Source organism: Dermacentor silvarum, chromosome 7 (assembly GCF_013339745.2).
Source record: "Dermacentor silvarum isolate Dsil-2018 chromosome 7, BIME_Dsil_1.4, whole genome shotgun sequence".
Taxonomy (NCBI): Eukaryota; Metazoa; Arthropoda; class Arachnida; order Ixodida; family Ixodidae; genus Dermacentor; species Dermacentor silvarum.
Genome location: NC_051160.1, coordinates 89,796,261 through 90,084,618, shown reverse-complemented (window position 1 = coordinate 90,084,618; position 288,358 = coordinate 89,796,261). Strand labels below are relative to the sequence as shown.

At 48.0% G+C, this 288,358-nt stretch overlaps 6 protein-coding genes across 10 annotated transcripts in view; 3 read left to right on the top strand and 3 right to left on the bottom strand.

The window, feature by feature from the left end:
- Positions 1-306: 306 nt before the first annotated feature.
- LOC119459629 (5-hydroxytryptamine receptor 1) lies at positions 307-2,065 on the top strand. Its single transcript, XM_037721310.2, has one exon. The coding sequence runs from the start codon at positions 1,127-1,129 to the stop codon at positions 1,937-1,939; it is 813 nt and encodes a 270-aa protein (XP_037577238.1). The 5' UTR covers positions 307-1,126; the 3' UTR covers positions 1,940-2,065.
- Positions 2,066-20,282: 18,217 nt separating this feature from the next.
- On the bottom strand, positions 20,283-21,464 carry LOC119459010 (RNA-binding protein 25-like). The gene has a single exon (XM_037720859.1). The coding sequence runs from the start codon at positions 21,462-21,464 to the stop codon at positions 20,283-20,285; it is 1,182 nt and encodes a 393-aa protein (XP_037576787.1).
- A 51,428-nt stretch (positions 21,465-72,892) lies between these two features.
- LOC125946860 (piggyBac transposable element-derived protein 2-like) lies at positions 72,893-74,456 on the top strand. The gene is given in 2 exon segments (XM_049670955.1): positions 72,893-73,806; positions 73,809-74,456. Coding segments are annotated over 2 exon segments (1,314 nt in total). The 5' UTR covers positions 72,893-73,064; the 3' UTR covers positions 74,381-74,456.
- Positions 74,457-101,741: 27,285 nt separating this feature from the next.
- On the top strand, positions 101,742-102,477 carry LOC125946861 (uncharacterized). Its single transcript, XM_049670960.1, has one exon. The coding sequence runs from the start codon at positions 101,742-101,744 to the stop codon at positions 102,309-102,311; it is 570 nt and encodes a 189-aa protein (XP_049526917.1). The 3' UTR covers positions 102,312-102,477.
- A 34,251-nt stretch (positions 102,478-136,728) lies between these two features.
- On the bottom strand, positions 136,729-249,061 carry LOC119458265 (uncharacterized). 5 transcript variants are annotated; one of them, XM_049670956.1, is made up of 9 exons: positions 248,865-249,061; positions 203,695-203,857; positions 190,979-191,149; positions 181,435-181,460; positions 172,703-172,849; positions 160,354-160,370; positions 142,794-142,852; positions 139,512-139,604; positions 136,729-137,010 (listed from the first exon to the last, which is right to left on the bottom strand). In XM_049670956.1, the coding sequence occupies exons 2-9, from the start codon at positions 203,759-203,761 to the stop codon at positions 136,946-136,948; spliced, it is 645 nt and encodes a 214-aa protein (XP_049526913.1). In that variant the 5' UTR covers positions 203,762-203,857; positions 248,865-249,061; the 3' UTR covers positions 136,729-136,945. The 5 variants fall into 5 exon arrangements, with proteins under 5 accessions (XP_049526913.1, XP_049526916.1, XP_049526915.1 ...); XM_049670959.1 differs by lacking the exon at positions 248,865-249,061 and adding an exon at positions 229,191-229,244; XM_049670958.1 differs by lacking the exon at positions 248,865-249,061 and adding an exon at positions 226,022-226,123.
- Positions 249,062-281,484: 32,423 nt separating this feature from the next.
- Positions 281,485-288,358, bottom strand: part of LOC119458263 (uncharacterized) — a 77,551-nt gene continuing 70,677 nt past the window's right edge. Inside the window, exon 9 of the mRNA XM_037720093.2 lies at positions 281,485-281,827. Within this exon, the coding sequence (XP_037576021.2) occupies positions 281,691-281,827 (137 nt within the window). The 3' untranslated portion in view covers positions 281,485-281,690. The remainder of the gene's footprint in view (positions 281,828-288,358) is intronic.

The following is a 288,358-nucleotide window of genomic DNA, read 5'->3' as shown; positions in this document are numbered from 1 at the left end:
CCTATGACATAGCTATCTTTATGTGCATGCACAGCCTATGTAAAGCTAGAATGGCTGTTCAAAATGAAGATGCTGATGCCCGACCTGCCAGAGAGTATTTCATAGAAGATGCCACGTATGTAAGAGAAGTCTGCAGGAACCAAGTCGAACCACCAGCATGGATAATTATACTGGATGACTTGGTCTCGTTGAGGCAATTTAAACTCCTACAGGCCAGCTAAGCATTGCTGGCGTGCTTTTTTAGCATTATCAATGTTATGATTTCTTAGTATGTGCACGTATTGTGGGTATACGGTCCACGAAAAATTGGCAATAAAGAAAAAAGAAGAGTACGTGGCTTAATGGTTCGAGCACCGGAATTCTGTGCTCTAATTCACCATCAGTAACATTTTTTAAAAATTATTTTCATTAAGTCAAGGTGTGACAAGAACCTACCTGCCTACCCACCGCAAAGTGCCAAGAATGGCGAAACAGTAGTAGTGATCAGCTTTATTTGAAACGACTGGAGTGCATCTTGTCCCAGCGAGAAAGGCCTTCGTCCACTGTTCCTGTGGCCTTGGCAGCTGACATTTGTGATTTTATTGTCTGCGGTAGTACTGGTGTTGGAAGCTTGGGTGTCTTTACGTGTTTGTCCGTAGTCGCCGCTGGATAATGGCCACCTCTCTCGTTAGCTGATTATGGTTAGCTTGAGAGTGCCACTTGATTCGGAGGTCCACATCGAAAATGCAAGCTCTCACTGTGATTGGACGATTTCAGAAACTATGCAGTAACGCGCGTGTTCTAAACACCTAAATCGCTCGTGCATAAATATCAGCGCTAGTGTAGAGGCACACAAAACAACGGACGTAATTTGTTGTTCTCTCCTATTCGCATCCACGCAGGATACCCTGACCTCGGAAAGTAGCGGCCCCAGCGGAAGCAGTGGCATCACCGGCGGTGTCCCGTTCCCCCTGCCACGCTGAGTGCACTGGCGTTGGCTCTGTGCCTGGGCGCGCTCATCGGCGCCACGGCGGTGGGCAACGCGCTTGTCTGCCTCTCTGTCTGCCTCGTGCGACGCCTGCGGCACCCGTCGAACCACCTGCTGGTCTCGCTTGCCGCCTCCGACCTCTGCGTGGCCCTGCTGGTCATGCCTCCCGCCATGTACCTTGAGCTCTCCGGCCACCGCTGGGACCTGGGACGAGCAGCCTGCGACGCCTGGGTGTCCGCGGACGTTGCCTCCTGCACCGCCTCCATCCTCAACCTGTGCATGATCTCCGTGGACCGCTACCTGGCCATCACGCGACCATTGACCTACGGTGTCCGGCGCACGGCCCGAAGGGCCTGGGCCTGCATCGGTGCCGTCTGGCTCCTGGCGGCGCTCATCAGCATTCCCCCACTGCTAGTCCTGGGGAACGAGCACGGCACTGTCGACACACCCACCTGCCTCGTCTGCCAGCACCTTGCCTATCAGCTGTACGCCACGCTCGGGGCATTCTACATACCTTTGGCTGTGATGCTGTTTGTGTACTGGAGGATCCACAGAGCTGCGAAGAAGGTCATCGAAGCCGAGCACCGAGCGAGGCCCGGACCCCGCAGCAGGAGCCTGAGGGTCGTTCTGAGGGAGCGCAAGGCCTCCATAACGCTCGGAATCATCCTCACGGCTTTCACGGCCTGCTGGCTCCCTTTCTTTGCCCTCGCCCTGGTGCGGCCTCTGGGAGGCAAACCACTTCCGGAGGTGGCGCACAGCTTCGCGCTTTGGTTGGGTTACGCCAACTCGGCGCTGAACCCGGTCATCTACGTCACCTTTCACCACGACTTCCGGCGCGCCTTCCGGGACCTGCTGTGCCTCCGCTGTCAGACGCAGGCAACCGGAAACAGCACGACTGGGGGCGGAAGCAGCAGCGGCACGGTCAGACAGTTGCTGGGCAGCAGGGACAACCACCTCAACTCGTGGGCCTGACCATGGTGGACGTCACCTGAAGACCTACGGGTCTCCAGGGTCGACGTGAATCAGCTGCAAAATAAGCACAATGATCAGGGTAATCACCACGAGACCAATCATCATCAGAACAATCGAGGCAGCACGTGCGAGTCGACCAACTCACCTGTCTCACCGTTGTTCGACTGACCCACGGAGACCAGTAACTGTCAATTGCGATATCAGATGCGTCTTGGGCAAAAACAGTAGGAATACTGAAGAGTCCATTTTCGCACCAGAAATTTGCGATTTCAATGTCCCACAGAAATCCCATACAAAGACATGCAGGTGAACAGTGATCGGTTCATTGTGGCACTTAAGATGAAAGCTGCACTCTTTCTCTATTTGTTCTTTCAGACGTGTCAATGGCCCTCAAGTGATGCGCGCAATGCAAGGTTGCGTTAACACGGGCCGAGACCGCATGGAGACGGAGCATTTAGGTGCACTGCAAAGGTCTTTGTACAGCTGAATAACAGCCCGTAACGGCTGAGGAAGTCCGTTTATCCGCATTAAAAACGCGGAAACACAAGGAGTACGCATACGCTGTGTATCTGTGTATAGCCGTGAATCGCTTATGTATACCTGCTTCTGGCACTTATTGTAATGCACATGTGTATAACTGCGAAGAATATTAAATTGTCCACAGATGCCGCAAAAGGAAATGAATAAATAAATAAGCGAGGAAAGATGGGAACGAATGAAAAAAAAAAGTGCGTGTGTTGGTGCGTAGGACGGCAACTCGGTTTCTCCCAACTTCCGCATATAGCTATAAACATTACGAGTGTCAGGCATCGCGGAAGTATTGGTAGGGACAATGCCCTGTATATATTCGATCGTTTTCACCCGTGTGCTGACTGGCATTCATCTCAGAGATATGTCGTTAATGGCATTAGCAACATCCTAGAAAATAACACAACACAAAATTTCGCGACAATAACAATTACCCAACTTCACCTATAATCTAACCGACTATGGAATTCAAAAGGATGCTACAGCGAAGCCACCATTCCGATCACGCAATTTCAATTTCACCGCAGCAAATATCCCAATGCAAGCTCGCATACACTTTCGAAACATTGAAGCAAAGGATCGTATATCGCATCGCGTATATGATCGCTTCGAGATGTCCTAGCATAGCGTGCTCTTGCGAGTTGGTGCCACGCGCCTTTCATTATATTTTCTGACGCTCAATTAGAGCAGCCCTTGTGAGTGGACCGAGATTGGATGCCGCGTCACATCATTACCGCGCGTGCCACGCGTTTTCAGCGCAGACGACAAACTTGTTCTAACGCATTGTTGCAGGGACGCGCGGGCAATTTCGGTATGTTCGCGCTTGACAAAAGACCTTCTGTACTGCGGCAGCGCTGATCCTGCTAGCACCTGAATGTACCGCGGTTATCTCCTGCGAGTGTCGAGTAGCGAGAGTGAACAATCTAGTGCACCGTGTACAGAAACGAGTTTACTAGGAGTCGGAAACGCCTGCGCGTCGTAATGTGTTCCAGTGAACCGACGTGCACATGAACGTGGAAACGCTTGCGGATCTTCTTATTAGATGTTCATTGTGAAAAGCAGCACGAATTTGCTCACCGATGGACAGAAGAAACACACGCCCGTGTTTAAATGTGCGGTGCTTTTCACGATAAACGTAAACCAACTTTCCCAACTTTCAGCCTTGTTATATACATGTATCTTTTCTTTTTAGCTCCAACAATTTTTTTTAATTGCCAGTGGCAGGCAGCACCTAATGCAGAAAGTCTGGGCCACTTGTGATAGTCGAACCCGGACATACGAATCTGAAGGGAATCGCAAAAAATGTTCGATATATAAAATAAAAATTGTATGCGAACATTTTCAAAGGGATTTTATTGCTGTTCGTTATACCTGATAACTTGTTATATGTGGGTTCGATATATCCGGGTTTGACTTTATAAACATCTGCAGCATTCTTTTGTTATTTGTGCAACGTTCACAAATAAATTAAAACAATCATGGACATCAAAAAACGAACTGCACGGGACAAGAGCTGACTCGCAACTATACGTTTTAATGCCAAGCATTCTTCTAAAGTTAAGTCGGTTTTTCTGTATCTCGCTGTTTTAGCGGACCTTGCAAAAATCACTGTTTTCGTGAGTCAACTAGCAGGCAACTATCGCTATGGGCAGGTCAAGGGCGGGAAGTAGCTGCAGCGGCGAAGTGTTCTGCAAGCATCTCGTATTTCAGCGCGCGGCCTTGGATGCGCGCCGCGAAGCGAACGTCGAGATACGCTCTGGCGGCCTCGCATTTGCACTTCGAAAGGGGGTGCAGGTTAGCGCGCGTCTCCCCTTACGGCACTGCCGCGGCTGCGCTTGGTGCGGCCGTTTGCCGGTTATTGCGTGCGTGCTGTAAACGTTGGTTGCCCTGCCCTGTCCTGTCCTGCCCTGCAGCGTCGCTTTCTCTCTCGTCGCAAGCGCATCATGTGGTTCCAGCTGACAGCGTTCACATCATCTTCGAGAAATTTTGCGTGTATCTACACCCGACGCGTCCAACCAGACGAACGAAAGCGTTTCTGGTGCTGTGCCAGAAACACTTTCGTTCGACTACTTCGACGCCTCCGATGCAGAGATACGCGAAATTTCTTGAAAACTATGTATCAACGCTAGTGATGGCTCGAGAATACTGCCCCTCAATACACCTTACCGTTGCTGTTTGCATGCCATCTTGGCAGATAGGAAGACTACAAAGCTCAGCGCGCGTCGGTGACTCGGGCTGCAACAATGTTATCAATACTTCGCATTACGTAGATGTCAACTGCCGTTGAGAGGGCCACATTTACATTAGAAGAACGTTATCATATATTAACATATACCACATCACATGAACACAATATATATAACAGTGGAAATTCGCTAAACGGAACATCAAGGGTCCAGGGAAACAAGTTCCGTTTATCAGGAGCTTCATTCACCGCGAGATGGAGCTCAAGGTTGCTCATAATGGTATTTATAAAGGGGCGGATTCTTTCTTGCCAACATCAAATAAGCGTAGCAGATCGGAATACAAAGTTTTTTTTAGAAAGTTTGTACTTGCATGCAGCCGCTGACTACAGCTAGAAGCACAAAACATAAATAGAATAATTAAAAGGCGAGCCATTTAGTAAACCATTTTTGAGGAAACCACTCTCGAGATCACCAGTTTCTCCAGCGTGAGCGCATTGTGCTGACGTTTGAGTTCCGCCATGGGAAACGTAAGCAAACTTACAGCTCACCGACATTGCTAACACAAAGTAACCATTGCAAGGGACGACTATAGTTACGGTATAGCAGCACTAACCACGACACCATTAATTACAGCAAAAGCCACCTTAGCGAGAAAGTAAAGAACTGGCGCGATAATTCAAAAAGGAGAGGCACGAAAGGTGCAAACAGTCTGTCACAGAGACTGACCACTCATTTTTGTTTTCGGTAAAATTTTTATTTACATTGGCCCTGAGTCGGACAAAAATGTCATTCGTCTTAAGAAATTTTTTTTTATTGAGTTTAATGAAAAACCAACCAACCATAACGCTGTTTTTCCGTGTAAGCGGCAATTCAGTTTAAGATGTTTTCGTTTTCCGAGATTCCACTGTATGTAATATATAACATAAAGTTAACATATGCTAATGTTCTAATAGAACGGGGTCACGAGTTAGCGCATAATCTGTGCTCTTCATTTTCTGTCGTCTGCGGAAACCACAAGATAAATGAATGCATGCCAACTTGCTCAGTTACGGATCTTAATCTGAGACATTGTCAGCCCCTGGTGAGGACAGTGAAGCTTCTCAGAAGGGCAGAGAACAGACGACAGGACAGTAAGCGATGGCTTTACGTATAGCAGAATGTATTAGCACGACAGTTCTCAGTGCTGGGAGACACTTGAATGTGCCTTGTAAGGAGCTTATTTTCATTTGTTCTGACCAGTGTTTACCTACGGGTGCTGTCGAAAGCAATGAGGAATCCGTCTTCAGGGAAGTATCACAGAATACACAAAATGGCACCCCAAATGATCGAAACGCGTTTCGCGTATCCACCCACATTTACTGATCATCGAAACTGTTTTACAATTCACCACAATCCAAAAATGAGGTGCTGTGGTTGCTGTGTGGCAGGCCTTGTACACTTTAGACAAAGTGTTTTCGGGCAATAAGACGAAGAAAACAACAGAACAAAGGGCGACTATTCTGCTCCTTTTATTGCATTTTGTGTACATTCAAGTTAGAGCAGATAGTCATGATGCATTCTACTTGTTGAGACGGTGTTGGTGGGATTGTTGGCCACTATCATTTCAGCTCTAGTGCTTGTGCAAGTTCGTTTTCGGCGATGTTTCAACAAGCGCATTCTACGCTTCTTAATTGCATTCAACTATATTTTACAGAATGAACTAGCATCCTTACAAATTTGCATTAAGTAGTTAAAAAATTAATGCCGTCAGCCTCCGATGGTCCATGATTGTGCATTGATGGGAAATCGAGAATATAGGCCACCGTAGGGACAGCTGCCCAAATGCAACAAAAATACACTCAAGCTACGAAAGACCGTAGAGAGGAAATTACATAAAAAAACTCTACCCTTTATTCCTCAGATGCAATTTTCACCGCATGCGTGAAATTATTTTGAGCCTAAAGACCTGTTTTGCGTTGTTTTCAGCTCTTGCTTGCTAACCAGTTTAGTTCATCTGCGCTGAATTTCGGCGGTGCTTAAACTATTTTCAATATTTCAATCAATCGATCAAAGAGACTTTATTCGTCTATGAGAAATATGGGGGTGAGGGAAAAAATGCTGCAAATTGCAGGTTGACCAGGCTCCGGCATCCTACCAAGTTCGACGGCAAATCAGCCATTGTACACTTCTTAATAGGACATGTGCAGGAAGCAAAAATACGTGCTGGGTAAATTCACGTACCACGAAAAAAAAAGACCCTACAAACACAAACACGCATGAAGACAGATCTTCCGTTAGCTGAGATGCGTCACCGTGAAATGTGTACAAAGCACAAAAATTACAAACGTGTCACAAAGGAAATAATCAAACACGCGTGATAAAGGCGATACAGTAAAAGAAAAAAACCTTGCGAGACAAGATATACCCACCAATCGAATGCTCAACAAGAGGACATAAAATCGCTTGTCAGAACATATATGAATAAATGCAATTACGGTCGCTTCTAACAAAGAATTCTTTTTAGTTTTCATGTTAGCTTTCATCGAAATGCGGTGGGAGAACACCAGGATCACTTTGACCTAAGGTCCGTTCGTCGAGCCTAAAACAGAATTGGACTATGTAATCGTAACCTGTCCTTGAGCATAAGATAATCAGCATTCTATCGTGCATTAAGACCATGGTTGAGATATCGTCATTAAAAATTGTCATAGAGCAGTGAGTGGGGAGCTAACATGATTGACTGGTACACACTCAACACATGCAGACATGAAACGGACGAGCACATCTAATCGTGGGAGCGGAAATTCATAACCAGCCCACGAACGTGTATAAGTGAGTGGGAGGCCCATTGCATGAAAGCTACAATGGATTCTTATAAATAAACTAAAAGAGCTCCGAATGGCCAATCATCTTTTGTCACGTGTACGTCGTTGTACTGACTGATATCCGACAACATGCTTCATTGCGAGAATTATTTAATAGTGGAGCCAAATAAGCACGGCCTTCGCAGCTACACACTAGTGGCGTCTTTCAGAACGTCAGTTAGGTGCTCGCCTTATAAAAAAGTATTTTTGTTTGTTTATTTTTAATACTTGCAACGAACGTTGTTATATGCTCAGTCAGAATTTTGAAGAATAATTTTTTATAAGCTCTACTAGATAATATAAAATAGCGTAATATTTGTATTTGCATTTCACGAAAACACTCATGGTGGAGGCAGTTATAACCTCCGTATACCGGGTGTTCAAAATTAAGCTTTACAGAATTTCTAAAAATCGCCTGTGGCAGGTGGCATAATGCTTATCGTTGAGCTGGGTTATTCAAAGAGGCGGACATTAGTAGCACGAGAAATCGAAACACATATTCAACTAATTAACAAAGATTCACTACTCAACTTCTTAGTTAATTACTTTGCGAAACATATTGCAATTCAGCAATTGTAGCCGGTGAGCTTTTCAGGCGTATCCACTTGGAATGAATTTCCAGAATGACACCAGTTTGGAGATATGCGCCATCAAACTCGCCGTAAAAATGCACTGTTGCTTCACTTACGTTTTTACCAACATGCTGCTTTATACATTGAAGCACAAAAGTAACTGGACCACCCATGTATTTCGTCCCACACTTTGGGAAATAATATCTCGAAACTGGTGTCATCCTGGAAATTCATTTCAAGTGGATGCGTCTTGCAACCTCACCGGCTACAATTCGTAAATTGCAATATGTGTCGTAAAGTAATTAACTAAGTTCATTAGTCAAATGTTGCTACTTGGTTGAATATGTGTTTCGATTTCGCGTGCTATATACTAACTGTCCGCCTCTTCGAATAACCCAGCTGAACGAGAAGAATTACGCTACCTGCCACAGGCGATTTTAAAAATTCGTAACGCTTAATTTTGAACACCTGGCATAGTACTCTTCTTTCAACCTTCGTCTTTTTTTTTTTTGCTCTATCTGCCTACAACTGCGAATAGCATTTCTGTGATCTTGAAGGAAAACGGTATAGCTATATGGCCGGTTGGTAATTGGTGTGTTATACCTATGCCAGGAGAACGCAGGTTAACATCTTCGATGACATGTCACAACCAATTTAAGGCATTTCAGACGGCACTGTTCTAGCGTGTCGACCCACGTAGGGTCGTGAACGAATTCAGCAACGGCATGGATGCACTGGTGTTCCTGAGAAAGCACCAGGCAGCACCGCACCACAACACTTTCTGCTACACTGAGCCCTCGAGTTGACGCGAAAAATGGTCTCACCAGTTATGGCTACCTAGATTTATGTATGTCTTCTTTACCTTTCTGCGGATAAGTAGTAGTTATCTTATACCGGTGCCGGCTAAGTTCAGCCCTTGCTTCTCACCATTTCACCACGCTGTAACGTTCAAAAATATTTCAAGGGTATTTATAGCGCAGTTACGTAAACGACACAAATTAGTAAAGGCATCGTGGAATCGATGCTTGATAAAGGAGCTACAATCACTGAGGACAATTTCATGAGATCACCTGTCAGAAATAACTGTCACGCACATATATGCCAATGCGTTGTTTTCGCGTTGTATTCCAATAATCTAATGAAACGATATCGCTACGCTGACCAGTGCATCGATATGAAGGTGGCTGAAAGCCATTCAGTGAAATGGAGCACACTTGTTCAAAGCACGATATAGTCATCTTCAAAAACGTACGGAAATAAGACAAGCGGAGTCCCTGAATACTCTAGCGCCAGGCGCAGGAGCATCAGTTTATAGGCTCACATCTCTTGTCCACCGGTCGGCGGTAAGGTTGCAGTAACAGCTCTAAGAGGCAACAATGTACACAGAGTCATGTTGAAGGAGCTGCGGAAGTCTACGAAAGATGAAAAAAAGAACTGCCATTCTGAGACGAAATGTGAGAGCAAGAAAGGAGTGAAAGTTCAAGCAGATTAATCCTGTCTTTCCGAGCGCATGATCTAAGCTATCTTGATACCTAGAATTTTAATTTAAGCACAGGAAACTCAGTGCGCATGGCATAATAGCGTTCGCACTATGCTGGAGAAAAATCAGTTGTGGATATCAGCAAACCAAATATACAATAATTATCATATTAATTAAGGTACGTACCACTAAAACATTTCATTGTTTTTTCTACGGATGTACTTTCCATGCTAAGAAATAAAGGGAAACAAGTTGTTGCAATTTCACTTCATGTGGAACTGTGTTTTGGCATTGCAGGGTGAAATGCGAAGTATATAAGAATGACTGCGGTGGCCTCTTGTCTAAGTGATTTTTTGTTATCAAGAACTACTTACACAATCTCAAAACATTGTTGGACTCAATACCCACCGCGGCAAGTGTCGGCTCCAACTATGTCGTTGTTCATGAACATAACTTCTGTAGAGTTGGCATTCCATGTGTGAAAAAGCTTGCGACGCATGAAGGCGACGCGGGTAAACCTCGCCACAGAAATAAAGAAGACGCTTTATAAAGTACTGTAACTCTGCCCCAATTCTACGCAGTTCAGAGACCCCACTCGCCCACACCAAGCAATATGGACAGTCTTCTATAACCAACAAGAGAGCTTACATCCGCTAACTCCCTTTTAGCCTGGACAGTTCAAGGTTTACTCACCCAGCTAGTGCACGAATCTTCGACAACTGCACAGTCTATGATTTTATTATCCCAACCTACATTCACACACTTTGACATAGTGTACGTTCGGTACCGTGCCGGGACGTGAAGAAGTTCGACAAGAAAACTGGGGATATAGCTAGAGTGATTGAGGCTCGTAAAATGATTCCAGTCTGCACCAAACATCAGTGTCGCGATACCACATGCTATTCTTGTCAGTGAGACGAAAAATGTGCTCTGCCGATAAACCCGGAGTGCATTTTGCACAAGGAGTGGAGAGTGAGGACTTATTTGTTGAAATGTTTGCCCTTGCATTTGTTCCATCATAAGCATTTTCTTTGTCATCAGATGCTACAGTTGTTGTCTGCTGCCTGTGAGATTGCACAGTTCAACATGCTGTTAAGAGAAACGAGCACTGCGGTTGAATGTTGCCGCTGATAACCGCACAGCGGGTTGACCTTTCCTCTTTTCACGTGACCATTACTTCTGAAAGATTACGCTGATATTAAAATATACCTGCGCTGCCTCTTCATGGGCTCTCATGCCATCCCCGTTGGTGTCTATCTGTTCATCCGCTGTACCTATCCCGCACAGCGTTGAAAAGAAATCTAGCCCAACAGAGCATGTTGTTGTCACCTTCCCATTTCTTGTCTGTTTGGATGTAAATGTCGCGAAAAAGAGAAACATATGTTGGTGTGCTGTGTGGCGAGAATGAAAGGAAACATAGGAATATTTTTATCGTCTGTTCTTCTCCCGTTCATACTCTGCCGATGTGAACTGAAATAAACAATTTCGTCGCTGTCCATCTTTGTCTAGACATTCCAGTCATTTTTCAAACGCTTTATTTGTGTGCTTCTCTTTTTTTATCTACAGTCTCCGAGTTGTTATTACCATCGTCGCACGTCTCCTTAATACCTCAAGCACAGCTACCGGCCCCAGAACTACCGCGCTTCGAGCGCAACGTCAACAAACGCGAACTCAGCAAGACGTGACCAACACACTACCGCGTACTATAAGACCGTGTAAGCACAATGAAGCTGGTTTTTATAAACGAACTGAATGCTTAGGCAGCACGAACTGACGTGAGTTTTACTCTATCAACTTTAGACGGTTGATTTAGCGCTACGGCTGTTTTGTTTTTAACCGAGTTTCTCAACAAAAGCGATCACTCTTTTTTTTTAGGGGGGGGGGGGGGAGTAGAGGAGGGGGGAGGCACTATCGTATGCCTGCTTTGTGCGGACGTTAAGTCGCCGACAGGCAGCAGAGCCACTCTAAATCTCACCATGCAGTCCACTTTCATATACAATGGCGAGGTGCACAAAATCGAGTAGTATTTGACTTTGCGATGCGCACCGAAACATGCCTTTGCAATCCGAGTAACTCATACAGCAAAGACAACAAAGTTGTATAAGGGAGTTCTAACACTCTGCGGAAGTCCTCTAGACATTCCAACAGGACATGGACTTTTCCTGTACGCCCGATGGACGTTCGTGTTGGATAAAAAAGTTAAATTATGGCGTTTTAAGCACCAAAACCACCTTCTGATTATGAGGCACGCCGTAGTGGGGGACTCCGGATTAATTTAGACCACCTGGGGTTCTTTAACGTGCACCTAAATCCAAGTACACAGGTGTTTTCTGCATTTTGCCCCCATCTAAATGCGGCCGTCCGGATGGATGGACATTGGGACTTATGCCGGACTTCCCACAGATATCCGTGGTCACTTGGGAGAGGAATATTCCATCTGATTTTTACATTTGCCATTTATCTTCCACATCGTCAGATTTGCTAGATTTACAGTGTGAGGACAAAAAAGACTGCTGCCGTTCGGGTCAACGCACTCCAAACAGGAGATAAACAATTTAGTGTAGTGTCGTACCTACACGGCATATCACACGAACTAAAAAAAAGGTTGCTTAAGAACGCCGTTAAACGTTTATTTTTTTTTTCATGGCCTTGCAAGCTCGCTGTAGGCTATGTACGGGGGTCTCGCAACCCAGTACCAAAGGGTTGAGCGCGATACCTCACACGACAAATATGGTAGGTGTGACGTATTTTCAATTCAATTCTCTTTTTTAACTAGATAAACAATTTTTGGCTGGCTACATTAGCTAAAAGCTCCCTTGACCCTTTTCATGGAGCACTTTGTTCTAGACAAACGAGATGGCGCTTTCTGCGGCGCGCCGCACGTGGCCTCAGCGACAGTGCACGAATACGCGAAACCATTACCGTTTCTACCTTGCTGAATTCTGTGCGATCAGCTGTCGGAAATGCAACTGAGTTTTCACTAACGCACTGTGCTCCAATCATGATGAATTGGATCACGTGGATTGAAGATGTGTGCAGTATTTAGCTGCAGAAATAGTGAGAGGCATATTAAGGAATGGAATGAATCTGTGTGGCCAAGTTCGCGGACCGCTGCAGCAACTGCCCATACGTGTTAACGGTATTTAGAGATGTATGGCCTTCCTCGAAGAGACAGAAATTTGGTCATCCGTCAGCGCTGTATCGTTAACCTTCAAAGAAAGGGTTTCAGCCACAGAACGTCGGCGAGAGTGAGTATACGCCACTCGTTAAACAATGTCAAAGGGAGTAGCGCCGCTTCCTGTCATGGTAAGTTTCGCGCACGTTATCTACACACATCTACCCCAACTGGCACGGAAACGTACGCCCACTCTATGGCCAACGTGTCAAGAATAAGTGAATATGCGCACACTTGAATATATGCGCACTGTATGCGTCCAATAAATGACGGACTACACCGATAGCGCACGATTTGGTCGAAACTGAATGTTTCGTGACGGCCCACAAGGGTCAGCGAGTTACTAGCGATAATACATATTTGCTACAAGGTATTTACAATGTACAGAACAGCTACGATTCCAGGCTTGTGGGCAGCAAGAACAAATATATCAGAACTGAGCACACCCGCGACCGATTCGGCAGAAAATAATCATATAGTGACCGCACCGAGGAACGTTACTGAGTCGGAAACGTGACAATACGCTGCTTCAAAATATTTGCCAAATATAGAACGACGAGCAAAAAACAATAATCATGATTCAATTTATGAGCGGGAAGTTTGGATAGCTTAGAATACATATTAAGCTCCGCTTTCACAACAAGCATCATATACGCTGCTCACGCGCCGTTTGGACATAGCTTAATCAGCTCCGAAAGCGTTTTTGCATGTTCTCTGAAGCTGTGGCCAAAGCGTCTTGTAATCCATTAGGTCAATGTCTACGATTTTCACCGAAACAGAGGTTTGCTAAGCCGCACCGGCGTCATACACACTCATTGTTAACACGGAGGCAATTGAGGCAAGCAATGGACGCGTCACCAAGTGATCAAACATGGCAGCACCCATGGGACTGCTGCGAAAAGGGTCAATGATGAGCTTGACAGGGCCCCAGGAAGGCGCTACAAGGCCGACACAGCAAAAGAGCACGTGGGATTCACAAATCACTGGTACAAAACACAACTGAAGGTATAATACAAAGAAGCAGTGTTAACATCTTTAAAAATAACTATAGCCACTTTAACGACTTAAAGAACAAGAGCAGTGACATGAAGTAATTCCCATTACCTGCGTCAAAGAATGCATGGGGCAGTCGGGTATAGTTGTATAAATGATACGATGCGCGAGCATGGCAATTTAGTTCCCATGGCCACGAGCAGCGATCTTCCGACACATTGTAAAATGTGCGGTTGCACTCCCATCTTCGGTAGCGTTTTCATTGTTGGAAAAGCTTAAAGGCAACAAGAAAGGGAGATAAAGGCTTTCATATCAGCAAACTTGGTCTGGACAAGTGTGTGAGCGCGCCATCTGCGTTCCTGACAAGAGCTTCGCTTTCTAGATAAACACTGTCCTGTCCAGTAGGCGTGACTAGTTTAAGTGACTAGAAGTGCTGTCACGCATGCTCCGTTTGACCTTCGGGGACGTCGTTTTCACGAATTAGAGTCAGTTCTTAGTCGGGCACCATTCCTGTTCTTGTGTCTGTTTGTTACTCGGGGTTCTTTCTTGTTTTCTACCCGCCGCGGTGGCTTAGCGGCTATGGTGCTGAGCTGCTAAGGACAAGGTCGCGCGATCGAATCCCGGCCGCGGCGGCCGCATTTCGATGGGGGCGAAATGCAAAAACGGCAGTGTGTCATGCATTGGGGGCACGTTCAAGATCCACTTGTGGTCAAAATTAATCCGGGGTCCCTCACTACGGCGTGCCTCATAATTAAATCGTGGCTTTGGCACGTAAATTGGTACATTGATAATGACAAGCGAGCTTCAAAATATGAGCGTCTGCACCGTTAGATGAATAAAACACGCATTTACGCACACTGATATGCAGCAAGCGACATAAACCAACCGCCTGAAGCAGGGAATTGAATCAGGTGAGAGGCAAACGCGGACGGGAGTTGAATGCGGCGACTATGGTTGGCGACACAGCAGCGAAAGAAACACGCCAAATTTAGCGGCTGGCATGCAGTAACGCGCAGTGTCGCCATCCGTGAAAAGAAATGGCAAAGCTGTTCCTCGCCGCATCAAGAAACGAACACATCAGATATGAGTCGGCTCTCCTGTATAGTCTGCTTCGTCGCCACCACAGAAAAGGAGAAGACCCTTGCCACCGATCTGGAGGACGCAGCGCCGCATCAATTGACCGACGCTAGAAAGGCAAAGGCCTAAAAATAAACAGCCCGCGAGCAGATGCGTCTTCTTCGAAGACACGTGGTAGAATCTGACGCAGCAGCTCGAAAAGAAGCGGTCTCGCAAAGGAAAAGAGTCGCTAAAAACGCCCCGTGAGTGCTGTTCGCCGTAACTGAGTTTAGCAAATCAAAGGGCTGACTGCCCCGTTCACCGGCATTCTGTACAAAGGTGCTTCATCTGCTAAGGCGACCTCTGCTTATGAATTTTGCGTAAGTCCTCCGGGACGAACGAAAAAGCGGGAACTCGGCAATAGACATGCCACAGCACACGGTGAACACTGTATACGGAGGGCTATCGTGCAGGTAACGTGATCCATACTAAAAAAAAAGAAAAACCAGGATCGCTGCGCTATCGTTATTTATGAGTACTCACCACTGTGGTTCCTATAATTAAAATGAGTAGTATTTACATTGGACTTAGTAAAAATTACGTTATACGTGCAACTGAGAACTATTTCGTGATGCGTAGGAAGAGGATGCGTTTCAGTTTCGCAACTCTGACTCCGTTGCCAAGACAAGTCCTACCCGAGTATAGCGGGAATAACGCGCGCGGAGCACCCGCGTCGCAATGTTCACCCCGCGTATCGCCGGTCGTGGCCGTCACGTTACATCTAAAATCCTTCGTTCCCGTTGATACTTTTCGACAAAGCTTGCTGATTCACCCACGTCGCAGTTGTTTATGAAATGATGATATCCTTCAAAAATAAATAGGTAACCTCAGTAGTTTCACCGCTCGCACCTGCCAGTAGGCAACACTGGACCACCAAAGCTGTCCGGGCCTTCAAACAGCCCCTGCCCACCACCTACGAAGCTTGGGCAACACCACGGATGTCCGTGTCACCTTCGCCAATGGTGACATAGCTCTTCCTACCAGCCAGTCCTAGATTTCATCCAGGAAACAGGCATTTACATATACATTTGAATTATTCCGCAGGGCGTACTTGGGGGGGGGGGGGGGGGGGGTCGTCAAGAGGGGGAGAAATAAAAAGTAGTTAGAGTCGAATCCGGATATACCCAACTCATATATAACGATTTATTGTTTATAAGGACAAGCAGCAGCATCCGCATGAAAATTTTTGTACGGACTTTTTATTTTCTACATAACGAAATACCTATATATATCGAACTTTTTGGTGATCCACTCCAGGTTCGACATATCCGGGTTCGACCGTATACCGTTTCATTTAGCCGCAGTCATTTAATATGGAACATGTAGGCGGCCCGGATGAAGAGCTCCTGGTGACTGTGAACATAATGGTAGTGTGATCGTTGCTTCTGCGTCGCCGACGAGCCAGAAACGCAAAGAGGAGGTTATGGAAGCGCCCGTCCTGGCGGCACAGGGACATAGAGAAAAGATACTATGTGAGTAAGCGGTAGAAAGAATTGCTTGAATTCACTGCTTTTAAAATTAGGTTGTTTGCGCGATGGGTGTGGCGTTTGCGGCGTTTTAAGAACAGAGAATAGCTCGTAAGCTTCAGATAATCTATGAACCTTTCTCTTACTACGAGCGTCTGAAAACGATATTTCACGCTTTATGACACGTTGAAGTTGGCACATGAGACAAGTCCGCACCCACGTCGCAAAATAACGACCGAGCTGTATGTCACGTAGCGGTTTTACTTAGCCGAGGCTTAGACAGACTGAATGGTCCATAAGCCACGCACTTATGTCCGTCTGTACACAACGTCATTTGCAGCTGACTGTGGCCTCAACGTCGTTTTATCCCTCGCGTGATAAAAGCCGAAATAACTTTCTCGAACGATCGGAAAGTTCCTGCTTATTGGTTCGTCATGCGCGTTTCCATGCACGATCACAGCCTGCTTCTCTCTAAACAAGGCAATACGTATGCGTGTGTCTTCGCGGTAGAAGCCGTCTCGATGCGATGGCGAACAGAATGTCGATCATTAAGGCCACAGTGGTTGCGAATGGTACGTGCACCTTGCCATCAAACTTTCTTTATTTGTGCACTGGTAGCTCTGTATATATAGGCCAGACTGAGTAATATAAAGCTTCAAATTCGGTATTCTGTCCGTTTCCCTCCAAAAGCACGTCGTGCCTGCTCTGTTCCTTTGCTTCTGATGCAATGCACGCCGCCGCACACTTGGTGCACTTTTTGCTGATTCGTTTCGTGAACTGCAGATGCGGCTGCCAGTCTTGTTTTTTTTTTTTCTGTGTATGCGTAACCCTATCCATTCATACAATAGTACTCCTTTTGCCATGTACGTATTTTTAGCGGCCACGTCCTGCTCAAGTCACAAGGAGAATCAAATTTCTTCTCTCTGTTCTTCCTCTAATTAAACCTCGTCTCCATCTCCCACTCAGAACGTTGTTTTCACAAACCCCGCCCGGGCCTCCACATTGAGCGCTACTGAAAACACACACCATTCATTCCAAACACTCTACAACAGATATAAATGGCAAGGGCTTGAAGTCATGACAAATTTAAGGGCCTGAAACTTAAGACGCGCGCTTAATTATATAAGACAAAATGGAATAAAGAACTCTGTTCTCGAGAAACTGCCGCCCAAAAGCTTCCCTTAACTGACGCTGTAAATATTTTCATGCAGATCAAAGATTTGGCAAAAATAAAAGAGGATTACCACTTGATATTTACAGCTTGTGCCACTGAGTGAACAGGCGAACAGAGTGAACAGGCGGAAATGCAGAGAACTATATTTACCTCGAGTCCCGTTCTTTCTTGCTTTTTAAGCAATTAACGAACGCCTTCCTACCACAGGGCCCCACTTTCTTTGAGGGCGGCGGCAGTTTTCATCTAAGTGGAACGCTTAATTGCAACGTATAATTCGTCCTCGACTTACCAGACCTAATACCCTTAGCCACCAGTTGACCTTCATCATCGTACTGATCCTTCCTTTTGCATGTTTACCCCTTCTTGGCTGCTCCTATTTACCGATGCTTCCTGGGTCTTTACGCCTGTCTCGTCTGTTCAGTGATCAGGGGCATTATAGTGTCTGTACAACATTGAGTAGTGTTGCAAGTTAGACTTAGTGATTTGTCACGCTTGAAATAGTTAGGAAAATTGTTACAATTCAGCGAACAATAACGTCAATGGTTTCCTTCGTTTGGCTGCTGCAGCCACAGATATCAGGGGCAAACTTCTGCATCTCTTCTGAACACTTAAGCCTCGAGCTCCGACAGGAGCCTCAAAATGTAAAGCACTGCGCTTGATGCATCAAAATAGATGTCCTTTTTAATGCGTTCTACAACCACCCTGTACGAACGTAACAGGTTATGCCTCCATTTTGGTTCTTCGGGACGTAATATTTCAATATGTAGCCCACATGGAATACATAGTGGGCCGCGATACAGGTATCTCAGAGCAATCGACGCCGAGCACCTTCAGATACCTACCATTTCCTTGACTCTATTATCATCATCCTATGACTGTAACAACAGTTACCAGCTTTAAAAAGCCGTTCTCCATGACGTTGTTGTCATCGTAAACGTGTCGCCAATGCCAACCACGTCCCTCGCTCAGCATCTCCCTCACCATGTAGCAAAAGAAGTAATAGTAAACCTTGCCTACCACCGACACCAAGGATCGAAGTCGTGTTCCTGCGAAATGTGGAGTTGAGAGCCAGACCCGCCAATCATTGCGCCGTCGGGCAACCTTGGCGGATGGCATTTTGTGAAGCGCTATATACCGATGCAGGTACCATAGGTATAAATTGAAACGCGAACAGAAAGAAAGTTGATGGGAGCACTTGTTCTTTATAACCACAAGAAAATGCTATCTCAGCGATGCATTTTGGTTGTGTTCTACTTTTCGCATTCGAATTCATGCTAATACATGACCAGGAATTAGGTATGATGATGGTGATGATTTAGTGGCATCCCCTTTGAAACGGGCCGGTGATAGTCACATAGCCTACTTGATTTATTCAGGTATGCTATACATGTTTTTGAATTATATGAACATTAGATGTGGCATGGCTGTATAGGGGCCTAAAACAGTCGCTGTAAAGTGCGTAAAATCTATACGTAATAAGATTATGGCGATGACTAATTATGTGTACTATGGAAATGAACAATGCATTGCGAAAGAATGATACCACTTACAAAATATTACAGATGCAAGAATTGGCCAGAAGCAGAAGTGCCTAAACAGAGCCCTTCAAACACAAGGGCGTGGGGAACATTTGCGTTCTTTCTTATGAGTGCTTTTTTTTTTTCGAAAATAAAAGTTATTTACGAATCAAGTCCTCGGAGTCCTGTGTGCACTCCTATTTTTATGTAGATAATACAGTGAACGAAACTAACCCTTCGGCTTTATTAAAACAGCCAAATGACTAAGATAATTTTTTACCGGCGGCGTACAACACCCCCCCCCCCCCCCCCCTCTGAAAAATATTTCTGGCTACGCCACTGGCTCGCATCCTCTATGAAGCGCAGCACTTCATCGTTGCTGGTGCTCCCTTATGATCAATTAAACTTTGGAACAGCATTCACCCGTATATATTTTCATGGCATCAACGCCCGAAGTGGCTATTGCTTTGTGCCACAGCAACGCCGGCTCAAATCATCGGCCAACATCTAGTGGAGCTTTAAGATGAGAAAAGAAATACTCACGGCTGGGTTCACCTGTTTGAACGTGCGCACTCGCGAGGCTGCCACTTCACTCGAATGCGGGCATTCCACTACAGTCCCCGTCAAAATAAGTGCTCAAAGATGCGTCACCACTTACAGCTTGTCCGTCAACGAAGTAACTGGCTACATCTCATTGCATTTGGTTGCTGAAAAAAAGCAATTGAATTATAGGAAGCGCTGCCGAGTAAAGTATGCCACCGATTAATTACCAAACCACAACAAAATGTATTTCATTACAAGTAACTATAATTACATATAATTCATTGCGCACGAGTCCTGTCATTGGGTTGCAGGCTCGCCGAGGCTTTCGCGTGTCGGGGGCGGACAGCCGATTTTGTATGCGAACACCCCCGGCAGACTGAAGCGGCGCCCGCCAAGACCTTCCTCCCCCTCCCCACTTCCCCAACGCACGAACCACACTGTTTCTATCTAGCTTTGATCTCCTCGCGGCTCCTTGTGAGCACTGTATCTGTGGAGACGTCACAATCATCACAATATATAAGTATGCTATCGCATACTTGGGGATTACCGGCGCTAAGTTCTGGCCTAGCTTTTTCCTTTAATTTGTGGCTTCCCCGCGGTGCGTAGCCCTGCCATGTTCGTAAAAGATGATCGTCACGGCATATTGCACGCGACGCGCGCATTTATTTAAGACGCGTCCAAATGTCAGAGGTCGTTTAGGGACCCTTTACGGTAAGGTTGCGGAAGTGTAGGCGGCCGTGTAAATCAACCTCACAGTGGCAGCACACCTTGGTACCCAAAGCAGGAACTGCTGATCAAGCAATCCGCGTAATGCACGTCGGACGACACTCCTGCCATCGGAGCGTACTCCGTGCCCGTTTGTAGAACAAGGCTGTCAGTGTCCCACCATCCTGCGGCGTTATTCTCGTTTGCAGGTACTTGCGGGCACACTGTCTGTACGAAGTTGTCAGTCGACACTGACGGGTATGAAGCGTACGAGGGCGCTATATTCACGGTTACCTCGTTGTCATACCCATCTCGACCTGATGGCGAAATCACTGGAGTCGGCGGCTTCTCTACGTAGTCAGATGCCTCCATTTCTGGCGCAGCATCCTCGCCCGCATGACTCGACACGCTAGGAGGAACTTGAGTTTCTAGCTCGTCTGGTGGCTTTTTTACGTCCGCGCGTTTCTCTTCAGCGTTGCTACATAAGGGATCCTTCACCGTCTCCTTTAGACGCAATTCTTCGAGCTCTCGGCGTTCTCGCACACGGTCTCGCATGTCCGATAAGATCTCCTTCTCGCGGAACCGCCTTCGAATCCATAGGGCAGTACCCGAATAATATTTGACGTCATCCCTTTCATCGTTGTAATGTTCCATAAACGCCTTCAATAGTCGTTCTATCTTCGCGGCTTCGATCTTCTTCATTTGCTCCTCAAGTCGCTCTCGCTTGCGCTCCTTGGCCACGAATCGCTCCCTCCTCATCCATCCCTGCAGTCTTTCCTCGTAGGCAGTCATCTTCTCCCGCATCCTCCACTCTCGCACCTTCCGGCCGTATTGTTCCGTTTCTTCTTCCGTTTCCGGTTCCTTCTCGCCAGAGAACTGTCGACACTTAGGCTGTTCGCCGTCGCTGATGCGTACCATTTCGGAAGAGTCTGAACGGGTTTCCGAGCGTGCCTCTTTTTCCGCGGGTGCCTCTTCCCGGTGCCTCGAACGTACTGGCGCCGGTGACTCCGATGACGTCTTAGGGCTACTATCGCGATCACGCCGCTTGCGCCCAGTTGGGTCGCGGCCGCGGTCAGATTCGACTGAACTCGTCTCCCTCTTTGATGGGCATGGGACGTGGTCTCTTCCTCGGCCACGCGAGGGCCGTGGGCTTCGTGCCCGGCCGCGACGCGCCTCCGGATAGCGAAAGCGCTCTCGCTCCGAGTCGTGGCCATTTTCCCTTCCCATCAGTTCGTGCAGTCCGAGTCAACTTCTAGCATCCAAATCGTTGAAGGCGAATACGGATCTTCTCTCGCAGTTTTGATTACGCTATTACTGCAACTTGGAAGACTTGATGGTCGGGTTCTTTAGCGAATTCGCGATGCTTTCCGAAGAGCACTCGAGTCCTTGTAGCCGTCCGGCCGTAAAAAACTTTCAATTATTCCTTGTTTCAGGGCGTCGGAACCACTTGTGGTTACATCTCACCAGAAACGTTGCCAGCTCTTCTTAACTGCTGGGTTTCGAGTTTCCTTATTTTCATTTAGAGTATATAACTGTTGTGAGAACACTGTGCCTTCCTGTGATTCGAAATCGCTTCATTACCATTGCAATTCATTACCATTACCAGACAGACAGGCTTCCGTACCTGTCTTGGCTCATCTGTTTCAAAATAGATATGTTTTTGTACGCAGAGCGCAGCTGTGGCAATACTGCTATTCATATGCACTACGATATCGGGAGATTTACGACACACTGAGACGGTATTTCTGCACTGACAACTGAATGGCTCCTCCCTTTCGAAGAATGTCAGTGCTTTCGTCGTAAAGAATATTAAAGCACGTCAGCATGCTTTCAGTGAGAGGAAATATCAATGGCGCACACGCTGTGATGATGATCAATGAGGTTTTACAGCGCAAAAGGCCAGATATGGGCGAAGAGCGCCGTGCACGTGGTGATGAAATTTTAATTAATAACAATGGCGGATGTAGCATGGCTGTAGAGATGCCCTAAAAGTAGTCGCTGTAACTTGCGTCAGATATATCAGTAATAATGTAATGACAATGACTACAGGTGTGTGCTATGACCATGAATGTTTGTTACGAAGGGACGATAGTAAAACGAATAGGCGAAAATAGCATTGGTGGCTCAACAGGGCCCTTGAACGCAAGGGATAAAAGGCATGTGCTCGGCAAAAATACTATCGCAGCAGCAGCCTCTGCGGAGAGGATGCGCTACGAATCTAGAGTGTTTCATGGTCCATAAGTGGCAATGCACCGACTTCTTGAAGAAACCTTCAAACTAACTAGCGGTCAAAAAAAATGGTTCCATGACAAGAAACACTGGCCAGTGGAGGGGAACGTGTTCTTTATACGCTAAAGAAAAGCATCTTTTTCTTTGAGGTTCTAATTCCTGGCACTCTATAAAGACGTGAAGTACAGACAGCGTCTCGCCACATACACTGCCATTGCCATTGAGCAGGTGAGAGCGTGTGCCATACGTGTCGCCAATTCTAAGACGGCAACAAATGACCTCAATTTGTCATATTTTCGTAATGGGTGGCCAATTCTCTAATTGGGGCTTGGTGACGTGGAGTTTATTTGGTGTTTCAATGTCCCATAAGCACTGGTAATAGCTCCTAAGGCTTTTCCGTAAGAAAGGCTTCGAATGTACCGCAGGGACAGCTATAGAGGAGGTGTTCCCTTTTCTTGTTAGACAAGCGGCAGTTTCATCTGCAAGCATGTTGCCCTCAATACCTCTGTGTCTAAGTACCCAGCATATTGTGACACGCTGGTTAGACGTATACGCTGTGCAGAGCACTGAATAGCATTGAGCACAGGATTTTTGTGTTTACGAGGCGACATTAATGAATTTACTAAGCTTGAAGAGTCAGAAAATATAACCGTTTTTTAAGACTTATTTTCATGATATGTTTCACTGCAGACAATAGGGCATAAGCCTCAGCCGTAAATATACTTGTTTCCGGGTGATGTTCATCGGATTCAGAAAAGGATAGGCCGACTGCCGCGTAGGACACGCCGGAATGTGACTTTGATGCATCTGTGAAAAATTCCGGGACAAACTATTTTGACTAAAGTTCAAGAAAATGCATTCGGACGAGTACTTCTGGAGCATGCTTCGAGACCTCAACAAATGATGTGTCACATTCTACAATTTGCCATTGCATGGCGGTAACAGCTTTGCAGGAGGCATTACACGATACTCAAGGAGTGGAACGCCTATTTCTTCACCGAGTTTCCTCACCCGCAGTGAGAAGGGCTCCCTTGCTCTATGTCGGTTATGAAAAGTATGGAACACGTAGTGTCGTTTCTAATGGCGTAACAACATTGGATGTTGGCAGTTTGAACTTACGTTAAGAAAATGCGTAAAATGAATGAATTCTGAGGTTTTACGTGCCAAAACCAAGATTCCATTATGAGGCACGCCGTAGTGAGGAACGCCGGATTAATTTTAATCAACTAAGGATCTTTAACGTGCCCCCCATGCACGGCACACGGGCGCATTTGCATTTCGCTTCCATTGAAATGCAGCGGCCACGGCCGGGATTTGATCCCGCGACCTCATGCTTAGCAGCGCAACCCCATAGCTGCTAAACCACTACGCGGATAGAAAATACGAAAAACTAGAGTAAGGTTTTTTTAACGCTGAGGCACCACTCCTTTGAATCTACATCGACTTCGCATAGTGCTTGTCCTGAAGGCTCCGGTCAGGGCTACTTGAGCCTGCCGCTCGCACAATGTAAGGTTACAGGATTTGTAACCTATCTCTAGGCCGTCGACGTACACAGAATAAAATATGGCTGAAGGCAATGATGTTCGGAGTGAATTCACTTTTACTATAAAGAGCGTACAGGAGAGTGAGCACACCTGCCTGAGGTACCCCAGTTTCCTGTGTGAATGGGCGGGACGTTGCATTACCTATTTTGACCCAGAAAGTACGATTGTGCAAGTAGCTTTTTATAATGGTGAGCCTGTTCCCGCGGATACCTATTACCGACAGGCCTCGCAGGAATTCCGTAACGCGACGTTGTGTCGTACGCCTTTTACCTATATAGCAATACAGATAAGAATAATTATGTATGAACGCATCACGAACGTTTGTTTCGATGCGAGCGAGATGGTTGGTTATAGGCCGACCTTCTCTGAAATAGCATTGGTAAGGATCAAGCAGTCTGTTTACAGGGAATGTAGAAGACGACGATTAATCATCTTTTTCGAATAATAAAGGCAACTCGTGAGCTAAATCTGGCGACATGTCACAGAGGAGGGGTCTTTCCCCTGTTTTAAAACCAGAACGACAATGGCTTCTTTCCATATCCAGCAGCCCATATAGCATTGTAAAGTGCAAGTAGTGTAATTTGAGTACCGTTGCGAAGGTGTTTAATCATGTCGTACATGATTCTGTCAGTTACGGGTGCAGAACTAAGACAAACAGTCAGGGAGGCTCTCAGCTCGGTGATACTAAAATGATGGTTATAAGGTTCATTATGTCTACATCTGCGGTCCTTTGCCTTGTTTTCTGCTATTTCTTTGTGTTTTAGGAATTAATCAGAATAGTGAATTGAACTGGATACGCTCTCGAAGTATTCGCAAAGAGTGTCGGCCTGATCTTCCAGTGTACCCTTGGTCATCGACCAGGGGTAATGGCTACATCTGCTCGCCATTAAGTTTTTTCAGACCATTTCAAACTTTCGTCTCCTGCGTGCAAGAGTTTATTTATGCTTGAGAGAAAACTCTCCCAGCTTGCCCTTTTCAAGTGAAGCATGTATACGCTAGCCTGCGCCAGCGATGTAACGCTAAAGAAAACTGCCGCTCTCAGAGCTGCACAGGCACGCGGCAGGTGCTCCTGGCACGCGCTCATGCCACTGCTCCCGCGTTCGTCGTCGTCGTCTGCTTCCACAGCTGGCTGCGTCGCCGCTAATCATTCTAGCGTAGAATTCCACTTCTCTTCTGTCGTCGCAATGGGGCGACAGTGTTTACGGGAGTATGAGCCATTGCTTAAGGGGGTATGAGCCATTCATTGTCTTGCGTAACGGACAGATTTCATTTCGAATCAATTTTATGGAAATCCATCCAGAATGAACGCGCTCGGGAAAGGGCTCGTCGTTGACGTGCCGATTCTAGCGTGAGGGCTTCCGAAGCTCAGGCGAAACGTCAGCGAAGAGCCGCCGACCCCGAGTTGCGGAGGCGCGATGCTGAGGCCAAACGTCAGCGTCGTCTAGCCCTCCAGAAACCGGACAACGGTGGTGCACGCCTCGGCAACGCTAGCGCCAACTTCCCCGGTGCGACGGCCAGGTTTCGACGCAAGTTTCTCAACCGGAACGACGGGACCAGCTGCAGTGCGTGTGACTGGTTGGGGTTCGAGCTCAACGCGGTATTCGTCAGTGAAATTAGTTCGGAGGAACACCGAAGAAACACACGACAATCTTTGCTTACCCCCATTTCCTCGACGGGAGGGGCTACTGATTTTTGCCTGTCTCAGCGTCCGCCTTCCCTGTGACTTGACGTGCTTAAACTCAACGAGATATTCCCCAATTGAAATCGGCGCAATGTGGGGACGTATTCTGAAACTATTCACTTCGGTTATATATTATCGCCTCGGCGACAATATCGCCATCAAGAGCGCGCTGATTGACTGGTGGTTGAGCAAAATTGGATGACGTCGTTGAAACAGCCAATCAGCGCGCGCCGTTGGCGGATGCGTGGCCAAGGCGATAGTATCACCGAAGTAGATCGTTTCAGAATACGTTCCATGGTAGATGCTTTATTTTGTTTCTTTCGCGCCTGCTTGCAGTCATTATTCCACCAGGGAACCTGTCCTTTAGATAAGCCGCCCTTTGTTTGAGGAATGCACTTTTCTGCTGCGTCTACAATAGAAGCAGTAAAATGCGCAACTGCGCGGAGGTCATCGAGAGGCCAGACCTTACTTCTGTTACTTAAGGTGTCGCTGGGCCAAATATTTAACCGAGACGACTTCAGCGGAAGCTTGCAAAAGCCCCAGGCATTCAGCAAAATCCCACTCTTGAAGTGGTCTCCCATTATCTCCAGGACAACCACAGGAGCATTGTCAATCAGGAAGCGGTCTCCAGGCTTCACATGTTGCAGTTTCCGCTCGACTTGGTTCCTGGATGGGTGTCGGAGTTCGGGGATTCTCCTACTTAGCTGCGAAAGTGGCTTGCTGAAAGATCGCAGCAACTTTCTCATTCGTCCAAGGTAGCTTTCAAAACGTAGTGCACTAAACTGATCTAATGGGCCGTGTTCCCGGCACTGGTGATTCACAAACCGACCTTATACTATCTTTTGCGCCTTCCTTTCCTTTTCGGCGCCTTAACGCGTTTCATAAACAAACCTTACACTTAAGTCGAACATTTCCTTAACCTCATCGCCTCGGCAAAGGAGCGTTGCTTAAGGTATCCCTGCAGCTACCTTAAGGCACCACTTATGGGGCGCAAGATGGCCCACCACGCAAGCAGCTTTTCTGATCTCGTCGATTTTGTCTCCCTTGTAAGGGAATGACGCTGCTCGCGAAGCGCATCCACGAGTAAAACTTACGCGCCGTATACTCAGGGACCGTCAGAATGCAATGGAGATGTACGACGGCGAGTTCCTTGGCAGGTTACGTTTTTCAAAGCGAGCCATGGTCCATGGCAAAGATGTTTAGCTTATCAGAACGATTACTGACCCAGGCCAGTGATGGTGGTGGTGAAAAATTTTATTCAATGATGGCAGGAGATAGTCGGGGACGGCTTTAAGCGCCGGCCACTCACAAAATCTAGAGGGGAGGGGGGGGGGGGTTAGTCCGGTACACCTGTGGCTCCTGCTGCAGCACGCGCTCGGGTAACTAGGGCACGCTGATCCTCCAGGGTCGAGCAGCCGAGCAGGGCAGCCTCCCAGCTATCTCGGGTAGGGGGAATGGGAAGGGGAGGGGCAGACCCACACCATGTGGAAGGGGTCCGCGAACGGATGGTCACACTGTGGGCAGGCCCCGGAGAATGCCGGGTTGAAGTGTTTGAGTATTGAGTAAAGACGGAGGAGCCAGCGCTAGTCCGTCTTGTTTAGGCCCGATGCCGGGGATGGGAATCTGAGCCTGTGCGATTTGTACAGGGCCGTGATTTCCTTGAAGGATGTAGCAGGATTGGGTGCTGGAACATCAGGCGACGAAGGGCGAGGCGGATCCCGGTAATATTTAGTGCGCGGGCTGAGGCATCGGCAGCCTCGTTTCCACCTAGCCCTGTATGCGCGGGGGGCGCATTTGCATTAGCACGCCCGTCCAGCCGGTTGACTGCAGCGCATTCGCGCGGCGCCAACGGGAACAACACATCTAGGTGCTTTTCGCGCCTAGGGCTTGCGCGTACCTATAGGGGGCGAGCTCCACCTCTGGTACAGCTGGCGCCACCATCGGCGTAATGCCACAAATGAGCTACTATATGGGTTAAATAGTGCTTTGTGTTCAGCAATGTTGGTGTCGTCAACATGGTCGAGCGGTCTAAGGCGCTGCGTTCAGGTCGCAGTGCTGTCTTCTGGGCGTGGGTTCGAATTTTTTAATTTTGAAGCTTGTTTTTGCAGTTTGTGTCAAGATTAGTCGTCCGGCCGCCGACGATGCGAGCGTCCGTTCTTGCGCAAACGGATACTGCTTTCGTTTATGCCCCGGTGCCGCGGCAGAAGCCGTTGTGCCGGGCGCCGACGCGAAGCGGCAGTCGTTGGGGTGTTGCGGAGCGCAGCGTAGCAATCTGAAGTATTCTCAGAGCAATTCTCAGAGCTGAAGTATTCTCAGCGTAGCAATCTGAAGATCTCTGAAGTATTTGCGGAGCGCAGCGTAGCAACACCCCAAATAAAAAAATACTGCTCCAGTCAGGTAGACTGCTCCCTGCCTGATAGGGGGATTATATCTGGATCATCAAAACATTGATGCGCTTATTTAGGTGCGAAAGGCGCAGGGACTCGCGGAGCTAGGGGCGTTCGCGGAAACGCGCCCCCAGCAAGTACCTAGATCTGTAGTTCCCTTTAGCGCCATGCGGGCGCGCTGCAATCAACCGGCTGCATCTCTGCATCGCTGTATGCATCTCTGTAGCATCATCTGCAGCAGGTTGCAGATGCATCTCTGCATCTGCAACTGACTCCGGCTTTCGAGGGCAGGGAAGCTAGCAAGATAGAATTTGAGGAGCGATTGAGAGAAATGGCAGAAAAGCGGTGGGCAAGGAGAGTTTTCAGTTATTTGTACATGAGGAATGTTGACACAAAATGGAGGAAGCGGACCGCAAAATTGTCAATCAAGTATTTGGACTGCAGGAGGGGTGCAAACCAGGAAGCAACGGTTAAAAAAAAGGTTAAAGAAACAGAAAGGGGTCTATGGAAAACAGGGATGCAGACGAAATAAGCATGGGAACATACAGAATTTTCAAGCACGAAATTGTCAAAGAAAATATCTATGATAATTCTAGGGGAAGTTCTTTGTTGTTTGAAGCCAGGACGGGAGTATTGCGGACATAGATGTACTGAGTCAAGTACCAAGATATAGACACGTTGTGCGGTGCATGTGGAGAGGAAGAGGAAACGGCTGAACACCTCATACTTTTCTGTAAAGGGCTTAACCCTACAGTGCAATCAGCCTAACCCTAGGTTGATTTTTTCGAAGCATTGGGGTTTAGGGACAGTGGAGGCAAAATAGACTTTAAGCGGGTAGAAATAACCAAACGGAGGTTATCTGTCTGGTGGCTAAAATCAAGGCAGGGGTGAAATTTGACCCACCACAAAGTACAAAATATGTTAATAGTCACGGCTAGGTGGCGTATGCCACTACCCGATTTGAAGGGTTCAGCCTCATCTATCATCCATCCATCCATGCACGGGCGTGCGAATGTAAATGCGCGGCCGGGGGTCCAGACGACTGTGCGCGGGTTCGGGCGATCTAGATAGTAGCATCGTTTAAGAATTTGGGCTGCGCGTTCAGTGATGCAAGCCTGGATGAGATTTTGGCACGCACCCCGCAAGTCGGTAATGATGATCCGAGATGCGGGGTCCGCTGCGGTGAGTGCTATGACGACTTCCTCCGCGTGTGTGATGTCCGGTGCTCTAAAAGTGGGCCCTTGAATAGGTACGTTTTGGTGAACAGCAGCCGCGTACCACCCGTCGTGATGCGGGCCGAATTCGTCCGTGTACAAGACCCCCGTGCGTGAGCCATAGCGTTGCTGTAGGGTGTTAGCCCGCACTATACGCCTACCATCGTGGGTCCCCTTATGTTTTGGGGCAGAGGCGGAATGATGAGGGCACCACGTCAGTCGTCAGGGATCGTGGCCCGCTCTTCTACAGTATAGGTGTAGGAGGTGTGTAAACGGTGTAGGAGGTCTCTCCCAGCCTGCGACGTACCAAGTAGCAGGTACTGGTTGTTGAGATGAGCCTATTATGGTTCCCCGTATGTATGCCGAGGTCTGCGAGATGTTGGTTAGATGTCGAGATGGGGAGGTCAAGGGCACGTTTGTATATTTTGCGGAGTATACAGTCGAGTGTATCCTCGTCGCATTTACGCAGACGCAGATAGGGGGTCGAATACAGGATCTGGCTGGTCACGAAAGCGTTGGCGAGGCGAAGAGCATCCCTGCTCGGGAGGCCTCCCGGTTTGTTCTAAACCCGGCGGACCATACAGCCCACCTGATCCCCTGCCGTGCGCAGTTTAAGCAGGGTGGCATTGATTTTGCGGTGTGTGTAGATGAAGAGCCCAAGGACTCTGATTTCATCACGTTCCGGGATAGGCCCGGTACGCAGGGAAAGTTCTGTTTGTGTGGTGTCCTTTGGTTTGGCGCGAAGATGCACGTATTTCGATTTGGCAGGTGAGCATTCGATGATGATGATGTGTGGTGTTTTATGGCGCAAGGGCCAGGTATGGCCAAAGAGCGCCATGACAAATGGTAATGTTATCGATGAATTGTGGATGGCGTGGACAATAAATTCCTCAAAGTAGATCTGACATGGCTGTAGAAGGGCCTAAATAACTGTCGCTGTAAATGGCGTAAAACATGTAAGTGGTAAAATAATGACACTACCTAGTTAGTGATGTGGGCTATGGCAAATGGGTTTCGTTAAAAACGTATGATGTAAGACATATAACAGTGATACTAGGGCTTGAAATCAGCCCTTGAATACAAGGGCCGTTAATCACTTGCTAAAATTACCTGGCCAAATGATTTCCAGGGTGTTTACTTCATATAAAAATTCTAAAACTGTTTTCAGGTTAAAAAGCGGTTCATGGCTAAGAAAATATGATGGGTGAAGAGGTATGTTTTCACGATATGCAGAAGTGAAATACCTTTTCCTCTCTGCTTCTATAGCAGGGCACTGAATAAGAACATGGACAACTGTCAGAATATTGCCGCACCTACTACAAATCGGAGGATCATTCCCAGTCAAGAGGTAAGAGTGAGTACTGTGTGTCCTATTCTTAATCGACAAACAAGCACTTCTTTATATCGTGCCGTTTTCCCAGTTATCCAGTTCCCTAGTTTTGGTTTTATCATGTGTAACTTATTTAGTACCTGGGTATCCCACTCTCCTTGCCAATGCTTCCTCAGCTTACGGCGTAGAAAATACTTTAGGTCTGTGACAGGGATGGGGATATTTGGGTCTGTATCGCTAAAGGTTACTGACGTAGCATTTTTGTCAGCAGCTTCATTGCCTTTTATACCTTTGTGGCCAGGTACCCAGCATACGACAATCATTTGATTGGACATATATGCGGAACACAATAAAGTGTAGAGTTCATTAAAAACGGGGTTTTGTGTTTCCGTAGATTGCTTAGCGCTTTGACCACACTTAATGAGTCTGTGAAGACAATAGCCCTAGCGACGTTTGTGGGCCTTATGTGTTGAATAGCCGAGAGTATAGCATATGCTTCCGCTGTAAAGATAGATGTGTGTGGATTTAGTGTCCCAGATGTAGAAAATGAGTCTCCGAGAGCTGCGTAAGAAACGCCAGCAGTGGACTTCGAAGCATCTGTGTAGTATTCTGTGCAGGAGTACTTGTCCTGGAGTTGAAGAAAATGATGATATATGTTGTTTTCTGGCGCAAGGGCCAGCTATGGCCAAAGAGCGCCAAGACGTATTGTACTGAGTGAGCAATGGTATGATCAATGACAGTGGGTAGGTGTAGGGTGGCTGTATAGGGGCCTAAAATCCTGTGCACTAAAGGTGCGTAAAAGACAAAAATACTAAGATCATGACAATGACGTGATAGGGGCGCAATGAATATAGTATAAAAAGGTGTAAGCGATACAAGGCACTACTGCCTCACAGAGACCCTTAGGAGCAAGGGCCTGGAGGAGAGTGCATTTCAAAATGCTGTCGCAGCAGCGTCCTCTGAAAGAGGACCCTGCTACGAATCTCTCGGGCGAAGAACTTGCAAAATGTCGATGTCGTTTAAAAAGGCTAAAACTGAGTCGTGCTGAAATACCGGGTCATTAGCTAAAAACATCGCTGGGTGAAGGGGTTTGTTCTCTCTATAGGCTTGAACAAAGTGTTTCTTTCTTTCAGGTTCTATTAATGGACACTGTACTAGGATGTGAAGTACAGTAGGTGCTTCCCCGCATCTAGTACAGGTTGGGGGTTCGCCTCCAGACAGCAGGTAATTATGCGTGCTGTAAGTGTGTCCTATTCTGAGCCTACAGAATAGGACATCATTTCTTCTAGATTTCGTGGTCGATGGCCAGTTTCCTAAATGGGGCTTAATTAAATGGAGCTTGTTATGAGTCTGGCCGTCCCACAAACGCTGCCAATGGACTCGAAGTCTCTTGCGTAGATATGGCTTCATATCATGAACAGGGACGGGCATAGATGTGTTGCCAGCTTTTGCCTCGACGGATGTGGCAAGCTGGTCTACCAGTACATTTCCCTCGATGTCTCGGTGTCCTGGCACCCAGCACACCACAACATGCTGCCCAGATGCATAAATACTACATATGAATGAATAAAGCGATACTATTATGGGATTTTTGTGCCTTTTAAGAGATTTTAAAGCTTTTACTACGCTCAGCGAGTCTGTGTAGATGATTGCTTTGGGTATTTTCGAGTCCTTGATATGTTTAAGAGCCGACAGTATTGCATAAGCCTCTGCTGTAAAAATACTCGTTTGTGGGTGCAGGGCGTCGGCATCTGAAAATGATGGGCCAACCGCTGCATAAGAGACGCCAGCATGAGACTTTGATGCATCGGTGTAAAATTCCGGACAGGAGTATTTATGCTGCAGTTCAAGGAAGTGCATTCGAATGTGTGCAACGGGGGCGTGCTTCGTAACATGTAAAAAGGACAAATCACACTCTACAATTTGCCACTGCCACGGTGCGACCTGTATAGTGGGTGTCATTAGACGATGTTCAAAAAGTGGGACATCCATTTCCTCAGCCAGACTTCTCACACGCAACGAGAAGGGCTCTCTTACTGCAGGGCGGTTATGAAAGAGGTGGGAGCTGGACAAATCATTTACGGTGGAATATGAAGGATGTTCACTGTTTGCGTTCACTCTAAGGAAATATATGAAAGCTGTGTAGGTCCTCTGCAAGTGGAGGGACCACTCATTGGATTCCACGTAAAGGCTTTCTACAGGGCTTGTCATAAAGGCACCTGTAGACAAGCGAATACCTAGATGGTGGATGGGGTCCAGCATCTTCAACGCGGTTGGGGTGGCTGACTGATAAATTATGGCCCCGTAGTCTAGGCGTGTTCGTATGAGGCTTTTATACACGTTTAAGAGACATTTTTTGTCGCTACCCCATGTAGTGTGTGACAACACTTTTAAAATATTCATTGTTTTCATGCACTTGTTTTTTAGATATTTTAGGTGTGGTATGAATGTCAGCTTTGTGTCAAGAATTATGCCTAAGAATTTTTGTTCCGTTTTTACAGGTAGACTCTGTCCTTGCAGGTGAATGTCGGGGTACAGTCCTCTCTTTCGAGAAAAAAGGACGCAGGTGCTCTTTTGTGGATTTAGGCAGAACCCATTCTCGTCTGCCCATTTAGCCACCTTGTTCAGACCAAGCTGAACCTGCCGCTCACAGATGGCAAGGTTGCACGATTTAAATCCAATCTGTACATCATCGACGTACGTTGAATAGAACATGTTGCGTGGGATGCATAGACGCAAGGAATTCATTTTTATAATAAAGAGAGTGCAACTGAGCACCCCACCCTGCGGCACTCCGGTTTCCTGCACAAAAGGTCGTGATAAAGCATTGCCAACTCGAACTCGGAATGTGCGATTCAGCAGATAACTTTCAATCACATTTAGCATATTACCACGTATACCAAAGTGGGAGAGGTCTCTCAGTATCCCAAACCGCCATGTGGTGTCGTAGGCCTTTTCCATGTCTAGGAATACAGACAGAAAGAACTGTTTGTGAACAAAAGCTTCGCGTATCTGCGCCTCAATACGTATCAAATGGTCAGTGGTGGATCGACCCTCGCGAAAACCGCACTGGTATGGGTCAAGTAGTTTGTTTGATTCTAGGAAATGTAGTAGGCGACGGTTTATCATTTTTTCGAAGACTTTGCAGAGACAGCTAGTTAGTGCTATAGGCCGGTAACTCGAAACAGACGATGGATCCTTTCCCTGTTTCAGGATAGGGATCACTATGGCCTCTTTCCAGGCAGACGGGATCTCACCGGAAGACCATACAGTGTTGTAGAGGGAAAGGAGGGTTTTCTGTGTTTCATGGGGAAGGTGCTTCAGCATTTCATATATTACACGGTCAGCTCCTGGAGCAGAATTATTGCAGCAGTTTAGTGATGCCTGTAGCTCAGCTAATCTTAATGGCTCGTTATATGGCTCATGTTTTTTGCATTTTCGTTCCAGCTTCTGTCCTTCTATTCTGGCTTTGTACCGTTTAAATGTTTCGGAATAGTGCGATGAGCTGGACACTAGTTGAAAATGTGCGCCCAGGAGGTTCGCTTGGTCTTCCAAGCTGTCGCCCTGTGTGCTTACCAAAGGGAGTGAATATGTTTGTCGTCCTCCTACCTTATTTACCCTGTTCCAGACTTTGGATTCATCTGTATACGAGTTTATACCTGATAAAAACTTCTGCCAGCTCTCTCTTCTGGCCTGTCGGCGCGTTCTCCTGCCTTCGGACTTTACCTTCTTAAAATTCATAAGATTCTCCGCAGTAGGAGAATCACGTAACAACCCCCACGCTTTGTTCTGTTTCTTACGAGCGTTCCTACATTCGTCGTTCCACCATGGGACACGGCGTTTGCATGCCACACCACTTATTTCGGATATGGATTTAGAGGCGGCATCAATTATGAAGGTAGTGAAATACTCAACAGCAGCATCAATTCCTAACGAAGAGATGTCAGCCCAGGAGATGCTACTAGTAAGAGTTCGAAATTTCTCCCAATCGGCTGTACCAACCTTCCATCGAGGGGCTTGTGGTGAAGACTCATTTTCTTTGGTTGTTCTAAGTAGTATTGGGAAATGATCGCTCCCGTAAGGATTTTTGATAACTTCCCATTTAAGTTCAGAAAATAGAGAAGGGAAAGCTATGCTAAGGTCAATAGAAGAAAAGGTTCTGTTTGCGATACAGTAAAACGTAGGTTCCTTCTTATTCAGGAGACACGCGCCAGAGGAGAAAAGAAATTGTTCAACAAGACGACCTCGCGCATCGATACGAGAGTCGCCCCACAGACAGCTGTGTGCATTGAAATCGCCAAGAACAGGATAGGGTTCTGGCAATTCGTCTATAAAGGACTGAAATTCATGTTTGTGAAAATGGTAATGTGGGGGTATGTAAAGTAAGCAGATGGTTATGAGTTTGTTTAGAAGAACAAGTCGAACTGCCACTGCTTCAAGGGGCGTTTGTAGCTGCAAACGTTGACATGCTATGTTTTTGTGAATCACAATGGCAACGCCTCCTGATGATGCGAGAGCATCATCGCGATCTTTACGAAACGTAACATACTGTCGGAGAAAGTTCGTATGTTTTGATTTTAAGTGCGTTTCCTGTACACACAGCACTTTCGGATTGTGTTGGTAAAGAAGTTCTTGGATATCGTCGAGGTTCCTAAGAAGGCCTCTTACGTTCCACTGCATAATTTTCGTGTCCATAATGAAGTTAAATTGGTGCTGTGTGTACGAAACGAAACGTGTTTTAGCCTACAGAGCCGTTTGCGGCCCTGTAATTTTGGTTTTGTCTTTTCTAGAGCGGTCCAAAGAATTTGGCCGCTCTTTAGGTGCTGGCTGCACCACTTTGCTTGGAGTAGTGTCCATAGCCTCTTGCGAAGCGCTGGACACTCGCTCTAACGAGCGATGTGTACGTCGTGTAGCCTTCGCCTCGAGGGACGAAGGCTGTGGCCTCACCAGCTCGGAGGCCGATGGGTCCTCCTTAGCCTCTGAGCTGCGATGGCTGCTGCCAGCGCTAGTGGAGGCCTCGGGTGTGACCGATTTCGAGAGGGGCAGGGCAGCCTTAGCTGCTCCCACCATGGGGGCGGGCGGCAGTCCCCTCAGTACGCTGCGCGTGCCTTGGGCGACCGCCGGGGTCCGTCGTGATGCTGCCCCCTGTTGCACCACTTCGGCAAAAGAAGTTTTCATTGAAAATGAAGGTGAAAGACGCTGTCGTGCTTCCCTGAAACTGATGTTCTCTTTGACTTTGATAGTGATTATCTCTTTTTCTTTCTTCCAGGCTGCGCAGGATCTGGAATATGCGGGGTGGTTGCCATCGCAGTTCGCGCAATGGGCCTCAGCAGTACATTCATCAGCAGAGTGATCTTTTGTAGCGCATTTCGCACAAGTTAGTTGTCCTCGGCAGCTTTGAGAGGCATGGCCAAACCTCTGACATTTGTAGCAGCGTCGTGGATTTGGAATGTAAGGTCTTACACGCAGTTTGAGGTAGCCTGTTTCTATTGCATCCGGGAGTGTGCTAGAGCCAAATGTAAGTACTATGTGTTTGGTTGGTAATTCTTTGTTGTCGCGCCTGATTTTTATGCGTTGTACATTTATAACGTTTTCTTCTTTCCATCCATTCAGGAGTTCTTCGTCAGTCAAATCTATGAGGTCGTTGTCTGAAACCACACCCTTGACGGTGTTCATTGTTCGGTGTGCGCTGACAGATATGGTTTTATCACCAAATGCCACCAGGTTTGTGAGTTTCTCGTACTGCATTTTGCTTTTTACTTCAATCAGAAGGTCACCACTAGCCATCTTGGTGGCTTTGTAGCCACTTCCAATGACCTCAGTGAGACATTTTGACACTAAGAAGGGTGAGATGTTTATCGCTTTTTTGTCAGTGTTTTCACAATGAATCACGTGGAAACGTGGGAAAGTTTCAGTGGTCTTTGCGAAGAAGTTCAGGGATTCATCGGTGCGCCCTCTTTTAAAAAGAGGGCGATCAGGGAGTTTGGGGTATGAGGATGCCATACAGATTAAAATGATTTCGGCAGCGGTGCCAGCCGCCCACCGTGGAGCCCAACAAGGGGACGCGACAGGGTTGTTATGAACAAGACCTGCCAACGCCAGCTGTACACAACCACTATAACCAAATATGATATAACCAAGGTTGGCTATCTCACACAAGGTTAACCCTAGCTGCCTGGAAAATCAGAAGTTCAGAAGGGAGAAGGAGACAGGAAAGATTCAAAGTGAGAGAAAAAGACGAAGGATTGAAGAGGAGGACAGGAAAAGGCAACTACCGATTTCCCCCGGGTGGGTCAGTCCGGGGGTGCCGTCTACGTGAAGCCGAGGCCAAAGGGGTGTGTTGCCTCTGCCGAGGGGCCTTAAAGGTCCAAACACCCAGCTTCGGCTCAACCCCCAGGATCCCCTTTTCCCCGGACACGGCTAAGCCACGCACGGTTAAACGCGGGAGGGTCCGACCCTCATGTGCTCGGGTCCGTGGTGTCGCAACACACCAAACGCCTGCTGACGCAGACGCCCCTGCGGGGTTCAAGAAAATGGGAATGTATATGTGCCTCCGGTGCGTGTTTGGATATTTCAATGAAAGAGATGTCACACTGAATAGTGTGCCATTCCCAAGGCGGTGGAAGGAAAGTAGGGGCCATTAGTACATCCCCTAGACGAGGGACCTCTGTTTTTTCTGACAGTGCTTCTAACCGGAGAGACAGAGGAGGCCGGTTGGCTGGGCGGTTACGGAACAGCCTGACAGTAGACATGTCGCGAATGGTAGAATGACATGGATGTTGGATATCTGATCTAACTTTCAGGGCGTAGGAGAGACTTAAATATGTCCTTTGGAGATCCAGAGACCACTCATTGGACTCAACGTACAGGCTTTCAACAGGACTAGTCCTGAAGGCACCTGTAGCAATACGGATACTCAAGTGGTGAACGAAATCTAGCATCTTCAAAGCACTAGGTGTAGCAGAGTTATACACTGTAGCTGCGTAGTCAAGGCGCGACCGTACGAGACTTTTGTACAAGTTTAAGAGGCACCTCCTGTCACTTCCCCAAGATCTCCGGGACAAGATCTTCAGTAGATTCATTGTCTGCAGACAGGGGCGTAGCCAGGGGGGGGGGGGTTGGGGGGGTTCAACCCCCCCCCGAAATTTTTTCCGCAACCCCCCCCCCCCCCACTTACCCACCCTTTGTTCTCGTCGCTTCGCGCTGACATAATTCATGAAACCGGTGCTACTATCACAATTTCATTACTGGGCGCTTCCGTTTGGGTTGGTAATTTACAGCGAATCATGTCTGCATATATGGAAAAAACTGTCACGGTGTTTGTCAAGGCTTTGACACTATGTGAAGTTTTGGGCGAGAATGTGGCGGCCGCATCCTGAAGCAACAAATGCACAACAAATGAAGCAATAAATGCGGCAGCCGCATTTTATATGATGGCGAAAACGCTCGAGGCTCGTTTACTTAGATTTAGGTGCACGTTGAAGACCCCAGGTGGTCGAAATCTCCGGTATACATTTCCGCCGCTTCCCTTCAGATGCCGGTTAGGCCGCGCTCGCGCAGGCTACGTTCACACTTGGTCTCGAAGCTGTCGGAAGCGGCAAAATCTTGCAAAAAATCCGCCCGCCTAGGCGTCAAAACCTATGGTGTTAGGCTGCTGAGCACGAGGTCGCGGGATCGAATCCCGGCCACGGCGGCCGCATTTCGAAGGGGGCGAAATGCGAAAACACCCGTGTACTTAGATTTAGGCGCACGTTAAAGAACCCCAGGTGGTCCAAATTTCCGGAGTCCCCCACTACGGCGTGCCTCATAATCATATCGTGGTTTTGGCACGTAAAGCCCCATAATTTAAGTTTAATTAATTTTAGGCGTCAAAACAGGCAGAAAAACAGGCTGCGAGCCAAATCGGTCTCGGGCCGATTTTTTCGCCATGGCGAAGTGGAAACGCGGCGGAAAGTCGTTCTGCTTCACTGGAAGCTACACTAGCAATGTAAACAACCGGTCGTAAAATTGAACATGGCACCAAAAGTGTAGGCTGTAATGCTGATTGACGCGATCAGGAATCAGCCCTTGCTCTACGACAAGAGTGGTACTAAAACGTACTGTCAGCAATACTCGCGATAGTATTCGACGTCGCGCAACCGGAGGTGCGGCAACGAAGCCTTGGCGTGACCCAACTTCTCGCGCTTTTGCAAAGCCAGGCGAACCCACCACCGCCGTTTCCGAGGTGTCCGCGTCTTCCGTTTATTCATTGTCCATTTCTAGATAACAAGTAGGTAGAAGTATAAAAGCCATTTCTTCTTCCACTTCCACGGCCGACAATAGTTAGGCAGATTCCTCGTTGGCGCTCCATAATTCTCCTCGCACGTGTACGGTGTGTTGCAAAAGTCGCGGGGTGCTTTTCTCGTCGCGACGATAGATTGGGAGCGTAGGTCTCACGTAGGACGCGCAGGCTTTGGCGAGCCCCAACACAAGGGCCAGCCCGGGTTTTAGCTGTGGTGTTCCCGTTGCCCCTTTGGCGTCCTGGAGGCGCCGACAATACGAAATGATGAAATGTTATTACAACTTGTAAATAAAAGCTATTAAAGAAATATTGTCCCGCCTAGGCACCAACCTGTGAGTCAGCGCTACCACGCCCGTGTGAGGAGAATTACGGAACGCCAACAAGGAATTTACCGAAGGTCGCAGATGACACGCGAAGTTGCGCAATATGATCACTTTTGATGACAGTACGTGGGTAAAAGAATGAACATACCGCTCGAAATAATGCGATAATGAGCGCCACCACGCCGACAAACGTACGCAGACGAGATGGATCTGGACGAAAACGGCAGCGGCGGCCGCGGCGGTAGCAAAACAAATGTGAACAACTTGGACAGGCGTGGAAAAAATTTTCCTGCCGCTTTGGCCTTTCTGCCCGCTCGCCGCTTCCCAAGTGTGAACGTAGGCTTAGTCTGCGCGAGAAACGTCTCTGGTTTGCGAGTGCGCCCCTACGGAAGGCTGGTAATTACTGTTGTGTTGTTGAATCTCAAACCAGCAATTACGGAAGGCTGGTAGTTGCTGTTTTGTTGTGGAATCCCAAACCAGCAATGTACACACGAAGGGGTTGATGACAGCAGTGAAATTCCACCGACTCGCAACAGAATGCACGAAACAGACAGCCGACAAGCATGAATTAGTGCTGTGCGCAGTACAGCGTAAGTACACTCTTGTTGCAGGCGCTGACAGTTCTCGTCGGAGTTCACGCGTCCTGAGAAATTGATTATGTGCACTATGCACTGAACAAGACCGGAGTTCATTCCTGCATCACTAGTACACCAATCAGTCGAGATTCTGTGAGGTACGAGGCCGCTTCCTGTTTGCACCAGCGTAAGTGAAGCAGAAATGAGTTGCACGTACGCACTACTTAAAATGCGTACACATGCTATATCTATGCTGTGCGGTGAAATATTCTGTACAATTATGAATCTGTTGACGTAAAGGCAAATGACGGCTGCACGCTCGCACACAGTGGAAGACACAGCGGCCCATGCACTTGCCGCAGGAAATGCAACCCTCTCGTATGAGGGAGCAGGGCGACGAAAGCTTCGAAAAAAAAAAAAAAAGCCTTACGCGTTTTTGCGCGTATTTAAGATTTCTAGCGCAAAGACGCAGCGAACAAGCTATTGCTATGGGAGTAGGTATAGCCTGGTCACACGTGCATTTTCACGCGTATAGCCGTCCTTCACTTGTGAAACGCACTGCGCCCCGACGAGGACGACGCCATCTACGCTTAACGGAAATTAACAATTAATGATGTCTTCTCCGATCGCACGGGTCGTCTCAAAGATGCGTTTTCGAAGACTGGTTCATGCAGTGGCGCGATGAGAGACCGTTGCTCCAAAGGCCCACTGTACCTGTCGTACTTACTGTATTTACTGAGCTTAGTTTACTTTTTACTTCATTTGTTCACAAGCACACGCACACGCGAGGGGGGGGGGGCGGTCCCATGTCTGTGATATACATGTAGAGAGTCTGCTTAAACTACCGATATTTATTATCGATCACGTGACGTAGAGGAACGCAGAAGCTTGCCCTCCCCCCCCCCCCCGGTCGGGCCGGTGAACCCCCCCCCCCCCCCGAAAAAAATTTCTGGCTACGCCCCTGTCTTCAGACAATTCGCTTTCAGATACTTCAAGTGGGGGATAAATGTTAATTTAGAGTCTAAAATGAGGCCTAAAAATTTATGTTCATGGCTCACAGGTAGCTGTTGCCGATTAAGATAAATAGTGGGGTCAGGTAATATACCTCGCTTGTTCGAGAAGAGAACACACGTGATTTTTAGTGGGTTTAGTTTAAATCCATTCTCGTCAGCCCACTTAGATAATTTGTTTAGCCCAAGCTGTACATGTCGCTCGCAGATAGAAATACTACATGATTTGAAACCTATTTGTACGTCATCCACATATACAGAATAAAACATTGTACGTGGTATGACAGTTTGGAGCGAGTTCATTTTGACAATAAATAATGTACAGCTCAGCACACCACCTTGTGGTACACCAGCTTCCTGTGTGAATTGTCGAGACAGTACGTTACCAACTCTGACACGGAATGTGCGATCAGAGAGGTAGCTCTGAATCACATTTAATAAGTTGCCTCGGATTCCCATTCCAGCCAGGTCACGGAGAATTCCAAAACGCCAAGTTGTGTCGTATGCCTTTTCCAAGTCTAAAAATACTGATAAGAAAAACTGTTTGTGTACAAAGGCATCACGGATATTTGTCTCGATGCGGACAAGGTGATCTGTTGTGGATCTACCTTCCCTGAAACCGCACTGTAGGGTATCGAGTATTTTGTTGCTTTCAAGAAAATGGATGAGGCGCCGGTTAATCATTTTCTCAAAGATTTTGCATATACAACTTGTCAGGGCTATAGGCCTATAGCTACTGGCTGAGGAAGGGTCATTGCCTTTTTTGAGAATAGGAATGATGATTGCTTCTTTCCATGCGGGCGGAATGTAACCGGCAGAGAACGCGGAATTAAAGAGTGATAGTAGTGTTTTGTGGGTTTCGGGGTTTAGGTGTTTGATCATCTCGTACAAGACTCTATCACTTCCTGGAGCGGACTTGTTGCAACCATTTAGTGCAGCCTGAAATTCCGCCATATTAAATGGACGGTTGTAGGGTTCATTTCTATTACCTTTACGATCCAGAGGCAGTCGCTCCGCTTGTTTCTGATATCTCAGAAATGTATCTGAGTAGTGGGATGAACTTGAAATCTTTTCAAAATGTGCGCCTAGAGAATCAGCTTGGTCAATGAGTGTGTCTCCTTGTGTATTTACTAATGGTAGAGGATGGGTTTCGCGGCCTTTTATTTTATTTACCCTGTTCCAGGCTTTTCTTTCATCTGTATATGAATTAATGCTGGAGATGAATCTCTGCTAGCTTTCCCTTTTAGCACGGCGGCGCGTTCTTCTACCTTCCGACTTAATCAGCTTCAAGAAAATAAAGTTCTCGGAAGTTGGAGAGTCGCGAAGGTGACTCCAAGCCTTATTTTGATTTTTGCGAGCTTCCTTACACTCCTCATTCCACCAGGGAATACGTCGTTTAAAAGGCGATCCGTTCGTTTGAGGGATACAGAGTGACGCAGCGTCAGTTATAATTGCCGTCAAATATGACACTGCATCATCGATAGGAAATGTACAGATGTCATCCCAGGCCACATATGTCAGCTCTCTATATCGTTTCCAGTCGGCACCGTCGACTTTCCATCGGGTCAGATGTGGAGCACAGTCATCGCCTTTTGTTAATTTTAGGATGACTGGGAAATGGTCACTCCCGTATGGATTTTTGATGACGTCCCACTCTAGGTATGGCACAAGTGTACTTGATGCGATACTTAAATCTATAGATGAGTATGTTTTGTGTGCCACACTGTAGAATGTTGGCTCTTTTTTATTTAACAGGCACGCATCTGTAGAGAAAAGAAAATTTTCAATTAAGCGCCCTCTTGCATCACAACGAGAATCTCCCCAGAGGGTGTTATGTGCATTTAAATCGCCTACTATGATGTAAGGTTTGGGAAGTTCTGTGATAAAGCTTTGGAATTCTGTTTTGGAAAGTTGATAGCTGGGAGGGATATATAGAGAACTAATTGTGACTAACTTATTAAACAGCACGGCTCTGATTGCAACTGCCTCAAGGGGCGTTTGCAGCTGTATATGCTGGCAGGCGACACCCTTATCCACTATTATAGCCACACCACCAGATGAGGTGAGGGCATCATTGCGGTCTCTGCGGTAAATGGCATATTGTCGGAGAAGGTTAGTGTGTGAAGGATTGAGGTGCGTCTCCTGAACACACAGCACCTTTGGATTTAGGTTATGTAAGAGTTCCTTAATGTCACCAAGATTATGTAATAAACCTCTCACATTGCAATGTATTATCTGCGTAGCCATATTGGAAGTGTTTTGTGCTGTGTGTCAGGGGAGATAGATTATCTCACGAGACCTTTTCAGGCCCCGTGATACGGGATTTTTCTTTTCTCCCGGCGCGCTCCATGGAGCTACGCCGTTCCTTCGGCGTCTGGGACGCCGGAGTAGAGCTGCTTGCATCCATCGCCTCGTCAGAGGCGCTGGATGATGCCCGTGGAGCGGGCATACTCTGGGGTTTTTGGGGCCGGTCTGCACGAGCAGTGGCCCTGGGACCGGCAGGCCTTGAGGTCTGCTGGCCCTGCGTGGTAGGTGGCGGAACAGCACTGGCTGCTCCTGCAAGGGAACTGATGGCGTAACCGCCGTCACACTCTGTGTGACTCGGGCGGCCGCCGCAGGATGTGACGCTGCCCCCCGGCGCGCCACATCGGTGTAGGAAGGACTAGACTGGTTGTGGGCAGAAAAACGCTTGCGTGCCTCTGGAAAGGAAATGTTTAGTTTGACTTTGAGTTCTATTATTTGTTTTTCTTTCTTCCATGACGGGCACGATCGCGAATAAGCGGGGTGGTCTCCGTCACAGTTGGCACAATGGGTTGTGGAGGTGCAGTTGTCTGAGGCATGTTCTTTAGATGCACATTTTGCGCAGGTAGTGTGCCCTCGGCAGCTTTGAGACCCATGCCCAAAACGCTGACACTTAAAGCATCGACGCGGATTGGGAATGTACGGCCGTACGCGTAGTTTACAATATCCGGTCTTGCAGACGCCAGCCATGCATCGCCGCTATAACCTAATATAAAATACCCAAGATTGGATAAGTACACCAGGTTAACCCTTGCCGCCCAGAAATTCGGAAGTGAGAAGAAGTGACTAGAAGACAGGAAAGATGTAAAAGTGAGAGAGAAAGATGAAAGATTGAAGAGGGGGACAGGAAAAGGCGACTGCCGATTTCCTCCAGGTGGGTCAGTCTGGAGGTGCCGTCTATGTGAAGCAGAGGCCGAAGAGGTGTGTTGCCTCCGCCGGGGGGCCTTAAAGGTCCAAACACCCAGCATTAGCTCAGCCTCCAGGATCCCCCTTTCCCCAGACACGGCTAAGCCACGCACGGCTACGCGTGGGAGGGTCCAACCCCCGTGTGCTCGGGTCCGTGGTGTCGCAACCCACCAAACGCCTGCTTGCGCAGACGCCCCTGCGGGGAGGTGAGCATTCGAGACCGCTGCGACGGGCGCAGTCGTCCCCTACCGACGCTGCTTGTTGCAGGCACGTCTCGATGCTGCCAAGAGATCCCTGGGTTGCCCATAGCGTGATGTTGTCAGCGTACAGAGCGTGCTGTACGCCTGCGACATCATTCAGCAATGGGGGGAGGTGAGCCATGGCAAGGTTGAACAGGAAAGGAGACAGGACCGCTCCTTGTGGTGTTCCACGCGTACCGAGAGGGTACGGGCCATGCTCCTTGTCTTGAATACGGAGGTATGTCTGCCGTTCCATGAGGAATTGGCAAACATACCTGAAAGCATTATGCCGACAGTTTGTCTGTGAGAGGTGGGTAAGAATGATGTCATAAGCGACGTTATCGAAAGCTCCCTTGAGGTCTAAGGCGAGGACTACCTTGTCATCACTGGGGTGTTCAACTGGTTCGATAACGTCTCGGTGTAGTAGCAGGAGAATGTCCTGTGCAGAGCGATGTGGGCGAAAACCGTGCATGGTGCCCGCCAAGTTGTGTTGGGCTTTCAGATATTCAGAGAGCCTATCTCGGACCATGCTTTCCATAAGCTTCCCCACACAGGAGGTTAAGGAAATGGGTTAGAGATTGTCGATGTTAATGAATTTTCCTGGTTTGGGACCAAGGCCGTTTTCCATTCGATCGATAGGGGCTCATGCCCCTCCCAGATCTGATTGAAATAGTCGAGGAGGTGAAGGTACGCTGAGTCAGGGAGGTTGGCTAACCGTCACTCGATCCCTGCCTGGCGCCGTTCCTCGTTTCATTTTGGACAGGGCCGCCTTCAGTTCGTGGAGTTGGAAGCAACAATCCAGGTCAGCATTCTCCGTGCCTGCATAGGAGTACGCCTATCCGAGGGGGTCCTGTTGGCGACCGAGATATTTATCTCTGATGATGTATGGTGTGTTTAATGGCGCAAGGGCCAGGTATGGCCAAAGAGCGCCAGGCCAGTGTTCATGAGTTGACAATGGAGCAATGAATTGCGAAAGGTAGATGTGTTGTGGCTGTAAAACGGCCAAAAAAAACAATCGCTATAAAATGCGTAAATTATATTTCTAATAAAATTATGGCAATGGCTAATGTGGTGCACTATGGACACGAAAGAACAAATTGCAAGATAATGAAGATAAACGAAAATATATCACAGATAAAACTTTTCAAAAAGCACTACTGCCTTGACAGACCCTTTGAAACGCAAGGGCCTGGAGGCGCGTGCTATGCAAAACTACTATTGCGGCGACATCCTCTGTACAGAGGATGTGCATGAAACTATTGGGCAAATAACATGCAATACTACATCGCTCAGAAAATCCAGGAAAGCTTTAGCGTTAAAGAGACGATCGTCGCCAAGAAACATAGCGGGATAGAGAGGGAGATGGTACCGGTACGCTAGAGGAAAGTGCCTTTTTCTCTCTTTCGGCTTCCCTGCACTCCACGAGGACGTGGACAACGGTAAGCCTCTCTCCACATCATCTACCACAGGTTGGCGGGTCATTTCCTGGTAAGAAAAAATTGATGATGATGATGTGTGGTGTTTTATGGCGCAAGGGCCAGGTATGGCCAAAAGAGCGCCATGACAAATGGTAATGCTATCGATGAATTGTGGATGGCGTGGACAATAAATGCCTCATGGTAGATGTGACATGACTGTAGAAAGGCCTGAAAAAATGTCGCTGTATATGGCGTAAAACATGTAAGTGGTAAAATAATGACACAAACTAGTTAGTGATGTGGGCTATGGCAAATGGGTTTCGTTAATAATGTTTTATGTAAGACATACAACAGTGATACTAGGGCATGAAGAGAGCCCTTGAATACAAGGGCTGTTCATGACATGCTAAAAGTTACCTGGCGAAATGATTTTAAGGTGTTCACTTCATTTAAGAATTCTAAAACTGTTTTCAGGTTAAAAAGCGGTTCATAGCTAATATGATGGGTGAAGAGGTATGCTTTCGCGATATGCAGAAGGGAAATACCTTTTCCTTTCTGCTTCTATTGCAGGGCACTGAATAAGAACATGGAAAATAGTGAGAATATTGCCGCACTTACTACAAGTCGGAAGATCACTCCTAGTCAACAGGTAAGAGTGAGTGCTGTAAGTGTGTCCTATTCTTAATCGACAAACAAGTACTTCCTTATATCGTGCCGTTTTCCCAGTTATCCAGTTCCCTAGTTTTGGTTTGTTTTATCATGTGTAGTTTATTTAGCACCTGGATATCCCACTCTCCTTGCCAATGCTTCCTCAGCTTACGGCGTAGAAAAGACTTTAGGTCTGTGACAAGGATAGGGATATCTGAGTCTGTATCGCTAAAGGTTACGGACGTAGCATTTTCGTCAGCAGCTTCATTGCCTTTTATACCTTTCTGGCCAGGTACCCAGCATACGACAATCATTTGGTTGCACATGTATGCGGAGCACAACAAGCTGTACAGTTCATTAAAAAATGGAGTTCTTGTGCTTCTGTAGACTACTTAGGACTCTGATTACACTTAGTGAGTCTGTGAAGACAATAGCCCTAGCGACATTGGTGAGCCTTATGTGTTGAATATACAGCCGAGAGTATAGCGTATGCTTCCGCTGTAAAGATAGTTGTGTGCGGATTTAGTGCCCCAGATGTAGAAAATGAGTCTCCGAGAGCTGCGTAAGAAACGCCAGCAGAGGATTTCGAGGCATCTGTATAGTATTCTGCGCAGGAGTACTTCTCCTGGAGTTCAAGAAAATGGGAATGTATATGTGCCTCCGGTGCTTGTTTGGATATTTCTATGAAAGACATGTCACATTGAATAGTCTGATGATGATGATGTGTGGTGTTTTATGGCGCAAGGGCCAGTTATGGCCAAAGAGCGCCATGCCAGTGTTTGTGAGTGTGCAGTGGAGCGATGAATTCCGAGAAGTAGATGAAGCGTGGCTGTAAAAGGGCCTAAAAATAATCGCTGTAAAGTGCGTAAAATATACATGTACTAAAATCATGGCAATGACATGAGGTGTACTATGAAATGAAGAATGCATTGAGAGGTAATGACACGATATTTAAAGTATTTAGGATGCAGTAATTGGCAAGAAGCACTACTGCCTAAACAGGGCCCTTGAACCACAAGGGCCTCGAGGCATGTGCTATAAAAAACTATCACAGCGGCATCCTCTGGAGAGAGGATGCGCTACGAACTAGTTGGGCTAATAACATGCAGGACCACATCGTTCAAAAAATCGACGACTGCTTTGGCATTAAAAATCGTTTCTTCGCCAAGAAACATAATGGGGTGAAGCGGGACATGATATCGGTACGCTTGTGGAAAATATTTCTGTTTCGGCTTCCCGGCACTCCACGAGGACATGGAGGACGGTCAGCCTCTCACTACATCTACCACAGGTTGGAGGATCATTTCCATTCAATAGAAAATTGTGAGTACCATATGTGTGTCCTATTCTGAGACGACAGAATAGTACATCAGTTCGTCGTGTTTTAGTTGTACAGGGCCAGAACCCTAACTGCGGCTTAATCAAGTGGAGCTTATTATTTGTTTCAGCGTCCCACAGGCGCTGCCAGTGGCCTCGCAATTTCTTTCGCAAAAAAGGCTTCAGATCTGTGGAGGGAATAGCAGCAGCAGGATTATTAGCTTGCGATGTAGTTGATGTGGCCAACTGGTCTGCTAGCACATTGCCCTCAATGCCTCTGTGGCCAGGCACCCAGCATATTATTACACGTCTATGAGATTGGTAAATGTTACACAAGAGTGAGTAGAGCTCAATAAAAACAGGATTTTTATGCTTTTGTAAAGATGTTAGCGCTTTTACAAGACTCAACGAGTCTGTGAATATTATTGCCTTTTGTAATTTGATGATGTGTAGTGTTTAATGGCGCAAGGGCCAGCTATGGCCAAAGAGCGCCATGACACATGGTGATGATTTCTGAATGCATTATGGATGGAGTGGACAGTAGGATGCAAATGGTACATAAAAGGTGGCTGTAAAGAGGCCTAAAACAAATCGCTATAAATTGCGTAAAATATATGAGCGTTAAAATAATGACAAAAACTAATGATGTGAGGTATGAGCGTAAAGGTTTCGTTACAAAGCGGTGACATAATAAAGTATATGCAATAGCACTATTGCCTCACGAGGTCCTTGAAATCAAGGACTGAGAGGCACGTGCTGTAAAATGTTTTTGCACTGCAGCTGCAGCCTGCAAGTCGAGACTGCGCTACAGATACCCTGGCCAGATGACTTGTAACGTGTTTACATCTGCTAAAAACTTTAAGACGGCATTAAAATCAAAAAGCGGTTCATGGCTAAGAAAGAATGCTGGGTGAAGGGGGATGTACTCACGATACGCGGGATAAAAGTACTTTTTACGTTGAGCTTCTATTTCTGGGCACTGGATAAGGACATGGAGAACTGTAAGTATGTCGCCACACCTATCACATGTCGGAGGATCACTTCCTGTAAGGAGATACGAGTGTGTTCCATAGGTATGTCCTATCCTTAACCTGCAAAAAAGCACTTCCTTGTGTCTTGTTGTTTTCTGAGATATCCATCTCCCAATTCTTGGCTTGATTTCATGTAGCTTATTTTGCACTTGATTATCCCACTGCCTTTGCCAATATTTTCGTAATTCATGGCGCAAGAAAGGCTTTAGGTCAGTGGAAGGGATGGCTATGTTTCTATTCGTATGTTCAAAAACTACTGAAGTGGCACTTTCGTCTGCAGCTACGTTGCCTTTAATGCCTCTATGGCCAGGTACCCAGCATATTATGATTACTTGGTTGTCCTTGTAAGCTGAGCATATCAAGCTGTACAGTTCGTTATAAACTGAATTCTTGTGTTTTCGTAGACTCATTAGAGCTCTAACGACGCTCAATGAGTCTGTGAACACAATTGCTTTTGTAATATTCATTTGTTTTATGTGTTTGACTGCTGAAAGGATTGCGTATGCTTCTGCTGTAAAAATACTTGTATGTGGATTTAGTGCCCCGGACACTGAAAGAGACGGTCCCAAAGCTGCGTAAGCAACACCAGTAAACGATTTGGAGGCGTCCGTATAAAATTCACTGCAAGAATACTTCTCCCGAAGTCCAAGAAAATGCGAATGTATGTGTGCTTCAGGTGCCCATTTTGATATTTCTACGAAAGAGATATCGTACTGGATGGTCTGCCACTCCCAAGGTGGTGGAAGCCTAGTAGGAGCCATTAGGACATTCTTTAGAAGAGGGACGCCTGTTTCTTCTGAAAGTGCTTCCAACCGGTGTGACAGAGGAGGCCTAGTGGCCGGGCGGTTACGGAACAGCCTGGCCGTGGACAAGTCGCGAATGGTAGAATGACATGGATGCTGGCTATCTGATTCAACCTTCAGGGCGTAGGCAAAACTTAAGTAAGTCCTTTGGAGATGTAGTGACCACTCGTTTGATTCAACGTACAGGCTTTCTACAGGACTAGTCCTGAAGGCACCTGTAGCAAGACGGATGCCTAAGTGGTGAACGGAATCTAGCATCTTCAAAGCACTGGGTGCAGCGGAATTATATACTATAGCTCCGTAGTCGAGGCGCGACCTTATGAGACTTTTGTAGAGGCTCAAAAGGCATCTCCTATCGCTTCCCCATGATGTCCGGGACAATAGCTTCAGTAGATTCATTGTCTTCAAACACTTCGCTTTCAGATATTTCAAATGGGGGATAAATGTTAATTTAGAATCTAAAATGAGGCCTAAAAATTTATGTTCATGGCTCACAGATAGCCGCTGTCCATTAAGATGAATACAGGGGTCAGGTAGTATACCTCTCTTGTTCGAGAAAAGAACGCAAGTGCTTTTTTGAGGGTTCAGTTTAAATCCATTCTCGTCAGCCCATTTACATACTTTGTTTAACCCAAGCTGTACATGTCGCTCACAGATAGAAATGTTACATGATCTAAAACCTATTTGCACGTCATCCACATACACGGAATAAAACATTGTACGAGGTACGACAGTGTGGAGCGAGTTCATTTTCACAACGAAGAGAGTACAGCTCAGCACACCACCTTGAGGTACACCTGTTTCTTGAGTAAATGGACGAGATAGGATATTGCCAACCCTAACACGGAACGTGCGGTTAGATAGATAGCTTTGAATCACGTTCAACAGGTTGCCTCGGACTCCCATTCCAGCCAGATCAAGGAGAATTCCAAAACGCCAAGTTGTGTCATATGCCTTCTCCATATCTAAAAATACCGATAATAAAAACTGTTTGTGCACGAAGGCATCTCGGATATTCGCCTCGATGCGGACAAGGTGATCAGTTGTGGATCTACCCTCCCTAAAACCGCACTGCAAGGGGTCTATTATTTTGTTGATTTCAAGATAATGGATCAGGCGTCGATTTACCATTTTCTCAAAGAGTTTGCATAAGCAGCTTGTCAGGGCTATAGGCCTATAGCTGCTGGCCGAACACGGGTCCTTGCCTTCTTTAAGAATAGGTATTATGATTGCTTCCTTCCAGGCGGACGGAATATAGCTGGCAGAGAAAATGGCGTTGAAAAGCGATAGGAGTGTTTTGTGTGCTTCGGGGTGTAAGTGTTTTATCATCTCGTAAACTATTCGATCGTTTCCGGGGGCCGATTTATTACAACAATTTAGTGCAGCCTGAAATTCTGCCATGTTAAACGGACGGTTGTAAGGTTCATTTCTTTCTCCTTTCCGATCCAGAGGCAGTCGCTCTGCTTGTCGCTTGTGTCTCAGGAATGTATCTGAATAATGGGATGAACTGGAAATGTACTCAAAATGTTCCCCTAGAGAATCAGCTTGGGCCTCAAGAGTGTCTCCTTGTGTATTCACTAATGGTAGAGGATGAGTTTCACGGCCTTTTATCTTGTTTACCCTTGTCCAAGCTTTTCTTTCATCTGTATAAGAATTTATGCTAGAGATGTATCTCTGCCAGCTTTCCCTTTTGGCACGGCGGCGTGTTCTTCTTCCTTCAGACTTTATTTTCCTGAAGCTGATAAGATTCTCTGTAGTCGGAGAGTCGCGGAGGCGATTCCAAGCCTTATTTTGCTTCTTTCGCGCTTCCCTACATTCATCGTTCCACCAGGGAACACGTCGTTTGGAAGGCGCGCCATTTGTTTCGGGGATACATATTGACGCCGTATCAACAACAAACGCCGTCAGATATGCCACTGCATCATCTATAGGAAGCGTAGAGATGTCTCCCCAGTTTATGCACGTGAGTTCTTCGTACCGCTTCCAGTCGGCTGACTCGACTTTCCAATGGGGGACGCATGGAGAGCACTCATCAGCTGTTGTTAATTTTAGGACAATAGGAAAATGGTCACTCCCATATGGATTTTTAATAACGTTCCACTCTAGGTATGGCACGAGTGTGCTAGACACAATGCTTAAGTCAATAGATGAATATGTTTTGTTTGCTACGCTGTAAAATGTAGGCTCTTTCTTATTTAGTAAGCATGCATCTGTAGAGAGGAGGAAGTTTTCTACTAAGCGCCCTCTAGCATCACAGCGACCATCTCCCCAAAGGGTGTTGTGTGCATTGAAATCTCCAACGACAATATAAGGTTCGGGCAGTTCATAGATGAAGCTGTGAAATTCTGTTTTTGATAGGTTGTAGTTCGGGGGGATGTATAGTGAAGCAATTGTTACCATCTTATTAAAGAGTACTGCACGGACAGCAACTGCCTCTAGAGGCGTTTTAAGTTGTATTTGCCGGCAAGCAACACCTTTATTTACTGCTATGGCCACACCGCCCGACGAGGCATGGGCGTCGTTGCGGTCTTTCCGGTAAATGGCATACTGCCGGAGAAAGTTCGTATGAGAAGAATTAAGATGTGTTTCTTGGACACACAGCACCCTTGGATTGTACTTATTTAGGAGTTCCTTAATGTCATCTAGATTGTGGAGTAAGCCCCTAACATTCCACTGTATTATCTGTGTATCCATTTTATGGGTGTTTTGTGCTGTGTGTCTAAGAGAGATAGATTAAGCTAGCTCACGAGGCCTTTCCAGGCCCCGTGATGGGGGTTTTCCCTTTCTTCCCGGCGCGCTCGAGAGAGCTGCGCCGTTCTTTAGGCGTCTGAGACGCCGGTGTTTTGATTGTTGTATCCATCACCTCGTCTGAGGCGGCGGATAGTGCCCGCTCAGCGGGCACGTTTGCGCGGGTTTCGGGCCTATCTGCACGGGCAGTGGCCCTGGGTCCGGCAGTCCCGCGGGTCTGCTGGCCCTCCTTTGTAGGGGGCGGAACAGCGCTTGCTGCTCCAGCCGGGGGGCTGATGGCGTGACCGCCGTCACACTCCGTGTGACTTGGGCAGCCGCCGAATGATGTGGCACTGCCCCCCGACGCGCCACTTCGGTGTATGTAGGACTGGACTGACTGTGGAGTGAGAAACGCTTGCGTGCCTCTTGGAATGATAGGTTAAATTTGATTTTGAGTTCGATGATTTGCTTTTCTTTTTTCCACGATGGACACGAACGGGAGTACGCTGGGTGATCTCCATCACAGTTAGCACAGTGGGTGGTGAAAGTGCAAGTGTCAGATGAGTGCTCATTGGATGCGCATTTTGCACAAGTGGTGCGCCCTCGGCAACTTTGCGAACCGTGCCCGAACCGCTGGCACTTGAAGCATCGGCGCGGGTTCGGGATGTATGGCCGGACACGGAGTTTGCAGTATCCAGTTTCTATTGAGTCTGGTAGGTTACTTGTTCCAAAGGTAATGATTATGTGTTTCGTCGGGATTTGCTTGTCATCGCGCCTGATAGTTATTCTTTGTACTTTGACTACATTCTGATCTTGCCACCCCTCGAGTAGCTCGCTCTCACTGAGATCGATTAGGTCATCTTCAGAGATGACACCGCGGACGGTGTTCAATGATCTGTGTGGGCCCACTGATACAGGAATGTCTCCAAAAGCAATGAGTTTTGTTAATTTGGTATACTGGGTCTTGTCACGAACTTCAAGAAGAAGGTCGCCGCTTCCCATTTTAGTTACTTTATAGCCTGGGCCGAGTGATTCTGTCAGAGATTTTGACACAACAAAAGGAGATATTGTGCGAACTGTCTTGGTTTCGTGCTGACTGTGTATTACATGGTACTTCGGGAAGGTTTCTTTCGGCTGCATTAAGAAATTAAAGGTTTCATCGGTGCGCCCCCTCTTGAGGGAGCGATCAGGGAGTGAAGGGAAATTGGATGCCATAAATAATATTGCAATATTCGGCAGGGATGGCCGCCGCCCACCATGGAGCCCAACCAGGGGACGACACAGGACGGAAACTATTCAGTTCTATGCACGCCAACGGTACATCCCCACTATAACCAAATACATATACCCAAGGCAGGATATAATGCACAAGGTTAACCCTCGCTGCCAAGAAGGTCGGAAGTAATATAGAAGAGAGTAGACGACAGGAAAGATGAAAAGGCGAGAGAGAAAGACGAAGATTGGAGAGAGAGACAGGAAAAGGCAACTACCGATTTCCCCCGGGTGGGTCAGTCCGGGGGTGCCGTCTACGTGAAGCCGAGGCCAAAGAGGTGTGTTGCCTCAGCCGGGGGGCCATAAAGGTCCAACACCCGGCATTGGCTCAACCCCCAGGATCCTCTTTTCCCCGGACACGGCTAAGCCGCGCACGGCTACACGCGGGAGGGTCCAACCCTCGTGTGCTCGGGTACGTGGTGGCGCAACTCACCAAACGCCTGCTTGCGCAGACGCCCCTGCGGGCAAGTTGGTGGAAATGAAAAGACATGATTTACATTGAGAGAATTGAGCATGCTGTTCGCTATTTAAATGGAATTAATTTTAAATTGGCGCTGATAATCTCAAAAAGCGGTAAGTGGTACGACCTGGTCGGAAACCTTAGTACGTGAGATGTATCCAATCATAGATTGCTGTGCTTAAGTCGGCTGCCTTTAGGTGCACCATACTTACCGTTTAAAATCCTAATCTTTATATTACATTCTATTTCTATATAAAATGTTCACGCTAATAAGAGGTGCTGCCTTCGTGGCAACAACTGAAATGGCAGAGCTGTGGCATCTTTCTCTTATCACATTTTCCAGTATATTTCAATTGTACAAGTACATCCTCACTGCAGATTGAAAAACTTATAAAAATGTTTACCATTGCAGGTTAGGACACTCTGAGATATAAACTTTTTGTCTCACTAAAAAAACAGGCACCACAAAATTGGTCGCTAGTCCCTTTAATGTTTACACCTTCATGCGAGGTGGTGGGGTGCCCTGACCTTGCATCATCGTTGGTGTCCTCAGAGACTTCCAAAAATGCGGGACATATTTGAATAAATTTTTCCTTTAAGGTATCCTTTCTATAGGCTTTTCACGTTTGATGTATTGCTGCCTCTTTGCCTGATTTCACAGAAAATTTGATACTGATCTTTTGTTCCATCTCATCATCAGCCTATTTATGTCCACTGCAGGACGAAGGCCTCTCCCCGTGATCTCCAATTATCCCTGTCATGCGCTAGCTGATTCCAACTTGCGCCTGCAAATTTCCTATCTTCATCACCCCACCTAGTTTTCTGCCGTCCTCGACTCTCTTGGTATCCATCCTGTAACTCTAATGGTCCACCGGTTATCCATCCTACACATTACATGGCCTACCCAGCTCCATTTCTTCTGCTTAATGCCAACTAGAATATCGGCCATCCCCGTTTGTTTTCTGATCCACACCGCTCTCTTCCTGTCTCTTAACGTTAGGTCTAACATTTTTCGTTCCATTGCTCTTTGTGCGGTCTTTAACTTGTTCTCGAGCTTCTTCGTTAACCTCCAGGTTTCTGCCCCATATGTTAGCACCGGTAGAGTGCAATGATTGTACTATCGTGCTCAGTATGAGCCACACCGCAGGAGCGCGTGGCCAAGCGCACTGTAAGGTTGTACAGTGGCGCCGATCGGGACATGTTTTCGAGTTAACAGGGGAGGGTTTGGCTGTTCCTGCGAGTGAACATTGCCTCCACTTGCTTGCTTTCACCCTCGCCTTCCTTTATTTTGAGAGCAAGGCTAGATATCACCTGTCTTGTGATGATGATGATTATTGTTGTTTATTGGCGCAAGGGCCAGGTGTGGCCAAAGAGCGCCAGGACGATGGTAATGGCTTGTTAGTGGTATATTAATAGTCAATTATATGAAGGTTAGATGTGGCATGGCTGTAAAGGGGCCTAAAAGCAGTCGCTGTAAAGTGCGTAAAATCTATACGTAATAAAATTATGGCAATGACTAATGATGTGTACTATAGACATGAACAATACATTGCGAAAGAATGATATGACTTCCAAAATATTGCAGATGCAAGAATTAGCCAGAAGCGCAAGTGCCTAAACAGAGCCCTTGAGACACAAGGGCCTGGAGGCATGTGCTATAAAAAACAATCACAGCAACATCCTCTGGAGAGAGGATGCGCTACGAACTTGTTGGGCTAATAACATGTAGCACAACATCATTCAGGAATGCGAGGACTGCTTTGGTGTTAAAGAGCGGTTCTTTACCGAGAAACATAGTGGGGTGTAGAGGGACATAATAGCGATATGCTAGAGGAAAGTGTTTCTTCCTTTCTCTTTCGGCTTCCCGACACTCCAGGAGAACGTGGAGGACGGTGAGCCTCTCGCCACATCTACCACAGGTTGGAGGGTCATTACCACTCAATAGAAAATTGTGGGTGCCGTACGTGTGTCCTATTCTTAGACGACAGAACAGGATATCAGTTCGCCGGGTTTTGTTATGGAAGGCCAGTAACCTAATTGCGGCTTAATCAAATGAAGTTTATTACTTGTTTCTGCGTCCCACAAGCGTTGCCAGTGGCTTCGCAGTTTCTTTCGCAAGAAAGGTTTTAAATCTGTTGCAGGAACAGCAGCTGTAGGGTTGATAGCGGGTGATGTGACTGATGTGGCCATTTGGTCGGCAAGAACATTGCCCTCGATGCCTCTATGCCCTGGCACCCAGCATATAATGACATGCTGGTTAGTTGCGTATGCTCTACAAAGAACAGAATAGAGCTCAATGAGAACAGGGTTTTTCTGTTTACAGGGTGACTTCAAGGCTTTTACGACGTTTTGGGAGTCTGTAAATATAATCGTTTTTTGAAGTTTAGATTCCTTTATATGCTTTACAGCTGAGAATATTGCGTAGGCCTCAGCCGTAAAGATGCTTGTTTCGGGGTGGAGTACGCCGGATTCCGAGAAGGACGGAACGACGGCTGCATAAGATACTCCGACATGTGACTTAGAAGCGTCTGTGTAGAATTCTGTGCACGAGTACTTGGATTGTAATTTTAGGAAATGCATTCGGATTTCGACTTCTGAAGCGTGCTTTGTAACCTCTACAAATGATATATCACATGCTACTACCTGCCACTCCCAAGGTGGTAACAGCTTGGCTGAAGGCATTAGGCGATGTTCGAAGAGTGGGATATCCATTTCTTCACTAAGCTCCCTGACACGCAGTGAGAAAGGTTGTCTTACAGAGGGACGATTACGAAAAAGTGTAGCGCACGTCATATCGTTAACGGTATTAAAACACGGATGCTGATGATTAGAGTGGACTTTAAGGAAATATGTAATGCTGGTGTATGTTCTCTGCAGATGGAGTGACCACTCATTTGATTCGACGTATAAACTTTCAATGGGGCTTGTTCTGAAAGCGCCAGTGGCCAGGCGGATACCTAGATGGTGGACGGGGTCCAACATCTTCAACGCGGTTGGGGTGGCTGACTGATAAATTATGGCCCCGTAGTCTAGGCGTGTTCGTATGAGGCTTTTATACAAGTTTAACAGACACTTTTTGTCACTACCCCATGTAGTGCGTGACAGCACTTTTAAAATATTCATTGTTTTCATGCATTTGTTTTTTAGATGTTTTAGGTGTGGTATGAATGTTAGCTTTGTGTCAAGAATTATGCCTAAGAATTTGTGTTCCGTTTTTACAGGTAGACTCTGTCCTTGCAGGTCAATGTCGGGGTCAGGGTACAGTCCTCTCTTTCGAGAAAAAAGGACGCAGGTGCTCTTTTGTGGATTTAGGCAGAACCCATTCTCGTCTGCCCATTTAGCCACCCTGTTCAGACCAAGCTGAACCTGCCGCTCACAGATTGCAAGGTTGCATGATTTAAATCCAATCTGTACATCATCAACATACGTTGAATAAAACATGTTGCGTGGGATGTATAGACGCAAGGAATTCATTTTTATAATGAAGAGAGTGCAACTGAGCACCCCACCCTGTGGGACTCCAGTTTCCTGCACAAAAGGTCGTGATAAAGCGCTGCCAACCCGAACACGGAATGTGCGATTCAGCAGGTAACTTTCAATGACATTTAACATATTACCACGTATACCAAAGTGGGAAAGGTCTCTTAATATACCAAACCGCCATGTGGTGTCGTAGGCCTTTTCCATGTCTAGGAACACAGATAAAAAGAATTGTTTGTGAACAAAAGCTTCACGTATCTGTGCCTCAATGCGTATCAGATGGTCAGTGGTGGATCGACCCTCGCGAAAACCGCACTGGTATGGGTCAAGGAGCTTGTTTGATTCTAGGAAATGTATCAGACGGCGGTTTATCATCTTCTCGAAGACCTTGCAGAGGCAGCTTGTTAGAGCTATGGGCCTGTAACTCGATACGGACGATGGATCCTTGCCCTGCTTCAGGATGGGGATCACTATGGCCTCTTTCCAGGCAGAGGGGATCTCGCCGGAGGTCCATATAGAATTTTAGAGACAGAGAAGGGTTTTCTTCGTTTCAGAGGGTAGGTTTTTCAACAAGTCATATAGTATACGGTCAGGGCCTGGGGCAGATTGCTTGCAACAGGTGAGTGATGCATGCAGCTCTGCTAGGGAGAAAGGTAGGTTATATGGCTCGTTCCCAGTGCTCTTTCGGTCTATTTTTTGTTTTTCTATAGCTGATTTATATCTTATAAATGCTGGTGAATAGTGTGAGGAACTGGACACATGTTCAAAATGTGCACCCAGATGGTTCACTTGGTCCTCAAGGCTGTCTCCCTGCGTGTGTACCAGGGGAGGTGGATGTGTTTGTCGTCCTCTTACTCTATTGACCCTGCTCCAAACCTTGGCCTCATCCGTGTACGAGTTGATACTTGATAAAAATGTTTTCCAGCTGTCTCTCCTGGCTTGTCTGCGTGTTCTCCTACCTTGGGACTTGATTTTCTTGAAATTTACAAGGTTTTCAGCAGTAGGATAATCGCGAAGCTGCCTCCATGCTTTGTTCTGCTGCCTACGTGCATTCCGGCATTGTTCATTCCACCACGGAACACGATGTTTGCTAGAAAGTCCACTTGTTTGGGGAATACACTTAGAGGCTGCATCAATTATGAATTTAGTAAAATACTCGACGGCACCATCAATTCCGAGCGATGAAATGTCAGCCCACGAGAGTTTACTGGTAAGAGTTTGGAATTTATCCCAGACCGCTGCATCGACCTTCCACCGGGGGGCATGTGGTGGAGACTCGTATTGTCTTGTTGCTCTCAGCAGTACTGGGAAATGGTCGCTCCCGTAAGGGTTTTTTATAACTTCCCATTCAAGTTCAGGTAATATGGATGGAGAAGCTATGCTGAGGTCTATAGAGGAAAAGGTTTTGTTTGCAAGACAATAATATGTCGGTTCTTTTTTGTTAAGCAGACAAGCACCGGATGAGAAAAGAAAATCTTGAATTAGACGGCCTCGCGCATCGATGCGAGCGTCGCCCCACAGACTGTTGTGTGCATTGAGATCGCCAAGAACAAGATAGGGCTCGGGCAATTCGTCTATCAAGGACTGAAATTCGTGTTTGTGTAAGCGGTAATGTGGGGGTATGTATAGCGAGCAAATGGTGATGAGTTTGTTAAGGAGAACCAGTCGAACTGCCACTGCTTCAAGGGGTGTTTGCAGCTGCAAACGTTGACATGCTATGCTTTTGTGAGTCATAATGGCAACACCGCCTGATGATGCGAGACCATCATCGCGATCTTTACGAAACGTAACATACTGTCGAAGAAAGTTTGTATGTGTCGATTTTAAATGAGTTTCCTGTACACACAGCACTTTTGGATTGTGTTTATGGAGAAGTTCTTGCACATCATCGAGGTTCCTAAGAAGGCCTCTGATGTTCCATTGTATAATTTGTGTGGCCATACTGAAAGTAAATGGGTGCTGTGTGTACTAAAAACAAAAAGGAAGTGTTGCATTAGATTACAGAGCCCTTTCCAGGCCCTGTAACGCGAGATTTGTCTTTTCTGAAGCGGTCGAGGGAACCTCGCCGCTCCTTAGGCGCTTGGTGCGCCGTCGGGGTGGGTGTGGTGTCCATTGCCTCTTGTGAGGCGCCGGACACGCGCTCTTGCGAGCGAGAAGTTTCACGAGAAAGTCTCGCCGCGAAGGACGAGACATTTGCGCCCACCAGCCCGGATGTCGATGGGGCTGCCTTTGGGCCTGAGCTGCGCCGGCTGTTGCCAGCACCAGCAGGGGCCGGTGAGGGTGAGGCAGCCTTGACTGCACCCACCGTGGGAGCTGCTGGCTGGGAGCTGAAGCGCAGGCTGCCACCGAGGACTGTTGTGGTGCCGGCAACCCTAGGGTGGTAGCCGGGCCTGTTCGCTGGTTGGGTGGAGTAGACTTAGCTCCTTCCACCCTGGGGGCAGGAGCCACAAGCGACAGCTCGCTGCGCGCGAGCTGGGCAGGTGGCAGTAGCCGCTGCGACGCTGCCCCTTGACGCACCGCATCAGCATATGTGGTAGTGTGGAATGGTGAGCACCTTTTACGTGCTTCCCTGAACGATATGTTCTCGCGCACTTTGAGAGTGATAATTTCTTTTTCTTTTTTCCAGTTAGGACAGGATCTGGAGTAAGCTGGATGTTCACCATCACAGTTTACACAGTGTGGTGTCGCTTCGCAGTTATCTGAGGCGTGACCTTGGACTCCACATTTCGCACATGTAAGTCTACCACGACAGCTCTGCGAGCCGTGGCCAAATCTTTGACATTGGAAACATCGTCTTGGATTAGGTATGTATGGTCTGACAGCTATCTTAGTGTATCCGGTTTCTATTGTTTGTGGCAGATCGCAAGTGGCAAAGGTCAGGATCAGGTGTATTGTAGGAATTTCTTTATTGTCTCGTCGGATAATGATACGCTGTACGTTGGTTACATTTTGCTCTTTCCAGCCCTCCAATAGTTCGGTTTCGGACAAGTCAATGAGATCTGCATCAGAAACTACTCCGCATGCTGTATTCATAGAACGGTGAGGTGAAACGGTAACAGGAATGTCTCCAAATGCCACAAGCTTGTTGAGTTTATTGTGCTGCTCTTTATCACGGATCTCAAGCAGGAGGTCCCCGCTCGCCATTTTGGTGACTTTGTAACCTGGGCCAAGGGCGTCAGTCAAGCCTTTTGCGACTAGAAAAGGGGATACGGTTCTTGCTGGTTTTTCGGTCTTCTCACTGTGAACTACTTGGTAACGGGGGAAAATTTCTCTTGGTCTGAATAAGCTTAATAGTTCTTCGGTGCGTCCCCTCTTGTGAGGGTGACGATCAAGTAAACGGGGAAATGCAGGCGTTCCCATACTGGTTTGGTTTATTTCGGCAGCAATGGCGGCCACCCACCACGGAGCCCAACTAGGGGACGCTGCAGCACTTAACGCGTAAGGCTGCAGGCGCCAACCGTACATTGCCACTATAACCTAATATATTATACCCTAAGGGAGGGCACATACACAAGGTTAACCCAAGCCGCCTGTGAAAATTAGGAAGTGACGGAAAAGAAGAGATGATAGGAGAGTAAAAGAAAGGAGATAGGAAAGCAAAAGGTTGGAGAGGGGGACAGGAAAAGGCGACCACCGGTTTCCCCCGGGTGGGTCAGTCCGGGGGTGCCGTCTACGTGAAGCAGAGGCCAAAGAGGTGTGTTGCCTCCGCCGAGGGGCCGTAGAGGTCCAAACACCCGGCATCGGCTCAACCCCCAGGATCCCCTTTTCCCCAGACACGGCTAAGCCGCGCACGGCTACACGCGGGAGGGTCCAACCCTCATGTGCTCGGGTACGTGGTGTCGCAACGCACCAAACGCCTGCTTACGCAGACGCCCCTGCGGGGAAGACGGCGATTTATCATTTTCTCAAACACCTTGCACATGCATCTAGCTACAGGCCCATTGCCTTGACTAGTTGCAAGTGTGGCTTCCTTTCCTTGTTTAAGAATGGGTATGATAACAGCCTCTTTCCAGGCTTTGGGTAGGCGCCCAAAGGACCATATCTTGTTAAACAGAAAGAGGATGGTTATAAGGGTGTGTTCATGTATGTGCTTAAGCATGCCATATGTAATCCTGTCTGGGCCTGCTGCTGAGTTGCCACATGTTCCCAAAGCCGCCTTCAGTTCCTCCATAGTGAAAGGGCTATTGTACCCTCCTGTGGATGGCCTTTTATCACGGATAGGTTTCCGTTCCTCCGCTAGCTTGTGTCGCATGAAGGAGTCTGTATAATGTGCTGAGCTGAAGATAAATTCAAAATGTGCTCCTATTGCATCTGCTTGGTGTTCCAGTGTATCACCAGCAGTGCTGACCAGAGGCACTGAGTGAGCACTGCGCCCTTGAAGTGCTCTAAGTCTGTTGTACACTTTATGTGTATCTGTGTAGGAGTTTACAGAGGAAAGGAATGAGCGCCAGCTTTCCCGTTTGGATGCACGTCGGATACGCCTGCCATTTGCTTTAGCACGCTTGAAGTCTATTAAATTGTTAACTGTTGGATACCTGCGGAATTTTGACCATGCTTTGTTTTGGTTCTCACGGGCATTCTTGCACTCCGCATTCCACCATGGCCTACGTTTGTTTTGTGTCTTATTTGATGTCTGTGGGATTGATTTCTGTGCGGCTTCTATAATATGCAGGGTGATCATGGATTGTAATTCGTCTATACCTAGGTCTACGATTGAAGAAATAGGCAGTTTAGAGAGTTCTCGGAACTTCTTCCAATCAGCAGCCTGTTCTTTAAATTTCCTGTGATAATTTAAACCCATATTTATGTTTCCTGTGTGTTTTAAGCAAACAGGAAAGTGGTCGCTTCCATACAGATTATCGATAACAGCCCACTCAGTAGTTGCCAAGAGCACTGGAGAGCCAATAGCAAGGTCTATTGCTGTGTATGAGCTGTGTGCTGTATTAAAGTATGTTGGGTCTTTCTTATTAAATATACGGGAACCGGAAGACAATAGAAATTTTTCGATTAGCGCACCTCGGGAATCAGCTCTTGAACATCCCCATAGTGGGTGGTGTGCATTAAAATCTCCAACCAACATGAATGGACCCGGGAGCTGGTCAATAAGTTTTTCAAATTCTTCGACGGAGAGGTGATGGTCCGGAGGAATGTATAGGGAACATACAGTTATTAATCTTCCAAAAGTTAGAGCCCGTATTGCCACTGCCTCTAAATCGGTAACTAGGGTGATACTCTGACAGGGGATAGTGTTCTGCACGACAATAGCGACGCCACCCGATGAGTGGGCAGTGCCTTGCCTGTCTTTCGGGTATACTGCATATTGTTTTAGAAAGTTTCTGTGTGTTGGGTTTAAGTGTGTTTCCTGTAGGCAAAGTATGTTAGGTTGGTATTGTGCAAGTATTTCATATATGTCATCCAGATTTCTGAGTAGCCCTCGGCAGTTCCAGTGTATAATGCTCTCAGCAGCCATTTTTGCATGTGATAAGGGGACGGGTTATTCAAATGTCACCGCCTTTATTAGGCGGCTTGACTGGCGGATGTTTTTTCTGTTTGAGGCGGTCTAGAAAACTCCGCCTCTCTTTGGGGGATTCTCTCAGCGTCTGAGACACTGAGGATCCCGGGGTCACTTCCATTGCTTCCGGCGGAGACTCGGAAGCGGATGAAGGTTTGTCAGGAGGGGTTGACTCCCTCTCTGTTGTCTGGGTTGTTCCAGAGGTCTGTGCGAAGTTGACCTCTGGGACTTGAAAGGTTGGTGCAGCTGCTTGCTGGGGGGCCGAGAAAGGCGCGCATCAGCAAAGCTGTATTGCGTGCCCACCGTAACTAGACGACGCCCGGCCTCCCGGCGCGCTGCGTCAACGTAGGATCTTCAGGAGAGAAGCGAGAGCTTCTTCCGGGCTTCAGGGAATGTGATGTTTTCCGTTACTTTGAATGATCTTTTTCTCGTTCTGGAACATTTCACAAGTTCGCGAGTACGCAGCGTGCGGCCCATGACAGTTGGGGCATTCTGTTTGGGTGGCACTGCAGCTTTCAGTAGGATGCTCGTGAGCACCACACTTTGCACAGGTGAGTTTTCCGCGACATGTGTTTGATCCGTGTCCGTACTTTTGGCACTTAAAACATCTTCTCGGGTTTGGAACATAGGGGCATACTTTGCAGTGAATGAACTCTGCTTTCACAGCATCTGGTAGACGGGAACGACTAAAGGTCAAGACGATATGGGGTGTCACTACATCTTCGCCGTTTCGCCTTATGGTGATGCGGCGTAGGGCAATGACACCTTGATCTCTGAAGCCATCAAGGAGGTCTGAGTCTGTTTCACGGATCAGATCACGTTCTGATATTACGCCTTGAACTGTGTTCAGACTGCGGTGGGGAGTAATGGACACCTGTAAATGAGCAAACTGATTTGCTTGAGTAGGATGTCAGAATGATCTTTTTCTGAGGGGTCCTAGCGATAACAAAAACAGACATTGCAGCGACTGAGTCGTTGTCTACAAGAGAGTGAATAATCAGGAAACGGGGAAAGTGATCGCAATCAGTTCGAGTTCTGTCAAAGCTTCCTTCGGTGCGGCCCCTTTTCAGGGACCGATCGGGTTCTTTGGAAGAAGAAATACTCATGCGATATGGGCATGCTGACGGTTCCTAGAATGTCACCTGTGTTTCACCGTCTTATTCACAGGAAGGTCCCGGGGCTCGCCACCTGGTAAACAGACGAAGAGCCAGTCGGCCGGAGCTTGACCATGGCCCCGACCGCCACCGTTCATGGTTTCTACCCTTCACCTCAAAACCTTTCGCCATGGTGCGGATGACAGCTTCGGTATGGGGGCTAAGGGTCCGTGGTGGCGCCAAGCACCATCACCTTGATACTCAAGGTGCCCTTGCGGGGTGAACTAGAAATTAGCACATCTGAACCACACAGATGCCTGACATGACTGCATGAATGTTGCTTACCGTGCTATCATCGGATGCCTCACTTGAGTCGCAAAGCACATCCTCATCTAATTCTTCTGCATTCTGCAAGATATTGTGAAAGGTCAGCTTCAAACTAGGGCGCTGCTTTAGGGTAGGCTACAATAATTAAGCACCGCCTCCTACCACTATGGCGAAATTATCGTGCGCTCTATCCATTCTCTAAAATTTCTAATCACTGCCACAAACTTTAGTGTGCGTCAATGCTGCTTACCATGCTGTCATAGGATGCCTCACTCGAGTCGCAAGGCACATGCTCATCTGGTTGTGTGATCTGCAAGAGATTTGGAGCCGTGAGCTTGAAGCTCATGTGCTGCACAAGCTGCCAGGGGACGATATTTTAAACATCTTGAGCAGCTGGTACGCGTATCACAAGCAGGGCGCGCACACGATTTGGCAAAATTATTCACTATATAACCTTGAATGACCAAATTAAGACTACTTAAAGCGAAGTAAGATACGTTGAACACATCTAAATCTAACAAAAAATCCGCGCTGAGCGCATACATACGTACATTTTCATTCAGAAGCAAAGCATCAATTCGCGCATATTTTTTCGTTGGAGCGATAGCATCCGCCGTTCTTGTGGTTTCCCCGTCGGGCCGAGACGTGCCTGCCTGATTTTCGGCAGCTGGACATACCTATTTATGTGAAAAAAGAAAAAGTGTAAGGGAGCTATATGTACTACATGCCAGCGAGTGCGCGTGTGCATGGTTGAACGAGTCTTTACTTACCGCCACGCTCGCGAGCCGGTGCCTGCTGACTGTTGACTTCGGCACTTCGAATTTTGCACCAGGGTGCAAAAATTTCTTATAGCGGCCTTGTTTTTTGCACGGTTTAGAACAATTCATGGTTACTCATTCGAGATTGCGTTCAGTTTTCTTTGTTGCGCGTCAGACAAACGTCCCGACAAAAACAAAACGAATGAGTAACCATAGTTGCCAGCAATGCTGTATCGTTCAGTCAAACTTAGCATTTTCAATATGATCACAAAAAAAATTATGGTCACCATTCAATTATTAACTTTTGTACTGCATGTAAGACGGTAGTGAATAAATGTACAGTAACGTATTGTATTTTAACTTCTCATTGTAATTAATTGTTGCATTGCCTCGCTGTCAGCATTTTGTTTTCGTTTTTCTTTTTCCATGTCGTTGGTGTCATGCGCATCGTTATGGACACCCTGGCGTTGTTTTGTTGGCGGCTTGGAGGTGCTGCTATAAATGCAGATGCGCTTGCAAATTGCAATGCACTTTTATTCGCAATTTGGAAATGTTCGCGTACGCATACGTGAGGTATCTGGAGGATAAGAGATGCACCCTTGTCGAAGTCGGCGATTTTCGCGACTTCGAAAAATGGGGGGAGGACATGGACGAAAAACACCTGAAGGCGACTGTGCACTGGGTGAAGTGGGTGTTTAAAGACGGCACTTCAGAATATTTTCCAGCCGAGATTCTTCACCTAGGAGGTAAGCTTTTTGTCTGCAGTGTGCACTTAGTCTCTTTAAATTACTTCAATTACTTACATAAAAGCATGTGTGCATGCTATGGTACCGCCATGTAAATTAACTTTTATGATCGCCACTGCGCAATTGCCAGCTGGGATGCTTATATATATTATGCATCGTGCTATGTATAAGGCGCTTAGAGTACGTGGTGCGACTAGCTGTTACGCAAGTGCTTTGAAGATAGCGTGCTTGACGGCTTGTCGGTCGGCAGCTGGAGCACGTGTTTGTCTTAATTACAATGTGCATATGCAGGCGGTGTAGCACGTCTCGATCCATATCGCAAACGGGAGAGGTCGATACGACTTAACTGCAAACGCCGCGTCAATTATTGATAATGGCAATGTCGCCACTTGCTTTTTTTTCTGCTTCGTCAGACGTAGCTACATACAGCTCCTAGCATGCTTTAGTGGCAGCTGGTTAGGTCGAGGACATTTTCGCTATACACATAGTTGCGCGTTGGCGCTGCGAAAGCCTAGGCTTCTTGGCCTCGTGGACATGTGAGTTTGTCCTCTTTTCGTCTTTTCACGTTACGTGGCTACAGTACAATATTGTCAGCTGGGCGAACTAAAACTAAGGGAAATAAAGTTCACTAGGAATGCTGGGGGTGTAGTACTGTTACTTGAATTAATTAAAGTGGGCTTGAAGTGGCTCTAGGCATAGCAGAGTGTACCCCCTTGGCCAAAAACAGCCAAAGGAAAGGACTGCTGTATCTTTCAGAAAGCATGCAAGAAAGGCTGATGTGCAAGGCACACCAAACCAAGGGATAAAAGGTGCCAATATACTTTTTAAACACAACCACTTTGTTTTTCCGACTGACTTTGTAGTAGATTACATGCATGCTGACTGCCTGGGGTTTGTGTACTTTGTCACTTGCATGTGGCTAAGCTCCAAAACAAAGGAGAAGTTTAATTTCAGCGTCCACAATAAGGACCTGAACCAACAGCTGACCTCCCTGCAGCCTCTACAGGAAATTGGAAGGCTACCAGGCTCACTTGAAGAGTGCGCCTATTGGAAAGTTTCAGAATGGCTCTATTGGCTTCTCTACTACTCATCCAGTGTTCTAGCTGGTCTCTTGCCAAATCCATACTTCTCTAATTGGATAGTTTGTTGACATTATGCATTTCCTGCTTGCTAAATCTATTCCTCTTGATAGGCTTAACGAAGTGCACCAAAAGCTGATTAAATTTTTTAAGGAGTTTCAGAGCCTTTATGGCATAACAGAAATGGAACACAACACACACCTTCTTATCCATCTGGCAGACACTAAAAAACTGGGGACCATTGTGGTGCAACTAGGCTTTCCCATTCGAAGCAATGAATGGTATGTTGATCAAACTTGTGAAAGGTACACCGTATGCACACAATCAGGTTTCAACAAAATTTTGCTTGACAAAAGCCTGACAAAATCCATGGCAAATCTGTGCACATCTCTTTCTGCTGGCTCATCTAAAGAGGGTGTCACTAACTTTATCACAGGCTTGCTGAAAGGCTACAAGCTATGGAAAAGTACACCGACTCTGAAGTTGCGAGAGGTTGTTCATGGAATACAGTGTCCAGCACGAGTATCAGGAATTTCAAAAAGCCGTCACATTCGGGTCTAAGATTCACAACTGCATCTGCAGACAAATCTCGCCGTGTCAAGTCCATTTTTTGTGATGAAATGTTTTCCCACATTGTAGGCATCTTACCCGTGATTGTCACCAACATACTCAGGCACGTACGAAGAACATTGTAGTCACATGTGAGAAAATGCAAATAACCGGCAGTGTGCTGAAGTTATTGCCCCACAATTTTGTTTCAGTGGACAGAACACATGAAACTGTCAGTCCAGAGAAAATGTTGAAGTGCATCGCTTTGTTTATAAATGGGAGAACATTTTTGTCAGCGTTGAATTCCGGTCTTTTTAACTGCTGAAGTACGTCTACTTTCAATTTTGCAGTACTGACCGTTTCATTTAGTTAATTGATTATGGAGGTTTATTGGAACAAGGGCCAAATGTGGCCAAAGAGCGCCAAGGTGATAATGGCTAGTGAGTGGTACATGAAAAGTGAATACAAAGAGTGGATAAAACATTAGATGTGGCATGGCTGTAAAGGGGCCTAAAAATAGTCGCTGTAAAGTGCACAATATCTATAGGTAATATGATTATGGTATTGACTAATGAGGTGTACTATGGACATGAAAATGCATTGCAAAAGAATGACACAATATACAAAATGTCAGATGCAAGGTTTGGCAAGCACTAGTGCCTCAACAGTGCCCTTGAAACAGAGGATTGGTTTAGTTAATTTATGAGTAAACATATCTAATGTCATTCATTGCTTTCTTGTATTGAATTTAATATGTTGTCATTTTAAGGAATGTGTTCCTGCCGTTGTCACCATTTCGCATGGTTTTCTTTTATTTATGTGTACAGTAATTACATGTTTTAGAGGCGGATTTTTGTCTATTTATGCACATCCTTGTAAGCGAAATTCTTGCAACTCTATCAATTATATTTATCCCCTTCAGGTGGTGTGTGCTCAATTATGCTTGCCCAGCATATTTCAAAATATTGCATCAAAAGCAACAGCTGGAATGTTTGCTACTACTCGGTGCGGCTGTCGGGACGTTTATTATCTGTGTCACATGTTGTGCATGTCTGGGTTCATTTATTTTATTGTTTTTCACAATGCTATAGAGCAGGTACATATCTCAAGTGGCTGGATAGGTCCTTTCAAAGTTTTCTGGACATGACATATAGAGTCCACATTTTGTAAACGTCAACTCACAGAAGAACCAAACACTATTAATTTGTTCAGCAGCTGCATGCTTTTCATGATCCCACAAGTGTGAGAAAAGTGGCAAAGCTTAGCACCAGAAGGAGTTATGCATGACTTGCAAGCTTTGTTTTTTGTGATGTGTTTTGTTACCACTGATCTCGGGGGCGTGCAGGTGTTATGAGAGATGGAGAGGGAAGAGGCATGGCGACACAGCAAGCAGATATTTAATCACACCACAAACCCAAAAACTTCAAACCAAAAACTCAAATACGCACTGAACAATGAATAAATAAATGCTGACAAAAATACAACCTACTGAACTAATAAACACTAAACATGTCCTTAACTGCGCCTACAACAATTCTGGACGTTTTCTACTCGAAAGTCTGGCAACTCTGGCCTACTGTTGTGGCGCTACTGGAATGGAACGCTCTTACTGAGTTCGTCACTGTTGTTCTCGTTGCTCGTTTCTTTTCGCCGACCGTCGCATAAACCTTGCTGCATTGAAGTCGGTCCTACCCTTCAACTCGCTCGTCTCGGGAGCCTGGGTAACCCGGTCGCTGTTGCTGACGTGGCAGGGAAGGCTTGACGGGTTAGGCCTAGCGACGTGCTCGGCAGCTCCTTTCCCGAGTGCCGACGTGGCTGTTTCGGGGATCATCGAACGTGCCGGTCTGCCGTGGAAGAGGGGTCCTTTCTGGGGTGCCCGGTCCTGCCGTGAGAGGCTGCAGCCAGTCCAGGAGCCTCACTCGAACTTGCCGAGGTCGACGGCTACACCATGGACGGCCAACGTCACGGACTCGGCCAGACCCCCAAGTCTCCCGTCGCCAGAGCGGAGCTGGCGATGCGACCTTCCTGGCCCGGAGCCACGTCGATAATGCTCGCTCAGCCTTGCTTCTCCCTCGATGACAGCTTGCCTCGCGCGCTCGCGCCGTTCGCAACTGCTCTGATCACATCGTCCTTGTCTTCTTTTATATCGCCTCCAGCCTCTTACTCATGACATTTTTCCACAGGTTGTTGCTGCGCTGATTATTCATTTAGACACTATTTATGGCTGCATGAGAAAGAAAAGTACTGCACTGAGAGTAAATGCATAAGTGTACTTCATGAATATCATTTGATCTAAATTCTCATGGATTGTGCTCATTCCAACAGCTGATATGTGCCTTTTGCTAATAGCGCTACTCTTTGAATACATCATAATGCAGTTCTTACAAAGCAAAGGACATAACATTGCAGGACTATATCGCACACCAGGCATTTTCTATTGTAAGAGATTTAAAAATTGACCTTGTAGATGCCGCCTTTGCACTACATGAGCTGAATGACTTGATTGAAGAGGTGAACATTACTTCTGTGAGAAATCGAAGCCATAATTGACTGATTAGCAATATTCAATAATTCCCTATAATGATAATCTAAAAGTGAACATATATGTTGCAATTATTGCGAGCCATTTGCAAGAAATATCTATTCGAAAGAAATATAGAGCACACCCTTCGTTTTCAAAATGTGCATTTTAAAACGACAATGAACTGCATGCATTCATATGATAAATTGTTTTTCACTGCTAAAGTAGGCATTTGGGGAATTATAAGCGACACAATCCAGAATTAATCTTTCAGCATGACACTGCTTATCTCGGGACTGGTGCTAGTTTAAACTTCATAAATTGCAAGTCATACTATATATAGAGATTATTGAAATGTTAATGCTTACTTGCAATCGTGTCGATACAAGATTAATTAGCCTGTCTTTATTAGAATAGAAAAGTACCTTCCTCAGTAATTCTGTCAACCTGTTTCACCTCACCCGCCCAATTATGGCAGGTGAAGTAAAAGTGTATGTATACACCAGTGATAATGCTTAGGTGTGCATTCATGGGTGTTGTAGATATGTGGACGTCACACTTGGTTGAGACAATTTCTGTACAAAATAATCTCTGCAACCAGACAGGCGACATTAAAATGCGGATGCCTATGCTGATGCCTGATGTCAGGATTGGTGCACCATTTCACCTTGCTTAAGCTGTCTTCGGATCGAATAGGCCCTGCTTAACTATTTATATTTACTCTAGAGACAGCAAGTACATACATCTAGCTGAACCAATAGGACTACTATAGCATTGTGTTCAACTGGCAGCAGTGTTGTTTTTTCCAAGGGAGAAACCTTCGACAACCCACCCACCCCTAGGGTTGTGTGAGCAGACCTTTCAACACATAATTATCTGGTAAAATAATAATTAAGGACCGCGTAAAAAATTATTGAGTTTTACGTGCCAAAACCACGATCTCATTACGAGGCATGCCGTAGTGGGGGACTGAAAATTTCGACGACCTGGGGTTCTTTAACGTGCACCTAAATCCAAGTACACTGGTGTTTTCGCCCATGTACTTGGACACGGGTGCCACGGAACGGGTGGCTAAAGAAATAGGCCACCGAAAGACTTGTATATAGATGGCGTATAGAACAAAAAAAAACGTATTTCTAAAGACTGACTATAGAATGGGAGTAGACAAAAAGAAATAAAAATCTTATCAACTTTTGTCTATAGACAGTCTATAGATTTTGTATCCACACATAAACAAATCTATAGAAAGGCAAAGTCGTCTACAAGAAGTCTATAGACACTGTATAGAAAGTCTAAACTCATTTTTATAAAGGACATATTAAGGGGAACTTAATACGTGGAAGTCAATGTGGGATTTAGTTCGGGACCGCGAAAACGGGACATAGTATCAACGGGGTCCCACTATTACGAATGTTTTCTAAAAATAAATTCATTTTTTCTTCATTTTGTGTATGTTTTGATACAAGTTTTGGGTGATACGAATATTTCACGCGAATCCGTGAGATTCGTATCACTGAGATTCTACTGTAATATGTTTCCTCACAGAATATTATGAAGCCAATAGACAAATGACGCTGGTTCTTAATTTAGAATAAATAAGTATAACGAGAAATTATTGTGGATGAAAAGGCAACGTGCTGCAGATGGAAGCCGAACCCACATCTGCATTACCAGCTGCCTGCTCCCAAGTTTCTCTTACTAAATGATGCCTGTGGTTAAAAAAGCATGTGCTTCCTCCTCTGCCACCATGACCTTGAGTGGTGCTGGCTAAAACTCTTCATTTCCTGATTTTGTACGCACACAAACACCCAAAATAAGTGTATGGGAGGATAAACCCCAGAGCACAATTGTTAAAGCAGCGTAGATAGGTGTTGGATTTGCTAGCAAAGGCGACAGGCGAGACAAGCCACAGCCTCCAATACAGAAACTGTGCCTGCCGCATCGACCCGAAATCGCCGTCGTCTCTGGGGGCGCCACTTACGTACAGGTGGGTCTCTATGTTGAGTGTAACGACAACCAGTGACGTCCGGCCGTCGTCAGGTCGTATAATGACCCGATGACGAAGGCAACGTCAGAGTTAAAAATGTCTTTACTCTGCAGACAATAATGGTTACGGCGCACACCCCCATCTCTATCCTCTTCAGTCCCCAAGTCCCCGATCGGGGACAGTAGCCCGATTGTGTGGAAACATCTAGCAAGCGCGCATTCTAAATCAAAATTCAAATTTCCCGCCAGAGAAGGTCTTGCTTTCTCTAACCTCCGAGAGATGGCGTCCCTAGTCCAGCGAGAACAGAGTAAAGCACGCTTCAAAATGGAATCTCCCAGCCAACGCGCGCGCGGCCGACCTCGTCGTAAGTACTTTGAATTTTACTAGACATTTTTCAACTAAATTGCGATTGGAGAATATCAGAGCTATTTGATATGTTTGCGCGCAGTTTGAGTTAGCTTTGCTCGGCGTACTTCGCTGTAGTCTGTTGTCAGGTGTACGTTAGCACTGATGTCCCCGAACGGGGACTGTGGGTCTCAATTATTGCTTTGTGGCTTTCAGCAAAGTACTTGACTGACGACGAGATCCACGCTCTTCTGGACGAAAGTGATGCCAATTTATCAGATTCTGAAGACATCAACAGTTTTGCTAAAGATCTGGAAGAAGATTCCGACTCGGAGTCAGAACTGGAAGAAAACTCCGCGGACACAAATCAACAACGGCGAGGGGCACACACTGCACTCAAGTGGAGCAGCGGAACGTACGTATTGTTGTCTTTCTAAACTAACCGTAGGTGAAATAAGAGCAATTGCAGTGCAACAGGATAAAACTTTGCATATAAATGCGTCATCTTTCCTTTTTACTCAGGTTTCCTGCCTTCACAAAATAGGAAGACGAAGTGCTCAGTCAAGAATGCGAGAACACAGAGACTCCACTGAAGTATTTCTTAAAATACTTTCCTGAAGAGTTCTGGGAAGAATGTGCTTTTCAGACGAACCTGTACTCTGTGCAGGTCAGAGGGAAGTCTGTCCAAACGGACGCCAAAGAACTGAAGATTTTTGTTGGTATCCACATTGCTATGGGGATCCTCAAGCTCCCAAGGGTCAGACTTTACTGGTCGCGAATGTTTAGAGTAGACTTGGTAGCTCAAGCAATGCCCCGAAACAGGTTCTTTGAGCTGAGGAGCTACGTTCACTTTGTTGATAAGCTATCGATAACTCCGAACGAACGGGAGGAGAACCGGCTGGTTCTGGTAAAGCCTATTCTGACCTCATTCAGAAATGCCTGCTTGGAGCTACCTCGGTCTAGGGATGTGTCAATTGATGAACAAATGATTCCTTTTTCCGGAAGGTGCCCCGTGCGGCAGTGCGTTCCTTCCAAGCCAAATCCCGTGGGTTTAAAAAACTTTGTAATGGCATCTCCAGATGGCTTGGTTTTGGACTTTGCGATCTATGTTGGCAAGGGCACAGTCTCTGTGGAAGACATGCGGGAGTTCGGACTTGGAGGAAGCATCATCAAGAAGCTTGTTGCAACGCTAAAAAGGGATCAAGATACTTTTCTGTTCACCGATCGCTATTTTACAGGCATGAAAATTGCCGAGCACCTGGTAGACGAAAATATCTTTCTGACCGGAACAGTGATGGCCAACCGTACTGGAGGTGTGGCAGCAGCAATGCCACAAGACCGGGACATGAAGCGAGGAGACTCACACTGCAAGGTACGCAGTGACCGTAAAATGTGCCTTGTCAAGTGGAAAGACAATAAATCAGTTCTAGTTTTGTCCACTGCATTTGGCGTTGCACCAGAAGGAAGCTGCCAGAGTGGTCGAAGGACAAGAAAAAGAAGGTCAAAGTGCCGCAACCGCATGCTGTAGCAGAGTACAATCAGTTCATGGGCGGTGTTGATCTGATTGACCGTTTTGTTTCGTACTATCGCATCTCCATGCGGACAAAGAAGTGGACGGTGCGCGTGTTTGCACAATTTCTCGATATTGCCTGCTGCAACGGGTGGATTGAGTACAAGAGGCTTTGTGAGCAAAGTGCAACCCCGAAGCAGCAAAGGCTCGACCTCTTGACGTTCAAGATGGACATTGCCATTGCTTTGATCAAAGCAGAAACGTCACCACGATCCAAAAGGTTGAGAGAGACCGAAGCCGACAGCGATGATGAAGAGGTGAACGCACGTGGAAAAAAGAGGGGCAAGGTCACTGCTCTCCCCCCTGATGACGTCCGGTATGACTTGACGGGGCATTTTCCCGAGCACCAAATGCTTGGATCCCACAACAGGTGCCGGAATCCAGGCTGTAGTGGAAAATCCAGAGTGAAATGCTTGAAGTGCGGTATATTTCTGTGCCTGCAAAACCGGAACTGCTTTTTGAAATTCCACACCCGTTGAGTCCCACAGTCCCCGATCGGGGACAACCAAGTTTTCCCTCTTCCCTTCATTGTTTGAGAATTATCTTTTTTTCTAAGTTTGTATGTAGAAGAGCCCAATAAACGAGTTTGAGAGAAACTGCACCAACATTGTGTTCTTGGGACAGAAGAGGCTATGCACCCTTATGTAAGTGGCGCCCCCGCCCACCAGCAACGATGTGACTTTCTTAGGAATTAAAAAAAATAATTTCGCAAATATAACCACTCTTCCGTAAAAATTGAGCGGAGATTCGTAAATCGTAAAACGGGTCCAAATTTGTACATTGTGCGGAAAATTCGGAAGAGATGGCAGGTATGCTTATGGTTGTAACAAAAAATTGGGTCCCTTTGTTCCCGAGAATGTTGAATTTTTGTGGGAAAAGGTTAGCTTGACTGTTTTTGCAGCAGCATTCTCATCCTGGATTGTGACTCGAACAGTGCATGGCGATTAAATGAAATCTGCACAACCTTTTGGCACGACAGCTATGCTGTCCTGCCATCATGCTGGCTCAGCGAGCACAAGGAATTTTGCTTGTGGCCCATTGAAACGAGGGGGTCAGAAGTGATGGCCATGGCAGAAAGGCAAGATCCCCCAAAGGAAAACTAGGGAGTGTATTGCATGGTGGTCATGGCGAGGTACAGTAAGTTAGTTATGCAAGAAGGTTTAATGGCGCAAAAGCAACTAAGGCTATCATGTGCCATGCACAGGATGAAAAAATATAATTTGATGAAAGTGCTGCATTTTGCCCTTCAAAATGCAGGGCAAGTCAACAAGTTCGACAATCGCCCTTGTCATCTTAGGATGAAGAGGTGTTATCAAGGGTGCAGAGGGCCTGCAAGTCTCATGCTTACCAATGTGGGACTTTGGTCTCGGTGCTGTGTGGTGCCAGACAAGTAACGTGGTCTGGCCTTCATGGTGGTCACTGGGCCCTTCTGCGGCGGGTGCCATGGGGTGCTGTACCTACTGTCCTGTACTTCTACAGGGCCTGGTCTTCACCCGTATACCTGGAAGTGCATGTCTGGCACCACGTTCGACAACAAGGCCTCGTCTTCTTAGGAAGACGAGGCCTTCTTTTGCGGTCTTCAGGTTTTGGCAGAGGGCCAGCAGGTCACATACTTGCAGCCATAACAAGCTGAAGACGTCGACGAAAGCCTCACTGCAGTCTTCCCTGGTGGAAGTCGCCAAGAAAGCACATCACGGGGCCCACAAGAATGACGGGTCCTTCTGCCGCTCAGATAACTGACTGCGTTTCTCATGTGTAAGTTCTTGTTTTATAAAATAATATTAAGACTGCCATGAGTAATAACAATCATTGCTTTAAAGTTTGTTTAAGAAACATGTTAATCTATAAAATTAAAAACATTGTCTAGAGATACAAGTGAGTTTTCAGCTAGTATCAACGTGGTGCAATAAGTGACTACATTGTCAACATACTGTGCTTTTTTTTTGCTTTAGTATGTTTCGGCATTATATATTTTATCTTTCGAGATATGAGACTAACTATGACTGAAATCATGCAATAGCTAACACACTTATAAATTTTTTACATAGTGGAATTAAACATTACTAAGTGTAAATTTGTGTGTCCACATCGACCAACACAATGCCTGTTTACCTTCTAAATAACATACCATAGGAACATTCATCTTCATATAAGCATCTTGGTGTACATATTATGGCTAACTTAACTTGGAATATGCACAAATCCTACATTGTAAATGATGCAAACAATATGCTTGGCTATGTTCGTCACAATTTTTCCAAGACGCCTTCTTCCTTAAAGCTTCTCATATAACTAATTAATTTGATCAAAGCTTGAATATGCTGCGTCAATGTGTGATTGAAATGGTGTTTGCAGTCTACCGTTTCTTGTTGCTCATTGCAAAATACATCGCTTAGTTTTTCACGCAGGCGTGGGTGGTAATATAACCTATAAAAAAAAAGACTAATTCTTTGTCTCCAGTAAGTTTCCAACTGACTGAAATACATCCATGAAGTTGGTATGCTGTTGTGGAGGACTTGTATCTTCTTGAACTCACACATACCACATAGTGGAATTTTTTCCCCTTACCAAACAGCTCCAACTCAAGATTATGAGTTCTTTATGTGTGCAATAACTGCAGCGTATTAAATCCTCATGTGCTAAATGTAACAAATACTGTACCACATTTTCCTTTTGTTTTGACCTAATGTTTTGTATTGCATTAATACTTTTTCTTTACAATATTATTGCAACAGCTAACATTGGATAATAGCCCTGTCACACTGGACGTTCCAATGACATTCGGTGCAATGAATGTCATTCGATCCGTGATGGCGCTACACAAGAAAAAATTATGTCATTCGTTCGTGATATCAATGACGATAATTAAAAAATTCGCCAGAAAAGTTGAAGGAGAGAAGTACAGGGCCAGGAAACTTAATGTCATTATTTTAAACTAAATGTGCAGCGTTGCTTCAGTGAGAAAACGCGCATAGAAAACTCTTATTTCAGAATGTCTGGCCACCACAAGCAAAGACAACGCTTAGCCAGAAGTACAGTGTACTAGAATAGGGGCAGTGCGCTCACTGCCATATCCCTGCGCCGTGTCGCCGCGGCGCACTCAGCGTCGACTGCTCCGGCGCCCGCCAGAGGCGCTGCCACCCATTGGTCCTAAAAACTGGCCTCGCTTGGTGTGGAGTGCGTCCTGTTGGATCGACTTTGTCGGCTCTCGACTGCAAGTCCCGCCGGCGTTTTCAGCAGTATCCTCTGTGCTTGAAGCTTTACTCAATGTGCACTGCGAGCGAGTGAGAATGGCTAACCGCCGTCAAAATTAGTGCTTTGCACCTGGGTGCAGAACCGGCTAGTCACATGAAAGATGCACCAAAGGAGTCTTTGTTCAGCGTTCCACATGATGAATGGCAAAAGGAATGGGAGACGAACCTCAACCGTGCAGATAAGACACTGGATGAATCTTTTGCAGTCTGCGAGTTGCACTTCGAAGCACGATTCATAAATTAGGGACTTGGTGCACCTTATAGAATGCAAAGAGCTGCGCATTCCTCTTGACAAGCCACTGCTATCAGAAAACGCTGTTCCCACGATTCTTCCCAATTTACCCCAGTACCTGACGAAGACGACACCGAAGCCCAGGAACAAAAAGAAAAGGTGCGAGAGTGACAAAGCACGCGCGAAGAAAAGTTGCACTTTATACATTCTAGAGATACAACTGTGAACAATACCATAAAAACATTATGGACGCCTTTGTTACTGTTTTAGGTTATTAGTTATAGTTAGCACGATTTAAGTCGTAGGCTCGGTTTGGGCGGTGAATTAAATTTTATGCCCAAGTGTCAAATGACTTATTCAGCGAAATGCAGCACCACTAATGTGAAACCTGGGGAGGTGCAAAGCATGCAGTAATGCACCGCTAATGGGCGCATACTGCCTTAAGCAATGGCTCATAACCCTGTAAACACAGCCTCCCCATTATGACGACAGAAGTGTAATTCTACGCCGGAATGATGAGCGGCAATGCAGACAGCTGTCGAAGACGACAAACGCGGGCGCGCTCAGCACGAGCGCATGCCGCTTGCTTATCGCGACTACGACGATTACGACAGGAGACGCAGACAGCCCGGTGCATAAGGTTCTTTGCACCTAGAACAAGCCAAAACGCACTAGACAGTAACTATTCGAGTTTTCACCGGCTGCTTCCAGGATCATTCTTTATTTCTTTGTAAATATATATTGTTATTGCATAAATGTATCTGGTATTTTCATCCTTTCGATTCCATGTCGTGTTAATGTTACGAACGATGTAATACATAAATAACCAGCTAACCAGCTTAACTTGTGCGGCAGTGATACCTAAATATTAAACTTCGTGAATAGACGGGGCATCGTGAGAGAGAGAGAATAAACTATTTGAAAAACAAGTCGGAAATTCTTCCTCAGTGAGTGAAAATGTTTGCTTTAGTACAACACAATTTCGTGCACGCCTTCCCTGCGAAAAAAGAAAAACGAATGGTGGTTAAGTTTGGCGCGGTGATGCTGGAAACGCAGTCGTGGCGAAACCACACCGTTCATTTTATCGATCAGCTGGAGAAAACACTCGAGTGCCCCTTGTTACGGTGACTCAGCGGCCTTATCAAGCCTTTACCAGAACAGTGTTAATGCAAGGCTAGTTCATCCGTGCCTCTGGCACAAAAAACATCGCCAACCCTCCGTAGATCAGCCGCATCAATAATTTATTTCACTGCACATCGTGCATTTTACTTTTATTACGATGAAAACAGCAACGCGCGATAGCCGCTTTACTGCGACGCATACGAAAGTTTCAGGCGACGTTGCGAGCCGTGCCACCTGTCGGCGGCGACACGAAGTGCGTCAAGCTCTGCCGCATTGTGAGAGGACTGCAACTCTTCTAGGACACTGTAGCCAGAAGCCATTGCCTACCGGTGAACACAAGCAATATGGCTGACATGGCAGCGCTGAACGACGATAAGTTGCAGCAGATAAAGCGTCTAGTTGCTGTATGCCTTGCATTGCGAGCAAAGCGAATTAAGAGAAAAAGGCTTCATCATGAAATAGACGCAGAAGTAAGACGCAGTCAGGAAATTGAGCAACGCATACAAGCAAACGCATTCGCTATTGCGGCAGTGATTGCGAGCGCTGCCACTGTTCACCGAGAACGGTGGACCTTCCAAAGAAATGAGCACTGGTTTGCACAGACACTACCAAACCTTGGAGCAAATCACTTCAAGCAAGCCTTCCATGTGTCGCCGTCAACCTTCAGGTACTTGGTGGAATCGTGCCAACCCGTATTGGAGCACCAAACCACGCGCCTGAGGAAGCCCCTCTCTGTGGAGAAGCGAGTGGCGGTAGGACTCTACAGATTGTGTTCGAGTGCAGAGGATAGAACTATTGCACATCTCTTCGGCCGGTCAACAGTGAACGTACTGTACAGAGAGGTCTGCAGGGCCGTGATTGACCGCCTCGAGTGGCTGCAGATGATACGGCAGGACCAAATGAAAGACCACATGAGGGAGTTTTTCACCTTCAGCGGCTTTCCTCAAAGCATTGGCGCGCTTGACGGGTGCCACTTTTGAGTGTCGCCACCAAAAGAGCATGCAGTGGACTATCACAATTACAAAGTATGGTAAGCATCACAAAATCCTTCCTTTTGTTGTAACAAAATTTGACCAACACAGCTTTGGTCGTGTTCTCTATATTATAAAATGTACTAAAGTTCACATGGTCATTTTACTGGTTGAGGTTTAGCGAGACAGTTGCGGATGCTTCTGAAAAAACCTACTGCGAGAAATAAAGACGTTTTAGGTAACTATGCAAGTGAAACATTTGCTAGCATTTTATTTTTGTTTACTATTCACGTTTAGCATTCGGACTTTTCAGACTACTTCACATACGTAAAGTGCATTTTGTTACGATAGCATGTAATTACTGCTGTGCAGGTACAGTATCATACTGCTGGCGATGGTCGACCATATGTACCGTTTCCGGTACATTAACATTGGAGCTCCGCCAGGCAGGTGCCACGACGCCGTGTATGCGAGATATAGGCTGCTGTCCACATTGGTTGAAGATGGGACACTTTGGATTGCCTCTTGCTGTAATTGAGGGTGTAGAAGTACAGCCAATCATCCTTTGCGACCAAGCTTTTCCGCTTTCAACAAACCTGTTGAAGCCATTCCCGAATGCCTTGCCAAGCACTCGGGAAACTTCCTTCAATTATAACTTGTCAAGGACAAGACGCATCATCGAAGATGCATTTGGGAGGCTAAAAGAACGCTTTAGGTTTGTCATGAAAAGGATGGAATGCACCCTGACAAATGCAAAGCTCGCTATAATGGCGTCATGCATTTTACACAACGTATGTGAAGGCCTTAGGGACACTGCGGAACAACAGTGGGAACAAGAAGCGTCCGCCTTTGATGCAACCATCCCACACTACCACTGCATCCAGTGGCGCAGGTGATGGAGTTAAGCTGCTCTTGCGCAGTACTTCTGGAAAATGGATCAGAATGCAGGATTCTCAAGGCATTAAAGTATACGAACGACATTTTGCAGTTCTTTAGCATGCCTTCAGGAGTACATGCTTATGTGGAAAAAACGTTATGGTTTATGAAAAGAAAATCACTTCGAAGTAAATACAGAAAGATAATAAACATTTGTTATTTACCACTGTAAATAAACATGTATGGGTGATTATTTTCTGCGAGTTTTTGAAGAACTGAGATTAGTCTTTCTTCCCGTTCACCTGCAACCTCATCCCTGATCCTCATCCCTGCAACCTCATCCCTTCCCGTTCACCTGAATATTTTCAATTGGACTGTTCGCTGACCTACGTAGATATACTCGATCCGTGATAACTTTTATTGTAGCTTTTTTTTTTAATGCATTCAACGCAGCGACAATAATGCCAGAGTCAGAGAGGCACATTGCATCTCGATAGGACCCCGTGTGACTCAGGCGGTGTTCCCTCCCAGCAGCTTCTTGAATCAGCACAATAAAACAACACGCAGAATGCATTCGCTGATGGTACGGACGGCGTGGCAGGAAAAAACGAAAACAAAAAAAAGCGTGTCACATCTATCTATAACTCCTACAACGCGAAGTGACATAGGTGCCCGTGGCACAATTTGCGACATGAGAGCACACAATAAACCCAGAGGGCATCCCGCATTTGTTCGCTTTCAAAACCCCATCTCACACGCGTCCATGCTAGAAAACAGCTTGCAACAGGTACAGCGCACAATACAGTTCCCTTATTTCTTTCCTTCACGAATATGCACAGCACCAAAAAAGAAAAACGGAAGCCATACTTGCCTGTATATGTTCCCCAGGTTTTCAATTTTAGTCTTCGTCTCCTTCAGTGTCTTCTCTATGCCGAGCTCACGCAGCTCATCCACAATAGCGGCATACACTCTGGCATTGCGTTTTGCTTTTCGCAAGTCTTGTAGGTTATCCTCCCATAACCTAATGAGAGTAAATGTCTCTACCCGAGTCCAGCATGCGCGTGCTGCTGCTGCTGCCATTAGACACGTGCACACAGGCGTCCGTTTGTTTACAAATGGCCAACTAGTAAAGCCGATGACGGTGAGACGTCACTGAGATAGAGAGTAAAAACATCTGACAGCCTGCCGTACAGGTGTTCTCTCGTTAAAATACATATCCTTAAAACACACAAACTTATTTACATTTTCACATGAACGCTTCTCAAGTTGCAAATACTCAGTGTCACATTTTACAGTGTCTCTGGGGTGGAGAGTATACATTCGGTTCGCGTGCAATGGTGAATGAGTTTCTTCAACTTATTTGATTGCGGAAGTCATTCGATTCTAATGGCATTAAATATCACTGTGTAGCAGCCAAATAATGTCATTAGATGCTAATGTCATTCGATTCGAATGACATTAAATCGCCCAGTGTGATAGGGGTATAAGTAGGAATGGCACTATTTTGTGCTTAATCCTTGTATCTTTCACCACTACCCTCCGTGACGTTTTTTTGACCCTGAGGGTAAATAAATGTGTCCCAGGTGTTATGTAAAAGCTTTAAAAAACAAGGCTAAGTTTACAGAAATAAAACCAAGTGCATGTTATTCAGAGTCCAGTTGAGAAATGGCCACTAATTTATTGGCCCTTGGCATCTAATCTAATCAGTTATCTAAAGGTAGCTAACTCTTACAATTTATTAAAGAAATTATGGGGTTTTACGTACGAAAAGCACGCTGTAGTGGGGGACTCTGGATCATTTCAGCCACCTGGGGTTCTTTAACGTGCACCTAATTCTAAGTACACGGGTGTTTTCTGCATTTCACCCCCATCGAAATGCAGCTGCTGTGGCCGGGATATGATCCCCGTGTCCTCGTGCTTAGCAGCCCAACACTATAACCATTAAGCAACCACGGCGGGTTCAAGGGGCGTAGCCAGAAGTTTTTTTTTTTTTTTGGAGGGGGGGGGGGGGGCATGTGTCAGCTTTCCTTTACGGGTAGTTTGCGCAGACTATACATCTATATCAGACATGGACCCCCCCCCCCCGCATACGCTTGTGAAGCAATTATGTAAAAAGTAAAGTAAGCGCAGTAAAATACAGTAAGTACGACACTTAGAGTGGGCGTTTGGAGCAACGGCTTCTCATCACGCCACTGAATTGGCCAGTCTTTGAAAACGCATCGTTGAGACGACCCGCCCGATCGAAGACACCGTTAATCGTTAATCTCCGTTAAGCGTAGATGGTTTCACCCTCGTTGGGGCGAAGTGCGTTTCAGAAGTCCATTACAGCTATACACGTGAAAATGCAAGTGTGACCAACTCACATAGCAATAGCTTGTTTGCTGCGTCTTTGCACTAGAAAACTTAAATATGCGCAAAAACGCACAATGCTTTTTTTTTCAAAGCTTTCGTCGCCCTGATCCCTCAAATGAGTGCTGCATTTCCTGCGGCAAGTGCATAGGCCGCTGTGTGCGAGCGTGCAGCCGTCATTTGCCTTTACGTCAATAGATTCAGAATTGGACTGAATATTTCACTGCACAGCATAGATATGGCATGTGCACGCAGTTTTGAGTAGTACGTGCAATTCATTTCTGCTTCACTTACGCTGGCGCAAACAGGAAGCGGCCTCGTACCTCACAGAATCTCGACGGATTGGTGCACTAGTGATGCAGGAATGAAGTCCGGTCTTGTTCAGCGCGTAGTGCACATAATCATTTTCTCAGCACGCGTGATCTCCGACAAGAACTGTCAGGGCATGCAACAAGAGTTTACTTATGCTGTACTGCGCACAGCAGTAATCCATGCTTGTCGGCTGTCTGTTTAGTGCATTCTGTTGCAAGTCAGTAGAATTTCACAATTCGTGCGTACATTCTGGTTTAAGATTCAACAACACAACAGCAACTACCAGCTTTCCGTAGGGGCGCAATCCCAAACAAGAGATGTTTTACACGCAGACTAAGATAATGTACGAGTGGGACCTTACCGGCACTTGAAGGCAAGCAGCGGAAATGTATAAATGTATACACTTGGATACCCATTTGGGTACCGCGGGTCTCCAATTGTGTTTTTAACTGTCTTTCAGCTAGGTACCTTACCGACGACGAAATACAAGCTCTTTTGGAGCTTCCTTCAAACAGAGACAAACTGGCGAAAACTGTCATGGCACATTCAGAATACGGTGGGTAATATAAACCGCGTGAAGGGAATCCTCTTTGTATGTCCATGGCCTTGGAGATGCGACGAAGGGAAGGAAGGACCCCCCCGCTCTAGGTCACCAACACCGAAACATCTCGTCCCCCTTCCCCCCCCCCGCCCCTCATCAGCGGCATTCCCGGGAGTAATGCGCCTGCAGCATCGGTCAATTTAGCCGACCAGCAACGCCGGAGCCCCCCCCCCCCCCCTGTTTTGTCTGTCAAGAACAGGTGCCCTGTCAAGTGTCTCCCCACCTTACGCTCTCTCCCCCTTCCTCTCCTTTCTTACGATGGACCTTTTAAAAGCGGCACACCGCCACCTCCAAAGAATGCCCCCTGAAGAAGGAGCCGAATTAGCTCCGAAACATCAGGCTAATAAATTCCCTTATTTGGTTGGAGTCAATCTCTAAGTCTTAATAAAATGCTTTTTTTTTTCATTTTCTGCGGGAACAGATTTGTCGGCCTTGAAGTTGACGATGAGCAGCTGCCTACAGTTGTCAATGAAAAAAAGACTCCATTTGAATACTTTTCACAGTACTATGGAGACGAATTTTGGGAAGAATGCGCATATCAAATTAGTACTCTGTGCAAGAAAGGTCTGGGTGTTCTGTGAAAACTGACTCACGAAATGACAGTGTTTGCTGGCATGCACATCATGATGGGAGTTCTGAAACTACCTCAGGTGTGGATTTACTGGTCGCGCATGGTTACGATTGATGTTATTTCAAGGGCAATGCCACCACAGATTTTTTTTACTTGCAGACCAACCTGCATTTTGCCGACAAAAGCACCTTCACCAAAGAAAAAAAAAGCAAGAAAACAGGCTGTTTCTGGTCGAACCAATTCTTGATTATTTCAGAAAAGCCTGCTTGCAGTTGCTGCGCTCACAAAGTATTTCGTAGACGAGCAGATGATACCGTTCTCGGGAAGGTGCCCCTTTCGACAGTATGTGCCAAGTAAGCCGAACCCCCTTGGCCTGAAAAATTTTGTGATGGCATCGGCTGATGGTCTTGTCCTCGACTTTGTCATTTACGTTGGGAAGGGAGGGCACAGTGTGTGAGGATGAGATGAAGCAGCTCGGTCTGGGAGCCAGTGTTGTCAAGAAGCTAGTAGATACAGTCGGAAGGTGTGACTCAATGTTTGTCTTTACTGATAGGTATTTCACTGGGTTCAAGCTAGCCGACTTCCGCGTTGAGAAGTACCTCACAGGTACTGTAATGGCCGACCGAACAGGCGGCGTAGCTAGAACAATGCCTCAAGACAAGACAATGCAACGAGGGCAGTCTCACTGTAAAGTTTGGGCAGATGAAAAGATGTGTGTAGTAAAATGGAAGGACACAAAATCGGTCCTCCTTTCCGCCGCATTCAAAACTGAGCCAGAAGGCAAATGTAAGATGGGCAAAAGAGGAAAAGAAGATTGATATCATCCAGCCACTCATCGTGAGCAAATACAATGCACAAATGGGTGGAGCCGATCTCATTGATTGCTACATCTCGTACTACAGAATTTCCCTCCGGAAGCGCTAGTGGACAGTACGAGTTTTTGCACATTTTTTGGATCTCGCATAATGCAATAGTTGGATCCAATACCAGAGAGACTGCGAAAGAGCTCTGACTCCCAAGAAAGACAGAATTTACCTTATGGATTTCAAGGCTAACATAGCAAATGTGCTTCTCAAAGTTGATACTGGAAGACAGCTAAGATCAAGCCGTAGCTCAGAGTACAGCGAAGCGGAGCAAGATTACTTCACTTCCACCTGATGAGGTGCAGTACAACCAAGTTGGACACTTCCCTCAACATGAAAAGCTCACAGCTCAAATGAAGTGCTACTTCCAAGGATGTGGTGGGAAGTCAAGAGTCAGATGCCTGAAGTGTGATGTTTTTCTATGCCTCCAGAACCGCTCCTTGTGTTTCACACAAATTGAGACCCAGACTATTCAATTAGGTATCATCAAATTTTGACACTATTGTTGAATTTTTTTTGTGTTCGTTTGTATAGGCAAGAAGGCAAATAAAAGTCACAAAATTTTCTCCATTTGCGCATTCTTGGGACTGAAGAGGTTATAGTAAAATATAATACATGGGATGCTGCTCTGCACCTTGAAAAAAGTTTCACGGGGCCTTGAAAGTCTCTGAATATGGGTGAATTTTTGTCACCAAGAACTGTACAAATCCCGATTCTTTTACATCTACCAGAGTGCTCTGAAACAACCAATCAAATGTGCCATAAATGTACCCCTTCTGCTATGAATATTTTTGTTTCAGTGGTGCTGCTGCAGCAGCTAAGCATGAGGTACGGGTCATGTCCGAGGCTAGATGAAACTGAGCCTCTCTCAATAGGACCCATAGTGTCTCAGCCTGCCCAGTTGACGGTGCCTCCAGTTCTACCTCGGTTACCTGCCGATAATATTGAAGAATTGGAGGCAGCAGAGGCAGCCGTGTAGAATGAGGCTGTGGCTGCCACCTTGGTTTGTATTGCTCTTATTTTTAATTATAAGGCTATGTAACATGTGGAAGTTCTGTGCAGTTTCACGAAACATGCTGTGGGTTCTATGTGAGGGAACTTTGCATCGCACACACTAAATAGTTCACAGAAATAATTTTTTCCCCTGCTGTATAGTTTTCAATGACATATTTGGACTGGACCTCAGTTTCTTTAAAATGCATCTAAATCTAAGTGTACACTAGTGTTGCATTTTGGCCTCATCGAAAAGCCACTAAGCTACCACAGTGGTTTTCTGAATTAGAGGCCTTCCAGGAACGTCTGGAATCGAAGAGCCTGCAAAAGACCAAAAAAGCTGCATCCTTCGATATGAGTGACATCACACAGATCAATAACCACAAGTTGCCATTGGGGCCAAATGATGGCACCAACTTTTAACACTGATGGTGTGCCCCTTTTTGAACTCTCATTCAGTATGTGGCCTCTGCTTGCAATGGTAAATGAGCTTAGCCTGGGAAAGTCAGCAATGCACCGTTTTTTAATTTCTTTTATAAAGGCCATGAATGAGCTGTCATTAACTGGAATTCTGTGGAATGACAGAGATGGAGTGCAGCAGACATCAAAGGTGTTCCTAGGTCTACGTTATGTGCATAGCGTTGCTAGATGTGAGCTGATGAAAGTGACACAGTTTAATGGTTCCCATGGGTTGTTCCTAGATCTACTGTTGTGTGGATAGCATCGCTAGATGTGAGCTGACTGAAAGTGACACAGTTTAATGGTTCACATGGGTGTGCGTGGTGCGAAAGCCCAGGGATGCTGTTTTTAAAGGAAAGGAATTTTTTCGCGTTTACCCACCAAGTGCTTCAACACCCAAGCTGTGAACACATGAATCCTTTCTCCAGCATGCCGGAAAAGCTAAGGAGACCAAGTTGTGGCATCAAAGGAGCAAGTGTGCTCACACAGCTTGGATTTTTTAGATTTGGTACAGGTTTTGTTGGAGACTATATGCATGCTGTTTGTATAGGACTTGTTAGGGCTACATTATTCATGTGGCTGAAGTATAAAGCGCTGCTGCAAATTTCATCTTAGATGGAACCTTGAGGATGCTAACAAATGTCTGTTGATCCTCACCCCAAAGTGGGAGCTCTCAAGGCTACCGATATCATTGCGTGGCCGGAATGAATGCAGCCTTTTGGTTCGATATCATTGACCGGAAAGTTGCCCGAGTGGAGAAATTGGCTATATTATTCACCAATAATATTGAAAGGGCACCTACGAGACAAGCAGTACAATTATGCATAATCTCCTTGGCCCATGCGTCTGTGTTGACAGGCTGGCCACAATCAAAAAAGAAATGACATTTTTTATTGGAGTATGAGGAGTTCTGTGGCACCCAATGCATGAGCTATAATTCTCACTTGCTTTTGCACCTTGTGGACAGTGTCATCAACTGGGGACCCTTGTGGGCCTATTCGCACTACCCATTTGAGTCAATGAATGGAACGCTAGGTCGACTTGTCTGTGGAACCAGGTATCCACAATTCCAGATCGCTGAAAAATTTTGCATCTTGCAGGCCCAATCCAAATTGTAGTCAACAAGACACAGATAGTGCACAGGACTCCGGAGACTTCTTTCAAATCACTTGGGAAGGGCTACTCCCAGTGAAAAAATGAATGTCTTTCCCATTACCAGAAATATGATGGCTAAGTACCATGCAGGCTGCAGGCAGGCCAGGACGAGGGCCTTGCAGAAGCAATTTGGTGGGGACCCAGCCACCTAGTCGACGGATGCAAGGGCAACTGCTCGTAAAGACTGCTACATGATCACCGCCACTACTGGAATGGCCACGATAACTGCCACGATACGGGCGCTGTCACAAGGGAGAGTGGGAGCAGGTGTTGATGCTCTGGGAAACACTGGTGGCACGGCCCAATGACGTTTGATGACAATCGAAACAGATACATGTGTAGGAGAGCGAGAAGTTGGCAGCGAATGAGATGGGGAAAGAGCAGGGTTGATGGCGTCAACATAACGGTGGGTGTCGGTAGGAACATCGAGATCGTCAACGTAGTCGACTGCCTGAAAGTATCCTAGGGTCTCTCCTTGCAGTAGGCTGATCAGGTACTGGTAGTAGTTGGTGACCAGCATCACAGTTGACCCAGATGTTATAGTGAGCACGGCAAACAGAAGAACAATGCCCTTGCACTGAGCAAACACATCGGATGGCGTGAACACTACAGTGCGTCAGATTCGGCAGCAGACGACAGGACAACAGCCATCGACGACTCGGGAGGGTATGGTTGCGTAGGCATCAACAGTGACTTTGTCGGCAAAGTGAGGAGAGCCGGTCAGCAGTGATTCACATAGTGGTAAAAGCGACACTTCTGCATGCGAACTGTCAATGACAGCATGATGACGTGACAGGAAATCCCAATCAGGGATGAGGTCATGAGAGCACGATGGTAGCACAAAACACTCGATTATGTACAGAACTTCGTTGATGACACGGGCCGTGCATACAGCTGAAGGGTGAATTCGCTGCGCGCTGGCAGTGGCGAGCGAGCACCAGGCCAGAGGGTGCTGTACTCAGATTTCGTAGTTTGCGACAAAGGTTCTCGTGAATAACGGAAACGACTTGCAGTATCGACTAGCGCCACTTCGGGTACTCCTTCTACAAAAACTGTAATAACATTTTGCGGCGAATATTGAGGTCTTGAGAACGTCGATGTATTTGCAGTTCTTGCCTCAGGAACTGCACCAGTCAGTTTCCCTCTTTAGTGTAGGGCGAGCTTGTTGGCAGGGTTCGAGTGCAGAGCTCCAGGATGAGGCAAAGGATCTCAGCAACCTCCACCAAATGCGACGAGGTTTATTGTCGTTGACAACGTTGCTGGAACGCTGGGTATAGGAAGGCACTGCAAGGGCTGTTCGTAGCACATGGTTCACTCGCAATCACGGCATGGCCCTTCGTCTTCCTCTTCAGTCGGCACATACACAGGGGCACCTCTGCTTCATTACAGAGCACATTTTCTTTTGGCACAGCCTAAATATGATTAAATTACTACATCGGCCGTCTGAAATGCAGCGCGCAAGGACTGACAGCTGAAGATGGGAAAATGACGTCACCTTGTCATGACAGAGGCACTGGAAGCGATTGCAAGAGCCGAATAAACGTCACGGCTTCCATGTTGTTTACATTGTCTCTGGCTTCGGTAATCACGATTGCTTGGATGGTGGCGGTGTATTATTTCCATGTTATGCGAGTTACGCAGAGTGTTTCAGCAACGTTGCTTTCAACAGCGAGGTCAGCAACCTACGGGGAGCCATCTCAACCTGTTAGGGCTGCGAAATCAGTTTGAAATTTGCAGCATACCGTCATTTAGTTTGTGAATGTTATAAGGTGTTCGTGTTTTTCTGCAGCATATTCGACGATGCATTTCGTGTCATTGACACACTGTTTCGGCTTGGCTTGCTGAGTGCCGATCTGCAAATGTGTCCAGTTCATGAGTAGTGACGTCTCATCAGATGCTGCTGCCACACCGGCTCAATTTGCGTTCCGTACTGTCTGTCACGAGCGTTTTCGAACACTGCTTGCATTGTGTGTGTGCGCGGGCATCTGAGATGTGCCATTATGTCAGTGCTTTGCAAAATGTTTTTATTTGTTGATGGCGTGCATAAATGCCAGGATATGCTATATGTTCGTCATTTAAAGACCCTGCTTTAATGTAGAGACATGGACATATTGGTTGTTTCGAGGTCAGCTTTCAATGCATCGCAAAGCGTTGCCTTGCGCTGATCCATCACTGGCACCATTAACTACTGTTATTTCTACTTTATTTCAGGTTCAGTTTTGTGTAGTATGTACACAGAAAATGGTTACCAAGTTAACAGACTGATATCATTTTTGCCACAGTTAAGGACACGTTAGGCTTACTTTGTCAAGCTCTCTCAGCACCCAGTGCACAAGTTGGGAAGGCCTTATACCCCTGTCAAGCGGGCAAGTTAAGTGCACTTACGGAGAGTGTCACTTGGTTTAAGTGCACTTTGCCAAATCTAAACGGCACAAGTGGAGTGTCACTCGCAGAAGAGTACTCCGGTCGAAGTGCGTTCACGGAACGCACTTCGACCAGAAGTTCATTTAGTCGTTGAACAGCTCTTGTGCACAGGTAATAGTCTAAAACGCGCTCATATTCTGTTCTAGCAGGATCAAATGCCGCCTCGTCGCATGCCGCTATGTCGTTCTGGATTGGCTAGGTATTTTTCTTGGCTGGCATTGACTTGCCACACTCTTATAATAAAAAATCTTTGGGTTGTTTGTTGAAAAAACAGATTATTTTTTTAAATACAACGTGAAACAATCATTTTTTAGAAATACTTTCCTTTTTAATCTACATTATCACAAAACACACTCGTAGTCTGTTGTCATTTTTTTTTCTTCTTTACTGCGAGTGCGCTGTTTTCCCGTTTAGAACCACGTCGCCTAAAGTGTCACTCAAGGTCCCGAAGTGCACTCCCCGTAAGTGCACTTAACTTGCCCGCTTGACAGGGGTATTAGTGCAAATAATTTCTCATAGCAGCAATTGAGAATTGACCATATGACAGTTATACAGTTACGTAATTTTATTATTTTAAATTTATTTATGGCGAAGTACCATAGATTCTGGCTGCTATTTTTGCTATTCACCGATTTATTTACAATGTTTTGTGGTTCCGCATTTCATTCTTTACATGTGGGCATGCAAAGCCAATTTCATGCCTGCTAGTTTGACATAAACAGGCACTAAAGTACTTTTTATTAGCCATATTTAGGAGGATGTTAGTGCCCGTTCATAATATAGGTCACTGCATGGCTTACTAAAAGCTAGTGTTCCAAGTATGCATGCCATGCTCATTTTGGTTAGCTGCAGTTTTGAATCGTGAGAGCGAAGTAATTAGCGTAATCACCATTAATATAAATGCCTCCTCGTCTGCCGTTAAATCTTTTTTAAGGAACTGAATTTGAAAATTTATAAATGACATAGAACTGTGGTGATGCTTCTTCATTGATATGCTTTCTTTCCCTCATTTCTTTAGGCAAAATTTTGACCAAATGCACCTCCCTTTGATCGAACTGTTGGGAACCAGCACAAATAACCGGCCTTAAGTGGTAGCAAAGCTTATTTGTTTTGTCTTTTACATGCCACACACAAAATTTTACTCTCTTTTCTATCTGTAGGGGACAACAGCGACAGGCTGACACCTGCAGCTTCTTTGCAACACCAAATGTGCAGCAATGAAGCTGCAAAACAAGAAGAGCCTGCATAGCTCTAACCGAAAAGCTACAAAAATAAATCACTGGTGCAGACAAACCTATTCGGCTGGTCATTTGAGAATGCTGTGGCAGTGCTACCAACGTGGTGAAATACAGATTTCTCACTGATAGTGACAAAAACATAACTCGTTCTTTCACTTTAATTTGAGCGAGCAGCTTGTTTAGTAACGATGACAAAAACCCTGCGGGCATGAACTATGAAGCATCGCTTCCTGCTTTATTGTGGCTTCGCATCACGTAATATATTGTTTCTTAGTAAGCAAAACTCCACCCTTAGCGTTTTTTTCGTGGTCATGTCATTTACGTTCAAATACAGTAATCGTGTGCCTTCATTTTTCAGTGTACCCAAATTAAAAGTTCCCACAATACAATAATGGTATAACTGTTGTATTCTTGCAGAAAAAGAAGAGGCGTGCGCTGGCTAGGAATATGCAAAAAAACGCAGACGCTAAGATCGCAAGGGAAAATGGCTCGGTGTCATGGTTTCTCGCGTCGGCTCATAGTTTTCTTATATTTTCGGGGCTGAATACCCTATGCAGAACGCTTTGTTTTTTCGCCAGGGCTAACAGTTGGCCCAACGTGGGCAACATGTCACGTGTTCCTTCACTGGTCGCAAACACAGGCCGTGTCCATCAGTACGTGTGGCACGAGCGATGGAGCTGGCGTATGCTGGCGTTATACGCGTGAAACCTGCATCAGACTTCCCCCTGTCACCCTGGCTGAGCACATCTGTCGTGGTGGTTGCATCACAAACGTTTGCAGCTTATGCAAGTGTTGGGCTGTCGTGGCCGTCTCTGAACTCGTATTTGCTGAAACCCCAGATTGGACCAGCTATCGCAGAGCTGGTGTCCTCTCTAACCAATGGGAGGGTGCTCACTGCGGTGGCCGCAAAAAAGATTTACCGCACAAACATCAGGGTGTTCAAGACGCTGCTCGTCAGTCTGAAAACCACTGGATCTTGGACTGTTGAAAACACTGGAGGGCTCCCCTTGCCCTTTTTCCTCATGAAATAATTGTTGGTGACATTTAATGTGAGCCTCGTTGACCCAGGCTTTGAGATGAGAAAGTTGTTATTTCTGCGTCTTCGTCAAGCTTCTCTACCCTTTCTGTGCACCGAAGACGAGGAACTGGCTTTTTGTTCCCTGGTACACCAGCTCCGTGGTCTGGGTGAAGAGTCAGTTTACCGTTTTGACGAGTGCTCCAAAGGGTGGCTTGTGCCGAACGGCATCTGTCCCCCATTTTTTGGAGGCAGTGGGCGGACAAGGTCTCGTCAAATTTCGAGGCAGCCCAATACGTAGAGACCAGCCAGGATACTGGGATGATGACGGATGTGTTTTTCGCAGATCCGTTCATCAGCAGGACAACATTCGCTGAGGTAACTTCCAGCACGCCAGTCATGTGTGCCCGTGGTGAAGTCCTGGCAGAGGTGACACTCCCAGATCCTGAAACGTATGAGCTGCAGGTGATCTGGCGTGACTCGCACGGATTCGTTCCACCAACCTTAGCGGTGGATGGGCCAATCTCATGTTATGGGGCCCTCCCTCCCTCCGGGCCGCTGCGGTTGAAGGAGCGCCCGCCTCGGCTGCGGGAGGCTATGGGTTCGATTCCCACCGCTGCCGGGCACCCATTGGTTCAAATGGGTACAAGCGTGCCCCGGCCTGGCGTTCGGCTTTCATCTGGGGTGATGCGCTTGGGAAAGGAGCCTGCGCTCTGAATTCCCGTCGAAACCAACGTGAGCACGGAAAAAAAGTGATGTCTGGGCCGCTCCCATGGCGGTCATTTCCCATGTGGCGCCCCCCCTATTGAGGTGGGGGCACCTTCGGGTTGAGGTCAAACACCCCTTTCCAAGCGTTGAGGTCCCATAATGGCCGAGCACCAGGCCGGGAGCGCGCTTGTACCTATTTTACCGGTAGGTACCCGGCGGCAGCACTTGCCTCCCACAGCTGTGGGAGGATGCTCGTCTACAAGGCCGTCTGTGGTTGGACAAGAGGCGCCCAGAGACAAGAGCTGAAATCTCTATTGGGCCCTCTTTCGAGATGTGTACCCCCACGACAGCCGAGCACCAGGCCAGGGGACATGTCTACCCATTAGAAAAACCGGTGGGTTCCCGGTGGCACCGGGATTTGAACTCGGTACCTCCCACATACGAGGCGGATGCTCTACCGCTGGGCCATCGCTGCGGTAGTTCTTTTGTATAACTTGTTCATTTCTTTCAATATGTTCCCTTTTTGCCCCTCCTGCTTGGTCTTCGGACTGCAGTATGTAATAAATAAAAAAATAAATAAATAGAAAAAAAAGCATGAAGATGCTGATGGCACTTCCATTCACACCGGAGGACCTCGGCAGGGCAAGGAAAATCCCTGTGGGAGAACGCATTTCTGGCACATCAGGCCTTGGTAATTCGGTAGCACTGAATGAAAACCCTGGTTACAACATGCGTAAGAGAGCAGCGTTGTTACCTGCCCCTCAGGTGCAGGTGGGGCTGGCTGCAAACCAGGGTGCTCAGGGGCAAGGTGTGGATGCCGATGTGGCAGATGGGGTTGGTCCTCCTGGTGACGGTGCTGGAAACCAGGGTCCGGGTGTAGTCGGCGCGAACTCTCGGTAGGTGGGTCGGTCCCAGACCCGTGCAAGAACAGGGACACTTCAGGGGGGGAGAGTGGATGGAAAGCTCATACTTGAATGGAGATGGGCCAGGAATTTCAGGTTTTTGTCAGCAGGTAAGGCGTTGCGCCCACTTCTTTCTAGGGGTGTGGTAGCACGCAACTTCGCTGGGCTGGCGGGCCTGAAGCGATCTAGGTATACGTCCGCCAGGAACGGAAGGGATCTTATGTGGGGTGGTTCATTCGCAGGGCCCCTCTCCTTTGTTCTCAATACTGCAGACTCTGCAGGTAAGACTGAACCGGTAGTCAGACATTTTTACCACTCACTGGTTGAGGTGGCACGGGGGCATGTTGAGTTGGCTTGTGATGTGGTGTCACGAAAGTTGATTTTGGGTGGCCTGACATTCCTCGTTTGGATAGCCATGTGGATGACTACCATGACCACCTGGTCAGGTTGATCCTAAAAGGAACCGAGGACAAGGTGAGCCCTCTCGGAGTTTACGCCAGACTAGCGGTGTCAGACCTTTATACGTCAGGGGACCAAGGGGGGGGGGGGGGACAAGGAGCAGATGGTCGCGTATGTGAGGGCATGGGTGCAGGAAAGGGCTCCACTCTGAGGGGAACGAGACCTGGGTCAGGGAAAAGCTCCGAAGGTGGTTTTCATCCTGGGTGGACCTGGCCCCCTCAGATGTGCAGGCGAGTTTGGCTTCGAGGAGTACAAAAAAGATGTTACGGTGGGGGACTGCAGGTGGGCCTTCCCCACCTATGTCCGTGAGGGACAGTTTGGCTTCACTTTTTTTCTGATTTACCGAAGTCGTCCTTCAGAACGAAAACAGCAACCGGCATTGCCTCCCTGATGTTCGGGGACCTGGAAGATTTTTTAAAACCCGACGTTTGTCACGCTGCACTTAAGGAGGAAGCAAAAGCATGGTTCATCGTGTCCACACCAATGCACTCGTACGTGTCCATGTGCTACATCTTTGCTCTGTTGAGAAAACCCTTCTACTGAAGAGTACTATAACCTCAGCGAGTCGACTCAAGGAGTTCGCGCGGTGCTATGCTAAACATTATGCTGCCATTGACGCATTGCAGTTTGACCCTGAAGTGCCACGATGGCTGCTCGAAATGATCTGGGAAGAACTGGCTTTTGCCTGATTATGCAGAAACGATGCCAGATTCAAACAGGCCTCTCAGCTGTGCAGCACCCTCGCGACCAAGCTCAGTGGTCTGGTTGTCGAGATTCTCTGCACCCACATAAAGTATGAAAAAAGACTCCTGAGCGGCCTTCATCGGGTCCTTGGTATCTGCGTTGTGTTGCGAGGCGTTCGTTGAACACTGCGCGTCCTCGAGAAAGTCGCTGAGGCATGAAATTGACTATCGCATTCAAGGTGATGACGTAATACTTTACTCCTCCGCATACGATCTTGCCAACTCAGTAGACTTTATGAGGGGTCGAGGGGTAGTCACTCATCCATAATCGTGCCTCATAGGGAAAGATTGAGATTTCTTGCACCAATATACACTTCTGAAAGGAGGAAGACTTATCCAATGTGTGCTCTCAGGAGCATTTTTTTATGCCAATCCGTGAATAGAGCAACGTGCGTTTAAGGGTGTGGTAGAGATCCGCCAGAATTGGTTGGTCGTTGAAAGCAGATTTTCGTTGTTGGCGAGGACAGATGTCGAGTAGGTCGTGCGCTGTGCGGCTTGCTCAGACATAACTAGATGGTCGGGAGGATCCCCGAGGGCTTCACAGGTGCGTGAACTGTACCTAACTCCTCTAAGTGTAGGGGGTCTTGGGCCTGTTGAGTCCCTTTTCGGTACAACCTTAACAACCCTTACCGTCGACTATGGTCTGTACAGAGAGAAAACCACTTCCACGTTGCCCTCGCTATGGAAGTTTGTTGGAGTAACGGTCCCCCTCAAACCATCGAAGAGGTTTTCAGTCTCTCACATAGACGTCTGTCTTCTAGTATGTATTGTGCAGGGCCGTCCTATCGTGTTCCCCACCTATTTTGGAAAACAAGGGGGTCAACCTCACTTTGCTTTTTTTGGCAGTTGTATAAGACACAGAGGAGAAGAGACGCACAGCAGATCCGGAAACTGCCGAGATGAAAGGGTTGCTTCGTGCAATAGATGTCGAGTACACCAACTTCTGGCCATTCGTTGGAGAGACATATCAGTGCACCACACGTGCATCTAAAGTGCTCTCTTTCCTCTTAGCTGGAAAGGACCCATCTGTGCCGGAATACGAAGAGTGGGTGCGGAACCTGTAACCCCGGACAATTTCTGTCAAAAAACCCTTTAAAGCTAATCTTCGACAGGAATACGAAGAGTGGGTGCGGAACCAGCCACCCCCGACAATTTCAGTCAACAAACCTATTAAAGCTAATCTTCGACAGGAATACAATGAGTGGGTACGGAACCCCGACTGGAAGAAGCCGACGGGAAAGCTGCAGAAAATGTGTCCGTCAACCATCACAAGATGGATTTCAGATGCGTGGAAGCGGGTCCAAGTCGACGTTGTGGTCAAGTCAGTTAGCAAGTGTTCGATTACAAACAATTTCGAATTAACCGAAGATGACCTGCTGTGGGATACCGAGAGTGGTGGCTCAGGTGACGTGATGGACTCGAGTGGCAGTGAGAGTATCAGACAAGCGGTGGGTTCACTGTCTGCCCTATTTTGCTATTGAATGTGTGCCAAATAAAATGTTATTTCTCGCACCTGTCTCGTCGAGATATCGCCGCAAGAAGGGGGGGGGGGTATTTCAAATTTTTCTAATCTAAGCACTCCCCCACCCTTAGTTAGGGCATTGCAACTGTGGAAAAAACAAGGGGGGGGGCCTTAGAATTGAGTAAATACAGTATGTGAAACAAGAGCGAGTACTGTGTATTTCATTCTGTGCAAAGCACTCTGATAACCTTGCTGTTGCGCTATGTGCACACTAGTGGAAATTATTTTTTAATGCTAGTCTCCTGAGAAACATAAGCATGACGTTTTGTACCACCAATTTCAAACGCTTTGTACACAGTAATCACATCTCACTGCTGTCAAAGCGATTGACAAGACAAATGTATCACTGAAATGTTCTGTTGTGCAATTTTAAGAATACTGACACAAAATTTCCAAGTCAAGTTAACTTGCGAGACCGATTTCTGTGGACACCCTACAAAATATTAACAGCAAATGTAGCTTAAAACATATTTAAGATCAGTTTTAAAGCACGTGCGCACAGAAAACTGCAAAGCGCAACACCTGTCGACATTGGCATCAATAAGTGGGTTTGTAAACATCTCAGGGTATAGCAACAACAGTGCTACGTCACGAGTTGCGTTAGCTACCATGCTCCTTGCACGTGCTCTTGCTTGTCCCACGACCTAGCCAGTGTTTCACCACAATAAATTTTCAAACCGGTTCATTAGTAACAAAGCTAGAACTTGACATGTCATGAATTCACACTTCCATGTAGAGTTTCACTGCCAACAGACAATCTCACTTAGCTGCACCTAGCATCCACAAGCAAAATTCCTACTCTCCCTTTTCCTATACCGGAGCCAAGGGAAAACTATGCTTACATCACAAGCCTGCCCTCTTTTTTTTTTTTTCCGGTGATGCACTTTATGTGGCTGTTTTGTGCACTCTGCACAGGAGTTCCTTAGTTTTTCTTGCAGCTGCTGTTTTTCACACTCTGCATGAGCATACTGCAGAGTGAGACTGCGCACACATTTGGGGATGCTGACCCGGATGATGGACCATTACTCTGATACAAGACTTCAATGTACTGCCAGGCCCACCATCAGACTGCCCCCGAATCCGAATTACCTGCTTCTTCCAGGAACACAGCAATGACATGCATTGCTATGTCGAGCAATTCATGCTATACATGTACTACGTGCTATCTGTCACTAAGCTTGAGTTGTCATTTATAAGAAGTTTGGGCATGAGTATGCTCAAGTTACCGATGTCACTTTCAGCGTATGTCACAAGCTAAAAAGTTTATGGCTATTTGAGCATTTATACAATACTCTTACAGAAAAGGCGCTAGGTACTCTTGACATAGGTGCACAGGTGACCAGCACGTGGCAAGAGCCAATGCAGAAGAAAACGTGTGCTGCCATGAAGTGTCACAAGTTGCCACCAAAGTTGACGACTGCATCACACAACACACATGTTTTGCAAGCATCTGCCTGAATCCTGGAGTGCCTGAAGCAGCTTCTTTACTGTTGTAACAAAACACTAGACTGACTCGATACTATAAGGCTACAAAAAGAATGCAAAGTTGCAGAGGAGTACCAAGCCATTGACCCAACTTCGTGACAAAAACATAGATGGGGAAACCGGAATGCAGATCCATGCAGGTCTCGTAAAACATAGCATATTTTTCAACTTTATTTCAACGTGTGCGCAACATGGTTATTTTCTTTCCTTGGTTGAGTTTCGAATGCTTTCTTGCACGGCAGATATGACATCCTTTGTAAGCCTTGCGGGAGGTTTCTTTTCGCATTCGTCCTGTCTGTGTCCCTTGCCATTGGTGAAACTGCGTGCTGGCTTATGTGCGGTTGTGTGCCGCATAAACTGCGTACATGAAACTTAGTGTGCATTCTGTCAAAGACCATTCTACAGTATCACGCTTTGGTGACCACAACACGGAGTGCAGCGTAGTGCTGCCACCTAGAATTGGCCTTCTATGCTCCGTTCATGCTGCACCAAGGCACTAGTTTTTCAACAAGTGCAATAAACAACAAACCTAGATAGGTCTACGCAAGCCCTTTGTGATGGTTCATGAACAACTGTGCCACTGCAGAGACAATTTTATTCAGTGCACTGCCATTTTGCATATGCAGTGGCATCACCTACAACTGGCCGATTCCATCGCCATGCTGGCTTGTGTGAATGCTCTGCCTGGCCACAGTTGCTTGTGGTTTTCTGGTGGATGCTGTAAACTTGGTATGACGTGATGTCTGCATTGGAAAGGATCCTGTGAGGCGTACTGCAGTACAACCTAACCTCGATATATCGAACACGGATACAGTAGAATCTCGTTAATTCGGCCCCCGTTAATTCAGAAATTCGGATAATTCGGCGTGCCCACTCCCTCCCTTCAAAAATGTACATAGCCCTATGCAACAAAACTTTCGTTAATTCGGTGCAAAATTGCACGCGCACCGGTTTATTCGGACTGGAGGCAAGCCGAGGACGGCGCTGGTGTACAACTGAAAGGAGTTTCCGGAGCGCGCATCGCTACTGCCAACAAGGGTCAGGCCGCTGGAAACCCGTGGCCTCAGAGATGAGATCCGCAGCGACGGCGCTGCCGGAATTAATCGCGGAGGCCTTCAAGAACCACTTTTTCTTTCAAAAGGGGGCGCCGCTGTACATTGGGTTTCGGAGCACGCATCGCTACTGTCATCTGCCTTGCTGGAAACGGTTGACGGGATCGGCGGACAATAAACGAGGCCTCGGATAGCGTGCGGACGGGCGTGGTTGTGTGTGTGTGTGTTTTTCAACGAGGTACGTTGTGTCGTGTCGGTGACTCGCTGCGCGAGGTGCTGTCTGCCACGATGGCGCAACCGGCTAAACGTGCGAAGTACGTGGCCAAGGACTTGGCGACGAAAGTAAAAATACTAAAAGCACTGAAGGACGGCGCTTCCAGAGAACAAGTGATGCGACAGTTCGACGTGAAAAGAAGCACCCTGTCGACGTACGTGAAGAACGAAGCCCAAATAATGGAAGCTTTTGAGGGCGAGAAGTTCCACGCCGGTCGGAAGCGTTTACGAATGGCAGCCCACCCACAATTGGAGGAAGCATTGTTGCAGTGGATAGCTGCCGCACGTGACTCGAAGCTGCCGTTGAGCGGGCCCCTTATCTGCGCGCAAGCAGAGAGGTATGCCCTCCGGATGAATATCGATTCGTTCAAGGTGTAAGAGGGCTGGCTTGCGCGTTTTAAAGACCGGCATGGTCTTGTGTTTAAGACCGTATGCGGGGAGAGGGGCGAGGTGGACGAACAAGTCGTCAAAGATTGGCAAAACGTGCAACTTAAAGAGCACGTGGCAGCCTACGACCCGAATGACGTCTTCAACGCTGACGAGACGGCACTCTTTTCACTCTTTTTTAAAGCGCTGCCAGATAAGACAATTACGTTTAAAGGGGACCCTTGCACTGGCGGCAAAAGGAGCAAGGAGCGGGTGACGGTACTGCTGGCTGCAAACATGACGGGCACGGAGCGCCTTCCACTTCTCGTCATCAGGAAGGCGCTGAAACCGAGATGTTTTTACAACATCAAACACCTCCCTGTCGAATACAGTGCCAATCGGAAAGCGTGGATGACGTCGGAAATCTTTCGTACCTGGCTGCAAGATCTGGACCGACGCTTCAGCGCGAAGAAACGCTAGGTGCTGCTCGTGGTAGACAATTGCAGCGCACACTGCAACATTTCAAATCTGGAGGCAATAAAGCTTGTGTTCCTTCCTCCCAACACCACGGCAGCTCTGCAGCCGATGGATCAGGGAATCATCCAGTATGTTAAGAAACGGTATCGCACTCAAGTGTTGGAGCGCATGCTTCTCTGCATGGACCGGGAGCAGCAGTACAACATCACTCTTTTGAGTGCGATCCATATTTTGGCGCACGTGTGGACAAACACGCCGGCAGAAGTGGTGGCGAACTGTTTTAAACACAGTGGATTTGTGCGGCCCGAGACTTGTGAAAGCCCGCAGCCCGCAGTGCCAGAAGAAGAGGGGGACGATATCGCATTCGCTGGCCTGCTTCCGTCCGAAGTTCAGCTTGCGGATTACGTTGCGATTGATGACGGCGTTGTCGTCGCCGGCCAGTTAACAGACGATGACATCATCAGCGGAGCACTCGGTGCGGCGGATGAGGCGTCCGATGAAGACGACCCGTGCGGTGAGCTACGCCCTGTGCGTCGTACTGCGAAAGAATCCGCGGACGCTCTCGCTGTTCTAGAGGAGTTATGCTACGATGTTCCAGGCAATACCCTCGCGCTGGAGGGATTGTCGCATGCCCGCAAGCTAGTGCTTTCCGCCCAGCTGGCCGCGAAAAAACAAACGAGCATCACTGACTTCTTCAGAAAGTAAAGGTGCACAATAAAAGAATTGAAAATGTGCCGTTTTTTGTTATTCATTCGACAATTCGACATTCGGATAATTCGGACATTTTTTTCACTCCCTTGAGATCCGTATTAACGAGGTTTTACTGTATATCGAATTATTGCCTATATCGAACGGTTCCTATATCACGCAGGAAATCGCGTGCATTTTAAATTTTTTATTTCGAACGATGTTTGACGCATAATGGATATATCAAACTCGGCCACCCCAGACCGCCCGCGCTCCGTTGACAGGCCGCAAGCTTTCCCGCAACACTCTCAAAACTAGCGGCAGCGCGGTGGGCGTTTACGACCACTGCACACATCGTTGGCGCCGAGAGCGCCACTTGAACGTAGCGGCGTGTGCACGCCGCATCCTTGCAGTGTCGACGGGTCGACGCACTGCACTTGCTGGACTAGCTCCTCCCCGTCGTCGCATCCCTGGTCGCATCGATCGTCGTGCTCGTAGCCTCGTTGTGTTCGTGTGTGTGGAGTTAGGCCTGTCGCACATCGTGGTGTGTAACGATGGCTGCAAACGCTAAGAAACGGACGAAAACTGCACGGCACACCACACCGATGCCCAGCTGAGCAACATCGAAGTGGTATTTCTGCCACCTAACACCACTTCGAAGCTGCAACCGTTGGACCAGGGCATTATTCGCACATTTAAGTCAATCTACAATTTTGCTTGTCAAGCTCCGGATGGGCCAAAACCTGAAGATCGATCTTTTGGGCGCCATCGAAATGCTGAAAGCGTCGTGGGATAACGTCAAGCAGTCGACGATAGCCAACTGCTTTCAGCATGCGGGCTTCGCTGGCTGCACTGACGAGGCATCAGTGGAAGAATCCGAGGAAGCTGGGTTGGCTTGCGCAGATGAAGAAAGCCAGCTCGCCGAAACGTGGAGCAAGCTGGAGAGCCTTGTTGGTGCCGAGCCGCAAAGCATGTGCATCGACGACTTCGTTGGAGGTGACGACAGCACTGGTACAACAGCGGAGCTGACGGATGTGGAGATCGTCGCCAAAGTTACTGCTGAGCAGCCAAATGAAAACGCTGCCGAGATGGATCCCGCAAGCGCTGATGATGCCCCGCTCCCTACATCAGCTGAGGTCATAGCTGCTCTGGCCCTTGTGCGCCGCCACTGCGGCGTGATTGAAGGCACCGGCCTATCACTTGTGGATCACCTGGATTATATTGAGAACGCAGTCGTCAAACACGCCATTGCCAACAAAAAGCAGGCTACCCTTTTTCAGTATTTTAAGCCGACGCAATAAATGCTTTGATTGAATCCTCAAGTGAGTACTTACTGCACCATGATTGGTTCATTGGTTGTTTTCCACAAGTTTTTGACGAATTTTTTACTTGATTTTTTATATCGAATTCTGGATATATCGAACTATTTCGCGATCGCCGCGCTGTTCGATATATCGAGGTTCGACTGTAATTAACTCTGGCATTGCCATTTCTTGCGCATGTGGGTAAACTGACGTGGAAAGCATATTTAGTGCCAGCTGATGAGGACAGAGTTAACTTATAATATGCACGAAATGTGAAATGCGAGATTCATCAGTCTTGATTGAGAAGTACATTTCACAGCATAATAATGCACAATTTGACATCTCTAGTCATTTTTGTCTCAAGCAAGAAGAGGGATATGCTCTGTGCTCTTAACGTTTTTCAGTGCCACGTGCCACAGCCTCGTATTCGCCTATATGCAGAATGAGCATCCCAGTACATGCTGCAGCTTTCACGCACATCACTTCATACTGTCAGCACCACGACTATTTCAGCGCATCGTAGAAAAGTCACATCCCTGTCAGTGAGTGTACCATAGTCTTTTCGTGGTTGAATCGTCCGCGCATTTTTATTTCAGTTGATTTTGTGCAAAGAGACGCAAGATCTGTTCCCACTATTTCACAAACAAGGAATTATTTGTAAATATGTACTAGGAATGTGAATTGTGGCATTGATCGTACCGAATTAAATAGTGCAATGGCGTATTTCAGCAAGATTGGTACAAGACTTGACATCTGTATAATCTTCACTGTATACAGCTAGAAAGGATTTGCACTGTTCTGATGTATGGGCTCATCTTGACCTCATGGTAGATAGCAATGCTGTGAACATGCAGCATTCTGCAATATTGAGAAACAGCAAGGATAAATCCTATTTCAAGTTTATTTCTCCCTAAACCAATACCTCTTCGAAAAATTAATAAGTTATGAGGTACCGCATTATGAAATACAATTTCAAACCACATCTGAAAAATGTCACACAGAGAGAGTGACCTGATGGCACAGTCCTAGAGGTGAAGGTGAGGGAGTAAAATATTTTGGTTTACTCTCTCCCCAAAGTACTTGGAACTATCCAATGCTGTTTTGTTTTCATTTTATTATTTTGTTTTCATCCTCCTATTTTCCTTTCACCATTTTTTTCTTGCTTCTGCTTTCCTTTCCGTTCTACCCATGGCCAAGGTAAGGTGCTAGTGCCGCTCCACCGAGGCCCTTCTGTGTTTGTAGCTGCCACGTGGTCGTACCTAAGCCGAGTTGGCAGGACTCTAAAACCATCCCTTATGAAATAGCACAAAAACAAAGAATAATCAGATGCCAAAACGCAACATCCACTGTTTGAGACTGCACAGGCTGCCTGGGCGCAGATTATCCCAAAAGCCATGCCCTGAACAACGGCTCCCCCAACATGCTAGACCAGCTGGCCCCCAAGACCATCGGTGGTGACCACAGGTACCAACCTACTGGCAGTGGGCGGAAGGCTTTCGGCCGGTAAGTGTAAATGGACTACCATACGACATAGCACATCGCATGTCCGTCGGCCACATTCCCATCCACGTGGTAAAGAACGCGCAGCAGCAGGTTGCCCCAGCACCGAAACTGGACGTGACATCGCTGTTTATGCAGACAGCTTCACTGACATCAGCTCCTTTAGGCGATTTTCAGGCCAATCGGCTGTTTTCTCTGCCCCTCTTAGTGGACACTAAGTCCATGGATTTTCTGATGACAACTCTCATGCATGGTGGGTCTGGGACAAGAGATGAGACAGCACTGCTGAGGTTGATGTTACTATCCGAATGTTTGGTCATGGAAGAGAAGGTACCACTACTGACCCAGGTTCCGACCAGAGTTGGGGGTGACCTTGTTCACACAAGTGTGACCAGGACCAACTATTCAGAAGGCCAACCAGAGGGGATGATTATGGTGGTCGACTTGGCGCAGTTTCTCCGCATGATGTTCGGAAGGATGAAGGGGCTTGGAGGTGAAGCTTTCCTGAATGAGACATGGGGGACCGCAACAGCAATAGTCCCCATGCAAAGTGAGATGAGCTCGATAGGCCCGTACATCTGGTCTTTTGTGATCACGGCGTACTGGAACAGTCGAATCAAGTACACATTTAGATGTCAGTCAGTTGCCAACGTTACAAAGAAGGTTGACATCACCGCCCTTCCCAACGCTAGTTTGGGCGCGGCAGATGGAGAAGTAAATTTGTTCATTCCACCAGCCAGTCAAGTATATTCGCTCAGGGGTACTTCGAAGCCGGGGACCGCGCCACGGCTCACAGTTGGCACAACGTGAGGAACATGTCATATGTTCTCTCACTAGTAGCAAACATGGCCTGTCCGTCATTACCTGTGGCGCGGGCGATAGAGCTGGTGTACGGCAGTGTTATACGCGTGAAACCTGCATCAGACTTCACCTTGTCACCCTGGCTGAGCGCATCTGCCGTGGTGGTTGCATCACAAACATTTGCGGCCTCCGCAAGTGTTGGGCTATCGTGGGCATTTCCGATTTCACTGTACTCGCTCCACTCTCAAATCGGACCATCCATCGCTGAGCTGGTATCTTCTCTTACCAACAGGAGGGTGCCGACAGCGGTAGCCGCAAGTAAGAAAATTTACCACACAAACATCGTGGTGTTCAAGACATTGGTTGTCAGCTTGAAAACCGCAGCACTTGGACAGTTGAAGACACTAGAGGGTTTCCTCTACCCTTCTTTCTCATCAAGGAATTGCTGGTCAAATTTAATGTGAGCCTCGGTGACCCGAGCTTCGAGATGAGGGAGAGGGGTTGAGGAACCGCACGAAGACCCAGAAAGCAGCCTGCGCACTGAAAATGAGAATATGGCTTTTCATTCCCTGGTACACCAGCTCCATGGACTGGGTGAAACGTCAGTTCACTGTTGTGACAAATGCCCCAAAGGGCTGTGTGTGCACAAAAGCACCGATCCCCGTCTTTTGCCAGTGTGATGTGTAGTGCGCGACACGGTGCGGTGGTAGGAGACAGTGATATGTGTGGTGCACGACGCGGTCCGGTGGTTGGAGACAAGGAGCAGACAAGTAGTGCGCGCGCCGAGGCGAATTCCATGCCGATGGAGAACACCGCCGCCGAAGACCGTCCGACGCGTGAACACGCGGCGCAAGAAACAAACAAAGAAAAAGGCATCCAATCGCAAAAGACCACGGAGCCTGAAGCAGCCAATGAACAAATGACAAATCGGACAGAGCGGCAGAAAAGCGAGCTGCGCTGGCAGTAGGGGGGAGAGTTCCAGAAGCGGCACCAGGACAAGGTCGGTCACCGGATCGGGGGTTGAAGACGGCTGTCAGGTTCCGGACCCGAGCCACCAGGACTTCAACCGACAGGGGCCTCCTGCCAACCCATTCCTGGGCGTCGCCATTCCATCCATTGGGGAACTGCTGCCCGAGGCCGGTGAGCGTCTACGCCCGTGGGCAGAACGAGAGCTGTCGGGCTACAGGCCCGAGCTCCACGACCAGCTGCCTGGCCAGAACGCCGCCGCTGTCAACCCGTGCTGCCAAGCCGCCTGCCTTCCTGGGCATCGCCACTCTGCCCGAAAGTCAACTGCTGCTGCCCGAGGCCGGTGAGCGTCTACGCCCGTGGGCAGAACGAGAGCTGTCGGGCTACGGGCCCGAGCTCCACAACCAGCTGCCCAGCCAGAACGCCAGCGGCGTCTTCTCGTGCTGCCGAGCCGCCCGTCTTCTCACTCCACACCAGAGCTGCCCCGCACTGGTAGTCTGTACGACGGTCCGATACGACAACCTACTATGGTGAGACCAACACCACTTCTCTCGTTGTCTCGTCTCCGCTGCATCGTGTCGAGACTATAGCACGCGCACACGCCCGTTCCTGCCCGATCTTTCCTGTGTTTGTTGCTGTAATGTCTTGCTAAGTGTTTACTTTGATTCTTTATTCTCGCTTCTAAGTTTGTGTGTTTTTCAACAAACAGCTTTGTCCTCGATTGGGTTCTGGGAGGCTCCGCCTCAGAGAACCGCCAGAAACATTAACACAAAAGAACCTGTCATCACAGCCAGCAATGGGCGGACGAGGTGTCGTCAAACTTTGAAGCAGCTCAGTACGCAGAGAGGCCGGCACAGATAAGCCTCTACACTGGGATGATGATGGATGTGTTTTTCGCAGATCCATTCATCATGGGACAACCTTTGCTGAGGTAATTGCCAGCACGCCTGTCATGTGTGCCCGAGGTGCAGTCCAGGCGGAGGTGACCCTCCCAGGTCCTGTTACGTACGAGTTGCAGGCGGTTTGGCGTGACGCGCACGGATTCATCCCGCCGATCTTGTCGGTGGACTGGCCAGTCACATGTGACGATCCCTCCCTTCCTCCTGGCCACAGAGATTCAACGAAAAAAACACAAAGGTGCTGATGGCACTTCCGTTTGGACCGGGGGCCTTCGGCAGGGTGAGGAAAATCCCCGTGGGAGACCGCGTCCCTGGCACACAGGGCGTGGGAAATTCAGTTGCGCCAAATGAGATCCCTGGCTATAACGACTGGCCGGTAATGAGGGTGTTCAGGTGCCAGGCGTGGATGCCGCCGCCGCAGGTGGGTTGACCCCCCCCCCCCCCGGACGGTGTGGGCAACCAGGGCCCCCGGGTGTAGTCGGCGCGGACTCTCGGTACGTGGGTAGGTCCCAGACACGCGGAAAAACTGGGACACCTCGGGGAGTGGGAGGAATGGGCAACAAGCTCACACCTGAAAGGGGATGGGCCAGGGGTTTCAGGTTTTCGCTGGCAGGTAAGGCACTGTTTGCGTCCACTTCTTTCTAGGGGCACTTTGCTGGGCTGACAGGCTTGAGGTATATGTCCGCTAAGTATAAAAGGGACCTTCTTATGTGGGCTGGTTCGTTTGCAGGGCCCCCTCTCCTTTACCCTTGATGTTGCAGATTCTGCAGGCTAGACCAAACCGATGGTCTACCATTTAAATTTCATGAATGGAAAGCACTAGAAGAGGTTAGCCAAAACTGATGGTTTTATCTGCCAGTGAGACCCAGAAAGCTGGCCAGTAGAGAGACCAAAAAGTAGTATTAATTAATAGATAAGGAATTGCTAGGCCAAAGGAAGGTCGTAGTGACCGTTGGGAGAAAAGTCAAGTCTAGCATGTCTCGAAAGATATGTCTTTCATTCAATACTGTCACAAAGGAGAAGAGGACTCGGAGTTTTACACCTCAAGACGTCACCATAGAAGTCATGATCAAAGAAACTATTATGGCCGTAAAACAGAAATTCAGCACCTCAGAATGAGTGGCAGGAAAATGGCTAGCATAGCACAGGTCCTGGAGCGAGGTGTGCCCATGAAACCATCGTCAAAAAACAAGAGCGTGTATTGCATGCAAACTGAGGCTAGCGCATTTGCGAGAGCACTCAACCCTGCATAACATCAAATGGCAATTTAACATTCCTGCTCCTGAATGTTGCCACATCAATGATGCTATGAGTGTAGAAAGGAGGGTGCATGCAATTAAAAGGTGAAGCAACTGTCCACTTGTATAAGGCACAAGGTGCAGTGGACCCAAGCGGTACATTTTGCTCAACAGATGTTGCTTGCACTCTGGCGACATCTCAGAAAAGGCTGCTAGAAGAATTGGGTCCTGGAATCTTTGAACTGCCTCTCTTTTGCCTCCACATATGTAACTACAACGCACCAGTTTGAGCCGACCACTCTTTTGGTGCTAGCTGAAGTAGGATCAGAAATACCTAGACTAGCTTATTTCATTGACAATGGGACGAATGAGCAAACTGACAGCCTTTTTCATGTGTCTGGATTCAGCCATCGCCAAAAAAATGTAGCCACTAAGATATTTATGCTTTACGATGGCTCACAATTCTACAAGACATGGTCATGGCATGGTCAAAGCATTTTCATCTACAAGGCATGATCATGAGTCAAGAACAGAAATTTTGTGTGCCTGGAATGTGAATAAGAATTAGCAGTAGAAAATACTCGAGCGTGCATCTGAGGCCACATGTCTATCATAGTGTGCAAGTGCTCTTGAAGATTGTTGGCGAAAGGAATTTGCAGTCATCTTCAAACATTCCTTGCCAGATGAAGAAAAAACGAGATTTTCTGAAATGGGCTAGACTATAGCACCGTAGACCAAACGTGAGCCTATAAGGCTCTCGTGCCGAGTCATGAGGCACTTCCTGTCAATACCCTATATTGCGTCAACAGGATTTTGAGGATATTTAGCGGTCTTAGGCATTTACCTTTAATTAATATGCTTTTGACGAAGCCCTTTTGTTCAAGTCAAGGTGGACTGCTTCCTCGTCTACTTGGCAGGAACTGCGGCTACTATTCCTATGGGCAACATCACCGATCAGATTTGTGACATCACCCAGGTGACATCGGCAGGGGAGAAAAAGAAGTTCGAGCCACCCTCAACCGGATACACTTCGAAAAATTAATGTTATGAGTACCGCATTATGAAATACAATTCAAACCAAATCTGAAAAATGTCACGCAGAGAGAGTGACCTGGCACAGTCCTAGAGGTGAAGGTGGGGAGTAAAATATTTTGGTTTACTCTCTCCCCAAAGTACTTGGAACTATCCAATGCTGTTTAGTTTTCATTTATTATTTTGTTTTCATCCTCCTCTTTTCCTTTCTCTCATTTTTTCTTGCTTCTGCTTTCCTTTTCGTTCTACCCATGGCCAAGGTAAGGTGCTAGTGCCGCTCCACCGAGGCCCTTCCGTGTTTGTAGCTGCCACGCGGTCGTACCTAAGCCGAGTTGGCGGGACTCTAAAACAGTCCCTTATGAAATAGCACAAAAACAAAGAAGAATCAGATGCCAAAACGCAACATCCACTGTTTGACACTGCACAGGCTGCCTGGGCGCAGATTATCCCAAAAGCCATGCCCCAGAACAACAGCTCCGCCAACATGCTAGACCAGCTGGCCCCCAACACCATCGGTGGTGACCACAGGTACCAACCTACTGGCAGTGGGCGGAAGGCTTTCGGCCGGTAAGTGTGAATGGACTACCATACGACATAGCACATCGCATGTCCGTCGGCCACATTCCCATCCACGTGGTAAAGAACGCGCGGCAGCAAGTGCCCCAGCACCGAAACTGGACGTGACATCGCTGTTTATGCAGACAGCTTCACTGACATCAGCTCCTTTAGGCGATTTTCAGGCCAATCGGCTGTTTTCTCTGCCCCTCTCAGTGATCTGCCCCTCTCATAGATTTTCTGATGCAACCCTCATGCATGGTGGGTCTGGGACAAGAGATGAGACACCACTGCTGAGGTTGATCTTAATATCCGAATGTTTGGTCATGGAAGAGAAGGCACCACTACTGACTCAGGTTCCGACCAGAGTTGGGGGTGACCTTGTTCACACAAGTGTGACCAGGACCAACTATTCCGAAGGCCAACCAGAGGGGATGATTATGGCGGTCGACTTCGCGCAGTTTCTCTGCATGATGTTCGGAAGGATGAAGGGTCTTGGAGGTGAAGCTTTCCTGAATGAGACATGGGGGACCATCCGAGTACATGCGAGCATCCGAGTACATGCTGCAGCTTTCACGCACATCACTTACAACTGTCAGTGCCACGACTATTGCAGCGCATCGTAGAAAAGTAACATCCCTGTCAGTGCACCATAGTCTTTTCGTGGTTGATTTGTGTGCGCATTTTTATTTCAGTTGTTTTTGTGCAAACAGACGCAAGATCTGTTCCCACTATTTCATAAACAAGGAATTATTTGAAAATATGTACTAGGAATATGAATTATGGCATCGATTGTACCTAATTAAATAGTGCAATGGCGTATTTCAGCAAGATTGGTACAAGACTTGACATCTATATAATCTTCACTGTCTACAGCTAGAGAAGGGATTCACACTGTTTCGATATATAGGCTCATCTTGACCTCATGGTAAATAGCAATGCAGTAAACATGCAGCATTCTGCAATATTTAGGAAACAGCAAGGATAAATCCTATTTCAAGTTTATTTCTCCCTAAAAGCAAGGGCTTTGTGTACCACTTCGTGTAATAATAAGTTATGTAATGTAATAAGTTATGTAATAATGTAATAAGTTATGTAATAATGTAATAAGTTCTGAGTACCGCATTATGAAATACAATTTCAAAGCACATCTGAAAGATGTCATGCAGAGAGTGACCTGATGGCACAGTCCTAGAGGTGAAGGTGAGGAAGTAAAATATTTTGGTTTACTCTCTCTCCCCAAGGTACTTGGGACTGTCCAATGCTATTTTGTTTTCATTTCATTATTTTGTTTTCAACCTCCTTTTTCTTTCTCTATTTTTTTCTTGCTTCTGTTTTCGTTCACGTCCTACCCATGGCCAAGGTAAAATGCTAGTGCCTCTCCACTGGGGCCCTTCCGTGTGTGCAGCTGTTATTCGGTCGTACCTAAGCCGAGTTGGCGGGACTCTAAAACCATCCCTTATGAAATTGCACAAAAAAACAAGAATCAGATGCCGTAACACAACATCCTCTGTTTGAGGCTGCACAGGCTGTCTGGGTGCAGACTATCCCAAAATTCATGCCCCTGAACAGCAGCCCCCCGAACATGCTAGACCAGCTGGCCCCCCACACCATCAGTGGCGACCACCGGTACCAACCTACTGGCAGTGGGCGGAAGGCTTTCGGCCAGTAAGTGTAAATGGACCACCATACGATGTAGCACATCGCATGTTCGTGGGCCTTGTTCACATCCGGGTGGTAAAGGACGTGCGGCAGCAGGTTGCCCCAGCACCGAAACTGGACGTGACATCGCTGTTTATCCAGACAGATTCACTGACATCAGCTCCTTTAGGCGACTTTCAGTCCAATCCGGCTGTTTTCTCTGCCCCTCTCTCAGTGCATACTAAGTCCATGGATTTTCTGATGACAACTCTCATGCATGGTGTGTCTGGGACAAAAGATGAGACACCACTGCTGAGGTTGATCATAACTATCCGAATGTTTGGTCATGGAAGAGGAGGCACCACTACTGACCCAGGTTCCGACCAGAGTTGGGGGTGACCTTGCTCCCACAAGTGTCACCAGGACCAACTATTCAGAAGGCCAACCAGAGGGGATGATTATGGCGGTCGACTTGGCGCAGTTTCTCTGCATGAAGTTCGGAAGGATGAAGGCGCTTGGAGGTGAAGCTTTCCTGAATGAGACATGGGGAACCACAACAGCAGTAGTCCCCATCCGAAGCCAGATGAGGTCGATAGGCCTGTACTTATGGTCTTTTGTGACCACGGCGTATTGGAACGGTCGAGCCAAGTACACATTTAGATGTCAGTCAGCTGCCAACGTGACAAAGAAAGTTGACGTCACCACCCTTCCCAATGCAAATTTGGGCGTGGTAGATGGAGAAGTAAATGTGCTGCTTGTCCTGACCGACCAGGAAGTCAAAACAAATGGGCATATGTGCATCAACATCGCCGATAATGACGTGAAAGTTCTACGCGCATCGGGGGTGAACGCCGCTTTTGAACCCATCGATGTACGCAGTGTCGTTGATGCGGTCCTTGGTGGTGCGTGCCACGTCGGTGACTCATCGTTGAGGCAGGCAGACGCATACAGTGCACTCGCGGAGCTGGGGAACACGGTTGGGATGCCTGATTGTTACGAGGTCACGTTACCTTTGCCTCCGAGATCAGCCGTGCCTTTCCTGTTGATCCACTAGTGAAGATCGGAAGGAAGGGAGACTGTAGGCCTGTTCCAGTGGGTCAGAGAGAGCATCCGTGCACATCGGGACCACTGGTCCCAAGATTTCAACCTGGGGCATAATGGCTTTTGATACAGTCACCAACAAGGGTAAAATTGCACATCTGGGATGGTATTCCACCAGCCAGTCAAGTATGTTGTCTGAGGATACTTCGAAGCTGGTGACCACGCCACGGCTCACAGTTGGCGCAACGTGAGGAACATGTTATGTGTTCCCTCACTAGTCGCAAACATGGCCTGTCCATCATTACCTGTGGAGCGGGCGACAAAGCTGGTGTACGGCAGTGTTATACACGTGCAACCTGCATCAGATTTGACCTTGTCACCCTGGCTGAGCGCATCTGCCGTGGTGGTTGCATCACAAACATTTGCGGCCTCTGCAAGTGTTGGGCTATCGTGGGCATTTCAGATTTCACTGTACTCGCTCCTCTCAAATCGGACGAGCCATCGCTGAGCTGGTATCTTCTCTGACCAACAGGAAGGTGCTGACAGCGGTAGCCGCAAGTAAGAAAATTTACCACGCAAACATCACGGTGTTCAAGACGTTGGTTGTCAGTTTGAAAACCGCAGCACTTGGACAGTTGAAGACACTAGAGGGTTTCCTCTACCCTTCTTTCTCATCAAGGAATTGCTGGTCAAATTTCATGTGAGCCTCGGTAACCCGGGCTTTGAGATGAGGGAGAAGGTTGATGAACCGCACGAAGACCCAGAGAGCAGCCTGCGGACTGAAAACGAGAATCTGGCTTTTCATTCCCTGGTACACTAGCTCCGTGGACTGGGTGAAACGTGAGTTCACTGTTGTGACAAATGCCCAAAAGGGCTGTGTGTGCACAAAAGCACCGATCCCCATCTTTTGCCCGCAATGGGCCGACGAGGTGTCGTCAAACTTTGAAGCAGCTCAGTACGCAGAGAGGCCGGCACAGATACGTCAGTTCACTGTTGTGACAAATGCCCAAAAGGTCTGTGTGTGCACAAAAGCACCGATCCCCATCTTTTGCCCGCAATGGGCCGACGAGGTGTCGTCAAACTTTGAAGCAGCTCAGTACGCAGAGACGCCGGCACAGATAAGCCTCTACACTGGGATGATGATGGATGTGTTTTTCGCAGATCCATTCATCATGGGACAACCTTTGCTGAGGTAACTACCAGCAAGCCTGTCATGTCTGCCAGAGGTGCACTCCAGGCGGAGGTGACCCTCCGAGGTCCTGTTACATACGAGTTGCAGGCGGTTTAGCGTGACGCGCACGGATTCGTCCCACCAATCTTGGCGGTGGACTGGCCAGTCACCGTGTGATGATCCCTCCCTCCCTCCAGGCCGCAGAGATTCAACGAAAAAAACACGAAGATGCTGATGGCACTTCCGTTTGGACCGGGGGACTTTGGCAGGGTGAGGAAAATCCCCTTGTGAGACCGCGTCCCTGGCACACAGGGCGTGGGAAATTCAGTTGCGCCAAATGAGAACCCTGGCTACAACGACTGGCCGCTAATGAGGGTGTTCAGGTGCCGGGCGTGGATGCCGCCGCCGCAGATGGGTTGACCCCCTCCCCGCGGACGGTGTGGGCAACCAGGGCCCCCCCGTGTGTAGTCGGCACGGACTCTCGGTAGGTGGGTAGGTCCCAGACACGTAGAAAAACTAGGACACCTCGGGGAGTGGGGGGGGAAAGAGTGGACAACAAGCTCACACTTGAATGGGGATGGGCCAGGGGTTTCAGGTTTTTGTCGGCCCGTAAGGCGTTGTTTGCGTCCACTTCTTTCTGGGGGCGCTGGAGCGCGCAACTTTGCTGGGCTGGCAGGCTTAAGGTATATGTCCGCCAAGTACAAAAGGGACCTTCTTATGTGGGCTGGTTCATTTGCAGGGCCCCTCTCCTTACCCTTGATGTCGCAGATTCTGCAGGCTAGACCGAACCGATGGTCAGACACCTAAAGAATTTCATGAATGGAAAGCACTAGAAGAGGTTAGCCAGAACTGATGGTTTGATCTGCCTGTGAGACCCAGAAAGCTGGCTAGTAGAGATACCAAAATGCAGTATTACTTAATAGGTAAGAAATTGCTCTGCCAAAGGAAGGGCGTAGTGACCGTTGGGAGAAAATTTAAGTCTAGTATGTCTCGCAAGATATGTGTTTCATTCAATACTGTCACAAAGGAGAAGAGGGCTCGGAGTCCTACACCTAAAGACATCGCCATAGAAGTCATGTATCAAAGAAATCATTATGGCCGTAAAGCTGAAATTCAGCACCTAAGAATGAGTGACAGGAAAATGGCTAGTATAGCAAAGGTCCTGGAGCGAGGTGTGCCCATGAAACGATCGTCGAAAAACAAGAACGTATCTTGCATGCAAACTGAGGCTAGCTAGCGCATTTCCCAGAGCACTCAATCCTGCATAACATCAAATGGCAATTTAACATTAATGCTCCTGAATGTTGCCGCATCAATGATGCTATCAGTGTAGAAAGGTGGGTGCATGTAATTAAATGGTAAAGCAACTGACCACCTGTATAAGGCACAGGGTGCAGTGGACCCAAGTGGTACACTTTGTTCAACAGATATTGCTCGCGCTCTGGCGACATGTCAGAAAAGGCTGCTAGAAGAATTGGGTCCTGGAATATTTGAACTGCCTCTCTTTTGACTCCATATATGTAACTACAATGCACCAGTTTGAGCCGACCACTCTTTTGGTGCTAGCTGAAGTAGGATGAGAAATACCTTTACTAGCTCATTTCATTTACAACGGGACGAATTAGCAAACTGACAGCCTTTTTCTTGTGTCTGGATTCAGCCATCGCCAAAAAAATGTAGCCGTTAAGATATTTATGCTTTACGATGCCTCGCAATTCTACAAGACATGGTCATGGCATGGTCAAAGCATTTTCATCTACAAGGCATGATCACGAGTCAAGAACAGAAATTTTGTGTGCCTGGAATGTGAATAAGAATTGGCAGTAGAAAATACTTGAGCGTGCATCTGAGGCCATATGTCTATCACAGTGTGCAAGTGCTCTTGAAGATTGTTGGCGAAAGGAATTTGCAGTCACCTTCAAACATTCCTTGCCAGATGAAGAAAAAACGAGATTTTCTGAAATGGGCTAGACTACAGCGCCGTAGACCAAACGTGAGCCTATAAGGGTCTCGTGCAGAGTCATGAGGCACTTCCTGTCAATACCCTATATTGCGTCAACAGGTGAGGCTATTTAGCGGTCTTAGGCATTTACCTTTAATTAATATGCTTTTGACGAAGCCCTTTTGTTCAAGTCAAGGTGGACTGCTTCCTCGTCTACTTGGCAGGAACTGCGGCTACTATTCCTATGGGCAACATCACCGATCAGATTTGTGACATCACCCAGGTGACATCGGCACAGGAAAAAATGAAGTTCGAGCCACCCTCCACCGGGAGCTGTCGCCGCAGCAAAAGCTTCGGACTTGGCTCTTCTGCTAAGCCTCGTGGTAAGTGTCCTTGCCATTTCAGCCGCTTGCTAAGCCTTTCCCTTCTTTGCCAGGAAGAGATGACGATTCACTCGGGTAATCGACTTGTACTTAGTAACTTTTGGTAAGTGTTAACGTGCCCCATCCAGCTCGATTTTTCTTTTTTTGCGGCGCTGTGCGAAAGAAGCTGTCCGCATTGGTTTTGCAGATCGTAATTGCAGATGTCGCCATTATGGAGGCTCCTTCTTCTCGGGCGGCGTGAAACATGCCTTTATTGTGTTGTTTTGTTTGTTTGGTTTCTTTGTCTATCTGCCTCGTTCGACTCTCTTTTAAAGATCATCGCGGAGCTCTAAAGAGCTTTATTTCGGGCTAGTGTGCTTTATTGATTTTTCAAAACAATGTACGGTTGATTTCCTTTTTTTCAATTAAGGTGCTCAAGAAGAGGGATATGCTCTGTGCTCTTAACCTTTTTAGGTGCCACATATTCGCCTCAGTGCAGGTTATGATGCGACTAAGACACAGAGCGAGCATCCGAGTACATGTTGCAGCTTTGCCTCAGAGATCAGCCGTGCCTTTCCTGTTGATCCACTAGTGAAGATCGGAAGGAAGGGAGACTGTTGGCCTGTTCCAGTGGGTCAGAGAGAGCATCCGTGCACATCGGGACCACTGGTCCCAAGATTTCAACCTGGGGCATAATGGCTTTTGATACAGTCACTGTAAGCCTGCTGCTAGAAGCGCTAGCTAATTTAATTGCTGCTCGGAGGGCTTAAGGTGGGTGTTTTTGTTGAACCTAGTCTCGCCAAGTGAAACTGCTGCGAAGAAAGGGAAGAGACAGCTAGCACATTTTGTCAATGATTGTCGCTTGACCAGAGCAATACAATGGGAGGATTAAGGGCCAGTGGTGGGCGTCCATTGCGGCGACGGTGCCGAGATTAGGCAGAGAAGCAGCTCATGACATGCCAATTATACCTGACACGTGGTGAGGCGAATAGAGCCGGCTGGCACTGAGCAAACATAGAAGGTGCGTACCGAAGCCACTAGTACCCGAGAGTACAGAAGAGGGAATATCGGTGATTCGTCACGTACATCGCGTGCAGGCGACCTGACAGCAAAAGCTTCGATGTCCGTGACTGTCGCTGGCCCCTGATGTGCGCGTGCCGGGCGGGTAATGGGCACGGAGAGCATGAATGCAGTGTGCAGTAATCACCACGTGCACATTTTTCATGGTAACCGCCTTTGACAACCCGTTTCAGAGACCGTGGCCAACTGACCATCATGAAAAGCTTCTCTGAGCAAGCATTTACTGATTACGGTATGTGAGCCCAGTGTTGGTCGACAGGCTTCATTGACATATGCCCACAGCTACTACGCTATCGGGTTTTCTAAGAAGTGCGAGCGGGGAAGGGGTCAATCACCTCGGCTTGCAGGTACTGCCTGCTTATTAGGATTTTATTGAACCCACTGTGCTGGGCGCTGTGGCTTTGCCAGGGAGCACGCATGCTATGTATCTGTCACCCCCCCCCCCCTTTCTTGGAACATTGTTTTTATTTGTATGTTGTTTTGAGGGATAGGGAGAAAGATACCGCAAAAGATGGTAGAGGAAAGGGCGCTTGGAGGAAGCACAATACTGGAAATGTCGGCGAACAAGACTATCCTAGCACAGGATTCGTGATTGGTGCGTCGGCGGACCACTCATAGCCACTCAGTGGAAATTGGGTGGTAAATGCTTGGGGCAGGTCACCGAAGGGTAGAAAACTTGGCCCCGTTGCCCCGTCCAAGCGACAAACTACGGTGCTATGCACCATCGACTATGTCGATATAGGGTCGCCCTATGTGTACCAGTTCCGTCTTGTATGTGTTTTGTATTTGTAAATTCTTGTAAATAGTTGTGAATAGAAGTGTTTTTTTTCCTCAATCGTCATCGGTGTATTTCAACTCAGCGAACCCGTCGCCGCCATCGTTAGCGGCACAACTCCTCACTTGCGTAAACCGGCTTTGGCGGTGCGTCTCGGACGCCCAAGTAGAGGAGTGGTACAAGAAGAACCTGTGAGCTTTACTGTCACCAACAAGGGTAAAATTGCACATCTGGCATGGTATTCCACCTAGCCAGTCAAGTATGTTGTCTGAGGGGTACTTCGAAGCCGGGGACCACGCCACGGCTCACAGTTGACGCAACGTGAGGAACATGTCATGTGTTCCCTCACTAGTCGCAAACATGGCCTGTCCATCATTACCTGTGGCGCGGGCGATAGAGCTGGTGTACGGCAGTGTTATACGCGTGCAACCTGCATCAGACTTGACCTTGTCACCCTGGTTGAGCGCATCTGCCGTGGTGGTTGCATCACAAACATTTGCGGCCTCTGCAAGTGTTGGGCTATCGTGGGCATTTCCGATTTCACTGTACTCGCTCCACTCTCAAATCGGACCAGCCATCGCTGAGCTGGTATCTTCTCTGACCAACAGGAAGGTGCTGACAGCGGTAGCCGCAAGTAAGAAAATTTACCACACAAACATCACGGTGTTCAAGACGTTGGTTGTCAGTTTGAAAACCGCAGCACTTGGACAGTTGAAAACACTAGAGAGTTTCCTCTACCCTTCTTTCTCATCAAGGAATTGCTGGTCAAATTTAATGTGAGCCTCGGTGACCCGGGCTTTGAGATGAGGGAGAAGGTTGAGGAACCGCACGAAGACCCAGAGAGCAGCCTGTGGACTGAAAACGAGAATCTGGCTTTTCATTCCCTGGTACACCAGCTCCGTGGACTGGGTGAAACGTCAGTTCACTGTTGTGACAAATGCCCCAAAGGGTTGTGTGTGCACAAAAGCACCGAGATCCCCGTCTTTTGCCCGCAATGGGCGGACGAGGTGTCGTCAAACTTTGAAGCAGCTCAGTACGCAGAGAGGCCGGCACAGATAAGCCTCTACACTGGGATGATGATGGATGTGTTTTTCGCAGATCCATTCATCATGGGACAACCTTTGCTGAGGTAACTGCCAGCACGCCTGTCATGTGTGCCCAAGGTGCACTCCAGGCGGAGGTGACCCTCCGAGCTCCTGTTACATACGAGTTGCAGGCGGTTTAGTGTGACGCGCACGGATTCGTCCCACCGATCTTGGCGGTGGACTGGCCAGTCACATGTGACGATCCCTCCCTCCCTCCAGGCCGCAGATTCAACGAAAAAAACACGAAGGTGCTGATGGCACTTCCGTTTGGACCAGGGGACTTTGGCAGGGTGAGGAAAATCCCCTTGGGAGACCGCGTCCTGGCACACAGGGCGTGGGAAATTCAGTTGCGCCAAATGAGAACCCTGCCTACAACGACTGGCCGCTAATGAGGGTGTTCAGGTGCCGGGCGTGGATGCCGCCGCCGCAGATGGGTTGACCCCCCCGCGGACGGTGTGGGCAACCAGGGCCCCCCGGGTGTAGTCGGCGCGGACTCTGGGTAGGTGGGTAGGTCCCATACACGTGGAAAAACTAGGACACCTCGGGGAGTGGGGGGAAAGAGTGGACAACAAGCTCACACTTGAATGGGGATGGGCCAGGGGTTTCAGGTTTTCGTCGGCAGGTAAGGCGTTGTTTGCGTCCACTTCTTTCTGGGGGCGCGGGAGCACGCAACTTTGCTGGGCTGGCAGGCTTGAGGTATATGTCCGCTAAGTACAAAAGGGACCTTCTTATGTGGGCTGGTTCGTTTGCAGGGCCCCTTCTCCTTTACCCTTGATGTCTCAGATTCTGCAGGCTAGACCGAACCGATGGTCAGATACTTAAAGAATTTCATGAATGGAAAGCACTAGAAGAGGTTAGCCAGAACTGATGGTTTGATCTGCCTGTGAGACCCAGACAGCTGGCCAGTAGAGAGACCAAAATGCAGTATTACTTAATAGATAAGAAATTACTCGGCCAAAGGAAGGTCGTGGTGACCGTTGGGAGAAAAGTCAAGTCTAGCATATCTCGAAAGATATAGTCTTCACTCAATACTATCACAAAGGAAGAGGACTCGGAGTCCTACACCTGAAGACGTCGCCATAGAAGTCATTATCAAAGAAACCATTATCGCCGTAAAGCAGAAATTCAGCACCTCTGAATCAGTGACAGGAAAATGGCTGGAGCACAGGTCCTGGAGCGAGGTGTGCCCATGAAAACCATCATCAAAAAAACAAGAATGTGTATTGCATGCAAACTGAGGCTAGCACATTTACCAGAGCACTGAACCCTGCATAACATCAAATGGCAATTTAACATTCCTGCTCCTGAATGTCGCCACACCAATGATGATATTGGTGTAGAAAGGCTGGTGCATGCAATTAAGGGGGGACGTGGGTTCTAAAAACTTTCTTTAGTTTTGGTTCTATCTTAACTAAACTTCACTGCTTAGATCAATTTTTCACACTGATTTCAAATCTATAATTAGTTTTTTGATAGCTACTCTAGTTCAGAAAGTATTAAAATCTGGAAATACATTTTATGAGTACTTCTTACGGGGCTTTTTGGCAATTTATCCTTGTCAAAGACAAAAAGTATGAGCATGACTTTAATGCCAAAGACTTGCTCTAGGGGGTGATGCTATTTTTATTTGTTTGAAAGCATTATAAAGGTAAGAAGGGAGACCAACATTGACTGTGAATATATTTTTCCTAATTTCACTCCATTGTTACTTTTGATTGTAATTTATAAAATGATGCTAGAGTAACATAAATAGCATCACCCCCTAGATCATTTCATTACGAATACACTGATACCAAACTTGTTATTGTCACTCCACAACATCATAGAAAAAAGCCCCGTAAGGCTGAGTGCGGTGTGTAAAAACATCGAACTGATAAAACGCAAAAAGGCATAGCAAAACACTATGCTAAAGCTTTCAAAAATGCCCGAGCATGCAATACCAACAAGTGTCAGCTTCAGAGAATACCTTATTCTAATAGTGCATTCATGTCCATCATTCAATTTACTGGAAATTGTACCGCTGTTGTATGCAGTTATGCTTTCTGATGCCAATGTTTCTCACTCATGGTCACTGTTTACACTAGTATATGTATAAGTGCATACAAAGCAATTATTAAAGAGCAGAAAATTCCTTTCTTTGTTGTTGCTACAATATGCCAAGTTTAGCTTGTGCAAATGCACCAGTTTTACTGGTGTACTAAAGTTCTGATGCCACTTGCATTTAACTGTTTAGAGACCTGCAGGATTTCATGCAGAAACAACACCCCGTGAGTCCAGTTGTGACATATACACAGGGCTGCAGAAAGGTACCAGATGACAAGGAGAGGTGAGCGTGGTCATATAAAAGTGGCAACTCATGTTTTGTGTTGCATCCTGCGAGCTGTCTGCATGGACACTACTGTCCGACCCAGGAACAGCAGCTAGGACAGGCCCATTTGTACTTGCGATCCTATGAGCTAGTTTAGCATGCTTACACTGCATTCGGCTAAATGTCACAAGTAATAAATTAATAAACATTTCTTACTTAAATTAAAACAGATATGGTCAACAATGGAGCCATGCGCGCAACGCATGTGATGACACAGCCCACTTAATCTGTGCTTACAGGCTATTTTTTACAAAGCAGAGCCTCAATGTCCACAGTGAACATTCAGTGACTGCCATATCGTCAGCTAGCCCATTCTTGGCCTATGAATAACACTGCCCCGAGTGTCTCTTGCCAATGAAGGCACAAAACACTGGTCTCATTGAGATACTTTAGTCTGTTGATTGTTGTGGTATCTGTCAATGCGCTGTGCTAGGCATGTTGCCAGGCAAGCCCCTCTCTCTAAAGAAGTCTAAAGTTCTACTAACGAACAATACCTTTGCTGCAGGGAACTGCAGGCTACTACAACGGAGGCCCCAGAAGCGTTGCTCAGCCAAACCCCGAGTGCTGAGAACACGCAGGGGGAGGTGCGCAAACCCAAGAAGGACCCGCCCTTGGTGCAGCTGCTGCAGGAGCTGGACAAAATAGAAAAAAAAATTAAAAAATAGGGCAACTCAACACACAGAAGATGGGCCATCTTCTGGAGCGCTTTGCAAGGGCGTATGAAGCGAAGAAATAAACACCTTGTTGTCATCCAATCTTTTCTGGCATTTATACAACCCCGAAACAAAACAGTAGCTACAAGGCTGGGAACAGTGCAAAGCATGCAAAACAAAATTATAGTGGGCAGAATAAGCCAGAAAGGAAAGTTCGCATCCTTGAGAAAAGTGGACGCTCAGCACTGCGTTTCAGCAATATTCTTGCATCTAAGCTCGCACATCTGCTGAATAGCTGCAGTGCTTGTGATGGCTCCATCGTCGGTATTTTTGATGTCCTCCTTGGGGGGGAGTCCTCAGGGGGGGGGGGGGGGGGTCCTCGCAGTCACCTAACATGTCAATGTTACTGCTACATAGGTTATGCAGCATGCATACTCCAAGTACAATGAGGCAACTCTGGTCAATTGAGTCTGCATCTAGAAGATAGTCTTCTGAAGCACTGTTTTAGAATGCCCAATGCATGCTCAATTGCCACATGTTGTTGGCTGTGTATCTTGTTGAAATTCTGCTTATAACGCTCAAACATTGCCCTATGATCCTTATATGGAAGCATCAGCCATGGGAGAAGCGGATACGCCGCATCCCCAGCAGTAGTCGCTAGTGCACTTCCCACAAAGTGTCCGCCTGCGAAGATAATCTGAAACTGCAACTTGAATCTGAAGTTGAGCTCCAGCAGCTTTCGCTGCTGTCACTGTCGAGCGTCTCAAGCACTTCAACAAGGCGACGACGCTTTGCTGCCGCTGTCCCCCGCGCATCTAACGAGAAGCAAGGCGGACTAGAAATGCCAGGATCTGTCGCTAAATCGCTGCGAAGCTCGCTCGTATCACCGACGTCAAAAACAGCGGTACCAAAACACCAACTACGCTTGGCTGCCGCCATTACCGCCGCGCGCGCCGGCTGAAGCAAAATAAAAAGAAATTATGAGGATATGACGGTTTAAGTCACGTGACTTCCTCCGTACTCCGCTTTTCAAGCGAGAGCAGTCCGGACTGCTCCCGGCTGCTCTCGGCGCAGCGAAACTGCTCTTGTTCTACCACTGGATGACGGCTCTCCCACTCCTGTTCGACCACTGAAACACACCGCTTCTGGAATGAGCACTTTCAGCGTGCTTTTGAGTGCTCCTGTTCTCCCAATGCTCCTGTTCTCCCAATGGAATTCGCCATTAGTCTCTGCTACACCATAGATGAGACTTACTTTCAGCAAGCGCGTCGTGTGCACAGCCGGGACAGCCAACGAAAACATCGATGAAACTGCTGCTTGAGTCAGATTCCTTGCAGAGCAAAGCGAATTTTTTCCTGTTATAGTAGGATGATGGGGACTCTTTCTGGTGAGGGATTTCAATGTGGCAGCCGTCAACACACCCTATGGTGTTTCCTGGCCCTTTTGCTGTTGCTTCTAGCCAGAAAGCGTGCTTTGATATTTGCCCACTCTTGATCACTAGGCCAAGCAATCACTTCTTCACTGATACTGAATAAGAAGTCCAGAGCCCTCTTGAGGCACGAGACATTGATGACTCGGACATATTGAATGTATCAGCAATTCTATACATACTGTTCCGAGTACCTAAATAACTCAATGCAATTAGGCAGGTTTCTCTGCAGGTATTTGCAGCGACCTCCCCAAGGTGTAGGAAAAAAAGCAGATGACTTGAAATGCTCTGCAAAGGTTTGAAATGTGTCTCTGTAGAGCCGAAAAAGGCGCTTGAACTCGTCATCAAAATACCTGGCCACAACTTCCTTGTAGTATCTTGGAATGAGATTGCGATCGCTGTGGACAAGTTCAGCACCAACTTGGCATAACAGTGCGTCGAGTTCCTCGTCTTCGCTCTCAGATTCTATGAATTCCACAACAACGTGGAGGTCATCCATTTTGCCATCCGTGTCAGCAGGTTTGTGGACGCACAGGATAAATAAAATGGCTTCTTAGGACATGCACGCTGCCATTGCTGTTTTCGCACCAGTGCTTACCCCGCTTACCCACACTGCTTTTGTAGACCAGCAGCAGACGACAGGCCTGCACCTACACATTCGATTGACATTTTAGCAGCGTCGCTACTGACAGGTTGCATCTTGCAACCTCACATAAGATGCCCAGAACTTCTGCACTGTCAGCCCCACCTGCACCATTTCTGAATTGAACAAACCTATTATACAGAGTGATTGCAACCGATTATTGCTCATTTTCCTAATGGTAACCACTATCGTAGCGTGGTGGTTTAGGCCCTGCGCTGCTAAACTCGGGGCATGCGATCGAATCACGGCCGCAAGTGTCGCATTGTGATAGGGGTGAAATGCAAAAATGCCAGTCTGCTGTAAATTTATGCGTGCCACATAATGCGGTCTAGGGGGCCTATGGTTTATTTCTCTAACAGTGCTGCAGCACTCATGACAGCGCTGCCTGCAAAACATCAAACTTGAAATCAAAACAAATGGTCAAAGCAGCAAAGAACAAATGTCAATGAGAAAATAACCATCGTCGCAACCCATCAATCAAACTGATGCCGCCGAAGGGCACGCGACTGGTAACAGTTATCAAAGACAAAAACATGTAGCCATGGCTGCAGAAGAGCGCGTCGCGTTAAAAAGAGAAAGATATTTGCGCCGAGTGAGAAAATTTAAGGCAGGGATGCGTCTTGGGCGTACTGCTGTCGAATGCGGCTGACGTAGCGGAATGGTTGCGAAGAAGCTGTTGGCTACGCGCCCACGTGGTCCGTAAACTTTTGCGCTTGACTGTACCTTGGCCGTCAAAAAAAAAAAAAAATCGACCCTGATATCCTTCGGTGTACCGCCCGCAGCAGCCACTGTATGCTGCATATTGCATCTATATGGCGAAGTAGCAGCATGCATAAAGAAAGTTATTGTGAATGTCGCAGACAACCGAAATGTTTCCAGTAAGCACAGACTGGCCAGCGTCACAGGAGGAGCATTTTTTTTTTTTTCGAGACACGTCCTTTTCTAAGTAATTTACCTCAGGGACGTGTCTTGCAATGTTCGCTGGTCTTGCTAAGGATAGCCCCGTGGACGGGTGTCCTCGGGACACCTAAATGTCCTTGGAATCTCTGTGGGGCTAAAAATGCCCTCAAGGTAGGACTTGTGCTGAAAATGCAAGTTTGGTTTTTACATTTTACCCACTCATTGTGGGCGCGTCTCACAAAGCAGAACATACAAGGGTTGCTATCCACCACGTGCGACTACGCAACACTATTGTCGACTCGGTAAAACAGAAATTTATCAACCAGCACCATCACAAGCGCCCGATGTTTTTACAAAGGGCCGAGCAGATGAAGCCGAGGTCATCATTACTACCAGCGTCAGAAAGGTTCGTTACCACTTACCCAGTGTAGTCTTGCAGCATAAGTGACAAGTCACTAGCAGGGACATTCACAAAGGTCTGGCGGACATTATTATATTGAGTCCCGCACATATCACGCTATAATATTCACGCCTCCCGCGCCTTTCCACGTGCAACAGCGCAATGCATTCGAAGTCTCGAAGCGGATGTTGACGGACACGACGGAACGGAAGTTACCGACTCGACCGCCAGGCTTCTGTGGCGTGTTTCCGGCTTCTCGTATACAGTTAAAACATGTAGTACACTCTAGTAAAAACTCATTTCTGGTGTATGCAGTCAACAAAAGCATTGCCTTCGAAATCGATTTGTGTTTATGCCGGGGCGTGAATTTTGGATACCACCATTCATAGAGTTTCTAAATAAAAAACCTATAGTTATAGTAATTTGAAACTCTATGCCACCATTCATCGCTTTCGGTGCTTTTAGTATACAAAACCATGACCTTCGAGCTTGGCATAACTTACTAGATTATTTAAAGCGCCAAACAGACGACACAAGAAGAGACACGGACGAGTTTGTGACTCCGTGTCCGTGTCTCTTCTTGTGTCGTCTGTTTGGCGCTTTAAATAATCTAGTAACATGCACCAACTAGCCCAACAAAAAGTTCTGCTTGGCATAACTTCTTTGAGGCGCTAATCTTTGAGGCGCTTCAAGGGTACCGTTTCCGGCGCTTGAGAGATGGCTAGAGTGTACTAGAGATGGCATAGAGTTTGTTAACTCTAGAGTGTACTAGAATACATTACATTGTCTAGTACACTCTAGTTAACTCTATGAGAGTTGGGAAGGGGTAGGGCATGTTTCGAAGGTCATGTTTTTTTGGTACCTTCGGCCTTTGGCTGTGCCACCCTGGCACCGTGGCTGTGCATGCGGAAAATACGCTAAACGCTGCCCGAGTTTCACATTTCGCTACACGCCAGACAAACGTGCGAGCCACCAAACGAAAGTTTGTGACTGTAGCGCTCTCTGTGACTTGCCGATACATGCCGAATTCAGCAGACGACACTTTTATTACATAGGCCACTTATCACTTGCACTCGTCGTGATTCGCAGCAACGTGAACAAGGTCAAGCATTTTATTGATGACAATTGCTTGAAATATGAAGTTACGGATGATTCTTGGGGTACTGGGATGAGGCTGCGAACTGCGCTGTCAGCACGTACCATGCATGCACTCAGGCTTACCCTCAAGTGTTTTCGAAACTGAAAAGAAACAACGGAAGCGAACACTGCAGCATCAAACGCAGAAACTGCTGCTGCAGCCCATCATCGTATGACGCCGTTACATCGGCGATGAAATTGTTCACCTTCGACGGCTGCTTTCGACAGGGCTCCCGGTTAGCGGCGATTAACTGCGCGTGGTCTTCGCTGACCAATGAGCTACTGGATTCTACCAGCACAAAATAGTTTTGTACGAGACACTCAGAGACACGGCTTCCATCGTCACCACCCGCAACAATATGGCGCATGAGCAGCCTGAACAGAACGGTTGGCTCTTCTAGCTCTTCGTCGTCTGCTGCTAGACGGAATAGCACCGCGCTCCACCGTCGATCACGTGCCGTCGACCTCCGCGGTGGCACGGGTGGTACGAGTCTAGTAACTTTGGGTACGATGGCGTGCACTCGCCCCAGCCGAACGTGCGCCACCACACGCGTGGCGCCTTGACGAACGCGCGGCACCGCGCGAGTGCACTGAAAACGGCACGAGTGCCGTCAGCTAAAGGTGCCATTTGTGTCTGCAAGCTACAAAAGCGATTGCAGAAACCACAAAAATGTACGTCATGGTGGCTTTAGTTTGAATAAAAGCACAGCCTTCGAAATTTGGGACTATTCTATGGCAACACTTCCCTAGAATAACTTATGGATGGCGAAGAATGATGGCCCGTTCGATTCGCCTGCACTAGTGGGCACCTTCGATAATCCGTCTCTGATAGTCCCGGACTGACAACGTTGGTGCTTACAGCTAATGAGCGCTGTGTATGCTGTGTCTCGGCACAGAACACTCATACAAACTTCTCGGGCAGTCCTGGACGACCCACTACGAAGTTCAGAAACTGTGCAGCTTGATTTTAGCGTTGCAGGCACAATGCGACACTCGAAACGAATCCCTAGGGCGCAGACACGGTGCAGGCGTTATGTTTTGCACGACTAATGCGTACCGAGTGCGTAAGCTTGAGAGGCCCCGAACCACAGCTATGGTCGATTTGTGAAGTTGTAAATATACGATGAGGTTGCGTAGACGCAGCAGGCGCGTGTAAGCGGGGTTTCAACGACGCTTGCGCCCATATACCGCGTTGTTTGCCGCGCTACTCTGGTGCATCGCACTTATCTGCTGAGCGAGCTCACTACGACCACTTCAACCGTGACTATATGACTGTCTTTGCGCTTCCTTCATTCGCCGGCAGGCGCGCTGCAGTGTGGGGTTCATTTTGTGTCGTCTGCTAGCGGCGGAGAGCCCTGCGCTCACGTATTTCGCTGCAAAACAGCCTTATAACGCGCGGTGTTACTTATTCTGTGGCACTACTAGCTCTTGCCAATTCTGTATTACTGTTTGCCATGCTGTGTGCCAAGAAAAATTGGATATTCAACTAGAAACCATAAACCGAACTCACTCTTAGATCTTGATTTGCAATGCACTCATCTATAATCGAAGTTGGTGCTTTTCAGCGAGTTTTCCGCCTGTGCTTGTTTAGACGCGCTTTGTTGTGATTTGTGAGTACAGTTCCTTGTAACACATTGTTTTGGTCACACACAATTGTTCTAGCAGTATTCTAGATATCGCGTGCATCATGCAGACATTAATACATTTCCCGTTGAGTAATGTCTTCACAGTCGTGTACTTGTGCTGATTTCGATCGTTTTCGTCCCAGCGTGTCGTGTTAGTATTCAATAAACTAGGTGGACACCACTTGGGGTAAACAAATGTTTAGAGTAAAGTAACTTGCAAGATATTCTAAGTTAGAATACCTAATATTAAACTTGCGCTGTTAGCAGCAATGTGCGCACATTGATACACTCGGCAAGCCGCGGTTCCTCGCCCTGGGTGCACAACTTGAAGAACGGTGCACTTGCTCTTTTATTCCTCCAGTGCACGTATTTCAAGCGATCCGTGCAATTTTATTGATGCGATTAGCATTCTTTGCCTACATCTACCTCAGGTGTTTTAAAGGGATACGGACACAAAAGTTGGCGGGTGGTTTTTTGCGTCGGAACAAAAGTTCAACTGTTGAAAATGACGAATACAACAAGTTGCCTTCGAAAAAAAAAAAAACGAGAAACATCTTTTTTTTTTTGCGATTTTCTATTGCACCTTGCCTCCAAGGGGCCGCAGGCCAAAGCTGCAATTTGACGTCATAACACCCACCCGCGTGCGCGCGCGCGGCCAAGGTCGATCACAGCCGTCACAGTGTTTCCGGGGGTGTCGGTCCCTTGTAGCGTTTGTTAACCCCTTTCGGCGATCTGTCCAAGTGGTCCGTCCGAAACATCCCCGTCGGCACTCCACGCAGGTGGTGCGTCTTACATGCGCCTTCCCGCGGTCGTCGCTCGGTAGTGACGCGTTCGTCGCGGCGGAAGGAAATGCCCGGACATTGCTGTTATAACAGCATCGTCGCTCGTGACACGCCGTCGCACACGTTCCCCAGAGACGAGAAGGTGCGTAAACTTTGGATACCTGCCTGTCAGCCATCACGCCCAGCCTGGAGACCTCTAAAAAATGACTTCATTTGCGCGGACCACTTCGTCGACGATGATTGTGTGACCAGCCCGGCTGTCTGAAAAGCCTCGGCATGCCGCTCAAAAGGCAATGCTTAAAGCCTGACGCTGTGCCATCGGTACGTCTTCTCACGAAAACGCAAGGCACGTTTGAAAAGAGGCGGCACGTTTGAAAAGAGGAGGCGAAAAGATGTCGGTACTGCTTTCGTTCACTTGCAGCCTTCTCGAGCAGTGTGAGGTCGATGCTGGAGCGAGATGCCCGAGGCTGGGCACGAAGGCAGTAATGTCTTTAAAAATGTTGGCAAAGCATAGTAAAACAATACAAGGCTAGCGAGCGCGACTCACGAACAGTGTTGCCAGGTTTGGCTATATATAGCCAAATTGGGCTACACAAAACAAATTTTTGGCGTCGGCTTGGACGAGTTGGCTATGTGGCTATATTTGGGCTACTGAAAATCTGCGACTTGGCTTTGTTTGGGCTATAAGTGGCGCCCTAATCCACGCTCCAGAGGTGGCTCTGACCGAGTATAAAGAAATCTCGAAGGCTATGTTTCAGTCGGCAGCACGGTTGTGCATGTGTGCGTGCGCGAAATGCCCCCTCCCTCTCTGCGCCGTTGTCCGAGCCGGTGGCTTTGATCTTTGTTGCACTTAAACTTACACCACGCTGCATCGTCAGACACCCAATCCTCGGGCATCGGGATGAGCCTGGGAGTAGAGGGCATTTCACAGTACACTGCACTAATATGGCTATGCTCAGAAAGGGAGAGCAACCAAATACGGTCGGGCAATCGTGGCGCCGACATGAAGGAGGGAAAGCACGGGAGAAAACACGCTCCAATGTGTACACGGCCATGGCTTCTGGGTGAAATACGCGCGGGGCACAGGCTTTCGACCTGCTCCACGTTTCTCACGCTAAGCTTTACTGCTATTTTCCTTTTCCTGCGAGATGAATTTGTGTTCGTGCTTACATTCGAGATTCATTTCGATAGGTTGGACTTAAGATCGGATCCTCCTCGGAGAGGAGAATCGAACCAGGGGGAAGTGAGCCAAGTATGCGAGAAAGTATAAACAAGAATGGGAGCAAGACCCGGAGCTCAAAGGTGGGTCCTGGTACTTTTACTTATGCTTGCCCGTAACGTCACAGATGCAGGTACTCATTGTGCTAATCGAAACATGTTTGCCACGATGACATCAGTGCACCATGTCACTTGAACATCACCCGCCGTGTTAGCTTAGTAGGTGAGGCGTCACGCTGCTGGCTCGAAGACACGGGTTTGATTCCCGGCCGCGGCGGCCGCATTTAGATCGAGACGAGATGCAGGAACACCCGTGTACTTAGATTTAGGTGCACGTTAAAGAACCCCAGATGGTCAAAATTAATCCAGAGTTCCCCACTGCGTCATGCCTCCCAATCATAATTGTGGTTTTGGCACGTAGACCCCCAGCAATTATTTTTAGCACATCAACATAGTTTGCTTTTTCACAGTGACCAGTTTTCACAGGATTACCACTGTTATCAATTTGTGGCTTACCTTTGCTCTTCATGCACCGTCGCGGCTTTTACCATTTCGAGCGAGTTACGTTCGGAACATGCTCGTCGCCGCGTAAACGACTGCCCGCTTCTTACACTGGTGTGCCGTTTTGCGTAGTAATAATCTAAAGCTTCGCTTACGCCGATTCAGACATTGAGTAGCATCTGTTTTCTCTCATTTTTTAACGCATGTTCTTGCCGTGCTAGAGACCTAAGATGGCGGCCAGGTTGATGTAAATGGACACTATATAGAGCATGCACCAGCTAACCCGGGCCCACGTAATTGAAAAATAAATTGGAGGACGCTTAAGCTCCACCTTTAAGAGTGGAACGCGATAGCGTTATCACCGATCCGATCCCCGTTCAGATCGCATTTTTCTTTGAGTAGGCTTCACTGCAACACAGAACGTGGGAAAGCCAGCTTACAAAGACCAAGCTTACACCGATCCCCTTAAAGTCGGCTTCTCTTTTAAACTGAAATGCATTGCTGGGAAGGCGTTTTTCCAAGGGCAATAAGAAGAGTCTTATATTGAAATGTGAAGGCCCTACGACCTTTTTTTTACGACCTTTTTGTACTCGTCAGGAAAACGGTCTAGTGGGTGCGAGGTCTCCCCTTGAGAACTATAGCACAGCTAAATTACTATCTTCTGGGTGTTCACAACACCATAGACGAATTGATAGAAGTTCAGCGTATGGCACAGCTCGCCAGACTCTCTAACACCACTGTAGGCAAAACGATTCTCGAAAAGGCAGGCATCAACTCGCCTCTTACCTTTGAAAGGGCAACTCCACTGCCACAAGCAATTAGAGAAATTATCGTAGTTCATCAACTACCCAGAAACATGCACCCGATTCACAATGTGGGCAGACGCAAAGCCAGGGCTAAGGCCATCCTAGAGAAGCTGGACATCCGGGGCGATGGCGCATTATTTGTAGACGCCGCTAGAATGACTGCAGACAAATACACGGTAACGGTAGTTAACAAAGAAAGGCGGCTATTGAATGCTGCCACAGTTAAACCAAGTCCTCCAGCATCGCTGAGCAAGTAGCCATTTCGCTCGCTATGACAATGGAAGATACCTTCACCATCTTCACCGACTCCATGTCTTCCGTAAGGGCTTTCGACTCCAATCACATCGCGGAAAAGGCCGCCATGATTCTGACTCACTGCAAAGTGTACTCTCACGAGTTGGTGTGGTTTCCCGCCCACCTGGCTGGGGCCGTCGATGGCATCTCCAACCCCAACGAAATGGCTCACGCCCGGGCGCGAGGACACGCGTGTCGCTTCGCGTGCCGCCCAAGGGGTCTTGGACTCCCGGTCCCGGCGTGGGTGACGCCTAAGGAGGGTCGCTAGTCCACCCTCCCCCCAGGATAAATAAAGTTCTTCTGTCTGCCTGTCTGTCTGTCTGTACGACCTTTTTTCAATATTTTAATATTTTAATAGTTGTTTGGTATTGCCCCGACGAGCGCGCGTGTCCAAAACGCATTAGGCAGGCTAAGCACGGCTAAGTCCCAATTTGTCCAATGGCAGGGAGTCCAAGACCCCCTGCCACCTCGCAGGCCCCCTGGATCGCCCGTAGCTGGCTCCGAAGGTCGGAGCTGGTGATGCAGGTGTAGAAGTCGGTCTCATCGATGCGATGGACCCTGGAGTTGATTTGTAGGCGGGGGCAGCCCCACATGATATGAATAAAGGTGGCTAATTCGCCACCGAGAGAGCACTGAGGGGAGAATTATTCCATGCAGGGCCAAAATTTCCAGGGCTGCACATCGCATTCTGAATGGAGCGCATCAGCTGCCACCATACATACAAATCGTGTGGACTCCAGGGCATGAGTCCTAAAGCGGCAATCAGCAGGCACACGCCTACCGCCCGAGCGCATGCATTCACACCGGGAGCCGCGAGATGACCGCGCCGAGCAGTTACAACCAGAGCCCATACCATTAACCTACACTCACATCCTACAACACTATCGCCTTTCACGAAGAACACTACCCCCACCGCATAATGATCTGACGCGAGAGGAAGCCGTAATATGGCGAAAACTCCAAACAAACACATATCCACATTTGAGTCTTTACCACGCCATACACCCTAGCGCTGTATTCCTATAAATGTCCACACTGTGATCAACGTGCAACGCGTTACCATATGGCATGGGCTTGCGCAAACACACCACAGCTCACACCCATAACACACCCCACCACGCGGCAATGGGAGGCAGCGCTGTTCAGCTCCGACTTGACGGACCAGCTCAACCTGGTCAATCGAGCGAGAAGGGCAGCTAAGGCCGCTGGGCTCCTGCACTGAGGGGACCACCCACTGCAGAGCGGAAGAGCTACTTACGCTTGCGTGCTCATTGGATTAAAGTTTATTCTCTCTCTCTCTCTCTCCCAAGTTGACCTGCTAAAGATGCGAGCGCCATCTGGATATGATTTTCGCAAGTACCCTACCCGAGCGCGCCGATGTTGGTATGGTAGAAATTATGGAAAAGGGGTTTGTGTTTGTGTTTCCTCGTAACATAAATATGTTTTCTCGTACATTCAAATTACAATCCGACGCCACCATGTCTGTAGGTTATGGTTAAGTCGTAATTTACGTAATTTACCATTTTCTGACGGATTTCACTGGGAGAAATTCAATTTTTCTTCGCTAACACCTTGCGCCACGCGGGGGGCCTGTGCGGTTGGGGTGGTTGGGGATGAGTTTTCGCTGCCACGGACACCGACCCCGGCACCGGATTTTCTGCGGCACGAGGCCCTTAACGCTGCCGCGTTAAAAACAACTAGAAAACAAGATAGGACGATGAGACAAATAACGCGAGATATCAAAGCGCGAAAGACTGGTTTTGGATAAAAAAAAGAAGCCGTGGGCACACCGCCGTCGCAGACCACTGGACAGCTGAACTTGTTCTACGCTTTAGGCAGAGGTCACTTGAGAGGTCGATGATGCTGAACATTATTTTGCGTTTACGACATCTAAACGCAGAGTTGGTATAGTTAATATTATTGCAAATACCTAAAGATAACCGCTTAGTACTATCTGCCATAAAATAAAAGCACTGCTGATTTCGCCCTCTGCAGCGATTCGCTGGAACTTGAGAGCTTCCGTGGCCAACCAAAGAGTGTTCGGTGTGCAAGCATAATGTCGCTGTTGTTGAGGTCAAGGGTCGACCGCCATGGTGGCACGGATATTTTGTTGCGACGGGTTGTGCAAAAAGAAAAAAAAAAAGGATTGCCGTAGTCGAATGTGAAAATGTTTACACAGATAAAACTGCAAATAAAAATGGCGATATTTGGCAACGACATTTTTTGCTTATTTTTCTGTTTGGCTACATTTGGGCTACAGTTTCTCTAGCTTTGGGCTACGCTGCCTCGTCCGACCTGGCAACACTGCTCACGAGATCAGACACACACACATCTCTGCTTCTCCACAGGCTAAAAGCAGGAAAAACTGGGGAGAACGCCAGACAGGTGCTGCCATCTGTCGGTCGGCTGGCGAAGTGGACGTGAGAGTCTCGGAGGTACTGATACCTCACAGCAATTGCTCACGCCGACGGCATAAACTACTATTCAGTCATCCACGCAGTGCTGAAGTACCCCGCAGCTGCCTCACCTGCGTGCGCTCTTGAAAAAGCAAGTTTACAGATGAAATGACAAATAACTCTTGCACAAGTGTCTGGTGCAGAGCGAAATCTTCGCGTACGGTTCGCGAAAACCTGACCGGCACTTCCACGGCCGCCTGCTCTTCTTCGTCGCTTGCAGCGGAAGGCTCGTAACCGTAAGCGGTAATATTTCTTGCCAAGTTGGAATGGTCCTCGTCTTCAGACGTGCACTCATCGCTAGTAGAGGCACCAGAACTCGAATCCATGCTCGCGATGGCGTCGTCGGCGCGCTTCGAATGACCGCGGCCGGCCGGCTGGCTATCCGACGAGGGTGTCGTGACGTCACGCCTTCCAGCTCCCGTGGTCGGGCGGGGAGGCGCGCGCTCACAAAAACGCAAAAAATAAAGCAATCGGCTCAAAAATGAGCTAAGTGACTACTTCTTTTCGGTGTAATCACACACTGAGGATTCATTTTCAGCATTTTCGTAAAATTTTCAGATTTTGTGTCCATATCTATTTAAGCCTATGTATGTATGTATGTATGTATGTATGTATGTATGTATGTATGTATGTATGTATGTATGTATGTATGTATGTATGTATGTATGTATGTATGTATGTATGTATGTATGTATGTATGTATGTATGTATGTATGTATGTATGTATCTATCTATCTATCTATCTATCTATCTATCTATCTATCTATCTATCTATCTATCTATCTATCTATCTATCTATCTATCTATCTATCTATCTATCTATCTATCTATCTAACCGTTTTCCCGCCTACCTGGGTTACTGGGTGGTCCGTGGTCGAATATGTAGCGCGTCGGGCTGCGGTGCCAAGGGAATAAGGCCCGAAGCTAACCGTCGGACCAACGTGGGTCACTGAGCATGCGTCAGTGTGTACATATGTGCCTCTCTTCAACGGGCCTCTTTCACGCCGGCATGGGCCACAGTAGGTGCACGACTCGGTACGTATCGCTGTTCGAAGAATCTCTTTGACGCCGACATGGAGTACTGGGTACGTGCCTCTCGGTCTCCGTATTTCTTCAATGATCGAGCCTATGTGCCAGTATACGTGTGTGCCGCTCGTCAATGAACGCCTTTGGCTGCAACTTGGGGTAACTAGGTAGGTGCCACTGGGAATGTGCCGGTCTACAATGACAAAAAAAAGGATCCCTTAAATTTCTCCGATACTTAACGGAATCGAACCCGCGTCACACGGTTTCCGAAAGGACAGTCGACCCGACACATTAGCCGGCATGACAAATGCACTGGGTAAGTGAAGCTTTTCAGTGAACGCCTCTCACGCCAACACTTTAGCGAGCTGCGCAATGCATGCACTGGGCATGTGTCGTTCTTCAATGAACCTCTCGTCAAATTGGCCTGAGTCTGTTCCACTGGGTGTGCGGCAAGCGAGGGAACAATCCACGGCTTTGGCAGGCACCCGGCGTGCCACGCTTCTAGTCTCGGAGGCCACGCGTGGACTTCCCGGCAGTGCCACTAGATGGCGCGGCGTGTCCAGAAAGAAGCGCGAAAGAGGAGTCTCGCTGCAGTATACGGCCTCACGTATAGCACGTTTCGACGGCGGCAATACGCTGTGTCGCTATATATAGATTCAATGCTAAACGCATTACCGTCGACAGACGTCGTGAGGTGGGTTCTGCGGCAATTGTTTACGTACACCCGTGAGCAAAAGTGTACGGACCACCGGTCCGCCGAAAAAAAAAACTGAATTTCTTCTTAATTAACATGCATAAACTTAAGTTGACGAGCGCACTGGAAAGTTCGCAATGCCAAGTTTAGATACAGTCCTCAATTTCAAGTTGCATTCGCAGGCAGTTGAAAAAAGCGGCTTTATCGCGCAATCCCTGGTCCGTATACTTTTGCTCACGGCTGTACATCCCGCGGAGTACTAAGATGCGCCTGCGCCAATCAGTTGTTTTAATAAGCTAACGATAGATCGAGGTACAAAGCGCAAGATTATGTGCTGAAAATTAAAGGGATAAAAGAAGAAAAAAGAAACGCGTCTCGACCAAAGTCGATGCGAAAGAAGACAATGTCGACGTACATGGTATATGTATTTATATGAAGCCGAGTAGTGTGACGGAAACCCTTGTGGCCGGTAAGATAAATTTTCTGAGTGTATGGTTCTGTAAACCAAGCAAAAAAAGGATTTAAAGTCGTTGCTAACGTTTCGGCTACCCCACGGGGAATTTTCCCCAATTAGAAACGATTTTAAGTTTTTGTTTTTGGTTGGTATTCAGACTTCTCCTTTGAAAAATCCAGTTATATTTACGAAAGTGCGAGCATTAAAGATGATGCAATGATGCTATAATGCATATTTTCATGATAGTTTTGGATTAATTGCACAATTTTCTTCGTTTCATTGTGAGACCATTCATTTTCTACGGACCCCATATTTCTTTTATTCAACTTGAGTTTTATCATGCGCCTTGTTTTTTTTTTTCACGCGCATGTATGTCGACTTTGCCTTCCTTCGCGTCGACATTGGTTAATACGCCTTTCTTTCTTCTCCCTTTTTCTTCTTCTTTTTTGTTTTTGTTTTACCAGGAGGCCAGGCGGGCTGATCCCTGAGATTGTGTGGTCTATGGTGCAATGTGGTGAATTTTCGACTATATTGGGGCTAGTAACGCTCATACTTTTTATTTTGCCCGCTCTACGACTCACTTTCGCTTCGTGTATCCCTGAGACCTACACCTTGATACAGTTTGTGACTCGATAAAATGGCTCTGGAAGCGCGAAATGACCCGTCTTTTTTCGAAAGGGCAGATAGATATCACATACCTTACGTACGCCAAATTCATGTTAAGTCGCCAAAGAAGAACACGATTTCAATAACGCATGTTTCAGTCAGCCAGAGAAAACGTTGGTGATATTGCATGCATTATATAAAGCAAGGTTTGTATCCTATAATTCCCTGGCATGTCGTTGAATTCAGTTCTCGATCTTGTTGGGCGTACTGTCACATCCTTGACTCCACTGAAAACACGAACAATCGTGAAAATAGAGGCAACGCACTCCCTATATGCCTCGCGCAAATCCTTGAGTCAAATATTTATTATGTTGTCTCCAAGAAAAATAAATGCAATACTGCTATTGCAGGAAATCTCCAGTATCTAAAACTTCAGGACGATCTGAAGAAGTCAGTATTTTTTTACACAGCGGTTTTCGTGCGTTTATCAACAAGAGTTCATGTTATCTACTACAATCTTTTGTGACTTGCAGAAGGCGTCGAATATGAAGTCACATCGCCAGTTGCGATTTTCTGACAACACTTTTGCGAACCCAGTACGTGCACTCCGTTTTGTCTGCAACGAAGAAGGAAACTGATGAATGAATGGCGACACAAATGCACGTTAAAGCGTCAAGAGCAACACAGGGTCTTGCAGCTGCACATGTTAGCGGTCCACTACGCAGCTCAGCCGCATAGCCAAAACGCTAATGTATACTTGGCAATTAACGCGTGCATGCGGAACGGAAGCTACATTCAGCTGATCAAGAAGCTTGTGGTTGAGGGGACTTTAAAGAGACGCTAAAGAGAAGCACAAAATTAGTTTAGACTGGTGAAGCAATCTTTCTCATTCCTATGCTCGCAGATTTCATGATTGTACGTTGATTATAAATAAAGAAATGAAGGTCGAAGTCCCATTTCCTGAATATTGAATCGGGCTGTAACTCGAGTACGTGTACGTCCGTGCGACGTCACAAATTTAAAAGTGTTTTTTTTTTTTAATGCGAAAGGATTAAACGCCCCGTTAAGCGAAAATCCGGCGTCGTCGGCGTCACCACCGAGCGATCGTACCAAAAATGGCCGAGGCGCAAAGAATAAGAAACACAGTCAAAAATGCTCAGATTGACGCCAAATTTCTCAGTGAGGTTCCTATAAACAAAGTAAATCAATGGCTTTGAAAAGAACATTTGGTAAATTTTGGTCTGGGTGGGAATCGGACCCGGGCCTCCAGGGCTCGAGACGAGCATGCTTTCCCTACATCACGGCGGCTGCACGATTCTGGCTGACTAAAGGTGTGCCAAGCGCGTGCGTCATTGGGCACGTGACCGCGCAGCGGCTGGGTAGTACATTGAGTTATATGAACTCATCACCGGCAAGCGAGCGCGTTGAGACGCTTGGCGCACTTTTATTTGGCCTTACCGAGGCGCGGTTGGTACGCTGGTGAGAGCGTGCGCGGTCAAAGAAACGCGCGAAAAAAAAATAATTTCACCAAAGGGATTATAATGCTTTTGCATTCTCACAAGTAAGTAGTTTTAAGCATCTGGCGAATGTTTTTTTCCGGTATTTGGACCTTGATGGGTCATTAGAATTCCTAGAAACCTTCTAAGTTCAGTCTTTGGCTCATATAGAGTATAACGTACTCCATCGTAAGCGATACGAAATTAACTAGGCCGGCCCAAGTAGATAATGTCGCTGCTCTACGATGACCCCGCCGGTTACGTCATCCACCTTGTCAGAAATCAACCAATCACAAAACTCTTGAGCGCTGCTGCGCAGATTGCCAATGGTCCCTGTAAAAATGAGTTCATTGTACTTGGCTTGAATGCAGCATTTTGCATCCGAGCACTGATCTGCTTTAATTTCACGAATGTAATGTTACGTTAGTAAGCTATTAGGAAGTAAATTTTTGAACTTCGTTTACTTATAGAGCTCATGACGATTATCGCGCTATTTCTTATGTCCGCAGCTCTCCTATTCACATTGACTCTCAATGTGTCACCAACAGCCTGTGCACTTGTAAAATGCACTTGCTAGAATGTTATGTCTCTCGAGAGGTGTTCTAACAAATGATTGCTGTGCGAAAACCGACGCTTGATTTTTCCATGGGCTTTAAAATGTGAGAAGCTCTCTTCATTGCTTTTGCGTTTTATGCGAACGCGTCAAATGGCCCTACTGAGAGAAAATGCCGGCGTCCCCCGTCTGCAGCAACGAAACAGCCCCTAAATTCCCATTGCCTGCGAGGGCACATAATGAGCACGCCTCGACGGAGTAGAGCGGGCGAAAGCCAACACCTGTTGCCGTTGTAGCGCGCCAGGTGTTGCGTGGGGGGGGGGGGGGGGTGAGAGTCAACACTACTTGGATAACTTTAGCTAATCTAGGTGGTATTGGCTGAGGACATCGCCGCGATGTTAAATCACTCTCGCTCTCGGAAGCCTGTGTTATCCGCGCGTTCCTTGTCCGCCCAAGCTGTCGCCTACGTTATAACTGCGCCTCGGTATAGGGCCAAATCAAACCGCGCAAGCGTCTCAACGCGCTCGCTTGCCCGCGAGCGCGTAGGACCGTAGGACCGTAGGAACTCTAAGGACCAACCGCTCAGACATTCAATAGGACGTTAATGCTTTCGCATTCACAACTCATAAGAAGTGTTTAGGTGTCCTCGGATTTTTTTCTTTCAGAGAGCTGTGGTTCAAGTCAGCCAGCCGATAAGGCGAGGTTAACTCGGCACCTCCCTCGCAGCGTTTGCACGAACACAATCACCAGTTTTCAACCGATGACCGTCGTATGTGAAACTAATGTCGATGCCGCTACGTACAGTCTAGAGCACATGAGCAGCATTTCGCGACAGTAAGACATGGACATAGCCCATTTGGTTGATGTAAACTATGACAGCAGTGTAATTAAATGAAACAGCACAGAGAAAGACAACCACCCAGCTGAAGGAGTCACACAAACACCACATATGAGAAGGATCATGAGAAATAACCTCACATGAGAATTGACTTAGCGTGCTAGATATATGTGCGGTTCTTTCTCGGAACATGACTCTCTCCACTGCGCTTACGCCATAATTTTGCTTACTTCCTAGTGGTGGCAGCCTCGATAGAATGATGCAGTCCTGGTCGGCGTGCAGAACTGGAAAACCGTCCATTCCGTACGGTAATAAGTCGAATACTGAAAGAACAAGGTGAAATCGTTTGCGTTTATATCTCGCAATACTAGCCACACGGTAATTCGTGCGTTAGTCACCCGCCCAACATGAGGTCGGAGGTTTGATTCCTAGCCGCCGCAGATTGACAGCAGAAGTAGCGAACAACGACTACACGTTATTGAACGTCAAATGGTAAAAAATACTCAAGCGCACTGCACTATGGTGTCTGCCATAGAGTCTGCGTTCCTCCATGGAGCGTTAAACATAATTAATTAGTCACTTTACGCGTTAGTGGCACTTTGACGGTGTAATTTTGCTGCAAACATTACGCTAGGTTAATATGGATCTCTTACGCGCTTAGCTATGTACTCTTCAAGTTAGTTTGCAGAAAAGCTGTGACTGCTTTTCTTTATTTAGTAACGTTCCCAACCCGTTACTACTCTTAATTTGCTTGCCCCAATAGGCCTACACGACAAGGAAATTACGCAAAAGGAAACTATGGATAGCCGATCTTGCTTGCGAATAATCCGCAGCATGCTCCAGCCAGGGTCATATTAACCTATGGGCTAAGGGGGCTGAGGCCCTGGACCCCAACTGCCAGGGAGCCCCATGGAAAACGCTTCCTTTATTTATTGGACCTCTCACCAGGGCCCCGTCAGAAATTTTTGTTCTACATTGGAATTTGTAAAGCGGTCGTGCAGGGAGCGTATTATCACAAGAATTCTTAAAAAGGGTTTAGTAGTAGCCGAAATAGAAGCAATGAATGTGTGAGGCCAGGAGGCGACCTGCCCTTCGTGGGCCTCTCTATATATAGCTTTTGCTAGACCAGCGCCCGCAAGCGACTTTCCTCTCTTTCCCTCTCCTATATAAAATACGACGTTTAACCTTGTATAGCACATGCTCTTGCTGGAATTCGCCTAGATTGTATGCCACACATCGTAAACGCAGAACAATGTTCAGAGCCATCGAACTGCCACGATGACTTGTGCCCTCGTCGTTCAAAATTTTAACGGCTTTCCGCGAGGCTTCTTGGTTCATAGCTTCTTGGTTCATTTGCTAAAGCCAGTCTATTGCGCTAAGATTTCTCGCGCTGTTTCGATAGTTTGAAGTGACGCATTCGGAAGCAGAGAAGTAGAGATTTTCAGCCTTGCAGGACGCCGTCTGCGCCGTAGGCGGATCCGGATTGGAACTGCTTCAACTCTGCAGAAGGGCATATCGGTGAATCTTTGTTGAGCGTTCCTGCTTGCGTAGCGGTTTGGCGCAATCTAGCGTACGAAATAGCTTAAATAATAGAAGCAGCGTTCCTGATACCCACTGCAACGAGAGTATCACGGGCGAAGTTCGTCGCTTGGATGCCGATAGTTCGCCTTGTTGAAAAAGGAATAGCAAGCATTGTTGGACGCCGAAATCATCAGGCCATCAGTTTCACTGTTTGCTTTACCTAAAACCATCTCCCCTAACGACGATGGTATTTTCCGATTTTGTACCAATTATAGAATTCTAAGCCGCCAAACACCGTTAATAATACCGTTTCCAATGCCAAACATTAATGCCATTATCGATGAAACCAGTGTCTGCCACTGGTTTACACGGATCGAGATCTGCAAAGGGTGTTGGCAAATTGCCTTGACCGTCGAGTATATCACTCATTTGATTCTTTACGAGACACGTTACTCAGTAATAAGAGTGACTCAAATAAGTGAGTCACCATCATGACGCACATTGCGCGACTTGGGTTATATCGTGACATGCGATTTCTTTCTCGGTCGATGTGCATATCAATCAAATTGATTTTCAAGATAAAAACTTGCTTGCCATTTAAGCTCCACATGACATAATTGCGAAGTGACTCGCGATGGATCACTAAGCTTGCACCTTAGCACGCACTCCTATGCTCCTTCACGCATATCAAACGAAATGGTTTGAAATTAACGTTAGACAGCGCTCATCCTGTGTCCTTCTACCTCTGTGTCTTCAGCAATTTTGCGCTGATCAATAAGTATGCACCCTTTCCAACTCGCCCATCTTTCTACCTTCCTGGTTCCGAGAGTGTAACTACATGATCAATATTATTGAGTCACGTCATTAGGTTATACTAGTGACTTACTCAACGCCACCACCATCGCACACAAGCTGCGCTCTCTTAACCTACCAACATGCATATCAAACGAAATGGCTTTTATATGGTAACAACCTGCTCACTATAACCCACCACCTGAGTCACCTGACGTGATCACCAGTGACTCATGTTAGGTAACAATGGTCATATCCAAGCAGGCACTCTTCTAAGGTGCTGAAATACACATCAAACGAAATGGCTTTCGAAAGGCAACAACCTACTCACTATCACTTAATCACATGACGTGATCACTAATCACTAAGTGATGTCAACACGGTCGTACCCGAGCATGCATTATATCCTAACCTGCTGACATGCGTATCAAACAAAATAGTTTTCAAAGGCCAGGTAGCTGCTCGCTATCGCTCAGTAAGATGACGTGATCACTAGTGACTTCCAGATATCTGAACCGCAATATTTGGCAGCTCCCGTAGACACAATGACCAGAGTTTCCTCTAGTAATGTTTGTAGGGAACTCTACGCTATGAACCACACCGTAAGAAGGATGGCGGACGGGGCTAATGTTGCGAGATGACTATTCATTGTGAATGAATCGTACTGACCCGTTGGCTGCTGCGTAGATCACACGCGCAGACCGATCCGGTGTATGAGGGCGATGACCTGGCAGCAGCTTGCAGGATCTAATTATCGCTGATATCGCGCCAAGGATCATGTGCGGCCAAGAACGTGTGTGGGACTACGCAGGTAGTGTTTTGCGAAATGGACGATTGATCAGCGACTTTGTCGGGCCGCTCGAACATTCCATACAGAGCAGCGAACTGTTCCTTACAACTGGCAAGCAATGATGGCAAGTCCCCTTCGGTTGATCTTATCGTCTCCAAAAAGAGTGAGGAGTTTAATACCTGCTGCATTCGACAACTCTGAGATTCGAAAACGCTCGATTTGGAGAGGACATGAGCCAAATCACGCCACATTTTGGAGTGAATTAATTTTGTCATTTCAAACCTTGCGTTTTACGTTGTTGATAAAGTGTTGAGCCTCCTGCAAGTCCGTACGTGGCATTTGACAGTGCCGATAACTTTTGCACGTTCAGCAAGCTATATACTGTGGTGAAAACTCGCAGAAATCTCACCTTCTTCGGCAATGAGTCTTTCTCCATAGTATTCCGTGATCATCTTGAGATCATACTGCCTGCAAAGAGCGGTCGTAAGAATAAATATACTAAATTTTACAAAAAGCTGCATTCCTACATTGCGTTAGAGGTCTCTGAGTACCAAAAACAAAGATACTGGTACTGTTGCAGCTTGGACCTTGTTGCTACCCACCTTCCATTCACGCCAGGCGGAAATCAGTTACATGAACACATGAAGGAACTATTTATTGAAACCTAAAGAATTAAATACATTTTGAGCGCTACGCCATCGTTCACAATTTGATTGCTGGCCGCCGTTGACAATCTGCTCCGCCCCGCAGGCGCACAGGCTGTTTATTTCCTCCTCATCACCATTATCATCATCCTATTTTTATGTCCACTGCATGACGAAGGGGTCAGGATGAAGGGACAAATTATCCCTGTCTTGCACTAGCCGACTCCAACTTGCGCCTTCAAATTTGCTAACTCCATCACCCCACCCAGTTTTCTGCCGTCTTCGACTGCGCTTCCCTTCTCTTGGTATCCATTCTGTAACTCTAACTGGTCCAATCCATCCTACGCATTACATGGCCCGCCCGACACCATTTTTCTCTCTTAATGTCCAATAGAATATCGGCTATCCCCGTTTGTTCTCTGATCCACACCACTCTCTTCCTGTCTCTTAACGTTACTCCTAAGATTTTTCGTTCCATCGCTCTTTGTGCGGTGCTTAACATGTTCTCGAGCTTCTTTGTTAACCTCCAAGTTTCTGCCCCATATATTAGCACCGGTAGAATGCAATGATTGTACACTTTTCTTTTCAACGACAGTGGTAAGCTCCCAGTCAGTTTGGCAATTATTTGCCGTATGCGCTCCAACTCAGTTTTATTCTTCTGTAAATTTCCTTCTCATGATCAGGGTACCCTGTGAGTAATTGACCTAGATAAACGTACTCCTTTACAGACTCTAGAGGCTGACGGGCAATCCTCAATTCTTGTTTCCTTGCGAGGCAATTGAACATTATCTTTATCATCTGCATATCATCTTCAACCCCATTCTTAGATTTTCTCGGTTAAGGTCCTCAATTATTTGTTGTAATTCACCCCCATTGTTGCTGAATAGGAAAATGATCTGCAAACCAGAGGTTGCTGAGACATTCGCCGTTGATGTTCACTCCTAAGCTTTCCCAGTCGAAGAGCTTGAATACTTCTTCAAGCATGCAGTGAATAGCATTGGAGAGATTGTGTCTCCTTGCCTGACCCCTTTATTGATACGTAACTTTCTACTTTTCTTGTGGAGCACCAATGTAGCTATGTAATCTTCGTACATATTTCCGAAGATATTCACGTACGCCTCTTGAACTCCTTGATTACGCAATGCCTCTATGACTGCTGGTATCGCTACTGAATCAAATGCCTTTTCATAATCTATGAAATCCATATAGAGAGGTTTATTGTACAGCGCAGATTTCTCGATTACCTGATTGATGACGCGGATATGATTCATTCTAGATGTTCTCCTGGTTGATTGAAGTGTTGCCCTGACTCTATTGGAAATTATCTTGGTGAACATTTTATACAGTCCTGAAAGCACGCTAATAAGCCTATAACTTTTCAATTCTCTAAACGCCTGCCTTCTTATGGATTAGTATTTTGCTGGTATTCTTCCAGCTCTCTAGCACACTTGAAGTCGTGAGGCACGGCGTATAAAGGACGGCAGGCTTTTCAAGGATATCTTCTCCGTTCTTTATTAAGTCGACTGGTATTCCATCTTCTCCAGCCGCTTTTCCCCTGGTCATGTCTTTCAAGGCTCTTATAGCTTCATCGCTAGTTATAGAAGGAGCCTCTGTATCCTGTTCATCACTACTTCGAATGATACTAGCTTGGCTGCTGTGAGAACTGTACAGGTCAGTATATAATTCTTCTGCTGCTGTTACTATGTCATTGAAATTGCTGATGTTATTACCCTGCTTATCTTTCAGTGCATACATCTTGCCTTGTCCTATGCCAAGTTTTCTTCTCACTTATTGCATGCTGTGTCCATCTTTTCCGGCTTCCTTAATATTTTCCGCGTTATAATCGAATATCCCTTACTTTCTTCTGGTGGATGTATGTAAGGTAAGCATATACCAAGGCCTTCTATAATATTACGCACATGGCGGTCCTAGGGAACCTCCATGACCTGGAGGTAGGTCGCATGACCTACACCTACGTCCGATACTGTCTCTCGAACCGCACAGCTCAAATCACCATAGGAGAAATCAAGTCGGATGACATAGAACTGGGAAGTAGGGGAAAGCCGCAGTGCTCGGTATTGTCCCCTTTCTCTTCAACATGGCCATGACTGGCCTGCCGAAAATTCTCAGCAAGATCCGTGGCCTCAACCACAGCCTGTACGCCGACGACATGACGTTGTGGGTGACAGGCGGCAGCGAAGGCCAAATCGAGGAAACCCTCCGGCAGGCCACGGAGGCCGTCGAACGCTACGCGGCAGAGATGGGGCTCATTTGCTCCTCGCAAAAGTCTGAACTCTTGCTGGTGTACCCTACGACGAGGAAAGAATACGGAGGAACACCGAACATTAACATCAATGTGAACGGGGGCCCGATACCTATCGTAGACCAGATCAAAGTCCTAGGACTCCGGTTGCATGCGGAAGGCAGAAACCTCGGTACCATCAGTGCGCTAGAGAACAGCGCACAGCAAACACTAAGACTAATCAAACGGATTGCCAATAGACACTACGGCATGACGTAGGTCAGCCTAATTCATTTAGAGCAGACCTTCGTCATCAGCCGCGTCGTCTGTGTGGCACCGTACCTAAAATTTGGAGTGGCAGAAAAAAACAAGATGGAATGCATCATCAGACGAGCTTTCAAACAGGCAATTGGGGTCCCAGTCGCAACATCCAACGACAATCTCTTAGAGTTGTGGCTACACAACACGCTTGACGAACTAATCCAGGCGCTCACTATGGCCAATACGAAAGACTCGCACAGACCCCAACGGGGCCACATATTCTACGGGAACTCAAAATTCGATGCGAAGCGCAACACGGCACGAAACTAAACATTCCACCAGAGACGTTGAGGGAATTTAAAATTTCTGCACTGCTCAAGAACATGCACCCGGAGCAAAACAAGGAGCGACGAAAGGCAAGGGCGCACCACATTGTGCGCAAATACCATGACGTAGAGGGTGCGGCCTACGTAGACGCCTCGGAATACCGAGAGTGCAAAGGGACGTACGTCGTAGCGGTAAAGGCGGACGGAGAACCCCTCGCGAGCGGCACCATGAGAACTGATAAGCCCGAATTTGAGGAAGAAGCCGCAATAGCATTAGCGGTGGCCTCCCCCAAAGCGATACTTATCATAAGCGACTCAAAAATCGCAGTTCATAATTTCGCGACAGGACGCATCTCGCCATAGGTGCTCCAAATTCTAAACAATAACAGCGACCTTCATCGCGGGACGATCCAAATTATTTGGGCGCCCGTGCAGTCCTCTCTCCCCGGCAACGAGGCGGCTCACAACGTAGCTCGATGACTTTCTCACCGATGAAGTGAGCCGGCCGAGCCGGGAACGAGAGGACACCGCATGGTCAGCTACCAAGAAATAACCGATTACTATCGGCTGGGATAGGCCCGGTACCCACTAGCTCATCCCGCGATAACCAGGAAACAGGCGGTGTCCTGGCGCCTCCTGCAAACAAACATTATCCTAACCCGGTGGCCTGCTGCAGATTCTATCTAGGGAAATGCAATGATCAATGCAAATTATGTAAAGGAAGGGTGGATCTGCCAAATATTCTATGGGCATGCTGGAAGGCGGCTCCTTTCGAGGGCCGCAAAATTCAAAACTGGCAGCAGTGGGAGACCCTGCTGCTCAGCTCAGACCAGCAATACCAGGTCTGGGCCATTCAGCTAGCCGAGGCAGCCGCTGAGACCCAGGACATCTCGGCCGTCCGCTAGGCGGAGGGAGGCTGCATCTGCCCTCGTGATTGCTGGCATCAATAAAAGTTGAATCTATCTCTCTTGTTGGTCAGTTTTGACAGTTCAGCGAATTCTATTTCATCTCTTGAGTTGGACACTACCATGCTTTTATTTCTTTATTAGGTCCGTTGTTACTCGCGAGAGCTTACTAACTGGTTGCCCTTGGTACCTTACCTCCCACTTCAATTGCTGCTTCTGAAATCAGCCTGGTTATGGTTATACAGGTGTAGATGTATATACTAGATGTTAGTGGCGCATACCCACTGTGGGGTATTGGAAAAGAACCGGGTAATTCGATGTAACAATAAGGAAGGAGAATTATAAAATAATGTAAACAGAATTTGGGAATAGGTACGTACGTGAGAACTAATAGATTATATCTTGTGATTTTAATAGAATGAAGGAGTAAATAAAAATTAAAAAACAGCTAATTAAATGGATTTTTAAAACATATAACGGAACCTTAAGCTCTCATTTTACAGTGGAAATCTGAATGAATGAATTAATTAATTATGGGGTTTTACGTGCCAAAACCACGATCTGATTATGAGGCACACCGTAGTGGGGCACTCCGGAAATTTAGACCACCTGGGGTTCTTTAACGTGCACCTAAATCTAAGTACACGGGTGTTTTCGCATTTCGCCCCCATCGAAATGCGGCCGCCGTGGCCGGGATTCGATCCCGCGACCTCGTGCTCAGCAGCCCAACACCATAGCCACTGAGCAACCACTGCGGGTGCAGTGGAAATCTTTCTGACCCTGCAATGAAATCCTGCATTGCATCAACAACCTTCCTGTCGCTGTGCCCAAGGGTCGAGGCCCTTAATGATAGTAAATTTTGAACATTTAATTTTAATCTAAGAAGGCGGAACGGTGTTTCTAAGGTTCTTTTTCGCAATTCCGCATACCTTTGACAGTCAATGAGAAAAACGTCTATTTTTTCCTGTTGTCCGCAAGAGGGACAGTTCGGTGAGGGAACCTGACCAACTCTGTGTAGGTAAAAAACAAACAGAAAGGAATTCGGCAGCGTAGTCTAGTGATTGTGTCTGCAAGTGCTCGCGTTAGACAGAGTTTACTATTCAAATAATGCGACAAGTGCTGAAAGTCTTAGGAGTTTGTTAAAGAAGGAGCGTGAAATTCCCGCAGAGTCATTTGTATCCGAAATCTCACCTCTGTGATGAAAGCTGAAGCCGGTAGGTTTTCAAGGACCGGGTCATTCAGCGACACTTTCGCCAACGAATCTGCCATTTCGTTTAGAAATATGCCCTTATACCGTGATACTCAAACCAATCTCATCACCATCATCAGCCTATATTTATGTCCACTGCAGGACGAAGGCATCTCCCTGCGATCTACAATTACCCCTGTCTTGCGCTAGCTGATTCCAACTTGCACCTGCAAATTTCCTAACTTTATCACCCCACCTAGTTTTCTGCCGTCCTCGACTGCGCTTCCCTTCTCTTGGTATCCATTCTGTAACCCTAATGGTCTACCGTTTATCCATCCTACGCATTACATGGCCTGCCCAGCTCCATTTCTTCCTCTTCGTGTCAACTAGAATATCGGCTATCCCCGTTTGCTGTCTGATATACATCGCTCTCTTCATGTCTCTTAACGTTAGGCCTAACATTTTTCGTTCCATCGCTCTTTGTGCGGTCCTTAACTTGTACTCGAGATTCTTTGTTAACCTCCAAGTTTCTGCCCCATATGTAAGCACCGGTAGAATGCAATGATCATAAACTTTCCTTTTCAACGACCAATCTATCGAATCTAATCAAAGCTAAGGGGGTACGAATGATCTGAAAGGTCGCAAAACCTGGGGATACTCAGGGGCAGTGAGAGAGGAGCAAATATGTAGATAGAGAATCTGACATGACCATTGTGGAGCGCGTTGATGAATTTAGATTACGGACGGCTAGAACTACAGCTAAACATTCTGCTAGGAAGATAGGTACGAAGTCTGGTAGGTGAAGCGAAAACGACCAGTCGAGAATATGAGATATTATTCCACACTTTTTTTTTATTTTGGGAACCGTCAGCGACAATAACTTTATTGATCGGTACGTGCAATGACTGATCACTTAAGCTAGAGCTTAGCATGTGGTAAGATAGCGTGTTTGCATTTTTAGGAAAAGTTTAATCAAACTGAACTTTAATGGAATTGGTGTTGCAGCAAACAGGACTCACCTCACGAATTTGGACGTTTAATTGATCTAGGATAGTTTGAATAAAAATAATTTGTGGTGCGTGGAATAACGACCAGTACAATAAAAAAAATCCGGCTGGGAGATAAAAACTGTTTGTGAACGCCTTATAGGGAATTCATAAAGCCTTAAAAATGATTGTACAGCTAACAATCGAAACCGCGTATCAAGGGAAGGGATCCTGACTTCCAGATGTAAAACTTCATTTGCTACAAATTTAGGTAGCCCTAAAGATTGTCGCAAGGCCTGCCTCTCCAAAAGAACCAGGGGGCGAAGTTTATATGCAGGAGCTCCAGAGTACAGTACGCATCCAAATTCCAATACCGGCCGAACATACCTGCGGTATATTGATAACAGTGTTATTCGTAGCATTCCTGATCGAGTATTGCTCAGCCTACGTAGCAAACCAACCGCAGGAACACTCTTTGGTGCAATATAGTAAATGTGCGCTATCCAAGACAAAGATGTATCATATAGCACGCCAAGATACTTGAAACTCTTTACTTGTGGGATAATATCTTGAGGATAATAGAGATAAATATATATGGGTTCCTTTAATGGAAACGCGAGCAGCGATCATTTGTCAACGTTGAGACAAAGATGCATTGCATCAAGCCATCTTCATATACCAAACAAGTATGTCTGTAATATTTGGTGAAGTTTTTCGATATCATTTGCCGATGAGAAAAACGCAATGTCATCAGCGTACACGTAAGTATGTACGCCATCATGACATGGCATGAAACTCATTAGAATAATAAATAAGACTGGAGAAAGTACTGCCCCTTGTGGAACGCCTCTTGACTGCGCGTACCTTGGCGACGAAATTACGCTTTGGAAGCAAGGAAATTATCTGTTCCTTAAAAATTCTGAAATCCATGCTTGAAGGTACTTTGGAAAGTTAATGGTCTGAAGCTGATTGAACAATATCACATGCTCAACACTATACTACGCTTTTGAGATATCCTAGAGTGACTAATGCCGCATACTGCCTTTGGCGCCGTGCCAATTGAATACGGCTTTCAAGGTCAATATGCGCTTGCCATATGGAGCACTGTGGTTTGAAACCAATTTGTTTCGAACTCAGGATTGATCACTCATTAAGAAAATTTCTCACTCGAATGTTGATAACTCTTTCAATAAATTATAGGAAATTTGAAGTTAACGCGATGGGCCTAATATTGCCTAATACGTAACCGTCACTCGTATTTTTAAGCAAGCGAATGACCTTGGCGATTTTCCACTCGAATGGAAGCCATGCCCTATTTAGGGAATAATTGATGATGTCTAATAAATAATTTTGTGATTCTTTATACAGAAATGTTTACATGGACGAAGTGATTCCATCGCGGCCCGGAGCCGCCGATAGAAAGCTTATTAAGACATCTAATAATTCAGACTTGGAAATGTTCGTGAAATCTTCCTCAGTTGGTGATCAATGGAGCTAATGGCAGTTGGGAAGAAAAGCGACGTTCTAGCCATCTTGTTGACAAGCTGACAAGATTTGGCTGACAAGAGGCGAGGAGCACGCTCTAGTGGGGAGGGTTTCGATGGGGCCGAGCCAGCACAGTGAAAATAGATAACCGCATGAAGAGTGTGGTGCCGGCTTCTCCGATTGGTCCGCTTCGCCTTACTTAGCTTGCGGTGGCTGGTCGAAAATTGCGGCGGCGTGCAACGGAAGGATAAGAATGCCGCTAAAACGGATCCTCAGCATGGAAGAGTTGGCAGAGCGATGTCGTATACGTGCCAAATGGGTTCGATAACGTTTTACTACCACGCAAAAAGGTTTATCAAGCGCAATTAAATACATGCTCACTGGCAGGTGCGAGTAGCGAGGGCCTGAGTGATCGGCGGGCAGCCATCTCCTATTCCTTTCGGAACGGGGTAGTCTCTGGCTATTCAGAAAAAAATTCAGTTTTGTTCGACATATTAATGCACTTTTGTTTCGCTTACACGTCAGTTTGACACAGTGAGTTTTGGCGGTTTTGGGAGGTCGCGTGACAGACAGGCGAAGTGGGCGCAGCCCGAAAACATTGGACCAATGCAGAGGGCTAATGGTGAAAAGGCGTCGAATCAGGAATAATGATTTTTCTTTTGTGCGCTTTAATCATGCATAATCAGTGAGTACATGTTATATCATATGGGGAGCTATCGCGGTTTTCGTGACGTTGCGTGACAGACAGGCGAAGTTGGGAGTGGCCCGAAATTTTTTTGACCAATCGTGGTTGGCTCATTGCAGAATTGGAATAGAAAGGTTTGGAATAGCTTTACGTTATAGCTCCCCTATTCAATAATCATTGGCGTCAGGGCACGCTCCCACAGGCATGACATCATGCTGACATTTCGCTAATACCCAAACCAGGCAAGCCCATAGCCATAGCAAATTTACGGCCGATATCCCTTACTTAATGCATCGGAAAGTTAATGGAACACGTGCTGTTGCGGTGTCTACAACATTTCCTCGAACGATAGTCCTTCTTCTCCCACTCATAGTTCGGATTCATGGCACATCTCTCCACGCAGGACGTGCTTCTACAGCTCAAGGAAGAGGTTATCGCCCCCCGCGTCCCATGCCCAGACGAGGGCCATCCTCGCCCTTGATCTAAAAGGAGCATTTGATAACGTGGCACACGATTTGATTCTTCAAAATGTTGCAGAATCACATTCCGATGGCCGCATGTATAACTACATTCGTTCTTTTCTGCGGGACAGAACAGCCACCATTGGGATAGGACCACATCGGTCGGACACGATTCACCTCACAGGTCGCGGCACTACACAGCAGCTCGTCCAGATCCCCGAAGTTGCACATGCGATTTACGCAGACGACATCACGATCTGGATGACGCGAGCGTCCGAGGGTGCCACTCAGGATAGACTGCGGCAGGCCGTCGACATCGTCACTGCTTACGCACGACAGGGCAGCTTGTCCTGTGCCCCACAAAAGTCCGAGCTTGTTCTCATCCGCGTACGTAGCATTACTCCTCCACCCGAAATCACGGTGAACGTGGATGGCGTTCCCGTCCCCCAGGTAGAGCGTGCTCGCATTCTTGGACTACACGTTCAGGCGAACGGGAAGGCGAACTACACTGTATCTCTCTTGTCATGGCAGACCAAACAGACTTTGGCCATGATTCGGAGGATCTCCAACAGGCGCTCAGGTCTACGGGAACGGGACCTATAGACTGCGCCTGGTGGAGGCCTGCGTGATCAGTCGCATTACTTGGCTCATTGCAGAATTGGAATAGAAAGGTTTGGAATAGCTTTACGTTATAGCTCCCCTATTCAATAATCATCAGAAAAAAAATAAGATGGAATGCATCATCAGACGAGCTTTCAAACAGGCAATTGGGGTCCCAGTCGCAACATCCAACGACAATCTCTTAGAGTTGTGGCTACACAACACGCTTGACGAACTAATCCAGGCGCTCACTATGGCCAATACGAAAGACTCGCACAGACCCCAACGGGGCCACATATTCTACGGGAACTCAAAATTCGATGCGAAGCGCAACACGGCACGAAACTAAACATTCCACCAGAGACGTTGAGGGAATTTAAAATTTCTGGACTGCTCAAGAACATGCACCCGGAGCAAAACAAGGAGCGACGAAAGGCAAGGGCGCACCACATTGTGCGCAAATACCATGACGTAGAGGGTGCGGCCTACGTAGACGCCTCGGAATACCGAGAGCGCCAATGATAGTACATTTTGAACAGTTAATTCTAATATAAGAAGGCGGAATGGTGTTTCCAAGGTTCTTTTTCGCAATTCCGCATACCTTTGACAGCCAATGAGAAAAACATCTATTTTTTCCTGTTGTCCGCAAGAGGGACAGTTCGGTGAGGGAACCTGACCAACTCTGTGTAGGTAAAAAAACAGAAAGGAATTCGGCAGCGTAGTCTAGTGATTGTGTCTGCAAGTGCTCGCGTTTGACAGAGTTTACTATTCCAATAATGCGACAAGTGCTGAAAGTCTGAGGAGTTTGTTAAAGAAGCAGCGTGAAATTCCCGCAGAGTCATTTGTCTCCGAAATCTAACCTCTGTGACAAAAGCTGAAGCCGGTAGGTTTTCAAGGACCGGGCCATTCAGCGACACTTTCGCCAACAAATCTGCCATTTCGTTTAGAAATATGCCCTTATACCGTGATACTCAAACCAATCTCATCACCATCATCAACATCAGCCTATATTTATGTCCACTGCAGGACGAAGGCCTCTCCCTGCGATCTCCAATTATCCCTGCCTTGCGCTAGCTGATTCCAACTTGCGGCAGGCCGTCGACATCGTCACTGCTTACGCACGATAATTTGCGATTTGCAATGGCTGTGCGCTGCACGTGGCAATGATGCAGCACCTCATAAGATTGGGGTGCTGCGGCATTTTCTGCAGTACTTCAATACAGCAGAAATCTATGGTTTTGTGGATGATAGATATGTGCTCATTACCGCTAGAACATGCGGGCATATACAAGCACAACCACCTTCCCTTCCATAGACTTACGCAGTCGGAGCAGATACGGGTCGACACAATGCTGCGAAAGGCGACCAAGCTCACCCACGGCCTCCCACACTACACCGCCACGAAACGTCTGCTAGCCCTAGGGACGCATAACACTCTCAGTGAGTTATTGGAAGCTCAGTGGGCCAGTCAAAGACAACGTCTTTTGCTCACACCCACTAGGCGGCACTTGCTCTCGAGATTGGGACATCCAGTTTTGCACAATTATGATGAGGACATCGCCATCACTATTCCGACTTGGGTCCGTAAAGCCTTAAAGGTGCACCCACTACCACGAAACATGCATCGTGACCATGACGCGGGACGCCGGCGCACCCGTGTACGCTACCTGGTGCGCATGCTCGGCGACATCCCAGAGACAAATACCCTATACACGGATGCTGCTCGGTGCCACAAGGGGTATTCCGCGGTAGTGTTGGATGGCGCTAACCATATATCACGGCCACCTTCTTGCGGGTTTCTGCACCTGAACACGGAGAAGTCCTTGGAGTAGCGCTTGCTGTGCGACACGCTCTCCAGATTTCTGGGGAGGTGCATATCCTAACCGATTCGCAGCAAGCATGCCACGCCTTTTTGATGGCACGCGGCTTCTCCAAGGCGGCTCTCCACATCCTATGCCAGTCACCAAACACAGACACATCTGCCCCACAACGCATCCACTTGCTCCTGGCCATGCCTCACTGTCGGCTAATGACCCCGCTGGTGCGGTCGCTCGAGAAATCAGCCTCCGAGCTGCCCGGCATGACGAGGATCGGAGTACAGATCAGGTGGGCTCACCACTCACATACAGAGGTATATTAAAATACTACACAGGACCTAGACACACCATGGGCCCGCCGCCGCTGTGGTTCTCGCGAGAGGAGGAGTAGGCACTGCGCCAACTCCAAACACACACATTTCCCAACCTCCTCTACCCTACATAAATTTTACCCTGACCGCTACGCAGACTCTTGCCCGGGCTGTGGCAGCTCCCCCACGGCGTTCCATGTCACGGTGGAGTGCACCGGAAAATTGTCCCCTACCCTGCCTGTCATCCTGCACCCCTTCCGCACCAAAGAGCTGTGCGAGGATGCCTTCCACGACGGGACTCCTGAGGTCCGCCGGGCCCTAGTTCAACGGGCCCGTGCTGTCACTGAGATCGTTCTAGGGACCCCGGGCAAGGGGTCCCTCCCACAGTCTTGCAACTTTTTTTATAATAAAATGTTTACTCTCTCTCTGGTGGGGCCAGATGCTAGTGGCTCCAGCGCTCTTGCTCAGCAACGGCGCTCGTGCTTGGAAGCTGTGTCCTTGTGTGACTGTGGCCGCTGCGCTGCTCCAAGTTCTAATAAACCCTTTTGCAATACATATGGTTGCTGTGGACCCATACGCATGGCTGTGCGCTGCACCTCATAAGATTGGGGTGCTGCGGCATTCACTGCAGTACTTCAATACAACAGAAATATATGGTTTTGCGGATGATAGATATGTGCTCATTACCGCTAGAACATGCGGGTATATGCAAGCACAACAATGATTTATCATCAACTTCCTTAATATCTGGGCCCGTATTCTCAATAACCTCGTACGCTAGAAATGTTCGTAGAGAAAAATTCCGCCAATCTTGATGCTGGACATATCATTAAGCCGGCTGCCAATGGTAGTTAGGAGCACTGAAAAACGAAAAGCTTTTTGAATTCGGCACCTGGTTTATTGCTCTTAAAGATAGTGTTATTTTTTTAGCTGCGAACAGAACTTATGAGCTATAAGGCTAAAGATACATATCAGTGCACCTGTTAGCAAACCTGGGTCTCTGGGTTATCCATGGTCGAATCGAAAGCGGGTCGGGCTGCTGTGTGGAGTGAACATCGTTCCAAGCCAACCGGTGAAACAACTTCGGTCCCTAGCTATATGGCACTCTTTGCCTATGGGCCGCTCTTCAATGGACGTCTTCGACACCAACTTCGGCAACTCGGTAATTGTCAGCGGGAATGTGCCGCCATATAATGCAAAAAAATATATCGTTTTAATTTTCTGCGATGCTGGGCGGAATCGAACTGGCGCCTTGCGCGGACTCTGCGGTGGTGCCGATAGACGGCAGCGCGTGTGCAATGGGAATCAGCGGGCAGTAGCAGCAGTACAGCGGGTGAGGAACTCGGCTGGATTTTGGGCAGCCGAACTTGCCATTAGAAAACTCTCCCGTGCTGGGAAGAAACAAGCCCACTTTACACGGGTTCCTCACGGACAGCAGTCTGGCGCTTTAGCAAGCTGCGCCGCAAATGTACTGGGGGATGTGCGGCTTTTCAATGAATGTCTTTCACGCCAACGCTTCAGCGAGCTGCTTCACGAATGCGCTGGGTATGTGCCACTGTTCAATGAGCCTCTCGTCAACTTGGGTCACTGACCATGTGCCACTATGTGTGCAGCCTGAAGGGAACCAATTATGAGAGTGATGATGAAGATGATTTATTGGGATGAACTTAGCACTCACCGGAGGAGCGCCACGCACCTCTTCTCGGAGGCAACGCGTGGCCTTCTCGGCAGCACAACTAGGTGCCGCATGCACGCCTCGGTGGTGGCAATTCCATGTGTCCATAGATTCATTCTGTGCTATCCGAATGAACGTTGCCATTTATTGCGAGACGTGTTCTGCCAGATTTTTTCTAGTAGCTCCAGTGGAGAATAGAACGCTGCACTGATCCGGGCTTACACAGAAGCCCCGGCGCAGATCAAGCTGGGAAGCCATTTTTGAATGTGATTAGCCGTCTTGGGTTACTTCACTCACTTTACGTGGACTGATCTATCTATCTATCTATCTATCTATCTATCTATCTATCTATCTATCTATCTATCTATCTATCTATCTATCTATCTATCTATCTATCTATCTATCTATCTATCTATCTATCTATCTATCTATCTATCTATCTATCTATCTATCTATCTATCTATCTATCTATCTATCTATCTATCTATCTATCTAACCGTTTTCCCGCCAGCTTTAGTGACTGCGAGTGGATAGGCTCCGGTTTTATCTGTAGCGCATCGAACTTGATGAAACAGGGTGTGAAACCAACCGTCGGGCCAACTTGGGTCACTGGGTATATATGCCACTGCGTATATGCCGCTCCTGAATGAATCTCTTTGAAGCCGACTTGGGTAACTGAACTTGTGTCACACGCGTATGCGGAGCACTTTAATGACAAAAAGAGGCAGAGTCGATCTCACGATGACCGTCGACGTAAATGCGTTAGCATTGAATCAATGTAGCCACGCCACGTATCGCCACTGTCGTAACTAGCATTGCTAGTTACGGCAGTGGCGATCTTAAACATCGCGACTTACTTAATGACCCAAGTTTGTCCGATGGTTGGTTTCGAACCCTGTGACCTCAGCACAGCAGCTCTATGCGCTACCAATTCGACACGGACTACCAAGTGGCTGCAGATAGGCGGAAAAACGGTTAGATACAAACTTATATAGATACGTAGCCCCGGAAAGTGTGTGAAGTCCCTTAAGTATGCTACCCCCCCCCCCCCCCCCCCCAGCCTCCGTTAAGTAGCCGATAAAATTTCTCCGGTGCTCGGCGGAATCGAACCCGTGCTACGCGTGGACTTTGCGGCGTCGCAGCTAGATGGCGCGGCGTGTGCATTGGGAAGAACGCATTGACGACGACATTCGTCGAGAGATGCGTTCTTCCCAATGCACACGCCGCGAAGTCCATGCGTACCACGATGCGTTCTGCCAGAATTGATTATTATCTAATGTGAACACAGTACAAGAGAGCAGCGGGCAGCGTTGGCAGCGTGTCTCAACCAGAGCGGCTCAGGCAATCTCGAGCTCGCGCTTCCCGGATGACTGGCGATGTGGCTGCAGCGCCGGGCATTCGTCTTCACTACAATCACCCCCCATCGGAAAAGGAGCCATCCTGGCCACTCATGGTGAACATAGAATCAAGGGGTCGTAATACGGCTTCAGGCGTTGTACGTGGACGGTTTCACGACCACGACAGCGTTAGTCCGTAGGTGGCGTGACAGGCTCGACAATATAGTTCACAGGCGATGTCTGTGCTACAACACGGTAGGGTCCTTGATATTTTGATACAAGCTTGGATGAGAGGCCAACAGGAACGGCAGGAACCCAAAGCCACACAAGGGAGTCCGGAAGAAAGTGACAATGCGTGTGATCATCGTCACGTCGAGATTTTTGTTGCCATTGGTCGACGGCTGTAAAGGAACGGGCGAGTTGACGGCATTCCTCGGCGCGGCGGGCAACTTCAGAGATGGGTGTACATTCGGATGAATCGGGTCTGTACGGAAGAATGGTGTCGAGAGTAGTCGAAGGTTCGCGGCCGTACAAGAGGAAGAATGGGGAAAAGTTTATGGTCGCCTGTGGTGCAGTGTTGTAGGCGAACGTGATGAATGGCAGAATGAGGTCCCAATCAGTTTGATCAGAGGCGACGTATTTGGAGAGCATGTCGCCAAGGGTGCGGTTAAATCTTTCCGTCAGACCGTTAGCTTGAGGATGGTAGGCGGTGGTGGTGCGATGAACGATGCGACATTCAGTAAGGAGCGCGTTTACGACTTCGGAGAGGAACACACGTCCTCTATCGCTCAAAAGTTCGCGAGGTGCACCGTGACGGAGAATAAAGTTTTTCAGTAGGAAGGATGCGATATCACGAGCTGTGGCAGCAGGCAGAGCGGCTGTTTCTGCGTATCGCGTCAAGTGGTCGATGGCGACGACTATCCAGCGGTTTCCGGAAGCCGTGCTCGGAAGGGGTCCATACAGGTCAATCCCAATGCGATCGAAGGGCCTGGCAGGACACGGGATTGGCTGTAGTGGACCAGAGACATGCTGAGAAGGAACTTTGCGGCGTTGGCACTGAGGGCATGAACGAATGCACTTGCACACAAAGGTGTACATGCCACGCCAATAAAACCTGGAGCGAAGCCGGGTGTACGTCTTGAAGACACCCGCGTGTGCACACTGCGGGTCAGTGTGGAAGGCAGAACATATTTCACCACGAAGATGTCGCGGTATGACGAGCAACCACTTGCGGACGTCGGAGACGTAATTCCGGCGATAGAGAAGTCCATCCCGCATTTCGAAGTGCGAAGCTTGACGGCGCAAAGCTCGAGAAGGTGGAGGAACAGTCGACGGGTTAGAAAGGAAGCGGATAAGAGCACTAATCCAGGCATCCTTGCGTTGCTCCGAAGCCATGTCGCAGCCTACTGGGAACGAAAGTACGTGGTCAACGGCAGAGAGGCAGGCATCGCTTACGGTTGACACGGGCGAACGGGAAAGCGCGTCGGCGTCGGTGTGGCGGCGGCCAGACCTGTAGACAACGCGCACGTCGAAATCTTGCAACCGCAAAGCCCAGCGAGCTAATCGACCTGAGGGGTCCTTCAATGTGGACAGCCAACAAAGTGCATGGTGGTCTGTAATTACATCAAAGGGGCGGCCATAGAGGTAGGGTCGAAATTTACCAAGTGCCCAGATTATGGCCAAACATTCTTTCTCCGTAACGGAATAATTTGTCTCTGCTTTGGTGAGGGTGCGGCTTGCGTATGCAACGACGTACTGGTCGAACCCAGATTTGCGCTGCGCGAGCACAGCGCCGAGCCCAACACAGCTGGCGTCAGTGTGTACTTCGATCGGAGCACTCGGGTCGAAGTGACGCAGTATAGGCGGCGATGATAATAGACGACGCAACTCTTGGAAGGCATCATCACAGGCAGGGGACCAGGCGTAATTGTTCCAGTCGCTCCGTAGAAGCTGATTCAAATGAGCGAAGATGGACGCAAAATTCCGAATGAAGCGGCGAAAGTAAGAGCAGAGGCCAAGGAAGCTGCGAAGTTCTCGTACGGAGGAAGGTTTGGGAAAATCAGCAACTGCACGGAGCTTGGCGGCGTCAGGAAGAATACCATGTTTAGATACGACATGGCCAAGGATGGTGAGCTGACTTGCGCCAAAGTGGCATTTCTTCAGGTTGAGCTGAAGGCCGGTGGCAGTTAGGCACTGTAACACTTCCTCCAGCCGACAGAGATGGGTGGGAAAATCAGGCGAAAAAATAACCACATCCTTTAAGTAGCACAGGCATATTTTCCACTTGAGACCACGCAACAGGTTGTCCATCATACACTCAAATGTGGCTGGGGCGTTGCAAAGCCTGAAAGGCATGACACGAAATTCATATAGGCTTCCCGGATGACTGGCGATGTGGCTGCAGCGCCGGGCATTCGTCTTCACTACAATCAATATTATTGATTTTTTTTTGGGGGGGGGGGGGATGGCGGGCCCTAGCTCGCTTGATACACTCGTACCAGGGCCTGGCTCGAAAGTATGGGCCCGGGTCGGCCACGTTTTCTTTCTTGCTGCTGACTTTCTTTTTGTTCTTTCACCTCGTCAGCCATTTTTAAATAAGCAGCAGAGGGTGGTATCAGCCAATGCTTTTAACGAGCGTTCCGGAGGAAAAACACAGCATTTTTAAGGCGCAGCATTCTTCGCTGTACCATCGGCGAAATGGCTGAGAGGTCGTGTACGACTGGTTTACTTTGGGCCCAGAGTTCGAATCCTCAGGGTGCTGCGACTTTATTTCTTCATAAAAGTGTGGCAAAGCACTGTGGAATTACAGTGACAGCCAATGGCGACACGGAATTCGCATGCATGCATGCATTACCTATGCGCGTGCGCCACGTGTATACGTCCGTAACGTTTCAGTTGGTGAGAGTATATTTCGCGTAATCCTTCTAATTGCGTCTAATCAAAACAAGTCCTCGTTTTCTAATTAGCAACTCCTATGTTGTATTCCGTAGAGACGCACGTGTAGCAGTGACAGACTCGTAGTATGAAGGAAAAAAAAAGACATACCTGTGCTCCCACTTGCCCTGAAAAAAAAAAAAGTTAGAATAAGAAACAATTTGTTAATGCTTGCCGATTCTGGTGCCTATTTCTGGAGTTAGCAGGGCACAATGATTCAAACGAGAAACACTTATGCTTTATCTTGAAAATAAACATATTGGTTATGTCGATCATGATGAAAAAATTCTTGGGCGCAGCGCAAACTACATTTAATTTGTGACAATCAAATATCGGACGCTTTGTGTGTCCTGACTTCTACAAACAAGAAAAAAGCAACGTAGACTATACTTTATCTCAGTAGTTCCTCACTGCACTGTGGAAGTTACAGAACATTTTATCCAAAATGCGTTTATCCGCGCTGCATCATCTGGTAAGCATCTGCTCTGCCATCCCTCACGGTTAGTGGATTGACGCCACTAATGTTTTTGCGCTGTAACGATAAGCTGCGTTTACTTGAATACGACAACGTTGCTACACTTTATCTATACGCTTTCTCTGCAATTCCTTGCAGCCTCATTAGCAAGTAGTAATGGTAAACTTCCGCATAAATGTTTACCCGCGCCACGCTTGCTCGGCGTCTATTTGGCTATCACTTGACACCGTCATCAAGTACCATACTAGAGCGGAGTAGTAAATTAATGATGCAGTAAACAATTATGCCTATTAGGCCTTTATAGCGCTCTGCATTGTCTACGCATCACCAGTGCTAAATCTGTGGCGCCATCTGCGAACTAGAAATGAAACCACTTATACGGCTCGGCATCATCTCCGTAGTCCTAGCAGCATCAAAAGAAACATTCTCATCTCAATAACAATGACAAAACGTACCTGATGCTTTGCCTTTAGCGTGCGATTATACTAAGCGATGACTGATATTATCATTTATTTCTCGCTGTTAGGGCAGAGAGGCCGTAACAAGCGCAAATTTGGAGGGAAGCGGTAGGCTTGAGCTGCATGGACCCTGCCATGTTGCTACCTAATTGTTGTTAGGGTTGCTATGACGGTTTCCCGCGGTAAACGCCATAGCTATTTCGCCGTGTACAACCTGCGTGACCAGAGCACTCAGCATGTTACGCATCGCTTGGAATGTACCATGTACGAAGCAAAAATAAACCTCTCTAACCACGTCAATATTCAGGCAATTAAGCTCGGAACTATGCTACGCTGCGCGATGATATTGCCTGTGTGCACCTCGTACCGTCGGCAGCGCTGCAAGTTACTTGTGAGATAGAGCATAGAAGAGCTTCGTGACAGAGCTTGAAGACACCGAATTTCATGTGCAGCTTGATAACCCTCGTCATGTCCATCTGCGAAGGAGGAGGATGATGTTGCAAGCTGTAGGCGGATGTGATATCTAACTGTGGCTTCTAGCTGACGCGTTTGCATGCGGGTCGCTGAGGTGCGACATATTAAAGTGCTCCTACTTTGCTCCTTTGCCCCCTTGGGTCACCGTGTCTTGTCGGTTTTGCTTTGTTCACAGCGTCTGAACTCTATAGCGCCGCAGATATGCAGCGCATCACAACAGTGTGCTGTACGTCTGGCCTCAGATGAACACTGACATCCCTCACTTGCATACCATGCCAGCGTGCCAAATGGCACGTCTCACTATAAATCCGCACTACAGAATTTTCTTTCGCGTGGTTGAAGGGCTGAGCGGCAGATCGACGTGCTTGCTAATCTTCCTTCACCATGAAGTTGTAGCTAACAGCTGACGACAGTGAATCACTTTTCATCTTGGCCTGAGGTTGTGCCCTTACCGCACACCACTACCTCCGTCTCTGTATTTGCTTCTTGCTTCGGTTGTCCCAGAACCTTGGCCATTGATCGGGGGCACAAGTTTGAATCTGCCTTAATAACCTCCCTCGCCCACGTTCTTGGCACAAATCACCGCCAGCATCTGTTTTACCATCGGCGTGCAAACTGCTTGGTCGAGCAGCTGCATATTCAACTGAATGCGGCCTTTATTACACGCCTCGATCGAGAACACTATCTTAAGCAGTCACCAATTATGCTGCACGGTCTGCAAGCCAGCTATTGCGACAGCCGGGCTGCTCCATGCCTACCGCACTTGTGGCGCTAGAGCATGCAGCAAAAAGTTGGCGAGTGGTTCGATAACTTTTGCGTAGTGAAGGACGAAACAGCAAGATAAATGAATCAGCAACAAAAAAACGTGTTAGCGTACAAGCCAGCATTTTGAATACTTCTGATTAGCATATTTTAGCGAACTTATCGTTTGTGTTTTTCATGTGAAATCATGTCGACTCTAAACATAGATCTAAAAATGAAAACTTAGGATGTTCCACTAACACTCTAAAACGAACGGGCTGAGTTTCGAGCCAAGAGAGACATTAATAAAATATGAAAGAAAGTTCGCAATATTAAAATTTTATCCAGAAATAGACCCTGCTTATTTAATTGCTGAGATCCACTGGCCGTTCGTAGTTTAGTCATACAGTTTTATAAAAATATAATTAGGGGGAACTTTGGTATGACTGTCTAAGGAAGTTGAAGCATTGCAATTCAATCGGCATGAGTATAATGAGAAGTATACGGAGTTACGTAAACTTAGTTCTGATTTTATACGGCTTTGTGAATTTTAAAATGAATCATGTTCTACAACGTACTGCGTTACGAATCCAACGATTCGCAATGATTACGAATATGCGCAGAGACTAAGTGCCTTTATGCGTTTATAAAAAAAATGACTGCTGGGAAATTCGGAAAGATAAAGCGTAACAGAAACGTCACAAGAACGGCTGAAGCCTGAAGTGCCTACACATCTCCGCTATCCATCGCTCGCACGGTAGCTGAATGATTGAAGCCTCAGAGTTCCCCTTAGGAACGTATGTAGAAAACTCTATGAATGCACTGGCGCCAGTGCTCGCATGCCATATGGGCGCATGCTCCTGAGATGTGCGCGCACACAGGTCAGCACTACAGAGATAGAAGTATCACTTAGAAGGGTAGTGCATTGAGCTGCAGTTGGCACGTCATGTTTGCTGTGGGGAATGCTGGTAGCGCGAAGTCAAGGAACACTTAACGACGATACGAAGGCTAGTGCTCGTCATTTTCTTTCTCGTCGTACGGCGTTCTTTTTGTTGACGCTACCATTACTGTGATGGAAACGCGCATATGGCTGCTCCCGGGGGCCCTGCTGGCGTATGCGTCACTTGCGATCCCGCGCGAGGCGTCCTGAGCGTATGCGTGAGCGTGGCACTTGTGACGAGAGAGAAAGAAAGGAAATAGAAAAGGCAGATACGTTAAAAATTATGCATATGTAACGATCATGTTGGAATCTATGTGAAGCGAAGCTATCATGAAAAATTTCGTGAAATGCTATAAATTGTGAGTGAGTAGGACAACTTTAATGAATATCCTGCAGATTGATGGCGTGGGTCTAGGCCGCGCGGGGGCAGAGTTGTTTCATGATACCCTGTCAGCAGAGACCTCTGGTAGCTTCCCGGGCATGCTGGATGGCCCAAAGTTGGTCCTGAAGATCAGAGCTTGTCAGTGCGGCTCTCCACCGCGCCCTGAGTTCATCCGGGGGGATTGGAATTCTCCTCTGAACTATTTCGCAATACCAGAATATATGTTCTAGGGTGGCTCCTCTATCATCACATAATTTACATTTGGCCTCAGGGTATGAGTCCGAAAACAAGTGGTTAAGATGTACCGGGTTCGTGTAAGTTGTGGTTTGAAGTCGCCTCCAGTCAACCGCCTGAGATCTGTCCAATGTTGAGCTAAGAGGTGGATATATGCACCTCGACTTTCTATTGACCCGTTTCTTTCCTGCGTCTTTGGTATAAAGGAAACTGGCGCGCGCATGTGCTCTCGCGCACGTGTGCTACTCTATGTGATGTTGCGAATGGTGATGGTCCGAGGGTCCACGAAGGTTCCATGTATGGTGCCGTGCCAGGTGCCAAGAGGAGGAGATATCCAGGGAGATTAGAAAACTGTTTTATATACACTGTACATGGTATATTACAAGATGGGCTCCATGATATTGGAGCCGTCTATGTGCTAACATCTTTGCATGTGGTAGCGTTTACATCTCCGAGCGTTCTCCATGGTCGAGCGTGCTCTACATCGTCAAGCGTGCTCTACATGGTCAAGCCTCTCGCGTTCTCCACAACACTCAAGTCCCCTGTTTTATCCCTTTTGTTTCCCTCTTTCACTCGACGAGGGAATACACTGTAGTTCTTTAGCCAATCAGCATCTTGGATCAGGTGGCCATATCCCGCACGTGATGTGTCGTCGTTTCCCGCCGGGCTCCGCCTCCAATCTTGTTAGGTCGCCCCCGAACACAGGCAGCGGTTGGCACCTTGGGAACCGAACGTTGGTGTCGTTCCCCCGGGATTGCCAGACACTGGCCCCTTTCAAGATTCGCCTCTCCATAGCGGTCAGTTCGCGGAATCAGGGAGGGCGGTGGCTGTCTCGAAAGGGCGCCAGTTTGGCGCGTCGCAATCGACGCCGGACCTCGTCGTGGTTCGGGCGGCGCTGGTAATTCACGGAACCGCACCAAAGGGCGACGCTGCCGTTTAGCGACGCATGAGGTAGCCTGGAGACCAACTGCTAATCCCTCAGTCCCAGGTGACAATTCTCGGCCGCGAGAAAGGGCGCCAGGTTGGCGCGTCTGAGTCGGCGCAGGCCTCCTTTGTCCCGAGGGACCGCCAGACACAACAGCACCCCCGCCGCCAGATGATGCATCGGGAGGTCGAGTTGTTCCATGCAGCTCGGCCGGTTTGATGCCTGCTTCGCTCAAAGCCATGGGGCCGCTGCTTCCAGGAATAATGATCTTCCCGCCAAAGGCCTCTTCATAGGTGGGCTCAGACTGGGCTGCAGAATGACAAGCTCCAAGCTCCAAGGAGCGACCTTTGTCAGCCACACACAATGCTGCAAGCGCCACTGCAAGCCCCTCTCATCGCCAGACTTTATCAATTCCAAAAATCTGACTGCCCCTATCTCAAGAAAACCCTGAAACACAAGGTGCGCGTTGATCCGGACAAGTACCAAAAAACTTCCGATGATGTGTCTTCGCAAATAGACACCGACTGGGTTTATGTAATGAAGCTAAGTAATTATGAATTAGAGCTTCCACAGATCAGGAAGGCGAAGGGAGAGCTGGCCTTCAGTAATTCATAGTCCGTAACACTTAACATAAGAGAGCTACATATTCCTTACCTAATACCGAAATTGCCAAATAAACAGGTGGGCAAACTATTTACGACTTACTACAAACTCGCGCAAACAGTAACTTGCGCAACTTGCGCGTGACATGCAAAACTATATGCAACTGACACTTTGCATTTCAATTCTTTACCTGTCGCTGCGTACACACTCCCTTTTAAATAGTTGGTCTAACCTGAGCCGAAGAGGTTAACAACATAACAAAACTGCGACATTCTTTACGCCTGTCAAACATTCAACACCCATCTCCCACAAAATGAATACAAAAGAAGAAAAAAATCCTTCCCGTCTTCCTTGTTTACGTATTCTCGGGCCCCAATCGCACCCCTTTCTTTCAAACGAACTCGAGGGGGTCGCGCATTCCGGGGATTTCGCAAGGTGCTGTCGCGAAGAAGGCAAAATCCGCTGATTTGCCTAACACACCTTGTAGCTGCGACTTTAGGACAGCCGCTTCCAAGTGTTGGGAGGGGGATGCACTGACAGACCCGTGCGCGCACTGTCCTATTATCTGCTAGGCAGTCGCCTTTCATTTCCGCCGCGAGTGATCGGCCATTGTAACAGCCTACTGCAGGACGCTTCCCTTTGTCCCTCTGCTTACAATGCGCTGTACGCGAGGCGGTTAGGCGACAGTTACCATCCCTCTGTCTACAGTGCACTTTACGCGTTGCGGTCAGGCGACGGGCACTACGCCTGAGTCTTCGGGAAACTCTCCGTTTCGCGACGTGTGTCACGCCGATCCTCGACCTCAGCAAACGCCTAAGCTTGGGAGTAACCCTCCTTCGCTTTTTCACATTATCTGGCTGGATCATGATCTTAGCGCGTTTACTAATGTCGCCTTGGCGCTTCGCACGTTTGACTCTAGACGCACTGACCGCGTCCGCCTTTCTCGTCTTGCGCCTACGCGTTTTCTTTTTAGCATGCTTCCTAGAGTCAGCAGCATCGGCACACACACTTGAAATTTCGTTACCCTCTCGGGTTTCACAGTGCGACTGCCTTTCTACTAGAGCATAACTAGATTTGATCTTTGAGCATCTTAGCTCGTCATCAAGTCTATCTTCAACGGGCCTAGCTCTACCACTGCCCTCGATTGCATGCAGAATTCCTCGCTGGCCTTCAAAGTCGGCCACGAGTTCTAGGGCGGGAAAACCAGCGCTCTCTTCGGTGACCGCATTCACCTCGCTTCCGGCTACTAACACGTCTAACTCATCACTGCTTACAGCTGCCTCTGGAATCGTTCCATGGTCCTGTGACCGCTGCTCAATAGGGAATGCGCCTATCAGTCTCTGAGTCTCCTCACGTGCTTTCGCCCTGAAAGCTCCCTTGTTGGTGGTGGATTTTCCCGGTTCCCTCAGCATTTGCTCCGACCTATTCGAGAAGCAATGCGTGACCTTGTCTGGCAGGTAGGCCGAAATTGCCGCCGCCGTACACACTTGGCCTAAAGGGCCTTCCGTTTCTGGTGCGGGAAAACCGCCGCTCTCTTCGCTTTGTGTGTGTGCCACTTGCATCACACCTTTTCCAGAGCTTTCTACCCTAGTCATCTCAGTGCTACTGTTTTCTTCAACAGGCTCGCCTTTTTCATTGTCTTTTGGGCCTTCGAAGTCGGCCTGCCATGCTACACCAAAGCGTCTGAACAAAGCCCTCTTAGCCCTGTCGTAGTCGCGCGCTTTCTCCTCGGACAAGCAATGCATGAAACACGCGCCGACGCTAAACGGGAGAAGTGCTCCTAATCGCTCGGCCCACGAGTCCCGGCTGACACCCTCTTTCTCACACACTCGTTCAAAACCGGCGAGGAAATTAACAATACCCTCGTCTGTCTCGAAAGTGTGGAGCTGGCGTCGCGCTGTCCGCCATCTGAGCATCTGATTTACCCGTTCGAGCTCTTTCATCCTAAGAGCGTGCCGTTGCGCTGCCTCTTGCTCGCGCCTCTCGCGAATTTCGGCATCGTGCTTGCGCCTTTCTGCTTCTTCACGCTCGCGCCTCTCGCGCTTCTCTACAGCTTCAAGCTCGCGCCTCCTGCACTCCTCTGCCTTTTGCTTTCTTTCCTCTATTGTCTCCCAAGCCTCATCAGCTTCCTCGACCGTCACCTCTTCTACCTTCATGACGTCGAGAACCGCTTCTTTCCTTTTTGCGGAGTCGACCGAAATGCCTAACTCCTCGCAAATTAGAAGGAGGTCCTGCACTCTGAATTTCTCCATAGCGATCTCGTTTGCCTTCAAAATTCACCCTTCCTAAAATTCGCTATTTAAAGAAGGTGAATTTCCCAAAATGGTGCCCGCCAGAAAACACAAAGTTACTCTCCTAGCAACTACCTACTTGTACTAGAGAGTTCTGGCGACATGAAGCGCAAACTCAGGCACTAAGCCCGTCCCTATCGCTACCATCAGGAGATCGAAGAATTTCTCTCTTCGTTCCTTCCTTATGAAACAATTTTCCTGGCATCTCCGGCCTTCTCCCAACTCACTTCCTGATGCTGTAAAAGCTCCAATTGTTGACTTTTGCCTACCGCAGGGCCAACCAAAATGCCCATCGGCTCACAACTTTTGAGGAGTTCCTGGATTTCAAACTTATCCGTATTTACAGTGCACCCTGTGTTTCTTCTCCACTAGTAATTCAGCCCACGAGACACTGTATTCTTGGTCTGTGAGACAAAATCACTAACACCAAACCACCATTACCGACTTAGTCACCTGCGCTAATGAGTCTGGCGAAAAGAGAAGCAAACACGTAGCACTCACCACACCGATGTAGCCAACGCAGGCCGATCCCATAAGCTGCCAGCCACTGTTGCGAATGGTGATGGTCCGAGGGTCCACGAAGGTTCCATGTATGGTGCCGTGCCAGGTGCCAAGAGGAGGAGATATCCAGGGAGATTAGAAAACTGTTTTATATACACTGTACATGGTATATTACAAGATGGGCTCCATGATATTGGAGCCGTCTATGTGCTAACATCTTTGCATGTGGTAGCGTTTACATCTCCGAGCGTTCTCCATGGTCGAGCGTGCTCTACATCGTCAAGCGTGCTCTACATGGTCAAGCCTCTCGCGTTCTCCACAACACTCAAGTCCCCTGTTTTATCCCTTTTGTTTCCCTCTTTCACTCGACGAGGGAATACACTGTAGTTCTTTAGCCAATCAGCATCTTGGATCAGGTGGCCATATCCCGCACGTGATGTGTCGTCGTTTCCCGCCGGGCTCCGCCTCCAATCTTGTTAGGTCGCCCCCGAACACAGGCAGCGGTTGGCACCTTGGGAACCGAACGTTGGTGTCGTTCCCCCGGGATTGCCAGACACTGGCCCCTTTCAAGATTCGCCTCTCCATAGCGGTCAGTTCGCGGAATCAGGGAGGGCGGTGGCTGTCTCGAAAGGGCGCCAGTTTGGCGCGTCGCAATCGACGCCGGACCTCGTCGTGGTTCGGGCGGCGCTGGTAATTCACGGAACCGCACCAAAGGGCGACGCTGCCGTTTAGCGACGCATGAGGTAGCCTGGAGACCAACTGCTAATCCCTCAGTCCCAGGTGACAATTCTCGGCCGCGAGAAAGGGCGCCAGGTTGGCGCGTCTGAGTCGGCGCAGGCCTCCTTTGTCCCGAGGGACCGCCAGACACAACAGTGACAAACCTTATAGTGGCTTGCGTTGATTCATTTCTTCCTATTTATTTTAAATTCACCGGTCGCTCTTGGTCGATCCCCCGTTTATGGTATTAGCCACAGTAGGGAAGTTATATTCACCATGAACACGCGGAGAGCAGCTCAAAGTATAAAGTTGGCGTTGGAACGATATGTACCGCCCGCTTCATGGGCTGTGGGCATGTGCCATTGTAGCGGCCGCTTCTTGGTATGTGGGTATGTATTCTTGCGGGCATGTGCCACAATATGGAAATCATAATGATCGGTGATCATATCAAAGAAGTAGTTGGTGGTACGATATGTACCGCCCGCTTGTTGGCAAATATATGGGTATGTACCAAAATATAAGAATCGTCATCATCATGAGCAACATGTGGCGACCATCTAACTGAAATATTTAGCTAGTGTTGCCGCGAGAGAGGTATACGTGCGATTGTGGCGAATAGTTAGAGGCTGCTGCACTGAATGGCCGAGGTTCGAATCCCGCCGACGAACGTGCTTGTTTCATTAAAGTGAAGCCTTCTTTGCCCGCCATCTCATGCTTTCTCCTGGGTCGGTCTGTTGGTCGGTCGCTGGCCGGGTTTCTGACCGTGTAGATTAACCCTCTCTCTAATCAGTGGGTCTTAATCCCGGCGGCGGAATTAAGACCCACCGATCTGTACTCCCTGAAGTAGAGATCAATGGCCCCCTAGCACAGCAGCCGGATGCTCTGACCATTAGGTCACAATCGCACATTTACTTCTCTCTTGCCAACGTGAACTAGCTCGTTCACATAGATGGTCGCCACGTGTTGACTACAATGATGATTTCCGCGCTATGACACACACCATGCACACATACACAACATACATACGCTTCTGGGCAGATGGACCACAAAGCGTGTCAGCGTGTTGATTATGATGGTGACTTTCATATACTGTGGCACATAGCCGCAACGGCAGATTGGCCAAGCGGGCGATACATCGTGCCACCAACTAGACATTGACGATCATTGCCGCGTGTTGATCATTATGATTTTCACACTATATGGCCCATACCCACAATGAGGAATCGGCCAAGAAGCGGCCGGCTTTGGTTAACCCTGGTTGATAGCGAAAGCTTCACTGCCCTGGCTAGGCCCATTGTCCAGCTGTCGCCGAGGTGTGTTTTCGCAATTATATACAGACATGTTCGCAATGAATTCAGTGTTTATTCATCATTTTTATGCCTATGAAGACACTGCGATGATCAGTAAAGTAGTGAGACTTGGATGCAACTCGCAGCCTCTACTCGGGCAACGGCGGCAATGTCTCCTCTCAGGGCTCCGTAAATGCCTAAATATAGTCCAACGTAGCGTGAACGCGCGCACACGTTATGTCACGTTGGCGAGAAGAACAGCGGATATGGTTCGACCGATGGTTCGACGTACTGGCGTCGCCAACGTAACCGGACGCGCGGCCAATGCGCTCCGACGTGCCCGGCGTCTGATGACGCTCGCCCGCGTGCTGATAACGTCGGACTATATATAAACGCGCCTTAATGCGCTCTTGTGGTTTGACCTCTAGCTCTCAAGGTGAAAACTGTTGAGTCGCCGACGGCTGCCCGAGGTATCGTAATTAAAAAAAAAGGGGGTGGGGGGGGGGAGCATCAATACGTGCCGGCGCGCGGTCAGCGCCACGCAGTCAAAAGCCAGTCGTTACGAGTAAGCTCAGTGAGAACGTCTGCAGGTGCGCGATAAGGGGAAAGAGTAACTGGGCTCAGTGTGGGGAGTCATAACAGGCACTGCAGCCAACTACAGGTTCCTGCACTCGGCAGCCGGGAACTGGCGCGCGTGAGCAAACTGGGAGGTGTTTGGGAGAGCCGCGCAGTTACGGCACCGCTGCGAGGCTCCAGCTTCCGTACGCCTGGGGTTGACCGCGCCAGCAAGCTAGATGTCTTGTGAGTGGCAGTGGTCATTATGATTTGAGCTGGTCTCCGCGTGTTCATGGTGAATATAACTTCCCTACTGTGGCATATACCATAAACGGGGGATCGACCAAGAAGCGACCAGTGCATTTAAAATAAATAGAAAGAAATGAATCAATGCAAGCCACTATAAGGTTTGTCACATAGAGTAGCACACGTGCACGAGAGCACATGCGCGCGCCAGTTTCCTTTATGCCAAAGACGCAGGAAAGAAACGGGCCAAGTGGGGCTTGCCGATAGATAAATCGCGCCCCGAGCGTTTTAACACGAAAGTGTTTTATGCCGGGGTCCACCAAGACTTCACTGACGTATTTCCGTCACGGAAATACGTCAGTGAAGCTGACGTATTTTGACGTATTTAATACGTCAGCTGACGTCAGCTGACGTATTTCCGTCACGGAAATACGTCAGCTTACAATGTACACGAACATAATACAAAGAAAGAAACCAGAACAAAAAGTTCCACAAACATGGAAAATTTGGAAATCGAACCCACGACCTCTCGGTCCGCGACGGTAGATCGCCGAGCGTTTAACCCATTGCGCCACAAACGCATTTGCAGAGAGCTACACAGACGCGCCTTATATATCTAACACTCCTCCGTGTACCCGCGCTCTTGCTCGGGGCGGTGCCGCCGCCTACGAGCAGAAAAGAGAAGTACTGCATTATGACACTAACGCGCACCGACAGTGAACGCTTCGGTGGTCTCAGCACTACGACGCCTCGATGCCAGCATTCGAAGGGACGCTGGCATCAAGAAGCACTACCAACGCCACCTAGGTGGCGCTCACCGTACTCAGCACAGCGGAGCGTGGCCTCCGCAATTAGCTCTGAAAATGTTTCTGAAGTTGATCGCGGAGGCTGCAATTACGACGCGCTGTACGCGCTGATTTGACTCGGTGACGATTCAGTTACGTGCTTTGTCTTGCGCGTTGTATTAGTGTGTCAGTTACGTGCTTCGTCTTTCGCGTTGTGCTAGCGTGTGCAGCGTAGTGCAGCTTCCATATGCACGACGGTTGCTCATGGTCATCGACGTTGGTAGTCGTGATGGAGGAGACGTGCCACCAGGCGTCAGCGTGGGTGCATCAACGCCTAAGGGCGCTTTAGCCACAAAACACCAATAGACATTATATATCAATGTGCAATAAACATTACACTACTTCTGTGAAGACACGTTTCACTTTCGTGTTCTATACCGATTCCTATATAAGAGGGATCAACCACATTTTTTGCGGTATTGTCGATCGTTACGCCGCCCCTTGGTGTGTCAAAGTGTTTTCCACGAACTGTATATAGAGCCACGAAGGGCGCGTAGCATTGCATGCTCTTGAACTGTTCGAATAATATTTTATGGCGCTTACATGGAAAGACATGTTTTTGTTCGCATCGCCAATAATGTTTGACCGTATTGTGACCGCGTATAGTCTTGTAGTTTGGCGTTCGCCGCAACGTTCTCACGTCACGATTACGAAGCACTCCCAGAAATAAATCGGTATCGCGTGTTGTGGCTCACTGTAGTTCTCGCCACGTGGTTTCGAGCTCGGATGTCTCAAAGATGAAGGCTGGGTCCCTTCAAATTTTGAAAAGTGCGAAGCAACTCACCTTGACCAATATTTGGTACTTCACGAGTCGGTGGTAGTTGTAATAAACGGGTTCGACCAGCGAGGACACAAAGCATCTGAGGGTGTTCTGGTTGAATATGGTAGTCGATGTGCCCACCATGACGAGGTCTTCATTTAGACTGAGCAACTGCAAGAAGATTGATGAAATACAGCCCTTTTTATTAGCGAAGGTAGGTAACGAATGAGAGGAAATTTTCACTTGTTCATCTTTTCTTTTTTTTTGTGAGCAACATCGTCTAAACGCTTCCCGTTTAAGTTAAGTGGAAATTAGAGCTACGAAGTGTCCACTGCTTTGTGTTCAATGTGACGACCATTCTATTGAGTAATATAATAAGATGCAGGAACATTAGGTTTAGAACATGCAGACCATTCCCAGCAATTGGGTAACAAGCGCCACTAGTTGTCGCAAACTATAGAAGCAAACGGGGCTTGGATCTCGTTTCGGAGAGCGCCCGTTTAGGAAGCGTCAAGAAATCGTCCCAAGAAAATGGCTTCTAGCACTAAGGCGAGCGTTACATATCTACCGGCGCTCTTTCTCAGGGCCTAATTGACACGTCCAGCAGCATGCGAAGCTTGAACTATACGAGCGCTAGTGGAAATGGGGACATCACGAAGCGCGACTGTGCACAAGAACCTGGTTTCAGAAGAAACCACTGTTGCCATTTTTCGGTCTATCGACTTCAGGTGCTTAGTTCTGAGCTCATCTCGAGAAAGGGTCTGAGAAAATCTACGCGCACTAACCAGCAGTTTTGATAATTTATATTGTTTCAGTAGTTTTGATAGTGTAAATTGTGATAGTGTATGCCAGTTTGCTCGGGATAGGAATAAGCGATCACTCTGAAATGTTCGGTGAGAAATGTATAAATAACGGACGACCCGCATAACTGACCCATGGGATTAGATTTGACGACCGATGACTGTGCCCACCGCCATCATTGTGGTTTGAGTGTTTCTTGTATTTCTTCACAAACGTTTGCGCTATAAGGAGAAGGATCCATCAGTACCACTTTTCGCAGAATTTGGTTCCTCACCGTCACTACAACGTGACATTGCTAACAAGTGCTTCTTGAGTAACCAGAGGGTTATCTTAACGCGACAGCGTCAAGGGCCCAGTTTCACCGAAAATCCGGTGTTGGCGTCGGCGGAGTTTCCGTGAGCGAAAATTTCCGTATATATATTTAGGTACATGTTTATGCAACGCCTTGCTATATGACATGCGGTATATGTGGGTTATATTGCCACACCATTCTACCACTAAAGTTGCTCATACCTTGTCCTACATTCTTGACAATGTTATTACTCGGAATTTTGAGAATGACAGCCCACGAACAAAGGTCATGAAACAAAACACCGACAGCGCATGCATTTTATGTTAAATCTTCTCAGACTAAAATATTAAAAGTGCGAAATAATGAAGGAAACCTGAAAAATGATGCAATTTTCATGGCGCGGCTGTACACGACCTCCGGGATTGGCCCACACAAGAAAGCTCGTCTTCCTGCATAGCGTTCGCCGTGAGCGTTTCCCGGTAAACATCACGGTTACATAAGCTCCAGTTGCTGGGAAGCGTTAGAAGCAGTCGGGGATCTTTGAATGCTATCACGTTCCACTCTTAAAGACGAAGCTTAAGCGTCCTCCACTTATTTTTTCCGAAATTACTTTGTGAATCGATCCTCAGGGGAGCACGCTGGAGGCGTCGGAGAGTGCGGATGCATGAAACATCGGCTCCCACTTCCAAGAATAGTTGCGGCTGGAAAACCTTCGACTTGAGTGATGTTTAACTCTTTTTCTGACATCACCAAGTGGAGACGCCGCTAAGCCTCGCCAAGATTACGGCAGCTGCGCAGGCGGCCACACGCCTGCGTCGGCTACCCAACAGCAGAGGCGAAAGCGGAAGCTTCTAGTATAATCAGGCTGCTTACATTACATCATTAAGTTTTTGTTTTTAAGGGCACTTCTGTAAGAAATTTTAATTTAACAACACCTGTTTCACTACACACAATTTCTATTTGTTAACTGTTTCTGTAAACTGTCTGGCTTAATAACTGCTGCTCCTATGGATTGCACTTACAGTAACTGTTGTTGTTCTGCAGGATAATGGAGCCCCTCATCGCCATTATGACATCGCACTTCCCAGCTGAAGCCCTTAAACCAAACTCAACTCAAGCGCAAGAGCTTTGGGAGTTCTTGAAGTACCGTTGAGATTGGGAAAAAGACACTGCAAAGAAGCACTTCCTGACTGATTCGACGGCAGAAGGGCTGCTAGTTACAATCACAAGTCCCTTGGAGCTGCTCAGATATCTTCACGAAGAGCTGGGCTATACTTACTTGACTTCTCGCTTGAATCAGGGAAAGATAGCAAACCCTTTGGTATTGTGAGATTGTCGTCAGGATGTAACGCCAACCCTACGCTACAGCAGTTCTTGACGGCCATTAACTGCCTCAGTCACTCCAACCTAGCAAGAAGTGGTTTAGGTTCGAATGTTGGGGAGGATGTATCCAGCTCGCTTTTTACTGTTAAGGAACAAGTGGCAGGTTCCTGCAAGCAGCAGGAACTCATCGACCTGCTCAATAACAAGGGGGATTTCGAAGGAGCAGACGCTGTACTTGGTAACCGCTGCATAGGCACTGCAGGGAATCCTTACCATGCTCAGAGGAGCGACTCGAGACTGACGTATTATGTGGCCGGGTATGCTGCCAGGAAGTGTGTACTAAAGACGAAATGTGACGAGTGCAAGGAACAACTCTGGTTAACTGCTTGTGAAGGAAAGCGCTTGGGTTCTTCTGGGTTCACCAATTCGTGCAACAATGAGGGTTAGCTATATCCATCAGTAAAGCTGTTCAGGTTCGTCAGTGCCCTCGAAGGAAAGCTTTACGGGCTATTTCAGGAGCCCTGAACTCCACCATGACAGCATAATGGACGTTCTTGCCATCACAGACGAGAAAAGCATGGACAGTGTTGGCTGTCATGAGCACAGAAAGCTGTTGACGGCAAACTTCACAGGTTTCTATATTGAACAAGGCTGCAGCTCTTTGTGAAGCGGCTTAACAAGTCTCGCGAGATTGCACGAAGGATGGCACAGCAGCACTTTAAAGCTAAGTCATTTATGAATACTTGCTAGATTATTTATTTCAATGAGGGACTAGTGTTCAAGTTGCACTGTCAGCCTCTGGAGCGCTATGCCCCTGAAAAACTGTCTTTGTTTAGTTAAAACCATGCACATTTTTCTTGCATGTGTGAAGGTTTTCCAGCTCTCTGTGAATAAAGTTTTTTTTTAATTTACGCATTCAAACATTGTGTCTGTCTTGTTTCAAATTTAGACCAAACGAAAGGCATGCACATTTCAATATATTTGTGAAGCTGGCCACAATTTATAGAGATTATTTAGACGTTTGACCAAATTACGTTTAGGGCAAAGTTATAGATTTAACTCATCAGCTTTAGTTATCAATTGAGGTAGTGCGATAAATCCATGAAAAACAAATGCAGATGTAGTCTCGCAGAGGCGTACGAACGTTTAACGCATGTCATCTGTTTTTTAAAGGCAGCATTACCTTAGGGCAAACTCCAATTTTCTATTCTAATTCACATGAAACACATAAGTGTTGTATTATTGGCTATAACTAAATTTGTTGCATTTAAGAGCGTATGTTTACGCTCTACTCTCTACAGAAACCTACGAAATTAAGTGGGTTAAAGAAAAAAGTGACCAAAGCTCATAAATCTTAAATCTGCTTTAAAAGCATATCGAAGTTGTGTAAACTGCATCTGTTAGAGCATCTTGAGCGGACAAATGTGATAAATAAGCGTACAGCTCAGAAGAAATATTTACAATGTGTACGAAGATTTCTAAATTCCTTCTCAGAAATTATGGGTATACTTGAGAGTAGTGTATAATACATCAATGCTGTGCACTGTAGATGTCCCAGTAGAATATTGCAGTATAAAAACCTGTTACAATTTTGTTTATTGATGAGCTAAATTTGATGCTTGCCTGCATTAAGTTTCTCGATATTTGTATGAAAAAGATTGACAGCGTTAACAAAAATTCTGCTTCCTACAATAGGATCGTTTGAAAGATTTCTTTCAAAATGCAACAATCCCCATCAAATAACGGTGCAGTGGATGCCGCGCAAATTGGATTTCTTTTCGCATGCATTTAGGTCTGCATCTACAGTCTGCATCTTACGGTTCAAATAAAGATTCTGATAACATACGCCGTTTAAATGTAGCGCATTACCTCCCGCGAGAAGGTAGCGGGAGGTAATGCGCGAGTTGACTCGCGCCTGTAAATCTACCCTCACCTGGCGCATTAATACGATGTTCATTAGCGCTGCTTACATGAATGAGATGCATTAGACATTCGATGCGCCACTGTCGCGTTCATGTAAACGTGGCAACAGACATTGTCCACCAATATCCTTCGGCAGAATTGCTACAGTGCGACAGAATTCGGCAGTCATTGCAATAGTGTTCACATGCTCCACTGAGCTCATTAGAATGTGCTTTGTACAGGAAACTTGATAATAAGCAGGCAATAAGATGACTGACTGGCATTGATCGCTCAAATTGCGACGTTTGATCCTACTTACAAGCAGCAGGCTAATAATACGGTTTTCTAGAATAACGATATTCGTGCGCTTCACCACCGCCAGTCAGGCCACAACCATTTTGCGCGTCATAAAGAAAACCTCTCCGAGCCTACGAGGTGCTCGACAGGCCCAGATTACTTGTAGCCGGGACGGCAATGTAATTCAGTTGCGATAAAACATCCATTTTTTACGTTCCTTTTGTGGAAACTCTCCGTTTCTGCAATCGAACCGGCAAGCAGCCGCCTGTTCAGCTGGGCAGGTCGTGCGAAGCTTTCAAGAGTGGTCAACTACAGCACCGCCATTAATTTTCTACACGAAAAGGCCCTCTCCTAGCTGGGTCTGGAAATTCTGGTGTCATTCTGGTATATTTAGATATGTCAGGCGTATCCACTTGGAGTGAATTTCCAGGATGAAACCAGTTTGGAGATAGGCGCCACATAACTCGCCGTAAAAATGCACTGTTGTTCCACTTACTTTTTTACCAAAATGCTGTTTTATGCTTTGAAGCACAAAAGTAACTGAAACGCCCACGTCTTTCATCCCACACTTCGGGAAATAATATATCGAAACTGGTGTCATCCTGGAAATTCATATCTATGCCATATACCGCATGCCATATAGCATAGAATAGAGTATAGCTTAAAAAAAAACTATACTCCATTCTATGCAATATGACAGGCGGTATATGCGGCTTATATTGCCACACCATTCTATCACTAAAGTTGCTCATACCAGGGGCTGCATTCCTGACAAAATTATTCCTCAGCAGTTTGAGAATGGCAGCCCACAAACAAATGTTATAAAACAATACAACGACAGCACGTGCCTTTTATGTTGAATCATCTCAGTCCTAAATATTAAATGTGCGACACAATAACAGAGCTCAAACCTGAAAACGATGCAATTTTATTGGCGCGGCTGTGCACTACCTCCGGGATTGGCCCAGGAAAAAGTCTGAAACATACCCGATACGTCAAAGTGGTGGTAAAGTCGCTAAGAAAGACATTAGCTTTAATTATGAAACATAAATGAACTTGACTGATGACAGGATTCAAACAGACGACCCCTAGCACTACAGCTTCTGTTTACTTGGTCAGGTTTCGTTTACTTCAATTCATACTGCCACTAAAACTGCGAGCCTTAAACTTGGTGTAATACTCTAACATGTTGTAATCGCATTCATTGCTTCGCCATATGGCGAACCTATAATAAATTTCTCTGCTATCATTGCTAAATCATAATGCAGAGTGATTCATGATCACTATTGACTCATGCCTGGCACCTCCTAGCTGTTAAACTTGAATCGCGGCTTGAATAACTTTTATATTTGATTCCTATCACTCTATGCTGCATGAAAGTACAATGACACTGAACTGAGCTCGTCATTACAGTGATAAATAATGACTCTGCGATATTAGTTACCGCTAGGAGCAGAAAAATGCTCATTTAATGATTTTGACAGATATCTCATTGTACAACATTTCATTTGATATCCATGACGTTATTGGGCTTAAAACAGCGATAACACTGAACTGAGCATAGGAAGTGACTCACTATTGACTAGGCCCTATAAGTTAGGTGTATGATGCAGTTAATTGCTAATTTCATGAGAATTTGATTGGCGTCAATGATAACGTATTTGATTAAAGGCTACTGAGAGCGGCAGTAGAAAAATGGATTCATATTCACTAGTGACCAAGGCCTGCCGTGCCTAGTGATCACCACTGAGTCACTTATTGGTGTTTCGGTTAATATACATGCGATTATGCTTGCGAAATATCACACAAGTGGGATATTTCCTCACAATTGTGTGCGAGAATTTGTGTTCTGAGTTGCTCTCAAAATACAAAAAAGAAAAGTGTCCAAAGGTTGTCATTAGTCACGTGGGAGGAACGCTATTGGTCCCACACTTTGCCCTTTTATTTGCAATTAAAACATAAACCTTTAAAATTTTCACAAAATTTCAGTTGCCTTGAAAGTCATAGGGTCTTGAGGTGCGTTATGCTAGGAATAAATTCACAGCCGTTTGGATTAATTCGACTGCCGTTTTGATTAAACTTAATGGTGCTTGGGTCAAATTGAGGAGTGCTTAGAATACAATGACTGGCAGTTGGGTCAACTTGAATGGCGCTTGGATTAAGTTTACTGGCGAACGGAATAAATTGTCTGGCGCTTGGATTAAATTGAGCGGAAAAACCTGTAAGATTATTTAATTCCATAGCGCTGAAATATAATATAAACTGGTTCGTGTTTGCGAATTATTAAACTGATTGTTGCAATTTCGTCCTACCAAGCCTGCTCCGTTCTTGAAATCTACCTGAAAAGTTGCAATTCATGCGGATGCGCATGGTTTGCAACTTTTGTTTTAATATTGAAGCTGTGTTATGATATACGTTGGGTTATTTATTGCAGCGTTTAATCAGTGTGGTGGCGCTTCAGCCGGGCGTAGCCTTACCACCTCTGACGGCAAGAGCCCCTTCAGATACCTCATACGAAAAAAAAAGTTGTACTATTGCACACTAACAAGGTAGTTTGAGCTATCGCTCCCCCAACCTCCACCTCTTTATCTTAAAGCTCGAAGACTCCAGTACTTACACCCCAGAGCATCCAGCATAATTTGACAAAAAAAAAAGAAAACTCATACTGCGTAGTTTAAGACCGTGCCCTCCAGCGAATATGAACTGCTGGGCACTCTACCGCTCACATCCTCCAGAATCACTAATTAGCTTATTGATAAACGAAGGGTTTTCGTAGTTTGACGTCGGCTTTCAATACACAGAGTGTGGGGAGAATGTTTTTTGAAATATAAGTCTCAGTTTCGCTCGAAAGGCGAAATGTCGATACTGATTGAAAAGTGCGATGTAAGATTCGTAGTTTTGTCAGCTGTATAAATTACAGCAAATATTCGCTTATGCATTAAATAAGCAGTCATGGTGCCACGCGTGCTCCAGAAAACATGAAGAGATCTCACTCAATGACCAAAAACGCTCGCTGTGACAACGCTGGCGTGATGAAGCCAAAAAAAGAAAAAAAAAAAGAGGCGAGTGAACGCTCCTGCTACCTCTCCCTTGAACGCGTTTCTGAAACTTGAGATTATGCGACATACAGCAATAGACGCGTGCGCGAGGACAAGACACATGCAACCACCAGCCATCTCGCTTCACTTTCTTTGCATCCACTGAAGATTACCTCTACGATAGGGCACTGGCAACGCGCGGCCGGGCAAGATGAAGAGACCTGCGCTCAGCTCCCTCACCCCGCCCCCCCCCCCCCCATCCCCGCCTCGCTGACCATTTATCAGGTGACCTGAAATATTGGGCAGGCATCAAGTAACCATCATTCTAAGCTCATCCTCGAAAGCTTCAGCTCACACGCACAGCATACGGCGTGTGACAGGATTAGAGCACTGCACGGGCTCAGGCTTAACCGAAAGCCCGGGCCCGGCCGGGCCGGGTAAGGCAGTTTTTTCACGGGCTCGGGCCGGGCTCGGGCCGGGCTCGGGCACGGCGTGTGCTTTTTCACTCGGGCCCGGGCCGGGCTCGGGTTTTTTGACGCGGGCCCGGGCCGGGTTCGGGCTTTCTGGTGGTGTGCATGTAACGTGCAGCGAGTTATTCTCGGGCGTCTCAACTCTGAAAAACATGTATTTTTCGGTCTCGGGCCGGGTTCGGGCCGGTTTCGAGTCGGGCTCGGGCTGAGCTCGGGCCTAAGGTAAAGGGATGGCGGACCGGGCAGGGCGGGTAACGTAGATTATTTCCGGGCCCGGGCCGGGCCCGGGTCTTGCCATAAAAGTTTTGATCGGGCTCGGGCGGGCAGCCCAACGTAAAAACGGGCCCGGGCTGAAAAAATCGGCCCGTGCAGTGCTCTAGACAGGATCTTGCCGCACTTGTACTTCATACAGAACCTCAACGCGACAAGGACAGAGAAAATTCGCCTGTAGTGTCCATATAATCGCTACTGCAATAAAAAACACAGAGTTCTGCCAGAGGTAACATTGCTCCAGCCTGTTGCTCAGCTCAGAGGGAAGAGAAGACGAGAAAAAAGGACATGAACTGGATCACGATCTGCAATTTCTACTAGGGGTGAGTGTGAACTACTTGTTATCTCGTAAATATTACTTACCTTATCTGGTTGGTGGGTCCTGAAGACTTTATTTGGATTAGATGTTCAAGATTTATGAAAAAGAGAGAGAAAAAAACGGAGCAAACATGGAGAAACGTATCATTGTTGTCGCACTAGCAGTTGATTATACAAAACTGTGTGCTAGTGGCTATTGGACTTGCCAGGCGTCAGTAGAAGGGTAGAAGATGTGTGGGGGGCTCAGTGAGCAGAGGAGAAGAGATATAAGGAAAGCAAGTAGAAAAAGAAAAGTCACAATTCTGCAAGCTGTTGACGCGATTAAAAGTGCTGGAAATAACCAAAGTGTTTTGGCACATTGTGGACCCAACTATGTGGAAACATTTGAAAGTATTGGCAACGGGTAGGCTTACAAATAATTCCAGTGCTCCTTGTTGTCCTTCTTCGTATAGATAAGATCGTCGCAGCTGCATGAACGGAGTACGAGGTGAAATAAACCGTGCGCTAATTGAGCGTATCGCTACACGCCGGCTACTCTGTCTCAGCTTCTTTATGAAACTGCGTATAAATGCTGTGCGCGCGTCTTGCATTTAATAACTTTGTGGGAGCATATTTTTGTGAGAGTAATGTCACTATACTCGCTTTATCAGTTAGAAAAAGAATGTGCGTTCTAGTCTGTGATTACTCAACGACGCATATTGTTCCGTGATATGTCCCTCCTGCGCACGCAGCGCACTGCAAAATCGTGAAGGTTGTGAAAAATTTTACCGCTGGCACCTGTATATAGAAGCGGAACACACGGTTGTTTCCTGTAGCCCGAAGCGGTGTCTAGCCTTCCTGCCTACCTGACTTCCTTGTCCTACTCATCTGCCTACTTGCCCGTCTTGTCTTGCCCTGCCTTGCCCTGCCTTGCCTTGCTTTCCTGCCTGCATATCTGCTTATCTGCCTTACAGGTATTGATGCGAAAGCTTGTCGGAATGGAGGTGCGCCTTTGTGCGGACATTCACTTGTTATGTCGTCCCTAAGTTTCTCCTTGTCTACACCCGACGATTGTCGGGATGGCTTTTACGACGGACAGGTTTGCGTCGGTCTAGCTCGTACGGCCGGCCGCAGCGGCGCAATTACCGCGATCGGCTGAGCGAGCGCGAATAAAGACCGCTCCGCGATAGCACTAGGATAGGTGCGCGCTTGTCCTCTGGTCCGCTGGCCCTTTGGGCATCATCAAACTTGAGGTCGTTTACAGTGCCTTTCACATACGGCAAGTGCGTATGCCTTGTGTTGCTCCTTTTCCGAACGATAAGCCGAAGAGCGGCGCCGTGTGCTCGCGCGTGGTCGTACTACGCAGAGTCGTACTTATCGGAGGCCCGAGACGACGGAGATTGCCGTAGCTCTCGCGAGTAGGCCCATTGGTCATCGCGAGAGTGCGAAGCATAGCCGCTGGACCACGTTTCCTGAGCGCCGTGTCGCGGGGAGCCATTCTCCCGCAGCGATGAGCTAGCTGCGCCCTTTTCTGTATTTTTCGCCCTTGGCGAGGGAGTCCCCTTGATTCCCGAGTGACTCCAGGACCGGGCGTTCGTGTAGTGCTGGGAGTCGTAGGAGGCAAATAAACTGTTTCCATTATCTTAGGGCAATGCTGTGTTTCTAGGCGCGCAGCGCTCGGCGTCCTTTTGCAGTCTGAGCGTGCGTGCGCGCTAGTTTACCCAAGGCGATGGCTGACGCGGCCTTGTGGCTTGCTGAGCGCGAAGCCGCAGTGGTCAGTACTTCTGTGAAATACCAGACTCTCACATTGCGTCGGGGCGCACTTAAATTCCCACAAGCTGAAAGACACGATTCCGCTTGTAATTTATTCGTGCCAGCTGCATCTTTATGGCGAGCTGTCAGCGTTTGGACGACGACGACGAAGTTGTGCCTCCGCAGCTGTGCACGCTCGAGCCAGAGCACGAGAGAAGAACATCCGGGCAACATCGAAGGGGCCCGTGGTTGTCTGCGTTAGAGTGAGATAAAATCAACATGTGGGACAAGAAACGCCTCCCGTCTGGCCACAAGTGGAGACCCGTACGCTGGACGGCAATGCGCAACCTGTTCATGCCTGCTCCATCGCTTTCCGGGTGACGACAGCAAAATGCTTTGAGTACCGTTCATTCCCGCAGATCATGGACACATCCCCCATCAATGACGCGACGCTGAATGCCATGGCAACCAACGCTGTCATCGCTACTATCAAGTTACAGGAGTTCTGGCAATACGGCTCCGAACTCTGGTTTCTGAATGTCAAGCCACTTTACTGAAGACAGCACGTGACGTCAGAAACTGCAAGGTGCGACCACGTCATAGGTGTCCTACCACCTGCTGTCAATGCCATCGTCATGGTAATTCTGCGCACTCCGCCTCCTGAAAACCCGTACGACATTCTAAAGACGGAACTCATACGGCGAACAACTGAGGCAGAACAGCGTAGGCTGCAGCAGCTGCTTATCGCGGAGTAACTCGGTGACCGAAAGCCCACGGAGCTTCGGCGTCGCATGCGGCATCTCATCCGAGACCACTCTGCTGCGCTGGACGCATCAATTCCATGCGAACTCTTCCTGCGGCGGTTGCCTCAGCAGGTGCGAATTATTTGAGTGCGTCCTCTTCCGAATTCCTCGACTACTTGGCACAGATGGACGACAAGATTATGGATGTCGCCCCCCCCCCCACCCCCCCATGCTATCTGCCATCGAGAGACCACGCGTTTCATCATACGAAGCGCCGGTCCGCGACGACCACTTGGACCATTTTCCTGACGCTAACAAGCAGCCCAACCGCAAATTATAGCGGCTGACTGCCAAGCTCAACTTGTTCAAAGTAGACCGACAATGCAGCGCGTCGCCACACCAACGCCTCAGTCGCACCCGCGACAGGTCGCTAAGTCTTTCCAGCAACGTGTGCTGATACCACCTGTCAGAGATTAGCAGCAGACGACGAAGAAAAAGAAGGGAACGTGGGCTGCTGCCTCCACGCCTGGCGCCAAGAAGTGCACGTACCGTTATCATCATCATGAAACCTTCTCGCCATTAAAGGCTTCGTTGATTGTATCGCGGCTCCGTATTTTCTGGCGACGCTACCGAGTGGCCGGTGTTCCGCAACATATGGTGCCGAAACCCGGGACAACGAGCGGATCCCAACGACGTGGACAACGAGCGACGACGCCGACTAGTTTCTTCTAGAAATTGCAGCCGGAGCAACCTGATCCTCATCGGAACTGCACCCAGGGAAGCAACACCTGGAACCGGCTACCTTACGAGCAAGTAAGCCGCAATCCTAACGAAACATGGACCGCCTGAAAGCTAAATGCGTTGCTAGACGAACCCAATCAACGAAAATCATTAATGAGGCGACGACGCTGCTGAAGAGCGGCTGCAACGACCGAACGGCGTTCAGCAAGGTTATAGACAAGCTCGTCGCCAGCTGTGACGAGCTTCGGAAGATTAATGCCGAGCTTGAGGACATGATTCCTGTCGAGGATCTTGAAAGAGAGCATGAGTCTGCAGCGCATTATGACGACCAGACGCTTGAGACCCTGACGCGCCTCCGGGTCCGACTCGAAGATCTCAGCGTCGGTGGCACGGTGCTTACTCCTCCCTCGACGACGCTCGATACGCCACCTGCCCCAACGACAGCTGCGTCACAGAGCTTCGGACCTCGTCTCCCAGCGCTGACCATCAAGCCTTTCCATGGGGACGTGAGTCAATGGACGTCGTTTTGGGAGCAATTAAACGGTGCTGTCCATGCGAATACAACTCTGCGCACGACTGATAAATTCCACTACCTCCACAACTACCTGGTAGTGGAAGCAGCCGCTGCCATTGCCGGACTACTAACGACTGAAGCGTGTTATGAGAGTGACATCGATCTGCTAAAGCAGAGGTTCGGGGACAGGAGCCGGATTGTACAGCATCAGTTCAGAGCACTCCGCGAACTGCAGCCCGTGACGTCTTCATCGGCTACGAGGGAGTTGCGCAGGCTGTACGACGGAGTCCAGCTGAATGTCCGCTGCCTCAACGTCGCAGAAGTTCCAACTAGCAGTTTTGCGGCTATGCTCTACGACGTTCTGCTTCAATCCCTGCCACAAGAAATCGTCGTGGCGTTCCACCGCCATAGCCGTCTCCAGGATGACGCACAAGGCACGGAACCCTCTGCTTCAGGGGAGGCAACCACAATGTCTTGCAAGAAACTCGAGCAGCTCATGCGATATACACAGATAGAGCTCGAAACAAGAGAGCAGTGTGCTCCATCGGCATCCTCCTTCAAAGGCGGCGGGTCCCACGGAAAGCATGTCCCATCGTCATCAGTCCTGCATGCATCGGAAGAATCGAAAGAAATCCGCAACGAATGTTTCTTTTGCAAATCTAAGGCATACAAACGAGGTATGCAGCGCTACCTTGACCATATCAGAGAAAAAGACCCGGATAGCTGAGGCTATGCGGTGCTACCGATGTGCTATAAAAAGCCACGGCGCAAACGAGTGCCGGAGGAAGTTGTGCGCGGCATGCAAAGGCAGGCATGCTTCAACGATGTGCGACCCAGCTTTTCGAGCGACAAGGGGCGAGAAGTCACATAACGTCGTATCTGATGCTACCAAGCCAATGAAGGCAGAGAGTCCACGGTCGACTGCCGTTACAAGCTGTCAACTTGACGAGGTCATTAATTCACAGACTTTTCGTTCTTGGATCGTCGGTTCCAACGAGACATCTTATATCAAAGGCATCTTCGACGGAGGCAGTCAACACACGTTCATTAAAGAAGATCTGGCGGCGCGGTTGGGACTAAAGATCATTAGACATGCCTAGTGGTGAACACGTTTGCGTCAGGCGCTCCTTCTCGTGTGAGAAATTGCAATGCCGTCGAAGTTCATCTACGTAGTCAATTTGATGACAGCGAGCACATCATTGAAGCAATAGCGATGTCACTAATTTGCCGCGACATCCCAGTCCCGGCTATGGAATGTTCCTTCGCAGCTAAATTACGCGAGCTAAGTTACCGGCTGGCAGACTATCAAACTGTGCCACGAAGATGTGGCGAGAAAGGCATTAACTGTTCATAGGATCTTATCAGCTGAGGAACATCTTGAGCGGCGACATCATACGCAGCACGGAAGTGCAAGGATTGGTCGCGGTCAAGACTACTCTCGGCTGGACACTACAAGGTCCTACCATGAAAACGAGCTTCATAAACAGAACATCCGAAGTGATGATCTGCGTCCTCCGAGTGCAAGCTGGAGAAGTTAAAGGATCAGGCCAAATCACACTGGAGTACTTTTGGACGTTGGACGCTATGGGAATTGCGCCAAAAGAAGCAACTCATGGGCACGCAAACACGTTGGCTGTTTTCCAACGCAAAATTGCAAAGATTGGAAAGCGGTACCAAGTAGCTGTGCCGTGTAAAGAACCGGATATTGAGCTGCTACAACACAATTACAGCGTCGCACTCAACTGTTTACGAAATCTTGTTAAGCGCATCTCGAAGCCCGAAGGATTGCTTGAGAAATACGATACGGCGATTTGTCAGTACATTGTTTCCGGCAATGCTGAAGTTGTACTTCACAGAAATCGATAGATGGCCCTAGGTACTACATGCGACACAGGGAGGTTATTCGTAAGGACCAAGGAGGTTTAAAGAAATTTTTTTCAACCTCCTTGGTAAGGACTCACTCACAACCAAGCTCCGCGTGGTTTTTGATGCGTCCTCTCACGCCAAAGGAGAGAGATCTCTGAACATTTGCCTCGAAAGTGGCTCGAACCTAAACCCGGACTTACTGCAGGTTCTCCTTCGCTTCAGATGGTACCTAATGCCTATGACAGCTGACATCGAGAAGGCGTTCCTGCAAGTGGAGATACGAAAAGAGGACCTTGACCTGTTCAGATTCTTGCGGCTTGACAAAAATCCTGCTGTTCCTTTCACGGAAGAAGCGGTAGAGGTTTGGCGTATGACCAGAGTACCCTTTGGATCTACAGCAAGTTCATTCATGCTTACGGCTATGATACAGCATCACTTGAAGGCACAAGTTCCTCCCGAGAAAAGGGCCGTAGCACAGCTACTTCTGAAATCCTTCTACGCCGATGACCCGTTACTCAAAGCGGATGACTTAGAAGCAGCAGTGACTTTTTACAAGTGCACGAAAGAACTGATGGATGATGCTGGCATGCCTTTAAGGAAATTGAGCTCAAGCTGTAGGCGACTAGAACAACTGTTCGACTCCAATGATGCTCTTACCCCTCTAGCCTATGAGAACGCTGGACACCAAGAGAGAGTGCTAGAGATGGATTGGTCCAAAGCATCAGACGCCTTCATCTACAACCCGGAGAACATATTTACTTTCTTGGAGAAGAAAAAGGACACTAAGCGTTTTGTCCTCCAGACAGTGTCGAGGATCTACGACCCATAAGGATTTCTCGCACCCTACGTAGTGCGAGGAAAAATGCGGTTTCAGCAGTTATGGGTTTCGAAGGTTGACTGGGACCAAGATCTTCCTGATCACATTGCGGAAAAATGGCACGACTGGAGAAGCGAGTTGATCCATTTGTCAAAAGTGAACGTTCCCCATCACCTCATGAGTGGAGTTACAGATCCGCGTGACCTTCAGCTACACGTTTTCGTCGACGCAAGCACAAAAGCGTACGGAGCTTGTGCATACCTTCGTGTAGAAGATGTGAATGGGAGCGTGGCTAGCACTCTGATTGTAGCCAAGTCAAGGATCGCCCCACTGAAAGCTCTATCCTTGCCGCGACTAGAGCTAATAGGTGCGTTAACAGGAAGCAGGCTGTTAAAATATATAGTGGAAAGCTGCGGAGATCTCATGCCAAGAGTGCAATGTTTTCTTTGGACGGACGCAACCATAGTGCTTGGCTGGTTACAGCGAGCGCCTTCGACTTTAGAAGTCTTTGTGATGAACCGAATCACAGAAATTTTGTCTATTACTTCGGAAAGTAGCTGGCGGCATTGTTCAGGAGAAACCAATCCTGGTGATAGACTGACCCGAGGTGTTTCCTTAAACGCACTGGTTACTGAAGTAGACTGGTGGCAAGGACCAGCTTGGCTGAGTAAGGACTCAGGAAAATGGCCAGCTGTGAAGCATTCAGAACCCCAAATCAACGACATCCTAGGGATAACAGCGACAAATCCAACGACGCTTCACTCTACAGGAAACGCATTGCAGTTAACCCCACTGCTAGATGCCACGAAGTTTAGTTCACTGCACAAGCTTCTCCGAGTCACAATATGGGTACAGCGCCTTGTCCCAACGTTAAGTGCAAGATTAAAAAAGTTGGAGCCATCTCAGCTGAAGAAATATTCGCAGCTGAGAGATATTGGACCCGGCAAGTTCAAACTGAGTCGTTTCCTGAGGAGAGGAGTTGGTTGCAGGAAAGGCAAGGTCCACCCAGTAAATCATGCGTAGCACCACTACACCCATTTCTCGACGAGAAGGGGCTTCTACGCGTCGGAGGAAGACTACAGAACCTCACAGACAGCCGAGAAGTGAAGCATCCATTGCTACTTCCAAGTCGACATCGTTTCACCGAGCTGGTATTTGCGGATGCCCATCGTCGAGTCATGCATGGAGGAGTAACGGCGATAATACACAGCTTTCTGCACCATCAAGGAAGCTCTCGTCAACGCGACACTCCTCGCGCATCTGAAGTCCGAAGCTCCCACGGAACTAACGGTTGACGCCTCGGACGTCGCCGTCGGAGCAGTACTGCAGCAGCTGGAGGATGGAATGTGACAACTAGTTGCGTTTTTCTCGAGGGAGCTCTCGCAATTCGAGTGCCGTTGCAGCACTTTTGGTCACAAACTTATGGTGGCCTACTTGGTTGTGAAACATTTTCGCCACTTCCTCGAACGTCGGGAATTCTACATTCTAATCGACCACAGACTACTCAAATAAGCTTCGACCACTACCAACTCTGCCCACACTGAACGCGAGATCCGCCAGCTTGCCTACATTTTGGAATTCACGAGCGACATACGACACATAAGTGGCAATGACAACCGCGTTGCTGACGCACCATCCCGAATATGTGTCGATGAACGCCCACCAGTGGACTTTGCAGCCATGGCCATAGCACAGCGAGAGGAAAACGAACTTCAGGCTCTACGACTGAAAGACAACTCCCTCGAATTCAAAGACGGGCACCTTCCAGGCTTCACTATATCCTTGGTATGCGATGTCTCTACCAGCTGCCCTCGCCCCTATGTTCCACCATCTTCTCGTCGCAGTGTCTTCGATGCCTTTCATTCCTTGTCGCATCCTGGCATCCATGCGACTCAACACTTCGTCACTGCACGATACCTGTTGCCACGCATGAACATTGATGTTCATCGCTGGACACGTGCTTGTCTTAAGTTCCAGGAAACCAAAGTTCAACGCCACACAGTACCGTCAGGCCTCCTGATCCCCGCTTCGGTCACGGGCACCTTGACCTAGTCGGCCCTTTGCCCACATCCAAGAACAGCCGAATATATTGACATGCATAGACCGGTTCACGCGATGGCCTGAGGAACTACCACTCAGTGATATCACGACAGAGTCAGTCGCCCGCGGCTTTATCACCGTGTGGGTTAGCCGCTACGGAGTTCCCACAACCATCACAACAGCTCAAAGTCGTCAATTCGACTCCGCGATTTTCCATACCTTATTCCGATTGATTTGTGTCAGCCACAAGACGATGGCCTACCACCAGATGTCTAACGGCACGGTTGAGAGATTGCACCGCCAGCTCAGTCTCGCTCATGGTGTCACGACCATTGATGCCCTGGACGGAGCGTCTCCCACCCGTCTTTCTTGCTCGTCGCAGCTCGATATGGACTAACGCGTCTTGCTCGTCTGCTGAGCTCGTTTTCTGCACTACCTTAAGGCTTCCTGGCCAATTTTTCGACTCTTCGCCGGTGCCAACGTTCGACGTGGGCAATTAGCCAGTCGCCTCAATGTTCCCATGCAAGATGTGGCTGCCATTCAATCCCACCAAAATTCACGACCATCCTTCATCAATCGTGCTCTCCGTTATTGCACACGCCTTCGTGCGACATGACACAGTTCAACCACCACTACAACCATCTTACCATGGACCCTTCGAGGTCATCAAGCGCTGCCCCAAACACTTCTGAATGGACGCGAGGACAGCGTCTCCATCGACCGCATTAAGCCGGAGTTCCTCGACACCGACACCATATTCGTCGACGACAAGCTATCTACGAATGCCAGGCGCGTTCACTTCAACTCCGCGTGAACTATTGACGGCTCTTAAAAATCGCTCTATCCAATTCTGGCTCTATCGCTATAGAGGAGGGGCCCTATGGCGAGCTTTCAGCGTTTGGACGACGACGGCGAAGTTGCGCCTCCGCAGCTACAGCGTACTAGAATAGGTGTACCGCAGCTCCGCGCGCTCGAGCCAGAGCACGAGAGAACACCCGGGTAACATCGAAGGGTCCCGTGGTTGTCTGCATTAGAGCGACGATAAAATAAATGTCGGACAAGACACGCCTCACATCTCCCCACAGCTTCTACTCCAGTACCAGATTGCAGTAGGCAGCGTTTACCTATAGTACTTACCACAGTCTCTGTGGGGCACGCAGTAGCCGTCCCACCTCTGGGATGTTCCCTGCACACATGCACACCTCTTCTTCGTTCCGCTACATGGCCATCTCTGCACTCCTGGGCACAGATCTCCGGGGACGCCCACATCATGATAGCATTTGACTTTGTGCTCATTGTGTTTGCATGCTGAAGTGATGGGAAAGGAACAAATCTCAATATGGCGGCGTGTCTCGTCGTTTGACAGATGATGTGAGCAGGGAAAAATCGGTCACCAAAGGGTCCGATCTCTTACAGATATAAAAAATATAGCAAATCCCTGCGACTAACAAATGTGGAAAATTATGAACGTCAAATGAAGTAAAGCGTAGTAAAGCGTAAAGGGAAGGTGTAGCCTACCATTACCGGTTTAATGAGCGAGAAGAATAAGGTAATCCAAGAAGCCTGATCTTTTGTTGGTCACAACCTTTCATTTTTCTTTACCTTAGTATTTCTCCACTTCCAAATAAGCATAACCTTTCCTGGGTTTGTTCTGTGTTCCTTTGCAGGTTTAAAGTGGGTGCACCACACTCATGCAAAGTAAGAGAACTCGATATACCTGCCGCGAATAAACATCCAATAATATACTTACCGGAAATTACAAGCACGCGTATGGGCACGCAATGGTATGTATGTGCACAAGAATGAACGACAGCGCAGAAAAAGAGCTTTTTGCAACAATTACTACTCCATAAGATGCAAAAAAAGCCGCAGTTTCACCCGAAAGGCGGAGCATCGATTGCAATAGCGAACTAGTGGAGAGCCGTACGAAGTAAGGCTAGTAGTTTTATCCGCCTTATTATCTTGTAAACATAGGCATAGGAACTAAATTAGCAAGCATGGTGTCACGCGCACACAAGCAAACCTAAACGCATCTCACTCGATGACCGCGGAAACTCGCTGTCAAAACGCTGTAGTAAGTAAGCGTGGCAGGAGCAGCGAGTGAATTTACCTTCCTACAGCGTTAGCATCGACGCGAACTAAGCCACGAAAACACAGTGCCGGGAGAAAGTTCTCTGCCCCCACTGCTGATGGCTTTCAAGATACAGCCGCGCGGGTGGTAGCAGGCGGCGTAGTACGCGTCCTCCCTCGTCCCTAACCTCCCCCCGGACCCTTGCTGCCCGGCAGGGGCGCGCGGTCGCTCGGGCGGTGGGGAGTAAAACGTGACCTACTCCCTACCCACCCTCCGGAGCTACAGTGCCGGTGGTGGTGGTGAAAACATTTATTAACCATTTATTATGCAGAGAGGTGATTGGGTTAGGGCCCTATTGGCCTTCTGCCCTCACAGTACCAAGGTGGAGCCTCTATTCCGGGGCCCCATTGGCAAGCAACGCCGCCCGCGTCCGTTGAACCAAGGCCTTTTGAGTCCTGAGGTTTGACAGCCGAGCTGGGCCGCCTCCCAGTTCTCTCTGGTGGGGTTGGGGGGGGGGATGGATGGGTTTGATTGGCACGCCCATATTCGGGCGTGCGCGAGCTCACCGTGTCCTTCTTCCCCCCCTCCTCTCTCTATCTCCTCTTTCTATTCCCTCTTTCCCGTCCCTTAGAGTAGGGTAGCCAGACGCATTTCTGGTTAACATCCCTGCCTTCTCTTTCTCTCCTCCTCCTCCTCCTCCTCCTCCCATACTATGTGGAAAGTGTAAGCCACCTCCCCACAGAACTGGCACGCGCCGTCAAAGGATGGGTTGAAATGCTTGAGCATCGCTGGGCGCAGTACAGTGTTGGTGAAAATTTTGATGAGGAGGCACTCGTCAACGTGATCCAGTCCCTTACAAGGGGCCGGGTAACGCCAGTGCTCCTCCTTATGTTAATCGGTGATTTCTTTGAATGAAAGGCCCAGATTGTCTGATTGGGAGTAGGCTTCCAAGGACAGGGAGACAGCCCGGGGAGAGAGTGCGCGGGCGGCCTGATCGGCCTGTTCGTTTCCCCGGAGTCCCTGCTGACTGGGGGCCCAAATCAGGTCACGCGGAGTTGGATCAAAGTATAGGCAGTTAGATTGCAGTATGCGCCGGGCAAGCGGGGCAGCCCACTCCAGCTCATAGTTCCGACAAGCCCCTCGCGAATCGGTGATGATGTGTTTCGGCGTGGGATTAGTGATGGCCAGAACGATGGCAATCTCCGCGTTTGTTGCGCTGTAGGCGCAACCAACGCATGACAAACAGTGAGCCCGTTAACTGTGTTAGTGTTGTGTACGACTGCGGCCGTGTACCACCCCCCGTGGTGTGGGCCGGCAACGTCCACGTAATACACGTGCTGTTGTAGACCATGGTGTCGCTGCAACGCTTCTGCGCGCGCCTGGCGACGACCGCTATGGTCTTCTCTGAACATGTTGCGGGGAAGGGGTCAGACCCGAAGGGCGCGTCTCCAGGGTTCTGGCACTCTCACCCTTTCCTCAATGTGGTAGTCGTGTTTGATGTGGAGCCGGTCCAAGAGGCTGCGACCAGACGGGGTCTGTGCAAGACGCGTGTACTGGTTGACCAAGTGGGCTTCTCGAAGCTCCCGGAAAGTGTTCGACACGCCCAGGGCCAGAAGTCTCTGGTTGGACGTGGCGACCGGGAGGTCGAGAGCCCACTTGATGACTTTCCGGTAGATGACCTCCAATCGGTAATCATCGTGTTTGCGCAGGTGCAAGTAGGGGGTCGAGTAGAGGATTCTACTCGTTACAAAAGCATGGGCAAGCAGCAATGCATCCTTGCTTCGTAATACGATCCGCTTGTTGGAGACCCGGCGGACCATGCGGCCCACCTGGTCTCCCACCTTGCGAAGTTTGGCCAGGGTGGTGTCGGCCCTGAGGCCAAGGACGCAGATCTCCTTGGACTCCCGGATCGGTCCCGAGGGGAGACTTATGCGTAGCTGAGTTGTGTTACAGTGCCGGAGCGTTGCACACGACTGGAAGGCGGCGCGCTTCCTTCCCGCTTCTTTGCTTGCGTGCAGGAGATTGAGCCGCGCTCGCCGGATCACCCTCGCACGCTTTCACTTGCATATAAAGCAAACGGTGCGCGGCGATGATCTTATCGCCCGTGGACTTTATACGAAGCCTCATGGCGACGGGGACGCCGATGGCAGGAATGCACCTAGAGTGTCTATATAATTGCTACGGCAATAATACAAACCTAATTCGGTCTGACTTACTCACAAAATACAGCTATTTGTTTCAGTTAACTGGGGCCGAAGTTTAAAAATATGCAAATGGCTACGTAGCTGGACAGAACATAGGTAACGTTGTTTGCCGTCACTTGTGGATACCAGATTATTTTTTACATTCCGCCTAGTTAGATAATTAGTGTTAATTATTCACCTTCTCAATTATCATAATTAGATGGAAAGTGCCAATGATAAAATTGTGGAGCAACATGAGAAACTCCCGATACAGCTTTCTGCTGCGCAATACGAGCTACATAAAGGTGTGTTTCCGAGCGTGAAAGACGGCCGTGAATTCATGCAAGGTGCCTCGAGCGGCCAGTCACGCGGCAGTTTTGCGTGTATTTGCGGGATTTTTTCATGCTCGGAAAAACACCGTTATATATAATAAAATGCCGAAATAAAGAAAGCGCCATAATTACCACCTCACGTGGAAAATAAACTTGACTTCAGGAATATGATTTGTCGCTGCATCGCTCGATTGCTATTCGCACTACCATGGACAGTCATCGTGAGATGAGTTCGATTTTTTGTCATTCCGCAGTAACCGAAAAAGATATACGTCATATCATGACTGTACTTTGCTTAAATGGTTCGGACACGGTTCGGACAAACGGTTCAGACAAGTTTTGTAGACGCGTAGGGTACCGCTATAGCAAAGCATTCGCACCACAATTTCTGTGAAGCGTCTCATATTATGAGAGCTATGGATGATAACAAGTTACCCTCCTTCATAGCCATGCTTTTTCTCCTCAACTCGTTCGCCGAGCGATTGGGGCAAAGCTCCTCCTTCAGTAAATACTACTACTCCTCCTTCAGTAAATGGCGCTCGGATGGTGCTCAAAATCGATTACTAGCTCAAACAACTGGGTGTTTCAGGATCGGTTTTTCTGAAAGCCGTATTGGTTGTCAAAAAGTAATTTATTCGTTTCAGTGTGAGACATTATGTGACTGTATATAATATGATATATGACTGTATGTCATATAATTAAATGAATAAATACGCGTTTATTCGGAGGTTCCGGGGATTACTCCTGAAATACGTCAGAGAAGCCTGCCAAAAGTAGAAGTGTCATTGCTTGTAATTTCAAACGTTTTGCAAGGCAACACGTTTAGCAACGGTCATTTCTGTCGACGCAGGCGAAAGCGTGCGAATGCAACGTCAAACGTCGCCCGAAAATCACGCGTTTTCAAAAGGAAAGCGTTGTAGGGGCCAGGGATTTTGTTTCTGGCAGTCCCAAATAAGAAATTTGTAAGTGCGTTAAAAGTGAGGATTAATTGCGCATCTTCTATGCGAACGTTCTCATTTTAGTGCACAAACAACAACGCTCTGCACCACGTTCGACAAAGTTCACAGTCGCTTCCATAAACTATAGTTGCGTTAATTGCGCCATAACGAGAACGCGAAGCCACAAAGTCGAGGAGCGTCTCCGCTAGCACACTTTTGTCGCTATAATATTGTTACGGGGAGATTTACAGAAAAGGGGGTTTATTTACACTGTGTACAAGGAGATTAAATGTTGGCCGGCAACAACAAAGATGGCGAACCACAGTTTCACCTCTTCCTCGTCTCGTCGGCTCTATGATTCAGCATCTTCTTTGTCCGCCGGACAACTGGCTCATAACACTACCCTCCGGCGGTGAAAGCACCGACTCGGTGCAGGTGAACGAAGGCTACATGAAAAAAAAAACTAGCACACAAGGTATTAAGGGGTGTCCGGGGCACGATAGGGCTTGAGACGGACAACGTGTACAATGTCCTTGCGGAGAGGAGCAGAGGATGACAAAGGCAGCAGTGGAACGATTTCATAAGTGACATCAGTCACTTGGCGGCACACGCGATATGAACCGGTGTACTGGGAGAGCAGTTTTTCAGATAAGCCAACGCGTCGTGCTGGGGACCACAGGAGAACGAGGGATCCAGGGACAAAGTGGGTGGTCCTGTGGCGGCTGTTGTAGCGAGACTGCTGGTGGATTTGGCACTCAGAAAATCGAGTGCGAGCAACTTGACGTGCATGTCGGCACGTGCAATAGTCTCTTGAGCATATTCAGTGGGTGGGCACCCAGAAGAAGGCACCAGGGTGCCAATGGGCAATGTAGGGGTTTCCATTGTATAAGAGGAAAAACGGCGAATAACCGGCGGTCTCATGCCTGGAAGTGTTGTACGCGAATGTCACAAAGGGTAGTGCAACGTCCCAGTCGTGGTGGTCGGCAGACACATACATGGCCAACATGTCGGTAAGGGTGCGGTTAAGGCGTTTTGTCAAGCCATTCGTCTGTGGATGGTAGGCTGTAGTCAGTTTATATTGCGCCGCGCAGGATCTTAGAATGTCATTGATCACCCTGGACAGGAACTGTCTGCCGCGGTTAGTGAGCAGTTGCCGAGGAGCTCTGTGCTGGAGTATGACGTTATGCAGCAAGAAGTCTGCAACGTAGGTGGCACAGCTAGTGGGAATTGCACGCCTAATGGCAAACCGCGTCGCGTAATCTGTGGCAGCGGCGACCCACTTGTTCCCAAAGGCGGATAGGGGAAACGGACCAAGTAAATCGAGGCCGACGCGGTGAAAAGGCTCGTAAGGAATGTCCAGAGGCTGAAGATGGCCTGCAGGCGACAGTGTCAACTTTTTTCGGAGCTGACAAAGGTCGCATAAGCCCACGTAACGGCACACAGAGCGGGACATCCCAGGCCTATAGAAACGGCGGCGTGCGCGGTCGTATGTGCGTGACTCGCCAAGATGTCCCACCGTTGGTGCGTCGTGAAGCTGCGCCAGGACAGTGGAACGGAGGTGAGCCGGGATGACTAACAACAGGTCAGGACCGTCAGGGAGCAAACTGCGACAATATAACGTGTCGTTTTGGAGTACAAAGAGGCGGAGGGAAGGTTCAGGAGCGTGGGAGTGCAATTTCTCGATGATCTTGCGTAGAGACGCGTCAAGGCGTTGGTCGGCAGCGATGTTGAAGAGTTGAGAGATGGAAAGAACACACAGGCTGGAGTCGCTCAGGGCAGCGTCCGGTGGATCTACTGGGTATCTGGAGAGGCAGTCGGCATCCTGGTGCAAGCCGCCAGACTTGTAAACGACGGTATACGAGTATTCTTGAAGTCGCAGTGCCCAACGACCAAGGCGACCAGTGGGATCTTTGAGAGAAGACAGCCAGCATAGAACATGGTGGTCAGTAATGACGGTGAATGGTCGGCCGTAGAGGTAAGGGCGAAACTTGGCGATGGCCCAAACTAGAGCGAGACACTCTAGCTCTGTGATCGAATACTTTTGCTCAGCTGAGGAAAGAAGGCGACTGGCATAAGCAATAACGCCGTCCTGACCATGCTGACGTTGAGCTAGAACTGCGCCGATTCCATGGCCACTGGCGTCGGTACGGACTTCTGTGGGCGCAGATTCGTCGAAGTAAGCCAACACTGGTGGTGATGTCAGTATTCCAATCAGCTGTGAGAAGGCGGACGCTTGTGCAGGACCCCAAGAAAATGTCGCGTCTTTCTTAAGCAGGCTGGTGAGGGGCCGTTCTAGTGCTGCAAAATATTTCACAAACCGCCGAAAATAATAACACAGGCCGAAAAAGGAACGGATGTCCTGAGTAGAGCGTGGTGTCGGACAGTTGGCAGCGGTGCTAACTTTGGCAGGGTCAGGCCGTACACCTGTAGCAACGACAAGATGGCTAAAGTACAGTGATCTCGTGGCAAACGAAGCGGCATTTGGCAGAGTTAAGTTGAAGACCTGCATTGCGAAGGATGCGCAGAATAGCCGAGAGTCTACTTAGATGACTGGAGAACGTAGGCGAGAAAATGACTACATCATCGAGATAGCACCGGCAAGTAGACCACTTGAAACCACGAAGAAGGGAGTCCATCATTCTTTGGAATGTTGTGGGAGCATTGCACAAGCCAAATGGCATAACTTTGAACTGGTGGAGCCCATAGGGTGTTATAAAGGCGTTCTTCTCCGTGTCTTTTTCGTCAACGGCGATTTGCCAATAGCCGGACCGACGGTCTATAGAAGAAAAGTACTGTGCGCCATGCAGAGTTGAGGGCGTCGTCAATTCGCGGCAGAGGGTACACGTCCTTTTTAGTAATCTTGTTTAGGTGGTGATAGTCGACGCTGAACCGCCAGGTGTTGTCTTTTTTTTCTCACAAGCACCACAGGGGATGCCCAAGGACTCGTAGATGGTTCGATGATGTCCTTTGTAAGCATTTTCTCGACTTCCGTTTGAATTACGCGCCGTTCAGTCGCAGACACTCTGTAAGGTCGCCTATGGATGGGACTGGCGTTGCCGGTGTCAATGCGAGAAGTCACAACTTTTGTCTGGCTGAGATGGGGCGAAGCAAAATCGAAAACGTCGCTGTAAGCGGCTAGCAAGTGACGAAGGTCGTCAGACTGAGCAGCCGAAATGTCGGGGGCGATCATGGCGTCAAAATGTGCATCAAATGAAATACTAGTGTCAGGGCTTCCAGAAGACCGGGGCGCATCAATAGTAAGGGCCACAGGGTCGTGTGCGTCTAAAGGCGCTATGCGTCCCAGCGTGATACCTTAGGGAAGAAACTGTGGAGTGCGTCCAAAGTTCAGAATAGGGATACATGCCCTGTTCGCAGAAACAGTCACAACGGAGTGAGGGATGGCTACCTGCCTTGTTAAAAGAGCGTCTAGGGAAGGAGAGATGACGTAGTCGCCGTCACAAATGGCGGCATCTGAGGTCAGTGTGACATACGTCGCGGCGGCTGGTCGAAGGCGAACCAACTCGGCGACACATAAACGCGGCTGTGACTCGGTGGGGAGATCGGGTACAGAAGGAAGTTCCAACTGGAGAAGGCCAGAATAGCAGTCGATGAGAGCAGAATGGGTACTCGGGAAGTCGTGGCCGAGGATGACTTCATGTGGACACTGCTGCAGAACGGCGAATAGAACTGAGGTCTGGTGGCTGGCGAAGCTCACACGCGCAGTGCACATCCCAACGACGCAACATGTACCGCCGTCGGCTAGACGGGCGACTCCGCGGGCGTTAGAACCTTGCGGAGACGAAGAGAAAGGCGAGCGCTCATAACCGATAATTGCGCTCCCGTGTCTATGAGCGCCGAAACAGGCACGCCGTTCCCTTCCATGTCCAAAGGTTTTGTCGGGTGGCCAGGGTCAACAGAGGATTTCCGGGTCGGTTGGTCAATGCAGCATCACCTCCGGGAACTGCACCGGTCAGTTTTCCGAAGAGCGACGGCGAGGGTATGGCGACGGTGAGCGACTGGCAATCGGTGAGCGAGAACGCCGGTTTTGTGGGGACGGCGAGCGGCGGTCGTAGTGTGGAGTCGGAGCAGCAACATCACAGTGCGGCAGGTCATTGCGGGCATGAAAAGGCGAGGACCGGCTGTCTTCCGGGTGGTAAGCGTACGCGGGACGAGGAGACGAAATTGGATGATAGCGACAATGGCGGGAAATATGACCTACTCCATTTCAATTAAAGCATATTGGCTTGTCGTCATGTGTGCGCCACTGGTTTGGGTCCCGGTATCGGAGGTAGGTCGATTGTGGGAGTGGAGGTCGAAAGAAACTGCGGACCGTAGGGCTACTTGCAGAACAGATTGGACGGATGCCTGCCTTCGCCAGCTCTTCGCGTACGACAGCTTGAATCAGAGATACTTCCGGGCGGGACTCCTCGTAAGAACGTATCGGGGGAACCGACGGAGACGCAGCCTCAATCTCGCGCCGGACAAGACGCAGCAAGTTTTCGGCACCAGGCGGCTGGACGTCTTCACACGATTGAGCTAGCGGCGGTATTAGGGAGCCGAACTAATTGTTGTGAGACACGACGGCTCTTTGCTTCTTTAAAGCGTCGACACTCTCTTATAATGTCGTCGACCGTCGAGCAGTCCTTGTATACGAGTAAATTAAAGGCGTCCTCTGTGATGCCTTTAAGAATGTGGCTGACCTTGTCAGCTTCGAGCATCATGTCATCGACCCGCCGACAGAGTGTTAATACATCTTGAATTTACACAACGTACGGTTCAGTAGATGTTTGGGCCTGGCACGAAAGTTCGTTCTTGGCGGCTCGCTGGCGGCCAAGTGGCTTCCCAAAGAGTTCCTGTAGTTTTTGCTTGCAAGTGTCCCGACTGGTCAATTCCTCCTCGTGTGTTCGGAACCAAACACGGGCCGTTCCCTTGCGGTAATAAATGATGTTAGCCAGCATTATAGTCGGCTCCCAGTGGTTGCTCTTGCTGGCGCGTTCGTATTCGATTAGCCAGTCTTCAACGTCCTTCTTGTCAGTGACCGAGAAGGCACCAAGGTCCCGGAGTTGGGTCAAGACAATCGGTGCTTGGTAGCCGAAGCCGAAGCAGCGGGCCTCTAAGCGACATGGTCGAAGGGCACACGAGATTTCCGCTTGGAAGTTCCGTGATGTGCTTGTGATATACCCAGCACCTCCACCAAGATGTTACGGGGAGATTTACAGAAAAGGGGGTTTATTTACACTATGTACAAGGAGACTAAATGTTGGCCAGCAACAAAGATGGCGAACCACAGTTTCACCTCTTCCTCGTCTCGTCAGCTCTATGCTTCAGCATCTTCTTTGTCCGCCGGACAACTAGCTCATAACAATATACTCCGCGGTGGCGGTGGCGCCGACCGTGCGGGGTAAAGAATAAGAAAAGAACCAGAAATCTCGCCTTCGCGCAGAGCGTTCGCCGCAAGCGTTTCCCGGTAAATATAACGGTTACAGTAGCTGCAGCTGCCGGGAAACGGCAACTGTGTGGCTGGTCTATATATAACGCTGCGCGTCGTAGCGCTGCCTGTCGGTGTAGTGATTACGGTGAGTTCTCTCATGCACTCCGATGACAAACCTTCGACTTCGGCTTCTCAACCAGTAGCTGCGCCCGGTTCCTTTGGACGTCCGCGCAAGTACGCGAACCCGTGCCCTTGAACTTTTTTTAAATTTTCGCGGACGCCGTGCTGCTGCGGAGAAACTTGAGCTGTGCTAGCAGTAGCAGCGTAATGCTAAGGCTCGAAGCAGGCCCCATTCGGAAAGGAATGCAGCGTTCACAATGACCCAATCCGAAGTCTGGCTTGTTGCAAAATAAACCAGGACACAAACATAACACACACTGCTTGCTTGACACTCGGCGCCGATGAGTGTGATCACCAGCCTCAAAAATAGGATTGGCGCCATTACTTCATAGCGACGACCTCCGCAGCTTACGACCAGGCCTGGCTACATATCGGTGTCCAAGCTGCTGAATTCCAGTCTGATTGTCCCAAGTTTTATTGCGATAGCAATTATATGGACACTCCAAAGCAGATTTCTGCCGTCGGCGTCGCCGTCGTCGATGCCGTCGCCGTGAGGTTCCGTATGACGTCAATGGTGATGAAATCGTCGCCGCGCGCCGCCGAACGCTGTATGTGCCAGTGAAAGGGCGCGAGAGACGCGCGCTTTCACGGGGAGTGAACCCACGGCGGAGAACAAACGCGCGTTCTGCGCCGTGCTCCCTTAAGGGCTGCAGAAGTAGGCGTCTCTTTCCTCCTTTACAATCACCATATATGTAGAGCAAGCGCGCCTTCTTCCGACGCGCGAAAGGCCGTGGGGGGGAGGGGGAGGGAATCGTGGCGACGTTTAGCTGCGGCACCAAGTGCCTATTTATATCAGAGGCTCCGGCAACAGTCAGCAACGCCGCACGCATTTTGTTCGAACGCGGGCAAAACGCCGACGGCGTCGGCAACAGTTCTGCGTGTTGCCGGTGCTGCTGCATGTCTATATTTATACAGCTGATAAAGCTACTATCATTACTGCGTACAGCTCTCTACAAAATTGCTATCACAATTGATGCTTCGCCTTTCAGGTGAAATTGCGACAACTTTTTTTATTGTGATAGCAATTATATGGACACTCCAAAGCAGATTTCTGCCGTCGACGTCGCCGTCGCCATTGCCGTGAGGTTCCATATGACGTCAATGGAGATGAAATCGTCGCTGCGCGCCGCTGAACGCTGTATGTGCGAGTGAAAGGGCGCGAGGGACGCGCTCTTTCACGGGGAGTGAACCCACGGCGGAAAACAAACGCGCGTTCTGCGCCGTGCTTCCTTAAGGGCTGCAGAAGTAGGCGTCTCTTTCCTCCTTTACAATCACCATATATGTAGAGCAAACGCGCCTTCTTCCGACGCGCGAAAGGAGGTGGGGGGGGGGGGGGTAGGGAAGGGAGGTGACGTTTAGTTGCGGCACTAAGTGCCTATTATTGCGATAGCAATTATATGGACACTCAAAAGCAGATTTCTGCCGTCGCCGTCGCCGTCGCCGTGAGGTTCCGTATGACGTCAATGGAGATGAAATCGTCGCTGCGCGCCGCCGAACGCTGTATGTGCGAGTGAAAGGGCGCGAGGGGCGCGTCTTTCACGGGGAGTGAACGCACGGCGGAGAACAAACGCGCGTTCTGTGCCGTGCTCGCTTAAGGGCTGCAGAAGTAGGCGTCTCTTTTCTCCTTTATAATCACCATATATGTAGAGCAAACGCGCATTCTTCAGACGCGCGAGAGGCCGTGGGGGAGGGGGAGGGAAGGGAGGCGACGTTTAGCTGTGGCACCAAGTGCCTATTTTGGCGCTGAGCCGTGCTCCCTCAAGGGCTGCAGAAGATAGCGCCAACCTTTCCCTTTCCCTCAAGAACCACTTATCAAGTGCCTATTTATATCAGAGGCTCCAGCAACAGTCACCAACGCCGCACGCATTTTGAGCTAACGCGGGCAAAACGCCGATGGCGTCGACAACAGTTCTGCGTGTTGTTGCTACCAAAGCCGCTCACCTTACTTCGTATGACATTGCTGTGTTGCTATCGCATTCATTGCTTCGCCCTTAGGGCGAAACTGTGACATTTTTTATATCAGAGGCTCCGGCAACAGTCAGCAACGCCGCACGCATTTTGAGCGAACGCGGGCAAAACGCCGACAGCGTCGACATTAGTTCTGCGTGTTGCCAGTGCTGCTGCATGTCCAAGCTTATACAGCTGATACGGCTACTATCATTACTCCGTATCGCTCTCTACAAATTTGCTATCGCAATTGATGCTTCGCCTTTCAGGTGAAACTGCGACCACTTTTTTACGATACGTCTTCACAGGGCACGACGGGTACTCCTGCGAAATCCCGTCTGTGATTGGGGCAGGACAAAGCTTGCACATGAGGGCGACCGACACCGAAAAGTTATTCGGCGTCCAACAGCACCGTTTTCAGGATGTCTTATGCTGTAGTAAATGTTTAGTAGTTGTCACTTGAGATTTAAAAATCTTACAGTACTTATTGAGTCTGGCAACTTGTACTTCGAGCATTCACTTGACTCTTTCTCGTACTTCCCCGCGCCTTTCAATGACTTCCACAACTACGATAGCCAGCAGGTGGTTGGTCCATTTTCATGCTATTTATCATGCCCCTCTATATGTCGTACGCCTTGTGTGCCCTTTTCATAGTGGTAGTGGCAGAGTGCTGAATAAACCAGACCATGAATGAGTAATGTGCCACAAAAGTAGAGGGAAGAAACTCATAATAAACAAATATTTGGCAGTGGTACAAAAAGAAGCACTCACCTTGAACAATGCACCACTTCCAACACAATACTAGGAAGACGATGCCAGCTTGAATAAATGTGGCCATGGTTTTTGTAAGATATCGCTGCTATTGACGTTAGAAAACGCAGGAACGTCGAAATGTTTGGAAGAGCAAAGTTATCTTAAAATATTTGTTTGAAACCTGCGAGAAATTTGAGACCCCTAGCGGTTAGGAGAGCATAGGCGGTATTCATCACAAGAAAAGGCCGTGAAAGCATTACTGCTCTTTTTTGTTAACCATTGGTCTGTGTGAGCACCTACGATGAGAATGCCCTTATTGATTTATTTTTCATTTGCCTTGTCTTTATCTCTCTCTATATACCCTCCTTTTCAACCCAGTTTCTCTTGCACCAGTGCTAGGTAGCAAACTGGAAACTCACCTGGCTAACTTCACTGTCTTTCCTCTCTTTAAATCTGTATTTTTACAAACTAGATGTTGGCTCAATTGGTTCAATATGTTTAATAAATTAAAAGGGCACGAAAAAGACAGAAAGCTGGTTCTGCTGGTTCTTCCCTGTCCTGTTCACGCCTTTGTATTATTTAATGAACAGTATACAGGTAGCCTGCTGGTATTTGTCTATGAACTTTGTTAAGTATGTATCGACAATTTTAGTATGATTGTTGGTAGAAAGTACAGTAATGTTCAAGGTATCTTCACAGAGAGACTCGTGATATCACCCATGTTTTTACATGCCTGACATATATGTACATAGTCTCTTTGTCAACAATGTAAGATCATTCGATAAGACGTTCAAGTGAGAACTGTAGCAAGTACAGCAAGTTAGTAGAACTCCTTTTTGACTAGTACAACAGCGCAATGGACGAAAGATACAAGAAGCAGATCGACTCTTAAAACTAAAGTTTATGGCGAGAAGGCGTGAATAACGTATGTAGCATAATCAAATATCCACCACGGGAGCAGCAGGACAATCAAAGATTTGAAAAAGATACCGTCGCAGCTGTATGCCAATCAGAGTTGATCATACGCCTAGGACAGCAAAGCCTTGTAAAGGAGCTCTCGCGCCCTTCGAATGTAAAACAGTGCTCCTTGGGGAGCACCGGTGGCAGAGGTCTCGATGTCATCCTCACCAGTTCCCCAGAAGTGCCGGTGACGATGAGCTCAGGTCCCCCAGATTAACAGCAGGTGTGATTCCCGGCACGCCTGTGAAGACCGAAGCCAACGCTGATGAGAGGCGGACGGGACACTCATCGCGCCCGAGGACGAACGCGGATGTGCTTCGCCCAGCCTACTAAGGAGCATTTTTTATGTATTAAGCTGAGACATCTTGAACAGCCTTAAGTAGTGCTGTTGCTGAAGGAGGGCATAGATTCATCTAGCATGTGTGAGCTATCCCTGTGGGAACTGTCCATCAGGGAGCAATTATTTTTGGAAATGTGGCTGCGACTTAACGAGGCCGAAGAAACAAACAAATAAAGCAAGGTGTTGCACCAAACGACTGATGTATATACATTTTAGCTCTCAAATTTTATCTCTCTCCCCCCCCCCCCCTTCCATTTGTTTATCTACCAGCTTCTAGGCCTATACCACGTAGTGAGTACGCTTCATGATATAGAGAACAAACAAACAAGCAGCAAGCAAGGCTAGCCGAGGTTCGGTACTGGGACTTCACATTGACGCCCTGCCCATGCGGCCCCGGCAAAGCTGCGGGGGCTTACTTTTCACACCTACCGCAATCATAGTACCTGGACCTCAGGTGTAGGTTTGTGCTCGAGGAGCATGGCAGTGGCGGCAGCCACTCCTTCGAGCAGTTGCCTGACTGGATTCAGAACCACAGAGACAAGGGCAGGGTGGGCTGCTTCGATGCGAGATAGTGAGGGACATTCGTATAACTATAAGCGGCTGCTGAACCTACGTGCTGGTTGATCACCGGGAACGAACAACGGGTTCCAGGTGAACGCACTCATGGGTCGCATACCCGTGGAAGTGAACGGCGGAAACATTCCTCCATACGAGATATCCGCGTGCTGCAAACAGCCCTCAGCTTGCCAATGTATAAATACAGGATACGACCTCACGCGCCCCGCAATTGGTGAAGCGCCACTGACCCCAGTACAAACCACGCGAAGGCTGTGTTCTTGCTGGATGAGCCTGCTTGGACACGTTGACCAGTGGTCGACGGACGTGTCGAGGCGTCCAGGAAGTTGTGCTGTTTGAGAGCCAGCGGTCATCTGGAAGACCTACGTCTCACATGGGCGTCACTCGTCTCGTCTTGCTGGGTATGGTAACGTGCACCAGGAAGCAAGGGTTCATCCGGGAAGGTGTGTTATCGTAGCAGTGCTCCGCGCGAAGCCCGCGACCTCGTTGATGAGGGGGGAGCAGTGTGGGAACTATCCGTCCAGGAGCTCTTTTCTACGAAAGTGGCAACGCAAAGATGGCCCGTCTCGAGCGCAGGCGAAGTATTGAAAGCAATAGGAAAGTTTAGCTTTGCGCGTTCGTTTAGCGGGTTTAGTCTGCGGCGTTGCGTCTCAGAACGCTGGAATGATGAGCGTGCCATTGGCGTTGCAGGTGTCACAACTACAGGTTTTCCCGTTCAAGTTAATCCAAGCGCCAGCTATTTAGCCCAAGCGCCAGTGAATTTATTCCATGCGCCACACATTTAATCCCAGCGCCAAATAACTTAATCTACGGGCCACGTATTTTAATCCTCACGCCAGTGAACTTAATCCAAAGTAAAGGTACACTTGCGGGGGCATTATAGCAAGTTCAAGATAACGGTGAAATGTTATAATTTTGCGCCGACCAAACTTAACTGAAGATACTTCTTAAAGAGCATTGTCATGTCACAACAAAAACGCCTTTCCCGCGCGATACATCATCGAAATAATGTACTGGTCTGTATATTATATTACTGTCGTGAACAGGTCGTGCAAAACGCAGCTATTTGATGGTTTTTAATGGTTTTTGCTGCCATGCATTAAAACAAAGAGGCATCCAGCAAGAAACCCTTTATTTATACAGCTCATAAAACAGGCGGAAAAGCAGGTCACGTTACAACTCATCATTTTCTTTTCTACAAGCCCCACTGACACAGATATCAAGAGAGAGAGAAAGAACTTTATTTAAATAAAGATCGTGCTTGGTTACTGTGGGTGGAGCCCCTCTTCCAGCGCCCCACTGGCTATTGCGGCGCGCCGGGCCTGGTCAAGGGTCGCCAATTGGCTTCCCAAGTCCAGTTCGGAGAGTCGCGCCTCCCACGACCAATTGTTTAGTGTATCGTTAAGTAGCGGCGACACGGCATCTGCCGGACGCTGCGTGCATTGGTAAGTGATGTGTTCTAGTGTCGGGATGGAGTCGCACCATGGACATCTGTCGCTGTGTTTGTTGGGAAATATTTTGTGCAGTCTATGTAACTGTGGGTAGGTGTTTGTCTGTATTCGGCGCCAGTCCCTCGCCTGTCGCCTGTTGAGCTTGAGGTGAGGTGGAGCTTTGGATCGTCTTCCTAGTCGTTGTGCCTCAAGTATGTCTCTCGGTGTGCTGCCGGGTGTCGGAAAGGCGTCCGATCGAGCGGTATGTATCGCGGCTCGGCTTGTTATACCTCGAGCCAGACGATCCGCCCGATCGTTGCCTTCCACTCTGGTGTGCGCGGGACACCAGGTTATCCCGTGGTCTATTTGGAGGCTTGGTCCTAGTATGCGAAGGACCCCGGCCGGTAGAACTCCCCGAAGGAAGGGCGGCAGGCGTCTTGCGAGTCTGTGAGTATATAAGCCGACTGGCTCTTGGCGTCAGCGTCTCGGATGGCTAGGGCTATGGCCGCGGATTCCGCCGTGGCGCTTGAAGTCGTGCGTACGGACGCTGCTACGATCGGTCTTCCCCGGTTTGTCGCGACAGCTACATAAGTAGGAGTCGCTGTCTCACCTCTGGGGTATAAGCCCGCGTCAGTAAAGTATGTGTCTGCGTCCTCCTGCCTTTTGCGCAGGATGGCTGCTCGGGCTTGTCGCCGTTTCACGTGGAAGTGAGGGTTCATGTGACGTGGGATGGGGTTCACATAGATTCTTGCTCGTAGATCAGGTGGCATAAGTATGGTCTCGTCTCCGCAGAAATGTGGCTTTAGGGGGTATCGTAGTCGTGTTAGCACGGAGCGCCCCTGGGGTGTGCGTTTAGTCTTTCGCGCTGGGCCTTGAGTGTGGCCGCGGCGAGTTCTTCGTATGTGTTCATCATGCCCAGCTCGCTGAGACGGTCAGTGCTCGTGTTTTCGGGCAGGCCGAGTGCCGCCTTCCAGGCAATCCGGAGCAGTCGATTTGCTTGGTCGATGTCAGTTTGTCGGGCAGCTTGGAAAGGAAGAGCGTAAGTGATTCTGCTTATGACGAAGGCCTGTACTAATTTCATAGTGTCTGTCTCCGTCATTCCCTCTCTGCTACGTGCTATTCTGTTAATGAGGCTACTAACACTGCGAATTGTGCGCTTGAGTTTGGACAGGGCGATGCCAGCACTGTCCGTTTCCTGTATATGCATTCCGAGCACTCGTAGCTGCTGGACTTTTCGGATAGGTTCTCCGTATAGAAGTAGTTGTAACGGTGGAGCTCTGTTGGCTTGAGTTCTTGGTGGTAGAATATGTATGTATTCTGATTTGCTCGGTGCGCATTTCATGCCGGCATGCTTTGCGTATGATTCGACCGTGTCTAGGGCTTGCTGAAGTGTGTTTTGTCTGTCCCCGTATGAGCCTTTGGTCGCCCAGAGCGTAATGTCGTCGGCGTAAATTGCCACGCCGAGGTCTTAGTCTTCCTGTAACTGTAGGGCGAGCTTGCGCATTACAATACTGAATAGGAGCGGAGACAAAATTGCACCTTGAGGCGTGCCGCGGCCCGGCAGTTCATACGGGAGTGACCGTGACGCTCCGAGCGCAATTGTTGCAGTGCGGTCACGCAGAAAGTCCTGAATGTAATGAAATGTTCTTTCTCCAAATCCGACGTCTTCAAAGCCCTCTAGTATGGCGGAGTGAGATATGGTGTCAAAGGCCTTTTGAACGTCAAGGGCGAGCAGGATTCTGTCTAGGCTGCCCGGGGGAGGGCCGAGGACCTCGTCTTTTAGCATGAGGAAGACGTCCTGTGCAGACACTCGCTTGCGAAAGCCGAACATCGAGTCCGGAAGAAGGCTGTTACGCTCGAGGTGATTCTCCAGCCGGGTGTGCACGACTCTTTCAAAGAGCTTGCCCATGCACGATGTTAATGAGATGGGCCGCAGCTGTCCGATCTCTCGCGGCTTACCAGGTTTTGGGATCATGATGATGTTGGCCGATTTCCATGGCGCTGGTACCCGACCTCCCTTCCTCCAGACCTGATCATTGCAAAAATGCACAAGCTGTCCGATGGCTGTGTCACTGAGATTGCGAAGCATTGCATTGGTGACGCGGTCTGGTCCTGGTGCTGTGTTCTTTTTGAAAGTCTGCGCGGCTGCGTGAAGTTCCACGAAGGTGATGGGGGCGTCCAGATCTTCGTTGGCTTCCCCATGGTATTCTTTCGGAGCTGTTGTAGGTGTTTGAGCCTCACCAGTGTAGGTGGTCTTGAGTTGTTGCAACAGCTCAGTCTCCGTCCCTTGGTACTCTCCTATGAGTCGCCGCATGACATTATCCGTTGCCGTGCGCGTACTGGTCGGATCCAGCATGCATCGCAGTATGGCCCATGTCTTCTTGGTGCTCAGTGTGCCTCTGAGGGAGTCACAGAAGCTGTGCCAGTTGTTGTAATTGAGTGTTCGAGCGTAGGTATTTGCTTCTTCCGCCAATCGGTCGATTCGTCGTCTTACGTTACGGTTGTGGCGCTGTCTTTTCCACCCCTTGCTGAGACTTCTACGAGCTTCCCAGAGATGAGCTAGGTGGTTGCCTATAGCCGGCGTGTCTGGTGTGGTTTGGAGCTCCTTAGTGGTGGCAGTATAGAGTCTCTTTAGGAAATTACTCCATCCTTCTACCGTAGTGGGTGTCGAGGGGGCTGTCTGCTGGCGTTCTGATATTTCTTCGAGTCCGTCAGCCTGGCCGTCCCTAAGGCTAAGCGGACCTTTGCCGTGTTCACCGTCGTGCATAGGCTGTAGTGGTCGCTGCCTAAGTTTTCCTCGAGGTTACTCCAGGTAACACCGTTGTCATTGTTGATAAAGGTAAGATCCGGCGTAGTGTCCCGAGTCACGCCGTTGCCTATCCTTGTAGGAACTCCCGGGTGTGTGAGCAGCAGTAACTCGTGGGCCTGGGTGGCGCTGAGTAGATCGATTCCATTGCTCGTATCTCGCCTGTACCCCCACTCGGTGTGCCATGCATTGAAGTCGCCAAGGAAAATCAATCGGTCCCGTTTTGAAAGCAGTGTGGATGCGTGGTTCAGGATTGTCAAGAAGTCGGCCTTGCGTTCGCTAGGGGGACTGTACACGTGCACTAATACACATTTAGGGCGTCCTTTCTTGACCGGCCAAATTGTGACTATTTGATGGTGTGTCTCGACCCCCGGTATTACGGTCGCGGTTAAGGCTAAGTCCTTCCTTGCCAGGGTCGCTACAGCTGGGTGATGTAGGTCGACGTAAAGACAATAACCACCGATGGGTTTCGGTGTTTTCCCGATCTCTTGCAGGCAAATGGGGTCGGGTGGGACTAGCGCGGCCTTGATGTATTGTGTGAGTGTAGCGTGTTTGTTCTGTAGTGAGCGACAGTTCCACTGCCAAATAGCAAGATTCTCTTGTTGTCTGGATGCTCTGTTAGCCATGTTGGGGAGTGCCCGAAGTTGCTTCCTCAGTCTCCGTGGTTACGATGTATTTGACATAAGGCTTATCGTCGCCAATGCTAGATTGTCGCTTGCGGGTCTCTTAACGCATTGAAGAGACTCATCCACATATTGCTTGAGTTCTTGGAACTCCTTGTACATAGGTTGTATCTGTGTCTTCATATGTTGTTGTAGTTCCTCTTTCATCTGAGCGAACATGTCGCCCATTTGCTTTGTGAGTGTTGTTTGTAGCTCCGCGAAGGGTGTCGTGGGTGAAATTGGTGATTGTGATGAGGTTTGTAGAGGGACTCTCGCGTATTGGAAGTCTTGTGCGTGTTGTTGCTGCTGGGTGGATAGTTGGGGTTTCTGTGATCCTATCAGTGCTGTCAACGATTCCACCTGGCGTTTTAGTATTTCAAGTTCATGTTTGGTGCTATCTAAGTTAGCTTTCAGCTGTTTGTTTTCCGCGAGAACGCGCTTATATTCTTCACTCTGTGTGATGGATTTGGTTGTGGAAGACGCGACCCCCGCCCAGCTTACCTGCGCCAGTGTCTTCTGATTAGTCCCAGCACCGTGCGGAGGGGTTGGAATCTAGGCCAGCTTCTTTACCGGAATCCGGGAACGCTCACGACTCTGTTTCAGTTCGTCTGTCTTGGGTAAAGCAGGGGCAGTCAGCTGCGGAGATCTTGAGCGGGATCTGCTTCTAGTTGCTCTGCTGCGTCCTGTCTTTTCCTTGTAGTATTCTTCTTCAGCCTCCGAGAAGAACCACCGTGGTTGTTTGGCCGCCTGCTGTCGAGATGTTCGAGGTGTACGCTGTGGTAACTGTTTCAGTCGCTTGTTGCAGCTTCGATCCCCTGTGGGATGAGCTCCCCCGCACGAGGCACACTTAGCTTCACATGGGTTTCCGTCGGTTGGATTTTTAAGTCCACATAGTTTGCAGATGTGGCGGTCGGGGTTGGGGCAAACATCCGTACCCATCCGTGCCCTTTGTCGCGGCATATCTTGCAGACTTGAATCGTGGCGCGGAAATGGTGGCACAAGAGTTCCCCTCCGTAGTAGTAGACCGTCTTAGGTAGTATGGGCCCGTTAAGGTCAAGGCGGCACTCTTGGTGTCACTTATCATGCGTGCCTGCACGAGCTCTACTCCATGCGTGCGCACCCGCATATTTGCAAGCAAGGTCTCGGGTGGGGTGTGTTACGGAATTCCGTGAACCACCCCTCTTAACGCGTCTTCTCCTGTCACCGCATACCCTTTGACCGCGTATGCATGACCATTGATCGTTAGGTTTCGTATACCTCTTGCTTTCTCAGCCACTTCCTGGTGCTTGGTGAAAAAATAGCTATGTTAGATCCCGGGTTGATTCGTAAGATGAATTGGTCCCCGGAGAATCGGTGTTGGCAAGCTTCGATGACTGCTGTCGCAAGTGTGGGTGTTACGATGTTCCGCAGTGGTAGTCCCTGGTGCGGTCTTATTATGATTTAAAGTCGTCTTTCGGCAAGGGTGGGAGTTTAGGGAACTTCTTTTCTTTCGGTCGTCTCGTGGTATTGGTTTCGAAGAGTGTTTGGGTGCCGCGTGGTCGCGTTTGCGTTCCAATGCTTGTTGTTTGCGCTGACGTAATGTCAAAACCGTCTGCCAGTCGGCTCCGGTGTCGAGCAAGCTTGAGGGTTGAAGGTTTCCACTCACCTCTTCGCGGTGGTTGTGCACGATCGTAGGTGTGCATGGTCCCGTTAGATCCATTCGGTCGTCGACTGGACATTCGACTGGACGAGGTCGTGTTCCGGTGGTATCAGAGTCTCGCGCCCCGTCTGTCGCCATGGTTAGACCGAACTCCGGCGACGGAGCCCCCGCCTCCGGCGCAGCCGCTACCGCCGCGCCAAGCTGGCGGTAGGCTTAGCAGCACCGCCGCGTGGTACTGGCCTGTTTCAGATCGCTGCTCCCCGTGAAGACGTCCCAGGGCCGAAAGGTCGGTCTCCACTGATTCTTCGTAACTTCACGGCTCTGTCGGTGTGCGTTGTCGATGGGTCACGATTAGGTTTGCCACCGCAACATTGAAAAATGCGGAGCTCAACGCGAGCCAGTCTACACTCAGACAGATATCAAATGAACGAGCTTCGAACAAGCTCTGTGGTCATAGCCACTTAGGCCAGCTCAGATCGCGTGTAAGAGGGTGTCACGCGACCTCACGTAACATTCGCCAGCCCATTGCTGATTCCCAACCATATTGACCTGGCTGATATCAATCGATCGGGCTTCGAAGGAGGTCTGTGATAGTCAGACCACGTGATAAATAATGTCACGTGATCTTGCGTAACATTCGGAAGCCAACAGGTGAGTCACATACACACTGACATAGATATCAAAGGACCGGGAATCGAAGAAGCTATGCGATCGTACACATGTAGCGAGCGTCAAACCACGTGGTAAAGGATGTCCCGTGGTCTCAGGCATCTTTCGCTAGTCCACGCACATTTTCAAACCATACTGACATGAATATAAAACGATCGGCTTCGAAGAAGCTCTGCGGTGGCACGCACGCCGCACACTTCACCCCACGTGAAAAGAGTCACGTGACATCAAGTAACTTTCGCCAGGCTCAAGGGTCATTCCCAGCCATACTGACATAGATATCCAACGAACGCAAATCGAACAAGCTATGCGATGGTACATACGTAACGAACGTCAAACGACTTGGTAAAGGCTGTCCCGTGACCTCACGTATATCTCGCTAGCCCGTGCGTGATTCCGAACCATTTTGACATGAATGTTCAACGAACGCGCTTCAAAGAAGCTCAGCGATGGCGCGCACGCCGCGTACTTCACACCACGTGAAAAGAGTCACATGACATCACGCAACTTTTACCAGTCCATGGGTAATTCTCAACATGCAGACATGGATATCAAACGAACGGGCTTCGAAAGCTTTGCAATGGTACACACATTGCGAATGTCAAACCACGTGGGAAAGGCTGTCACGTGACCTCACATATCTTTCGCTAGCCCATGCATGATTCTGAACCATATTGACATGGATATCAAAGGAACGGGCCTCGAAGACGCTCTGCGATGGCACGCACGTCGACTACAAACACCATGAAAAAGAGTCACGTGACATCACGTGACTCTCTTCCAGCTCTCATGGGTCATTCCAAACCATACTGACATGGATATCAAACGAACGGGAATCAGAAAAGCTATGTGATGGTACACACATAGCGAACGTCAAACCACGTGGGAAAATCTGTCACGTGACCTCACTTATCTTTCGCTCGCCCATGCATGTTTCCCAACCATATTGACATGGCTGCTAAACGAACGTATTTTGAAGAATCTATGCGATGGTACGCACGTAGCGTGCTTCAAACCACGTGTAAAAAGTCGCGTGACATCACGTAACTTTCTTCCCGCTTTCATGGGTCACTCCCAACCATACTGCCCTGCATATCAAACGAACGGGAATCGCAAAAGCTATGGATAGTACACACGTAACGAGCGTCAAACCAGGTGGGAAATGTTGTCACGTGACCTCACGTATCTTTCGCTGGTTCATGCATGATTCCCAACCATATTGACATGTATATCAAACGAACGGGCTTCGAAGAAGCTCTGCGATGGTACCCACGTCGAGTACTTCAAATCACGTAGGAGAGGGTGTCACGCGACCTGACGTTACTTTCGCCAGGCTCTCATGGGTCGTTCCCAACCATACTGACATTTATATCAAAAGAACGGGCTTCGAAGAACCTCTGCGATGATACGGACGTCGCGTACTTCAAATCAAGTGGGAAAGTGTGTCACGTGACCTCACGTATCTTTCGCCAACCCATGCGTAATTCCCAACCCTACTTACATGTACGTACATCAAACCAACGGCCTTTGAAGAAGCTATGCGATGGTACGCACATATGGTCTGTTAAACCATGTGGTAAAGGGTGTCAAATGATGTCACCTTCGCCAGGCTCATGGGCCATTCCTAACCATACTGACATGGATAGCAAATGAACGGGCTTCGAAGAAGCTCTGGGATGGTACGTACGTCGCCTACTTCACACGACGTGTAAAATAGTCACGTAACATCACGTAATTTTCGCAAGCCCATTGGTAATTCCCAACTATGCCAACATGAATATCAAACGAACGGGAATCGCAAAAGCTAGGCGGCGATACCTCTTATATCCTCAGTTTGGCTTCGGATTGTTTTGATGGCTAGCGCCAGGCCGCGACCAACCTTGTAATGTGCCGTGTTCCCCTTTACACCTGCTGAAATAAACATCAGTCTATATTAAAAAATTATGGGGTTTTACGTGCCAAAACAACAATCTGATTATGAGGCACGCCGTAGTGGGGGACGACGGAAATTTGGACCACCTGGCGTTCTTTAACGTGCACCTAAATCTTAGTCTACGTTTGGTCCCCGTGCAGGGAAGTCCTCTCCTTTACTGCGGCGCTCCGCGCCCTCGGCCGTTGGCCTACTCCATATGCCACGCGTTCCGGCCGCCCCATCGAGACAACTACAACTAACGCCGTCTCACGGAAACAATGTAGTACGCACGTCCTGTACTTCATCATCATCATCATCATCATCATCATCATCATCATCATCATCATCATCATCATCATCATCATCATCAGCCTATATTTTATGTCCACTGCAGGACGAAAGCCTCTCCCTGCGATCTCCAATTACCCCTGTCTTGCGCTAGCGTATTCCAACTTGCGCCTGCAAATTTCCTAACTTCGTCAACCCATCTGGTTTTCTGCCGACCTCGACTGCGCTTCCCTTCTCTTGGTATCCATTCTGTAACCCTAATGGTCCACCGGTTATCCATCCTACGCATTACATGGCCTGCCCAGCTTCATTTCTTGCGCTTAATGTCAACTAGAATATCGGCTATCCCTGTTTGTTCTCTGATCCACACCGCTCTCTTTTTGTGTCTTAACGTTAGTCCTAAGATTTTTCGTTCCATCGCTCTTTGTGCTGTCTTTAACTTGTTCTCGAGCTTCTTTGCTAACCTCCAAGTTTCTGCCCCATATGTTAGCACCGGTAGAATGCAATGATTGTACACTTTTCTTTTCAGCGACAGTGGTAAGCTCCCAGTCAGAATTTGGCAATGCCTGCCGTATGGACTCCAACCCAATTTTATTCTTCTGTAAATTTCTTTCTCGTGATCAGGGTCCCCTGTGAGTAATTGACCTACATAAACGTACTCCTTTACAGGCTCTAGAGGCTGATTGGCGATCCTGAATTCTTGTTCCCTTGCCAGGCTATTGAACATTATCTTTGTCTTCTGCATATCGATCTTCAACCCAATTCTTACACTTTCTCGATTTAGGTCCTCAATCATTTGCTGTAATTCGTCTCCATTGTTGCTGAATAGGGCAATGTCATCTGCAAACCGAAGGTTGCTGAGATATTCGCCGTTGATCCTCACTCCTAAGCCTTCGCAGTCTAAGAGCTTGAATACTTCTAAGCATGCAGTGAATAGCATTGGAGAAATTGTGTCTCCTTGCCTGACCCCTTTCTTGATAGGTAACTTTCTACTTTTCTTGTGGAGAATCAAGGTAGCTGTGGAATCCTTGTCGATGTTTGCTAAGATATTCACGTATGCCTCCTGTACTCCTTGATTACGCAATGCATCTATGACTGCTGGTATCTCTACTGAATCAAATGCTTTTCATAATCTATGAAAGCCATATAGAGAGGTTGATTGTACTCCGCAGATTTCTCGATTACTTGATTGATGACATGGATATGATCCATCGTAGAATATCCCTTCCTTAATCCAACCTGTTCTCTTGGTTGGCTGAAGTCAAGTGTTGCCCTGATTTTATTGGAAATTATCTTGGGGAATATTTTATACAATACTGAAAGCAAGCTAATGGGTCTATAATTCTTCAATTATTTAGCGTCTCCCTTCTTATGGATTAGTATAATGTTGGCGTTCTTCCAGCTCTCTGGTACACTTGAAGTTGTGAGGCATTGTGTATAAAGGTCCGCAAGCTTTTCAAGCATGATATCTCTTCCATCTTTGATTAAATCTACTGTTATTCCATCTTCTCCAGCAGCTTTTCCCCTGGTCATGTCTTTCAAGGCTCTTCTAATTTCATCGCTAGTTATAGAAGGAGCCTCTGTATATGCTGTTCTTCACTACTTCGAATTAAAGTAGCTTGGCTGCTCTGGGAACTGTACAGTTCAGTATAGAATTCTTCCGCTGCTTTTACTATGCCATCGAAATTGCTGATAATATTTCCATGCTTATCTTTCAGTGCATACATCTTGCCTTGTCCTATGCCAAGCTTTCTTCTTACTGATTTAATGCTGCTTCCATATTTTACGGCTTCCTCGATCTTTCCCACGTTATAATTTCGAATATTCTTTACTTTATTCTTGTTGATCAGTTTTGACAGTTCAGCGAATTCTATCTGATCTCTTGAGTTGGACATTTTCATGTACTGTTGTTTCTTTATTAGGGCCTTTGTTTCTTGGGAGAGCTTACCTACTGGTTGCCTTGGTGCCTTACCTCCCACTTCAATTGCTGCTTCTGTGATCAACCTAGTTACAGTTTGATTCATTACCTCTATGTTGTCGTTATCTTCCTTTTCTAGAGCTGCATATTTGTTTGCGAGCACCAGCCTGAATTGGTCTGGTTTTACCCTTACTGCCTGTTTCCGGTCGACTAATTTCACTCTTTCTCTCTTTAAATTGAGAGAAATCCTAGACCTCACTAACCTATGGTCACTGCACTTTACCTTGCCTAACACTTCTACATCCTGCACTATGCTTGGATCGGCACAGAGTATGAAATCTATTTCATTCCTTGTTTCTCCATTAGGGCTTTTCCAGGTCCACTTCCTGTTGCTGCGCTTCCTGTAGAAGGTATTCATTATTCAGAGCCTATTCCTTTCCGCGAATTCTACTAACATCTCTCCTCTTGCATTCCTAGAATCGATGCCGTAGTTGCCAATTGCTTGCTCACCATCCTGCTTTTTTCCCAATTTCGCCCACGACTACAATATACTGAGTTTGTACCTTTCTTATTGCTAATTCAACATCTTCATAAAACTGTTCTATTTATTCATCATCGTGGCTAGAGGTTGGGGCGTAGGCTTGTACTACCTTCATTTTGTGCCTTGTATTCAGGTTTATTACGACGACTGCTACCCTCTCATTAATGCTGCAGAATTCATCAATGTTGCCTGCTATATTGTTATGGACTAGAAATCCTACCCCGGATTCTCTCTTATCTGGAAGACCTCTGCAGCAGAGGACGTGGCCGTTGGTCAGCACTGTGCAAGCCTCACCAGTTCTTCTAACCTCACTAAGGCCAATAATATCCCAGGCAATGCCTGATAATTCTTTAAATGGTCCTGCTAAGCTAGCCTCACTCGTGAGGGTGCGCGTGTTGAACGTTGCCAGGTTCAGTTTCCATTGGCGGCCTGTCCGGAACCAGAGATTCTTAGCACCCTCTGCCACGTAGCAGGTCTGACCGCGGCCTTGGTCAGGTGCTCCACAGCCACTGGGGACTGAGGGCCATGGGTTAATTGTCGGAGTCATGAGGGATGTAGTGGCCGAATACTGCACCAGGGAGGCCAATTCCTGTTCTGGTGAGGGAGTGACTTTGATGAAGCTTAGTGGACCTTCCTAGTTTGGTTGCACCTGAACTAGTATAGCCCCACTAGCTCTCAGCAATATATTTTTTTTCTTGCTGGTGTCAGGCACCAGTCCATGCCTGAAAATGTGGTTGGCTGGAGTAGGATTCGAACTTACGACCTTCAGATTTGAAGCCGGGTATTCTACCTCTGCTCCACGCCACCACTCCTGCACTTCAAACCACGTCAAAAAGAGACACGTGACAGCACGTAACTTTCGCCAGGATCTCGTGGGTCATTCTCAGCCATACTAACATAGATATCAAACTAATGGGCTTTAATAAAGCTTTGCGCTTGTGCCCACAAAAAGCCCGTCATACCACGTAAAAAGCAGTGTCAAGTGACTTCAAAAATTTCAACAGTCAGTGGGTGATTCACGAACATACTAAAATGCACATTGTTGCGTCCAAGCGCGTAAAAGGAACGTGGGGATCAAGAAAAAGGAAGAGGACAACGACAACTGTGCAGCGGCCATTCCTGCTGTTCGTAGCCTGGTGTTGCACGCCTAAATAAACCCCTTTTCCCAGTGCTCGTAACAAATTGGCGGAAGTGCTGGGTAACTCCTCATAAACACGGAGCCTACGCTGCTACAACTTCGCCGATGCCGTCGGCTTGCCGGACTTCCACCGTTATCACCTGACATGCCTGAAGGCGCCTGCCACCAGGTTTCCGAAGGCTCTGACGCGGCTCCAAGGCCAGCACCGGCTTTTCCGTGGTGGTACTACCGGGTGCCACTCACTTTCGGAGGAAAAGCCGGAGAAGATGTCGACGAATGGCTCACGAACTACCGAAGGGGGAGCCGTTCTAACGGTTGGAACTGGGCCGCACAATTCTGTAATGTTATGTTTTTCCTTGCCGACACAGCGCTCGTCTGGTATGAGAATCACGAAGACATGCTCACTTCAGGGGAGCTTTTAGTCCAGGATCTCAGAGCATGTTTTGGAGACTCCAGTGCAAAAAAGAAACACGCTGAACCGACACTTTCGCAAAGGGCTCAGGGTCCCGGCGATACCTTTACGACTTATATTGGAGAAGTGCTGAAACTGTGTAAAATGGTCATCTCTCAAATGTCCGAAGATGAAAAGCTGGACATTTATTGAAAGGAGTAACCGAAGACGTCTATAATGTTTTGATGGGCAAAGAAAGCTTGAATTCCGTGTCTGACGTCATTCGCCACCGCAGGACATTTGAGACGCTGAATATGAGATGGATAATACCGAAGTTCGGTCGCTTGGCGAATGTCACAACGGTGGCAAGCGTAGACGCGAGCTTGTGTGTTGACCTTCCATCAACAGTACGGCAGATCGTTCGCGAAGAGTTGCTCCATCGAGAAGAGATGTGCCGTCACACGCCCGGCATCACTGGTGCGTACTCTACGCACGAGATGAGAAACAGCAGGCTACGAAAAGCAGGAATAGCCGCTGCACAGTCTTCGTTCCCTTCTACCCTTCTTTTCTTGATCTCCGCGTCCCTTTCACGTGCTTGGACGCAACAATATTAAACGAACGGGAATCGAGCAGCCACTGTGACGGTTTCCACGTAAAACGGCAGAAACCTAAAAGAAAAACGTGTCACATGACTTCACGTAACTCTGCATCGAACGTGACTGACTGCTGAACCGATTGACATGGATATCACTGCGCAAGGAATTTACATTGAAAGGAAGCGGTACTCACAGAAGAACTCAATCGGTAAAGCATGACATGATGTTTTAAGTTTCCTCGCACACGCACAGGAAGACTGAAAGACGTGCGAATTCTGGTTTCGGTAGTTTCTCTTCACACGTTAACGATGCTATCGAATTGTTGATCTCGTTACTCGGAATGCTGTGCTGATTTGTGCGTAATTACTGCACACTGACTGAACTTGGAAAAAAAGTACTTTTCGCGTACTTTCTTTTTCTTTTTTGTTCAAATTGTTCCTTATCTGTTATGAAGGAACAACTGATCGCAATTTACACTATTATAATGATTAAATCTCTTGACTTCGCAAATTACGTATTTTCTGGAGATACGTGGCTAGGGAACTCGCCAAAAGAATGCTCACGCTATAAAACTAGTACTTCAAGACTCGGAAAGTTAGCAACTTTGAAAGGGTACTCCCGGCTTATTATGTCGTAAACCGCTGCTGCAGTTGAGCAGTTTTATTTCTGACCAAAAGATCGCTATCATGCTACAACCGCGTAAATACGCATGCTATTAAAAACGATGAAAAAAAAACATTTCTTTGAAATATTTTTATTTCTTAATTCTTTTCTTCTCGCTCTACATTAGTGCATTGTATAGAAGTTACATAGATGGCGGAGACAACAGCACCTAAAATTCCTGTACAGGACCCATCAGGAATGGAATGACCCATGAGAGCCTGGCAAAAGTTACGTGAGATCACGTGACTCTTTTTCACGGTGTTTGAAGTATTCGACGTGCGCACAAGCGCAGAGCTTCTTCGAAGCCCGTTTGTTTGATATGCAAGCCAATATGGTTCGGAATCATGCATGAACCAGCGAAAGATACGTGAGGTCACGTGACAGCCTTTCCCACCTGGTTTAACATTCTTTACGTGTGTACTATCGCATAGGTTTTGTGATTCCCGTTCGTTTGATGCACATGTCAGTATGGTTGGGAATGACCCATGAGAACCTGAAGAAAGTTATGTGATGTCACGTGACTCTTTTTCATGTGGTTTGAAGTACGCGACGTGTGTACGATCGCAGAGCTTCTTCGAAGCCCGTTCGTTTGATATCCATGTCAATATGGTTCGGAGTGACCCATGAGCCTGGCGAAAGTTACGTGATGTCACGTGACTCTTTTCACGTGGTGCAAAGTATTCGACGTGCGCACCATCGCAGAGCTTCTTCGAAGCCCGTTTGTTTGATATGCAAGCCAATATGGTTCGGAATCATGCATGGACCAGCGAAAGATACGTGAGGTCACGTGACAGCCTTTCCCACCTGGTTTGACATTCTTTACGTGTTTACTATCGCATAGCTTTTGCGATTCCCGTTCGTTTGATGCACATGTCAGTATGGTTGGGAATGACCCATGAGAACCTGAAGAAAGTTATGTGATGTCACGTGACTCTTTTTCATGTGGTTTGAAGTACGCGACGTGTGTACGATCGCAGAGCTTCTTCGAAGCCCGTTCGTTTGATATCCATGTCAATATGGTTCGGAGTGACCCATGAGCCTGGCGAAAGTTACGTGATGTCACGTGACTCTTATCACGTGGTGCGAAGTACGCGGCGTGCGCGCCATCGCAGAGCTTCTTCGAAGCTCGATCGTTTTATATTCATGTCAATATGATTCGGAATCATGCATGGGATAGCGAAAGATACGTGAGGTCACGTGACAGCCTTTCCCATCTTGTTTGATGTTCATTACGTGTGTACTATCGCAGAGCTTCTTCGAAACCCGTTCGTTTGATATCCATGTCAATATGGTGCGGAGTGACCCATGAGCCTGGGGAAAGTTACGTGATGTCACGTGACTCTTTTCACGTGGTGCGAAGTACGCTGCGTGCGCGCCATCGCATTGCTTCTTCGATTCCCGTTCGTTTGATATCCATGTCAATGTCTATGTGAATCACCTGTTGACTTCCGAATGTTACGCTAGATCACGTGACATTCTTTACCACGTGGACTGACGTCCCCTTCGTGGGTACTCTCAAGAGCTCCTTCAAAGCACGATCGATTGATATCGGCCAGGTCAATATGGTTGGGAATCAGCAATGGGTTGGCGAATGTTACGTGAGGTCGCGTGACACCCTCTTACACACGATCTGAGCTGGCCTAAGTGGCTATGACCACAGAGCTTGTTCGAAGCTCGTTCATTTGATATCTATGTCAGCAGGGCTTGTAGAAAACGAATTTATGAGATGTCACGTGACGTGTTTTGCCGCCTGTTCTTATCAGCTTTATAAATCAAGGGTTCGTTGCTGGATGCCCGTTTATTTCAATGCATGTCAGCAAAGCCTTCCCTGCTTATGGCATTAATATAATGCACCTACCAGTACGTTATTTCAATGATTTATTGCACGGAAAAGGCATTTTTGTTATCACATGACAACGCTCTTCAAGAACTATCTTCAGTTATGTTTGGTATACGCAGAATTACATTTCATAGTTTATTTTCAACTTCCTATAACACCCCTGCAAGTTGATCTTTACTTTGGATTAATTTCATTGGCGTGAGGATTAAAATACGTGGCGCATACATGAAATATTTGGCTCTGGGATTAAATGTGTGGCGCATGGATTAAATTTACTGGAGCTTAGACTAAATAGCTGGCGCTTGGAATAACTTGAGCGGGAAAACCTGTAGGATGTTGCACAAGATGACGCCAAAAGAGGAAAAAGAAACCATCGGCATTGCTCATCATCCAAAAGAAGGATTGTGCAAATTTGGCTTGATGTTTACTGCACATGGCTCCTCAGCAGGAACGCTAATATGGGTGCGCGCAACGCTCATGGTATCAGTGGTAGCCAAAACATTGCCGTGGCTTTTGTAGAGCGGAGCATGACGGTGCCTCCGCCTGGTTTCGTCGCTTATGGTGTTATATTAACGCCCTTTGTGTTTCTGGATGCCTTATAATCTTGGAGGAAAGACCAAAACTAGGAGGGAGCATGACGTCGAGCAGCTAGCCTCGACAAGCCAACCTCCACTGACGCCGCCTCATCGAATAAGGAACGAGCTTTGAGAAGGGAAACTGTGCCTTCCACAGTGGTACGAAAGTAAGCAGCGGAAGCACATTGAACTTATCGCGGAAATGGACAGACGGTGTGACTCGCAGAGGAAGCGGAAACAACTTTTTTTCTTTTTTCTTGACAGCGGGCGACATGGCGGGCGCCTCGCAGTTGGCTGCCGCGACCTCGCCCAGACGTATCGCGCGCTGATAGCGTTTATTTGGCGGTTTGTGCCACGTTCGCTTTTAGCGAGATTCGTCTCTTATCTGGCCAGGTGACCCATAGGTCTCGAATGGTGCTAAAGACACAATATTTATACCATCACCTCATTTAATGGCAGCATAAAAGCAGCAGCAAGTTTGCGGTGCTCATTCCACCTGGAACTTCGTAGCTTTCATTACAGCATGTGGCGAGCCGGTAACACATTCTTTGGAATGAATCACAAGCTGAAATCGTGAAGTAAATTCCGACACTTTTTGGGGATGCAGCTTAATCGGATGCCGCTTAAGAATTACAGCTTAATGTGATATCTTTTCAATGCCATTCATGCTAAATTCGACAATGCATACTATGAAGCTAAATGTTGTAGGATCCGTAGCTCTTCTTGAGTGCATGTAAAAACCATGTTTAATAAAACTAATGTTAATGATCACACATGATTCTGTCCTAATTCTGTGGCTAGCTGATCGACTGACCCCTGCAGATAGTATTAAATACTCGTTGAACATGTGGCTCAACTGTAATAGATTTGACCATGATAGAAGCTTGTACAAGTTGGTTCAATATTAGCAATGGCAAAATATCACGACAGGAGTAGAATAATAAAGAAAACACGTAAGGCACATACAAGCGCTGTGTGTCTTACACTTTCCTTTCGGTCACGTCTGTCGCCCTGGTTTAGCATTTCTGAAGGTTCAGTAGAAAACCCCCTAGTGCGCATTTTTTTGTGGCCTCACTAACTATTCAACTGGCTTGTTTTACACAACTGTACCTTTCTATTTAAGCACCTGCCAAGGTAATTTCCTGCAATAGGTATTGTTCATCCCACCCCAGATTCTGGAACATCGCTTAAAGAGCCCTGTGTTGGGGCAGTTTCCCATCTAATCACGACGCATTTGCTGTTAAAAGAAAGAGAATAATGGTGATACGTAAACAAGTGAGAATGCAAAATGGTTTGTTGAGTCTCATTTAGCAACCATTTATGAATTTATAACTGTTAGCCAGTACATCACCATGATGGTGTGGGTACCGTAACGTCTTCATATAATAAAAGTCTAGTTATACGTAAATGCTTGTTTAAAAATGTGGCTACTTAAAATTTGGTTGTCGGACTTCATCTAGTTTCTGCATGTTAGAGCTTTTTGTGTGCGCATGTGATACGAATCAAGATTTGGTTGAAAGACAGCACTACCTACATTTGTTGTTTCTTCTGCATGCTTCTGCACTTCCACTTGCCAACGTGCATCATCAGTTCCACCTCTACTGAATGCCTGTGGTGTCGAAAGTCTAAACTGTGAATAATAATCTGCGTAGTGCCATGCAGCAAGTGCTGGCAGACAGAAAATGGGTGTGATGGATACACGCGTTGGCAAATGTTATGGTTTTGCATTTAATTCCTCAGCATGTTCCTACAGAAGAGGGCGGTAGTAATGAAACAAAAGTTCACTGTTTATTGTACATGACACTTACGCACCGTAACTTAGGCGTCACGTACAGTAAACCGTGAAATTCAGAGTGTTTCTATAGGTATTCTTGAATACATCATTTTTCTTTCTTGGGTAATGCGTTAATTCACATACAATGTTGTCAGTAGTTTTCACTATCTTTTTTCGCTATGAAGGGTTACTAATGTTCTTGCCTAGCTACTAAAGGTTCATCTGTTGTTCTTTCAGTCTTGACCAGTGATTTATTTCATTACTTAAAGTGCACAAGAAACGTCGTAGGGCAATGCTATCACAAGAAACGTGAAAGCATACTATGCACCAGCCTAGTATACTCATTTTATGTAACTAGAGATTCACAGATAAGCAGTCTCAAGCAGCAACGAGTTCATCACAGTGATGGGTACTAACGCGTGATAAGCTATACTATTCCGTAAAGTTGTGCTACCTTATGGTGAAATAACTGGCCCAACACGAAAAGTTAAATAACCCGTAATTTCACTCCATTTTGTCAAATGCAGTTTGATCTTCATGTTTCATTTGCATACACTGTGCTACTTACTGTGCACTATGTTGCACACAAAAGCTGAGCTTTTTCTGTTAACTCAGAATTGCAAAAAAAGTTAGGCAAAACTTCACACATATTTCAAACTGAACATTCCGACCACTAAATAGAAATAAGTACTTATAGCTTTAAGTATCAACAGCTCAGCTGACAAGCGTGAAAGATAATCCACCCTCAAGGTGCTCGTCAAGCATCTTTAAATAAAAGGGAAACGTTGCAGGCCTTGGCGGCGCAGCCGGAGTAAAGATGGTGACCCTGCGGTCACAGCCGAGCTTTCTTTCATGCTTGCACTAGGTAGCTTTACATCACGGTGTAAGAAGATAGGTGCGCGACGGCGCGCTGGGGCGAGAGAGCGGCCACTTCGTGTGACCGGAAGTGAGCACCGCCGCTAGGGGCAGCACGTGTTCAGGAGGCCTTACAGCAGCGGCACAAGAGTGAATAATTTATGACCTCCGTCAGCATTGAAACACCCATACCTAAACATGTGCAAATTTTCGTTATTCAGACGCCAAATCCTGAGCAGGTAGAAGGTTTCATGCCACTTACTGTCAAAATACCGTTATTTCCAACACGAGAGAGACGCGTCATCTGCTCGAGCAGACGGCGCGCTGCGCTTGCCGCTGCTCGCCGCATCGGAGTCAATCGGAATGTCGGCAGAAATATAAAGGGACGTTCCTCCAACCAAATAGAGTCGTTTTAAGCAGGCTAACGACATATATGCATCGAAATAGAGCACCTCTGCCACGCGTGCCCATAAAAGCGCCAGCAAAGCGAGCGAAAAAGTGGCCCCCAGAACAGGTGCTGCCCCTTGCGGCAGCGGCGTTCGTAGAGTCACACTAAATGGCCGCGCCTCGCACCGCCGTCGGATCACCTATCTTCTTCCACCGTGCTTTACCTTTATCACGCCCTCCTTAAGATTGTGCTTGAAAGAGAAGCAAAGTACGTATCAGAAATACAAAGAACATAAGTATTCAAAGGCAAACCCGCTAACATCACACACAATACCCAAAATGATAAGAATTTTGACCGACAAGTGCGCAACGCATGAAAAAGTACCTTGCTTGGATTCGTGTACTTGCTGCAACCCCTTTCGTGGAAAATTATTTCTCGCTGGTCTCGATAAAATTTCAGCTTTGCATACGCGTGATGTTCGTTGCTAACTTGCAAATTGCCAGGATTCAAAGGTACTCGATTACTGAAAGAAAATAGCAGAGGCCTCCATCTGACAGAATTGTAATCAGTACTAAAATCACCAGAGTATTTGTCTGATGCTGCGAAAATTCTACTCTACTGCAAAAATACGTTTCCGCGGCTGCCCTTTCGAGAATAAACAATCGAAAGTGAAAAGCAAGCTAGGTTATGTGGCAGTAACTTATATATTGTGTTATAAATGTGTGTCACCATGCACAGCAGAAATTTTAGGGTTTCCGGTAGTTTTTGGTTTATTTCACTGAGGTTTGTTTCACCCGGCCGCCTTTCTCCCCGGGGATTCCACGTGCGCGGTGGCTCTCCGGAACGAATAAGCCCACAAGGTTTCCGGATCACTCAAGGAAATGTTTGGTTTGTGTTAACTTTTCATAATGCTTTTGCTAGGCGACAGCGCCCGGATCAAGTCATCTTGCACTCTTTCGTCCCATTGCTTGCAACAGATGCTTGTATTTACTTTACATTGCTTCGACACAACAATAGTAGTGACAAGCCTATGCGCTGTATTTGCGATGCATGTTTGGTTTCTTGGCTCATTAGGCTTAACCAGAGCGGTTGTATTAGCTGGACATGACCTCCGAGAAGTTACGCGTTCGTGGCAAGCCAGGTGCGCTGCCAGATCTCTGAGCCATACATTCCGAATGTTTGCTTGCATGACATGTGACGCGCAAACTCTTGGCGTTTGAAGGTAGGCGACTAGAAGCTACCGCTTGATTTTTAACTCGGCTTCAATATTGTCACGTGACGCTCCCTCTCAGGTTTTTCTTCCTCTATGCATCTAATCCTCCACGCGCGGGCCACGCACGCGTCCTCGATAGCACGACAGCACGACAACGGCGACGGCACAAATGCGCCTCGAGCGTCCATATAAATATCATCGCGATAAAAACCCGTTGTGGATGCCTATTATTCGGTGTTTGAGTGTATGACTGTTTATTAAGGTAGCAGCTTTGGAGAAACTCTTTTATTGTTTTTCCGGGTGAGCTGTTTCAACCAGCTGAATGCGCCGTACTCGTAGTTTGTAAAACAGCAGGAATATTCTAATAGACACAATGGTTTATAGATTTTTTTCAGAATGTACAAATACCTCCAAATGTTTATGGTGACCAACAATTTGCTCGCAACTTGGAACGGGCTTTCTGGCTGTGATAAAGAATATCGTTCATATTGGATGTGGGGCTCTCAGTGTATAGAGCCTTATATTCTTCGGGCATCTTTTATATAAGAATTCGTAGTAGAAATTGTTCGCTAAAGGCAGCGCTTTCCCGTAGCATCCACGCCTATATCCGGGTAGTGGTCGTTGCGAACACTTTGTGTTCAATCCCTCATTTCTTCGCTTTAAGAGCTGCTGCTTCACTTTGATTCCTTCAAAAATGTCATAACACTCTTCTGAAGATAACGGTGTGACATTTTCTGATACGAATCTGGAGTGGAGTTTTAAACGGCTACATCTGTCGCAAGAACGTCTCACACTGCAATTCAGTATTAACAATGAAATTGTGTATGTCTTTACTGCAAACAAAATTCCATTTTCAGTTCTGTTTTGACAATAAAATAAAACAACAGAATAGTTCTTGCAATAGCAGCTCTTGCAGCAGTGACTGGAGTTGCTCTGAGTAAGCACGTTCTAGCTATAACTCACAAGCACAATTGACAAGCCAGACTATGTGCTGAATATGGGCTGAATATGTGTAAATATGAACAGAACCGAGAACTTGTGATTGTCTTGCGTTCCGACCATTACCGTCATCATTGCTGTTTTGTATTGTTTTATTGCGATAGCAATTATATGGGCACTTCAAGCGGATTTCTGCAGTCGCCGTCGCCGTGAGGTTCCTTATAAAGTCCAAGGGCGATAAAATCGTCGCCGCACGTCGTATGCGCGATTGAAAGCGCGCGGGGGACGCGCGCTATCACGGAGAGCGAACGCACGGTGGAAAGCAAACGCGACTTCCGTTGCGCGAGAGGCCGTGGGGGTATGAGAGGGAGGGAGGGGGGCGACACTGTGCTGCGGCACCAAATGTGTATCTTGCAACCGGGCGCAAGGGGAACTGGCCACTGAATCTCCCACGCGAAAGCAGAAAAGCGGGAAGGCAGCGCAGGAGGGAGGGGGGGGGGGCAGCTTCTACTCTGCCAAGAACAGGACTTGTACTTTGCGCCGGTGCGGGCTGTCGCGCGCTCCCTATCTTGAAAGCGATCTCCACACGGGTCTGACCTTTGCATGCGCTGTGCATTCGCCGCTCAGTTTCCGTTGAAGCGATAGACCGCACGAACCTTCGCTCGCTGCGACGGCTGCGCTTGCTGCCAGCGTTTTGACAGTGGTTGCCTGCTGTCATCGAGTGTGATCTATTCATGTTTGCTTGTGCGCGCTGACACCACGCTTGTTAATTCAGTTAGTAAGCGAATGTGTCCAAGTTTATGCAGCCGATAAAGCTACAATCCCTACTTCGAATAGCTCTCTACTAATTTGCTATCGCAATTGATGCTCCGCCTTTCGGGCGAAACTCCGACATTTCTGTTAGACAAAATGTTACAAATTCGAGTGCAAAATTGAGGGTAGGCGCGTTAGAGCGATGATATGTTTTGAAAATTACTGATTTAGATTGTAAGAGCCAATGACAATGCCATTGACAAGATAACACATGCCCACAGAAAACATAACTTGTGCTTCTGCTTCATTCCCATCATTACCGGTGTTGTCCTGCTTTCGTTAGACCAAATGTTAGAAATTCAAGTGTAAATCCGAGGCTAGCCCCCGTCAGAGTGATGGTACATTGTGAAATTGAATAATTTAGATTGCGAGAGCCAAAACTCCGGAGTAATCTGTGCTTGCCTGCATCAATTTCAGAATTTCGCCGAGACAAACTGAAATTAAGTGCTCATGAAGCACAGATATAGGACGCAGTCCCACATACTTTGTCGCCGACAGTAGCGAACATCTCAATGCAGTCGTGTCCGAATATCTTTGATCCCTGATACTGCAATTTGAGATCTAAATTTAAAGAAAACTGTGACTCACCCCGTGTGCACCAGCCACACACCCACATAAAAGAAATGTTCTGTGGCTCTGCTTCTGGCCCAAATCAGTCTGCTCGGTCAAGCTCCTGATGATTCAGCATTGGCGAAAATCAGGCGTTACAATAAGTTGGGGCAGGGTATAAAAGCCTACCATTATGAACTCTGTGACTTCTGAGACACGAACGAAAGACGACGACAGACGGGCGTAGCGACTTAAAGCATGATATTTAGAACTGTCAGATTATGTGCCGAGTTGACAACGAAGTTTTAATTTTTTTTACAGTGTGTGCGATGCCAGCTGCACCTTCCATGACGTGGCTACAGCACACTAACCCGCTCGTATTTTTCAGACAATCTCCTTTCAAAATAGGCTTGCCACAGATAATTTGACAAACAGAAACTGAGTGATACATTTATTTAAACCATTAAGATAATGATGGGGAAGTAGACAAGAAGCCTTCCACGGGCTGGGAAGGGTCTACGTCTCCTGCAAAAAAAAAAGGCTTATGCGAGCATACATAACAACTACAATGTAGTAATTTATGCAGCAACAACGTAGAACTATTCTGTAGGAAGAGCAACAAAAGTTAGTCAAAAGCAAACAGAAATCACTGTCTTAAAGGACAGAATCATTGCATGAATTTAAAAGAGACGATGATTGATACGAAAGCATTTGTCGGCCATAATTCGTATGTATCTCCAGCTGCTCCAATCGCCAGCTGCTCGGGAATCGTATGTGTACGTTTTTTTTGCATTAACTCGAATAGCCTAACAAGAAAGGCACTTTGCTTTGGCTAAATATAAATCTTTAGGCAACAACTATATTGTACACATCTGTTATGGGTATTAGATGCCTCAAAAATTGAAGTTGACAATCGAACGCAACATAGCCAATATTGCGTGTAGCACGGTTTTGTTTTTTGTATAGTTTTTAGTGCAGGAAAAAGAAGTCGTGCCCCACCCCAGAAAACATTTGGTCCTCAGTAGTTGACACATTCTTCACCCTGTGTTTTCGACATTTCCCACATTTAATAAATTTCCTTATGTATCAGCCTTGACCAGACTCAGGTGTTACATTAGGTTGGGGCATGGGTATAAAGGTCTACTGTTATGAAACCGGCGGCCTCTGCGACATTTCTAAATATTACAACTCGCATCACACCAGCTGCAAACAGTTAAACCTTCGCTGTAAACTCGGCATGCAATCTGACAGTTCTAAATATCATGCTTTAAGTCACTGCGCATGTCTGTCGTCGTTCGTGCACTTTACGTGGTACTGCTACAGCAAGCTAACCCTCTAGTCCTTTTAAGAAAATCTTCTTAAAAAATGAAACTTGCCATGCATAAACTTGCCACGTTCTTCTGTCAATGTTAAAGACATACTACTAATTTAATTCTTGCTGGTTTTATTTCACCAAAGCGGTTAAAGAGAGTACGACAACGGTTCTCGTTCGGTGGTGTTGAAAGTCGATGGCTACGTGTGCGCGCCGTGGTCGGTATCAATTGTAAATGAAATAAAAGGCAGCAACGAAGCCAGGGTCGAAGCGCCGCATTTATACGAGTGAGGCATTGGTGAGAAACCACAGCTGGACTGGACGCTTGCGTCGTTGAGGAGCTATCACTCAGCCAGCAACACTCGGCGCTTACTGGTCCGGCTGAATATTTCAACCAACGGCTTGGGGTCTGTGAAGAGGTTGAATGGTCTGCATAATAATTTAGGTCAGAAACTTGGACACCCCGAACACTAAAGCACGAGCCTATCCCGTTCCAGCTGCAAGTAATTTCGCTGGGATGCAGTTACGGGACGTGAACCTATCGTTCTTCGTACGTCGTAGGAGGGTACCACCCCGATTTCCGCCGGAGAAGCGTCACACCAAGTGTTTTCGTTGGGTCAAAGTGGGCAAGAAAATTCGCTTTCTTCAGAAGGAGCTCCCATCGCAGAAATCCTGGTGTTCTCTCGGTTCAAACTCCCACTTGAAATCCGCGCGTAGACGCTCATACAAGGAACCCATCATTGTGGATGCGCTCGGAATAAACTTTTCATAATAGGTAACTAGACCCAAATACGGTTTCTTTTCCGGCACACTTAGAGGTGACGGTACTTCAGGGACGGCATCCAGGTTTTCTATCTTCCGTCGCAAGCCTCTCTCACTGATTCGGTGACGTAAAAAGTGCACCTCCTCATGCCGAAGCTTCAGTTTTGCAGCGCTGCTGGGATCCCGGGATCCTATAACTAGGATCCCAGAATTTCTTCCGTCTCCGTAGACCGAAAACTGAACCAATAACACCAGAAGGCGCGCGCCACGTGTGCCTCTGGGTTGCTTGCCGCACCACCAGATGGCGCTCGCATCCGCGGATCTGCGGCAGCGGTGGAGCCGGCGGTGCGGAGAGAAGAAAAAAAAAAAAAAAAACAAGAAAGCTTGCCTTCGCGCATAGCGTTCGCCGCAAGAGTTTCCCGGTAAAGATTATGGTTGCATAGGCTGCAGTTGCCGGGAAGCGGCAACTGTAAGCATACGAAGCGGGGAGTGACGTCACTACACTTTCATATGTAAAAGAAGAACCCGTCTAGCAATTGATTTCATTTTTGTTGTGATGGCGTTATGGAAAAGCCACGCATCGTGAGCAGCGTGAACACAATGAGCGGCGACGGGAACAGCAACGTCAATATGCACAGAGGCGTCGTGCTTAGGCTCGGCAAAAACCATTTCGAGGCTACGTCACAATGGTCTATCCGATCAGGTGGTAAAACAGCTTTGCTGGTAAACCACTTTCACCGCATGGATTGGAGCCCAACTTTTACGAGTTGCAGTTACAATCCACAATTTCGCAACCACCACAAGATTTCATGGAGGGCGTTTCTCCGCGATAATGATCTCGGCAAAGTAAGTTTGCACTCCCAAATGTTCTTGCAGGATTTTTTCTAAACGCTGCTGGAGAAGCGCTAGTGCAGAAGAAACCCCTAAAGAGAGACGGGTAAACCACTATAGGCCTTTCATGGTGTGCTGCGTCGTCATCATATAGTCTTCGTCATACAGTAATGGCCGACCCTGGCGAGCGGGTGCAATAGCAACGATGGCCGATCCCGGATACGCCGTATGTCACAGCTAGCCTAAGGTCACAGGTAGCCTAAAAAATTCAAATCACAGAATAACTACAGAGTGTAAGTGAAGCTGCCTTCAGCAATACGCTGTGTGGCTACATTGATTGAACGCTAGTCGCATCAGCGTCTGCAGTCACCGTGAAATGGGTTCTGCCGGAATTTTTGTTACACGCCTGCAAGTAATCCGCGAATGTAAACATATGTAAACTAAGTAGCGTAAAGCAAAACACATCAATTATGATTTTTTTTTCATTTCTTGTTCAAGTGCTTTGTTTTCAAGCGAAGCTTGTATTGGCTCACAAGTTTATGTGGCATTGTAGTGACACAAAAACTCACGTGTGGCGCATACCCGCATTGCATATGCGGGTATGAGCCAGGACATGCGGGTATGAGCCACGGACAAGAACGAAAGAAAGGAGGAAAGAAAGAAAGGAAGGAAGAAAGAAAGAGACGGTGCGGGGAAAGCTGCGCCGGCGCCAGATCACGTGACGCGCGCGAACATCAGGATCGTTTGGTGCGTCGCGGGGAGGGACAGGGAAGGAAAGGGGTTTGGCGCGCGCTCCCCCGGGCTTCCCTCGCCTCAGTTGAAGCCAAACGTCAGCATCGTCTTAGTCTCCAGGAACCCGACAACTGTGGGGCACGTCTCGGAAACGTTAGCGCCAACTTCCGCGGTGCGACGGCGTGGTTTCAACACGAGTTTTTCAACCAGAACTTCGGAGCCAGCTGCAGTGCGTGTGACCGGTTGTGGTTCGAGCACAACGTGGTACTCGTCAGTGCAATTCGTTCCGAGGAGCACCGAAGAAACACACTAGGTTCGCTTACCCCCATTTCCTCGACATGGAGCGGCTAGTGATTTTTTTCAAGCAAAGGTAACTTCTACAGCTAAAATTATTGTTTGTTCCGATTTCTAGTTCTCTGACTTTCCATAATGTTTCTTTCTGGTTTTCCAGCACCTGTCAACAATGATGGCCTCCCAGGGTTGGAGCCAATATAAGCGATTGTTCGAAAGGTTATCTGAATTCATCAATGAAAAGCAAATGAAGACAGTGGTTCGATGGCTACATACAATTACGAGGAGTGAAGCTGTGTCGGGTGCAACGGGTAACACCAGTGCAAATGCGTTACTTCTCGTAATGGCTATCTCGACGCCGGTAACCTGGCAGCCTTCTGGTAGTCCGCCAGCTGTGTGAGCACAAGTTCGATTAGAAACAGTGCGTAAAAGACACGGTACATTTCATATATTTCATGGCATCATCATCATCATCATCATCATCCTATATTTTATGTTCCCTGCAGGACGAAGGCCTCTCCCTGCGATCTCCAATTATCCCTGTCTTGCGCTAGCGTATTCCAACTTGCGCCTGCAAATTTCCTAACTTCATCATCCCATCTGGTTTTCTGCCGACCTCGACTGCGCTTCCCTTCTCTTGGTATCCATTCTGTAACCCTAATGGTCCATCGGTTAAGCATCCTATGCATTACATGGCCTGCTCAGCTCCATTTCTTCCGCTTAATGTCAACTAGATTATCGGCTATCCCCGTTTGTTCTCTGATCCACGCTGCTCTCTTCCTGTCTCTTAACGTTACGCCTAAGATTTTTCGTTCCATCGCTCGTATCGTTCCATACAGGGTCGATATTCTCGGTTGTTCACTATCGCTGATATATTCACTTTAACAAAATTTCACGTCTAGCACCGGACGCGTCAGCGCCTACACATAAACAAACATATCCAGCAAGAGCGGACACTCCCATAGAGTCCAGTTGCAGAATAAACTGTAGCACACCAATCAGCTTGATTTGACGAACTGAACCACATTTCTGTTTTAGGTTTCGGTTTCAGAGTCGCGTAGTTTGCGCGCTGGCTAGTCAGCGTTACACCGGCTGCGCTGATCAGCGCGGCATTTGTTTTTGCTTCTACTGCTCAATCGCACGCTATCTTAGTGCGGAATCTTTTTATAGTACAATAAATAGGATTGCGAGCCATCTTTACAAGCCTTCATCGAAGCTGCACTCTGTGCACCGTGCAATTTCATAATTGCGACGCAAGACGCCTTGTGAAGTGTGCTCTAGAAAAATGCTCGTTCTGGGCTTTTTGTGGATTCTTCCATTGTTGTGGCACCAGGTAAGCAGCAGTACCCCTACCAAGCTCCGCCGGATGGCATTAGCTGAAAAAAGTAAAATACAAGCCTGTGTTATTTTGGTGTTTAGACCTTACAGGAAACTGTGTGTAGAGGCGGAACGTGCGAAAGTGGTGAATGGGTGACATTCTGAGCAAAGGCAAATCCCTTTTACAGACATGGCGTAGCAATCATCTGACGCATACCAAAGAATACCGCACATAAAATATGACGAATACATCTGATATCCAAGCATTCCCCCTATTTCTGGGCCTTAAAAACACAAATACGTGTTCGACTCTGCGTTTTCGACACAACGTGGCCTCATCCGATGTGATGGTACGCCTGTATACAGATGTGAGCCACAACAAAGGCTCCCAGGCAGACGCTTGCAGAATGCTTTCTACGTGCACTCAAGACGAATGCGTGGGTGCAGATCCTCTTTTAAGCCGTTCAGAGGACAGAATTGTCGTGGTACAAGTTCCTGGTTTTAATGTATAAGCAATCTTTGGTGAGTACCCCAGAAAGATCTGTCTGTCCCGTGATGCCTTATAACTGCAAAATAAATATAAATGCATAATTGGTCATTAAGTTAACACATATAAGCATTATAATTCGGCCATCCCGGGATTCAGCTTGGCAGAGAAGCGCGAGGTTGAAAATAATAGGGCTTAGAACGCCGCCTTGGGGGATTCCACGGCACGTGTATTAGTCGGTAGTCGGACCATCTTCAGGACGTACAAACAAGGACCTGCGTGTCAAGTAGCTTCCGATCCACCCAAATACTCAATTTTCTAGTTAATTGTCAATAGGGCGTCTAGGGAAACGCTGTCGTAAGCACCTTTCACGTCAAGATCGATGAGAATTTCAATCGATGAACGGCCGCGTCAAAATCTCGCCATTGAATCAGGGTAAATATTTTGTTGTTCAGGGTATTGGACAGACACGAGGATTATACCTTCCATGAGCTTCCCGATGCAGCTGGGGAGTGCTGTAGGCCGTGCAGCGGTGACTTTCCTTCTTGTAGCAGCAGTACCAGGCGGCTGCATTCCCGTTTCCGCGGAACGGTGCCATGTTGCTGTGATCTATTAAATAAGTTGCGCAGTTCTGGTCGCTCTTCTTGACCTAAGTGGCGTAAAGCAGTGTATGTTATTCCATCGGGCCTTGGCAAAGACAAACGCCTACAGAGAATCATAGCAGCTTCTAGCTCTTCCATAGAGAATGGAGCAGTCTATACTTGTTTCTCGCGGACCAGCAATGTCGCATAAAACCATGCCAGGGAGTAAAACTATCCCGCCGGCGATTTTCGCACAAAATTCCTCTGCCACTTCTATCTCACGGTGGCTTTCAAAGAGAGTAAGGGTAATAAGAGGGTGTCGTTGCTGGGGATATGAGCGAAGACCACGTAGGGTTCGCCATAAATGGGACAGTGGCTTGCGGGAGTCTAGTGACTCATTTTTCCATTTCCATGCTCGATACTCTAGCTTATTCATTCGGCGCTGCTATCTTTATTTTTTGCATGTGCCGAGCTACGAGAATTGACCTCGTACTCCTGTACCTCATTTCAGCTCACCGGCGTAATGCACGAAACCCTTCCAATTCAATATCATACTCTATACGCTTCGACGAATGTGTGAGGCAACACGTACAATCTTAAATTACGTCTGCAGTAATATCTTCTAACCTGCGTGCGATATCTTTCTTCCATGTGTCTTCTACAAGATCTTCAAAGACTGGCCGGTCCATTTGGCGAGAGACAACCGGTAATGAGGCTTCTAGTCAATCGATTCTCACATAGATCGCAGTATGATCACTTCCATGCGTTTCAATATCAGTGAGCCACTTCGCGGCTGAAGTCTGACAATGTGACAGTAGTGTCAAATCTAGGCAGCAGCTGTACGTCGTTTTTTGCGGGAATGTCGGGCTTGCCTGATTTATAAGACACAGGGTGTGGCCTGATGCCAAGGAAATGAGTGACCTGCCCCTTATAATCGAGCTTCCTCATATCTGGTGGTGAGCGTTCAAGTCCCCTAATATTATACAAGCACCTGGAGTCGCAGCCATAGTATCTTTTATTCTTTTGCAATCAAATTTACTTGTTGGAGAAAGGTACACACCAATAAGTGTAAAATACGGTCTATTCTTTTCCAGTGACACACACGTATTGGTTATTGTCGTGTGGCTGGATGAAATACCTAAGCTCCGTGCGAATCAAAACCAGAACCTTACGACTTCAGGCACGTGTGATTGAAACGAAAGGTTATAATCCTGAGAGTCTTATGTCATAAGAAGCCAACAAACATTGACACCGAGAACAACATAGGGGAAAAACATAGGGGAGTCTTATGATAACTTATAAGTTCGGTTCACAGATGACCAGTATAGAAAAGCGGTTTTCAAACAAGGACTGCCGGAAATCCGAAATACGTAAGCTCAGGCCTCTCGCATCCAATTGGATTATGTAGGCACTTCTCACATCATCCCGAATGATCGCTGTTGCTGTCGACGAGCCATGGTTCTGCTGTATACGTTCTCGAGCAGTGGACTTCTGAAGGCTTGCGTGAACTGCATTGATGGCATCGAGCACTTGCAACGCACTTCGCGCTGTTCGTGTCTGTAGCTTGTCCAGAAGAACACGAATACCACTCACCATAGAGCTGAGCATGACCACATTTTTTATCTTGGTCCGTCAATTTATCAGCAACAGACAAAGTGTCCGTTGGTGTCGAAGTCTCATCTCGCTCAGCAGGTGCATGTAGCCTCGGGAGTTCAGGCCAAGTGTCAGCTGCCGTGTTGTTCGAAGCTCGTTTGTTCTTACAGCCGACATGCGCTTGACCTGGGCAGCGGAGGGGGATGTTAGACGTGTCCTCGCGTGGTAGTAGAGGCTTTGGAGGTTCTTGAACTACGTCGGCGACTGGATCGTCGTCGCTTAAAGATGCGGCTGCTTCTCGGTGAGACGATCGAGTGGTCTTTACTATCGTTGTCAATACTGCCATTTCCTTTCTGTAGCGTCAGTATTAACGTTAACTATGTGCGCCATCTAGCAATCCTGAGAGTGGGGACTCCGCGCGTTTTTCCGGGACCTCTGTTTGTGCATCCGTCATGTGTGCGGGTGTGTACCCTACTGCAGATAAATACTTGTTACGAGCGTAAGAAATCTGGCGACGAGGAAGGGATGAGCTAAAAGCAGTGCACAAACGCAACAAGAATCACGGGAACAACTGCAGCATGGAACGCCAAGGTAGGAAATAAGTACTGGAGAAAGTGGCGAATGCGTGACCGCCGCAATGGCACAAACGCTGATCGCAGCACCATTGCTATTCGATACTACGTCAGAATCGTGGGTCAACTATGTCGAACGGCTGGAGGCATTTTTGAAGCTAACTACTTAACGCTGGATGCCAAAAAAGGTCTATCCTGGTTTCAGTACTAAACTTCGAGACCTACGCTCGTCTGCGAAGCTTGATTGTACCGAGGAAGCCGAAAGATGAACCGTACGGCACCATCGTATGAGTCCTGTCGCAACACCTCAGTCCTGAGCTATAGGAGATCTACGAAACCTTCAGGTTCCAGACCCGTGTGCAAAACAGCGGGGAAGGAATTGCCGACTACTTAGCAGAACGGCTCAAGATTGCAGACCACACTGGGTTTGGTGTGCACAGGAAAGGAATCTTCGCGACCGTTTTGTCATCGGACTGCGGGAGAATGGGTGTTCAGCGGCTGCTACTTGCTAAGCCATGCAGTTTGACGTTGAAAGACGGGCTCGACACTGCCCTGGCAGCAGAATTGGCTATCTCGAATGCTAGTCGTTTGCCGGCATCAGGCGACACCCCGGCCTACGACGGCGGCAACCAGCTTCACACCAGCGTGAACGTTTTACAGCAGAGGAAGCGTCACGGTAACAATAAAGACAGTCGGCCAGCGGGCAAGAAGCCTTGTATTCGTTGTGGCGACAAAAGGCATTCACCGCCGGATGGCCCGCACAAGAACACGACGTGTTTTAAATGCAACAAGCGCAGATATTAGCAAGTCAGTGTTTCAGGGATAAGAAACCAGGCCATCAAAGCAAGTTTCAGTCGAACATGGTGCTTGCAGAAGAACCCGGAAGCTTCTAGCTCTCCATAGTAGATAGCCCGAAAGAGGTACCTGGTGCCACCTAAGCTACCACACTCAACTGGGGTGGCGTGGAGGTGAAGATGCAAGTGGACACAGGATCCCCTCTGTGCGTGATTGCAGAAGAGACTTATAGGCGTTGGGCACATTCGTGGCCTAAATTGAAGGCAACAGATAAAACGCTATATTGCTACACTGGGAAACTGCCTCTCCTGGGAGTCTTGAATCTGTTGGTAAATAACCAAACTGGTGAAACCGAAGGGAGGCTCTACGAGAGAAAGTGCCCCGATCCATTGCTCTGTAGTGGCGATATCATCCAGTAACTGAACATTCTCGGGCAAAGTAACATCACTTTTGTGCAAGTGGATAGTTCCGTTCAGGAAACAGTGACAAGGATCAAGTGGGGATTCAGTGACTTGTTGATACCGGGGACTGGTTTGATGAAGGGACCACCAGCAAACAACAACTTGAAGAAGGAGGTGAACACAAAATTCTTCAAAGCACGTTCACTGCCATATTGCTATACGTGACAAGTGGCTATAGAGTTGGACAGGCTGTGTGAGGAGGAATTCTGTCCCCAGTCAGGCTCAGTGAGTGGGCCACTCCAGTGGTCGCGGTGCTCAAAAGTGAAGGTAGTTGGAGGTTGTGTGAAGATTTCAAAGTCACTTTGAACACAGCATACGAGATAGATAAGTGCCCACTGCCTAAAGTGAAGGACATGTTCGCCACACTGAATGATACCTATTTGTTTACGAAACTTGACTTAATGGGAGGCATACTTCCATGTACGTTTGGACAAAGAGTCAAAGAAGTCGGCAGTGGTAAATACCCACAAAGGTCTGTTTTCGTACAACCGTTTACCCTATAGAATAGCATCAGCGCCCACAATTTTCCAGAAGACAATGGAGACAGTGCTCGAAGACATTCCAGGTACACAAGTGTTTCTGGACGACGTTCTGGTGGCTGAACCCCAGCATGAGTCTGGCACAACCTTAAAGAAGGTTTTGTGAGCTCTGCGGGATAATGGCATTAAGTTCCGGAATGAGAAATGCGTCTTTTGTGAAGGAGGAGTGAACTACCTGGGGCACAGAATTGAGAGGAAAGGTCTTTACACTTGTGAAGAGAAAATGGACACCGTCATGAAGGCACCAGAGCTTCGTAACATCAAGGAACTTCGTTCATTTTTGGGCCTGATCTACTACTACAGCCGTTTGATGCTAATTATGTACACAGTGATTTCCTCATTGCATAAGCTTCTAAGGAAGGACTCAAAATGGAAGTGGGGGCAAGAAGAAATGGCGGTATTAAGAACAGTCAAGCAAACACTGCCAAGCTCAAACCTTCTAGTCCACTATGATCCAAACAAACAGGTCAACTTGGAATGTGACGCATCACCTGAAGCAGTACTTTCACACATCATTGACGGTGTGGAACGGCCCATTGCTTTTCCTTCATGAACAACACTCACAAAGAAAGATATAAACTACTATAAAGTTGAATGGAAAGCCTTAGCACTTGTTTTGGCAATCACAAAGTCCAAAAATTACCTGTCAGGTCTCTCATTTATTCTAAAGACTGATCATGAGCCTTTGGATGGATTGTTTAAAGAAGCCAAGGTGGTAACTGCGGTGGCAGCAGCCAGAATCCAGAGATGGGGACTCATCTTTGGAGCGCATCAGTACACAAATAAATATAAACCAGGACATCAGAATGAGTATGCCGATGCACTCAGTAGACTTCCGGCGAAAGAAGCGGAAGACTCCAACAGTTAGAATGAGCAAGTACTTTCTACAAGTATTCTGGACAACAGCGCACTGTCACATCAGCAGCTTGAGGAGTTGACCCGGAAATACCCTGTATTAAAGGAAGTGTGTCACTGAATCCAACAAGGATTGACAAGGAAAGCTAAAGACAACAAGTTGCAGCCGTTCTGGTGGCTACGACAAGAACTTACGTTGGACAGTAGACTGATCCGTCGAGGTGATCGTGTTGTGATTCCGCAGCAGGCAAGGAAAGCTTACCTGTTATAGCTATATGATACACATCTTGGAATTAAGTCTACGAAGGCTCTTGCAAGGGCACTCATGTGGTGGCCTGGCATTGAGGCGGATGTAGAAAAAACTCTTGCATGAATGCAACGTGCGTCAACTAGCGGCAGCGATGCCGGCATCGAAAGAACCATTGAGTTGGACAGCTACGATACAGCCATGAACCCGCGTCCAGGTTGATTATGCAGGCCCAGTGGAAGGTAAAATGATCTTGGTGATTTTGGACCGCGATTCGTGATGAAAAGAAGCCATTCCAATCCCCATCAGCTACGGCAGCATTACCAGTAGAAGAGTTACGAACTGCACGCCTGCATGCCTCGTGACAATGGGACATCATTCACGGGAGTCGAATTCCAAGACTGTGCAGCAAAATGACAACCTACATATTCGCACAGCACCTTACTAGCCACAATCAAATTGGTTGGCCGAAAGAGCTGTATGTTCCGTAAAAGAGGGGCTTAAACGTAGGACCAGGGAAGCCTGACAAGATTGGCCAGGTGGCTGCATAGTCACTGCAGAACACCATCAGGGCAAAGGACACATTCACCAGCAGAACTTATGCTCTCGCTCATACCAAGAACTAGCTGTATTTGGCCATAAGGGCACCAGAAGTGTCATTACCAGCAAAGTCAAGTGACTACAAAGTTGTTGATCCAGTGTTCTGCAAACATTTTGGCACTGGGAACATTGGAGACTGGGAGAGGTGGTTGAACTGCAAGGAAATTGGCTCGTGGTGGTATAAACTAGAAAAGGGGTTCTTAGACGACATCTGGACCAGGTACGCCGGAGGCACACAACAGACCCATTCAGCTCCCAGGCAGTGCCAAATGAAGACCCGCCATTGGAATTATTCCCCAATTGGCAACTAGATGAACTGGTGCAAAATGTTTCTGTCCGAACGAAAGTGCCACACAAGCATCACCAACCAGTCATGAACAACTAACCGCGGCGGTCTCACCAACCACCGCATCGGTTGGACCTTTAGTGGGGAGTTCTCGTGTAAGGCTTGGGGGGGGGGGGGGGTAGTGTTAGTCTCAACGTGAACTATGTGCGTCATCTAGCAACCGAGAGTGTGGGGACTCCACGCGGTTTTCCGGAACCATCGTTTCTTCCTACTGCAAATAATACTGTTACAAACTTAACACTTCCAACTCCAAGGGCAGTTCTTCGAGCATGCATGGTGAGGCCCGCGGCAATTCGTGCACTTCAGCACACTGGTCTCGCACGTGTCACAGGTGTGGCGCCCACTGCATCGAGAGCGCACGGTAGTGCTTTCGCACACGCTACTCACATGACCTAACTTCATGCACTTACAGCACTGCAGCGGTTTCGGTATAATGGGGCGAACTACGTGTCAGAAGTGGCCCACCTTTACATGTGATAGAAGGGGTTCGCCCCTTCCATCACTAGTAATCTTTACACACCGTCACGTGCCGAGACGAAACGCGTTTGCGATGAAGGCGTTTTCTGCAGCTGGATTCATACCGACCGACGGAATGGTGTGGGCAATGGTCTCCTCAACATCGTAAATTACACTAGTGCTGACTTCCTTGCCCAGCGGAATTTGAGGGCGGACTTCCATCACATCAAATTCCATGACATATTGCGCAAGGACTCCAACGCAACCGCGTGTTATGCGTCAGTCGCTAGGACGTTCTTACGGGTGTTCTGTCACAGACCCCATGGACGAGGCGCAGACGCCGGACCAAATTCCAAAGCCGACTTAACAGCTTCCGAAAATAATCTCACGAGAGCAAGGACAATTAATAATGGGCCCTCTGGTGCGCCAGCGAACGCCGGTTTCTGTCCAAAGACCGAGTCAGATCTCAGAGTTGTCAAAACACAACAAAATATATTCTTCACACAAGGCAGTTACACACAAACGTGCACACTTACGCTAGACACAGTACAACTCAGATGGATATTCCAAAAACACAGGAAAATAATCAAAGACAAGCACTAAGAGTCCAACACGTAAAATACAAAATGAAAAGGAACACTAAGTGCCCAATCGTATTCACCGTGCTGGTCCTGGAGTCAGACGATCTCGGCGTAGCTCGGTGCAAATCTCGAAGAAGGAACTTCCGGAAATGCAGACGCTCGATGAATTCGTCGACTAGCTTGCCGGGGGAATCCCCTTCTTCCACAGACGCTCGGTCTTCACGTTACATCACTTCACCGGCGCGGACTGAACTCCTAACTGAACTCTTCTGTTTCTCGCACGCCGGTTTTATGCCCTCCGACGGGGTTCTCGAACCTTTCTATCGCAGCCGTGCTTCCGTAGCATGGCCAAAGCCTGGGAATCTTCGAGTCTTTTCTCGCACTTTCGACCGCCGCCGTCGGAGCGTCGTCGAGGGGGGGGGGGGTGATGACTCATTCCGTTGGTCTTCTAGACGTATAGCAGCCGTTGTTCGCGTTGGCTGTTTGAGGCATATGCACTCTCCCCCTCTGTTGAAGCTGCCGCGGGCCCGGCGGGTTTCTTTCACTGGCTTGCGTGACACGCGGCGCGCGCTTTGATTACGCGCTCCTTTGTGACATGTTCACTCTGATATCTTTGATTTCATTCGAAACCAGTGCCTCCAGATGTACAGACACGGCATGCCTGTAGAGGCGTCTTATGTTGTCAGTTACCAGAACTGGCGCGAAAAGGATGGGCGAACGCCAGGTGGGCAGCGGAGTGCGCGGACGCACTCCCCATCGGCTCCGCAAATTTCGGCTCGGAAAGGCGTTTTTTTTTTTTTACCTAGAATAGCCTGACTCTAGCTGCAATTGGACAGTAAAGGTGCTATACACCCGTTTCTAATCATTTTCCGGCCACTTCCAGCCCGATCTTCAAGTCCAATGCTCTTTCCTGCTCCGCGCCAAGGCGGACCGCTAGGCCTCGCGCTTGCCGTAGCATACCAAGGACGCGCGCCGCTGCAGACGCGGGTCAGAGTGAGCGTCTCCGGCACGTCCAACACTCCTCTCACCTTCGCGGAGACCCCTTCCAGGATTTTCTACAGCTTGTAAGCTGTAGAAAATCGTGAACACTATGCCCGTTGGTCCCGAGCTATCAACGCAAGAAACGTGGTTTACCCCAACCTCATCGCAACAACTTCAGCCCCGAAGCAGGGCCCTCCGGCTCTACTATCCGCCAGCCAGGCCACGTCTGCATCGCCCCACACAGGCAAGTCAAAGCCTTTGAGGCTCAAAAGGCATGCTCCACTCCCGAAACTCCCGGTAAATTATTTTTCGCCCAAGCGGAGGACGAGATCTCAGGCAGTGTAACGGCGGTCGTTTGGTCTCGTTGGTGTGTGCAACCGTCAAGATCAACTACAACGACGCTTGCAGTCATGATCGGCTCAGAAATAATCCACACAACTTGTTCGCCATAAGCACTCCGGTAGAAGAACGAGCCACAACCTACGTACGAACTCGGGCACTCCAAATCGACGACAAGGTGATCCCGGTAAAGGCCTACATAGCCGCGCATGACGATGCCATCCGTGGAATCCTGTACAACGCGATATATAACCAATCACAAGAGATTTTTCAAGATCTCGTCGCGCTGAATCCGAGCCGCTCTTTCACTATTGCAGAAGCGCGCCCTCTAGGCCGCACTAAATCCATCCTGGTGACATTCATCAAAGCCAAAGAGGTCCCGAAGCAGCTGAATTTTTATGGAGTCGTCTGCGCATGCCACCCCTTCAAGGCCAGGGTAGAAGTATGCTTCAACTGCTGGAGACTGGGCCAAAGGGCAGACGTCTGCCCGCAAGCCATCACCAACCGCTGCCACAGATGTGGGGAGGCACACCCGCCGTCACCAACCCCGACATATGACTCCAGGGGCATCCTGCGCAGTGGATCCCACTTCAGGGGTACCAAGTAATGCAAAGTCCGGTTTGATCGGGCTGGTAACGCCAAGGCAAGCACCACCACTTCAACCAACCCAGCTAGCCTCTCGGAGAACTCAACAACAAAGAACACAGACCCCTAATTTTGGTCATCACGCAGCCGGTCCCGGTCCAGCTCCAGAGCCAGAACCGGATCCAGATCGCCCTCCCTGAGAAGTCGGCACAGGAGCTGGTCCTCATCCTTCCTGCCTTTACCGGGACACAAGGCCCAGCCCACGGAAAAACAGGTGAGCTGGAAGCCGGGACCTCCCTCACTCGTTAAAGAAAATGAGGAGCTCAGAGCCCAACTCAAACAACAGTCTCGAAATTGCAGAGCTCCGACAGCAGCTACAGCTGCTGTTTAAGAGAAAACAGCCTCCTAAGCGCTCAGCCAACCCCACCCCCATGCAAACGCAAATTACCCCACCCAAACAACCAATTGTTCCTCCCCCCCCCCTCTTCATGCACCGCGTCACCCGCACGTAACCCACCGATCAAAAGAAAGGCGCATGCTGAAAACGATTCTCAAAGCCCTATGGAAACGGACACACTGGTCCTATTAACATGCGCCGTTCAAGCAATTGAATTAAGTATGGCCTATCTGAAGAAAGACAACTCCAACTAGATGGCTACCATTTCCAGCCGGTTGACGGCTCTAGAGCAGCCTCAGGGCACACACGAGGCCTCTACGGTCCAAATGCAAACCCAGCTTAATGGGTTACTCGCTTCCAAACCACATGGGCCATTTCAAATAGACCCATCAGCCGCACCTCAACATGGCTGCACAAACTAACAGCATAAAAGTGTGGCCGTGGAAATTTAGGAGCTTCCGAGCGAAGCGCGACAACCTGCAGCTCTACCTTCAAAACCTCACATCAAAAGAGACCCCCTACCATCATAGCTCTGCAAGAAACTCTGCAGTGTTAAACTCCGAAATTACCCAGTACATGAACCAACCAACATGCCACAAATGCGCATTGCCACCTTGGTTCATTGCAATTTCACTGCAATAAAATACCCTTTAGAGCTCGCTGACATAGTCGACGGTACGCTCATTGAGGTTCTACCCCGTACCCGCAAAGGTCGTAGCCTTTTTATACTAAATCTTTGTAGCCCACCCAAAGGCCATCCATCACCCCTCATATCGGCAATGTGCAAAACACCCTATACTGGTATAGTTGGATGACTTCAACGCCAACCACACCAGCTGGGGCTACCGCAAAAATTGCCGGAAAGGAACTTCAGTCTCGACATCCATCCAGAGCAAAGGGCTGTTACTACTCAAGGATAATGATCAACCTATCATAATCAGATCCAGTATCCAACACAACACCAGCCCAGATCTTACTCTCACCAAACACATAAACAACAGTCGATGAACCAACACTCACCACTCGATAGGAAGCGATCACAACATCACCGTGTTCAACCTCTCATCTATAGCACAGAAAACGGCGTCTGGAAGTAGATGACTGGGACAGGTTCCGTCAAATAAGACGGGAAGTCCCAAACACCATCACGGACCTAGACGCCCGAACAAATGCCCTAACACAGGATATGGTGCTTGCCACATCCACCATCCCCGACACCCCATACGTGGAGACGGCAGACAGTCTCCTCTTTCATCTTTGGGAGGCGCATGCCAGCTTGCAAAAACGCTGACTTCCCAAAAAATACAATCGGCCACTAAAACTGCCAATAGATGCGATAGTAAAGGAGATTGAAACGCATGCGAGCAAGTTGGCACGCCAGTAATGGGGCCAGCTGTGCGATCGCATGAGTGACAATCTCAGCCTCAAAGACACATGTACATTCCTCCATTGCCTGCTAGACCCTGGTCATACGAAAGCAACGCAACGAAATAATGTCAATCGCATCTTGCATAAAAAACCCTCCAAGACGACGCACTCCTAGACGCACTCAAGGCACAGTACCTCACCACGACTTCACCTACACCTCTCCCCTCATACACGGATGGCCCCAACCCTACTATGAAGGAGGACATCTCCTCGTGGGAAGTGAAAGCCGCCATGTACAAACTACGCACCACCTCGGTCCCGGGGGCAGACAAAACCACAAACAAGATGTTCCGAAACCTGGACGACCGCTCGATACTAGCCCTAACAGACCTCCTTAACGAGTGCTGGCAATCGGGTGCCCTCCCAGCTCAATGGACGCATGCCCGACTCACTTTCATACCTAAACCGCGCAAACCACTAGACATAAAGAATCTAAGATCTATTTCCCTTACCTCTTGGTTGGGCAAGCTGTTCGAACATGTGGTGCTGGACCGCCTCAAGAGTCACATGGACGAACACGATCTCTTCCTTCATACGATGATCGGCTTTCGCAGCCATTTCTCTACACAAGGCGTACATCATGCTTCAGATCTCGGAGGTTGTTTTTCATCCACGAAATGCGAAGCGAACCAGGGCAATTCTCGCCTTGGACCTCAACAAAGCTTTTGAAAGCATCCATCACTTCGCTATCCTGGACACGCTGTCATCTTTGGGTGTAGGTCCCCGTACTTGCAACTACATCTCAGCCTTTCTGAAACACCGAACAGCAGACCATGCTTCGGGTCCTTATCTTTCCCCACTTTTCTCCTAGGGAGCCGTTGCACACCTCAAGGGTCGGTACGCTCGCCACTACTCTTTAATATATCTCTCATTCCCATGGTTAAGGCACTACACACCGTGCCTAATCTATCCCATACCTTCTATGCCGACGACATCGCACTGTGGACAACCAGAAGGAATGCGGGCGGCATAGAAGAAACACTTCAGACTGGAGCCAACATGGTAGTGGTGCATGCCGCAGCCATCGGCCTTGCCTGCTCATCCACAAAATCCAAACTACTCGTACTTCGACCACCATAGCGCAGGACTGACCTAGCCCCCAACCTAAAATCCAAGTCCCACTGGACGGAGCTCCCATTCCGGAGGTGGGAAAGGTGCAAATTTTAGGCATCCTCCTACGAAACAGTGGAAAGAACACCGCCACAATCACCAAATTAAATGCTAGAGTCCACCTAACTATGCGGCTCATTAGGCGAATTGCAAACCACCACAGAGGCATGAGAGAGCACGATCTCCGTCGCCTCATACAGGCATTTGAAATCAGCCGCATAGTCTATTTCCACCCCTATCTTTGCCTATCACCACCAGAAGAAGAGAAAGTTAATTCTCTACTACGACAGGCCTACAAGACAGCATTCAATCTCCCAAGACACACTTCTAACGAACGCTTCGTTTTAATGGGAGTACATAACACTCTAGACGAGCTGACAGAGGCTCATCACACAGCGCAGTTAGAGCACTGGTCCTCTACCCCCACCGGCCGGAGCATTATTCAGAAAGCGGACACTTCACGTGACCAAGAGCCGGCCCAATATTAGTATGCAAACATAAGGCTCCAAGTTGTTATTGAAGTTTTCACCACCACCCCCTCAAAAAGAATGGTGAGTACCTTGGCCTTCAGCGACGACCTCATGCTGGACGAACTCGAATTCGATGATATGCTGAGAAACCTTCTCTTTCATTCCTGGTTCCGCACCGGCTCGAAGGTTTCCTCGCAAGATGCTTCACTGCTGACATAGTAGTGCATGGTATCGTCACTGTCAGTGTCGCTCTCGGTGCCGTTGCTCTTCCTGGAGGCAGCCGCCGTGGGCACTGCCTAGTCTGGCAGACGCGCGTGAGACTCCATCTCTATCGCAACTAAGCATGAAACAGCAATTCACTGGTAAAGTCCAAGGAATTCACAAAAAGAGTTGAGCTGGAAGACTCGGTGTGCTGCCGGAAAGGTACTTCGGCTCCTTACAAAAATATTGTATTACAAATTATACAAATTTACTACGTAATTATAAATTGTACAAGTTATTACAAATTATATTAAACCAGCCACGAGGCCATGTAGCACTTGTATATGCTTGAGCGTATGCAGGGACACTATCGGACAGGAAGGGACCGACAGGCCTGGAAGACCGCAGCAGGTTTCATGGAGGACGAGCGTATACGTACCGCTTTGGCGTCACACGCCTGGCGGCGACTCTTGGCGACTCGAGGGGCGAGCGCGTAGATTCGACTGTGCCTGCGGGCTTGGTCGCGCCCACCTGGTAACCTGCGGCGTTCGATCGGTCTCGTATGACTGCTGTTACGATCGAACTTCCTTGATTTTTTCTTGTGTCCAGGAGGATTCAACACTTCAGCTTCTTTGCCCTATTTCTCCTCCGGCCGTTGCGTACTATCGGTGTTGCCTTCCATTGCGCCGCGTACTTCACCACAAGCTGATAAGAATTATGTAGCAGAAATTGACGTTTGATCAATAAACGGAAAGAATGAGGTTGTTCTTTATGCTACTGCTTATTTCTATCTGTAGTGCTTTTACAAGAGCATCCGACTAACTATAAAAGCTGTGGCATTTACAAACCAAATGGTACCCACTGCCTTGCTGCCAAATATAATTCAGTTGTCTTAGTCACCAAATTATAGGGCAAGTCCTTAGCGACTAGCCAAGGTAGTGAATATCTCCCCAAACTGTTACTAACATATAGTTAGTTACGATCTTTTTTTTGAGTGCGAGCCTAAGTTAGTGGTATACTGACTAGCCTCAACAGTTATAGAGTGGTTACTAACGCATTAATACTTTCACTTGCTAAGGACGGATGACTTTTGTGAAAGGTAATCTGCTTGTATTTAGTTAGTGAATATGTCGACCTTTTTATGAGTATATGAATAGAAGTTAGCACGTGCGTTAGATATCCTTCGATGACCTTTCACGAGTAAGAGTTGTTATTTGCATCAGTCGCGATAGTTCATGCTATTCATCTCATCTTTGGAAGCCTGCCATGTGTCTTGTGCATGTTGGATGTTATCCTTTGTGCAATTTTTGTGGCGTTTTGTTTTACTTTATATGCATGCGGTGTCCGCCGCAACGCCACTTCAGAGTCAGCGCTGCGTCGTCGTTTTCTGCCTTGATCTTTACGAAATCATTTCAAGAAATACGTGCAACTCACCATGAATCAGTCTGACAAGAATCCTATCAAGGTTTTTTTTTTAGCTTGTATAGCCATAGTATATTATGGTCATTTATGTACTCTTTGGAATAAGCATAACTAAAAACACAAGATCAAATAGAGTGAAGTTCGACGTGGATAGAACGTGCTCAAATAGAAATTTTGATGGGTCGTTGCTTGTTCTCTGATTTAGCCGTCTCCTTGCGGCCCACGAAAGTTCAAGTCCTACTTCGAGCTCATCCGGGTTCTCGTGTTGACGCTGTTCCTTCTGCATTTTCAGGCACCCTTCCGACCGCGAACACGTTCTTTCGAGACGACGCAATTGCCGCGGGGCCAGCTACACAATTTCCTTCAAACATTACTTGAGGGAACTCTGACGCTGGGATCAATCGGCTACCATGGGGATTATGGGTACTGTGCACAGATGTGTCGAATGTACTTGTCATAGGCATCAGATGTTCTCTTGGCGTTACTTGTCATGCCGTAGCTTTCTAAATATTATTTTTTATCTAAACACCTGAAGTCACCGTTGAATTAATGAGACAATGCATTTTTGTAATAAACTTGCTAAGTCAAACTTGCTAAGATAAACTTGCTAATTCAAAAAGCTGCTTGAAGCCAGAAGGACAAAGGTAAAGCAAAGTCATGCTTTACTACACTCATCATTCCTATGCTAATGGACTTGGCATACTTCTGGCGCTCGTAAGCGTGACTAATAATGTCCCTACAGCATTTTTGTTGGAAACTCCGGCGTTGTACTCCTTGTCAATTATTGACGTGCTTTCTTTAATTTCGGCAGTTTAATTTTCGACGCAGTTTCCAATATTTTGATTTCTATCTATTTAGGCCAATGTACACTTCGACAGCAACCTAACATGTTGATCGTTGAAATTACTGCTGAAATATTTTGTCCTCCTCAGACGGGATAATTCAGTACGAGAAATCTCAACTTCGCACTGAAGAAAAAAAAAAGATGTGTCATGTTAAAACTTATTATAATATGAAAAGCACCCTCATTTTTTTCCTGCAGGAATGGGCACCAATCTGCAAGCCAGGCTTCCATATTTATCTGATTCAAGTATGAGGAAAAATACCTAACCGCATAAACGTTTGATACCAGCAATTTCTAATGCGATATCAGCGTTCAAATTTCGAATAAAGTGGTATATGAAGCGATAAAAAATGCTGCCCAGGTTCTCAGACAGTACGCGTCCTGGTGGCCTGGTGGCTGCAAGACGTCTTGCGGCTGAGAACTTGGGGACAATCTTGATTCCCAATCACGGCGGGCGCATTTCGATGAGGGCAAGAAATGCAACAACACTCGTCTGCTTCAATTTCGGTCCGGTTTAAAGAACCGTCCAGGTGGTCGAAATAATTACAAACCCCTATACTATGGCGCCTCTCATAACCAACTGTGCAGTTTCGGGACGTTAAACTTCTCATTTTTCTTTTTCTAGGGCAATACGAAATCCAAACCAAATCATTGTAAACTATAGCAGTCAAGAATCAGATGAATCATCCCTTCATAACATCAATAAAGTTATTGCGGTATAAAGCGACTGCCGCGAACACATATACATGTCTCGCAAACGTCACGTGCCTCAATGCAGTTTGTCTCGATTCGTTAGATGTAAACACGAGGGCCGCTTCAGCACCAGAGGAAGAAAAAAAAAGCTAAACTGGCAAGTGATTTTAAAGAAACGTCGTGTTCCGCCTGAGTTGTAAAAAGATTGTTCGTGCGCTTTGTAACTTAGCGTGACCTCAACACGACCTGTAACGTGATTTACAACAACGTTACATGTCATGTTAAGGTTAAACGCTTATTATGCGGTGCAATTTGTCACCGAGGTGCCGTCGACGGACACAGATATAAAATTCGAAATCTGTTGTGCAGACAGAGATTGATGGCCTTTACGACAAGGGAGCGCCATGCGTTACTTGATCTCTCATCAAATGCTCGACGAGCAGGGAGATAACTTACCTTGAAATGTTGCCCAGCTTACAAACATCTTGAAGTTAGGTCTATTCCAGTCACTTTAAACCTGGCGACCAGCCAAGACACGTTGCGGAAAACGGAGGCACAACTGTATCCCTTAAATGCAACATGTGACATTCACCCAATCGTAGCAATTGTTACACAGGAAACTCGTACGGGTTCCTCGTAAGAAAAGCCTCGCAGTTGAAGAAAAAATTGTCCTGGTCCAGGACTCGAACACGGGACCACAACCTTTCCGGGGCTACCGCTCTACAATCTGAGCTAACCAGGCGGCTAGAAGATGGCAGGGCGTATTTAACCGTCGCAGTGGCCCTGCTGCAGACTGGAAAAGCGTGGCAGGAAATCACCGCGACACATGGGAAAACTTCAACACTTCCTTCCAAGAACAGTTTGGTGACAAACTGCAGTGGCAGCACATAGTCACCAGACGCGTCCAGTCGCATGGAGAGAGCCTTGTCGATTATTTCCGGGCCAAACTACGTATCATTTCAAGATGTCCTGTCCAGCTGACTGATCATCAGTGCACTGAGTATGCACTACTGGGAGTGCTTGATAAACACTTGGCAACCGCTATTGCAGCTCAACGTCCGCCGACTGTCAGTGTGTTTCTTGCCATCGCCACTCAGTTTTATCGAACCATGGGGCATTTCTGTCTTTCGAAGTCCGTCACCTGTTGCAGGTAGAACATCAGCTTCACAAGTGCCTCTCCTGCCTGTGCAGCATCCCGATGTTTCGAACATAGCTTCACAAATGAGTCCAGCTGATCCATCAGCCTCACGTCGAATATCCTCCTTACCATTGCTCCAGCAAGACACTCGCTATCTGTCAATCAGCTTCCGAAATGGCGCACCTGCCTATCACCGTGGGAAAGATCTAACCAAGGCCGTATGCTACAACTGTCGCCAAACCGGTCATCTTGCATTGAAGTGCCCACATCCGAAGTCCAATGCCCCACAGCCATCCAGCCCGCAAACGAACCTTGCTTCCATGGTGTGCCTTCAGGCTTCAGAACCACTTGACGGATCACTTGTGCAGTGTGCTGTAATTCAAGCAGACATTCGACTTATAGGCAACGTTGATGCCTTTCCAGACAGTGGTTCTAAACAGACCGTACTCTCTCTCAATGTCATTCGATCTACCTACCTGTTACCATGAACCAAGGCTCCCATATCTGCTGTAGGTTGTGGTACCGTAACGCCAGCTGGTACATTATGTACTAGAATTACTGTTGGTTTTATTTCTGCAGTACTCGAGGATCTTGTTCTGGCTAGAAATCCCTTGCCTTTGATTCTTGGGGAGGGCTGGTTTTAGGCAGGTCACGCTGAGCTCCTTCAACGGCCACCTCATCCAAAGGAAATTCACCATCCTAACACGGGTATTGTGAAGCGATGCCGGGAGAAAGTGCTACCAAGGATGTCCAAGGTGGTTGTGTTGCCCAGTAGCACTATTTTTCATGTCACACAAGTAGCGTCATTTACCGGCTGCCTGCAGTTTGCACCGTTGCCGGACAACACCCAACCGACATGGTTATCCTTCGAACAGCATGAAGAGCTACCTGAAATAGTACCACTTGAACCGGACACAACACTTTCAGGAATGATGCAAAGTTTTAACGTCAATGCCCAGAACTACGCGATACTCACATAGCACAGCTACAACAAGAAGTCATTGCAATTCAAGACGCCTTGCGCCAGCATGTCGACCTCTTCGTCACTGATGACAATGATCTGGGCCTTTATGAAGGGACTGAACACTCTATTGACATTGTGCCTGACGCATGACCATATGCCCGTCAACCTTACATATACAGCAAAGAGGATCGCGACTTCATTGAGCGCCTGTTCCAAAAGCTTCTTGCGAAAGGTATCATTGTGCCATCCTCGAGCCCTTGGGCTTTCCCACTTGTTGTTGTTTCTAAGCCTACAAAGAAGCGATTCTGTGTAAACTATAAGTCACTTAACAAGCAAAGCATCAGAGTCGCAGAGCCCCTTCCACGTGCTGATGATATCACGGACGATATCACCGGTTGCTCACTTTTTTTCATGTCTCGATTTGAAGTTTGCTTATTGGCAAATCAAAGTACGTTCACAAGGTCAACCCAAAACATCATTCATCACAAATCATGGCACATTTCAATGAAGGCGTACGCCATTCGGACTCAAGAATGCCCTTGCTACATTTCAAAAGGCCATGCACACTCTCTTTGGGAGCTTACAGCCTCGTCCCCCTCACTGAACCGTCAGATCCTACTCCAAGTGACTACGTTGCACTACACCGTCGTGACAGGCCTCGCCGTCTCGTTCGGAAACCTCAGTGGTTGCAAAATTATGACTTTTAAGAAGAGGGGCGGGGTGTGAGATTGAAAGCCCATCACGTACTTTAACAAAGAGGGGTGAGATGTGAGCCTTCACGTATTCTGGCAACCTTGTGTCTTGAGTTGCGCGTGCAGTTGGTCAGTTTCATAGCCGCCTTCGGTGCGTGTGCCCCATCACTGTAATTTTGCCCTGTTCTTTTGCCATAAAACCACATTTATTCTCTTAAACGCTGTGTCCACGTTGTCCAGTCCTCACAATTGACAAGCCACGTAGACTGAGTCGCCACAGCCTTGACCAGCTGAGTGCCTATCGAGATTCAGCTAGCCAGCAGCACGTCGTCTTCCTCCTTCACTCTGAGTCTTGGAGGCCCAACGTCTTGCTGAGGCGTAAACCCACTACGCACGTAAAAGTGTCACAAAAAATTGGCTGCGGCTATAGCTCAGCTAACCCTGGATATGCAAAGCGAAAGCTTGGTTTAGCCTGGTTAATTCTTGGTTTCACTTGGTTAGCCCTTGATTTAGCTGTAATTATTATACTTAGGTATACACTCATCAATATAAGCCAGGTATAAATTATAAGCCTTCCAGTCCAAGCGTTTTGCGAGCCAAACGGCTAGCTCTTCCTCAGTCTCCGACGCTAGCTTCGCGCGCTTGGCATTCCGCACCCTCTCCAGTGAAGCAGTTCACCGGGCGAAAGGCGCGTGTCAGACGCCGCTTGCGGCGTGGTCAGACGCCGGTAAGAACGCTGCCAGCTGGGGCGATTCCTAGGCAACGGATCAGCTCGCGGTGCGGCCACTGGTCACAGCGAAACGGCGAGAATACGGCCAATGCAGCTTTCGCTACAATATGCTTACTAGATTGAGACATGCCTTAAATAATCGGTTTTGTTCTGCAATGCCATAATTGAGCGATTTCCATAGACGCATATAGCAGCAACGTGCCCAAACTTAATACAGCAGAGGCTTGTTCTATGAAGATTTTTTTAAACAGCGAAGCTGTTCTAACTAACCGTAAAAAAACCCCGCATTTCCCCGAAGGGAGTATGAGGAAGTGCGAAGCACGGGGTGATGCTATGAGGGGGCGCGCGCGACTAAACTGCAGAGCCGAGCGAAGGAGACGGCAGCGAGAGAGCACGACTGACGCGCCGGCGCCACACACAACACGTGACGGCGGAGCGAAACACGCCAGGCGGTTGGAGAGGGGGTGAGCGGTGGGGAGAGTACGCACACGAGGGGCTGTTACCGGGCGAGGAGGGAGCTGTCAGCGCGAGGGGAGAGGCGGCGGCCGAGGGTGAGTGCAAACCTAACGGGGGGAGAGGCACACCAGCTGCATGGCGCCGTGACGTCACGGCGCGGAGAGGGTGCGAGGAGCCGGCGCGGCGCGCGCAGCCACGGCGCGGAGGCGCCAGCTGCACAACGCGCCGTGACGTCACGGCGCGGAGAGCGGTGCGGAGCCGGCGCGGGGCGCGCGCAGCCACGGAGCGGAGGGCGGAGCGCGCGCAGTCACGTGGGGCGTGACGTCGCTGCGCCGTTGCTACAGACGCTCCTCTCCGCTCTTCGCGCCGTTGCTAGGGGAGAGGAGGAGGAGCGCGGATGCCGGCGGAGTTTTCGGGGTCGCTTAAGAAGTGCATTCGCACTTAAAAGTGGCGCCTGCTGTCGCAAAACCTCTCCGAGATATGACGTCATGCGTTGCCTAGCATCCGCCTCGAGGAGCGGCGTGTGCCTCGCCTCCTCTCCATGTCGTGCACATGTTGCCTTGACATGGGACGTTAAGGAGAGGGAAGGAGAGCAAGCACGCGACGGGCGCAATGCTCGGGAGATGGAAAGCGAAAATTAGAACGAGATAGAGAGACAGAAAGAAATTGTAGCAGCACCAACGAGGCAACGCGCAGAGCTGCTGCCGACGTCGGCCGCGTTGCCTAGCCGCGCATGCGCCGAAGCATTAGCGATGACGTTACCTCGCGTTGCCTAGTAACCGCCGGCGCAGGTGCGCGCTCGCTTCGCCCGACCACTGCCTCCTTAAGAAGATGCCTGCCGCGTGAGCCAAGAAGCTGGTTCCTGCCCCTCTCCTCTTTCCTCCTCTCCACCAGCGTCGGCTGCGAGCGCTAGCCGCGGCGGCCGCTCCAAACCTAAATCACGTGGCCCTGCCTCCGAGATTATAACAGCGTCTGTTGCGATCCCGGAGGCACGACCCGCGGTCTCTCGTCAAGCTATTGTTCGGGCGCGCGCCAGCCTCATAATCGTCACTTCCCTCGCAACAGGAAGTACGGTCGGTAGCGAGCGCCGTCTCTCCGCGACCACCCTGAACTACGGGAACTTCCGCTCCAGTGGGAAAACGAGAGACGCGGCAGGTATCTAGTAAAGGCGGCATTGTCCCGACACAGACACGGCTCCTGCCTGCCTGCCGGCGTTTGTGGCATGCCAGGAATGCTGTCGCTTGTAGGCGCCGACGCGTCCAGCGCTAGTCAAGCGAAACGTCGCGAAAGGGAAGGTACCTCCGAAAATGATCGCTCGAGAATACTTTCCCTATATGCGTAGTTAAGTTAATACCTGGCAGTAGCAGCCAGTAAGACTTAAGGATTGACACTTTCGCTGTGCCTAAGCTTTGTACGACCGAGTGCAAACTTGCCCGCTTTTTTTTTATCGTCGTTTTCCTTATTGTTTCTGCGGCTCTTGTTTTTCTGGAGGCCAGCCAACGTTTCCAGACATGCTGGAGACTGGCGCTAGGAAGTACAAAGAGCAAGTTGACATCCTCGGCCTGTCGTTTACAGGCAGCTGACATCTGACTTCATGGAAGTCACTATGACGACCTTTGCTTGCTTGCATTAGATATGCTGGAACGAAACAGACACTGCATTAAACTTTGAGCACATCTGGTGCCTGTAATGACGCCAAAACCAATTTTCTTGCAATGGCGGTATATCATACTTTTGACAGGTTGTATGACGGTGGAAAAAGACGCAGTGTCAAAAGTAAGTTACGAATTTAACTTTCAATTCGGCGAATCTGTTCCCAGCGAAGCGTGTAAGGCTCAGCACAGTGATGGCGGCGAGCGCGCTCGTCGATCGTCAAAAATCTGTAATGGCGCGTGAAGCGCATTGGAGTTTATACATTACTCGGCGATGGTTCCAGCGTTATCGCAAGTGACCACGTGTCTTCCAGAAAGTACTACACAATTCGCGTCGCTCACACAGTCAGGTTGCACAAGGATCGGTAACAAAAGACAACGGATAGAACCAGCGATAACGTTCTATAATCTTCAGCTACAGAAAGGTACGTCTTGCGCAATGCGATAACACTGAAACAAAGATTGGCTCGTAAAAAGCGTTACCCGAAAATAAATAACTTATACGCGCGTCACTATTTTACCCTTACAACTACACTGTAAACGGAAATAACTCTCAGGTGGGAGTATAATGCTTGTCCTCTAGCGACCCCCCGGTTGGGAGTTTATTATGCTCCGAATGATCGGAGTATAATTTTTACTCCGTGCGGGCGGAATTTTTGCGTGGTGCCTTCGGAGTTTTTTTTTTTTTCCTGTCATTTTTATTTTTTACTTCGAGCTGTACGGAGCTTTTTCGAGGTGCACCGGGAGTATAAAAAAAAGACACGTCAACTTGCGTGGAGAATTTTTACGTAGAAGCTTCAGGTCAAATTCCGAAATATACGCACAAGAATAAGCCAAATTCTGCGAAACAAGTGAACGAGACCAGACAGACCAAGCAATACATAAACACAAACATTTGAGAAAAACCCGATGAAGAACTGTGACAGACATCCAACGGACACTCGACACACAACAAGAAGCAACCCTGCCAGTATATATAGCCACGATAATGTGGGCCTCGAAACGGCCTAGCGAGCAGCTGTAGTGTTTTCAGAATTACGACTCACAGGCTCGCACAAATGAAATCGGCCTCTCTGAAAGTAGCATGAAACCTAAATACACACGGAACTGTTAACCTAAAATATTGAAAAAACAACGTTCATGGCATAATTTTTCAAAATTAGAATGTCATTCCGTGAGCGCTGAAGCGACTTCGCACACTGCCGGCGTCCGCGGCCAGAAAGTAGTGCGTTAGTTACAGTACGCAAGAAAAATGTATGTGCGCGTGCTTCATGACAAAATTAGCTTCGCGCGAACGAATTATGGCGGGACAACAATTTATTACATGTGAGCATGACCCGTAGTAGCCTACGTAACACCGAAAATTGCGTAGTCATACATTTTTTGAACCGCACTACTAGCTCCGCGTCCAAGCAATGTCTCTCGGCTGTGAAACGGAGCCATATCGCTGATCTGGCAAACGAATCCTCACGCTCGGAGCCAGCAGGTATGCTCCTAAATCAGTATGTTGGATGGAGCATGATGTTAATGCAATATCCGAAGCAACGACGTGATCAAAACAGAACTGCGCGATAACAATTCAATTCACATCGCTCAGTAACAGTAAAAAGCTTTATTCACAGTACGTACTTACGTCCTACCGTATTTCTTGGGCGAGGATATCCGTACACAGATTCATAAAAGAGTTGCTTGCACCACAGTCTAACTTACTGGCAGCACAGCACCGTGACGAAGTCGGAATATGGCATTCATGTGCGGCTATCACGGACGTTGTCACTCGAACAGTGGCTGCTGTTGTCATTGCTTCGCGGCACTTTACACCGGACGTTGTCAGAATATACTCGAAAGGACATAAAAGTGGTATTTAACACACTGAGGAACACAAGTCAAGGTCACGCAACACGGAAGCACAGCCAGAAACCCGAGCCGACATCACGAGTCAACCGGCAGCTTCGTGATCACAACTAAGCCTTTTTCCGCACTTAAAATCGTTGCTCTTGCATTCATCGTTGTCAGCAGAGTGATCACAGCTAACGCACATGAAGATGAGATACAGTGAGCTTCAGGCACGCCTATAACACTTTCTGGAAGGAAGTATAGGAAAGAAAATCGGCGAAACGCTGGCACGGAACGACACTTCACAGATGTAAACAAACCGTCAGCCATGAGCACCGCCGACTCCGCCGAACGCGGCCGGTCGCTGGCGCGGCGCACAGCCTTATGGGAAGCACCACGTGACCAACCTGTTCCAGCGGGGGAGTTTTTTAAAACTCCCTGTGCGGAGTTCCCGGGGAGAACAAAATTTTGAAGGCGGAATAAAATCGCGTCATGTCCGCCCTTATCCTCCCACAGGTTGTGAGCGGAGTGAAACGAGGGAATGCCGTTGTATTCCTCCCATACATCGGAATAAATATTCAAGGATGGGAGTATATAGGGCGCATCACCTTGTTAAAATTCCCATGCGGGGGTATTTTCGTTTACAGTGTACTTCATATCCATACATCCTTGCTTAATTTATTGATTAACATTTCGAGGTTTCTTGGTGGCGCAAGGGCCAATGACGGCCCTGAGCGCCAAGAAATGGTATGATGTAGTCAAGACGTGACCAATCACAAAGGGCATATGTGACGGCTATAATGCCCCTAATTTCAGACACTACCTTGTGTATTCCTGTTGGTTTCTTCCTGGAGAACATTCACGTAATTGTCTCGAGCGAAGAATAATGTATAAAATAATGCAAGTGAGAGTGCCTACACTGTTTTCTTGGATTATATTGTAAGTTGTGTTGGTGTGTTGCATGATATTCTGCACCAAAGTAAAGGAAGTGCGTTTTTTCGCCCTAGGCGGACGCGCATTTCTATAGTGACGCAAGTCGTGGCGAAAGTGGACTGACGAGCGCATGTGGCACCGAGTCCATGTCGCTCTACGGTGCCGATCCCGAAGATCATCATCATCGTCATCATCAGCCTATATTTATGTGCACTGCCCCCAGACACAAGGTCTCTCCAAGCGATCTCCAATGCCTTGTGCTAGCTGATTCCAACTTGCGCCTGCAAATTTCCTTCATTCATCACCCCACCTAATTTTCTGCCATACTCGACTGCCTTTTCCTTCCCTTGAAACCTATTCCGGGGCCCTAATATTCCGCTGGTTGTGTGCCCTACGCATTACATGGCCTGTACAGCTCAATTTTGTTTTCTCTTAATGTCAACTAGCCTATCGGCTACCCCGGTTTGCTTTCTGATGCACACCGCTTCCTTCCTGTCTCTAAACGGTTAAACCTAACATTTTTCGTTCCATCGCTCTTTGCGGGGTCCATAACTAGTTCTTGAGCTTCTTTCTTAACCTTCCAGTTTCTGCCCCACATGTTAGCCCAGGTAGAATGCAATGATTGTTCGCTTTACTTTTCAGCTGATAGCGGTAAACTCCCGATGATGATTTGGTAATGCCTGCCATATGCGCCATAACCAATTTTTATCCGTATGTAAATTTCCTTCTCATAATCAGGGTCCCCTGTGAGAGAGAGAGAGAGAGAGCGAGAATAAACTTTAATAAAAAGAGCACGCGAGCGTAGGTAGCTTCCCCGCTCTGCAGTGGGTGGTCCCCTCAGTCCAGGAGTCCAGCGGCCTTAGCTGCCCTTCTCGCTCGGTTGACCAGGTTGAGCTGGTCCGTCGAGTCGGAGCTGGACAGCGCTGCCTCCCATTGCCGTGTGGTGGGGTGTGTTATGGGTGTTAGCTGTGGTGTGTTTGCGCAAGCCCATACCATGTGATAAAGTGTTGCACATTGATCACAGTGTGGACATTTATAGGAATACAGCGCAGGGTGTATGGCGTGGTAAAGACTCAAATGTGGATATGTGTTTGTTTGGAGTTTTCGCCATATTACGGCCTCCTCTCGCGTCAGAGAATTATGAGGTGGGGGTAGTGTTCTTCGTGAAAGGCGATAGTGTTGTAGGATGTGAGTGTAGGTTAATGGTATGGGCTCTGGTCCCCTGTGAGCAACTGACTTAGATAAACGCACTTCTGAACTAATTTTAGAGGTTGACTAGCGATGATGAATTAGCGGTTCATTACCAGTCTAGTGAACATTACCTTTGTCTTCTTCACATTAATATTCACCCCTACTTTTACACTTTCTCGGTCAAGGTAATCAACCGTTTCTTTCAATTCGTCCCCACCGTTGCTGAATAGGACAATGTCATCTGAAAACTCAATGTTGTTGAGATATTCGCCGTCTAACTTCATCGTTATCCTTCCAACTCTAATAGCTCTAAGATTGTGTCTGCTTGCCTAACCACAGTTTTGATAGGTGTTCTTCCACTTTTCTTGTGCAGATCGAATCAAGGTAGATGACGAGTTTTCGGAGATATTTCCCCAGATATTCAAGTGTGCTTCATGTGCTCCTTGATTTCTCACTGCCTCCATGACTGCTTGTATTTCTACTGAATCAGATGCCTTTTCATAGCTTATGAAAGCAAAATAGAGAGCTTGATTGTACTCCGCGGATTTCTCATTTGCCTGATTGAGGACATGGATGTAATCTATTGTATAAAACCCCTTTCTGAAGCCAAGCTATTGTCTTGGTTATTTGAAGTCAAATGTTGCCCTGATTCTATTGGAAACTACCTTAACGAATTAGTTTATACAAAAATGAAAGCAATCTAATGGGCCTATATTTCTTTAGTTTTTTAACGTATCTCGTCTTACGGATTACTTTAATGTTGGTAATCTTCCTGCTTTCTGGTACACTTGAAGTCGTGAGGCCTTGCGTATAAACGGTTTTTCAAGTCCTTTATTCAAGTCCTTTATTAAAGGACTTTATTAAAGTCCTTTATTCAAGCATACCATTGTAGCACCCTCATTTGGGCGGCGCATAGATACCGGATAGCGCGCACCCGCATGTGAAGAAAATAAAGATGGCGCCTGGCCATGACACGTGAAGCCACGGCTCGCTGTTCTATTCTGACATCGATTCGGGTCAGTGTCTCTTTCCTTCGCTCCTGAGGCATAAGCCTACAGGTGTTGACCTAGGACGAACACAATGGCTGATCCACCCGCACCCTCTACTGAACAGGGCTCACGTTCGCAGGACGTTTCGTCGGTGCAACTGCGCCTCGCACCCTTCTGGCCCCAGAACCCGCAAGTTTGGTTTCACCAGATCGAGGCACAATTCTGCCTCTACCACATCACCTTGGAAACGACGCGCTACTACCACGTCGTCCAAGTCCTTCCTCCTGATGTTGCCAGCGAGCTCTTGGACGTCGTCTCCAACCCTTTCGGTGATGCACGTGCTTGGAATTAACGGTGATGTACGTGCTTGGACACGTACGTGTCGGCCCTGCCATGTGACAAAGGTCTCCCGTCATATCAAGACGCCTCCCCAATCCTTCCTTCCACCTGGCCGTCGTTTCGGCCATGTTCATCTTGACATTGTGGGCCCTCTACCCGTGCCTCAAGGTTACCGTTATATACTCACCATGGTCGACCGTTTCCCACTGTGGCCGGAGGCTGTTCCCATTCATGACATCACCGCTGAGACCGTTTCCCACGTTTTCATTTCTCCGTGGGTATCTCGCCTTGGTTGTCCAGGCACCGTGACAACAGACGGTGGGCGTCAATTTGAGTCCTCCCTGTTTGCTTACCTTAACCCTCTACTGCACAGCGTGCCAAATTTGGCACATACTGGTTATTCTTTTTTTAGGCTATTGCAAGAAACCTGCTAAGAAAATTATGCACCCAAAACAAGACCAATAGCCTTCCTAATCTTGAATTAAACTTGTACTGCCATCTATTGAAAGCTTTCCAAAGTAGAAACATTTGTTGTCTTGAAAAAATGCCTAAACTTATTTTGGCTTATGGGCTGGGTTTGAACATTCGTTTTTTTGTATTTTGAATGTATGCAGCAACAATTAAAAATTATATATTTTCTAATTTTCGGGATAAACAGCAAACAGGAATAAAATATTTTTTTCATGTACGAAACTGTGGTCTTGGACCGCAAGATGGTATGTGCCATATTTGGCACACTGTGCAAATCTCCGGTTGGATGCAGCTGGAGTGAGAGCATGGACTCGCGCACATTTTACGGGTTGAGAAAGCCTCGACATAGGACGATTGGCGCTCATATTTCCTCTGGAAGTGAAGACTCAGATGATGATTATCGAATGGATGAGTAAATAAAACAATTGCGTATTGCATTCGCAAATCATAGTGAAGCAGTGTCGACTTTGGCGCGCTTTTGTATTTGGCGCCAAAACGGGATCCGATGCATGTTTTGTTTGCTGGAGGCGCGCTGTGTAGGATGCTCGAGCCGACCAATTGGAACACTGGCCCGAATTTGACGACAATAGAATGCGCTGCAAGCGTCCACTTTGCACAAAAAAGTATCTTCTGTGCGCTGCAATAAATGCAGTCCACCTGTGCTTGAATTCAGGAAGCAATTGTTTTGTCCTGTTTCACGAGGCAAGATAGCGCCTCCTTAAGTTGTCGTTTCCACTTCACCTAATGCGGAAAAGGTTTCTGTGGATTTGCACAATCTGCCATATTTTGCACATACCAATATCTTTATCACCATGTGTCCAATAAACATAATTTTTTCAGAATGCTTTCTTTTGATGAAAAAACACCGCATATCCACGGGGTGAATGATGATGAGTGGGCGAAGCTCCGGCGGGAATCATCGGTAAACCGTGAATCTTCCGTGTAATTCGCCCGGTCTCGCCGCACTAAATCGAACGATTGACTTCCACCAATGACACACGCCATATGTGACGTCATTCCTATTTTATAACAGCGCCCTTCATTATATTTGCACCATCTCCCGCTTAAGGGGACGCTAGCACAAACGCGTTAGAAACGTGCAGTAATCTCTAGTAAGGGGGAGAGGCCACAGCGTCTTACGCAGCCGTTTACACATGCCGGAACGTGCACCGCCTTGTACTTAATAGCGCATAAAAAGGGACGAGGCACAGATGGACGACGCGGACTCAGCGCTGTGTCCGCGTCGTCCATCTGTGCCTCGTCCCTTTTTATGCGCTATTAAGTACAAGACATGGAATACCAACTCGCCCAATCTTACGCTCTTTCAACGTGCACCGCGTTTGCCGACGCCATCACATGATTGCTGAGAGAGTATAACCCCCGTATTCATAAACGCTCCTCGACTTGAACTTGACTTGCCACTGCCTTCAACGCGTTTCGAACGCGCTGCCCAAGGCGGTGGCAAGTCAAGTTCAAGTCGAGGAGCGTTTATGAATACGGGGGTAAGGCGGAGAGGCCACAGCGTCTTACACCAGCTTCTTACACGGGCCGTAACGCGCTAGCACAAACACGTTAGAAACGCGCCGTCTTTCGTTAATGTTGGGTATTTATTGTCATCGTGGTGCGTGTGTCCATGTGCGCTTCGTGGCATAGTGGTTAGCGCCGCGCGGTCGGAAGCGAGGGGTCCCTGGTTCGATTCCGCGCTACGGACACAACTTTCGGAATTTGTTTTTTCATAAAAGTAGACATGGCTACCTACTACTACTACATGCTACAGAGGAGGGACAGACCTACACCCTAAGGAGCTTCGCCCCTAAAATACAATTACACAGTAAAACAAAAACAATTTTCCCACATGGTATAATCGTGCAGTAGAGGCGCCAGACATTGTCGTACCACTGCGTATCACCCCTGTGCCAACGGCACGGTGGAACGCCTTCACCGACAACTGAAAACCGTCCTGGCTACCCGCCTCGATTGTGCTACCTGGGTAGACGCCTTGCCCCTTGGGCTCCTGAGTTTACGGGCCGTCCTCCGGGCAAACCTACAGTGCTCAGCAGCAAAGCCAGTGTATGGCAGTTCTCTGCGTCTCCCCGCAGACTCCTTTGCATCAACGCAGCTACCAGCCTATCCTCGACAATTCCTACAACGCCTGGTAAAGACCTCCGGAGCACTCCACCCCGTCCTTCCCGCAACAAAACAATCATCTTGCCCCCGGACATGGCCACTTCAACACACGTTTTCGTACGCCGCGACGCTGTCCGACCACCGCTAACCGCGGCCTACGACGGACCCATCCGCCTCCTCCACCGCAACCGGAAAAGTGCCACTCTCCTACAGAACGGCCGAGAAGAGACAGACAGCCTGGACCGCCTTTAGCCGGGCTACGTGGGGACCGCGATGGAAAGCCTTGCCTCTCCGCCTGACCTCGTGCTAGAGTGCCTTAATCGGCCTTCAGTCCTGTTCCGACGTCCAGTTACAGTGGCTAGTAGTCCAGTCTAGACGGGGGACCCTGTAGCGCCCTCCTTTGGGCGGCCCGTAGAACCCGGACAGCGCGCGCCCACATGAGAAGAAAAAAGTTGTCGCTGTTTCACCTGAAAGGCGAAGCATCAATTGCGATAGCAAATTTGTAGAGAGCTATACGGAGTAATGATAGTAGCTTTATCAGCTGTATAAACTTGGACATGCAGCAGCACCGGCAACACGCAGAACTGTTGTCGACGCCGTCGGCGTTTTGCCCGCGTTCGCACAAAATGCGTGCGGCGTTGGTGACTGCTGCCGGAGCCTCTGATATAAATAGGCACTTGGTGCCGCAGCTAAACGTCGCCTCCCTTCCCTCCCCCTCCCCCCCACGGCCTTTCGTGCGTCAGAAGAAGATGATAAGTGGTTCTTGAGGGAAAGGGAAAGGTTGACGCTATCTTCTGCAGCCCGTCAGAAGAAGGCGCGTTTGCTCTACATATATGGTGATGGTAAAGGAGGAAAGAGACGCCTACTTCTGCAGCCCTTAAGGAAGCACGGCACAGAACGCGCGTTTGTTCTCCGCCGTGCGTTCACTCCCCGTGAAAGCGCGCGTCCCTCGCGCCCTTTCACTCGCACATACAGCGTTCGGCGGCGCGCGGCGACGATTTCATCTCCATTGACGTCATACGGAACCTCACGGCGACGGCGATGGCGACGGCGACGCCGATGGCAGAAATCTGCTTTGGAGTGTCCATATAATTGCTATCGCAATAATAAAGACGCCGCCAGGCCGTGTGATGTGAAGCCACTTTCTATTCTGACTTCGATTCAGATTACCTGTCTCTTTCCTTCGCTCTTGAGGCATAAGTCTACACCATCTTTTCCATACTTGAATAAATCGAGAATAGATCGACTGTTGAAATCTCATTTTTACAGCGAAGCTGCTAAGGGCTCACTCTTCCATGGTCGCGTTCGGCAATAGAAAAAAAAAAATTTGCCGCGTATCTGCGTGCTTCGCTGCAAATGTCGTCGAAAGACGATAGTCTTCTGCCGGCCGTACTACATGAGTGCTGGTCTGATCCGCGGCCACCCGTGATGCTGCTCTCGTACCATTTCCGTCCTGGCATGAAGGTTTGTTTAAACAGATTTCATTTTACCGCATTATTTCATCAAGCGGCCATTTATGTTTTGCCCTGCCTCAGACAGCGCTTCCTTTATGTTGAATCGGCCGCATCTGGCTGGCATTGATAAAATTGAGGAGGCGCTGCGTGAGACATGGACGCCATCTGGCAATGCATCGGGAAACATAAGCTTGTGCAGAGGGTTTCCTTCCTCCATGGCAGAGGGCGCTCGTCGGCGCGCAGTCGGGGAACGTCGTTCGTCGGCGCGCATAGCATGGCATTTTCAGCGCAGCTTAAGAAACTAGTGTCTTTAGAGTTAAGTATCTATGTATTTTCTATTAAAGGAACACACCTCCTAATACTTACCTAGTGATGTTGCGCCTCAGATATGCGTAATATTTACTTTGTGATCGATAACGTTCACAAGTATGAACAGCCGTACCAGTTTAAGTAGTGTGGGCGGTAAGCAAGTGGTCCAACTTTGGCCGGGTGGCTGAATCGGGTGACAGACAGACCAAATTTTCAGCGTTTAAGTTCCCCAAGAAAGACTATTGTCTTTAAAAAACTCTCCTTGGCCGTATGCTGTATGTGCGAGTGAAAGCGCGCGAGGGCGAGGAACGCGCGCTTTCACGGGGAGTGGACGAACGGCGGAGAGCAAACTCGACTTGTGTGCGAATGAAAGTGCGCGAGGGCGAGGAACGCGCGCTTTCACGGGGAGTGGACGAACGGCGGAGAGCAAACGCGACTTCCCAGTGGAAGGAGAGCTGTGGGCGAGGAGGGCATCGAGGCACCCTAGACTGTGCGTGCGCGTGCCCGCTCTCCCACTGCGGCGCGTGCACGCAGCCCTGCCGGCCTCTGCCGCATGTGCCGCCGACTCTCTCTGGGCTCTCGCCCACCTCTCCCCTAACAGGGTTGACAACGGCGTTTAGCCGTTCCTTCATGTAGCCAGCGTTTTGACAGCGGTTCTGTGCGGTCACACAAACAACGCGCACAAATGTTGTCGACGGCGGCGTTTTGCCCGCGTTCGCACCGAACGCGCGCGGCGTTGGTTGAAAAAGGCGTTGGTTATGAAGAATGTGCCAACCTTTGCCGTACACCCTATGGCGGTGTACCGTAAGGCCATGGTCCCTGTGGTCTCTAAATAAATGAAAACCACGGAATCATATATATTTCTCATTCTTTAATAGTTAAAATAACGAATTACACCATCACATCTTAATAGTTGTAATTGGAAATACATAATTCCCACTAGGGAGCCTACATGCAACAGCGCTTGAATGTAGGCTCCCTAATTCTCACCATAGTGCAGCTTCGCTGGTCTTCCATCTCCACCTCAGTGGAAGGGCTGACAGTGTTTTTTTTTCTGTAGCGTTTCCCCGGGACATGTCTTGCAAAGGCCCTCGAACTTCATTGCTGGTTATACAAGTGGTCTTTATAACCTGTTCACCACTACTTCCAATGAAGGTTGCGTGACAACTCTGGGCGCTGTTCAGATCATTATAAAATTTTCTACTGCTCTTACTATACCATCCAGCTTACCTACATTTTGCATAGGCGCCTTACCTCCCACTTCAAATGCTGCTTATGAAACCAGCCTAGTTATGGTATCGTTAATTACTTCTATGTTACTTCATCTTCCTGTTCTAAAGCTTCATACTTGTTTGTGAGCCCCAGCCGGGATACATCTGCTTTCATCCTGAATGCGTCTAGGTGGGCCTGTTACCTCTTGACTAATTTTGCTCGGTCGCTCTTGAAATTGAGAGCAATCTTAAACTTCACTAATCTATGATCACTGCCCTTTACCATACCTAACACTTCTACATCCTGTACTATGCTGAGGTCAGCACATCTAGAGTATGAAATCTCTTTCATTTTTGGTTTCCGGATTATGGATTTTCCCGGCCCACTTCCTGCTACTGCGCTTCCGGAAGATGGTATTCATTAAAGAGCTTTAGCGTGTCTGGAATTCCACTAAACTCCGGAAGATAGGGTGGAATGGTGGTTGGGCGTGGCGCGAACACGAGTGGCCTGCACAGTACCAGCCACCTGGTGACGCAGAGCTCAACCAGACAAGCACAGAACTAAGAGAGAACGACACACAGAGAAAAAAAAGAGCCATTGTAAGTACCGGCTGGCTACCCTGTGCTGGGTAAAGGGATAAAGTGAATATAGAAAGTGATTGAAGAAACATATAAAAAATGACATCATCTCTCCCTACGGGCAACCATGGTGGAATGCGAAAGCATCGCGGGGGGTGCGCATCGTGTTTCCGTTTCGTTTCACTTGGCAACACAACCCAATGAAAGTTAGAGTGAGAGAATGTATTGAGAAGAGAGGAGACGTTTGTACGGGGTTGTTGCGTCTTTATTTAGAGATCGTACGTGATTCCTAGCGTCGGTGCGCGCTATCTTGAAGACAATCCCGAAGTTCGGGGTCCGCTTGCCGACGCAGACGTTTACGTTCGGCTTCCCGCGCCTTCCTCTGCTCCGCGGGGGTGGCGCTGCCGCTGCAACTAGCGCCGACGTTGACGTTGTTCATGGCGTTTCGTACATCGTTGCACAGAGAATGACGGAAGCACAGTGAACGCGCGCTTCATACTGCGCCGCGACACTTGCGCCGCCTAAACCGGCGTACCCTTAGAGAGAGAGTGAGAGAGAGAGAGAGTTATATGCAATGGTTTGCTGCGCCGCACCTGTGGCGGCGATCATCCAGCTGCGTACTCCTTCAGGTGGCTACCTCCAAGCTGGAGGAAGAGCTGGCGGGGAGATTGCTCGTCTTCACGGATGGCTCCGTCCTCCCCGACAGCGGCTCAGCCACTGCAGCCTGTGTGGTCCCCGCGCTCGGCAGGGCATCGACCTGTCGACTTCCCTTCTCGGCCAGCTCCACCGCTGCTGAGATGGCGGGCCTCTACCTGGCCGCAGACCTGCTGGCAGCCGAGCCTCCTGGGGTACCGGTCGCAGTGGCCAGCGACTCGCGAGCTGCTCTCCAGGCTGTGTGCCTCCCGGAGAGGGCTGGCTTCAGTGCAGCCCTCCTGGTGACGAAGCTTCACGCCCTCCGTGCCAGTGGTACTGACGTCTCTTTGCACTGGGTACCTGCTCACGTGGGGATCCCGGGCAATGAAGAGGCAGATGCCTTGGCCAAGGAGGCACACGGCACGGACACGGCACCCAGCCAGGCGGTCGTGTCATCGGACTACTCCAGGAGCACCTTGCAACGACTGCTGCTGAGCTGCCACCCCGACGCACGCGTGGCAAGGCGGAGCCCTACGACACGGCTGCCTGACAGGGGACTGACCAGAAGGGAGAGATCCCTCCTACTACGCCTTCGGATTGACTGCTGCTGGACAGCCGCCCGAAGCTTCCGCCTGGGAAGAGCAGACTCCCCAGCCTGCTCTATGTGCGGGGCAGACGAAACGCTGGAGCACCTCCTATGTTCCTGCCCCGCACTCGACCAACACCGCAACACCATGGTGGCTCAACTCCGCCGCATGGGCCTACCTTCTGGTACCAGCACGGACCTGCTGCATCCAGCCCGCAATCCCAGCCAAGTGTTCAAGGTGGTCCTCGGCTACCTTGCGGACACTATGCTGGCTGACCGGCTGTAGGGACACCCTGCCCGAGACGAGGACGACTGCCCTCTCCCTTCCACCCTTCTCCCACTATTTCCTTCTTTCTCCCTCCCATTCCCCTCCCCTCAGATGCTGAGCCGTGCTCCCTATAAGGGCTGCAGAAATATGCATCTTTCCCCACCCCGAACCTCTACTACTACTCTACTACTACCTGGGGCGGAGAGGGGGAGAGGGGAGGAGGAAAGCGCACACCTGCATAGGAGAAAAGAATGACGGAGAGTTGCGCATGCGCAGTATGGGTGCGGACGCCGCAGAACGGACACTGCCCCGAGCATAAGATGCTCTCGCATCTAAAAGTAAAGTGAGAAAAATTCACATAGTAACGCTAAGTTACGTGTTGCAGCTTTCAAAATCGGTCGCAAACTTCCCAAGCCTTTAAGGTCTTGAGCAGAGCCCTCAAGGCCTTGAATGCCGAAACCCGGCTGCACCAGTGCCCTAGAACTTTTTCCTCTGTAAAGGGGCTGTGTAAAGGAGCAAACAAGCGTCGTTGGCGACTTCAACGTGGACGTGTCGAGGCCAGATGGCAATAGGCTGCTCTCGTTTATGCTTGAACGGTTAGGGCTACAGTGCTACACCGATCTCCCAAGGTGCCAACGACCACGCGGCACACGTGTTTCGGCTTAACCTTCACCAAGGGCCGGTCCATCGCACTCACCGAACCCCTGGCCGTCGACCATAGCGACAGCAAGGCATTAGTAACTTGCGTGAAAAAATAAAGAACCCCGAAACATTTATGTGTATCTGTGTTGTTAATTTGGATATACCATCTACACAGCTTCGCTGTCATCCACCTTCACAGAGTGGAATGGTTCATGAATTTTTTTTATTCGGAGTCGATTTCTTTCCACGAATTCTACCAATCTCTCTCTGGTATTATTCCTAGACTCGATTCCGCAGTTGCCAAATGGTTGTTGCCCAGCCTGCCTTTCCCCGGTTGGATTGAAGGCGCCAAAGTTCAGTATACTCCGTTTGCACCTTCATCATCATCATAATCATAGGCCTGTATTTACGCCCACCGAGGATGAAGGCCTCTCACCGTTACGTCCAATTATCCCTGTCTTGCGCTAGCAGATTCCAACTTGCTCCTCCAAACTGCCTAACTGCATCACTTCACCTAGTTTTCTGCCGTCCTCGACTGCGCTTTCCTTCTCTTGGTATCCATTCGGTAACTCTAATGGTCCACCGGTTATCCATCCTACGCATTACATGGTCTGCCCAGTTCCATTTTTTTCTCCTAATGTCAATTAGAATATCGGCTATCCTTGTTTGCTCTCTGATCCACACCGCTCTCTTCCTGTCTCTTAACGTTAGGCGTAACATTTTTCGTTAATCGATCTTTGAGCGGTCCTTAACTTGTTCTCGAGCTTCTTTGTTAAACTCCAAGTTTCTGCCCCATATGTTAGTACCGGTGAAATGCAGTGATTGTACACTTTTCTTTTCAACAACGGTGGTAAGCTCCCAGTCAGGATTTCGCAATGCCTGCTGTATGCACTCCAACCCAATTTTATTCTTCTGTAAATTTCCTTCTCATGATCAGGGTCCGCTGTCCTTAACCGACCTAGATAAACGTACTCCTTTACAGACTCTAGCGGCTGACTGGCGATCCTGAATTCTTGTTCTCTTGCCAGGCTATTGAACATTATCTTTGCTTTCTGCGTATTGAGCTTCAACCTCACTCTTACACTTTCTCGGTTAAGGTGCTCAATCACTTGTTGCAATTCATCCCCATGGTTGCTGTACCGGACCATGTCATCTGCAAACCGAAAGTTGCTGAGATATTCGCCGTTTATCCTTACTGAGCTTGCACCTTCCTCATTGCTAATTCAACTTCTTCACAAACTTATATTTCTTCACTTTCAGGCCACGAGGCAGACTTTAAATAAAGAACAACCGTACGCACGCGATTTTGTACCGACGGCTACAAGCGCGACGGCTGCAAACGACGGCGACGAGCGGCTGGTTTTGCCGCCGCAGAGGGCGATCCGTCACTTTCGGTTGTCACGTCGCTGGTTGTTGTCCAGCCAGAAAATTTCGTTTGTCAGCCGGAAGTCCACGCAGAGACTTCCACCGAGGCCAGTGTGGTTGCGCAACACGATGCAAAAACCCCGTCTGGCCGCTTGGATCTGGATTTGCTCTTGCAACTTGCTTACTGCCGTATCAACAAAAAATAAATGGTAAAATCAGCTGCCACTTCGTCTCATCTCACACTGAGGACAAAATATCAGCGCCATGTTGTCGTTATCGTTGAGTTTGGTTGTTTGTTTTGACGCTGTTAGGCCTGAGACGTCATCACAGCAGCGAAAGTATTTATGATTTGCTCACCAGATGGCGCCACGGCATTTCATGCTGATGACGCGGGACAGAATTCCACTGGCGACGACAGAAAAAGTAAAGCTGCATCTAATGCACCGTGTTTAAAACAATCACCCCGTGGTAGGTTTGAGATTTCTTTACGAGACCACAATGGCATTTAGTCAAGCAACAATGTAAATTTGTTGCAACTTTTTCGCAATGTCACCTCCATGCGGTTGTTCCACGCCGCGTCATGACAGCACAACAGGGTGTGCTTGTCACGTAGCTTGTCGTTGCCGCTTGAATATCGTGTACATGCGGTTGCTGCTTTACTTGGTAAAAGGTACGAGCAGACTGGACTGTTACACATTTTGCATCTTCCTTTTTTGTTATCGTCACGCACCATGCTACTAATTCCTTCCCTCTTCCCCTTTCATCAGCGCAATGTACCTCAAGCCGACCTCGTATCATTAACAATAACATTACGTAGCATTAAATATTTCTTTCTCTCTCGTTTACTCTGTGACATGAAGTAGGACATAGGCTGTCAGTCTGTCTATCGCAAATTGATACATTCTTTACGCATGTTTACGAGTTCCATTACCCGCAGATACCTGCTGTAGCAAATAAATATACACTGAGAAAGTGCTGAAACACAATGAATACCATTAAATGAAAAAGCAGAAATTATTGTCTCTGTTATGATATTCATGACACGTGATGCAGACACAGACTTTAGTCTACTGCATTTCTAAATTTTTGCGGAAAGAATGTCTCTATTCTGCTTTGAAGACGGAAATGGAATGATGAGAGAACCACATTTGTGGTAAGCAGGAAAAGGTATCAATGATCACCAGCGGCATCGGCATCGCATCAGAATTACGAAGACGCTCGCGTCTACACAAGGATTATGGGCTGGCCCACGCCTGAACGGGCTAGCGTTTCGATAGAGATAAAAAAACGCTTAGCCTTGCATTCGGCTGCGCAACGCCTGAAACAGCGAAACTGGGCGATCGTAGCCCAGCATTTTCCGGAAGTGCGCGCGAACTTTTTATCTTATAACTCACGATGATGATAATTTATTTTCGCGCTTCTCGGACTTACGGCCGTCACTGCGCGTTGCATAGCGCAGCTTGCAACACCGACACCGCGTTGCAATGCCGACAACGCGTTCCAGCAGACCCGCTCCGTGAATGTCTCTCTCTCTCTCTCTCTCTCTCACTATCATGTTCTTTATCTCTCTTTATCCACTTTATCCATTTATTTTCTTGATCCGAGCATAGCGCGCAAAACCTCGTCTTCAACTCGCAATCATATGATTGTGTACGAGCCATGTTTTGAGGCAACAACAACAATATAGTTCGCATAAATGCATGTTCTGCAAGCGTGGATGTACAGCCTAGTGGTTACGACGCTCGACTTTGGACCGTGGGTACGCAGGTTTAAAACCCACCTCGGGAAGAAAGTTTATTTTCTTTAATTTCTTGATAGTTTCTTGATACGAACCACCAACCATAAATTCCGTCTGGCTTAAACAGCCTCACTGTTAAAAAATGTGGCTCCAATCCAGGCTGTGAAGCTGCTTGGTCCAGCGAAGCTCTAAACGACATCCACAACGATTACCCATTGTGACGTCTCTTGAAATAATACACGTGGCTCTACAAAGAGTGAAACCAGAGACAAATGAAATGTACTTAACCACACCCTTTATTACTCCACAACGACATTATATTCAGGCTGTTCTTCTGGCGTCTTTACTTTTCGTGGTCTACCCATGGAAGCCTCGAATGAACTGAATGAGTTTCAAGACCATGGTGACGTCACTACGTGATATTTATGTTGTTGGGTACTTTTCCACTCGTAATATCTTACGCAACCGTAATCTTTACCCCGAAACACACGCCGGAAAAGGAACGTGCTTCGCATTATTCGCAGACGTCATTAGCGTACAATATACGGTTTTCACTTCACACCAGAATTTCGAACGACGTCAACCCATTTCGAAGCAGCTGCAAACCTGATCTTTACCGGAACGCGTCGGAGGGTGTTCCTTTTGTTCACATATCATAAATCATGTGGTTTTTGATGGTTCTTTTGTGGTATTGAATGCGAAGCATTTCTTGGCAAACATTTGCCACTCTTATAATATCTATGTCTCTATCTTACCCGCCGTGGTTACTCAGTGGCTATGGTGTTGGGCTGCTGAGCACGAGGTCGCGGGATCGAATCACGGCCACGGCAGCCGCATTTCGATGGGGGCGAAATGCGAAAACACCCGTGTACTTAGGTTTAAGTGCACGTTAAAGAACCCCTGGTGGTCCAAATTTCTGGAGTCCCCCAATACGGCGTGCCTCATAATCAGATCGTGGTTTTTGCACGTAAAACCCCATATTTATATTTATTTGTCTATCTATCTATCTAGTCGCTACGTCTTGGTGCTCTCATAGTGGTTTCGTTAACTTTGTGTTTACCAAAATTGGTATAGTAGGACAAGAGTGTACGACGAACATGAATTGATTATCATGGCATGTGTGTCATGTAGGTCACGAAACAGCTGCCTACGTCTTGGTGCTCTCATGTTTGTTTCATTAACTTCGTAAGTACCAACATTCGCATAGCATGACAAGAGTGTTTGGCAACCGTCAAACATAATTAAGTAACATGACTAAGTAAGTAAGTCATGACATGACTGTCATGACGTGTCATGTAGGTCATGAAACGTCCGCCTAAAGTGACAATGACCCAGCGAAAAAACATTAACACTAAAAAACCATTGAAAATGGTTCGGGCGTGGGTACTAAGGGAAGGAAACACTAAAGGATGATGGTAGAAGTCATTGTCATGACCATGACTCAGAAAAAATGACAATCATTCAGAAAAAAAAACATTACCACTCAAAAACCACTGAAATGGGTTCGGACATGGGTACTATACGTGAAGGAAACACTACAGAATGGTGGTAATAGCCATACTCATGAGCACGACTCAGCAAAAATTACAATGACTCCGCAAAAAAGATTAACACTGAAAAACTACTGAAATGAGTTCGGACGTGAGCACTAACTGAAGGAAACAATAAAAGATGGGGGTAGGTAGAAGCCATAGTCATGGCCATGACTCGGAAAAAACGACCGTGATTCAGCGGAAAATGGTTAACACTCAAAAACCACTGAAATAAGTTCTGACGTAGGTACTAAGTGAAGGAAACACTAAATGATGATAGTAGAAGTGATTGTCATGAGCACGACTCAGAAGAAATTACAACTCACCAAAAAATTTAACACCAAAAAACCACAGAAATGGGTTCGGACATGGGTACTAAGTGAAGGAAACACTACAGAGTAGTGGTAGTGGCCATACTCATGAGCATGACTCAGAGAAAATAACAATGACGCAGCAAATCATCATCATCATCATCATCATCATCATCATCAGCCTATATTTATGTCCACTGCAGGACGAAGGCCTCTCCCTGCGATCTCCAATTACCCCTGTCTTGCGATAGCGTATTCCAACTTGCGCCTGCGAATTTCCTAACCTCATCATCCCACCTGACTTTCTGCCGTCCTCGACTGCGCTTCCCTTCTCTTGGTATCCATTCTGTAACCCTAATGATCCACCGGTTATCCATCCTACGCATTACATTGCCTGCCCAGCTCCATTTCTTCCGCTTAATGTCAACTAGAATATCGTCTACCCCCGTTTGTTCTCTGATCCACACAGCTCTCTTCCTGTCTCTTAACGTTACTCCTAAGATTTTTCGTTCCATTTCTCTTTGTGCGGTCCTTAACTTGTTCTCGAGCTTCTTTGTTAACCTCCAAGTTTCTGCCCCGTATGTTAGCACCGGTAGAATGCAATGATTGTACACTTTTCTTTTCAACGACAGTGGTAAGCTCCCAGTCAGGATTTGGCAATGCCTGCCGTATGCACTCCAACCTAATTTTATTCTTCTGTAAATTTCTTTCTCATGATCAGGGTCCCCTGTGAGTAATTGTCCTAGATAAACATATTCCTTTACAGATTCTAGAGGCTGACTGGCGATCCTGAATTCTTGTTCCCTTGCAAGGCTATTGAACATTAGCTTTGTCTTCTGCATATTCATCTTCAACCCAATTCTTGCACTTTCTTCATGAAGGTCCTCAATCATTTGTTGTAATTCCTCTCCATTGCTGCTCAATAGGACAATGTCATCTGAAAACCGAAGGTTGCTGAGATATTCGCCATCGATCCTCACTCCTAATCCTTCCCAGTCTAAGAGCTTGAATACTTCTTCTAAGCATGCAGTGAATAGCATTGGAGAGATTGTGTCTCCTTGCCTGACCCCTTTCTTGATAGGTATCTTTCTACTTTTCTTGTGGAGAACCAAGGTAAATGTGGAATCCTTGTAGATATTTGCCAAGATATTCACGTATGCCTCCTCCACTCCTTGATTACGCAATGCCTCTATGACTGCTGATATCTCTACTGAATCGAATGCCTTTTCATAATCTATGAAAGCCATATAGAGAGGTTGATTGTACTCCGCAGATTTCTCGATTACCTGATTGATGGCATGGATATGGTCCATCGTAGAATATCCCTTCCTGAAGCCAGCCTGTTCTCTTGGTTGACTGAAGTCAAGTGTTGTCCTGATTCTATTGGAAATTATCTTGGTGAATATTTTATACAATACTGAAAGCAAGCTAATGGGTCTGTAATTCTTCAATTCTTTAACATCTCCCTTCTTATAAATAAGTATAATGTTGGCGTTCTTCCAGCTCTCTGGTACACTTGAAGTTGTGAGGCATTGCGTATAAAGGGCCGCAAGCTTTTCAAGCATGATATCTCCTCCATCTTTGATTAAATCTACTGTTATTCCATCTTCTCCAGGCGCTTTTCCCCTGGTCATGTCTTTCAAGGCCCTTCTAACTTCATCGCTAGTTATAGAAGGAGCTTCTGTATCCGGTTCATCACTATTTCGAATGGAAGAAGCTTGGCTGTTTTGGCTACTGTACAGGTCAGTATAGAATTCTTCTGCTGCTTTTACTATGTCATCGAAATTGCTGATGATATTACCATGCTTATCTTTCATTGCATACATCTTGCCTTGTCCTATGCCTAGTTTTCTTCTTACTGATTTCATGCTGCGTCCATATTTTACGGCTTCCTCAATTTTTCCCACGTTATAATTTCGAATATCCCTTACTTTCTTCTTGTTGATCAGTTTTGACAGTTCAGCGAATTCGATCTGATCTCTTGAGTTGGACACTTTCATGTTTTGTCGTTTCTTTATTAGGTCCTTTGTTTCTTGGGAGAGCTTCCCTACAGGTTGCTTTGGTGCCTTACCTCCCACTTCAATTGCTGCTTCTGAGATCAGCCTAGTTACGGTTTCATTCATTAGCTCTATGTTATCTTCATCTTCCTGTTCTAAAGCTGCATATTTGTTTGCGAGCACCAGCCTGAATTGGTCTGCTTTTACCCTTACTGCCTCTAGGTTGGCCTGTTTCCTCTTGACTAATTTCACTCTCTCTCTCTTCAAATTGAGAGAAATCCTAGACCTCACTAACCTATGGTCACTGCACTTAACCTTACCTAACACTTCTACATCCTGCACTATGCTTGGATCGGCAGAGAGTATGAAATCTATTTCATTCCTTGTTTCTCCATTAGGGCTTTTCAAGGTCCACTTCCTGTTGCTGCGCTTCCTGAAGAAGGTATTCATTATTCGGAGCCTATTCCTTTCCGCGAATTCTACTAACATCTCTCCTCTTGCATTCCTAGAATCGATGCCGTAGTTGCCAATGGCTTGCTCACCAACCTGCTTTTTCCCCCACTTTTGCATTGAAGTCGCCCATGACTAAAGTAGACTGAGTTTGCACCTTTCTCATTGCTAGTTCAACATCTTCATAAAACTGTTCTATTTATTCATCATCGTGACTAGAGGTTGGGGCATAGGCTTGTACTACCTTCATTTTGTACCTCCTATTCAGCTTTATTACGACGATTGCTACCCTTTCATTAATGCTGTAGAATTCATCAATGTTGCCCGCTACGTTGTTATGCACTAGAAATCCTACCCCGGATTCTTTCTTATCTGGAAGACCTCTGTAGCAGAGGACGTGGCCGTTATTCAGTACTGTGTAAGCCTCACCAGTTCTTCTAACCTCACTAAGGCCAATAATATCCCAGGAAATGCCTGATATTTCTTCAAATAGTCCTGCTAAGCTAGCCTCACTCGAGAGGGTGCGCGTGTTGAACGTTGCCAGGTTCAGTTTCCATTGGCGGCCTGCCTTGACCCAGAGACGCAGCAAATAGGCACACTTAAAAGCCACTGAAATGGGTTCGGACATAAATTATAGGTCATGACATGAGATGCGTGTCATGTAGGTCATGAAACAGCCGCCTACGTCTTGGTGCACTCATGGTCGTTCCGTTAACTTGGTCGGCTTCCCACACTCTGCTTCGGATAACATCAATTCCCACAGAGCGTGGGATCTGCCGTTTTTTTTTAACGAGTTCTGAGCTGTATGCCGTGAAACCATCAATTTTTACAGCGAAAGCTGTATATGGCTTGGCGAAACAAAAAGCCGTTCGTCCCATGTTTCTCTAAACGTCTACATTGGCTGCGCCGTCAGTTACGTCGTTCTCTACGTCGCACCCAAGCGTGCGCGCCATTGGCGGCGCCGTTAGTGACGTCGTTCTCTGCGTCGTACCTGCTCTGCCCGTAACGCCGTCTCCTGGCTCGTCGTTGTCGCATGCGTTCGATATCACGAGTTAGCTCGGCGTCGTGGTTAGCAGCATCCGCCCACCATTGGCGCTTGCGTTCCACTAGAAACACAAACATGTAACCAATAATTGAGAAACGCTTCAATACAGCGTCGGGATTACCCACTGCTAAACAACGCAGCCGCACGTTTCAGCTTCTCTGGTTAACCATCTGTACGGAGTGCTTGGGCGTTTTTTTTAAACTCCCTCAGCAATTTGGCCTTTATGGACGCCTTTCTTCTTGTTTAGTTATTAGTTGTTACAGTTAGCACGAGGTAAGTCGTAAGCTAGGTTTGAGCGGAGAATTAAAGTTTACGCGTAAGTGTCAAATGACCCATTGAGCGAAATGCAGCTCCACTAACATGAAACCTGGGGAAGTGCGAAGCATGCAGTGATGCACCGCTAATGGTCTCGTACTGCCTTAAGCAATGGCTCATAACCCCGTAAACGTGGCCTCCCCGTTACGACGACAGAAGAGAAGGGAAATTCTACGCGGGAATGAGCGGCAACGAAGCCAGCTGTGGAAGAAGACGGCGATGCTGTAGCCACTGATGATGATCGTAATTAATAATCATAATGATGAGAAAGACCCGACGGTTAATTGGCCACTTCTTTAACTAACCTTATGCTCTTGTATCATATCTATCCTCTACAACTCCTAACTTGAACCATTATCTCCTTTTAGATGAGTTTTTAGTATTCTCACGGTTTCGGAGACACCTCAGCTTCCGGTTGCGTGAGGTCGGCTTCGGGTATGCTCCTTGAGAAACATCATGTCTCTAGGTGTTAGCGCCATAAAAATGATAGAGTAAGAGATCGGTGTGTAGGTTTGTTCCCTTTCACGGAAGGCTGAAACTTTACTGGTCTACGTGGTCGCTCGTCACCACAGTCTATTAGCAGAGTCATTTATTACGCAAAGGACTCCGGTATTAGTAAACGGGGAGGCGATGGTTGGTTAACGCGCCCCGCGCCCTCTGTCATCGTTCCTTTGAGACTCCTCACATACATCAGACGTCAACCTTGAAGGGCTTCTTTGCGCAGTGCATTAGTGCACTGCGCAAAGAAGAAGACAGAAAGTGAAAGAAAGGGAAAGGCAGTGAAGTGCACCCGGTTTCACCACAGCGTTCACCGCACCGTGAAAGGTGGTCGCTAAGCTCAGACGCCTTCAAAAAGAATGTGCAGCAGTGCTCTTATGACCCACTGCGCGGTGACGGTTGAGTCTATGGTCCCATGTGCCGTCCAGTCAGCGTAGAGAGGCACACGCAATGTTTGTCTTTTATGTCCAAAAGAAGCTCAGTAGATGGGAATATGTTCTACGGTGTCGTCGCCATCGCAGACGTTACACGAGCCATTGTGAAAAACAATATCAAGATCCCGCGCACTGTAGGAATCGATGTTATGCGGAGCACTTTACAGGTATCTGGCTATACAGCACCCTCTGGAGCTTTGCGAAGCGTTACCGGGCATAATTCATGTCTTGCCATGCATGCTATGCATTCGTTGTCGTCACATAAAAGTCTAAAAATTCACCCGCGAAACCGTCTGCGCATTCAAAATGGGATAACTATTTATCCGACAGTGCTACCTATGGCTTACTTATACTGACACCCCTCCCATGCTTCCTGTTCACGCTGCTTTTAATTATTAATGTGGTGTACTCATTCATGCGCCTTAATTGCGATCATTTATTCGTTCATGAAAAGGGTTGGGGGGGGGGGTACAGACGCACTTAGTTCATATTGCCTGAAAACCTTCATTGCCTTTATGCGCCGTGTTTTTCTGTTATTTCAGACACACGTTAAGTAACCTGCTGCTTTTTGTGATATTAATTAAATGGACACTCTAGGCGAATTTCTGCCTTCGGCGTCGCCGTCGTGGTCGCCAGTGAGGTTCCATATAAAATCCAGGGGCGATAAAATCGTCGCCGCACGCCGTACGCTGTATGTGCGAGTGAAAGCATGCGACGGTGAGCCTGCAGTCGCAGCTCGCGCACACAAGGGCGGGAAGCGGGAAGGAAGCGCGCAATGTTCCAGTCACGCATAATGCTCCGCAGGGAGGGTAGGGGCGCGGAGGGGCTGCGCTTCACTGCGGCCGCGCGCTCCCGCCGGTATGGAAGGCTCCGGGGAAGGGGGACGGGCGCGTTCTTCGCCGCGAGTGCCCACCTGCGCAGCTGTATCTTGAAAGGCATCTCCGGCGGGGCAGTGTCCGCCCTTGTGTTTTCAGGGCTAATGACGAATTCGATTGGGAGAACAGGAGCACTCAAAAGCACGCTGAAAGTGCTCGTTCCAGAGGCGACGTGTTTCAGTGGTCGAACAGGACTGGGAGCGCCACCTTCGAGTGGTAGAACAAGAGCAGTTTCGCTGCGCCGGCAACAGCCGGGAGCAAGATAGCGGCTTGCAGTGGCAGCTAAGGTTTATAATAAAAATACAAACAAAAGAATGGATGGAACAAACCTTATTAGGAGACCAGAGGACTATTTTCCACGATTCTACAAGTATCTAACAAATTCTTGCTGCATATAACTGCAACACTATTTACCTTGGTTTTATTACATTAAAGCTTGCTTTGTCACAGCTTATGGTAGAGCACCTAATTTAAGCTGTGAATTTGTAACATGGATAACCAACCAGCCGGCTCACATACTTTGATCCTGTAGTATTAAGCGTCTTTCAAGAGTTTCCTTGCTCGTGTATTCGCCTAAAGCCATTCACTTATTCTAGCATGCTTCTCAGGTTTGAATAAGAGATGTCGCAGGGTGCCTTTAAAGCAGAGCGAAGAATGCTTGTTCATATATTATTTATTGACTGCTGCTGAATCTCATATGGAACCTACGAAAATGGCTTTAGGTATTTGCGCCTGTCACGCTGTCTTACACCCATTGCTTTACTGTAAACAAATAAAAATGAAGAAAAAAATAGGCGTATCCAGATTATCGGGTGAAATACTTCTGGTGTCTCTTCAACAGCGTTAAAATAAAAAGGTATTTCATATTGCGATCGCTTGAGCTCTCTGGCACGCAAGATTACAGAGGATTTGCAGAAGGCACAAATTTCTTCGATATCAGTTTTAGTGCGCTTAATTACAATATTTTATGTTGTCACGATTTACTACAATCGCCTGCCACCTGCAAAAGGCATCGAATATGAAGTCACAACGCCAGTTGCGATTTCCGACAACACTTCTGCGAACCCAGTAGGTGCATTCCGTTTTCTCTGCAATGAAGAAGGAAACATGTAAATTAATGGCGAGAGTAATGCGCGTTATAAAGCATCAGCTAGGCAATAGATAGTGCTTCATCTCAGTGTATTAGTGGTTCACTCCACTGAGCCACAGAAAACGAACGCGAATATGCGTGTGCTGAGTGATGGAAATGACAGGGCAAACAAAACGAACGAAACGGAAGTTAGGGCTTCGCTTAGTATAGTCAGGAAAGTATGGCAGTGCCCGTCCAAGCGGGAACGATATGCTTCGCAACAAATTCGTCAAGGTCACTTAAAGCCAAACGTACCCAAGTGTTGAGCTCGACCATAGTTTAGTGCGAAACATTCCTTGCCTCACAACTGGCACTTTGCGGTACGTAGATGCTTTTTTTTTTTGCTGATAGTATCGAACCAAGGCCCCCTGGGAGAAAACCCAATGCTTTACCCATTCAGCCACAAATGTGTGCCTACTTCTCCCGATTGAAGTCTGCGTCAAGTCGCATTGCAACTAATTGCAAAAAGCCAGAGCACGCCTGTTTCCCCTATATTGCACCACCTTCGGGATGGGCACAGCTAATAACGAAACAAGTTGCAACGTTTCTTTGTCAGAGTACAATAAATCATGCCATCACCCACTACTGTCATGGTCACCTTGCTGATGTCGTGACACACAGGCTTGCCTCATGCCCAAATTGCTTAACTTGCGCAAACATGCCAGTCAATCTGGTAATGCTCTAAAGAACTCTAAACTATGCTACATTGCACGCCGAATGCTTTGTATAAAATCAAGTGCCACTGTGCGTGATATGTACATATACGTATATTGCTACGCCAGAGAGACAGTAAGGTCGGAAGAAGAGGAGGACGAAGTGCGCTTGTCTTTGGAGAGGTTCTGTGTCGGTGTGGCAACCATGCTAGCCTTTTCATCAATTCACCTTTAAATAACCGCCCCCCATCGTAACAGTTTTGGTGGAGACGCGGGGTATAAGAGCACCCCCGAACAACGACGACGAACCGACCACAGAGGCGCATCCATGGAGGGTCACCCGAATTCGCCGAATTGTTCGTCTCCCACCAGAGATGGCTTCCGACGGCGACAATCCGCCACCTTCTACCAGCGTCCCATGAGAGCCCTACATGGAGCCACGAATCTTCGCCATTTCCTATGTCAGAAGCCACAGGTTTCTTGGCGTATTCATTGACCGAGACCTCTGTAGGAGCCCGCACGTAGCCTACATGAAACGGCGCCTGACAGCAACTTACCAGTTGTGTAAATACTTCACAGGAAACACGTGGGGATGTCAGTAGACGCAATGCTGAAACTCTACAGAGCTCTCTTTCTCGTTTTTTTAAGATATAGTCTACCTGTACTGAGCAACACTTGCAAGACCAATATTCGTGTTCTGCAGGCCGAACAAGCTCAAGCACTCAGAGTTTGCCTTGGTTTGCCCAGATGCACGTCAACAGAGGCAACTATTGCGATTGTTCGGGACCATCCGATGCAAACAAACATTACGGTGGAAGCCATGAGAACGCACATCAGACATTTCGCACGTGCCCCCTATCACCACTTTGCAACACTACCTTCAGACAGGCGCCAAGCATCGTTCTCTAAAACTATCATCACGTACAGCGACAAACTTCCTCGGGCTTCACCGCTGCATCTAAACCATCGACACCCCCTTGGTGTCTTATTAGCCCCACAGTACATCTTAGTGTACCAGGAATCAAGAAAAAATGTGAGCTGTCACCTGTGCTGAAACAACTGTCTCTGCTTCTTCTGCACGAGAGGTATGCGGACAGTGTACATATTTATACTGATGGTTCCACAAACCTCCAATGTTCGTCCGGTGCTGTGGTTGTCCCAGCAAGAGCTATTACCATCAGCTTCAGGACTGACCATCCAACGACATCGACATCTGTGGAACTAGCTGCTCTTCGCGCTGCACTTTGTTTCGTCAATCGGGAACGACCTCAACAATGGTCAATCTTCGGTGACTCAAAGGCAGCCCTACAATCCCTGATATCAGCTCTGCGTCGCGGGTCATACGAAGAGCTCGTATTCGATATTAGATACCTACTCCATACATCACATGGGTAAGGACACCACGTGACATTTCAGTGGCTGCCAAGTCACTGCGGCGTCATAGGGAACGAAGACACCGATAATGCCGCTCGGGCAGCTTTTGACGACACACAGGAAGAGGCCATACCACTCTCACGGTCCGACGCAGCCAGCAGACTTCGAGTGCTTGCACAGGAAATCACGCTCTCTCTGTGGTGCACACCAAGCAGCCAGACCAACTGGAGCAATCGTCAATACCACCTGCCCTCTTTGATGCATCTCTGTATGCCCACTGGACTCCGCCGAAGAGAAGCCACCATGCATTATCGCTTATGGCTAGGGGTGGCATTCACGAAATCTTATTCATTTCTCATTGGAATGGCCGGCAACGCTTTTTGCAATGCCTGTCATTGCGTGGAGATGCTAGAGCACATTTTATGCGACTGTCCTGAATATAATGTTCCGAGACAGTCCCTGGCGTCCGTTCTAGCGCACCTTGACAATAGACCAATGTCAGTTGAAGCGGTTCTCACATGTCGTCGACATAAGACATCGCAGCTGAAGGCAACAAAGGTACTACTTAGGTTTCTAAAAGAAACCGGCTTGGACAAGCGGCTGTGACAGTGATGTCACGTACCACGCAAGAGGGACGGACTGTGACTGACGATGTGTGTGCTGTGCTATGTGCTCTCTATCTCTCTCCTCCCCATCTTTCACCCCCCCCCCCAACCCGCTCCCATGTGTAGGGTGGCAAAGCGGTTGTGCTAAACTGGCTAACCTCCTTTCCTTCTCCACTCTTTCCTTCCTTCCTTCCTTCGCCGGAAAAGCCAGGCAGATGTGGACGGATGAAATCAGCTTCTAACAACGAGTGAGTCGGTTTAATGGCTTGTATGCCACCACCCATTTTAACAATGCTGCCTTCTTTCTCAAGTGAACCACGTATGTGTCACTAAGAGCACTTCACAACGTGGGAGGCGTTCGTAGACGAAGTGGAGAAGTGCTCCGGAGATGTGGAAGCTAAAAAGAAGCTTGCAGAGCAATCGCTAATGCAACAAGCTCAAGTTCCCTGCGAAACCTGCACGACGTACACCGAGGAAGTGCTCAAGTTATGCAAGGCTCTGTATCCTCAGATGATAGGAGAAGAAGTTGGTCATTTTCGAATAGAGATCGCCGAGGACGTCTACCAGTTCCTCATTGGAAAAGACAGTCTGGAGTCCGTAAGTGATGTCGTTAAGCATTGGCGCACATTTCAAGCCCTGAAAGCTATCACACCGAAGTTAGGCCATCTGGCCAATGTAATTGACGCCTCCAGTGTTGACGTGGTTCCAGCTCCATCAAACCTCGCGTCAGCGATTCGGCAAGTGTTGCGCGGAGAGCTTGACCAAGGTGAGGCGGTTTCCCTCTCGACTCCTAGGGTTCGAGATCATTTTTCCTGCTGCGATTCCGGTGAGACATCCATCACCGCCACCTCCGTATATGCCCACAACTTCGCGCCTTGTCCAAGAGTCCTAATAGTGACCGCTTACTTTTTATCGACGTAGCAATCTGGAAGGTGATGGTACACGCTGGCCTTGTGACTCTGACAGCAGGTCGAACCACCACGCGAATTACCGTAGCGACTCACCTGCTTATGCGCGGAGCTTAACGCCGCCACCATCACGCCAGCGAAGGTGTCCATTTCCGCGACGACGTCTCATGTCACCGCCGCCTGGAAACTAGGTGGTGCGACCGATTGAGGTGAGGTCGCCAGTCACCTTCAGCTACACGCCCCTATGCTTCTGCCGGTGACCATGTGTCATAACAATATTCGCGTCTTAGTGGACAATGTTACCTCGTTGGCCTTAATGGAAACAAGAGAGTGTTTCCGTTATAACCTGGATTTCAAAACCCGACTAGGCCGTAAAGTGATGTTTCGCCGGGATATCTCTAATACAATTCCTGCTGGGAGGGGAGAGTTGCTCCGGCCTATTCACGTGTGCACTGGCGAACGTTAATTTCTTCGATAATGTGTATCAAGCCGAATTTAGAGTGCTTGCTTATTCCACTCAGAATGTAATGCTTGGCCTCAATTCCCTACAACAGTGTGCTGCCACTGTTGACTGCAGTGACGGTGAGCTTTTCCTCTCTCCTCTTGCCGACCAACCTGCAACCTGTTCACAGATTCTTGCCGTCATTGAAGATGCCGTCTTACTGGAACGTTCTTTATCCAGAGTTCGAGTTGCTGCTTGCTGGTGCCGACGCCCATACATTCATGCTATTGTTGAACCTTGCGGAGAACTTTGTGCTCGAAACTCGATGCATCCTCTTTGTGGCCTGCGGAACAACTCCACTGTGGGTGTCAAATCTATCATACTGTTACGGATGATCGATGTTTATTCACAGGTGAAGACTAGGATGGATGAGAGGTCGCCACGATGTCGCCACCGAAATGTAGCCGTGGCTGCTGCTGAGGTCTTCGTTCTCCTCCACTTCTATCTCCTTTATGCCACGTTACAATCCCCCTTTCGCAGACGAAGCCCACTGGGAGAGTCACTGTTCTTCGGCGGGGTAGTAGCGCTTAAGGAGGGCAACATGAGCCAGCTGGTTTTTCTTGGAACGCCTATCTGTAGACAAAACCCGTGCAACCGCGTAAGTAAGGTCGCTCAGGCGATCTGAAACAACGAACGGGCCCACATAACGTGACAAGAACTTGCTGCATAAGCCACGCTTGCGTTGTGGGGTCCATAGCAGCACTAGGTCACCTTTTTCAAAATAAATGGCTTGATGGGATCTATCGTGCCGATCCTTCGAGCGGTTTTGTGATGCCAATGTGCGGACGCGGGCTATTCGGCGGGCTTCCTCGGCGAGGCAAAGTGTCTTGGCGACGGAATCCTCAGCGTCCAGAGACAACGGCAGAATCCTGTCGAGGAAGCTCCGCGGCGATCGACCATAAAGCAGATAGAAAGGGCTGTAATTCATTGTCTCATGCTTCGCAGTGTTGTAGGCGTATATTATGCATGGCAACACATCATCCCTGTTCTTGTGGTTAGAGGACACATACATGGATAGCATGTTCGTCAAAGTTCGATTGGTGCGTTCAAGACCGTTGGTTTGCGGACGGTACGGCGTTGAGTGACGAAATTGTGTTCCACATAGCCGAAGCAGCTCTTCAACAGCGTCGGCCACGAATTGACGACCGCGATCACTTATGATCACGCGAGGTGGGCCATGGCGTAGGACGACATAATGCAACAAGAAAGCAGCGACGCAAACAGCGGTAGATGACGGCACTGCTGCGGTCTCTGTGTAGCGTGTAAGGTGGTCTACACAAACGATGATCCATCGATTGTTATTCAATGACCGTGGGAATGGGCCCAGGAGGTCCACACCAACTTGCTAAAAAGGTGCGTGAGGGGGAATCAACGGCTGTAGAAGACCTGATGGGGCGGTTCAAGGTCGTTTCCGCCGTTGGAATTGGTCACAACTAGCCACATATTGCTTTGTTGTTTGACGCATGTGAGGCCAGTAAAATCGCTCTTGTACACGCTGTAGCGTACGGGCGAATCCAAGATGACCTGATGTTGGATCATCATGCATGGCATGTAGCACAGCACTACGGAGACTCTCCGGGACTACAAGAAGAAAGCGGGCGCCACTTGCAGAGTGGTTGGTTTTATATAACAAGCTGTCACGTATGGAAAAACCACTACTGGCTTTCGGATTTAGGGCCATCACAAAAAGAGGTTCCAGATTGACGTCGTTGCGTTGATCCTCCTGGAAGATGGTCGCGTCCGGAAATTCAGGTGCAATAGCGGCCAGACAATCATCGAAAGTGTCTTCTTCAGAATTTGCCGTTGGCAGTGGTAAGCGGAAAAGACAGTCGGCGTCAGCATGCCGGCGGCCGCGTCTGTATTTCACGATAAAATCGTGCTCTTGTAGTCGCAAGGCCACCGTGCTAGTCGACCAGACGGATCCCGAAGGCTGACCAACCAGCATAATGAATGGTGATCAGTGACTATGCTGAATGGGCGACCATAGATGTAACAGCGAAACTTTTGAACAGCAAAAACAGCTGCAAGGCATTCCTGCTCAGTGACTGTGTAGTTTCGCTCAGCATTGCTTAAGCAACGACTGGCGTAGGCAACAACGTGTTCGGCCTCGTTTCGCCGTTGAACAAGTACCGCTCCAATGCCTATTCCGCTGGCGTCAGTATAAACTTCGGTAGGGGAACATGGATCAAAATGACGCAGGATGGGGTATGACGTAAGCAAGAATTTAAGTTGACGGAACGATGACTCACATTCTGGTGTCCAGTCGAAGGATACATCCTTTTGCAACAGACGCGTCAACGGGTGCACAACGTCGGCGAATTTTGGGATAAAACGACGGAAATAAGAACAGAGTCCCAGGAAACTGCGCAGTTCCCGCGCTGACTGCGGAGGCTGGAAGGCACTGACTACTTCAATCTTGCGGGGGTCAGGTCTGACTCCATCTTTGTC

Coding starts and splice junctions, on each gene's coding strand:
- LOC119459629 (XM_037721310.2), top strand. CDS start 1,127: ATGCCTCCCGCCATGTACCTTGAGCTCTCCGGCCACCGCTGGGACCTG.
- LOC119458265 (XM_049670956.1), bottom strand. CDS start 203,761: ATGGCCACATTTATTCAAGCTGGCATCGTCTTCCTAGTATTGTGTTGG. Junction 191,150..203,694: donor GAAGTGGTGCATTGTTCAAG/GTGAGTGCTTCT, acceptor CCATCACTTCAG/CATGCAAACACAATGAGCAC. Junction 137,011..139,511: donor GAGGCTGCCACCACTAGGAA/GTAAGCAAAATT, acceptor TCTTCGTTGCAG/ACAAAACGGAGTGCACGTAC.
- LOC125946861 (XM_049670960.1), top strand. CDS start 101,742: ATGGGCCAAAACCTGAAGATCGATCTTTTGGGCGCCATCGAAATGCTG.
- LOC119459010 (XM_037720859.1), bottom strand. CDS start 21,464: ATGGGAAGGGAAAATGGCCACGACTCGGAGCGAGAGCGCTTTCGCTAT.